General features: G+C 42.3%; 7 protein-coding genes across 16 annotated transcripts; 4 read left to right on the top strand and 3 right to left on the bottom strand.

Moving 5' to 3' along the window:
* Positions 1-15,261: 15,261 nt before the first annotated feature.
* LOC110494348 (RNA binding motif protein 15) lies at positions 15,262-20,424 on the top strand. The gene has a single exon (XM_021569321.2). It carries the CDS (start codon positions 15,413-15,415, stop codon positions 17,924-17,926), a length of 2,514 nt encoding a protein of 837 aa, XP_021424996.1. The 5' UTR covers positions 15,262-15,412; the 3' UTR covers positions 17,927-20,424.
* Positions 20,425-33,648: 13,224 nt separating this feature from the next.
* On the bottom strand, positions 33,649-38,797 carry LOC110494347 (amphoterin-induced protein 1). Its single transcript, XM_021569319.2, has 2 exons — positions 38,561-38,797; positions 33,649-37,974 (listed from the first exon to the last, which is right to left on the bottom strand). The coding sequence occupies exon 2, from the start codon at positions 37,944-37,946 to the stop codon at positions 36,306-36,308; it is 1,641 nt and encodes a 546-aa protein (XP_021424994.1). The 5' UTR covers positions 37,947-37,974; positions 38,561-38,797; the 3' UTR covers positions 33,649-36,305.
* A 56,294-nt stretch (positions 38,798-95,091) lies between these two features.
* LOC110494346 (G-protein coupled receptor 61) lies at positions 95,092-101,047 on the top strand. Its single transcript, XM_021569318.2, has 2 exons — positions 95,092-95,460; positions 97,345-101,047. Exon 2 carries the CDS (start codon positions 97,550-97,552, stop codon positions 98,936-98,938), a length of 1,389 nt encoding a protein of 462 aa, XP_021424993.2. The 5' UTR covers positions 95,092-95,460; positions 97,345-97,549; the 3' UTR covers positions 98,939-101,047.
* Positions 101,048-108,832: 7,785 nt separating this feature from the next.
* LOC110494345 (guanine nucleotide-binding protein G(i) subunit alpha) lies at positions 108,833-131,918 on the top strand. Of its 2 annotated transcripts, none has more exons than XM_021569317.2 (9): positions 108,833-109,054; positions 109,437-109,601; positions 110,605-110,647; positions 110,863-111,004; positions 112,577-112,734; positions 121,263-121,391; positions 121,640-121,769; positions 121,884-122,037; positions 128,947-131,918. In XM_021569317.2, exons 2-9 carry the CDS (start codon positions 109,484-109,486, stop codon positions 129,135-129,137), a joined length of 1,065 nt encoding a protein of 354 aa, XP_021424992.1. In that variant the 5' UTR covers positions 108,833-109,054; positions 109,437-109,483; the 3' UTR covers positions 129,138-131,918. The 2 variants fall into 2 exon arrangements, with proteins under 2 accessions (XP_021424992.1, XP_021424991.1); XM_021569316.2 differs by having other exon boundaries at positions 109,433-109,601.
* Positions 131,919-132,343: 425 nt separating this feature from the next.
* LOC110494344 (guanine nucleotide-binding protein G(t) subunit alpha-2) lies at positions 132,344-148,226 on the bottom strand. 2 transcript variants are annotated; one of them, XM_021569315.2, is made up of 9 exons: positions 147,865-148,226; positions 140,277-140,319; positions 136,171-136,312; positions 135,793-135,950; positions 135,543-135,671; positions 135,240-135,369; positions 134,580-134,733; positions 134,182-134,388; positions 132,344-133,885 (listed from the first exon to the last, which is right to left on the bottom strand). In XM_021569315.2, the coding sequence occupies exons 1-8, from the start codon at positions 147,980-147,982 to the stop codon at positions 134,198-134,200; spliced, it is 1,065 nt and encodes a 354-aa protein (XP_021424990.1). In that variant the 5' UTR covers positions 147,983-148,226; the 3' UTR covers positions 132,344-133,885; positions 134,182-134,197. The 2 variants fall into 2 exon arrangements, with proteins under 2 accessions (XP_021424990.1, XP_021424989.1); XM_021569314.2 differs by having other exon boundaries at positions 132,344-133,929; positions 147,865-148,224.
* Positions 148,227-151,978: 3,752 nt separating this feature from the next.
* On the top strand, positions 151,979-233,113 carry LOC110494343 (AMP deaminase 2). Of its 4 annotated transcripts, none has more exons than XM_036950419.1 (18): positions 151,979-152,369; positions 211,114-211,253; positions 213,050-213,180; positions 213,856-213,924; positions 220,278-220,395; positions 220,772-220,958; positions 221,146-221,287; positions 221,410-221,499; positions 221,653-221,782; positions 222,075-222,269; positions 222,406-222,537; positions 222,714-222,877; positions 223,060-223,186; positions 223,373-223,536; positions 230,645-230,765; positions 231,047-231,220; positions 231,379-231,489; positions 231,566-233,113. In XM_036950419.1, the coding sequence occupies exons 1-18, from the start codon at positions 152,360-152,362 to the stop codon at positions 231,782-231,784; spliced, it is 2,424 nt and encodes an 807-aa protein (XP_036806314.1). In that variant the 5' UTR covers positions 151,979-152,359; the 3' UTR covers positions 231,785-233,113. The 4 variants fall into 4 exon arrangements, with proteins under 4 accessions (XP_036806314.1, XP_036806315.1, XP_036806313.1 ...); XM_036950420.1 differs by lacking the exon at positions 151,979-152,369 and adding an exon at positions 153,092-153,230; XM_036950418.1 differs by lacking the exon at positions 151,979-152,369 and adding an exon at positions 171,311-171,429.
* Positions 233,114-239,384: 6,271 nt separating this feature from the next.
* LOC110494341 (epidermal growth factor receptor kinase substrate 8-like protein 3) lies at positions 239,385-255,334 on the bottom strand. 5 transcript variants are annotated; one of them, XM_021569311.2, is made up of 21 exons: positions 255,090-255,334; positions 250,493-250,580; positions 250,292-250,362; positions 250,093-250,157; positions 249,790-249,948; positions 248,653-248,842; positions 244,060-244,209; positions 243,871-243,947; positions 243,638-243,765; positions 243,193-243,362; positions 242,518-242,704; positions 242,075-242,148; positions 241,881-241,955; positions 241,488-241,633; positions 241,199-241,367; positions 241,070-241,101; positions 240,872-240,968; positions 240,648-240,755; positions 240,445-240,530; positions 240,121-240,253; positions 239,385-239,992 (listed from the first exon to the last, which is right to left on the bottom strand). In XM_021569311.2, exons 7-21 carry the CDS (start codon positions 244,156-244,158, stop codon positions 239,960-239,962), a joined length of 1,614 nt encoding a protein of 537 aa, XP_021424986.2. In that variant the 5' UTR covers positions 244,159-244,209; positions 248,653-248,842; positions 249,790-249,948; positions 250,093-250,157; positions 250,292-250,362; positions 250,493-250,580; positions 255,090-255,334; the 3' UTR covers positions 239,385-239,959. The 5 variants fall into 5 exon arrangements, with proteins under 5 accessions (XP_021424986.2, XP_021424985.2, XP_021424983.2 ...); XM_021569310.2 differs by having other exon boundaries at positions 239,387-239,992; positions 243,638-243,768; XM_021569308.2 differs by lacking the exon at positions 248,653-248,842 and having other exon boundaries at positions 239,390-239,992.
* Between the last annotated feature and the right edge of the window lie 9,158 nt (positions 255,335-264,492).

The following is a 264,492-nucleotide window of genomic DNA, read 5'->3' as shown; positions in this document are numbered from 1 at the left end:
TGGGTAACGATGCTTCCTGGGTGACTGTTGTTGATGTGTGCAGAGGGTCCCTGGTTCGCGCCCGGGTATGGGCGAGGGACGGTCTAAAGTTACACTGTTACACAGACATAAATCTCTCTGTTCAATATGATTTCTTGACCAGTTGTTTGGAACATGGATGTTGTTTCGATATGACAACTCGTAGGCAAGTTCTGAGCTACTGAGCCTATTAAACTGGTCAGCTAAATTCTAGAATGCTGAGTTGCTAGCTAATTTATCCTATTTAGCTAGCTTGCTGTTGCTAGCCAATTGGTCCTGGGATATAAACGTTGAGTTGTTATTTTACCTGAAATGCACAAGGTCCACTACTCCGACAATTAATCCACACATAAAATGGTCAACCGAATCATTTTTAGTCATCTCTCCTCCTTCCAGGCTATTTCTTCTTTGAACTTTATATGGCGATTGGCATCTAACTTTCATAGTTACCATGATGATGGACTGAACTCAGTTCATATTTCAATCATGGGTATAACCAATGAGGAGATGGGAGACGCATGACTTGCACCGCATTCAGCATCACAAATAGAACTGACTTATATTTTAGTGCTTGGCAACGCAGACGCTCGTTGGGTGCAATAATTGAAGAACATGTATGTTTAAATTTATTTTGCAATTTCTTTAGCAAAATGTCATGCTAGCCAACGTTGCCTACAAGCAAGGGCGCAACTTTGGTTTTAGAAGTGGGGGGTTGTGACTTCCATTCAATGTAATTGTCTGCATCATTTCCAATCCCCCATATATTATATTGTAAATTAATATATATATTTTTAAATATATTTTCCTTTATTATTTTTCCCAAACCATCCCTCCCCCAATTGGTGTAAACTAATGGACAACAACATGTAGGCTTCTACCTCCAGCTTATACATACTATACACATTTTGCAGACACAGTATATTTTACAATAGTTACATTTTGTTTGTTTTTAGTCCCATCCTTCAGCTCCACTCAAACCCTCCCATTTATCTCTGAACACCATCTGGTTTTTATTTCAATTTGCCATGTATTTTGCAACTGTGCTGTGATGTTTCACAAAAGTTCTGAACCTTTCTATTCTCATATATTCTACATATTGTAAATGAAAAATATAAAAAAAATTATTACTATATTATTGATCGATTGACTATTACTTTTTAAATCACCCGGCAGTGCTATTTGCAGAAGGGGACATAACATGGCAGGGGGTCTGGGGTCCTCCCATTTTTAGAGCATCTAAAGGACATTTCCTGCATTTCTACACAATCTAATACGATCCTTCTAGCCATCTCTATTTACAAAAATGTATAAAAAATGCTCACAATCATCAAGCTAGGTAAGAGGTTATTAAATATGTTTAAGTGATTGATAAGACTGAACTAGATCCATGATAATTCAATAATCAATATTGTGTTGCACATTTAACCAATAGCCTAACAAAAGAACAACTCTTACAAATGAAGTACTAAGACCACTTTTGATTGTCTTTAAGACATCCTCTATATCAAATTTCAGCCAGACCGCCCAGCCAACCTGAGCAGCCTACACGCCCGACCCCCACCAGTCTAGTCAATAACTCAACTCTCTCCCCAACACAACTTCCTTCCCATATTTTTTTATGTCTCAAGGGAAAGGTTTGGAAAACAAAAGTCGAATGAAAACAAACACACAGAAACAGTACACCCTCCATATAATTCATATCATAGGTCTAATAGTGCTTTAGAGCTCTTTTTACTTGCACACAATATAGCTGGGTCACCCCGTCCTAACCCTAGGGGTGTATGGCCCTGTAGCATCCCAACCCAACACACCCCAATCAGCTTTAGGATCTTAGTAAAACTTTCATTATTGGTGGGCGCCGGAGGAAATGGCTGCCATTTTACATCCACCTAACCAATTGTGCTATTGTGTGTGTTTTTTTAGTGTTATTTGTAACTTATTTTGTACATAATGTTTGTGCCACCGTCTCTTATGACCGAAAATAGCTTCTAGATATCAGGACAGCGATTAATCACCTAGGACTGGAAGAATACTTTTTCTTTAACAAGCCGGACGCGAAGAATTTACTTCATACACCCGACAAGGCCCTCATCCCTGTCATTTGCAGGAGAAAGAGACAGAGATATCAGGGACATAGGTCGAGGTGCCTTGTTAGGATCCGACGCCGAGTGGGTAATCTGCCTTTACCATCGGTCCTGTTAGCCAACGTACATCATTGGATAATAAAGTAGACGAACTACGATCACGTATATCCTACAAACGGGACATTAAAAACTGTAATATCTTACGTTTCACCAAGTCGTGGATGAAGGACGACATGAATAACATACAGCTGGCGGGCTTTACACTGTATCGACAAGATAGAACAGCAGCCTCTGGTAAGACAAGGGGTGGAGGTCTATGTATACTTGTAAACAACAGCTGGTGCACGAAATCTAATAGTAAGGAAGTTTCATGATAAGCTGTAGACCACACTACTTACGAAGAGAGTTTTCATCTATATTCTTCATAGCTGTCTATTTACCACCACAAAATGATGATGGCACGAAGATCGAACTCAATGAGCTGTATATGGCCATAAGCAAACAGGAAAATGTTCATCCAGAGGTTGCTCTCCTAATGGCCAGGGAATTTAATGCAGGGAAACTTAAATCCATTTTTACCTAATATCTTCCAGCATGTTAAATGTGCAACCAGAGGAGAAAAAAAATCTAGACCACCTTTACTCCACACGCAGAGACGCGTACAAAGCTCTCCCTTGCCCTCCATTTGGCAAATCTTACCATAATTCTATCCTCCTGATTCCTGCTTACAAGCAAAAACTAAAGCAGGAGGCACCAGTGACCTGGTCAATAAAAAAGTGGTCAGATGAAGCAGATGCGAAGCTATTGGGGATTCTTCCGATGGCATTGAGGAGTACACCACATCAGTCACTGGCTTCGTCAATTAGTGCATCGATGATGTCGTCCCCACAGTGACTGTACGTACACACCCCAACCAGAAGCCGATTACAGGCAACATCCGCACTGAGCTAAAGGGTAGAGCTGCCACTTTCAAGGAGCGGAACTCTAACCCAGAAGCTTATAAGAAATCCTGCTTTGCCCTCCGGCAAACCATCAAACAGGCAAAGTGTCAATACAGGAATAAGACTGAATCATACTACACTGGCTCCGACGCTCGTGGGATGTGGCATGGCTTGCAAACTATTACAGACTACAAAGGAAAAAACTACTTGGACAAAACAGAGATGCTAGTTCTAGATCCCAAGAAACAAAAATATCTTCTGTTGGATCTGACAATTAATCTTGATGTTTGTACATTCATCTCAAATAAAACTCTAAAGGACCTCAGCATTACTCTGGACCCTGATCTCTCTTTTGACGAAGATATCAAGACTGTTTCAAGGATAGCTTTTTTTCCATCTACGTAACATTGCAAAAACCAGAAACTTTCTGTCCAAAAATGAAACAAAAAAATGTATCCATGCTTTTGTCACTATTAGATTAGACTACTGCAATGCTCTACTTCCGGCTACCCGGATAAAGCACTAAATAAACTTCAGTTAGTGCTAAACACAGCTGCCAGAATCTTGACTAGAACCAAAAAATGTGATCATATTACTCCAGTGCTAGCCTCTCTACACTGGCTTCCTGTTAAGGCAAGGGCTGATTTCAAGGTTTTACTGCTAACCTACAAAGCATTACATGGGCTTGCTCCTATCTATCTTTCCAATTTGGTCCTACCTTACATACCTACACATACGCTACGGTCACAAGACGCAGGCCTAGTTACTCTATCTAGAATTTCTAAGCAAACAGCTGGAGGCAGGGCTTTCTCCTATAAAGCTACATTTTTATGGAATGGTCTGCCTATCCATGTGAGAGACGCAGATTCGGTCTCGACCTTTAAGTCTTTATTGAAGACTCATCTCTTCAGTAGGTCCTATGATTGAGTGTAGTCTGGCCCAGGGGTGTGAAGGTGAACGGAAAGGCACTGGAGCGACGAACCACCCTTGTTTCTCTCTGCTTGGCCGGTTCCCCTCTCTACACTGGGATTCTCTGCCTCTAACCCGATTACGGGGACTGAGTCACTGTCTTACTGGTGCTCTTCCATGCCGTCCCTAGGAGGGATGCGTCACTTGAGTGGATTGAGTCTCTGACGTGATCTTCCTGTCCGGGTTGGCGCCCCCCTCGGGTTTGTGCCATGGGGTAGATCTTCCTGGGCTATACTCGGCCCTGTCTCAGGGTAGTATGTTGGTGGATGAAGATATCCCTCTAGTGGTGTGGGGCCTGTGCTTTGGCAAAGTGGGTGGGGTTATATCCTTCCTGGTTGGCCCTGTCCGGGGGTATAGTTGGACGGGGCCACAGTGTCTCCCGACCCCTCCTGTCTCACCCTCCAGTAATTATGCTGCAATAGTGTTTGTGTCGGGGGGCTAGTGTCAGTCTGTTATCTCTGGAGTATTTCTCCTGTCTTATCCGGTGTCCTGTGGGAATTTAAGTATACTCCCTCTAATTCTCTCTCTCTCTCTTTCTCTCGCTCTCTTTCTCTTCTTTCAGAGGATCTGAGCCTCAGAACTACCTGGCCTGATGACTCCTTGCTGTCCCCAGTCCACCTGGTTGTGCTGCTGCTGAAGTTTCAACTGTTCTGCCTGCGGCTATGGAACCCTGACCTATTCACCGGACGTGCTACCGTGCTGTTTTCAACCCTCTCTCTCTACCGCACCTGCTGTCTCTAACTCTGAATGATCGGCTATGAAAAGCCAACTGACATTTACACCTAAGGTGCTGACCTGTTGCACCCTCTACAACCACTGTGATTATTATTATTTGACCCTGCTGGTCATCTATGAACGTTTAAACATCTTGGCTGTGTACTGTTATAATCTCCACCCGCACAGCCAGAAGAGGACTGTCCACCCCTCAGAGCCTGGTTCCTCTCCAGGTTTCTCCCTAGGTTCCTGCCTTTCTAGCCACTGTGCTTCTACATCTCAATTGATTGCTGTTTGGGGTTTAGGCTGGGTTTCTGAATAGCACTTTGTGACATGACTGATGTAAAAAGGGCTTTATAAATAAATGTGATTGAGTGATTGATGTTTCAAGCAGATCACCATACTGCCCTACCAAGCAAAAAGGCAGTAACTACTCATTTGGTCGAAAATGAGTTAATATACTTTCTGATACATTAAATACGTGCTTAATCATGTGGACAAGTATCCTTCCTCTATTGTATTGTGTTTTGGAGAAAACGGGGGTCACGTTAGCAGTAATTGCATAAAGTTACTGTGAAACCAAGGTAAATAAAAGCCATTCTTCTCAGTTCCACGCTATGAGCAGTTACTGCCTTTTTGCTTGGTAGGGCAGCATAGTCCCTGTACCCAAGAACACTAAGGTAACCTGCCTAAATGACTACTGAACCATAGCACTCACGTCTGTAGCCATGAAGTGCTTTGAAAGACTGGTCATGGTTCACATCAACAACATTATCCCAGAAACCTTAGACCCACTCCAATTTGCAAACTGCCCCAACAGATCCACAAATGATGCAATCTCTATTGCACTACACACTGCCCTTTCCCACCTGGATAAAAGGAACACCTATGTGAGAATGCTATTCATTGACTACAGCTCAGCGTTCAACACCATAATGCCCTCAAAGCTCATCACTAAGCTAAGGACCCTGGGACTAAACACCTCCCTCTGCAACTGGATCCTGGTAAGGGTAGGTAACAACACATCCACCACGCTGATCCTCAACACGGGGCCCCGCAGGGGTGTGTGCTCAGTTCCCTCCTGTACTCCCTGTTTACTCATGACTGGATGGCCAAGCACAACTCCAACACCATCATTAAGTTTGCTGATGACACAACAGTGGTAGGCCTGATCACCGACAACGGTGAGACAGTTTATAGGGAGGAGGTCAGAGACCTGGCCGCGTGGTGCCAGGATAACAACCTCTCCCTCAACATGATCAAGACAAAGGAGATGATTGTGGACTACAGGAAAAGGAGAACCGAGCACGCCCCCATTTTCATAGACGGCGCTGTAGTGGAGCAGGTTGAGAGCTTCAAGTTCCTTGGTGTACACATCACCAACAAACTATCATGGTCCAAACACACCCCTCAGGACACTGAAAATATTTGGCATGGGTCCACAGATCCTCAAAAATTATACAGCTGCACCATCGGGAGCATCCTGACTGGTTGCATCCCCACCTGGTATGGCTACTGCTCGGCCTCCGAAAGCAAGGCACTACAGAGCGTAGTGACTACGGCCCAGTACATCACTGTGGCCAAGCTTCCTGACATCCAGGACTGCTAGGTCCAAAAGGCTCCTTAACAGCTTTTACCCAAAACCATAAGACTCCCGAACAGCTAATCAAATGGCTACCTAGACTACATGCATTGCCTCCCTCCTCCGCCTATTTTACGCTGCTGCTACTCTCTGTTTGTTAGCTATACATAGCCACTTTAACTCTACCTACATGTACATATTACCTCAATTACCTCGACTAACCGGTGCCCCTGCACATTGACTCTGTACCGGTACCCCCTGTATACAGCCTCAATACTGTTATTTTACTGCTGCTCTTTAATTATTTGTTACTTGTATTTTTCACTTGACATACTTTTCTTACAACTGCATTGTTGATTAAGAGTTTGTAAGTAAGCATTTCACTGTTGTATTCGACACGTGACAAATAACATTTGATTTGATTTCAGGTGTGTTAGGCCAAGGCCAGAGTGACAACAGTACAGCAGACCCCCAGGGCCAGGACTAAACAGCCCAGCAGCTAGGGATTGCCTAAATAGGTATCTCCCCTGACATGGCCATGTTTTCAACACAGACTATTTTTGTTGTACAGTGTCGTGTCTTTGGCTATGCCGGATTAAGTGATATGACATGCTATCCTATAAAATCATTTCTCCGGAAATAATATTACCTGATTGAGCTAATCATGTAAATGTAATTAACTAGAGAGTCGGGGCACCACAAAATAATATTTTTAGAGCTGTTATCTTCCGAATAAACTCTTAAAGACCTAGTCATATTTTACATCAATAGTAGTCAATATTAATCCTCGCCTTAATTCAGTCTCATCTGAAAGTTGTAAATTCTTGGTTATCTGCACGAACCCTGGCTAACAAGTTGAATCAGAAAAACAAAATTGGTTTAATTATTTATTTGCTAAATACCTAACTAATCACACAGAATTACACATACACATAATTAATCATAACTTGATTACAAATTACTTCATAAAGGAAAACATCCCTAGCAGGCGGAACAGATATGACAGCTGGTTACTACGCAAAAGAAAAGGGGCTGGGTTTGAGTGAAAGAGCGGGAAGACTGAGGGACACAGGGAGAAGCTGTGCTATCGTAAATACAGTATCTTATGCATTCTAAATTACCGCCTATTTGGAAAAGGAAAATGCAATAAATATTTACCCTGAGCTGCGCTTCAGTAGGTTGGTGGTAAATGGAAGGCCGTGTTGCCCAACCGAGTCCTTTGTCCTTTGAAGAATGTCTCAGCTGGTAAATTGGATACGTTGTAGTAACGTTGTTGTGTGGTAGACGGGATACTCTGTCTGTTCCTTCCTAACCTGCGTTTGCAGCTGCTGTTGCTAACTCAACGGCTGGCTAGGAGGTATCACTTCTGTATTGAATAAGAGTTCATTAAGTACCACCGCATATGTTCAATTGGTCGGATTACCAGAATATAGTTCATTTCCACCCACCTTCTGAGATTCCCAGAATCTCTATGTTAACCAAGGTGTTTGCAAATGTAACATCAGTAGGGTAGAGAGAGGAAAAAGGGGGGAAGAGGTATTTATGACTGTCATAAACCTACCCCAACGTCATGACAACAGTATTACATATAAGGCATCCAAACCTTATGAAAGTTGCACAGTATACCCTTAATCTTAAAACAAATCTAGTGATACTGTACATAACTTGACATTTCGTCCTTACATTGTGGAAGGATACATTGTGGAAATGCATTTATTATCCACTATAAATGCTAGGTTACACAATTTATCATATTAACTGTAACAATCTTAGGCATAGTGGGTGCAGAGTCAGGTGCAGGAGGCAGAAAATTCTGAATAGCTCTTTATTCAGCACCGGGCAAAATAGTATATACAACGAAACTGAGTGTCATAAAACAAATGCCCAAAACAGGAACCAAACCAAGATCGCACTACCACACATACAAAGTGGGAATAAACAAGCTCTCATGAAGAGCAGGCGGGCCTACTGACTTAAATAGCCAAACTAAAAGTCTAAACAAGAAACAGGTGAAGCAAATCAGACCAAACCAACAGAAAAGGGAAAAAGGGATCGGTGGCAGCTAGTAGGCCGGTGACGACGACCGCCGAGCACCACCCAAACAGGAAGGGGAGCCACCTTCAGTAGGAGTCGTGACATTAACAGTCTCCAGTATCAACATTTCCAAGCAAACAAAAACAGGGAGAAGGGAAAATCTGTAGAGATGCTGAGATAAAAGTACATACTCTTTGCCAGAATTCAGCCAGCCTTCACAAGACCACAAAATATGTAATGCAAAAAATGTCCCCTTTTTTCCTTTACACATCCAACCGAATAATACAATTTCTGAGTGCATGATATTCTGTTTCACTGGCATATAGCATGTTCTATGGATGGTCTTAAACTGCAGCAATTTATGTCTGAGATTATATGAGCATGACTGGGCATTCTAACATAGAGTGACTTTTTCCACATTTTGATATGTTACTGCCTTATTCTAAAATTGATTAAATTGTTTTTTTTCCCCCATCATCAATCTACACACAATGCCCCAGAATGATAAAGCAAAAACAGGTTTTTAATAATTTTTGCTAATATATATATTCTAATGGAAATATCACATTTACATAAGTATTCAGACCCTTTATTCAGTACTTTGTTGGAGCACCTTTGGCAGCGATTACAGCCTCAAGTTTTCTTGGGTATGACGCTACAAGCTTGGCACACCTGCATTTGGGGAGTTTTTCCCATTCTTCTCTGCAGATCCTCTCAAGCTCTGGCAGGTTGGATGGGGAGCATTGCTGCACAGCTATTTTCAGGTCTCTCCAGAGAAGTTTGATCAGGTTTAAGTCCTGGATCTAGCTGGGCCACTCAAAGGCATTCAGAGACTTGTCCTGCGTTGCCTTGGCTGTGTGCTTAGGGTTGTTGTCCTGTTGGAAGGTGAACCTTCACCCCAGTCTGAGGTTATGAAAGCTCTGGAGCAGGTTTCCATCAATGATCTCTCTGTATTTTGTTCTGTTCATCTTTTCCTTAATCCTGACTAGTCTCTCAGTCCCTGCCACTGAAAAACATCCCCCCAGCATGATTCTGCCACCATCATGCTTCACTGTAGGGATGGTGCCAGGTTTCCTCCAGACGTGACACTTGGCATTCAGGCCAACGAGTTAAATATTGGTTTCATCAGAACAGAGAATCTTATTTCTCATGCTCTGAGAGTGTTTAGGTGCCTTTTGGCAAACTCCAAGCGGGCTGTCATGTACCTTTTACTGAGGAGGTGCTTCGGTCTGGACGCTCTACCATAAATGCCTGATTGGTGGAGTGCTACAGAGATGGTTGTCCTTCTGGAAAGTTATTTCATCTCCACAGAGAATCTCTAGAGCTCTGTCAGGGTGACCATCAGGTTCTTGTTCACCTCCCTGACCATGGTCCTTCTCCCCCAATTGCTTGTCTGGCCAGCCAGCTCTAGGAAGAGTCTTGGTGGTTCCAAACTTCTTCCATTTAAGAATGATGGAGGCCACTGTGTTCTTGGGGCTTTAATTCTGCAGAAATGTTTTGGTACCCTTCCCCAGATCTGTGCCTCGACACAATCATGTTTCTGCGCTCTACAGACAATTCCTTCAACCTCGTGGTTTGGTTTTTGTTCTGACATGCACTGCCAATTGTGGGACCTTATATAGACAGGTGTGTGTGCCTTTCCAAATCATGTCCAATCAATTGAATTTACAACAGGTGGACTCCAATCAAGTTGTAGAAACATCTCAAGGATGATCAATGGAAACAGGATGCACATGAGCTCAATTTCGAGTCTCATAGCAAAGGGTCTGAATACTTATGTAAATAAGGTGTTTCTGTTTTTTATATTTAATATATTAGCAAACATTTCTAAAAACTTGTTTTTGCTTGGTCATTATGGGGTATGGTATGTAGATTGCTGAAGATTTTTATTAATTTAATCAATTTTAGAATAGGGCTGTAATGTAACAAAATGTGGAAAAAGTCAAGGGGTTTGATACTTTCTGAAGGCACTTTATCTGTATCCATTCATCCTCGTCAATAGCGTCTCCCAGGTCTTCCTCAAATGTTTGTTTTACGTGTTTTGTGTCATTGGGAAAAGCCTCTATCAACCCTGGATACAGTTTGGAAATCAACTTTGAAGGTTTGTCAGACTACCTTAAAAAACATCTGGCTTGTCCTGTGTTTGCTGGACAAAGAGAATAAAGTGTTGTATCTGCATAAATTCACCTCACCTCTGTCACAGACTGGTCTTCCCTAGCTGCCTGACCCTGTTGAGACCCCTGTCACCATCTGATCCTCCTAAAATTAGGCATGACAAAGAATTACCTTGGTGTACATTTATACACTGTATTATCCAAGAATCGAATCAATGGTTCAATAATTGAAATGACCATTATTCCCAGATCCTAGGCCGTAGCTTTAAACTTAAGCTGCTGTCCTGTAGCTACTGTAGGTCTACCCAGCAATTCAAGATGGAACTTTGCATCATTCACCGAATATACTGCAAAATTCACCTGAGCTCCATAAATTGGTCTTCCCTGGCTGTCTGACCCTCTTGGGACCCCTGTCACCATCTAATCCTGCTAAGACATGATGAGCATAGTGTTGTGTACTGACTGCACTAGAGGGCTGCATTTCTGCAGGATACCAGAGATCATTGCGGCACAGTTAGCATTTTTCAAGCTGCAGGCGGGAGCGGGTGTCAGACAGATGAAAATATTTTTGTTGTCCCACAGATTATTTTGAAACGTTCCTCCTTCTGCTTTGTATGTGTTAGCGTACCTATCCTATTAAAAACATGTGTTTTTTTGCATTAGTCACACACTCAGAATTCGCTGTGTCAACTTCTGCCTACCTCTCCTAGTTGGGTGTTAGAGTTCAAGTGCGCCTAGTATGTGTGGCGCTCAACCAACGTTAGTCGAAGTGCAATCATAAAATGTAATCGTCATTGAAAAGGAAAAGGCACAATATAGTTTACTACATTGCCTAGAAATAGGTTTAAATGTTGATCACCCATATTTTTTCTGTCTGAAAATCTTCCCTCTCCAAAAAGGTAGGCTATAAAAATAGATTAAGAGAAAGTGTAAGTCTCTCCAACTCTGCTCTCTTCGAACTACAGCTAGAATGTTGGCTGATATAGCCCAGTAATACAGATAGCCTAATATAAGGGCCATGTGAGAATCTATGGTAATTTTATTTTATTTTTGCACATTTGATATTGCCTATAGGGCAGAACATTGCTGGGACCCTGGCTGGCAAGTGAGCTGCATCACATATTGTATTTATTTATTTAACTAGGCAAGTCAGTTAAGAAGAAATTCTTATTGTCAATGACAGCCTAGGAACGGTGGGTTAACTGCCATGTTCAGGGGGAGAACGACAGATTTTTACCTTGTCAGCTCGGGGAATCGATCTTGCAACCTTTCGTTTGCTAGTCCAAAGCTCTAACTACTAGATTACCTGCCGCCATATGCCTAAAATAACATTGCGGGACTGCGGTTGGGTTTGGAACCATCAGAAAGAAAGCCAGCAGGTGCTGGCAGAGTGAGGTATGAAAAGCTGTGTCTGAGGGCGGGAGCTGGATGAAGAAATCAGTCCTGTGCAGACCTCTACTTTGCACCATGACAGCGAAGCCTGTAATTTTAGAGCTGTTTATTACAGTGTCAGTGTGAAAAGTAGGGAATTATCTAGGGAAACTGACAGATTAATAACATTAAATTGACATACTGAATAATACAACTCACCTTGCACTGAAAAAATATAATTCTTCAATCATTTGGCTGATGGTTTTATTGTTTGATTCAATTCTAGTTTGAGGCAAAAAATAATAGCTAATGTGTAAGCCAACTTTTGGCCAGCTCTCTCTCTAATGGTACATCAACTGGCAAAAGCTTGCCAAGTTCATTTACTTCTGAAGCATGACAAAACAAAGGCTACAAACATTTCCATACAAACAACTTCTGTTAGATAGTAATAATAGCCACCTCTGGCTGTGGAAGCTACTCACTAGCGTAGCTTATTCATTCACCTCAGTCAAGACGGGATGAAACATTTGCTAACGTTACATGTCAGTTACAATACTAGCTCAGGGCAGTGAATAAACACTCGTATTGTATTTTTTCTGATAAGTTAAACAGCAGTTACCTTGCCAGCTACATCAGTCAACTAAAGAGTAGCCAGTTTCAGTTCTGCATTCTTGTACAACTCAATGAAAGAGCTCAACACTATGTTCAACTCACCTGTGCTGGTCCAGCCAGCCTTCCAGAAGCTTTGACTTCACACAGCCTGTCAGCCCGCTCTGTGGTGTCTGTGTGGTCCTAAATCCAGTCGGATAAACACTCCGAACAGCCTACCTGATTGCTCGGAGGCGTCTGCATGGTCTTAAAGCACACCGTTGCAGTGTTTTGTATCACATTCCAATGATAAAATTTGGGGGACAAAAATGCAATTTCAGAATGTGGGGGGGACATGTCCCCCTCATCCTCAGTGGAAGTTGCGCCCCTGCCTACAAGTGTGATCTGGGATTTCTATTGGATAAGCAGTTTTAGCCTATCTTCAGACTGTACTGTCTTTGCCAACATGATGAGATTATTATGGACAAAAGAGTGAGATTATTTATTGGAAAGGAGCATCAAGCTCATCACCTTGCACTTTCACTACCCTGTGAAGTTCATCATAATTTATTTCAGGCTTACCCTGGTGTAACGGTTTGATAACTGTGTAAATCTCTCTTGGCGAAAGTGGCATTTGTCAATATATTTGCCTCTATTTACCCTCCAAAAATTAAATTATAATTATCTGCTAATGTGGCTATCATAAAGAACTACAAATGCCATGAAGATCTGGACGAGACTGCCGAATCGAGGCAAAGGTAAGAATCTCTGGATTAACTATCTAATGTTAGCTAAATTTGGTCATGAATAAATTGGCTACATTTCTTTAAATTGATATGAACTAATAAATACCAGGAACTTTATGTGAATTTTGCTAAACCTATTACATGAATTTACCATTGATCCTGGTGATACCGTAAATTTGTTCATTCTAAAATCAGCGTAAAAACAATTGTTTTATGCGCATTTTCCTAACAGAGATGTTTCCATCAAATTGACATATAAAAATACCTTTTGCGGTTAAATTACCAAATAAAAAATACAAGTTAAGTGGGTTTCCGTCGCATTTTGAACTCTACATATGGTTTTCCCCCAAAAATTTGGGGGGTTATATAGGAAGTGTGCCCATTATGGTATTAGCACGTGCGTTCTAGCCAACAGCAGATAGGGGTACAGTACTGTATCTGCACGCTGGTGGCTAGAGCGCAAATATAGCCTACAGGATGAGATTATCATGCACAAAAACACAAGATTATGTTTGTCTAACAGCAGCCAAGCTTTGATGATTATGTCACCAGAATAAAACCCTTGATATTTATTGGAAAGGAGCATCAAGCTCATCACCTTCCACCACCCTGTTAAGTTCATCATAAATTGTTTCATCTGTAGCATAATAAACTTTTTGATTTTGACAAATTGTACTGGGAGGACCACACAACATGTCTTTGGGTAACCCCAAGTTTACTTTGATATGATGGTTATTATATCAATATTTGTGCATAAAAGCGTTGCCAACGACATTTCTCACATAATTCGTTTCATCGACACAAAGAGATCCCTACTTCCCATGGCATGCACTTTACTTGGATAAAAAAGGTTGGATGGTAACCTGGTTTAGCCTGTGTATGTTTGTCCTTCATTGGACCTTGAGGTGTGTCACAGGAAGTGAGAAAGAAATTACAAGGAGGCCGACGCCCTCAGTGTCCATAGCACTTTATCAGAGGAACCCCTCTGCCCCCTAGTGGTTATTGTGCTTCTCACATCCACCTGGCAACAGGTTGCTTACGGCAAAAGGAGTAATGCAATTGTATTTGTATGTGAACCAGACATTTTACAATAATAAACTTAAAGTTTACAAATTTGCACAAATGAATGAAAGGGGGTAGATACTGTATCTCCAAAGGCCTGTTCTGTAGCTATAGTGCCTACCCTAACCTCCTGGTTCAACTGTTGCTGTAATTGAGGCATCTGTCTGGCTGTAATGAGGGCATATGACACTGTTATGAATAGGTTTCCTCTTCTCCGCCAGCTGCTCCTCATCACTCCTCCGATGTCTCTCTGGCAGTGCACCAGTACTGGTGCCAGTGACTTTGGCTGCAGCCGTACAGACAGAGAGATTGTGTCCCAAATGGCACCCTATTCCCACATAGTGCACTACTTTTGACCAGAGCTCTATTGCCCCTGGTTAAAAATAGTTCACAATATAGAGGATTTGGGACATAACCAGAGAGGTTCTACCTAAGTAGGCCCAGAAATAAATGTGCCAGTCCTTGTCAGTCGATTCAGGCCTCATCAATCAACTCCTCTACCACTAACCAGTTCCACCTCGCTCTCTCCCATGTCTTTCATGACTTTGATTGATATTGTACATGATGTGTCTCTCTTTCACACTCTCTCAAAGAATTTACATCAGTATAGAGCAGATCACTATGAAGACATAAAACAATCTATAAGCTGAGTCTCATTGTAATGTTTTATTACTACTTTTATTCATCTTATCAGTTTTTATTTTTAAAGCACACATTTTCTTTCTTATTTCCTACCATATGCCTTAGCCTACATTCTCAGCCTAATTTTCAAAATCTTCACTAAACAATACAAAAATGTGTTGGAGTTTCTATGGCACAATCTTATTTTTAGCTTGTTGCATTTCCCTCTGATCCAAAAAGGATAGGCCTACTATAGTATTAACATGTACGTGTCTCATACATAAAGCCTAAGAAAGTAGAGGTTACTGACCTTCCTCACTGTATTTTAGGCCCAGAACCGCACCCATACTGTGTTGAGTGACATGTGTGGAACCAATCGTTCTTCTCTACGCGAGCCGCATTCCACCAATCACCAAAGCTGGGCGGGACTTTTAATGCTGCTCTTCAACATGGCGGATATGTCGCCTACGAGTTGAATTTAAAGCACATTTTACTTACTTAAGTTAGAGACAAAAACAGTAGTAAGATTAGAATATATCGTTTTCAAGGCGGTAACTGCAGTCTAAAAATGAAAGGCAAGGAGCGGTCGCCCGTTAAAAAGCGCTCGCGGATTCTGGACGATATTCGAGACCGGGGAGGAAGCCACCCAACAAGTAAGAAAATGGGAACACTCTCGGCGGCAGGCAGCAACGGGAATAGTTCTGTCAAAAGTGGTGGTTCGGTAAAACGGAGTTTACCGTCTGAAAAGAGAGACTGTCGAGATTTAGACGGACATGTGTCAAATCGAACTGGGAGTAGCCATGGATATGCTAATACAACTGGTTCGAGTAGCAAGCTACACATTAGCATTGCTCTGGACCCCACGACAAGGACCAATTCTCGCGGGGAACCGCGGCCTCTTCCGAGTAACGAAAGTGAGTACAAGACTCTAAAAATTAGCGAGCTGGGCTCTCAGTTGAGCGACGAAGACATTGAAGATGGATTATTTCACGAATTTAAGAAATTTGGGGACGTGAGTGTCAAAATAAGCAGAGTTAACGACGAAAGGGTGGCATTTGTGAATTTCAGAAGGCCCGACGATGCTAAGGCGGCCAAGCACGCACGCGGCAAGTTGGTGCTCTATGACCGCCCTCTAAAAATTGACGCGGTGTACATGAACCGGAGGAGGAGCCGCTCCCCCATCGAAAAAGATCCATATGCAGGAGTTGCAGGACACAGACATTTGCATGTCCAAAGACCCCTTTCACCAACGGGGCTAGGATATAGAGATTTCCGACTGCAGCAGCTAGCTTTGGGCCGCCTCCCCCCTCCCCCCTCCCTCCCTAGAGAACTGGAAAGAGAGAGGGAATTTTCTATCTATGAAGCCAGGGCCCGGCCACCCTTCATCCCTGACTGTGCAGCTTTCTGTGAGGAGGACCTCCTCTCCCCTGAAGATGATCAGCGGGCCAACAGGACGTTGTTTCTTGGCAACCTCGATGTCTCAGTGACAGAGAATGACTTGAGGAGGGTGTTTGACAGGTTTGGGTTGATCACAGAGGTGGACATCAAGCGGACATCCGCTCGCGGACAGAACAGCACCTATGGATTCCTAAAGTTCGAGAACCTGGACATGGCTCACCGTGCTAAGATCACCATGTCAGGAAAAGTGGTGTGTCACAACCCTATTAAAATTGGCTATGGCAAAGCGACACCCACAACCAGGCTGTGGGTGGGGGGTCTTGGCCCCTGGGTCCCCCTTGCTGCTCTGGCTAGGGAGTTTGACCGCTTCGGCACCATCCGGACTATAGACTACAGGAAGGGGGACACGTGGGCCTACATCCAGTATGAGAGCCTGGACGCTGCCCAGGCCGCTTGCTCCCACATGCGTGGCTTTCCTCTGGGTGGTCCTGAGAGGAGACTTAGGGTGGACTTTGCTGACACAGAGCTCCGCTACCAGCAACAGTACCTGCAGCCTCTCCCTCTGCCGCCTCACTTTGACCTAGTGGCAGACTCATTTGTCCACCGGCCCACCCTCGAGGCCATCAGAATCAGAGAGAGGAGCCCTCCACCCCCACTCCGCTTCAGGGAAAGGGAACTGTACAACGCAGACTGGGCTGGCCCAGCAGTCTGCGAGAGGGTGCGAGGGGCAGCTTTTGAACCCGTGGAGCACCTGGAGAGGCGTTCACGTGAACCCTGGTCTCTGGAACGGGAGCTGCAGAGCCGAGACCAGGCCCGAAAACGGCGCCTCTTAGAGGATGGGCGTCGCCCGGACCGCTCACCAAACAGCAGTGAACATGGGCGTCGTCGTCATGGCGCCTCTCTGGAGCACAGCCCTGGTGGCAGCAGCCGGGACGGGGGGCGCTACAGCCCCCCACGCTCCGATAGACCCTCTCCCGTCAGAGAGCAGCGGGCCAGCCTAGGCCGTGGCCCTGGGGACAAGCGGCTGCGGACAGACAGCCCAGCCTTACCAGAACGGGACCGCAAACGCAAAGCCAGTGACTCATGCACAAGCCCTGTAAAGAGGGAGGACCGCTCTGATCACCCCTCCTCTTCCATGTCCAGCCTGCAGTCTAAGCAGGGGGCCGGGGGGCAGAAGCTATGTCAGGCCTGGCATGGCGTGCTCCTGCTGAAGAACAGCAGCTTCCCCACCTCCATGCACCTGCTAGAGGGGGACTTAGCTGTGGCAGCCAGACTACTGGTGGAGAGCTCCACTGGTGGTCAGGTGTCCCAGCTAAAGATCACCCAGCGCCTGCGTCTGGACCAGCCCAAGCTGGATGAGGTGTCCCGTCGCATCAAGACTGCAGGCCCCAGTGGCTATTCTGTCCTCTTGGCTGTGCCCGGGAGCTGTGAGGAGGGGCCCCAGGATGTGGGAAGCTCCACCGAGAGGCCTCTAAAGAACCTGGTCTCCTACCTGAAGCAGAAGCAAGCAGCCGGCGTCATCAGCCTGCCTGTGGGTGGCACCCGCGACAAGGACGGCGCAGGAGTTCTTCACGCTTTCCCGCCCTGTGATTTTTCCCAGCAGTTCATGGATGCCTCAGCTAAAGCCCTTGCCAAAACCGAAGAGGACTACCTGGTGATGGTCATTGTCCGAGGAGCCTCATAAAATGAGAATCATTCATGTGTGATGCATTGGTAGCACATTCACACCCACAATGTGTTACGGGATTTAGCTGTCATTGAAACGGAACAGGGTGGGGTTGATAGCTTTCTGTCTTGCTACAAGTAGAACTTATTGGCAGAACACAATGCTATACTAAGAGTAATTTGGTAATCAAAAATAACAAGCCTTTCAGATATTTTAAGTTGTCAACTCAGCATAGCATGCATTAGCATGTAGCCTGCATTACATTCTATTGGTGGTCTACTTTTAATGTGAACAATTTAAATCACAAGAAGTGGATACATTTAATTGAAATTGGTTAAGTCAAAGTAGACTCACCTTTCTCTATTTCTGCAACTAATCTGTAAATCATTCATCTGTAGTGTAATTTATGCATTTTTGTGAATCACAACTACATTGGTTATTGCCTTTTTTATTTTGAAAAAATCTGACATCCATTGTATTTGCAAACAATCATTTATCTGGTGTCAGTCTTGTTTGCTATTCATTGCAGTAGAACATAAAAGCATGTAAAGATTAATCTGAGACCTGAAAAAAAATCTTAACTACCCTTAGTTATCTCCTCATTTGAATTTCTTACACTTAGTCAGACTGGTAATAGATAAGCCATGCCATATTTTAAGAGGCCTGTGAAGGTGTGTAGTTGTAAGACGATACAGTTTTCCATTGCATTATCAATAATTTCTTAGTAAAATTGGCATCTGCTTTTGTTGATCAATAAGAATATACCAGTCTCTATCAAGCAGCCAATGTAAAAGGTTTTGAAATTCAGTTATTTACATAAAACTCTACCTGGAATATTTTCAAATCAAACATTGCTGTTTGATAAGGTCTTACTTATTTGATCCATAGTTGGGACGATTTTTGTTATTTCTAATCGCCAAAGTGCTCACATTTTCACCTACTGTATCGCCGACTGTTGTCAGTGTATCTTTGCTTGGCACCAATAGCACTCACAGTTAAGTGTGAATTTTCAATTTTGGAAACAATATTTTGTTTGATACATTATAAGAGAATCTAGGATATCAGAGTTTGTTTTACAAGTGTTGCATTGCCCTGTTGACTATATAGACTAATAGTAAAAAAAACACAAAAACAAGGCTCATAAGTTTATTTTGAGTGGTCTAATTTAAAAGTGCCTATTAGTTAGGCAATATGCAAATATTGACTCTATTAGCGTAAATCCAGAATGGTTTTGATTGTCAACAGGTATATGATCCTTGGGTTCATTCAATAGAGGTGATGCCACACAAATTCCATAGAGGGTATTATTTTTTGACTAAATAAGAACTACCACTATTTTCCTGTGCCACTGAGGTCCTTGAGGTCAGGACGTTATCCTGTTTTTTATATTATGAGTAATGTTATTTCCAACAATCATCCCCACAGTTAAATGGTTGAGTTAAGTTTAAGTTAGTATTTTACTATACATAGTAAAGAAGGAAATAAAGCTTCTAAACCAAATGACGATGGCCCCTCATGGCAGTAATATGTGTCCCTTGATGACTTCCCCTTTTGGTTCTGAGAGAACTGTCTGGAAACCATTTAGAGACTGCCTAGCCTTCCAGAAAGCTAGGTGGAGCCATTTCACATAGTCTTTTCAGTTCCACAAACGTGCGTCAACAAGGTGAGAAGGAAAGTAGTTTATCTAAATGGAATTTCTCCAATGAGTTCAATCAGTTATGTCAAATGTATGACTCACTTTTGAAACAGGATACCTTTCTATTTGCTCTCAAGGACCAAGAGTATGTATGTCCCTAAAACATATATAGATTTTAACAATTGGTTTAGTTCAACAGTGTACTTAAATTCTGTTTAGGGTTAAACTAAGGATAAGGTTTGTTGACTGGCATTAAGCATATGTATCAAAATCTCTCCAAATACTACAGTGGAAGTTAATTTACATAATTGTTCATTTTCAGTTTGGCCTTTACATTAATTGCCAACTTTATACTTGGGGAACTCACCAGTAGTGTTGTTAATGCCATAGCCTTCTGCTTCTACTTAGAATTCAAAGTGTATTGGCATTTTTACATATAAAAAAAAAGACATTTTATTTAAAAATGTATTTTAAGTGAAATTTCTTGTATAAAATTATTACTGTATGTATGTTATGGACACTTCAGATTTGAGCAAGGAATACCAGAGTGGATAACACCACCATACCACCGTTGGACACTGGAAAACACCATACGCAAAAATACTCCAGAATGCACAGGGGCAAGGGTCCTTTGCACAGTGGCCCTTTGTGCATTTCCTCAGAATTTACTGCTCGTTGTGTTAATGCTTTGTGATGCCATTTCCCGTGTTTTAAATGGAAAATATGCTTTGTGCTGTGTCCACCTGATTTTTGGAGAAAAAATGGAAACCGCAATTGCACATGCGCCTAAGACGTAGTTGTCAAAAAACACAAAGTGCAGCTTGCACTTCATAGATTTTGTTTCGGTATCAATAAATGTTCTCTTTCGTGGGAAAACAAATGTTTCTGCCTTGGAAGACGACTTTTGTGACCTTTTCTGTTGTGTTGCGAAGGAATTGTCTTTTGCACTTAACTCTGGCCCTGCCTGTGTGAAAAATGGGAACACCTTTCCAGACCAGAAAGGAAAAAGAAAAGTGTTGAGAGCAAGGGAAAGAGCTCAAATCTTTGTGTTGACATCATTGCTCACCACCATTGTTAACACTGCTTTTTGAAGAGTTGCTGATGTTCCAGCTGTTAATGCCCAAGTCCCCCCCCCCCACACCTTTTACCTGGCCATCATTACTGTGCCTTTGCTGAGATGTCCCTAGTGTCCCGTTGAAGTGGGAGTGGGGCCCTACTCCTGTGTCATCTCTGGTCCTCGTAGCCGTAGGTGATGAAGCTGTTTTCCAGTGAGCTGTTACAACGGGGGCTGGAGAGAGGCTCACCTCTTGCTGGCTGCTGCTCTGATGGTGGCGCTGTTGTCATCACCTTGGGCCACTGATCCAGTTGTCCCGGGTGTTCCACTGCTCTGCCCACCACACCTCCTGCTGTGTGTCACTTTGGCCAACAACACACAGTTGGAGTGCCTGTCCTGTCCACTCAACTCTACTGACGAAAACAACCCTGCAGAGCTAGGAGGGTAATGCCTCAAGATCTGTTCCAGCTTAACAAGGAGCCATAGTTTTAATTATTTGTGTATTTGCCAGTTGCTTTGCTCTCCCTGCGTTGAAGCCTGCAGGAATAATATTTTACTGTGTTAGGGTCAGTTTACATTGGTACCCTACCATGGGATGGAGTGACTCGGCACCCAGGCTTTCCACAAACCACCATGTGCCACTCCCAGTGAAAGGAACCTCCCGCCCTGTGCAGGTATCAATGATTTGAATTGATTTAGTTCTAGAGTTTATTCTAAGTGAATATGAAATCAAAATGAAGAGACTGTCATTGGGCTGCCATCAGGGATCCAGAATCCACAGGAGGCACTGCCCAGTTAACAGTCGGCTTAGTGCCAGGATTCCAGGCCTGACTAGCATAGTTGTGGATTTGGTATGTAAACTTTGGTAGGAAATGCAAATCCTGCCTTGCGAGAGACCCACTGTGTGCCACACCCTGGACGGCAACACAAGGCTTCTCAGAGGTTTTGAGCTCTGCCTGTCTATGACAGGAGTGGGCACCTCCCTTCCCCCCACAGACACCTGTCCCTGCTCAGGTAAAGATTGCTGCCAGCCTGAACGACATACTTTGGTACGTATAAACAAAGAACAGTCTGATCCCTTGTTATGAACACCTGAAAATCACTTAATCTGGTATTGTGTACTTAGATGCATTCTATATATGAGGCAAGCAGATAAACCGTTCAATTAATGATACCTGGTCCATAATAAATGTAATACCATACACTTGTATATATTGCACATAAACGGGTATAGACATCTCCTTAAAGCAATGCCATCAGTGTAATAGCACTGGTTACAATTTATTGAAGTGTATTGCTCCATGATCATTTTGTTACACTTTCAAAATGTCTATAGGTCTGTTATACAATTCATTAACAGTGCGTTGTCAATAGTTTTTTCTCCCTGCATGCTGTTTTGTCACAGGCAAATTTAGATTCAAGATATTGCTTAACCAATAGAAGTCCCTCTGATGTGTATGTCACGTACCGGTAAGTTAAATTGAGTATGACGTTTTACTCCGTCAAGTGTAACTGGGGAGTGATAGAGAAATAGCTAGGTCAGGACTATTCCTAAAATCATACACATATCTAATAATATCCTCATAGACTATATTGTTTTAAAAAATGGTAAAGTATTCAGATGTGCTATTTAACAGCATGCAGGAAGAACAACTGGTAGAGAACAAATGTTAGTTAAAATTAGAACTGCACATTATCAGGGGAGACAGGATCCATTTTGTTTAATGATATGAATGGGTAGGATAGTGTGTTCCCTGCTTATAATGAGTGGGGGAGTGACACGGTCTTGAAAACATCAGCTTTTTATGTCTGCAGCATGAGCATAACATTCAGTTTAACAGAAATCTTAGTGATGGAAATATCTGATAACAGGTGCCTGAAGACCTGGTAGTATGCCTGATATGATCAATACTGCTTGTACAACTGCATAAAATGGCAGGGACACATGAAATAATCTCACAGTTGCATTTGACAGATTAGACACAAATGGAAGAACAGCAGCGGACTCATGCCCCCACCTCCAGTTGAGAATAGCAGAAAGGATAGACGTATAAATATACCATGAGTATTGATCATCAGTAGTTGTGTTATGTTGTCAGATCATGCAGCGCCCTTCTTCACTGATGATATTGAATGGGTTTTGATTAATTACTTATTTCACAGTAGATAATGTTGCCTTTGCATTATGAAGAGGTAAGTAGTGACTTTCTCTTAGCCATCACTAGTCCCAGGGGGCTATGAACAGCAAATGCGGTCGTTTAACCATTCACAATACGATTCTATAAGATTTAATCAGCTTTTTTTTCTACTATATTATAACACTTAGTTAATATGTTTGATACTGAAGGCTTTGGTTTATTTAGAACATATCCTTATGATATGTGATATTAAGTTGTTAATTTTTCTCCAGTACAATTTCAGGGGATATCGATGTTTGTATGACATGTTCAAATGGTTTAATGTGCTACATGTGTTTGTTGTTTCTCTGGCCAGTCTTGTCTTTGTGTTAAGGATGTGGCCCGGTTTCAGTCCTCAGCTCATCGATTAATCCTCCAGGAAACCGTTTGCAGCAGGTACTACATCATGCACTGTAGTAAATACACATTAAACCCATACTGCTGTATTATGACCTCCTTTTGTATTCCTCATGAAAGGAGTGAACAGGGATTAATCACGTTTGAGTTTCACAGGAGCAACATTCAGAAAAGGAGGAAATAAAGAAGCTTGCTCCATTAAACTTTCTGCTCTGGAAGAGTCATACAACCTGAAAACAGAACTGTAAAACTACACGGGTCAGAGTTTTACCATAATGTTTTATCTAATTAACAAACATCTGGTTGATACAGTATTAAACAAGGAATTCATCTGACAAGGGATCCACATGTTGGTGAGTACATGTTCTAATGCTGTCAGTGTTTACCATTTAATGTGCATTTAGCCAGAGTCATTATTTACTATTTGAGCTAATTGTAATTTGTACATACCACATTACGTTTCAATTAAAACAATTTGTATAATATTTTTTTAAATAAAGAGTCTTATTTTAAACATGGCTGTTGTTTTTTATCAAGTGTGTTCTCTTTTATTACTTTTGTACATTTGAAGATGAGGTTGAATGATCTAAAGTTATTACAGTTTTGTTGGCATTAAATACAATTTTACGAAATTATAAGACAGTGTACATTATGATGATGTCTGACTTTGTCCTTTAGAGGGCAGAGTTGTCTAAAGAAGTTTGACAATTACCTACATCACTTAGATCTTATTCAGATGCATGTGAAATATCAGAAACGTTATTACTGACATTATCGTGTTTAAAAACACTCTAATCAAGTGATAATCGAATCAAATTGGTGAGACGCGAACAATTCCCATCAGACTCAAGTATGCGGAAAGTACGCTCAGACCTTTATTTGCAGTCATTAAAGTCACTATTCTTTGTATCAAATGGCCATTCATAAATAATATGGGTAATTGAAGCCATTAAACTAAAACACACTCATATGTTATTACATGCTCACATTCTGAAAAGTCAACAGCCCCATTTTACAGAAATCTTTGTGGGAAATGCTGAGTCATGACATACTGTTCCAGTTAATCTATGCAACTTATTATTAACCTGTAACAAGGTGTGACCTACATGTACTGTATATGCATTTTATTAGTGCAGATGTAGATTTATTGTATGCTTGTCTTTCTCATGGAGTTGACAACAGTACACAAATAGAAACACTTGCCACTTCAAATAATTCACGCTGAGTGTACAAAACATTAGGAACACCTTCCTAATATTGAGTTGCATCCCCTTTTGCCCTCAGAACAGCCTCAATTCACCGGAGCATGGACTATACAAGGTCTCGAAAGGCCCATCTTGACTCTGAAGATTCCCACAGTTGTCATGTTGGCTGGGTGTCCTTTGGATGGTGAACCATTCTTGATTCACACAGGAAACTGTTGAGACTGAAAAACCCAACAGAGTTGCAGTTCTTGAAACACTCAAACCTGTGCGCCTGGCACCTACTACCATACCTCATTCAAAGGGACTTAAATATTTTGTCTTGCCATATACCACACCTCTGGCATTATTGCTTAATTATAAACTGGGTGGTGACAGCCGTTGTATATCAGACCGTATACCACGGGTATGACAAAGCATTTCTTTGTTACTGCTCTAATTAGGTTCAAAAATAGCATGGCTGGGCTGATGAGACAGTGGATTGTGCAGTCAGAACAGAGTAAATAGGCATTTTCCCAGGCAATCCGTGTTGCGTCACGCTAAGAACAGCCCTTGGCCGTGGTATATTGGCCATATACCACAAAGACCCGAGACGCCTTATTGCTATTATAAACTGGCTGCCTGACCTCCACTATAAATTGCATTTAGACATTATCTCACATTTCTTTTAGACTAACATTTCGTTTTCAACAGCGGAGATTTGTATAAACCTTGCAAATGTCAGAGAGACAGACAACTTTGTTTCAACATTCAAATTCGATCTCCAGATGTCGCATAGTAATGAACTTGTCGGGAAGAGACAGACAGGCAGGCAGCTTTTCTCAGCCAGTCGAAATCATGAATCATTATTTTTTTATGGATATATACAAAGAACTATCAATCGAAAACAGCTAAAACGAAACGAAGTGCAGCTAGTTTGCTGTCTTTCCAGCTTCAGTTTGAAGTGATTGTGTTAGCTGTGTTGTTGGCTTGCTCCTCTGAATAGGTGTCCTGACGAGAGCACGTTTTCTACGCCAGTCGAAATCGCGCATCATCAGCTCATTGTTATGGATGTATGCAAATAAATGTCACTAGAAAACAGTTTAAACAAACGCAAATGCAGCTACTTTGCTGTCATTCTGTTTGCACTGTTTGACGTGACTGTAAATTAGTCGCAGTTGGCTAGCATGCAAGGGATAAGAATGGTGCCAGTTAGTATGGCAATGGAACATTTAGAACGAACGACTGGGTCGCGTCCATAGATACAGAACAAAAAGACTGAAGTACTGGGTTGCTTCTCTGGCAACCGAACCAATTGAACGAAAGACCAGCCGGTTTGGGGACCAACACAAGATTTGTGTCGCGGTTATATCTTGTGGAATGAGGAAATTGTATGAATAATTTAATCAACATTTTTTTATGAAAATATGTAAATAATTATTTGAATATGGTAACCGGTTGTATAAAAGTGATAATGCCCGAGAAGCCGGTGTTTGGAGGATATATTGGCCCTCAATGAACACCCGTGCCAATATATCCTCCAAACAATGGCTTCTCCCTAACAAATACAGCCACATCACATTCAATCCCCTCAATTTATGCTGTTGAGAAAGGCTTGTACTTCTCATTCTTAAAATGTCACCAACAGCATTTTGAGTATATGTGTGTGACTGCTTTTTCCCCAGATCTGTGACACCATATCTTTGGCCGGAGTCTGGTGGAGGACACTCATGCAGACATTACCATGGGATGGGATTATGAGTCTGGTCTTCCCCAAGCAGCTGTCAATTAAGGGAGGCACTCCTGTATTTGACAACATTTGGAAACATGGCAAGATCCCCCAAGACGTGTTCTCCATCTAACTGACCAAGTGAGATTTCCCTGGAGGACTGGGTTGTAGATGGCAGTTTGTTAATCCTGGGAGGAACCGACCCCTCCTACTTCACAGGAAGCATCCAATGGATCCCCATCTCTCAACCTACTGGCTACTGGCAGTATAAAGTAGACAGGTAATATTGTGGACGGCTAATGAATGAGTTTATGTGTAACAGAATAAAATATTATCATTGTCCCACAGAAGACACCAACCAAATTCAAACTCATTAAGGATGATCAGTCACTGGTGTTATGCATACTTTTGTTGTTGATGACTCTATAGAATAGTGACGCTATTTGTCTTAAGGTGGCAGGTAGCCTAGTGGTTAGAGAGTTAGGCCAGTAACTGAAAGGTTGGTGGATTGAATCCCCGAGCTGACAAGATAATAATCTGTCATTCTGCCCCTGAACAAGGCAATTATCCCACTGTTCCTAGGCCGTCATTGTAAATAAGAGTTTGTTCTTAACGGACTTGCCTAGTAAATAAATATGTGCTCTGTCTGTTGCAGTACAATGGGAATACTGTGGCGTGTGCAGCTGGCTGCCAAGCTATGGTTGACTCTGGCACCACTGAGATCATCGGGCCTCCCAGGGATGTCAATGGCTGGGTGGGAGCATACAGGCAGGTTTCACTGGATCTCAATCTTATAAATGAACACAGTTTTGTGATGGATATTTGTGTTATGTTTTTCATATGTATAATAACTGAAAAACCCATTTATGGTACTAATGTAAGTGGCTCAGCAAATTTCAGAAAATATTTAGGATACATTTCCTTACTACTTTACAGAGTATTGTGATTCAGCTTCACCCTCCCAGCATCTGCCTATTTTTCCATAGTAAGTATCGCTAAAATGTAGTGTAATGTTCCGTTTGAGCATATATTGAGCGATGCTCAATAAGAAAGCTTAAGCCACACTTTGGTACAGACCTGGCGCCGGAACGAATCATTTGGATGGGCCTTTGATTTCCATAGGGGGGAAAGTTTTTTCACGGGACCTCCTATGTGTGCACGTGCTAGCCCGTTTACAGTTTGTTATGCCTGTAACAGTAGCTTAAAAACCATAGGCAGCTTGTGAGTTTCAAGTTTAGGGAAGCGTACAATTTATCCTTCCATTTCTACTGATCTGCATGCCAGTTATTATTTTTTATGCACATTTTTGTGTAAAAGTTTCATTTCAATAATAACGTTTTCGTTTCTCAAAATCTTTGTCACATTGTTAATCGTAAAATGATAAAAATCTAAAAGTTCAAATTAAACTATGGCGAGAGCACTAGCCCCTGCCCTAAACCTACAGTATTAGCCAATGTGTGTTGTTCAATGTCTACATTCCATGAGACTTGAAAAAAAAAAAAGCATGCAGTGCTTGACAACCTGTTTATCCACTTGTCCTTCAGACGAGGAGGTGACTGAAAATGTTGTTTGATGCAAGAAACCACTTTACAAAATAACATTTATTATTATTCCCATACAATTATTACAGAGAATCAGACAAATTATGCTACGCTCTGCCTATTGGCTACTTAGTTTATTCAAGACTTTCTCAAAATACAACACATCCCTTTTGCGACATTAAAAGGCTCTTTATCTGATTACTTTTCCAAGATGGCGAGAAATGCGCACATTTTGTGCTCTTGTAGGAAGCAACCACATTGTTGACTAGAAATGAGCTATAACTGGGTTAATAACTCACTAATTAGCTAAGAATATGAACAAATGTGTGCAAACGCGGCTACATGCAGCTTTCACTTTGATCTCAAGAGCATCTACTGGCGACCGATCATACTGTAGCCTAAACAGCCCAGTTCAAAGTGAATGGCACAGATCCATATATGGCAATGGCTATTTGCATATAGGCCTACTGCAGCTCTGATTGGTTATGGCACACTGGTCTGTGTAAAGTATGGGCCTGAGTGGTGCCTGTCAATGCAATAGAATCCTACTCCAATGCCTACAAGAAAATCTCTTGCACAGTTAGTTTTGCATACTAAATCTTGCATAGTTCATTTTGTTTCGGTTTATTGGCTAATATTGCATTGATTCGATCACAATTCCCACAGTAGAGCAAAACGTTTATAGTGTTAACTAAAAGAGAATACTGTAGAAAGTTGAGTGAAGTTCAGTCTCGTGCTTCTCTGCACCAGCTCATATTTCTTCTGGTTGGCAGTCTGAGTGGAGCTGCTCGCCCGCATGCAGTTGAGGGAACATTGCCTTACAATGTTCTTGCCTTACAATGTTCCAGAGTGGCGCAGCAGTCTAAGGCACTGCATCTCAGTGCAAGAGGGACTCTTCCTGGTTCGAGTCCAGGCTGTATCACATCCGGCCGTGATTGGGAGTCCCATAGGGACTGGCCCAGCGTCGTCTGGGTTTGGCTGGGGTAGGCCGTCATTGTAAATAATAATTTGTTCTTAATTGACTTCCCGAGTTAAATAAAAAATAAACATGCTGACCAGACCGCTCCTGCGCATGTTGATTTGTCCACCCACACCAGATGCAATCAGGACAAGCAGGTTGAAATATCAAAACGAACTCTGAACCAACTTGGGGACAGGTCAAAAAGTTTTGAACATTTATGGCAATTTAACTAGCAGGCTTGTTGTTGCTAGCTAAATTGTCCTGGGACATAAACATTGGGTTGTTATTTTACCTGATATGCAAGGTCCTCTACTCCGACAATTAATCCACAGATAAAATGGTAAACTGAGTTTCTTTCTACTAATCTCTCCTCCTTCAAGCTTTTTCTTCTTCTTCTTTGGACTTTATATGGAAGTTGGAAACCAACTGTAAGGTGCATTACCACTACCAACTGGACTGGAGTGTGGACCTCAATTAATCTTTCAATCACCCATGTGGGTATATGTGCCTAAAAACCAATGAGAAGATGGCAATTGGGTATATGCTCCTAAAAACCAATGAGGAGATGGGAGAGGCGGGACTTGCAGTTCGTCAAATGTCACAAATAGAACCAAATTCTATTTTAGCGCCTGGCTACGCATACGCTCGTTGACGTACTCAAGTATTGTGGGTGCAATGATTGAATAACATGTATGTGTACATTTATTTTGTAACGCACGTGACACGAGTGGCGTGGTCAGAATCTCACATGCTGACCAGAGCACCCCCTCGCATGTGTCCGCCATCACGGGCATGTTAATTTTTGTCCACACACCAGACGCGATCAGAACACGCAGGTTGAAATATCAAAACGAACTATGAACCAACTATATTAATTTGGGGACAGGTCGAAAAGCATTAAACATTTATTATAATTTAGCTAGCTAGCTTGCTGTTGCTAGCTAATTTGTCCTGGGATATAAACATTGGGTTGTTATTTTACCTGAAATGCAGGGTCCCCTACTCCAACAGTTACTCCACAGATAAAAGGGTCAACCGAGTTTGTTTCTAGTAAATGCTCCTCCTTCAGACTTCTTCTTCTTCTTTGGACTTTATATGGCAGTTGGCAACCAACTTTCAGGTGCATTATCACCACCAACTGAAGTGTGGGCCTCAGTTAATCTTTCAATCACCCATGTGGGTATATGTTGCTAAAAACCGTTGAGGAGGACATGGGAGAGGCAGGACTTGCAGAGGGCCAAGAGTCACAAATAGAACCAAGTTCTATTTTAGCGCCTGGCTACACAGGTGATCGTTGACATGTGGGTGCAATGACTGAATAACATGTATGTGCACATTTATTTTTGCAACGCTCGCACACCCGACATGAGCAGTGTGGTCAGCATGTCAGAGGTTCCTGCACCAGTGAGCTTCTGACGTTTCTACTGGATATATGGGATAATCAATCATTTGAATGATTGAATGATTTTATTTAGACAGGAGTAGTTGTATAATTTTGGCGAAATCCAGTATCCTAAAAGTGCACTGTGCACCCGCCACTTTCCTTTCCAAAACGCAAGAGGCTGAAACCAGAGATCGTTATATAATGATAAGATGCTCATGTCTCCGCTCTAAAAATGGAAGTCTTTGTCTCAAAGGCGGAAAGGAAGGCGACAAGCTTCGGCCTGCATATTATTCGATAGAAACGCATTGGGCCTATACTGGACAGATTTTGGCTAGAGTGTGCCCTCTCGCTTCGCCTCTTCCTCTCTGCTGTATGTAGCCTATGTACATAATCTGATGCTGTCTGGCCAGAAGTAGTATGACATGCCATAATCTTTTGGTCCAGACAGCATCAGATTGTTTGTCTCTGTCAAATAAATGATCAATATTTCAGTATTTTATTTGGACAGACAAGGAGATACGGTAGGGTGGGCCAGGCCCTCTAAGGCCCGCCCATAACTCCGGTCGCTCAATTTAAAATCACCACAATGTGCCAATGCTATTACTGAAATCTCTATTCCTTGTTGCAATGTAAGGACTCAACATTGTTAAGATCAGAGAGAAACTTTTCCACTAGCCCTGCTGCTATGTGTCCCCTGGCGACCGGTTCATACATAAAACATCCTCTGTTCAGGCTGCAAAGATGTCGGTTTCCTCCTTAATACTTTTTTCCCCACCACCATGTGGAGTGGCTAATGTTACTTCCTGATGTTGCTGACCATGTTCAGGCAGGGGTAAACAACAGACCCACCCGGTGTGCAACATCCAGAAGTTGGTGGTGAAAAATATTATGCATATTGGCCTCCCGAATGGCGCAGTGGTCTTAGGCACTGCATCGCAGTGCTAGCTGTGCCACTAGAGATTCTCCCGCAACCGAGAGACCCATTGACCCAGTGTCGTCCGGGTCAGGGGAGGGTTTGGCTGGCAGGGATGTCCTTGTCCCATCGCGCTTTAGCAACTCCTGTGTCGGGCCGGGCACAGTGCACGCTGACACGGTTGCCAGGTGTACGGTGTTTCCTCCGACACATTGGTGCGGCTGGCTTCTGGGATAAGTGGGCATTGTGCCAAGAAGCAATGCGGCTTGGTTGGGTTGTGTTTCGGAGGACGCACGGCTTGACCTTCGCCTCTCAATTGGATACCACGAAATTGGGGAGAAAAAGGGGTACAAGTACAAAATAATAATAATTTAAAAAGTGCATATTTTCCGTTTTTTTTTCCTTCCACCCACAGACCATTAAATCGAGAAAAGGGGGAAACCGACGCCGTTGCAGCCTGAATGGAGGATGTGTTTCTGTACGAACCTGTCGCTAGGGGACACGAGTGTATCACCGTCTGGGCACATTAAGTCTAGATGATAGTGGACAATCACGCCCACTCGTGGCTGTCCAGGCTACTTTTCCACCTGCAGTTATACTCCGTATGTATGGCTCCAGTATGGCTCCAGTTGTAGTACTGGTTTTGCTTGGGACAATGATCAGTGGATCCTGGGTGAGGTCTTCATGAGGCAGTTTTACACACTCTTTAACAGAGACCAGAACTGTGTGGGCTTGGCCCAGGCTGAAACGTTCTGATATTTCTTAATTTCTTTATTTTGGGGGATTTGTGTGTATTGTTTTGTATTGTTAGATATTACTGCACTGTTGGAGCTAGAAACACAAGCATTTCGCTGCACCTGCGATAACATCTGCTAAATATGTGGATGCTGACAACCACGCTGGTGCCCCAACACCACACTGAGACCATGCCTGTCTGCATCTGACTCTCAAAGATTCACCAGGACCGACCATCATTATTCCAGTGTTTACATCTGAAGTGAACTGCAGACAGGTAATGAAAAGTGAACAAGCTCCACTACTGTGCGATTATTCCAATTATGAGAATAAAACAAAGTTAACCAGTATCAGATTTGTGATGTATTAAGTCTATTGTGCTGTTTTGCAAATGTGGTAGTTTGACTTATGACATGGATTCTCGTTCAGATTAACCAGGTTGATTATGGGCCCATTCACAGTGTTAGACTGCATGTTCAGCTAAATCATTCACAATACAGTCCACTAGATGGCATGAAAACCCATAGACTCACAAATACAATATATTATCGGCAGTCATTTCATTAAATCAGGAGGGGGCTTACAGAGAAAGGATGAGTCATCTTCTGAATTCAGTCTACACACACACACACAACTACATGCCAATCATTGAGCATCAGCAGGCACTGACTGCATGCACCATGCCATCTGTGCCTGCTCGAAATACAGTCATCTTAGATTCAGGTCGTTCTTACATTTCTGCTGCGGGTTGATTGGTTCTAATTATAAACTATGCTTGAATATCTACTACCACACCTCAATACTTCCTATTACTTAACTATTTGTGACAATACATATTGTACAGTATGTTACTGCAAGGCCGTAGACCTAGTTGAAGTAAAAATGTGCAGGGATCTTCACATTTGTCATACACTCTCATCCAGAGCGACTTACTGTAGTACATTTTCATACTGGTCCCCCATTGGATTTGAACCCACAACCCTGGCATTGAAAGAGCCATGCTCTACCAACTGAACCACATGGGACCTAAGCATCTAGCATCTGCTGACATATCACCCAGTTTAATCAAACCTGTCACTTCATTACAAAACCTGGATGATTTTGCTTTTGGTCAGCGTTGCTAAATCAGGGATTACATCCCAAATAGCACCCTATTCCCTAACCAGAGGCAAATGGGCCCTCGTCAAAGGTAGTGCACTATATAGCCTTTTGGAATGAACCTAGGGTCTTTAGACTTCCCTCTCCAGTCCTCTTGAATCATTAATATAGTAGAAGTCTTCATTTACACTTTAGCAGTATTACATTAGCGGGTTCTGGCACACATGCCTTCATATTATAGAATCTAGATGGAAATATACCTTTACTTCTGCAGATATTGACACTTAATCCATAATGACATCGAGTACAGTAATTCAGATTGGTGATAAACACAAACCCACACAGAAAAACACTGTCCTTCCCTCAGTTTACCTGTAATGAAGTTACCTGTAAATGGCAAAAGGGATGTGATGGTGTGCACCTACAGCCACAAGACAGTGCCAAAGGTAAATGGTCCAAAAGAGGGAGAATAAAAAGCCTGCATCAAATGGTGCCTGAAGAAAGTAAACGGACTGCTCCTCCAGTGAACTGAGTTTTCACCTCAGTGATCCTGTGAGTTCTAACATTTCACCCCCTAGTGATCACAGTACATGTCATTAGGGTAATTTACTGTAGAAAAAGAAGCCAGTGGAGTGGCATGCCATTTGGGCCCGTGAGCAGGCCTGAATATCATGCTTCACTAACACTGGACACTCGCGTCACAATATCGCAAGGAGGGCTGTAATAAAGCATCAATTCTAGGCGATCAGATATTGACAATAGTGGGAAAAGTACCCATTTGTCATACTTGAGTAAAAGTAAAGATACCTTAATAGAAAAGGACTCAAGTAAAAGTTAGTCACCCAGTAAAATACTTGAGTAAGTTTTTGGTTTAAAAGTACATCTAATTGCTAAAATATACTTAAATATCAAAAGTAAAAGTAAATACTATAAATAATTTCAAATATTATATTAAGCAAACCTGAAAACATGATTTTCTTGATTTTTATTTGCGGATTGCCAGGGGCAGACTCCAAAACTCATTTATAAATAAATTTTTATATGGGAGTAAAAAGTAGATATTTTCTTTATGAATGTAGTGGAGTCAAAGTAATCAAAAATATAAATAGTAAAGTAGTAAAGTACAATAGTAAATAGTAAAGTACAGATAAACTACTTACCAAAAACAGTACTTACACAGTCGCTAGTGAAAGTCTACACATCCCTTGCACAGTCTTCACATGTTGCTGCATGTTGCCCTAAGAGTTGTGCAAAATTGGAAGAATATGATTCCAAATTATTCACAGCTGTAAAGGCTGCTATAGGTGCTTCCACCAAGTATTACCTCTGGGGTGTTAGGACATACGCAATCAATACAACATTTTGTATTTCTTAGTCATTTGGAAAATGTTCTATAAATGTTCTATAATGTGGAGCACATTGTATAGATCGATAGGAAAAAAATCTAATTTAATCAGTTTTTTTTAAATACAATTTTAAGGCAGAAAAATGTGAAGACTGTGCAAGGGGTGTGTAGACTTCCACTAGGCACTGTAATAAGTCATTCAAAGTATTTTTACTTAGTTATGTGTCTCTTGAGTGCTTCTTTCCAAGAAAAACACAGTATCATCACACTTCATGTTTTGGAAGTTTGAGGTTGTGAATACAGTTGACAGGTACAGTGGATGAACAGGAAGGCATTTGAGAGCATAGCAAAGAGATTCTGACAAAAGTCTGTCATTACAGATTAATGTCTTTGTACTTGACCCAACAATTCATAAGCAGTAAGTAGTAAGTAATACAGACGTACAGTAGGCAAACGCAGAACATCACAAGAAATGGCTACAACAAAGACACATAATACTTTTACATATGTATATAAACAGATAACAATTACTCAGCTGATTCCCTTTGTGAGTGTATAAGAGATTACACACCGGTTACGCTTGAAATATTTTAACCAATCATTGCTTGGTCAGAGATGATACATTTTTCTTCAGGAGATTATAATGCAGTCTTTATACAGAAGAGCCAGAGGTCCAATAGCTTCTACCAGAAATGACCATGTCAATTGTCAAATGTAAGGGTCTTCAAAGCATAACAAGATTATAGGTTATGATAATATTCTCATATAACATTATCTGTCTTTAATTTACAACTCCTCTGCTAGTATGCAAAAGCACATACAGTATCTTGCAACATCTTTATATAATAATGTATACTGTAGGGATACATACTATTAAACATCTGATTAATAGATAGTTAGATAATGTATATACACATACATATGAAACTATATGACCCTGAGCAGGCAGAAACATAGACATGAATGGATTGCTTAAGAAAGTCTTGCTTCTGAAAATGTTAGTGGCACATGTTTTGTTGTGTGTGTTCAGTAACTGCTTTACTGTGAGTTAATAATGGGCCTTTCAGCTTATACTATAGGTTTGAGTATTTGGTCTTAAGAGGTGGGAGTCTGTCTTCAGAGATGTCCCTCTATAACAGCAGCGCAGTAAGTTCCTCCATCAAGGTACTGAAATTACGATGGCACCTGGTTTCAAGTTAAGAGGGCCAGAGATTCTCAGGTTGAAAAGCAGTTAGTCAAGGTTAGGTAATATCTAATGAAGTGTGTTAAGAAACCCCCATAGCATACAACTGGACTGAGTGACTAAACAGAGGTTCAGGTACAAAACAAGAGCTCAAACTTCATTGAGCTCAAACCTGATTTTCAGCTGGGTAACATTAGCATCTGACTGCGTCTTGACCATTTTTTCTGAGCTCATGGTGCTGGCATAATATCAATGACTTTTGTTTATATTATACCTCCTACATCAGTCCTTAATCTTAGTTGTGTCTGTTTAGCAATACAAGAATGACAGCAAAATATCTGTTGTTCCAGTGCTAAGAGTTGTGTTTCCATCCCAAGCTCAACTGTGGCAGGGGTGCTAAGTAGGCTAGCGTTTTAGCTGTACTACTGGCTGCTATTTCTACCATGTTTATAAGACAATCGCCCAGTCTGCATTTGTCCGTTTGCTTAGGGACTTGAACCCATGCCCAGAAGTACTCAGTGGATTTTCACAGCAACTCCCTTTGGTAGGACTGGGCCTGGCTGCTAACAAATATCCTTTCTGTCCCACACTGTCCCATTAGCATCCCCCCCCCCCCCAAGAATGACTAAGTGACAGAGACTATTATTAGCCTGGTGATCCAGGCGTCACAGCAGCACAGATGTATTGGAGCAATGTTGAGTCTATTCAAGTGAATACACTTCAATGCTGCTTCTGTTGGTTGCATAAATTCAGCTACAACTCATAACGTATTTGTGCCCCTTGTCACTGGAAAGAATCAACAATATTGGTATTCTAACACAAAGGGATGAAGCATTTGATGAACACATAGATTGCTACAGAATAAATTAGTGAGAATTAATCCTCATTTGGTTGAAAGTTCTTGTTTTATAAAAAGACAAGATAGTGTAATCCCACTACGTAAAGCTACTTACCCTATTGAATATCTACATATAGAAAATGGATAGCCTCCTCCTGCTTCATGAGCAAGTTACAGTCCTACTGAGGCAGCTGAGTCACCCATCCTCCACCCTCCCCCTAGTGTTTTTATGTGGAAGATCCTCCAGTTGAAGCGAAACACCATCTCACACAACAATAGGGGTGTCCGAGTACACAGAGCTCAGAGAATCTGCGTCTGACTTCCTTCTCTGTTCCTGCCTCCCTCTGTCCTCCTCCTGCCACTCCTCATCCTCCTCCCCACATGGGCTCAGTCGCCCATTCTGCTCCAGCAGGCCCTTTGGGTCCAGGTAGGTGACATGCCTGTTAAAGGGAGGCTTGTCAAAGGCACCCCCTCCACCTCCGCCCCCCTCCGGGCCTGTGTCCTCATGGGTGGGAGAGACGCTAAGGATGGAGGAGTGAAGGCTGTCCCCCGGGGCTCTCTTGTCCAGGCCCTGGCCCGGGCAGCAGATGCAGCTGCAGGGTGTGAGGTAGAGGTAGATGAGCACCATCATCGCACTGGCCAGACAGCCCACCAATGTGGTGTAGGCCGTCTTCATGCCCTCCTGCCCTCCAGCCTGAGTGGCGTTGTGCACTAACACAGTCACATACAGGGTCTCGTTGAAGGATTCCCCCACTGCGTAACAGGTGTAGATCCCAGAGTCCTCTAGCGTGATGGGGCCGACCTGCAGGCTGCCGTCGCTGAGGACCCTGGAACTCTGGTTACCAGAAGACAACTGCACATTGCCTGGAAGGACCCAGCTCTTCAGCATGTACCTCTGCCTAGTGTCACAGCCCAGTCTTATGAACTGCTCAAGGTAGGCCTCCTCGTCTAAAATGGTCACTGCGCTGCAATTCAGATGGACCTTGTTCAGCTCCAGGGTGAGTGCCTTCTCCTTCTGTGTGCCTGGGAGGAGGCAGGTGTGGTCGTCTCTGAAATCAGTGGCAGAGCTAAGCTCCTGGCGGTGCCAGCGGGACAGCATGCTGTACAGCTCACAGCTGCAGGGCAGCGGGTTGTTGTGGAAGTAGAGGCCATTCTTGATCCAGGCAGGCAGGACCTGGAGCTCCTGTATGGGCAGCAGTTTGAGCCGATTGGTGGACACGTCCAACAGAGTGAGTTTCTCCAGCCGATTCCTCTCTTTGACCAGCTCCAGGGGGAAGCGCTGGATCTGGTTCTGACTGAGGTAGAGCTTCTGCAGGCTGTTGAGGCTGGAGAAGGCAGTGCGGTCAATCTGGGAGATGTAGTTGTTGTAAAGCAGAAGCACCTCCAGGTGCTCCAGGGGCTCGAAGATGAACTCCTCCAGAATTTTCAGGCCATTTGAGGACAGGTCCAGGTAGCGCAACCGTGTGACATATAGGAAGGCCTCGGAAGAGAGGAAGGTGAGGCCGTTGTGGCTGAGCAGGAGGCTGTGCAGCATGCTGAGCTTGACAGGGGTCCATTCAGCTTTCAGTTTACTGATTTGGTTGAAGCTGAGGTCCAGCACAGCAGTGTAGCGAGGAAAAGCCATGGGGATGCTGGTCAGGTTCATCTTGGAGCAGCTAACGATGTTACTGGCGCACAAACAGGTTTTGTGGCAGGTGACAGATTTTGAGCTGGTTGTTGCTCCTGAAGGCAGTAGGAGAGTCAGGACCAGAAGGGCAAAGAGCCCCTTAATAGACACTCCTTCTATGGCACAGCGGGAACCAGAGAGTTTGCCATCCACCATGTCAGGTGCAGGCATGGTAGAGGATGTTGAATGTATTTTTAGATAGGGAATCTTAGTCTTCACAATGCAGAATTTAGACTTCATATGACATACATCCTCAATCGGCCATGTGCTGAAAGAAAATATATTGGAGGTCAGCAGCACATTGCTTCCCTTTACCTTGATATTTGTAGTGTCCCCTGGCTAAAATTATGCCAACACCTAGCAATAACATAAAACAACCACATGACAGTCATAACTCACACACGTGGTCTGTCAAGCATAGTAAATGCGCTACTAAACGGTAATAGATGATCAGAATATCTTACCTGCACTTTAACCATACGCACATGGTAGACTTACCGGGGTGCATTGCACCACAGGACCGCTACAAGTTCCCATAATGAGTTGAACTTCATGCGTCTCAGAACAGATCTCTAATTTCTACGCTTGTTTCATTCACTAACTCATGTTCGACATTGAATACACTGCCTACATTACATCCTACATGTCTAGCCACATTAGCCACAAAAAGCACTGCCGATATCCTATTGCTAAAGAGGAGAGTAGGCTATATATTATTAATAAAGCCAAAACAATTTAAATACTTTTCTATTAGCTGATGCCATGCAACATAGTTTTATTTTCAAAACCTATAGAAACGTTCAACATCCAGGTGACCTCTGCCTAAAATAAATCATCCACAAGCATTATTTTACCTTCTGCTCCCTCTCAAGGCGTAAACTGAAGAAGATCAAAGGCGATATTAAGAAATGTCGCAGGTTTGTACAGCAAATGGACCCAGGACGTCGATGCAAAATAGTAGCCTACCAATTGGCTATACTTCATATAATAAGAAAATGCTATTCGAAGTGATTCTTTAAGAGCGGAGTAGACCACAGCCTATGATGTCAAGCCTTCTATGCCGTATCAGAGAGAGCGAAGCAGCAGCCTTCTGCCGGATGAAGAGCCTTCTGATTGATTACTGGGAGGGCGCTCACGCGATGCACTATTACAAACACAGCACCGACCTCGAGTCAAATCCGTTAGTTTCCACTCCAGTAGCTCAATGCAACATTTGTACGTATTATTATCAAGGAAGGTATAGTAAAACGATTAAATACAGATTAGGATAAAGGGGTATTAAATTATATTTATTTAGGTTATTTAATTCCCTTCAGACTGTAGGTCTAATAACAGGTACAACTGTTACAAGGTGTTACACAATGTGGCCCCATTGTACTATACCAGTCAGCCTATTTTGGCTTCTTAACTTCGAAAATAGGTATTGCAATATGATGAGAAAAAAAGGAATGTCAACTGAATCAGAATGATAATCTGAGCTAACCTATAGGCCAGGGATGGGCAACCGGCGGCCCGCGGGGCTGCATGCAATGCTTCATTTGTAAATTGGGAGGTGCCTGAACAAAAAGTGAGCTGACCTGGGGGGCTCTGAGGTATCGGAACGAATGAAAAAAACACACAAAAAAACATTTATAATAAAGCATTGCACGCATGTCATTGCTTTTGCGTGCTGACATAGAGCAGAAGAGTAGAATGGCTTGCAGGAGATGCACACATGGGGATAATTAATTTTGGCCTAGGGTCCTGGAAAATGTTTGCCTTATATAAACGCATTAAATGCAATTCTACACAATTTTAGATTACTGGAGACTTTGGCAGAATATTTTTTAATACCTCACAAATTGAGAATCTGAGATGAATAAAAACGACCTTGTCTTGACTCCATCAATAGCCTTGGCCTAGGTGTGTGGAGACACATATTGTACAATATGAGGAGGAAATATAGTCCACTCATCCGCGATGGCCGATGCGCTCGTGCCAAAACCTTATCTCTCTCTTGTTTTACTTTGTAACGCATCGTTTTACTTTTCCAGATTAGTCTTCTCTTTTCAGCAGAATCCATTTGCTTTCAAACCTGTGTTTTCCGCGATGTTTGGCTATTTGAAATATTGCAAAAGGCCTGTTTTGGCAACATGCTGTTCACTGACAGATTTGCCGCGCGTTCCAGGCTGTAGGCATGCCTTGTGATTGGGCTACACACAATCTGCAGCTAGGTTATTTTAAAATAATATAAACTATTGCTCCTCTGTAGCTAAATTATAGACCTACTCCCGGTGTAGTATTCTACATGATTTAATTTCTCAACAGACAGCAGTAATTCTATGACTTTGGCAAATATATTTCAATTTCTCAAGGGTGCTGCGGAACCTCCAGCCCCCTTCCCGCATCTACACTCAGAAAAAAAGGGTAGGGTTCTGCGGCTGTCCCCATAAGATAACCTTTTTTTGGTTCCAGGTAGAACCTTTTTTTGGTTCCAGGTAGAACCCTCTTTGGTTCCAGGTAGAACTTTTTGGGGTTCCATGTGAACCCTCTGTGGAAAAGGTTCTACCTGGAACTAAAGGGGTTCTTCTATGGGGGCAGCTGAATAACCCTTTTTGGTTCTAGATAGAATCATACACTCTTAGAAAAGGGGTGCTAAGGAATACATGACGAAGTGCAGCGCTGGAGAGAAGATAATTACAGGAGTATGACTATCAAAGCAGAGAGATGGAGGGCGATCACAGAAAGTGAATCTCATACTAGTTCTGTGAGATACAGGCGCGCTTCTCTCTCTCACCACAGCATTGGCAACGCATTGATCTATCTATACAGGCTAATGTTGCGCAAACCATAAAACCAGGTAGGCCCAAGACGAATCAAGTCTTAGAATATCAGGCACATTTTCACATTACGTTTTTTAGGGGGAAGGAGAATAACAGAGAAGGCAACTTGTATTAACTTTGATTTTATTATATTTTTTACATTGCAAACAGGGACAATTATTTTTAATGCCAAGAGAGGTACTGATCCTGGCACATGGGTTCCGGAACAAAATGTGCCGGATCCTGTTCAGGCCGGATGCTGCTCGAATTAAGCACTGGCTGCATGTACCACCGTTTGAAGACCCTCGGATCAATAAAAAAATAAAATAGAAACCGAATAGTAGAATAAGGTGCAATTTCGAAATGTGGTTGTGCATCAGCAGTTTTTCTCTTATGTCAGTCACTAAACTATCCCATGTCAGCTAACAGTTTTATGATTGGTAAATTAGTCTAGCTGCCAGCTATTTCAATTGCGTAATTATCGTTGAATTACAGCTTGGGTGGCACCCATTTATTTATGCAGCTAGTCTCATTTCAGATATCATATTAAAAACTGGGTACAGAGGCCCATCAAAGTTAATATTTCATATCTTCTCCCTCCTTTTGCTGTATGGATGTGAGAATCTTATATTTCCATAAATTGATGTCATTGTGGTGTTGTTCTATTGCTAACAGTGAAGGCTTCTGAATAAACCTTGTTAGATGAGTTGTCCTCATTAAAACTGAGGAAGCTCGTTAGTAAGAGGATTGTGCTGCTCAGTTCAAAGCCTGAAGGATAACTACTGTCATATCTGTCCTCAGACCAGTGCTAATTTGATTATCAAATGACGCTTTTTCACATTCTGTGAGGTTCATAGCCAAAATGGGTCCTTGGGGGAGGTTTATCTCCATTGTACAGTGGGACATGCCCGTTTGTCCTAAGTGAAGAACACCTCAAAAATAGTCCAATAAAAAAAGAGTTGTGCTTCCATTGCCTTTGAGATGAGACCTCCTCATTGTTAAATCCCCCTGAGCTCTCGCTGTCTGTATAGGAGCTGTCAAAGAGCAAGGTTATCACTATTATGATCCATTTGAACTGTAGATGCCCTGTATCAGGGGGAGTGATGTGTGTTGGTGAAGCAATATGTTGATTTAGGATTGCAAGGAGTGGAAGGTTTAATGCAGAGGAATTACGGAGATTCACTGTTCATTGTTTAGCAGATTCAGAAGTGTGACATTAACCAAAGAGCCCTGGTTTAGATTGCATGCAGTTGGCACTCTACGTAGGATTATCCAGTACATTGCCCTGACTTTGGTAATTTACTATAGTGGGGATTTTTTTTATTTCATGTTGCTGAGGAAAAAGGTCTCACTTGAGATGAGTTGACCCTACCTCTCTGTTAACTCTCAGCTCACATGGCACAAAAGATGTCACTTGAGCTTTCAGAGTGAAGAATGATGGGAACAGTCTACAGGGCCGGTTGCCATGGAAGCCAAGGTCAGTGATGACTTTCTGCTGCAGAGGCATTGAGGAGCGAGAGCAGAAAGGTGTGTGTGTCATAGCGTAGAAAAGTGACAGATTCTAGGGTCTGGGCAGGAATAGTGAAGTAGACAACAAAAAACATAATTTATTTAACTAAGCAAGTCAGTTAAGAACAAATTCTTATTTTCAATGATGGCCTAGCAACAGTGGGTTAACTTCCTTGTTCAGGAGCAGAACGACAGATTTGTACCTTGTCAGCTCGGGGATTCGATCTTGCAACCTTCCGGTTACTAGTCCAATGCCCAACCACTAGGCTACGCTGCCGCCCCAAGGCATGACTTTCAATAGTCAAGTTTCAACGCATCTTAATTCGTTGGCACAATTCAGTTAGAATGCTTCATTTCCATGTACAATTATCTCTTTACTTTTAACTCCATCGTTTCTCAGACTTAGTCATACAGCAAAATGTCCATTTGCTATGTGCTCTCATCAGACATTTCCCCATCATGCCTCTTTACTGCATCACTTCCTGTGAGAGGCCGACCTGGAACACAAAAACGGGGGGGTTTAAATACACAATTCAAAATCACATGATGCGTTAATCATCCAGTAGGAAGGCTTGACTGTTACACATGCAAAATAGTCACACCAATGACGTGTGTGTGTTTACTTGTGTGCAGCACAGCGCAGTGCATCCACATGATATCTGTGTATATGTGGGTAATACTTATGTTATTGATTGTTAAAGGGAAGTATAATGCCAGGTGATGGGGATGTATCCAACAATAGACCATGGTGCTTCTTCTTCTTTCTCCTTCCTCTGTGAAACACATGTAGATTTGTGTATTGTTTCTCTCTTTGTGAATGCATACTACAAATGGAAAGAGAGAAACGTGTGTGTACAATATCCACCATCCTGGTGCAGACTCACTCCCTCCCCCTACATGAAGCTTGATTCCTCCTCATCTCCAGTCACACATTACAGTACTCATCACATTATCCAAATATGACTCATGTATTATGGGGTGCATTCTAAATGATGAGTGTATTTCAGTCACCACAATTTGATAATGGAAGTGGAGTAGTTGTCCATGTATATCACATTGACATTCTGGCTCAGAAAGGCTTTGAGGAGATGGCTGACATTTTCTTGGAGAACATGCTGAACTGTCAGTTCATCAGGACATTGCTAAGACACTTGAGTCTCTAGACTTGTCATGGACTGAAATAAATTATTGTCTGGAAAAAGCCAACAGAGAGCGGTGGTTATTGATTACCTATGGTCACTTTGGATCACCTCAGTTAGGGTGTCTGTCTCTGCTCTTGAGTGAAGACTGTGGGTGGGTTAATATGTTACATCGGACATACTACTGCACTCTATGGATGCCACGCCCAATAATAACCTGCTGTCAGTCCTTGTAAGCTAAACAACACACACATTTTCAGTATGAGAATAGTAGAGATGTGCATCTTTCCTTTTCAAGACGATTTGATACATACACTATATATACACAAAGTATGTGGACACCCCTTCAAATGAGTGGATTTGGCTATTTCAGCCACACCCATTGCTGACAGGTGTAAAGAAAAAAAAAATCAAGCACACAGCCATGCAATCTCCATAGACAAACATTGCAGCAATTTGGTTGAAAAAAGTTTCTTAAACTGAACGAAACAGGGATAAACATACCTGAATTTGTCCAATAGAAACTAACATTTGATTGTCTGTCACCTTGATTACTCAAAATTCTCTCGACCTGTACACCTACATTGTAAACTTAGGCTAGGTTGTAGCAACCTCATGATGGGTACAGATACAATTTTAGTATTGTGTAGTAGCCTAAACATATCTATGTTACATTGAGCTTGATGAATGGAAAATGAATGACAGTCAACCAATATGCTGTAATAGAAATTAGGCCATGTTCATAAAACATTTGTATCATCCTTCCTCATCTTAAACGGCACTGACCACCACTGGGCTACAGATATTTCCTGGGGTTGTCGGCATGCAAAATTACTTGTAGATCAATGACTGTCAACTCAGTTACATGTAGTTCGACATTGAAGGAGAATACACATCAGTGGTCACAAAAGATGGGAGGTATTTTCGGAAGATAGAAAGAATGTTATGAGCAAAACAAATTTTGTGAACTGGCGATTCTTAACGTTTGAATCGATTTTCTGACCGATGCATCTTGCTACATTTGGATCGGTGCGGACTGATGCACTTGTATCTTAAACATTTGAATCAGGGATTGATGCGTATCAGTGATTACATCCCTAGAATTGTATTGATTACTTGTCTTCCTAGCGTCACACCCAAAGTGTTTATATGTGTGTGATGGAGTCATGATATGAATCAATCTGATATTATTGAATTTACCATTTGTCTCTGTTCCTGTTGACAAGGACTCTGCCAAGGCCAGTGGTTCCTGCTGTTCTGTTCTTGTCCCTTCAGTGAACCCTCAGAGTGGAGTGAGGTAAGACAGAGGAGGTATCAATCTATTCTGTGCCAAGCACCTATGCTTACACAAATATAGAATATATTGCAAGAGAATTCACCGATAAATTGGTTCACATGGAAAACTAAAGGCATAGAACCCATAAATGACTTAAATAGGAAATACATGTATTTTCATGACAGCATTACAAATCAATGTTGGATTGACCAGTTTAGATATTTTCAAATACATGCAATTTAACAGTTTTATATCACAAAATGTTGATTTGAAATCTTTTGGGCATCAGATTAATCTCGATGGAATACTATTTGAGTCAGAAAATGATATTCATATGGTAGGTTAGCTATACAAAACCTTGCAGAGAGCCTATGCATCTGACATGAATATATTCCCCTGTAATAATGGTATTTTTTGTTTGATAATTATTGTGTTTTTTTCTGTTGTCTAATCTTGGTTTGTATGTGTTTGCATGGCCACATTGTGTGTGCTTTGTGAGTCTTCACATGTGAGAGGTATGTGTGTGTTGAGTACACACTGTTCTGAGCTTTAGGAGGAATCATTTATCACCCTCACTCTCATTACACAAGGTCCACATTGCATTGTGGGAAGGAGTAGTGCCACATTTATTGTGCTGTAAATTGAAAATGAAGGGTTGGATCTCCTTGGGTTTACAAGTCTATGGAGTAGCCTAGGTTCTAACACAGATCTGATTATAACACACATATGAGTATGTCAGGTACTGTGAAAGGTTTATACTCCTGTCTCATTGCGATATAATGTGTGCAGCGTATCCATTTTACATGAAACCCCGACCATCCCCCACTAACTGAGACACAACTCGGATGCAGCTGCAGCTCCCTGGGTATTAGCGTAAGATGTATGGCTCTTCTAATAGCAGTAATGAACCCTGACTGTCTGTCAGTGGGGTAATACTAGGACTAGAGACCGGGACACAAAATGACCCTCTCTCTCTCCCTGTGTCACTGTCACATGGCAGTCACAATATATTGAGTTATTATACGGATAATGGTCATTAACAGGCTGACAAGGGAAAGGTAAATCTATCAATAACCTTTGGGACCTCTAGGAACCTCTACGCTGCAAATGACATACTCTGAAGTGGTTAATTAAACACAATACATGTTAATAGAACTTCCAAAATAAAAAAAATGTTGTGTAGAATGAATAAGATTGGGCATCAGTTTAGTCATCGGCTGGCCAGTTAGAGGAATCTGTGACCAAGGCTGTGGTTTGGAACAAAGAGTTACCCTAGTAATGGAATTCACCTCTTACTGTCACAACAACAGCCTGACAGCCAATGGGACATGGTGGTGTGTTATTTTGGAGGGGTATCAGGGAGAGGTGTCAGAGTGTTGATCCCATCCCATGGTTGGTTTTGGCAGCAGCCTTGAAGATCTAACGTTCTCTGGTAAGTGATGGATGAGACTGGCTGGGCTGGGGTGGTGGCGGTGAAGGAGGCAGGAAAACAGGGTGGTAATACATCTCCCTGCCTAGCACTCCATCAGCCAAATGAGAAGTGACTCAGAAAACGGTGCTCTGCTGCTCACACACACACATCCCTATTCAAAGGTATCAAGGTGTTTTAGCAGGAGATGGTATAAATGTTTGATTTAGGTACTATTATAGATGTAGATACTATTTCTGCAGTACCCTATCCATTATAAAATGGTATACAAAAAAGTTATGATTTATGGTTTTATATAATTGTATTACATTATAAAAATCAAATCAAATGTATTTATATAGTCCTTCGTACGTCAGCTGATATCTCAAAGTGCTGTACAGAAACCCAGCCTAAAACCCCAAACAGCAAGCAATGCAGGTGTTGAAGCACGTTGGCTAGGAAAAACTCCCTAGAGAGGCCAAAACCTAGGAAGAAACCTAGAGAGGAACCAGGCTATGAGGGGTAGCCAGTCCTCTTCTGGCTGTGCCGGGTGGATATTATAACAGAACATGGCCAAGATGTTCAAATGTTCATAAATGACCAGCATGGTCAAATAATAGGTCTGGGACAGGTAGCACGTCCGGTGAACAGGTCAGGATTCCATAGCCGCAGACAGAACAGTTGAAACTGGAGCAGCAGCATGGCCAGGTGGACTGGGGACAGCAAGGAGTCATCATGCCAGGTAGTCCTGAGGCATGGTCCTAGGGCTCAGGTCCTCCGAGAGAGAGAAAGAAAGAGAGAAAGAGAATTAGAGGGAGCGTACTTAAATTCACACAGGACACCGGATAAGACAGGAGAAGTACTCCAAATATAACAAACTGACCCTAGCTCCCCAACACATAAACTACTGCAGCATAAATACTGGAGGCTGAGACAGGAGGGGTCAGGATACACTGTGGCCCCATCCGATGATACCCCCGGACAGGGCCAAACAGGAAGGATAATACCCCACCCACTTTGCCAAAGCACAGCTCCCACACCACTAGAGGGATATCTTCAACCACCAACTTACCATCCTGAGACAAGGCCGAGTATAGCCCACAAAGATCTCCGCCACGGCACAACCCAGACAGGAAGATCACATCAGTGATCAGTGATTATATGCAATTACATCATATTTACAGTTGAAAGAAAGATGCATATGCAGAAACAAACCCCATACCTACTGTAAAATATGGTGGTGGATTTTTGATGTTATGGGGCTATTTTGCTTCCACTGGTCCTGGGCCCTTGTTAAGGTCAACGTCATCATCAACTTTACCCAGTACCCAGACATTTTAGCCCAAAACTTGGTTGCCTCTAGCAGAAGGCTTTAAACTTGGCTGCAATTGGATCTTCCAGCAAGACAATTAACCTAAATGGTTAATTGACCCCAAAATCAACATCACTGACGGTCCGCGCTGGTCTTTTGGCGTAGTGCGGCGCGCTGGACGTAAACATGGGCGCCCTCCCATGTCTCCTCCGCGCGCCTGAAGCAGTCATCCACCGCAGGAGCCTCGGTCTGACCCTGATGCCACGGCACCAGAACCGGCTGGTACCCCAATACGCAAGGAAACGGGGAGAGGTTAATGGAGGAATGGCGAAGCAAGTTCTGCGCCATCTCGACCCAGGGCACGAACGCCGCCCACTCCCCCGGCCGGTCTTGGCAATAGGACCGCAGAAACCTGCCCACATCCTGGTTGACTCTCTCTACCTACCCATTACTCTCGTGGGTGAAATCCCGAGGTGAGGCTGATCGAGACCCCAGACGTTCCATGAACGCCTTCCAGACTCTTCACGCGAACTGGGGAACCCGATCAGACACTAAATCCTCAAGCACCCCGTAGTGCCGGAAAACATGAGTAAACAGGGCTTCCACAGTCTGTAGGGCCGTAGGAAGACCGGGCAGAGGGAGGAGATGACAGGACTTAGAGAAACGATCCACAACGACCAGGATCGTAGTGTTTCCCTGTGAAAGAGGAAGATCGGTTAAAAAATGCACTGACAAGTGTGAGCAATGTCGTTGTGGAATGGGTAAGGGGTGTAGCTTACCTCTGGGCAGGTGTCTCGGAGCCTTACACTGGGCACACACCGAGCAGGAGGAAACACTGCTCTTATCCCAGCCTCGGATGCGTCCACCTCCACTATGAACGCCAAAGAGGGATCCTGATGGGCCAGCACTGTAGCTGAAGTAAACAGAGCTCTTAGCCTACCACTGCAACCATACAGGACCCCTCTTCAGCAGTGAGGTAATGGGAGCAGCCACCTGGCCAAAACCCCAAATTAATCTCCGGTAGTAATTGGCAAACCCTAAAAATCGCTGCACCTCCTTTACCGTGGTGGGAGTCGGCCAATTACGCACAGCTGCAATGCGGTCACTCTCCATCTCCACCCCTGATGTGGAAATGCGATACTCTAGGAAGGAGACGGCCTGCTGAAAGAACAGGCATTTCTCAGCCTTGACGTAAAGGTCCTGCTCCAACAGTAGTCCAAGTACCCTGCGCACCAGGGACACATGCTCGGCGCCTGTAGCGGAGTATATCAGAATGTCATCTATATACACCACTACACCCTGCCCATGCAGGTCCCTGAAAATCTCATCTACAAAGGATTGGAAAACTGATGGAGCATTCATCAACCCGTACAGCATGACGAGGTACTCATAATGCCCTGAGGTGGTACTAAACGCTGTCTTCCACTCGTCTCCCCCCTGGATACGCACCAGGTTATATGCAGTCCTGGGATCCAGTTTTGTGAAGAAGCTCGCCCCATGCATTGACTCAATCGCCGTGGCGATAAGAGGTAGTGGGCAACTGTACCTCACTGTGATTTGATTGAGACCTCTATAGTCAATGCACGGGCGCAGACCTCCATCCTTCTTCTTCACAAAAAAGAAACTCGAGGAGGCGGGTGAAGTGGAGGACCGAACGTATGTAGGGTTTCAAAGACATGTCTCCATAGCCACCGTCTCCGCTTGCGACAGGGGATACACGTGACTCCTGGGAAGCGCAGCGTCTGCCAGGAGATTTATCGCACAATCACCCTATCGATGAGGTGGTAATTGAGTCGCAGAAGGCGAGAGCCAAATCGGCATATTCTGGGGGGAAGCGCACGGTGGAGACATGGTCTGGACTTTCCACCGTGTTAGCACCAACGGAAACCCTTAAACACCTCCCCGAGCACTCTCGCGACCACCCCGTGAGAGCCCTCTGTTGCCAGGAAATGGTGGGGTTATGATGAGCCAACCAGGGAAGGCCTAGTACCATGGGAAAAGCAGGACAGTCAATGAGGAAGACACTGATTTTCTCCTCGTGACTCCCCTGCGTCTCCATGACCAGGGAAAGGGTGGCCTCCCTGATTAGCCCAGACCCTAGTGGTCGACTATCCAGAGCGTGAACCGGGAAGGGTCTAACTACAGGAATGATGGGGATCCCTAAACTAAGGACTAACGCTCTGTCGATAAAATTCCCAACTGTGCCTGAATCAACGAGCACCTTCTGCTGGGAATGCAGGGAAAACTCAAGGAAACAAACATGTACAAACAGGTGATCAAACAGAGGACTCTGGATGAGTGTGGTGCAGACTCACCTGGGGTGACGCCAGAGTGCCCTGCCTGTTGCCTCGACTCCCAGAGGGACCTACACGGCACCGACCGGCAGTATGCCCTCTGCGGCCACAGATGGTGCACGTGATGACCCCTCCTCCAGCCTCCCTACGTGCAGCCCCTCCCAACTCCATGGGCACCGAAGCAGGGGTGCTGGAAGATGAAACCGACAGAGCCCCCTCTGGACGTCCGCGGGTGACCAGCAGGTTATCCAACCAAATGGACAAATCCACCAGTTGGTCAAAGGAGATGGTGGCATCCCTGCAGGCCAGCTCACATCGGACGTCCTCACGCAGGCTGCACTGATAGTGGTCGATGAGGACCCTGTCGTTCCAGCCTGCTCCGGCGGCCAAAGTTCGGAATTCCAGGGCAAAGTCCTGGGCGCTCCTCGTCCCCTGCCTTAAATGGAAGAGCCATTCCCCCAACTCTCTACCTTCGGGCGGATGTTCGAAGATGGCCCAGAAGCGACGGGTGAACTCCTTGAAGTGGTCCAACGCCGCGTCTCCTTCTGCCCACATGGCGTTTTCCCACTCCAGAGCTCTCCCCAAGAGGCATGAGACGAGGGCGGACACTTTCTCCCTTCCCGAGGGAGCTGGGTGAACAGTGGCCAGGTAGAGGTCCAGTTGTAACAGGAATCCCTGGCACTGTGCTGCCGTCCTATCATACTCCCTGGGAAGGGAGAGACGCATCCCATTGGGACTGGCTCCAAACGGGACGGGTAGAGGTAACCCCGGTTGCGTTGGTTGAGGCACTGGAGAGACTTCCCGTCTCTCCCAGTGGTCCATGGTCTGGACAACGCGATCCATAATGGCATCAAGATGATGTAACATTGCAGAATGTTCCTGGACGTGCTCCTCTAACCGGGGTACCTGCTCCTGCTGACTCCATGGTTGGTGTGAAATTCTGTTACGGGTGTGTACTGGAGGCGAAGTCAGGTGCAGAAGAGCAGAGTGTAGTTAACAGGCAACACTTTTTATTCCGGTCGAAACAAAAGCACATAAGTACATAAACGTGCCCAAAACACAGAACATAAACAGAACATAAAGTGTCTGGCGCGTGACAATACCCACATAACAAAAAAATTTCACACAAAGACATGGAGGGGAACAGAGGACTAAATACATTCAGTGTGATTAGGGAATGAAAACCAGGTGTGTATGGAATAAGACAAAACAAATGGAAATAAGAAAAATGGAGCGGCGATGGCTAGAAAGCTGGTGACGTTGATCGCCGAACACCGCCCGAACAAGAAGAGGAGCCGACTTCGGCGGAAGTAGTGACAATAGCATGATCTGTATGTCTACAATTCACCTGTGGGAACATAGCGGCTCTCAACACTAGACAGAAAGAGTTGGCTTCTATTATCCTAAATATTGTTTATGAGGAGATTACTTCTGCCCTCGACTTGCAATTAAAACCGGTAAATGAATCACTTCCGTTGCTTACTTCTAAAGTGGATGCTAGGGTTGAATGGCGCGAACCAAGTTACCGATATTTACCGCCCAAAACCACTCCCTTTTCCTGGGATAAATAACTGAGAAACCACTACATTTTATTTATTTATTTATTTATTTATTTATTTATAGGAACAGCGTGGTGTGAAATGGAACTGTTTAATTATATGCATTGTCTAAATCTGGCTTCTCTATGGCCTCATCATGATGAATCCTTAACGCTCAGGGTGGGGGCAGACAGCCCATCTGATATAATAAAAATTCATATGATTTATATGATTAAGGTAATGGTAAGATAATGACTAAATTATTTATATGTTAAAGGTAATGTTAAGATAATGACAAAAAATATTCCACCCGGAAACCATATAATTGTATGAAATTGATTAGAATCATAAAACTATAATCTGATGATGTGTGTAGTTTTAGTCAGAATTAGAACAAGGACATGTTGTTCCTTTTTAGTATGTAAGCAGGGTGGAGGGGAGAAACTGTTAGGCTTGCAGAAAATTATGAAACATTTAGCAGATTAAACAATGTATCTGTGTAGTGGAAAAACGCGGACTGTCTGAGCAAGGTGTAGCTTAAGATTTGAATTTGTTTGTGTGTGTTATAAAGACTGTGTTTGCATTTTTGATTTTAGAGTACTCTCGTGAATAAACATTTTGACTATTGTAAGTTGGGACTCTTGTTTGTTTCATTCAACCAGAATCTTACAAACTCTGGGTTGCAGACTGAGTACATTAATTGAAGTTTATGAACATTGATAAAGAAATTCTCATAACACCATCTCAGTATGGAGCTCGGTTCACAATGCATGTAGACCTATCATCTCATCATGGTAAATGTTTTTCTTGTGACAGGTAGGCCTACATTTGCTACAGTAATATAAGGACTGAATGCGTGTCTAATTTACCCGTCTCCATCTGGGTTTCGGAGTCACCGTATTTTTTTATTTACTGCAGCTGCAGAGTTTTCAAAACAGCCTATCACTCGAATATCATTGCTTTAAATCGGTGCATGTGCACTCTCGCAGTCTCTCTCTCTCTCCATCAACTCCAGTCAATTTGCATCCAAAATACGTAGATAATCCTGTTCTAGATTGATATATAGCCCTATATATAGATGTCCTAGTCTACCTCTTTCAGGTAATAAATTCAATGCAGTATTAGCCTTATATTTAGCTAATTAATGGTTATGCATAATAAGCTTCTAATTTATAGCCTCCGTCTCTTGCGCAATAAGCACACACCTGTGCTCCACTACCCTCTCTCCTTAAAAAAAAACACTCCTTAGCTCTTGGAGTCCCATGCACAAAAAGCTAGACTAGAATAGCTTGCTGGACATTATTTTGTTTTGCATTTCTTATACCAAAAGATTAGTCAAAGCTCTTGTTTGCTGAACGTTAAATACAGCAGCCAATATAACTCACGGGTAGTTTGAAAGAAGAGCAAACGTGCGATGCCGGTAGGCTATAGCAGTTATTTATGTAGACCCATAACCATTCAATCTTTGTGAGGAGAAGTGAAAGCCTTCTGCATCTAATTCTAGTCCTATTTTATTCAATGATGTCATTAGAATGATGAAGATAAGGACAACAAAACGTATTTCATTTAACTGTTGAAAGCGAGGAAGGAATGAAGCAACAATAGCAAATGAAAGCGGAGGTAGGCTAACATATTCTGAAAAGGTGTATACAGTGCCTTGCGAAAGTATTCGGCCCCCTTGAACTTTGCGACCTTTTGCCACATTTCAGGCTTCAAACATAAAGATATAAAACTGTATTTTTTTGTGAAGAATCAACAACAAGTGGGACACAATCATGAAGTGGAACGACATTTATTGGATATTTCAAACTTTTTTAACAAATCAAAAACTGAAAAATTGGGCGTGCAAAATTATTCAGCCCCATTAAGTTAATACTTTGTAGCGCCACCTTTTGCTGCGATTACAGCTGTAAGTCGCTTGGGGTATGTCTCTATCAGTTTTGCACATCGAGAGACTGAAAGTTTTTCCCATTCCTCCTTGCAAAACAGCTCGAGCTCAGTGAGGTTGGATGGAGAGCATTTGTGAACAGCAGTTTTCAGTTATTTCCACAGATTCTCGATTGGATTCAGGTCTGGACTTTGACTTGGCCATTCTAACACCTGGATATGTTTATTTTTGAACCATTCCATTGTAGATTTTGCTTTATGTTTTGGATCATTGTCTTGTTGGAAGACAAATCTCCGTCCCAGTCTCAGGTCTTTTGCAGACTCCATCAGGTTTTCTTCCATATTGGTCCTGTATTTGGCTCCATCCATCTTCCCATCAATTTTAACCATCTTCCCTGTCCCTGCTGAAGAAAAGCAGGCCCAAACCATGATGCTGCCACCACCATGTTTGGCATGGTGTGTTCAGCTGTGTTGCTTTTACGCCAAACATAACGTTTTGCTTTGTTACCAAAAAGTTAAATTTTGGTTTCATCTGACCAGAGCACCTTCTTCCACATGTTTGGTGTGTCTCCCAGGTGGCTTGTGACAAACTTTAAACGACACTTTTTATGGATATCTTTAAGAAATGGCTTTCTTCTTGCCACTCTTCCATAAAGGCCAGATTTGTGCAATATACGACTGATTGTTGTCCTATGGACAGAGTCTCCCACCTCAGCTGTAGATCTCTGCAGTTCATCCAGAGTGATCATGGGCCTCTTGGCTGCATCCCTGATCAGTCTTCTCCTTGTATGAGCTGAAAGTTTAGAGGGACGGCCAGGTCTTGGTGATTTGCAGTGGTCTGATACTCCTTCCATTTCAATATTATCGCTTGCACAGTGCTCCTTGGGATGTTTAAAGCTTGGGAAATCTTTTTGTATCCAAATCCGGCTTTAACCAGTTAGAGCTCTAGGGGCGCTATTTCATTTTTGGATAAAAAACGTTCCCGTTTTAAGCGCGATATTTTGTCACGAAAAGATGCTCGACTATGCATATTCTTGACAGTTTTGGAAAGAAAACACTCTGAAGTTTCAGAATCTGCAAAGATTTTGTCTGTAAGTGCCCCAGAACTCATTCTACAGGCGAAACCAAGATGATGCATCACCCAGGAATTAGCAGAATTTCTGAAGCTCTGTTTTCCATTCTCTCCTTATATGGCTGTGATTGCGCAAGGAATGAGCCTACACTTTCTGTCGTTCGCCCAAGGTCTTAGCAGCATTGTGACGTATTTGTAGGCATATCATTGGAAGATTGGCCATAAGAGACTACATTTTCCAGAGGTCCGCCCGGTGTCCTTTGTCTAAATTTGTGCGTAATCTTCAGGTGCGGTCATTTTCTCCTGGGATTCAGGAGAGAAAGCATGTTTCCAAGAACGATGTATCAATGAAGAGATATGTGAAAAACACCTTGAGGCTTGATTCTAAAAAACGTTTGCCATGTTTTCAGTCGATATTATGGAGTTAATTTGGAAAAAAGTTTGCGTTTTGAGGACTGAATTTATGGATTTTTTTTGGTAGCCAAATGTGATGTATAAAACGGAGCTATTTCTAATACACAAGGAATCTTTTTGGAAAAACTGAGCATCTGCTATCTAACTGAGAGTATCCTCATTGAAAACATCAGAAGTTCTTCAAAGGTAAATGATTTTATTTGAAGGCTTTTATGTTTTTGTTAATGTTGCGTGCTGGATGCTAACGCTAATGCTAACGCTAAATGCTAACGCGAAATGCTAACTCTAGCTAGCTACTTTTACACAAATGATTGTTTTCCTATGGTTGAGAAGCATATTTTGAAAATCTGAGATGACAGTGTTGTTTACAAAAGGCTAAGCTTGAGAGATGGCATATTTATTTCATTTCATTTGCGATTTTCATAAATAGTTAACGTTGTGTTATGCTAATGAGCTTGCTGATAGATTTACACAATCCTGGATACAGGGGTTTTTTCATAGCTAAACGTGACGCAGAAAACGGAGCGATTTGTCCTAAACAAATAATCTTTCAGGAAAAACTGAACATTTGCTATCTGAGAGTCTCCTCATTGAAAACATCTGAAGTTCTTCAAAGGTAAATGATTTTTTTGAATGCTTTTCTGTTTTTTTGTGTAAATGTTGCCAGCTGAATGCTAATGCTAAATGCTACGTTAGCCATCAATACTGTTACACAAATGCTTGTTTTGCAATGGTTGAGAAGCATATTTTGAAAATCTGAGATGACAGTGTTGTTAACAAAAGGCTAAGCTTGAGAGATGGCATATTTATTTCATTTCATTTGCGATTTTCATGAATAGTTAACGTTGCGTTATGGTAATGAGCTTGAGTCTGTATTCACGAACCCGGATCCGGGATGGGGAGATCAGAAAGGTTAAACTTCTTCACAACAGTATCTCGGACCTGCCTGGTGTGTTCCTTGTTCTTCATGATGCTCTCTGCGCTTTTAACGGACCTCTGAGACTATCACAGTGCAGGTGCATTTATACGGAGACTTGATTACACACAGGTGGATTGTATTTATCATCATTAGTCATTTAGGTCAACATTGGATCATTCAGAGATCCTCACTGAACTTCTGGAGAGAGTTTGCTGCACTGAAAGTAAAGGGGCTGAATAATTTTGCACGCCCAATTTTTCAGTTTTTGATTTGTTAAAAAAGTTTGAAATATCCAATAAATGTCGTTCCACTTCATGATTGTGTCCCACTTGTTGTTGATTCTTCACAAAAAAATACAGTTTTATATCTTTATGTTTGAAGCCTGAAATGTGGCAAAAGGTCGCAAAGTTCAAGGGGGCCGAATACTTTCGCAAGGCACTGTATATACACTGCTCAAAAAAATAAAGGGAACACTTAAACAACACAATGTAACTCCAAGTCAATCACACTTCGGTGAAATCAAACTGTCCACTAAGGAAGCAACACTGATTGACAATACATTTCACATGCTGTTGTGCAAATGGAATAGACAACAGGGGGAAATTATAGGCAATTAGCAAGACACACCCAATAAAGGAGTGGTTTTGCAGGTGGTGACCACAGACCACTTCTCAGTTCCTATGCTTCCTGGCTTATTTGTTGGTCACTTTTGAATTCTGGCGGTGCTTTCACTCTAGTGGTAGCATGAGACGGAGTCTACAACCCACACAAGTGGCTCAGGTAGTGCAGCTCATCCAGGATGGCACATCAATGCGAGCTGTGGCAAGAAGGTTTGCTGTGTCTGTCAGCGTATTGTCCAGAGCATGGAGGCGCTACCAGGAGACAGGTCAATACATCAGGAGATGTGAAGGAGGCCGTAGGAGGGCAACAACCCAGCAGCTGTACCGCTACCTCTGCCTTTGTGCAAGGAGGAGCAGGAGGAGCTCTGCCAGAGCCCTGCAAAATGACCTCCAGCAGGCCACAAATGTGCATGTGTCTGCTCAAATGGTCAGAAACAGACTCCATGAGGGTGTTATGAGGGCCCGACGTCCACAGGTGGGGGTTGTGCTTACAGCCCAACATCGTGCAGGACGTTTGGCATTTGCCAGAGAACACCAAGATTGGACAATTTGCCACTGGCACCCTGTGCTCTTCACAGATGAAAGCAGGTTCACACTGAGCACATGTGACAGACGTGACAGAGTCTGGAGACGCTGTGGAGAACGTTCTGCTACCTGCAACATCCTCCAGCATGACCAGTTTGGCGGTGGGTCAGTCATGGTGTGGGGTGGCATTTCTTTTGGGGGCCGCACAGCCCTCCATGTGCTTGCCAGAGGTAGCCTGACTGCCATTAGGTACCGAGATGAGATCCTCAGACCCCTTGTGAGACCATATGCTGGTGCGGTTGGCCCTGGGTTCCTCCTAATGCAAGACAATGCTAGACCTCATGTGGCTGGAGTGTGTCAGCAGTTCCTGCAAGAGGAAGGCATTGATGCTATGTACTGGCCCGCCCGTTCCCCAGACCTGAATCCAATTGAGCACATCTGGGACATCATGTCTCGCTCCATCCACCAACGCCACGTTGCACCACAGACTGTCCAGGAGTTGGCGGATGCTTTAGTCCAGGTCTGGGAGGAGATCCCACAGGAGACCATCCACCACCTCATCAGGAACATGCCCAGGCATTGTAGGGAGATCATACAGGCACGTGGAGGCCACACACACTACTGAGCCTCATTTTGACTTGTTTTAAGGACATTACATCAAAGTTGGATCAGCCTGTAGTGTGGTTTTCTACTTTAATTTTGAGTGTGACTCCAAATCCAGACCTCCATGGGTTGATAAATTTGATTTCCATTGATCATTTTTGTGTGATTTTGTTGTCAGCACATTCAACTATGTAAAGAAAAAATAAGAATATAATAATAAGAATATTTCATTCATTCAGATCTAGGATGTGTTATTTTAGTGTTCCCTTTATTTTTTTGAGCAGTGTATATACACGTCAGCCTACTAATTATACAAATAGCCCCTATTATATTTCAAAATTAAAATCAAATTCATTAACCTATACTTGTAACTTTTTAGGCTGCATGTGCTGCACCAGAATCACGTTCTCCCTCTGCTTTATCATGGTTTGAACGATGTGCATAATTCCAGTCCATATAATACAGTATAATACAATACAGTACAGTAACGCAGTCCACACTCAAAAAGATTAGTCTACTGGAGCTAGTTTAATTTATTTATCCAAGAGAGCACATAGCTAGCTACATCTATGGGATTTTATGTTTTTCAGATGTGCATAATGTGCAGTAGCTTATATCATATATGTATTGGATAACGGCACAGTCATTTGGCCTTTTTTGGGCTTGGGATCATTAAATGTCTTTAATGTAGGGCTCATCAGGCTTAGGTAGCATCAGGTCAGAAGTACAGTACCAGTCAAAAGTTGACACACTAACTAATTTGTTGTGTCTTTGTAGGGCTTTTCTTTATTTTTACTATTTTCTACATTCTAGAATAGTGAAGAGATCTAAACTTTGCAATAACACATATGGAATCATGTAGTAACCAACAAAGTGTTAAAGAAATCTAAATAAAATTGTATATTTGAGATTCTTCACACACTCTTGACATTCTCTCAAACAGAGAGGTGGAATGCATTTCAATTAACAGGTGTGCCTTCGTAAAAGTTCATTTTGGAATTTATTTCCTTCTTAATGCGTTTAAGCCAATCAGTTGTATCCCCACTGTATAATGCTGAATAGTTTTGTTGATATATTTCAATGTTAAACAAATTATTTTAATCATTAACACTACAATTAAAATGGCTGCTGTAGTTGTGGCTATTTCCAGCAATGCAAAGACTGATGTCAAGGAAAATGAGAACTGGAGAGAGGTTGTGGGTCGAAATGCCCCAAAGGAGACTGTTTTACATATTTTTTATCATGGAGAGAGAAATCCTGACAAAGGAGGAGGCAATAGCCAACCCCATTAAGGAGGAGAAGCTCTACCACAGTCTCATACATGAAATTCATCCAAACCACTTGAGGTCAGTACAGAGAGTACGTGCACTCTGGCGTAAATATATTCTCAGTCAGGAAGCAAGGGCAAAGCTTCTGATCAGAGGAATAACAGTCAGAGAATAATCTGTTCAGTTTGAAGTCGCGCATGGCTGACTAGAACTCAATTCAAGTTACAGTTAAATAACTACCTGAATCAGCAGATGATAGTGTTGTGACTGAGTTTCTGGTGAAAGCTGGATGTAGGGTGGTGGGGAGAGTGATGAGGCGCATGATAAGATATAAGGGTCAATTTACAAACTGCTCCAATGGAGATGGTTTTGTACAGTTGAAGTCGGAAGTTTACATACAGGGAGTAGGGAGTCATTAAAACTCATTTTTTCAACAACTCCACAAATTTCTTGTTAACAAACTATAGTTTTGGCAAGTCGGTTAGGACATCTACTTTGTGCATGACACAGGTAATTTTTCCAACAATTGTGTACAGACAGATTACTTCACTTATAATTCACTGTATCACAATTCCAGTGGGTCAGAAGTTTACATACACTAAGATGACTGTGCCTTTAATGGCCAAGATGGTGAAGCAGTCAGACGTCTTTGTCCTCATCTTGGCCCGTGTATATATCTTTAATGTATTTTTTCTTCACATTCCTTTTTTATATTTTTCCTAAACCTCAACTTCAATATACTCTCCTGCAACCCGCCTCATCCAATGTGGTATGAATCTGCTATTTTCTAGTATTTTTCTTTACTTTCGAACCGGAATCCCCCAACAGAAGCTAGCCAGCTAACTAGCTACTAGCTAGTAGTCAGCTAACCAACAGCAACAGGCCCCTCCATCGCGACCTCCTCTGAATGCCCATTTGCTAGCCTGCTAGCCGCGGTCCGCTAACTGTTTAGAGCATATCGGACTGTTAGCTGAATAGGTCCATTGGCCAATTTCTTGGGCCACAACACCTATTTTGCCAAATGGACTAGGCACCTTTACTACACGGAACCCTACTAATCCATCATGGCTGGTCAGCCGACGGAACCGCACGAGGAGGCTACAACAGACTTCTTCCGTTGCGACGTACCTCTAAGGCCCTTCTGCTAGCTTGCTAGCCCCGGCCTGTCTGAATTGACGTGTCTCCAGCCAGCTTAACTACTCAGTGGACCCCTATGATCACTCGACTACGCATGCCTCTCCCTAATGCCAATATGCCTTGTCCATTGCTGTTCTGGTTAGTGATTATTGTCTTATTTCACTGTAGAGCCTCTAGCTCTGCTCAATATGTCTTAGCTAACCCTTCAGTTCCACCTCCCACACATGTGGTGACATCACCTGGTTTAAATGATGTTTCTAGAGACAATATCTCTCTCATCGTCACGCTATGCCTAGGTTTACCTCCACTGTATTCACATCCTACCATACCTTTGTCTGTACATTATGCCTTGAATCTATTCTATCGCGCCCAGAAACCTGCTCTTTTTACTCTCTGTTCTGAAGTTAATGGCCTTTAGCTGTATCCTTATCCTACTCCTCCTCTGTTCCTCTGGTGATGTTGAGGTTAATCCAGGCCCAGCAGTGCCTAGCTCCACTCCCATTCCCCAGGCGCTAATTTGTTGACTTCTGTAACCGTAAAAGCCTTGGTTTCATGCATGTTACCATTAGAAGCCTCCTCCCTAAGTTTGTTTTATTCACTGCCTTAGCACACTCTGCCAACCCGGATGTCCTATCCGTGAATCCTGGCTTAGGAAGGCCGCCAAAAACCCAGAAATATCCATCCCAAACTACAACATTTTCCGACAAGATAGAACTGACAAAGGGGGCGGAGTGGCAATCTACTGCAGAGATAGCCTGCAGAGTTCTGTCATACTATCCAGGTCTGTGCCCAAACAACTCGAGCTTCTACGTCTAAAAATCCACCTGTCCAGAAACAAGTCTCTCACCGTTGCCGCTTGCTACAGACCACCCTCTGCCCCCAGCTGTGCCCTGGACACCATATGTGAATTGATTGCCATCCATCTATCTTCAGAGCTAGTGCTGCTAGGTGACCTAAACTGGGACATGCTTAACACCCCGGCAATCCTACAATCTAAGATTGATTCCCTCAATCTCACACAAATGATCAATGAACCTACCAGGTACAACCCCAAATCCGAAAACACGGGTACCCTCATAGATATCATCCTAACCAACTTGCTCTCCAAATACACCTCTGCTGTCTTCAACCAAGATCTCAGCGATCACTGCCTCATTGCCTGCATTCGTAATGGGTCTGCAGTCAAATGACCACCCCTCATCACTGTCAAACACTCCCTAAAACACTTCAGCGAGCAGGCCTTTCTAATCGAACTGGCCCGGGTATCCTGAAAGGATATTGACCTCATCCGGTCAGTAGAGGATGCCTGGTTAATCTTTAAAAGTGCCTTTCTCACCATCTTAAATAAGCATGCCCCATTCAAAAAAAATTGAAACAGGAACAGATATAGCCCTTGGTTCACTCCAGACCTGACTGGCCTTGACCAGCACAAAAACATCCTGTGGCGTACTGCATTACCATCAAATAGCCCCCGTGATATGCAACTTTTCAGGGAAGTTAGGAACCAATATACACAGGCAGTTAGGAAAGCAAAGGCTAGCTTTTTCAAATGGAAATTTGCATCCTGTAGCACAAACTCCAAAAAGTTCTGGGACACTGTAAAGTCCATGGAGAATAAGAGCACCTCCTCGCAGCTGCCCACTGCACTGAGGCCAGGAAACACTGTCACCACCGATAAATCCACGATAATTGAGAATTTCAATAAGCATTTTTCTACGACTGGCCATGCTTTCCACCTGGCTACCCCTACCCCGGGCAACTGCCCTGCACCCCCCACAGCAACTCGCCCAAGCCTCCCCATTTCTCCTTCACCCAAATCCAGATAGCTGATGTTCTTAAAGAGCTGCAAAATCAGGACCACTACAAATCAGCAGGACTAGACAATCTGGAACCTCTCTTTCTAAAATGATCTGCCGAAATTGTTACAAACCCTATTACTAGCCTGTTCAACCTCCCTTTGTATCGTCTGAGATCCCCAAAGATTGGAAAGCTACCGCGGTCATCCCCCTCTTCAAAGGGGGAGACACTCTAGACCCAAACTGCTACAGACCCATATCTATCCTACCCTGCCATTCTAAGGTCTTTGAAAGCCAAGTTAACAACCAGATCACTGACCATTTTGAATCCCACCGTACCTTCTCCGCTATGCAATCTGGCTTCCGAGCTGGTCATGGGTGCACCTCAGTCACGCTCAAAGTCCTAAGCAATATTATAACCGCCATAGATAAGAGCCAATACTGTGCAGCCGTATTCATCGACCTGGCCAAGGCTTCAACTCTGTCAAGCACCACATTCTTATTTGGCAGACTCAACAGCCTTGGTTTCTCAAATGACTGCATCGCCTGGTTCACCAACTACTCCTCTGATAGAGTTCAGTGTGTCAAATCGGAGGGCCTGTTGTCCGGACCTCTGGCAGTCTCTATGGGGGTGCCACAGGGTTCAATTCTCGGGCCGTCTCTCTTCTCTGTATACATCAATGATGTCGCTCTTGCTGCTGGTGATTCCCTGATCCACCTCTACGCAGACGACCCCATTCTGTATACTTCTGGCCCTTCTTTGGACACTGTGCTAACTAACCCCCAGACGCGCTTCAATGCCATTCAACTCTCATTCCATGGCCTCCAACTGCTCTTAAATGCAAGTAAAACTAAATGCATGTCTTCAACCGATCGCTGCCTGCACCTGCGCGCCCGTCCAGCATCACTACTCTGGACGGTTCTGACCTAGAATATGTGGACAACTACAAATACTTAGGTGTCTGGTTAGACTATAAACTCTCCTTCCAGACCCACATTAGCATCTCCTATCCAAAATTAAATCTAGAACTGGCTTCCTATTTCACAACAAAGCATCCTTCACTCATGCTGCCAAACATACCCTCGTAAAACTGACCATCCTACCAATCCTCGACTTCGGCGATGTCATTTCCAAAATAGCTTCCAACACTCTACTCAACAAATTGGATGCAATCTATCACAGTGCTGTCCATTTTGTCACCAAAGCCCCATATACTACCCACCACTGCGACCTGTACGCTCTCGTTGGCTGGCCCTCGCTTCATACTCGTCACCAAACCCACTGGCTCCAGGTCATCTACAAGTCTTTGCTAGGTAAAGCAGTTCACTGGTCACCATAGCAGCACCCACCCGTAGCACGCGCTCCAGCAGGTATCTTTCACGGGTCACCCCCAAAGCCAATTCTTCCTTTGGCTGGCTTTCCTTCCAGTTCTCTGCTGCCAATGACTGGAACGAACTACAAAAATCGCTGGAGCTGGAGACTCATATCTCCCCCACTAACTACAAGCACCACCTGTCAGAGCAGCACACATATCATTGCAACTGTACATAGCCCATCTGTAAATAGCACATCCAACTACCTCATCCTCATACTGTATTTATTTATTTATTTTGCTCCTTTGCACCCCAGTATCTCTAATTACACATTCATCTTCTGCACATCTATCACTCCAGTGTTTAATTGCTATATAGTAATTACCTCGCCGCTATGACCTATTTTATTGCCTACCTCCCTTTTCTTACCTCATTTGCACACACTGTATATTTACTTTTTTTTCCTACTGCATTATTGACTGTATGTTTGTTTATTCCATGTGTAACTCTGTGTTGTTGTATTTGTCAAACTGCTTTGCTTTATCTTGGCCAGGTCACAGTTGTAAATGAGAGCTTGATCTCAACTAGCCTACCTGGTTAAATAAAGGTGAAATAAAATCAAATTAAACAGCTTGGAAAATTCCAGAAAATGATGTCATGGCTTTAGAAGCTTCTGATAGATATACATTCTGTAAATATACGTTAAGTATAGAACCATGCATTTCAATAAAGTGGAATATTTTGATGATGGTGGATTTATGGCTGGAAACCTGTGCTGTTTTAGGTGAACAGAACATTGAGCCAAATCCAAACCAGTATGATAAGTCTATACTGTAGTCACATCATTTGAGTTAATTGGAGGTGTAATTGTGGATATATTTCAAAGCCTACCTTCAAACTCAGTGCATCTTTGCTTGACATCATGGGAAATTCCAAAGAAATCATGACCACAGAAAAAAAATTGTAGACCTCCACAAGTCTGGTTCATCCTTGGGAGCAATTTCCAAACACCTGAAGGTACCACGTTCATCTGTACAAACAATATTACGCAAGTATAAACACCATGGGACCATGCAGCCGTCATACCGCTCAGGAAGGAGACGCGTTCTGTTTCCTAGAGATGAATGTGCTTTGGTGCCAAAGGTCCCAGAACAACAGCAAACAACCTTGTGAAGATGCTGGAGGAAACAAGTACAAAAGTATCTATATCCACAGTAAAACGAGTCCTATATCGACATAACCTCAAAGGCTGCTCAGCAAGGAAGAAGCCACTGCTCCAAAACTGCCATGAAAAGCCAGACTACGGTTTGCAACTGCACATGGGGACAAAGATCGTACTTTTTGGAGAAATGTCCTCTGGTCTGATGAAACAAAAATAGAACTGTTTGGCCATAATGAACATCATTATGCTTGGAGGAAAAATGGTTAGGCTTGCAAGCCCAAGAACACCATCCCAACCGTGAAGCACAGGGGTGGCAGCATCATGTTGTGGGGGTGCTTTGCTGCAGGAGGGACTGGTGCACTTCACAAAATAGATGGCACATGAGGGAGGAAAATGATGTGTATATTGAAGCAACATCTCAAGACATCAGTCAGGAAGTTAAAGCTTGGTCGCAAATGGGTCTTCTAAATGGACAATGACCCCAAGCATACTTCCAAAGTTGGCTTAAGGACAACAAAGACAAGGTATTGGAGTGGCCATCACAAAGCCCTGACCTGAATCCTATATAAAATTTGTGGGCAGAACTGAAAAAGCATTGGCGAGCAAGGAGGCCTACAAACCTGCTTCAGTTACACCAGCTCTGTCATGAGGAACATGCCAAAATTCACCCAATTTATTGTGGGAAGCTTGTGGAAGGCTACCCGAAACGTTTCACCCAAGTTAAACCATTTAAAGGCAATACTACCAAATGCTAATTGAGGGTATTTAAACTTCTGACCCACTGGGAATGTAATTAAATAAATAATTCTCTCTACTACGATTCTGACATTTCACATTCTTAAAATAAAGTGATCCTAACTGACCTAAGACAGGGAATTTTTACTAGGATTAAATGTCAAGAATTGTGAAAAACTGAGTTTAAATGTATTTGGCTAAGGTGTATGTACTGTATTTGTTGAAGCAGCACCCATCATTCCTGTAGCACGGTCTGTAAAGATGAGGCCTGGATCTTAGTATTTTATGATGGACAAGTTCCTGCGCGTAGACAGGACTGGTGTTACGTCCATCGTTAGACGGAGACCAAGGTGCAGCGTGGTCGGCGTACATTTGACTTTATTTTCATATGACACCCCCCCCCCCCCCCCCCCCAAAAAAATAAAAATAAATAAAAATAAAAATTCCAAACAAACGTAACGTTCTGCAGGCTCCACAGCAACTATGCAAAAACAAGATCCCACAGACTCAGATGGAAAACAGGCTGCCTAAGTATGATTCCCAATCAGAGACAACGATAGACAGCTGCCTCTGATTGGGAACCATACCCGGCCAACAAAGAAATAGAAAACTAGAATGCCCACCCAAATCACACCCTGACCTAACCAAATAGAGAAACAAACAGGCTCTCTAAGGTCAGGGCGTGACAACTGGCTGATACAATCCGACGCTAGATGGGGTCAGGAGATAGTAGAGTACAGTCCTACTACATTGGACAACATAAGGTGCATAGAGAGAACTTTTTCACACTATGTGCAGGACAGCAATCCTGTCCCCATGAGTAGGGCAGAGTAGGGTATCACATATCTCAGCTGAAATGACAGAAAGTGAGACTGAGTTTTATTAAGAGGATAATTCCTCGGCTCCCAAAGACAAAGATAGAGTGAATGAAACATTGGAGTTGGTACCTGGTGAGCCAGAGTCTACAACAGTGATCTCTCATTCCAAGAAAACTAAGAAGAATTAGAAGAAAAATGCTAAAAAATGAAGCTGGGAAAGTGGCTTCTGAGACCAGTGACAATCGTAATCCAAGGTATTGTATTTCTGATCAATTTGATGTTATTTTAATGGACAAAAAATGTGCTTTTCTTTCAAAAACAAGGACATTTCTAAGTGACCCCAAACTTTTGAACTGTAGTGTAAATAAATTATCTCCCACTTGCTTGCCCACAAGTTAGCATTCAGATGATACAGTTCTGTATGTACACAAAAAATAGACAACTAGTTGATAGCCTGTTTGCATGTACTTCTCTAAGAAATCCATTGATTCTTCCCAACGAGCTGTTCTTGTTAATGGGGAGAATCTGAAAGTTGTGTCTAACTTCAGGTATCTCAGCGTCATTTTAGACTCCAACTTGACATTTAAGAAACATGTGAAGAAGGTGGTTAACACGGTCATCTTTGGATTATCCAACTTTAGGTTTATAAGACCTTTCCTTCCTCTGGAGGCCGCCAAACTATATAGTTATCATGCTATGATCTTCCTACATCTGAGATTTTGCCACACATACTGGTCACAAGTAGGAGCTAATATTCTGAAACCAATTGAATCACTCTACAAACAAACACTTAATTTTTTGGACAACAAAGTTTACAAACATACTTTATTTAGTGTGGACAGCTTTTAGCAGTATGTAGATGCATTGTCTTTAAGATCCTACATGGTCTTGCCCCTCCACCCCTATGCCGGCATATCATGCTCAAAGAAAGCACCTCAAGGATAACAAGGGCAGTAACTAGAAGATGAATATGGTTTCTTGCTTGGACTTCAAGACAACTGGAACGTTCGATAGGAACATTTAGGCCTTTCAAAGTCTAACACAGAATAACTAGCGTTGCCATTGTTTTTCAGACAGGGATGTTATATTAATGATATAATTGTTATCTTTAGTGTTGATAAGCCAATGGATGTGTAACAAAAGCAGGACCCACAAGGAAACTCACACCTGCCTGCACTATCATTACAGGGTTGCAGCATAACCGCGAGTGGCAGCCTTACTCCTGGAGTCTCTTAGCAGCTATTTTTAGGTCATAAAAAAATAAGTAAAACTAAATAGGTAACCATTTTCAGACCTTTACACTTTAGTTAACAGACTTGGATGAGTTAAGGTGGGTAATATATTTTCTTTATTTTGACTATTTTCTACATTGCAGAATAATGGTGAAGACATCAATAATAGTGAAGACAAGCATTTCACTGTAAGGTTGTATTCTTCACGAATGCCATTTTGGACATGTCAGACAAATCTAATAAGACCAACTACAATCCACACACACTCAAGGCTCTCCAGCATATACTCTCTGACTACAACCTCATTGATGCCTTGTGAGCAAATAATCCTAAAGCAAGAGTATACTTTCTACTCAAGAAGCATTAAAATCATTCCCACAAATCAATTTCATACTATTATCTATACCTCTAATTTCTTTAATCAATCCAATTTTTTTAGACGTATGAACTTGTCTGGCCAGCATGCTTATTACTGCCAACTTCAAATCTTAGAATCTACTAAGTGCCACAAGAAGTGCCACAAGATGGCATTTCACTGTTTCATTACTACAAAATCTTGCGTTCTATGATCAATTTGAAATTGAATAAAATTCATTCACAATGACGTATAAAAATGTATTTGATGACCCCCGGATTCTATGGGATGTCACCAAAGTTTTTATTAAAAATAATGCAACTGCATTTGCATCTGGGTTGAATAAATCACAATTACAAAGCATTCTCAACATACACTCTTTTTAGACCAGGTTGTCACGGCTTGACCTTAGTTTTCTTTATTATTTTGGATAGGTCAGGGTGTGACGAGGGTGATATATGTGTTTTTGTCCTGTCTAGGGTTTTTGTATGTTTATGGGATTGTTTCTCGTCTAGGTGTTTTTATGTCTATGGTTGCCTTGATTGGTTCTCAATCAGAGGCAGCTGTTTATTGTTGTCTCTGATTGGGGACCATATTTAGGTAGCCATATTCCTTGGGTATTTCGTGGGTTATTATTCTGTGTAGTTGCCTGTTTCGGCACTCGTTGTATGTAGTGGCACATTCGTTTTGTATAGTTTGTTAAGTGGTCTTTGTTCATTAAAAGAAGAATGTATTCTAATCACGTGGCACTTTGGTCTCCTCTATACGATGAACGTGACACAGGTAGCTATTACTCTTTCCAAGGTCAAGACCGAACTTAATTTATTGATAAATCACAGAGCAGAATTTGCCACCCATCGAGTTGGACTCAACCATTATTTTCAGCAAGCTATATAGTAATAATGATAAATTAGCTGATATAGCAACTATTGAATTTGAAACGGGAATTACTATCCGAACCCAAATGACTCAAATTCTCCCGCTTCTATAAAGAACTGTACACCTCTAGTGCTTAATCCGTATATTGGGAGATGCGGGAACAAAAAATGAGCCGAGAGGGGGCTGACCTGGGGGGCTCTGAGGTACCGGAACACATGTAAAAAATTAAATCACCGTTATTATAAAGCAATGCATGCTTATCATCGCTTTGCGTGCTGGAGAGTAGTTGAGAGCCTCTTGCAGAAGATGCACACATAGGAGCAAAAAAATTAAGCCTAGGATCTGGGAAAAATGTTGCCTTTTATAAACACATTTCATGCAATTCTACATCATTTTAGATGACTGGAGACTTCAGCATAATCTTTTTTAATACCTCACAAATTGGAGAATCTGAGATCAATAAAAACGTCATTGTCTTGAATCCATCAATAGCCTAGGCCTAGGTTTGTGGAGTCACACATTGTACAATTATAAGGAGGAAATTATAGTCCTAATAAAGCTTTCCAGTTTCACTGACTCCCCCAATGATGTGCAGCTCACTCACCCTCGATGGCTGATGTGCTTGTGCCAAAAGAAAATGCTCTCTTTTACTTTGTAAAACAATTCTCCTTGTGATTGGGCTTCACACAATTTGCAGCTAGGCTATTCAAAAATGAAATAAGCTATTGATCCTCTGTAGCTAAATTATAGACCTACTCCTGGTGTAGTATTCTGAATTACTTCATTTCTTTCTGAACAGACAGCAGTAATTTGATAACTTTGGCAAATGTATTTCAATTTATCAGGGGTGCTGCAGCACCTCTAGCATCCTCCCGCTTGCTACACTCAGAAAAAAGGGTTCCAAAAAGGTTATTTGTCTGTCCCCAATGGAGAACATTTCTGGGTTCCATGTAGAACCCTCTTTGGAAAGGGTTCTTTCTACCTGGAACCAAAAGGGGTTCTCCTATGGGGACAACCAAACAATGCTTTTTGGTTATAGATGGCACCTTTTTTATATAAGTATGATTCTCAAGGAAATAAATTATGAAGTGCATACAGGAGAGATGAGAATTGCAGGAGCATGTCCATCAGAGCATAGAGAGAGATCATATAAAGTGACTCTCATTCTAGTTCTGTGAGAGATACAGGCGCACGCTTCTCTTTCTCGCCACAGCAATGGTCACAAATTGGCTCTATACAGGCTATAATGTTGAACAAACCATAAACCCGGGCCGGCCCAACACAAATACATTTTTAGAACATCAGGCACGTTTTCACATTACGTTTATTAGGGGGCAGGATAATTAGAGAAGGAAACTTGAATTAGCTATGATTTTATTATAATGTTACATTGAAAATGGTGACAATTATTTTTCATGCCAAGAGGTACTGATCCTGGCAAATGGGTTCCCAAACAAAACAGTCCGAAATTGTAAGGTGCCAGATCCTGTTCCGGCAGGATCAAGCTCAAATTAAACACTGTACCCTCTGATTGTAAATCCACCACAAGCCAGACTAAGTCCTTTCTAAAATAATTAAGAACTCTTCTCTCAACAAAGATGCTACCTCGCTGGGAGCCCAAATCTCTCTCAATGAACTCAAATGGGCATTGGATTGCATGAATAAAGGCAAATCACCTGTATGGGATGGTATTCCTCATGTTTCATGAACTGAAATAAAAAATCCACTAAATTTTCCATACGCACAAGAAGCTTTTCTCTAAAATGTTGTGCACAAATTTGTTTACGAACCTGTTAGTGAAGCATTTTTCATTTGCCAAGATAATACATCCACCTGAAAAGTGTGGCATGTCAAGAAGCTGATTAAACTGCATGATCATTACACAGGTGCACCTTGTGCTAAGGACAATAAAAGGCCACTCTAAAATGTGTAGTTTTGTCACACAATGCCATAGATGTCTCAAGTTGAGGGAGCGTGCAATTGGCATGCTGAAGGCAGGATTGTCCACCAGAGATGTTGCCAGAGAATTGAATGTTCTCTACCAATGTTTTAGAGAATTTGGCAGTACGTCCAATCTGCCTCACAACCGCAGACCACATGTGACCACACCAGCCCAGGACCTCCACATCCGACTTCTTCACCTGCGGGATTGTCACCCGGACAGCTGATGAAACTGAGGAGTATTTCTGTCTGTAATAAAGCCCTTTGTGGGGAAAAACTAATTCTGATTGTCTGTGCCTGGCTCCCCAGTAGTCGGGGCCTGGCTCACAAGTGGGTGGGCCTAAAAGCCCTCCCAGGCCCACCCATGGCTGCACCCCTGCCCAGTTATGTCAAATCCATAGATTAGGGACTAATTAATTAATTTAAATTGACTGATTTCCTTATATGAACTGCAACTCAGTAAAATCTTTTAAATGATTGGTTCTTGCATTTATTTTTGTTCAGGACAAAATGTTGGAATCAGTTAAGTCAACTATTACTCTAAATTATTAACACAGCCATTCACAAAGTTTCATTGTAGAGAGATGTGAATAAGGCAACTCATTTCACTTTTATTAAAATAAGGTCAGGATGCCACCTAGTGTTTTCACTCTTTGATAAACATATGTTAAACTGTTTTCCAAAATGTTGTCATCCTGTCTCGAAACTTACTTACCCAAATTAGTCTACTCTGGACAAAAGCAGGTTTGTTCAAAAACCTTTATCCTCAGATAACCTCTGACTATTACATATCTTAAATGCTTCATCAGAACCAACAGCTCATTGGGCTCTTATCTCTCAGTGCAGAAATGGTTTTGGTAGACCAGAATGAACATATCTCTGGTCTGTCTTGGAACGTATGAGAATTGGCTCCAATTTCATTAGTATGATTAAAATGCTATATGCCAATCCCTCAGCCAAAATTATAACAGGCAATATCTGCTCTGTTCCCTTCAGAATCACTAGAAGCAGAAGACAAGGCGATCCAATTTCGCCTTTGCTATTTTATTATCCATAGAACCCCTGGTCCAGGCAATTCGTCAATCGATTTCCCTAAAATCTACTGAGCACTTCATCTCATTATACGCAGACAATATTTTACAATATCTAGACAATTAATCTCAAACGCATTGAAGATCATAGACAGATTCAGTTTCATCACAAATTACAGCCCTACTGCCTCTCACGACCCTGGTGGAGGACTCCATCTCTACTTATGTAATCCCAATTGTTTCCCATTGTAAATACTGTGGAGTAAATATATTTCCTTCCTTAGATAAAACCATTGACCGAAACTTTAATAGAACACTGAAATCAATGCAAACCGACCTCAGATGGAATAATATCCCAGTTGCTTTAACAGGCATATCTTTTGTCAAAATGAATATGTAGTTCAATGCTTCCCATGGCTCCCCCCCCCCATCTGGCTATTGGGATAAGATTCACAGTGTTGTTTAAAAATTTAAACTCAGCAAAAAAAGAAACATCCCTTTTTCAGGACCTTCTTTCAAAGATAATTAATAAAAATACAAATAACTTCACAGATCTCACTGTAAAGGGTTTAAAGACGGTTTTCCATGCTTGTTCAATGAACCATAAACAATTAATGAACATGCACCTGTGGAACGGTCGTTAAGACACTAACAGCTTACAGACAGAAGGCAATTAAGGTCACAGTTATGGAAATTTAGGACACTTAGGACATGAAAGAGGCCTTTCTACTGACTCTGAAAAACACCAACGGAAAAGTGCCCAGGGTCCCTGCTCATCTGCGTGAAAGTGCCTTAAGCATGCTGCAAGGAGGCATGAGGACTTGCAATAAATTGCAATGTCCACACTGTGAGACGCCTAAGACAGCGCTACAGGGAGACAGGACAGACAGCTTATCATCCTCGCAGTGGCAGACAACGTGTAACAACAGCTGCACAGGATCGGTACATCCGAACGTCACACCTCCGGGACAGGTACAGGATGGGAACAACAACTGCTCGAGTTACACCAGGAATGCACAATCCCTACATCAGTGCTCAAGACTGTCCACAATAGGTTGAGAGATTCTGGATTGAGGGCTTGTAGGTCTGTTGTAAGGCAGGTCCTCACCAGACATCACCGGCAACAACGTCGCCTATGGGAACAAACCCACCGTCGCTGGACCAGACAGGACTTGCAAAAGGTGCATTTCACTGACGAGTCGCGGTTTTGTCTCACAGGGGGTGATGGTCGGATTTGCGTTTATCGTTGAAGGAATGAGCGTTACACCGAGGCCTGTACTCTGGAGCATTCTCCTCCCTCATGTGGTACCCTTCCTGCAGGCTCATCCTGACATGACCCTCCAGCATGACAATGCCACCAGCCATACTGCTCGTTCTGTGCATGATTTCCTGCAAGACAGGAATGTCAGTGTTCTACCATGGCCAGCAAAGAGCCCAGATCTCAATCCCATTGAGCACAACTGGGACCTGTTGGATCGGAGGGTGAGGTCTAGGGCCATTCCTCCCAGAAATGTCAAGGGAACTTGCCTTGGTGGAAGAGTGGGGTAACATCTCACAGCAAGAACTGGCAAATCTGCTGCAGTCCATGAGGAGATGCACTGCAGTACTTAATGCAGCTGGTGGCTACACCAGATACTGACTGTTACTTTTGATTTTGACCCCCCTTTGTTCAGGGACACATTATTCCATTTCTGTTAGTCACATGTCTGTGGAACTTGTTCAGTTTATGTTTCAGTTGTTGAATCTTGTTATGTTCATACAAATATTTACACATGTTAAGTTTGCTGAAAATAAATGCAGTTGACAGTGAGAACATCTCTTTTTTTTGCTGAGTTCATATGACAAGTTAAACGATCCTGGATAAAAATGAGTGGGAAAGACGTAAGAGGGCTATCCACACCAAATTTTAAATTGGCATTAGCATTTCGCCCCATCCTAAATTGGTTTAGACATTATTCTTCTGCCACCTGGCTGAGTAGAGAGGGAAATATGTATCCTATTGCCAAGGAAGAGGTGGTCTTCACTGATATCCCTTAAACAATGTATACTTACTAGTAGAAGTTATAACAGAATTATCGACAGTGAGAATGAATGGTGCTAGTCATGGAACAATTGAGGCGTGGACAAATATACAGTGCCTTCAAAGTATTCACACCCCTTGACATCTTCTACATTTTGTTGCGTTAGAGTGTAACGGTATTCGTCGTCAGAAGAAGAGGAATCATCGGACCAAAGCGCAGCGTGGTAAGTGTTCATGCTATACACTATAACAAAAATAACAAAGCGAATAACCGAAACTGAAACAGTCCTGTAAGGTACTAAACAGAAATTAACTACCCACAAAACATAGATGGGAAAAAGCTACCTAAGTATGGTTCCCAATCAGAGGCAACGATAGTCAGCTGTCCCTGATTGAGAACCATACCTGGCCAATGCAAAAAAAATACAAAACATAGAAAAAGGAACATAGAATGCCCACCCAAATCACACCCTGACCAAACCAAAATAGAGACATAAAAAGCTCTCTAAGGTCAGGGCGTGACAGTACCCAGAACATATAGGCTTGTCCACGAGCACGATATTGAATATTTTGGCCAAAGTATTTTATTTACACCATCCCAGCAGCTCAAAAGACTCAGGATGGAAGTACATTTTCTTAGAAATATAATTTTGCTCTGTGCTTCTCCCAGCATGCAATTCGTAGCCTATAGCCTATGGATGAATTGATTGAGACCACACTAAATAGCCTACAAGCGCACTTGATATGTCCGCCCAGCGGAGAAGATGAGGGGCGGAAACTAATTCTAAAACACAAAAAAATATTTAATTTCATCAATTACATGACCCTCCCCTGGACTAGATTAAACATTTCTAAAACCTCCCCCTGACTGAAATGTAAAAAACATGACCCGCCCCCATTTTCCTCCTTTTCCCCATTATGTAAATTTCGAACCATCCCTAATGAGCCGCCTTAAGTCTCTGTCATGCTCTCTTTGTTATCGAATGGACCCAAGCACCCAAGTCAACATGGGAATGAGATTCCGTTTAGGGCAACCAGACACCCAAACTGCCAGCTACACATAGACATTTGGATTAGCCAATTATGGGACAACTTAATTGGGATGCCCACTTAGGAAAGTCCTCGCCAATGACTGCCTTTGATATAGGAGAGATCAGGTAACACTCAAGGAATGAATCTGTCAATGATTTGTTTACCCAGTAGAATACAAAGCCTGCTGCTTGCAATTCTCTTATGACATAGTCAAACACACTGGTTGTACAACAGCCTTTTTTCTTGGACAGAACATATGTATGATAAGTGTACTAGACCTGACTTTGTCTGACCTCATCTGTGTTAAAATAAGAGACCTAATTATAAACACAGTGGGAAAAACAGCTCATAAAACAGAAGTAGCTGTTGAACGGCAAGAAAATGGTTTGATTATACGGCCACACAGTCTTCATGCTCTGACCTAACACTTTTGAATGCTGTTTTACATTTATTCTTCCTCACCCTGTGGGCTGTGGGGGATCAGTATCATATTCTGTCATCAGACACTGTATGGAACCTTCTATGGAAGTTGATATGTGATATGTAAGAGCCAGACTCTGATTTCCTTCCTCCTTGACCTTCTCCTCCTCTTTCTCCCAGAGAGAGAGGAGATCCATTCTAACTATATTAGTTTGTCAATTAGGATAAATGCAACACTTATTTCCTTTCCTGCCTCTTGTTATAGTGCTCTTGAGTCTTGTGTCCGGAAATTCTTTATTGGTCACACTGAAGAAAGAGCATCTGTTCTTTTCATGGGAATTCAAAATGTTTCTAAGAAAAATATCTGAGAAGAGATCAAAGCATCTCTCTCTCGATTAGCTTTATTGGCATGACGTAAAAATATACATATTGCCAAAGCTCGCTCTCTCTCTCTCTCTCTCTCTCTCTCTCTCTCTCTCTCTCTCTCTCTCTCTCTCTCTCTCTCTCTCTCTCTCTCTCTCAACAAAACAAATAGCCTTGTATTACAATGCCCTTTTTGAATTGTTTAGTAATTCATAAATCATATCTTACAGTCTAAACAAGCCAGGAAGCTGTTCTTTTAAATCAGTCATTATGCAGTTCACTGATGTCACTGGCCCCTTTGTGTGCGTGTTGTTCACAGCATCCCGGTAATGTTATTGGAAAACACAAAAGAGAGTTTATGGAGGAAATGACTCCTTGAGTGCTTTTTGTTAATTTGTATGTTCAGTGCAATAATTGGTCTTCCTGGCAGATTTTTGCTGTGTGTGAGAGAAAGGGAGAGCATTCTTAGGTGAGTTTGTGTGTTGAGGAAAATAAACTACGGTATGGGTCATATGGATGTCATACTACCTTGAATATTGGGCTTTTGAGGGCGGCAGGTAGGCAAAGAGCGTTGGGCCAGTAGAGGGTTGGGCGGTTAGCATTGGGCCAGTAACCAAAAGATTGCTGGTTCGAATGCACCAGCTGACAAGGTGAAAATCTGTTGATGTGCCCTTTAAAAAATAAAAAAAATATTTAACTAGGCAAGAACAAATTCTTATTACAATGACAGCCTACCCTCAACCAATTATGTGCCACCCTATGAGAATCCCAATCACAGCCAGATGTGATGCAGCTTGGATTTGTTACCAGGTACTGTTGTGACACCTCTTGCACTGAGATGCAGTGCCTTAGACCGCTGAGCCACTCGGGTACCCTTAAACTAGGCACTTAACCATAATTTGATCCAGGGGTGCCGTACTACTATGGCTGACCCTGTAAAACAACACATTTCACTGCACCAGAATGTGACAATAAAAAAAAACATGAAATATCTAAGACTGTAATACCATTCTCCTGTAATAGGCAAAGTTAACAGCTTCTGTAGAGTTATAAGATACTGCCACCCCCTGGTCATTCACATGAAGACTTGAAGTGTAACAATCTACATCTAGGCGAATTGAATGAATAAGGATTTTATCAGTCAATTATTATTTCAGTAGGCCACAAAGGCCACGGCAATGGAACACAAAGGCCACGTCAATGGAACACAAAGGGCACGGCAATGGAACACAAAGGGCAAGGCAATGGAACACAAAGGGCAAGGCAATGGAACACAAAGGGCAAGGCAATGGAACACAAAGGGCAAGGCAATGGAACACAAAGGCCACGTCAATGGAACACAAAGGGCACGGCAATGGAACACAAAGGCCACGGCAATGGAACACAAAGGGCAAGGCAATGGAACACAAAGGCCACGTCAATGGAACACAAAGGGCACGGCAATGGAACACAAAGGGCAAGGCAATGGAACACAAAGGGCACGTCAATGGAACACAAAGGGCAAGGCAATGGAACACAAAGGGCACGTCAATGGAACACAAAGGGCAAGGCAATGGAACACAAAGGCCAAGGCAATGGAACACAAAGGGCAAGGCAATGGAACACAAAGGGCAAGGCAATGGAACACAAAGGGCAAGGCAATGGAACACAAAGGCCACGGCAATGGAACATAAAGGCCACGGCAATGGAACACAAAGGCCATGGCAATGGAACACAAAGGCCACGGCAATGGAACATAAAGGCCACGGCAATGGAACACAAAGGCCATGGCAATGGAACACAAAGGGCAAGGCAATGGAACATAAAGGGCAAGGCAATGGAACACAAGGCGCCTCGATGCGACACTTTAGCCATCCATCCTTTGAGCATTTCAGCATGCAATCATTCTCTCAGTGAATGTTGCTCAATAGCATGTCTATAGGCTAACCATTCTCATAGCACCACCACTACTAAACACTGCCACATTATTCTAGATATTTAATTATTGCCAGATTGGTGAATGCAGCCATAGCAAAACGGCTGTCAGCTCAAGAGGTTTTAATGGTTTAGGTGTCTAGTATCCACCCAGGCTAAATATCAGCTCTGACTTTAACACTTTCATCAACCCTCATTAGGTATTAGTGCTTGGTTGATGGTTTGAAGGGTTGTGTGTGTGTGGTGACAAAGTGAGGTAAGACCCCCTCTGTCCCTGACTCCCTGGCAATTCACATCACAGAGCCCTTATCTTTGACTACTTCAAAGGACCACCATTTTACTTGTGGTCTACCATGGGGGTGGTGGAACAGGTCAAGTGATATGTGTACATGTTGGTGTGCAAGAAAAAGTATCTGTTCATGTGTCTCTGTCCATATAGTGTTTCTGTATGTTTCACCAGTACAGTTTATACGCTGAGTGTACAAAATATAAGGAACACCTGCTCGTTCTATAACAGATTGACCAGGTGAAAGCTATGATCCCTTACTGATGTCACCTCTTAAATCCACTTCAAATCAGTGTAGATGAAGGGAAGGAGACAGGTTAAAGAAGGATTTTTAAGCCTTGAGAAAATTGAGACGTGGAATGTGTATAGTGTTCCATTCAGAGGGTGAATGGGCAAGACAAAAGATTGAAGTGCCTTTTGAAAGAGGTATTGTGGTAGATGCGAGGCACACTGGTTTTAGCGTGTCAAGAACTGTAGCGCTGCTGGGTTTTTCACGCTCAACAGTTTCCTGTGTGTATGAAGAATGTTCCACCAACCAAAGGACATCCAGATAACTTGAAAAAACTGTGGGAAGCATTGGAGTCAACATCGGCCAGCATCTCTATGGAATGTTGTTGACACCAGTAATTATGCTGCAATAGTTCATGTGTCGGTGGGCTAGGGTCAGTCTGTTGTATCTGGAGAATTTCTCCTGTCTTATCCGGTGTCCTGTGTGAATTTAAGTATGCTCCATCTAATTCTCTCTCTCTCTTCTCTCAGAGGACGTGAGCCCTAGGACCATGCTAATGCCTGATGACTCCTTGCTGTCCCCAGTCCACCTGGTCATGCTGCTGCTCCAGTTTCAACTGTTCTGCCTGCGGCTATGGAACCCTGACCTGTTCACCGGACGTGTTACCTTGTCCCAGACCTGCTGTTTTTGACTCTCTCACTACCGTGCCTGCTGTCTGAAAGATCGGCTGTGAAAAGTCAACTGACATTTACTCCTGAGGTGCTGACCTGTTGCACCCTCTACAACCACTGTGATTATTATTATTATTTGACCCTGCTGGTCATCTATGAACGTTTGAACATCTTGGCCATGTACTGTTATAATCTCCACCAGACACAGCCAGAAGAGGACTGGCCACCCCTCAGAGCCTGGTTCCTCTCTAGGTTTCTTCCTAGGTTCCTGCCTTTCTAGGGAGTTTTTCCTAGCAACCGTGCTTCTACATCTGCATTGCTTGCTGTTTGGGGTTTTAGGCTGAGTTTCTGTATAGCACTTTGTGACAGGGCTTGATAAATTCATTTGATTGACTGATTGACCTTGTAGTGTGTCCATGCCCCGACAAATTAAGGCTGTTCTGAGGGTAACGAGGGGGCAACCCAATATTAGGAAGGGGTTCCTAATGTTTTGTACACTAAATGTGTATACACTGTCATGACGTTGGCCTCTTTGGGTATATCAAGCCCCATCCCCCTCTCCCTGCCTCCCCCTTTCCTCCTTCAACCAGGTTGCTGTGGTCAGAAAGACGTCATAAATTCCTGAGGATATCCTCATGGACACACAGTATAGAGAGAGTAAATTTTCATAGAGAACAAAGCAATTCCTTCCACCTCACAGAACTTGAGGTATGAACAAATTTCATGTTCCGGAGAAAGTATAAAAGATCGGTGAAGAATCCAGCTACGAACTGGTCCGTTTGACACAACTTGATGAAGCTCATGGGAGACGGTGTGGCCACATTACCATAACTCTGTTTATATAATTGCGTCTGATATGAGGTTTACATCTAATTGTTGTATAAGATGAATGAGTGAGTATGATACCGTTTGTAAAATTGTGTAATATGATTTTGGACTGTTTAATGAAGGAAAACTCCAATCCCCTTTTTGAGTTAACTAAATCAGAGGACCGCCCCTGAGCCCAGTTAGGGTCAGACATCCTGGGACAGCCCTTTTCTGCCTTCCGAATAAAACCACCAGTCGGGTTTTCGATCAGCAGACCGAGCTTACCTCAATTAGGAGATGGCTAAATGTTGCAGACCATGTTTCTCTCTATCACGGGAGTACAAAGGTTGTAGACCATTGCTGAATCTTTTAACCATACCACGTGGTTAAACTCTTAGACTATTGATACCGACAGAATAAGAACAAGTCTTTGATATGAATTACTAGTCTGCAGCTAGGAATTCAGTATCATTGAACGCGAAGAACGACAACCGCCGAAACATTCATTCTATAACAAATGAATGAATGTCACTCTGAACTATCCCCTATAACCACGACGGAGAGAGACGGACAATTCTACAAAATAAACAAACTTTTCACCAGCGATCAAGACGACACACTGAGCGTAAATATATATATATATATTGATTGCAATTGTTCCGGAATGAGTGAGCGTTCATGTGTAAAGGATTAGCATTTCAATTGATAAAATTATCACTTTGTAGTGACTTCTTAGTCGACCCCCACTTCCCCTTTTGTCTAACAAGCCGCCATAGCCCACTAGGGCACATTCTCCTATCATTACATTTACCTTGTTTGTTTATGCATTTCTGTGAATTACTTAGTTAGTAATAAATAAATGATTTAAGACAATTGATGTATGGATGACTCATAGTGAAGACTGGGTTCGTGCAGATAACCAACAATTTACGATGTTTGGAATGAGACTAACGTGAGGTAAAGTCAAAAATTCATTAATTCGAAGACTAATTGATCAGATAAAATATCTGAAAAGTTATTTTAGGAAATGATAACTTTAATCTGAATATTTTTCCTTGGTGCCTCAACTTCCAAGTAATTACGGTTACATGATTAATCAGTATAATCGCGTAATACTAATTACAGAGAATCTTTGATAAAAACTATAAGTCTTCAGTTAATGATAGTAAAGACACACACACACACACACACACACACACAGGGTATTCGGAAACTATTCAGACCCGTTGACTTTTTCCATATTTTGTTACGTTTCAGCCTTATTCTAAAATTGATCAAATTGTTTTATTTCACTCTTCAATCTACACACAATACCCCATAATGATGAAGCAAAAACATATTTTTATTTATAAAAATGTGAAACAAAAATATCAGATTTCATAAGTATTCAGACACTTCACTTTGCTGAAGCACCTTTGACAGCAATTACAGCCTTGAGTCTTCTTAGGTATAACACTACCAGCCTGATACACCTGTATTTGGGGAGTTTCTCCTATTCTTCTCTGCAGATCCTCTCAAACTCTGTCAAGTTGGATGGGGAGCACCGCTGCACAGCTATTTTCAGGCTCTCCAGAGATTCTGGCTGGGCCACTCATGGATGTTCAGAGACATGTCCCAAAGCCACTCCTGCGTTGTCTTGGCTTTGTGCTTAGGGTCGGTGTCCTGTTGCAAGGTAAACTTTTGCTCCAGTCTGAGGTCCTGAACACTCTGGAGCAGGTTTTCATCAAGGATCTTCTCTGTTAATCTTTCCCTTGATCCTGACTAGTCTCCCACTCCCTGCTGCTAAACAACATCCCCACAGCATGATGCTGACACCACCATGCTTCACTGTAGGGATGGTGCCAGGTTTCCTCCAGAAGTGACGCTTGGCATTCAGGCCAAAGAGTTCAATCTTGTTTCTCATGGTCAGAGTCCTTTAGATGCCTTTTGGCAAACTCCAAGCGGGCTGTCATGTGCCTTTTACTGAGGAGTGGCTTCCGTCTGGCCACTCTACCATAAAGGCCTGATTGGTGGAGTGCTGCTGAGATGGTTGTCCTTCTGGAATGCTCTCCCATCTCCAGAGAGGAACTCTGGAGCTCTATCAGAGGGACCATCGGGTTGTTGGTCACCTACCTGACCAAGGGCCTTCTCCCCCGATTGCTCAGCTTGGCCGGGCGGCTAGCTCTAGGAAGAGTCTTGGTGGTTCCAAACTTCTTCCATTTAAGAATGATGAATTCCACTGTGTTCTTGGGAACCTTCAATGCTGCAGACATGTTTTGGTATCCTTCCCCAGATCTGTGCCTCAACACAATCCTGTCTCAGAGGAGACTGCGTGAATCAGGCCTTCATGGTCGAATTGCTGCAAAGAAACCACCACTAATGGACACCAATAAGAAGAAGAGATTTGTTTGGGCCATGAAACACGAGCAATGGACATTAGACCGGTGGAAATCTGTGCTTTGGTCTGATGAGTCCAAAATTGAGATTTTTGGTTCCAACCTCTGTCTTCGTGAGACGCAGAGTAGGTGAACAGACGATCTCCACATGTGTGGTTCCCACCGCATGGAGGAGGAGTTGTGATGGTGTGGGGCTGCTTTGCTGGTGACACTGTCTGTGATTTATTTAGAATTCAAGGCACTGCCTAGTATGCTTCAAGGCCCTTTTGAGATCATCAAACAATGTTTGAGAGATGAGCGATTATTGTTGTACCCGAATCAATTAGCGCATGACAAGTTAAGTAGTCCTCCAGGACTGTTTCCAGGTATGGGCGTTTAGATTTGTGTTTAGTGGACATATTCCCCACGAAGTGGAGTGGTCGTTCGACGTGATGTGTCATTTCTGTTCGAGGTGAAAGCAGATCAACTTTTAGGGATTTTGAGTGGGCTTGGCTTTAACGAAGCGTTTGACCTTTTTCTTCCTTAACGTCCTTGCTATGGGTGTTACTTCCTGCAGACCTGGTGTCGGGTAATTCCCCGTCTAGTTATCTTTTACCCTTCTCTCCAAAATTTCTCGCTTTAGTTCTTCACGTAGTGGAACTTCTGGAGAACATTGGTCTACGTTTTGATCGTCCTTCAACCCTTTGTTACCCTTGTGACCTGACTTTTTGTGGGTAGGGTGCAGGAACGTAGCGAACAGGTTGATTGTAGCAGTAGTCGTTTTGATGGGGACGTACTTTACAGTTATTTAGACCGTGGAGGTTATTGGAATCGTGGTTTCGTGGTAGAAACCATTGTTGTGAGTCATCTCTCAACTCTCCAATACCTGATAATGCACCCTCTAACTGGAGTGAGTGCTCCAGGTCAAACTTCAAAACCGAGTGGTCAGGGCTCTTAGCGTTGTGAACGTTTGATGCCTCAAAAGCTGTGCTTGCAAGCTCTCTGAGTTTTAAGATAGGCAAGTCAACATGGCTGCAGGGCCCAAGTAGGTAATGAAGGTGGGATACTTGTTCGACAGAAACATTTGTTTAAATGGTAACAGCTCTTCCATTCCTGTTTCAGTGAGTAGGCCTTTCGTTCAAAGTATTCCGCGCCAAGCGGGCGGAGAGCATTAGCTTCCTCCTGTGGGGAAATTGGGGCCCAAAGACCAAGAGGAGAAGCCAAGCTTTGGCTTTGTTGGTCAAGAGGCACCATATTACTCAGTGCCAAATGGCCAAGAGGAGAAGACTGAGGGACACATGAGGGAGGCAAAGTCTGAAACTTATTGTCTTCACTCCTTTGAGTGCCGGGCTCTGGTTGCTTGGTTGGGTAGTCACGCTGTAGCACATGATCGTTCTGCAATTCCACCAGATTGTACATAAGGGGTGTATTCTGCTGTATTGCAGATTCCACTGGACACGTGAGTGTCGCACTCGCTCCTTTCGGTCTCAAACTTATCTATCATTGTCATGACTTCCACCGAAGGTGGCTCCTCTCCCTGTTCGGACGGCGCTCGGTGGTCGTCGTCACCGGTCTACTAGCTGCCACCGATTCCTTTTCCCTTTTCTGTTGGTTTTGTCTTGATTGTTTTCACCTGTACCTTATTTGTTGTTAATTCGGGGCTATTTAAGCCTTCAGGGCCCACCTGCTTTTGTGCAGGCTTATTTCCTTTCTGTCAGTGGATGTTTGTTTTGTTCCTATACGGATTGTTTACTGTCCTGTTTTTGTGGTCATTTGCCTGTTGTTTTGGCTTGACCCAGCTTGGAATAAATACATCTCATTTGGAAACTTTGCTCTCTGCGCCTGACACCACACCCACCACTCCTAGCTATCGTAACAATCATGGTTTGCAGGTAGAGGTCTTGAGTACGGAGCGAGAGATTCAGTGATGAGATTTCCTCCGCTTGCTTAGAAATCAATATTTCCATCTTCATCACTTGAGTTCTTGAGTTCTGCTGGTTTGTCATCCAACTTAGTCATTGTGTTCATTAACTGATCGTCTTTGGTCTGCAGCATGTTGAGTAGAACATTGTTACTTTGAGTAGTGTTCAACAAAACTGCATGCATGTTATCAAGTTGAGCGCACCTGTTTGTAGATAACTCGTCAGATTTATCTAGTTTGGCGTGGACATCATCATATTTAGTTTTGGCTAAATTGAGTTGTTCCTGCAGCATACGATTTGTTCCTGTAGAAGATGATTTTCTTGAAGAGTTTGTGTTTGTTCATCGTAAGAAGTTTTTGCAATTACATTTAATTGTTCAGTTTTCAAACGCAGTTCCATAGCTAGCAGAATTTTTCCCTTTTCTGCATTTGTCTTTGGTTTCCCGGTTCTCTCCACCTGTTCCTTTCTGTCTACTGTTACCTGCTCGTGCTTCAGCTGTGCACTGCGGTATTGGACCAATGCCAATCTCGGATGGTAAGACATCAGGGCTAGACTGGAGAGAACCTTTAAGAGGCCTGCACCCTATGGTTGATTTTGGAGAGCGTTGTTGTCTTCTGTTATTCCACTAATGGCATAATTAAGGTTGGTATCGCTGCTGAGGTCAGAGATCAATCCATTTATGGGTGGAGGTTCACTAATTAGCGGGAGAGTGGGGACTACCCCCTCTGATAGCTTGTACATTATTAGAACATTAGGAAAAACATTTTTCCTTTCAAATTTTCCAAAGTTTGGTTTTGGAATGCGTCGGAAGCTGCAAAGACGATTTTAATCTATTTATAAACATTAAATGAACCCTCAATACTGTACCAGTAATGTGGGAGTTGGACATGAATGAATTTGCAAAAGCAAATGATAATGATTAATCATAACTGGATAGGCTATCTGGGAATTAAACTTTACTTAACCTGGGAAGTTGGTTCATCTAGGTTACTATAGCAAAGTTTAAAATGTCTCATTTAATTGGAAGAACCTAGAAAGATATGCTCGACAATTTAATTTATTAATTTGAATGAGACGATGATATCCAAGCACTTGGGATTGTTTGGATTATCATACAAGTAGTTTAAATGTTAGAGTACATTCACCACTAGGTTCACTTCTCCCTAAGGCCGAAGCCACATGGGATTCCAGCTGGAGGCGGGACTTCCGTCATTACTGGGGTTTACTGAATGTGCTTTGCAAAAGTAGATTTTACTGATTTATATATTTTAATGATAAATCAAACCTGTATAGGCTGTTTGGGAATTCAACTTTAAATGAACCTGAACCTTGTTGATCTAGGTTAATGTGAAAATTTTAAATTGTCACAATGTATAAAACCAATCAATTTGGATATTATTTAAAAGATCCACTTGAAAGGTAAATCTGGCAATTTCACTTGTTAGTTCAATTGAATGAGATATCGATATCCAATCAATTGATTGGCTGGATATCCTAAATAAACCTTGTTAAACGTGATCCACATTTGTGTGTCACCTAATTCTTTTTTTTCAGGAAACGTACTGGCGATTCTTCACCACGAGGGGTCACTGATAGCAGAAAGCTGAAATCAAATGGAAGTGCAAAGGGCAGGACATCCGTCGCGCAAGCCGGAGGAATTTCAACGTAACACAGGAAAAAGAAAAATGCAGTTTTCCCATTGTTAGCTGTAGCATCTAGTGCTAAGCTAATCCTACTTTGTACAGGAATCTCACTTCCAAGCACAAAATAGGGTCCCCTTCACCATGGAAAGGAGGGTTTTACCAGTGATGTCTCACATTAACCCATTCGGCATACTTTGCTAGCATTATGTTGACCGGAGCGACACGGTGCATAAATACAGATACTCCTGTGGCCTACGCACACTGGCTTAGTGTGGTAGGCACACAGAACTTTGGCTCGGTCACCGAAGAGATCTCTTTAATTTCTAAAATTATTGGCTCTATGCCCTTGCTCTAGAAATGTATATTGACCGACAGAAATAGTACCGTTTGGCCTAATGGACTAAATCTGGAATTTACAACTCATTGCTCTGACGCTAACGACACATTACTCAAATGGAAACACACACAACCAATATCTGTATACAATGCAGTCTGTTTGTACAATTATTTTTGCACAATTGATATATATATATAATTCAAAAGCAAAGTCCAATTCTATCTTAGATTCCTCGCATTGGGCGTCATAATATGTTGTTTTTGGCATCATTAAAGTGAAGACTGCTATTCCAAATGTCACAAATGGTTGGTTATCTGCACGAACCCAGCCTTTACTATGAATCATCCATAATGCCAAATTGCCGAATTGTCTTAGTAAATAAATTATTAACTAAATCAATAATCACAGTAATGCATGAACAAACAACAGTAGATATGGTTACAAGGAAATGATAGGGGAGGTTCCCTAGTGGGCTAACCCGACATGACAGCTTGGTGAGCAAAGGGAAGTGGATGGGGACTGAGAAGGGTGGGAAAGACGAAAGGAGTCACTACATAGTTGATAATTATATTAATTGAAATGCTAATCCTTTGCACATGAACGCTCACTCATTCGGGAATAATTGCAATCAATATATATTTACGCCCAGTGTGTTGTCGTGATCTTTGTTGGAATCATCAGTCCTTCTGTTGGAGAGTCAGTTCATCATAGTCTCTCTCTCTGCTTCCCTGAAGATCAAATTATTTTGTGGCTAGAATGGATACTTCAGAGTACCATTCCGAAATGTTCTCATAAAATAAATGTTTCGGTGGTTGTCGGTCTTCGCATGCCAGGTTGACATCATTTCTAGCCGTAGACTAGTGATTCGTATCTAAGATTTGCTCTTATTCTGTAGGTATCGATAGTCTGAGTTTAACCATTTCCAGCCGTGTAGCCAATGCTCCACATGGTATGGTTAGGAATTCAACAACCATTACAACCTTAGCTTATACTGAGGTTTTTGTGGTGCAAACTCAACCTGTGCCCCTTCGGTGTCCATCGAGGAACGTGTGGTCTGAAGAGGATTTCCTCAGGAGGGGCTTTTATTCGTAAAGATCATGTCTGTGCTCACAGGGGCAGGCCCATGACTTAGTTAAACTTTAAAGGGAATACAATTCTCTTTCATTAAGGGTTTAACATCACCTTACATCATTTCACAAATAGTTTCATCTTTACTCATTCATTTTATACAAGAATTCGATGCAAAGCCCATAATTGAGAAATGTACATATTCAGAGATATAGTTTGTGTGTGTTTCCTGTTCTCTCTGAGGTCACAAAATGAAACCCACTCGTCATACCCATCCCTTAAGTGTCCACGAACAAATCTCACCTTCTCACAAGTGAACCTTTTGTATCAAATTTATGTTTTGGGGATTTAGGAGTTCGCCATGTGAAATCCTTTGTTCTCTCTAAGTGTCTCTCTTTCTGTATGGCCAGAGGGAGAGAGTCTCTGCCCGGAATTTACGACCTGAGATAACAGAACCTGGGTGTAGGAGAGAGAGAGGTGGATGCCACGATCTATACCCAGAAAGGGCCACGTCATGACAGCACACTTAACTAGCATGGCTACCACAGCATTCTGCAGCGATACCCCATCCCATCTGGTTTGCACTTCGTGGGACTATCATTTGTTTTTCAACAAGACAATGATCCAACAGACCTCCAGGGTGTGTAAGGGCTTTTTGACCAAGAAGGAGAGTGATGGAGTGCTGCATCAGATGACCTGGCCTCCACAATAACCTGAACTCTACCCAAATGAGATGGTTTGGGATGAGTTGGACCGCAGAGTGAAGGAAAAGCAGCCAACAAGTGCTCAGAACATGTGGGAACACCTTCAAGACTGTTGGAAAAGCATTCCAGTTGAAGCTGGTTGAGAGAATTCCAAGAGTGTGCAAAGCTGTCATCAAGGCAAAGGGTGGCTACTTTGAAGAACCTCAAATATATTTAGATTTGTTTAACACTTTTTTGGTTACTACATGACTCCATGTGTCATTTCATAGTTTTGATGTCTTCTCTATTATTCTACAATGTAGAAAATAGTAAAAAATAAAGAAAAACCAAACTTGTCCAAACTTTTGACTGGTACTGTACACACTACCGTTCAAAAGTTTGGGGACACTTAGAAATGTCCTTGTTTTTGAAAGAAAAGCAAATGTTTTGTCCATTAAAATAACATCAAATTGATCAGAAATACAGTGTAGACATTGTTAATTTTGTAAATTACTATTGTAGCTGGAAATTACTGTTTTTTAATGGAATATCTACATAGGCGTACAGAGGCCCATTATCAGCAACCATATCGCCTGTGTTCCAATGGCACGTTGTGTTAGCCTTTTAAAATTATTAACTTGGATTAGCTAATTGATCATTAGAAAATCCTTTTACAATTTTAATAGCACAGCTGACAACTGTTCTGATTAAATGAGAAATAAAACTGGCCTTTAGACTAGTTGAGCATCTGGAGCATCAGCATTTGTGGGTTCGATTACAGGCTCCAAATGGCCAGAAACATATAACTTTCTTCTAAAACTCGTCAGTCTATTCTTGTTCGGAGAAATGAAGGCTATTGCATGCGAGAAATTGCCAAGAAACTGAAGATCTCGTACAACGCGCTGTACTCCCTTCACAGAACAGCGCAAACTGGCTCTAACCAGAATAGAAAGAGGAGTGTGAGGCCCTGGTGCACAACTGAGCAAGAGGACAAGTACATTAGAGTGTCTAGTTTGAGAACAGACGCCTCACAAGTCCTCAACTGGCAGCTTCATTAAATAGTACCCGCAAAACACCAGTCTCAACGTCAACAGTGAAGAGGCGACTCCAGGATGCTGGCCTGTTATTTTAAATGGACCAACAGAAAAAGCTTTTCTTTCAAAAACAAGGACATTTCTAAGTGACCCCAAACTTTTGAATGGTAGTATATATATATGCTTGCGTGAACAAGAAGCTGGTTCACGTTTTTTGCATGCATGAGTAGCCCTCCCTGTGTGTTACATTCATGTTTGAATGTGTTTTTTTGTTTGTGCAAGTAATTGTGTTTTGGTATAAGTAATTGTGTTTTGGTATAAGTAATTGTGTTTTGGTATAAGTAATTGTGTTTTGGTATAAGTAATTGTGTTTTGGTATAAGTAATTGCAAGATTGTATTTATGAACGCAGTTGATATTTGTGTGTGCGTATTTATGGCTGTTTATTATTGTCTGTGGGGGCAGTGGGGTTAGCACGCTGGCCTTAGCTATTTCTGACTGGGAATGTGAAGTCTATTTTCAAGGTTGTCATGGAAACCATTGTATTTGCAGTGGCAGTGATTGGTGCTGCCAGGCGAGCAAGAATCTGCTATTTCTGTCATGAGTCAACACCTGACACACACACACACACACGCGCATGTACAAATGTACACACTCATGTGCATGTACACGCATGCACACACGCAAAGACACACACAATCACATACTTCATCTTCCTCACACACCTTTCTAGAACAGCCTTATTTTTTATATCTCTCTCCATCTTCTCTTCCAACAGTATTAGAAATGGCCATAAAGCCTGTGTCACTACTGTGAAACCGTATCTCTGCAGCATAGTGCTGTTGGTGTGGTGAGAGGACACAGTGTCTGTATCTGTGCTCTGGTCCAGCCTTGCTTGTTTTGTGTTTAGAGTGATGACATGATGAAAGTCGTTCAACAGGAAGAGAGACGGGTGCAACCATCATCAGATGATTAGATCACATAATTATGTTAGCATCGGGTTATTATGACAATGCAGAACATTATGATGCATTTCCATTCTGTTGTCATCAGAGGATACAAGGCTGAGCATTATATGAAATGTAAAAGTAATATCAATTGATTTCAATATGATCCGACCTTTGCTAGCAATAGACTGGTGTCATCAGTGCCATGATTGTACCAGTCAGAGAACAAATTCAAATTTAGGGGAGTTGAAAACTGGGGTGCGAATTATATAAATGCTAATGTGCATGAATGACCATCTGCATCCTTTAAACGCAAATGAAAAGCACTTAGAACCCAGCAGCAGCTGTAGACTCATAGCATTGAGAAATATTGCCTGGCAGGGTCTCCATTTCATTGTCTCCCATAGACAGTGGAGTGGAGATGATCTGGCAGTGCAATGAGAGGGAGTGTTTATGAAAACGTCCATCAGCCACTGTCTTCCTCATTTCAGCGAAGATCACCGTGGCAACTTAAGACTAATTGTTATGGTGCGTGAATGAGGACCCAAAAGCGAATTAACGTAAACAGAGCTTCTTTAATGACAAAACATAGGTAGGCTCAGATGGACCGGCAGATTCCGACAGGACAGGACAAGGTTGCAGCAAACATGACGATAGTCTGGTTCAGGCATGAATAACACAAACAAGAATCCGACAAAGACAGGAGCAAAAACAGAGAGAGATATAGAGGACTAATCAGAGGGAAAAAGGGAACAGGTGGGAAAAGGGGTGACGAGGTAGTTAGGAGGATACAAGGAACAGCTGGGGGAAAGAGGGGGAGAAAGGGTAACCTAATAACGACCAGCAGAGGGAGACAGGGTGAAGGGAAAGGACAGAAACAAGACACAACATGACAATACATGACAGTACCCCCCCACTCACCGAGCGCCTCCTGGCGCACTCGAGGAGGAAACCTGGCGGCAACGGAGGAAATCCTCGATCAGCGCACGGTCCAGCACGTCCCGAGAGGGAACCCAACTCCTCTCCTCAGGACCGTACCCCTCCCAATCTACTAGGTACTGATGACCACGGCCCCGAGGACGCATGTCCAAAATCCTACGGACCCTGTAGATGGGTGCGCCCTCGACAAGGATGGGGAGGGGGGGGGGGAAGACGAGCGGGGGCGCGAAGAACGGGCTTGATACAGGAGACATGGAAGACCGGGTGGACGCGACGAAGATATCGCGGAAGAAGAAGTCGCACTGCGACAGGATTAATGATCCGAGAAATACGGAACGGACCAATGAACCGCGGGGTCAACTTGCGAGAAGCTGTCTTAAGGGGAAGGTTCTGAGTGGAGAGCCAAACTCTCTGACCGCGACAATATCTAGGACTCTTAGTTCTACGCTTATTAGCAGCTCTCACAGTCTGCGCCCTATAACGGCAAAGTGCAGACCTGACCCTCTTCCAGGTGCGCTCGCAACGTTGGACAAAAGCCTGAGCGGAGGGGACGCTGGACTCGGCGAACTGAGATGAGAACAGCGGAGGCTGGTACCCGAGGCTACTCTGAAAAGGAGATAGCCCGGTCGCAGACGAAGGAAGCGAGTTGTGGGTGTATTCTGCCCAGGGGAGCTGTTCTGACCAAGACGCAGGGTTGCGAAAAGAAAGACTGCGTAAGATGCGACCAATAGTCTGATTGGCCCGTTCTGCTTGACCGTTAGACTGGGGGTGAAAGCCGGAAGAGAGACTGACGGAAGCCCCAATCAAACGGCAAAACTCCCTCCAAAATTGAGACGTGAATTGCGGACCTCTGTCCGAAACGACGTCTGACGGAAGGCCATGAATTCTGAAAACATTCTCGATGATGATTTGTGCCGTCTCTTTAGCAGAAGGAAGCTTAGCAAGGGGAATAAAATGAGCCGCCTTAGAGAACCTGTCGACAACCGTAAGAATAACAGTCTTCCCCGCTGACGAAGGCAGTCCGGTGACAAAATCTAAGGCGATGTGAGACCACGGTCGAGAGGGAATGGGAAGCGGCCTGAGACGGCCGGCAGGAGGGGAGTTACCGGACTTAGTCTGCGCGCAGACCGAACAAGCAGCCACGAAGCGACGCGTGTCATGCTCCCGGGTGGGCCACCAAAAACGCTGGCGAATGGAAGCAAGCGTACCCCGAACGCCAGGGTGGCCGGCTAACTTGGCAGAGTGAGCCCACTGAAGAACGGCCAGACGAGTAGGAACGGGAACGAAAAGAAGGTTCCTAGGACAAGCGCGCGGCGACGGAGTTTGAGTGAGTGCTTGCTTTACCTGCCTCTCAATTCCCCAGACAGTCAACCCGACAACACGCCCCTCAGGGAGAATCCCCTCGGGGTCAGTGGAGGCTACTGAAGAACTGAAGAGACGAGATAAAGCATCAGGCTTGGTGTTCTTAGAGCCCGGACGATAAGAAATCACGAACTCGAAACGAGCGAAAAACAGCGCCCAGCGCGCCTGACGCGCATTAAGTCGTTTGGCAGAACGGATGTACTCAAGGTTCCTATGGTCAGTCCAAACGACAAAAGGAACGGTCGCCCCCTCCAACCACTGTCGCCATTCGCCTAGGGCTAAGCGGATGGCGAGCAGTTCGCGGTTTCCCACATCATAGTTACGTTCCGACGGCGACAGGCGATGAGAAAAATACGCGCAAGGGTGGACCTTGTCGTCAGAGAGGGAGCGCTGAGAAAGAATGGCTCCCACGCCCACCTCTGACGCGTCAACCTCGACAACGAACTGTCTAGTGACGTCAGGTGTAACAAGGATAGGTGCGGATGTAAAACGATTCTTGAGGAGATCAAAAGCTCCCTGGGCGGAAACGGACCACTTAAAGCACGTCTTGACAGAAGTAAGGGCTGTGAGAGGAGCTGCCACCTGACCGAAATTACGGATGAAACGACGATAGAAGTTCGCGAAGCCGAGAAAGCGCTGCAGCTCGACGCGTGACTTAGGGACGGGCCAATCAATGACAGCTTGGACCTTAGCGGGATCCATCTTAATGCCTTCAGCGGAAATAACAGAACCGAGAAAAGTGACGGAGGAGGCATGAAAAGAGCACTTCTCAGCCTTCACAAAAAGACAATTCTCTAAAAGGCGCTGGAGGACACGTCGAACGTGCTGAACATGAATCTGGAGTGATGGTGAAAAAATCAGGATATCGTCAAGGTAAACGAAAACAAAGATGTTCAGCATGTCTCTCAGGACATCATTGACTAATGCCTGAAAGACAGCTGGAGCGTTAGCGAGGCCGAAAGGAAGAACCCGGTATTCAAAGTGCCCTAACGGAGTGTTAAACGCCGTCTTCCACTCGTCCCCCTCCCTGATGCGCACGAGATGGTAAGCGTTACGAAGGTCCAACTTAGTGAAAAACCTGGCTCCCTGCAGGATCTCGAAGGCTGAAGACATAAGAGGAAGCGGATAACGATTCTTCACTGTTATGTCATTCAGCCCTCGATAATCTATGCAGGGGCGCAGGGACCCGTCCTTCTTCTTAACAAAAAAAAACCCCGCTCCGGCGGGAGAGGAGGAGGGGACTATGGTACCGGCGGCAAGAGCTACAGACAAATAATCTTCGAGAGCCTTACGTTCGGGAGCCGACAGAGAGTATAGTCTACCCCGGGGGGGAGTGGTTCCCGGAAGGAGATCAATACTACAATCATACGACCGGTGTGGAGGAAGAGAGGTGGCCCTGGACCGACTGAACACCGTGCGCAGATCGTGATATTCCTCCGGCACCCCTGTCAAATCACCAGGCTCCTCCTGTGAAGGAGAGACAGAGGAAACAGGAGGGATAGCAGACATTAAACATTTCACATGACAAGAGACGTTCCAGGAGAGGATAGAATTACTAGACCAATTAATGGAAGGATTATGACAAACTAGCCAGGGATGGCCCAAAACAACAGGTGTAAAAGGTGAACGAAAAATTAAAAAAGAAATGGTTTCGCTATGATTACCAGAAACAGTGAGGGTTAAAGGTAGCGTCTCACGCTGAATCCTGGGGAGAGGACTACCATCCAGGGCGAACAAGGCCGTGGACTCCCTTAACTGTCTGAGAGGAATGTCATGTTCCCGAGCCCAGGTCTCGTCCATAAAACAGCCCTCCGCCCCAGAGTCTATTAAGGCACTGCAGGAAGCTGACGAACCGGTCCAGCGTAGATGGACCGACAAGGTAGTGCAGGATCTTGAAGGAGAGACAGGAGTAGTAGCGCTCACCAGTAGCCCTCCGCTTACTGATGAGCTCTGGCTTTTACTGGACATGAAGTGACAAAATGACCAGCAGAACCGCAATAGAGACAGAGGCGGTTGGTGATTCTCCGTTCCCTCTCCTTAGTCGAGATGCGGATACCTCCCAGCTGCATAGGCTCAGCACCCGAGCCGGCAGAGGAAGACGGTAGTGATGCGGAGAGGGGGGCAACGGAGAACGCGAGCTCCTTTCCACGAGCTCGGTGACGAAGATCAACCCGTCGCTCAATGCGAATAGCGAGTTCAATCAAGGAATCCACGCTGGAAGGAACCTCCCGGGAGAGAATCTCATCCTTTACCTCTGCGCGGAGACCCTCCAGAAAACGAGCGAGCAAAGCCGGCTCGTTCCAGCCACTGGAGGCAGCAAGAGTGCGAAACTCAATAGAGTAGTCTGTTATGGATCGATTACCTTGACATAGGGAAGACAGGGCCCTGGAAGCCTCCTCCCCAAAAACAGATCGATCAAAAACCCGTATCATCTCCTCCTTAAAGTCCTGATACTGGTTAGTACACTCAGCCCTTGCCTCCCAGATTGCCGTGCCCCACTCACGAGCCCGTCCAGTAAGGAGAGATATGACGTAGGCGACACGAGCAGTGCTCCTGGAGTAAGTGTTGGGCTGGAGAGAAAACACAATATCACACTGGGTGAGGAACGAGCGGCATTCAGTGGGCTCCCCAGAGTAACACGGCGGGTTATTGATTCTGGGCTCCGGAGATTCGAAAGCCCTGGAAGTGGCCGGTGGATCGAGGCGGAGATGGTGAACCTGTTCTGTGAGGTTGGAGACTTGGGTGGCCAGGGTCTCAACGGCATGTCGAGCAGCAGACAATTCCTGCTCGTGTCTGCCTAGCATCGCTCCCTGGATCTCGACGGCTGAGTGGAGAGGATCCGAAGTCGCTGGGTCCATTCTTGGTCGGATTCTTCTGTTATGGTGCGTGAATGAGGACCCAAAAGCGAATTAACGTAAACAGAGCTTCTTTAATGACAAAACATAGGTAGGCTCAGATGGACCGGCAGATTCCGACAGGACAGGACAAGGTTGCAGCAAACATGACGATAGTCTGGTTCAGGCATGAATAACACAAACAAGAATCCGACAAAGACAGGAGCAAAAACAGAGAGAGATATAGAGGACTAATCAGAGGGAAAAAGGGAACAGGTGGGAAAAGGGGTGACAAGGTAGTTAGGAGGAGACAAGGAACAGCTGGGGGAAAGAGGGGGAGAAAAGGTAACCTAATAACGACCAGCAGAGGGAGACAGGGTGAAGGGAAAGGACAGAAACAAGACACAACATGACAATACATGACACTAATGCTGCTGTGTTATCCCAGTATGATGGTCTGGGTGGAATGGGTGCTGATGCCTTAACTGAGGACCTGAGCTAATTAATGCCTCTTTGTCTCAGTTGAAACCATCATGTGAGAGGAATCAGAGATTGTTATTGGTAGATGCAGTACAACATTTAACTTATTTATTTCCTTTCTGGCTTCTGACTTGTTTATTGATTGGTTTAACAAATACATGTATATGTTCTTGTGTGCTGGCCTCCTGTTAACCTTGCTCTCTCCATTAGGAAAGTTATTTGTGATGGCTCATCTCTACTTCCATTAGCTTGTAAGAAAGCGTAGATTTGCTCAAATGTGAAGAAATGCTGGATGACAGACAAGGCGAAGACAACTGTAATTTGAGGATTTAACAGACAGAAACCTGTGCACAAGTGAGAGTGGTGTTATACTCAGAAGAGTTTGCAACAATCTGCCCCTCCAAGGCCAGGAAGCTTATTAAATACCATCCTATCACTGTTCGTTCTCCAAGTCCCTGGGCACTGGTCAAAATATTAATCAAGGTTGTTGTCGAGACTACTTGGGTCAGTGTGAATCGTATATATTAGCCATATCTACCATTTCAAACCACCAGTGGCTAAATGTACAGACTTGGGGGGGGTACCAGGTTCCACTTTATGGTGATCTTCACACTGATTCCTTTTCCCTCTGTAATTATCGAAACATTTATTCACAAGACAGGTTGAGTAAATGTTTATGGGGCATGTGGGTATGTGCCATAGAGGTGTGTTTGAATGGCATTGACAAACCATGAGAGAGGTGACACAGCAAAAGGTCACCTGGAGGTCAAGAGGGCAAAGACTCTGGGCTAAGTTCTTTGTATAATGGAGCGTTTATGAACATTTTTTTATTTTTTATTTTGTCCTGAGAAACAAAACAAAAACCCAACATCTAAATAAGCCATTCTGTTTTCCTCTATTTATCTCCATTAATTTAACATTTAACCCTCTGTATGCAAAATAAAAAAAAATGATAGCCAAACTTCAGGGGCACTAAGACCCAGCAGAGAGAGTGGCTCTGGTCCTATGCCTGTGCCTCTGCCTCCCTCTCCTTCTCTGCAGTCACTGTGTGTGAGTGTGCAAGAGAGAGGGAGAGAGTGAGTTTATGTGTGTGAGTGTGCGGTTTACATTAGCAAGTAGAGGGAGACAACATTTGCTCCTTTTCTTTTTTTCTCTCTCTCATCCCCTTAAATCTATCACTGTCAACACAGCTACCCTCATCCGGAAAATAACCGAAAGACAAGGCAAAGGCAGAGGAGGAGAAGAATAGCAGTCTGATAAAGAAGGGGAGTGCCATAGCAGCAGTCAGCACCATACACAACGCATGCGGCTGACTGATGTCTATCCTGCATCCCAGCACTGGGAGCTAACCAACCAGCTTAATATCCTTAAAGAGCAGAGCAGAACAGACAGCAGGCTACATCATCACAAAACCTGCTGATCCAGGTACACTGTGGGTTTCTGTCTCTCTCTCTGTCTCTCTCTCCGTCCCTCTCTCTCTTTATTTGTAGTTCTATCTTCCTCCTCTAGTCCTCCTTGAATGTAGAATATATTATGTGATCCAGTCTTGATACTGTAACATGGTGTTGTAATGTTGGGCATGGGTTGGTCCCTTTAGACTGGGAATGTAATAGATGTGTTGTACACAGCACTGGAAAAGGGTGCCTTTAGAATGACACTCAATCCTATGTATTCCTGCCCTTTCCCCTCTTCTTCCTCCTCCTCTTCATCCTCGTCCTTCCCATCCTCCTCATCCCCCACTCTGATACAATGATAATTGCTTTTCTTCCATACTCTGGGACTCTTTTTTCTCAACAATATCACATACAGTTTAGGCCTATGTCTGGTCTTGATATGTGCTGTAGGTCTGGTCTTGATATGTGCTGTAGGTCTGGTCTTGACATGTGCTGTAGGTCTGCTAGCACATATCAAGACCAGACCTAGGCCTAAACTGTATGTGATATTGTTAAGAAAAAAGAGCCCCAGAATACGGAAGAAAAGCAATTATCATTGTATTGGAGTGGGGGATGAGGAGGATGGGAAGGAAAGGGATAAAGAGGAGGAGGAAGAAGATGAGATGAGATGAGATGAGATGAGATGCTAAATGGACACAATCAGAATTATTAGGCTACAACTCAGCGTAACCACAAACTTAGAAGACAACCAGAATAACAAGAATATTAAATTCATGAATCAAATCAAAGTGTATTGGTCGGTTTTAGTAGCAGGTTTCATAGCTGAGGGCTGTGGGTGTGGCCAAAGTTGACAGGTGTGCTTGAGTTGAGTCTGTCACTCAACAGTCAAAGTGGGGTGATTGCACAATGAGGGACTTCAATTAAGTGCACCGGGCTATGGCCCATGATGTGAACGGGCTAAAGCGGTGAGGGTGGAATGCCCTTCTCAAATCTAACAGTAATCTGTGCTGCTCTGTTATGTTGTCAACAAGGCAGGCAGCACGCTGCATCATTCAGAAACATTTTCAATTAAATATATGTTTTAAAATTCAAACAAATTTTCATTGGGAAAGCTGATAAAGCTTTATTATCAAAGCAATCACCCTTGCATGTGAAAACACAGAATCCTATTAATTACTCCACATGCTTAACCTAGGCCTACATCACTTTTGTTTTGAGCCAACTTCGCCGTCGGCCCACACGGGGCAGCTGACTCAAGCCCAGGAGGCAGCCCGGTTCCAAAACGAATGCAATCAACGCTAACCCGGTTCAACCGGGGCAGGCCTGGGGCATTAATCAAATAAAAATAGTGCACTTTTCTGACAATGGAAGACTCTAATGCACCATCATATGTTGCTGTATAAATCGATTGGAACTCCCACTGGGAGGTTTATTTGGGGAAAATAGTGTTTATAAAACACTACAGGGACATTGTGGCTTGACACTAAACAGGAGCCATAAAGCCATGGGTGTGGTTTACTCTCTTATTCAATCTCAAAATGTTGCATAGTGGTTCAATTTACACAATACACAGAGATTGTCTTCAACATGTTGAAAACACATTGCAAAATGTCCTCTCCTTTCATCAGGAATTCATTAGGAATTAGTCCCTTCAAACACTGGTTTTGGATTAATGTATTGCCTTTGGATTAGTTTCCCACAGATATGAGTTGATAAGAATTTGACAAACTGTCACCCTAATGAATTAATCTTAAAATAATACTGGTTGCCATAGAGCTCTGACAGAGTTTGTGTTAGGATTATCTCATAAAACCACGTCCATCTGCAGAAAAACAGTTACATTGTTCTATTGTCCTGTGTCAGCCATTGTGAATTGCAGTAGCTAATGTCCTTCATCCTACTTCTCTGTTCCTAGGAGAAGGCCTGCATTTCTGAGGAGGTTATTAAGGGAGGTTGAGCATTCCCAGGATGACCCAGGCTAACAGGCCCCTTTTACAGAGCTGCTGCTATCTGACCTCCTCCCAGACTGGGCCTCTGGTTCCTGGCCCTGCTCCCTGGCTGTGAAGGATGGGTGATGGGCCTGTGATTGACACCCTCTGTCTACCTTGTCCCGCCATCCGATGGAGCCGTTGTGGAACTCCTCCCTCCCCTTCTCACAGCCCATGCCCAACACCTCAGCCTCTGAGTCACCTGAGAGCGGGGCTTTGTCCCAGTCACTAGCACTGCTCGCCATGCTGCTCATGGACCTGCTGGCCGTGGTGGGCAACGGGGCCGTAATGGCTGTCATCGCCAAGGCCCCACAGCTCCGTAAGTTTGCCTTTGTCTTCCACCTGTGCCTGGTGGACCTGCTGGCAGCCCTGGTGCTGATGCCCCTGGGCATGCTCTCAGGCAGGGCCTTCTTTGGCGAAGCCCTGTGCCGGAGCTACCTCTTCCTCAGTGTGTGCCTGGTCACCGCCGCCATCCTCTCCATCTCAGCCATCAACGTGGAGCGCTACTACTACATCATCCACCCCATGCGCTACGAGGTGAAGATGACCCTGGGCCTGGTGGCCTCAGTCTTGGTGGGGATATGGGTCAAAGCCCTGGCCATGTCAGCCCTGCCGCTGCTGGCCTGGGCCTTACAGGGCGGGAGGACTCCTTTTCTGGAGGGTGTTGGAGTTGGGGGAGGGGGTGAGGGTGTCCCCTCACCCCCAGCTCAGAGTCACAGGCGCTGCTCCTTGCACTGGACGGGGGGTGGGTCGAACCGCATGGCCTTCATGGTCCTGTTCACGTTAGTGTACTTTCTGTGCCCGCTGCTGGTCATCCTGGTGGTGTACTGCAGTATGTTCAAGGTGGCGCGGGTTGCGGCAATGCATCATGGGCCTCTGCCCACCTGGATGGACACGCCCCGCCGCCGGCGCTCTGAGTCGCTCAGCAGCCGCTCCACCATGGTGACCAGCTCAGGAACGGGCACGGGGACAGGGGTGGGGCGCGACACCCCTCACCGCACATTCGGAGGGGGAAAGGCGGCAGCAGTTTTAGCAGCAGTGGGAGGACAGTTCCTGTGCTGCTGGTTGCCCTACTTCTCCTTCCATCTGTACTCAGCTCTGGCCTCTAGCCCTCCAGCCACGCTGGCCCCCCTGGAGGAGGTCGTCACGTGGATCGGCTACTTCTGCTTCACCTCCAACCCTTTCTTCTACGGTTGTCTGAACCGGCAGATCCGCGAGGAGCTTGGCAAGCATGTGCCTTGCCTGTTTCGCCGGGCGACAGAAGAGGAGGACCGACTGCCCAGCCGTGAGGGATCCATAGAGGAGAATTTCCTGCAGTTCCTCCAGGGCACTGGCTGCAACCTAGATCCCCAGGACTCCCACAGCACCTCCAGCCCCAAGGGAGAGGCCTGCCGCCCCCTGGCCCAGCCCCCTCAACCCATTCCCATCGACTTCCGCATCCCAGGACAGATTGCAGAGGAGACCTCAGAATTCCTTGAGCATCACCAGATTAAAAACAACCATATCCTATCAGACAGTTAGGTTTTGTATTTATTTGATGTAAAAACCAACACAAAAAGTTACTTGGATAACAATTACCACAGTAACATAACCACACTCTGGTTTACGTCAGAGAGTATTACTATACAATGTTTTGATATTTTCTTTTTGATTATATTATTCTTAAAACTCAAAAGTTGTGCAATGGGAAATTGACTGAGAGTTTTGTGGAGTCTGTATTGTCCTGGATCACTTTTTGCAGCTTCACTTTCCATTCTGTAAATGCTGTAATGCTATGGAATTGATCTTCTTTGAGTAATGTTCCCATTGGAATCACTTGCTGGGAAAGGGTCGTGGCATTTTTGGGAGAAAGACAAAATGGCACAACTGTAGCTGCAGGGAACAGGCTAAAATTGCCAGTGATGCCGATATTGGTGTTGTTTGTTAGAATGAGTTTTAAAGATGTAATTCTTTACATATTTTTTTTTTCCCACAACGCATTGATAGGGCCAGTATGTTATTAATACAGATATCTCGGTAACACTTTATTTGGATAGTCCATTTGTAGCTCTACAGACTATATACAGACGATCAGTAACATTTAAAGTAGCTATCTACTAATCTTAACTCTTATCCTAACCCTAAACTTAACCCTTAGCCTAACCTTAACCCTTATTCTACACCTAACCCTAACCGTATCCTTAGCAAGCAGTTGCTTATCAACAGATAGTTTGTTGATAGTATGACCAGGCTATCCAAATAAAGTGTGACCATTATCTCTTCTGAGAATTTCCTTTTGGATTTCAAACCAAACAAGCCCTTGAGCAAAGAGGCTATAGATGACTTTCCTTCTATTAGCATACCTTAAACCATATCAGGATCTATGACTTTCAGAAGACATCCACAAAAAATGTATCTAATATTTAATACTGGCAGATCAATTACTTTTTGAGGAACTGATTTATGACAGCTTATTTATGTAAGCTGCAGAACAAAGACACCAATGTTGGAGTGCAGGAAGTCATGTTTGAAAATAGGAAGTTTTCCTGATCCCTTTACCTCTGTAAAATATCATGACACGGATGTATAGTAGACAGTGAGTGAGTGGTCACCATGTCTCTACGATAAAGATAAGTTGTGCCTTTTAGAGATGATGACAGAGCTACTGTACCGTAATTGTGCCCGGGTTCTGAAGAGGATGCAGGTAGGGTATGAAGTAAGAAGTACCATGGATCAGCCACCTGTTGTTGATAGGTAAACCTCTGAGCAGATACACCCCCTCTCTGGTGCTTTTCCTTAACACATCATCTGTGTTTTCCCATAAGCAGACCAGGTTTGTTGTGACCACAGTGAGGATGTAGGCAATCTTTTCTTAACTCCTCCTAAACTACTTCTGGTCTGTCAGAAAATTACATCTATGTATCATCTATCTACCATTTAGATAGTACAGTACCCCTCAAATTGACATGGGAAGGTGTTCAGTACATTGGCAGACGTTCAGTTAAGGCAGGAGTATTTTTGTTAACTGATGCACTACATTACATTTCTATACAATTAAGATTTTGACAGATGTCGTTCTACAAATGTAGCTGTGTTTTATGTTTGATTAAAAAAACTAATAGTGAGTTCAACTTAAGCATTTAATTATTGCAAATTATTTATTATTATTAGGTATTATTGATTACTGTGTCTTTTGTGATTAATTAACAAAAGACAATGGTGTTTTCAAATGGTATACAGTAACTGTCTTTTCAGTGTGTGTTGATTAGCTGTGGAGCAACAGGTTGGAGAATATAATAAACCTAATTATATTCAACAGTCCTGCTCCTCAGGGTTCTCTACCTCAGATACAAGATTGATTTCATTTGAAGGTCAGCACGCAATGTACCGATAGAAAAGATATGGTGTAAGTCATGCCACATATTTTTTACTCTATGCTCCCTGGGTTGCTTTCCTTCTGCAGCTGGACAAGGCTTTGTCTGAGAGGCTTGATATGACGCCTGCTTTACGTCTGCTCTCTCTGGTGTCACATTGTGAGGGAATTTAGAGTTGTTTGAGTTGCCCAGAACAGTACTGGACACTTTGAGGTATCCTCAGCCCTGTGAAACCATAGACGGTTAACGCAAGAGTACAAAATTAAACATTTTCTTTCTGGCTTCTGACTCATTTATAGATTGTTTTAAGAAATAAATGTATGACATCTTTCTATTTTGGACTTTATGTTTGAATGTGAGCAGGTCTACTGTTAACCTCATCTCTATTTCCATTAGCTTGTTAGGAATCATAGATCTATGTGACGAAATGCTGGATGAAAGACAAGATGAAGATGATTGTAATTTTAGAGGATTTAACAGACCTGTGCACAAGTGAGAGTGGTGTGATACATAGAAGAGCTCACAACAATCTGCCCCTCCAAGGCCAGGAAGCTTTTTAAATACCATCCCATCTCTGTTCGTTCTCCAAGTTCCCGGGCACTGGTCTAAACATTGATCAAGGTTGCTGTTGAGACTACTTGGGTCAGTGTGAATTGTATATTAGCCATCTCTGTCATTTGGGAGTCACCTGCAGTATCGGGATTTACTTTATGGTAACTCCTAACCTCAGAGAGGTCACTAAGGGGCTGAGTTCAGACTTAAAGTGGGCCCAGGAATGTAGTTCTTAACAAGCTGCTGGGTGGAGGGATACTTGAATCGCTCTGTTCCACCCACTCGCTCATCTTTTTCTATACTGTATATGGTAGGTGCCCCTCAATGCTTTGATATACCATTGAAAGAGGGGGAGATATGCAGTTAAAATACTCTAACCTCGGGGCAACATTTCAACTTCAAAGCCAGTAATCTGACCTTCAGGTAAAAGAAAACAGAAAAAAGTCACAAAGGGCACGATGGATACGTTCACATTTCACTCATTATATTTTGAGAGTGATGGATAGACAGTGTGGAGGACAGGGTTTACCAGCATAGGACAAATAGATACTGTTGAAATAATCAGCAGTAACACAATTTACAGTGTAGGAAAGAATATATTATTCTTTAGTTGCAATTAACACTAGAGTGAACGCATCAAATAAAGAGTAGAGTGAACTTCAATGGATAAATCTGATTCTATTGAAGAAGTGTAATACTATGCATGAGATGCCCTGTAGTTTTTTTTACCACTGTCTTGCTGCTGTGTGAACATACTACATTTATGTTGAAAGGCCTCGCATCACACCTCATCCTCAGGAAAGGGCCTCAGTCAACCCACCCCCAGCTTCTCCAGGCTCTGCCATTCCCATGGCAACATATAACCACTGACATTTCTCAGTAGTGGGGGTGGTGGGAGGAGCTTCTCCTGTTGGAATCGTTCACAAGACCTGATCTTTTCACAACCACCAATGGCTAGAGTTCTACATGAAAGCACATTCAGGTTCTGTTGGTTACAATTGTCATTAGTTGTTTGCACTGTACGCACAGTAATAAGCATAATGGATGTTCAAAAAATAGTAAACGAGTCCAGCTACCCACATGAAAAAATGCTACAGTTTACTACAGAATTCTATAGTAAACTGTAGTATACTATACTACTTACTATAGAATATTGTAGAACAGTTGAAGTCGGAAGTTTACATACACTTATGTCATGACGTTGGCCTGGGGAAAGGGTTATGACAGTCATAAATACCTCTTCCCCCCTTTTTCCTCTCTCTAACCTACTGATGTTACATTTGCAAAACCCTTGGTTAACAATGAATTATTTTCTGGTAATCTGACCAACTGAACATATGCGGTGGTACTTAATGAATATGATGTCAGTTCGGTTGTCATCTGAGACATTGTCATCAATGATAAGATTACATAGAATTGGAATGGAAATGGCGCCACACCAAACTGGAAGTCTTCCGACTAGCTTGGAAAGACAGTACCGTGCAGTATCGAAGAGCCCTTACTGCTGCTCGATCATCCTATTTTTCCAACTTAATTGAGGAAAATAAGAACAATCCTACATTTATTTTTGATACTGTCGCAAAGCTAACTAAAAAGCAGCATTCCCCAAGTGAGGATGGCTTTCACTTCAGCAGTAAGAAATTAATGAACTTCTTTGAGGAAAAGATCATGATTATTAGAAAGCAAATTACGGACTCCTCTTTAAATCTGCGTATTCCTTCAAAGCTCAGCTGTCCTGAGTCTGCACAACTCTGCCAGGACCTAGGATCAAGAGAGACACTCAAGTGTTTTAGTACTATATCCCTTGACACAATGATGAAAATAATCATGGCCTCTAAACCTTCAAGCTGCATACTGGACCCTATTCCAACTAAACTACTGAAAGAGCTGCTTCCTGTGCTTGGCCCTCAAATGTTGAACATAATAAATGGTTCTCTATCCACCGGATGTGTACCAAACTCACTAAAAGTGGCTGTCGGAAAGATATCAGTTTGTCTCTGTGAATGGCTTGTCCTCTGACAAATCAACTGTATATTTCGGTGTTCCTCAAGGTTCCGTTTTAGGACCACTATTGTTTTCACTATCTATTTTACCTCTTGGGGATGTCATTCAAAAACATAACGTTAACTTTCACTGTTATGCGGATGACACACAGCTGTACATTTCAATAAAACATGGTGAAGCCCCAAAATTGCCCTCGCTAGAAGCCTGTGTTTCAGACATAAGGAAGTGGATGGCTGCAAACGTTCTACTTTTAAACTCGGACATAACAGAGATGCTTGTTCTAGGTCCCAAGAAACAAAGAGATCTTCTGTTGAATCTGACAATTAATCTTAATGGTTGTACAGTCGTCTCAAATAAAACTGTGAAGGACCTCGGCATTACTCTGCACCCTGATCTCTCTTTTGACGAACATATCAAGACTGTTTCAAGGACAGCTTTTTTCCATCTACGTAACATTGCAAAAATCAGAAACTTTCTGTCCAAAAATGATACAGAAAAATTAATCCATGCTTTTGTTACTTCTAGGTTAGACTACTGCAATGCTCTACTTTCTGGCTACCCGGATAAAGCACTAAATAAACTTCAGTTAGTGCTAAATACGGCTGCTAGAATCCTGACTAGAACCAAAAAATTAGATCATATTACTCCAGTGCTAGCCTCCCTACACTGGCTTCCTGTCAAGGCAAGGCCTGATTTCAAGGTTTTACTGCTAACCTACAAAGCATTACATGGGCTTGCTCCTACCTATCTCTCTGATTTGGTCCTGCCGTACATACCTACACGTACACTACGGTCACAAGACGCATGCCTCCTAATTGTCCCTCAAATTTCTAAGCAAACAGCTGGAGGCAGGGCTTTCTCCTATATAGCTCAATTTTTATGGAATGGTCTGCCTACCCATGTGAGACGCAAACTCGGTCTCAACCTTTAAGTCTTTACTGTAGACTCATCTCATCAGTGGGTCATTTGATTGAGTGTAGTCTGGCCCAGGAGTGTGAAGGTGAACGGAAAGGCTCTGGCGCAACGAACCGCCCTTGCGGTCTCTGCCTGGCCGGTTCCTCTCTCTCCACTGGGATTCTCTGCCTTAAACCCTATTACAGGGGCTGAGTCACTGGCTTACTGGTGCTCTTTCATGCCGTCCCTAGGAGGGGTGCATCACTTGAGTGGGGTGAGTCTCTGACGTGATCTTTCTGTTTGGTTTGACCCCCCCACCCCCTTGGGTTGTGCCGTGGCGGAGATCTTTGTGTGCTATACTCGGCCTTGTCTCAGGATGGTAAGTTGGTGGTTGAAGATATCCCTCTAGTGGTGTCGGGGCTGTGATTTGGCAAAGTGGGTGGGGTTATATCCTTCCTGTTTGGCCCTGTCCGGGGGTATCATCGGATGGGGCCACAGTGTCTCCTGACACCTCCTGTCTCAGCCTCCAGTATTTATGCTGCAGTAGTTTATGTGTCGGGGGGCTAGGGTCAGTTTGTTATATCTGGAGTACTTCTCCTGTCTTATCCGGTGTCCTGTGTGAATTTAAGTATGCTCTCTCTAATTCTCTCTTTCTCTTTCTTTCTCTCTCTCGGAGGACCTGAGCCCTAGGACCATGCCTCAGTACTACCTGGCATGATGACTCCTTGCTGTCCCCAGTCCACCTGGCCGTGCTGCTGCTCCAGTTACAACTGTTTTGTCTGCGGCTATGGAATCCTGACCTGTTCACCGGACATGATTCCTGTCCCAGACCTACTATTATTATTATTTGAACATCTTGGCCATGTTCTGTTACAGCCAGAAGAGGACTGAGAGGAGGACCACCCCTCATAGCCTAGTTCCTCTCTAGGTTTCTTCCTAGGTTTTTGCCTTTCTAGGGAGTTTTTCCTAGCCAACGTGCTTCAACACCTGCATTGCTTGCTGTTTGGGGTTTTAGGCTGGGTTTCTGTACAGCACTTTGAGATATCAGCTGATGTACGAAGGGCTATATCAATAAATTTGATTTGATCAACTCTACAGTGGAAAGTCTACACATCAGAGTTATCGGATTCACATGGAATTGTTGTTTAATTTAATTGTTTGAATATGAAATTATTTTTGATGGGATGAAATGTGATTTTAGCTTCTAAAATGTGAGATTTGGGTTTTCATAAGATCTCTGCTCAATCAGTGGCCCGCCCCTGTGAAGGGACATGGGCTATTAAACTTTTCAAACACGCCCTCCTATATAAGCCCTTGACGACAATATAACCCCCTGTTCCAAGGACGTGAGGACGACGGTCCGATATCAGAATGGTTTAGATAATAACTACAGAACGAAGCTAACATCAGCGTGAGCTTGGGTTGCAAATGGTATGCACTTTGAACTCTTATTCACTACAGAAGTGATACCTCCTAGCCGTTGAGTTAGCAACAGCCACTGCAAACGAGGGTTAGGAAGGAACAGACAGAGTATCCCGTCTACCACACAACGACGTTACTACAACGTATTCAATTACCAGCAGAGACATTCTTCAAAGGACAAAGGAATCGGTTGGGCATCACGGCCTTCCATCTACCACCAACCTACTGAAGCGCAGCTCAGAGTAAATATTTATTGCATTTTCCTTTTCCAAATGGGCGGTAATTTAGAATGCATAAGATACTGTATTTATGATAGCACAGCTTCGCCATTTGTTCCTCAGTCTTCCCGCTCTTTCACTCAAACCCAGCCCTTTTTCTTTTGTGTAACCAGCTGTCATATCCGTTCCGCCCGCTAGGGACGTTTTCCTTTATGACGTAATTTGTAATCAAGTTATGATTTAAATATGTGTATGTGTAATTCTGTGTGATTAGTTAGGTATTTAGTAAATAAATAATCAAACCCAATTTTGTATTGCTGATTCAACTTGTTAGCCAGGGTTCGTGCAGATAACTAAGAATGTACAACTTTCAGATGAGACTGAATTAAGATGACAATTAATATTGACTGCTATTGATGTAAAATATTACTAGGTCTTTAAGAGTTTATTCGGAAGATAACAGCTCTATAAATATTATTTTGTGGTGCCCCGACTCTCTAGTTAATTACATTTACATGATTAGCTCAATGAGGTAATATTAATTACGGAGAAATGATTTTATAGAATAGCATGTCATATCACTTTATCCGGCATAGCCAAAGACACAACATTTAGGTTGGAGTCATTAAAACTTGTTTTTCAACCACTCCACAAACTTATTTTTAACAAACTATAGTTTTGGCAAGTCGGTTAGGACATCTACTTTTTGCAATTGTTTACAGAGATTATTTCACTTATAATTCACAGTATCACAATTCCAGTGGGTCAGAAGTTTACATACACTAAGTTGACTGTACCTTTAAACAGCTTGGAAAATTCCAGAAAATGATGTCATGGCTTTAGAAGCTTCTGATAGGCTAATTGACATAATTTGAGTCAATTGGAGGTGTACCTGTGGATGTATTACAAGGCCTACCTTCACACTCAGTGCCTCTTTGCTTGACATCATGGGAAAATCAAAAAGATATCAGCCAAGACCTCAGAAAACAAATTGTAGACCTCCACAAGTCTGGTTCATTCTTTAGAACAATTTCTGAAATTTCTGAATGCCTGAAGGTACCACGTTCATCTGTACAAACAATAGTAAGTATAAACACCATGGGACCGCGCAGCAGTCATAATACTCGGGAATGAGACACGTTCTGTCTCCTAGAGATGAACGTACTTTGGTGCGAAAAGTGCAAATCAAAGCTTGTGAAGATGCTGGAGGAAACAGGTACAAAAGCATCAATATCCACAGTAAAACAAGTTCTATATTGACATAACCTGAAAGGCCGCTCAGCAAGATAGAAGCCATTGCTCCAAAACCGCCATAAAAAAAGACAGACTATGGTTTGCAACTGCACATGGGGACAAAGATCGTACTTTTTGGAGAAATGTCCTCTGGTCTGATGAAACAATAATAGAACTGTTTGGCCATAATGACCATCGTTATTTGGAGGAAAAAGGGGGAGGCTTGCAAGCCGAAGAACACCATCCCAACCATGAAGCACGGGGGTGGCAGCATCATGTTGTGGGGGTGCTTTGCTGCCGGAGGGACTGGTGCAAAATAGATGGCGTCATGAGGAAGTAAAATGATGTGGATATATTGAAGCAACATCTCAAGACACCAGTCAGGAAGTTAAAGCTTGGTCACAAATGAATCTTCCAAATGGACAATGACCCCAAGCATACTTCCAAAGCTGTGGCAAAATGGCTTAAGGACAACAAAGTCAAGGTATTGGAGTGGTTATCACAAAGCCCTGACCTCAATCCTATAGAAAATGTGTGGGAAGAACTGAAAAAGCGTGGGCGAGCAAGGAGGCCTACAAACCTGACTCAGTTACACCAGCTTTGTCAGGAGGAATGGGCCAAAATTCACCCAACTTATTGTGGGAAGCTTGTGGAAGGCTACCCGAAACGTTTGACCCAAGTTAAACAATGTAAAGGCAATGCTACCAAATGCTAATTGAATGTATGTAAACTTCTGACCCACTGGGAATGTGATGAAAGAAATAAAAGCTGAAATAAATAACTCTCTCTACTATGATTCTGACATTTCACATTCTTAAAATAAAGTGGTGATCCTAACTGACCTAAGACAGGGGATTTGTACTAGGATTAAATGTCAGGAATTGTGAAAAACTAAGTTTAAATGTAGTTGGCTAAGGTGTATGTAAACTCCCGACTTCAACTGTATACTGTAGAATACTATAGTAAATACTACAGCATTATCCTCACAAAAAACACTGTAGTAAATACTACAGTAATACAAAAACACTAATGTCCACAAAAACACCACGCTTTTTAAACTATAATAAAATCTACAGTATTTAGTTTTCATATGCCCTGCCCAATCTCCTCCCCCAAATCACAGTTTGTTCCACCCATAAGTGAGAAACCTACATGCCAAGTATACACCATGTATTGTGTTCCCTACAGGTTATAGAAAAGAGTAGATCTGAACTATCCATTCAGACCCCAGTCCTACCTACAGGTTATGGAAAATGTGCTCTTTTAGTATTTCTACAGAAGGTTTCCTGAAGGAGAAAGCCTCCACTTCTATGTCAAGGATTAGAAATCAAAAACACTATAGTAAATACTACAGTAATGTCTGCAAAAACACTACAGTAAATACTACAGTATACCACAGTGCTCAAAAAACACTACAGTAAATACTACAGTAAACTACAGTCCTCAAAAAACACTACAGTAAATACTACAGTATAGTACAGTCTGCAAAAACACTACACTAATTACTATAGTATATACTACAGTTATTTTACTACATTATTTGTACTATAGTTTACTGTAAATACTGCAGTATATACTACAGAGGGGTTGGGTGCTATGTGTTAGTTTTAAGCATTTTTTTAGGGACCCCTGAAAACTCTAAATTCTCCTAGACCACCTGGTTGAGAATCACTACAATCAATTACTGATAGATATTAACTTCATTTCCCAATTGCCCGGCAATTATTTTCCTCAATTTCCGCGTCACGTGGCTCTGAAAGTAAACATATTTTGCTCTTCTGCGTTATTGTAGGACCAGACAAGTTAGAACAGTTAACAGACAATAGTATTTAGAAGTGTGTGAGTATTTTGAGTCACTGTCAAGGGTGTTTAGATTGTAGCTATTTATTTTTAGTGAAGTTATAACTCAGCTATCTAGCTCAATTTTTACACAGCCAACGCAACGCGGAAAGAACATACAGGTAGTAACGTTATAAAGTGAAGTTTCTAGCTAGCCAATTAAGTTAATGTGGTAACTAATGTTAACTACTTAATTTCTTCGTATGAATTTTGAATTTCTTGCTCTTCTATCAAAAGTATTCGGCTTCCTCCATGTGCATAGAAAAAGCTAACACATATTTGTATGGTTAACGTGCCAGTTTCCCGGCCAACGCCTTTCTCCCTTCCTTTTTTCTCATGCTCGTCGTCGCACACATTTCGTTTGAAAATGTGTCGTAGTTGACAGAATTCTGCGTCAAGCGCTTGACAGACACAGCAATACAATTGTGTAGAATTAGGGATGACATTCTTTCTTTTTACTGAACACCTTCGTTTTTTCCATTTGGTCGGCTTGTCAAAAGCCAGGTAGATTATAAGAGACATTTTCATAGGTTTTACCTGCTGGGATCAAAATGGGTTGCACACTAAGTGCCGAAGATAAAGCTGCCATGGAGAGGAGTAAAAATATTGATCGGAATCTGAGAGAAGCTGGCGAAAAGGCATCAAGTGAAGTCAAACTGTTGCTTCTAGGTGAGTGTTCATATGTGACTGACATTCGCAGCTAGTATATACATTATATGAGATCTGGAGAGGGTGTCTAACTGATCGAATTACTGTTATGTATGGCTCATGACTAGCTTTCGAAAACTCTTCTGTAGTTAGGGTTTGAGGTTACATTCGGCCACATTTCGCTCCGTGTGAACTACAATTCCGACGCTATGTTTTAACATGTTGAAAAGTCAATAATCATCGCTTTCAAACCGGTTTTCGAGACATACGCCTTGCCCCTTATCGTTCATATCAGTAATTTAAAAAATACCCCCCTTGCACACATTTGTTTGAGCTAATTATCGCAGGTGGCCGGCCACCTATGGCTTTCATAAACAAGAGATGTAACATGGAGATATGGCCGTGTGGGAACACGTTGTTTGAAACTTTTTTTTTTCCTGTTTTTTGGAAATGATTTCTCGCTAATTTAAAAAAAAATATGCTCCTTATGTTTCCAAAAACATACTAAACGTGTTAATGTTTAGAGCAAGCGTCTCGCTAATTTTAAAAATATGTTCCTTATGTTTCCAAAAACATACCGCAAGTGTTAATGTTTAGAGCAAGCGTCTGGGCTCTTAACAAAACACCCCCAGTCAGAAGATACTATGGTCAATAGGCGCTAAAGCAGTTAGTCATGAGCCTACCCAGTGTTTATAGATGCTATCTGGCAATGGTTATGGTGGAACCTACTTTACTCAAATGAAAGCTGTCATTACAATTCAGTCTTCCACAGACTGTATTAAAAAAACACTTTAGCGTTCATGCTTATGATGTAGCCTGATGTTTTCCCCTATATTCTCAGGGCAGGTGCAAAGGCCCCAAAACAGTAGGGGGTTGTAGAACTGTCACAGATGGAATCAGCTGGTTCTGAGCTCTGACTGTGCATGTTTATTGTTGTATCTCTACACATTTAGTAGAGCTAAGGATTTGAAACTTCTCCTAATCTTATGTCTCCTTTCTTTGCCTCTAAACATTCCACTTCAAGGTGCTGGGGAGTCTGGGAAAAGCACAATTGTAAAGCAGATGAAGTGAGTACATGTTTCAACCGTTTTGTGCACACCCAAAATAAAATAAGAAACTAGCATTCTGTTTACACCTTTTGACCGATTAGGAACCCATGTGAAGTGCTGTATCAGCTATGAGCCTTTGCAATATGATGTTATCTATGTCACGAGGCCTAGATTAGATGTTGACCGCAAGCACCAGTAAGATGCGCATGTTAACCTTCTCTTCTCGCCCCCAGAATTATCCATGAGGACGGGTACACACAGGAGGAGTGCAGCCAGTACAGAGTGGTGGTTTACAGCAACACCATCCAGTCCATCATCGCCATCATCAGAGCTATGGGCAGGCTGGGCATAGACTTTGGGGACACAGCACGATCAGTGAGTCAGCTTGAAGATTATTTTACATTCCAGTGCTCTTAATTAGTTTAGTAGATTATGTTAGATTCATTTACTATTGTTTCCTTGTAAAATGCCATAGTAAGTGTTGTTTCTATTTATGTTGTTATGACTACAAGGAAGTACATATTTCACAAGAACAGTGTACAGAATGATCTACTGGCTGCAGTGAGATTTTGTTCCAAATTGTATTCATCACATGCTTCATAAAAAAACAGGTGTGGACTAACACTGAAATGCTTACTTACGGGCCCTTCCCAACAATGCAGAGAGAAACAATAGAAAAGTAAAACACGTAATAATACAGTGAGTAATGGCTATATACAAAGAGTACCAGTACTGAGTCGATATGCAGGGGTACGAGGTAATCGAAGTAGATATGTGTGTATGTATATGTATGTATGGTAAACAGTAGCAGCAGTGTATGTGATGAGTCAAAAAAGTTAGTGCAAAAAAGGCTCAATGCCGATTGTCCGGGTAGCTATTTGGTTAACTATTTAGCAGTCTTATGGCTTTGGGGTAGAAGCTTTTCAGGATCCTGTTTGTTCTAAACTTGGGGCATTGGTACCGCTTACCATGCGGTAGCAGAGGACAACAGTCTAGGAACAACATGTATGGTCAGCATGTGAAGTAAATCACTTGAAAACTGACTCTGCACCGAACATGTTGATTTGGGAGTAGCGTTGGGCAGTATACAATATCCCGGTGTATTTTGAAATCCCATCAGTAAAAAAAAAATGTATATACATTTGAATATTAGTACTTTGTTAAATAAATACCTTCTGTCAACTTGTGCACTAGGTAATGAATAAAGCAGACCGTGTTAATAATTTTGCCTGTTAGATTATTTTTCATTATTAAGCTTACTGGTACTAGTTTCACAAAACATATGTTTGAGCCAGTCACATGTGTTTGTTTACAAAGAAACGCAACTAGCAAAATGGGCGCTTCGCAAGGGTACTGTCACTCTGGTAGCGCAACTTAAGTGAGGTGATCAAGTTGCAATTGTATGAAATTCACTACTGTTTCCCAGCTATATATCGTATAACTATTAAGTTAACTATCAAATTGTGCCAAATAAAGTGTCCCCAGTTGGGTTTAGCTAAGTGGCTAATGTTAGCTTGCAAGCTCAAGCTTCTTGGTAGCTGCAGGAGAGACAATCCCCTCCTGGATTAAGATCCCTGCTGTTTAATATTTATTTTGTGCGTGCTGCAAACTACGTTTTGAGAGGCTTTGAGATACTGGGTTTTCTTGGTAGTAAATGTTTCCATGAGCTTGTTAGCATTTACCAAGCATCCACTATGGGGATTCCTTAGTACTTGTTAGCATTCTGGTAAATTATGATTTTTGTGGGGGGGTGATAGCGCCCCCTGTGTGCACTACCAGTAATACCATATATCCCAGGACAGCGCAGGCACAGTATGGAAAACTGGATTCCGTCCAACCCTATTTGGGATTTCCATTTTTCTGTTGTCATACTGTGTTTCCACGATAGACGAGCGTTGTTGTTTCCTGTTGGTAACTGTGGTTTTCTTTGTTTTGCTGTGTCTCCAGGATGATGCCCGCCAGCTTTTTGCCTTGGCCAGCTCTGCAGAGGAAGGGGTCATGACCCCTGAACTGGCTGGGGTCATCAAGAGGTTATGGCAGGACGGAGGGGTCCAGATCTGCTTTGGCAGGTCTAGAGAATACCAGCTTAACGACTCCGCCTCATAGTAAGAGCATTACAAATCTCTGCTCTAACACAACTTGAATCAAATATTATAACGACTAGAGAACCATTATGACTGATTTGAGGAATATTGGTTATCCTCAAACATGAGAAGCGAGACTGTAATCCAATTGACTGTAATTCATCCAAGGTTAGGGAAAGCCTGATGATCTGAAAATAATATTTGAGTTCCAGAAAATCATTGGAAATAGGGAGAAGTGTAATGAACTTGTACCTAAGGTCTTATGTGACATGTTAATCAGGAGGCTGCGGCCTGGACTAATTTCGTATACATTGAAATGTTTTTCTGTTTTCCACTGCCTCTGTTGGTGCTTGCTTTTCAAAAAAAATGTACTGTACTATCAACAGGCTACAGATTTAGTATTTATTAGATTCCCCATTAGCTGCTGACAAGGCAGCAGCTAATCTTCCTGGGGTCCAAACAGGAATTAAACAATAGCCTACATCATAAATAAAATAGTACATCAAACTAGACATTGCATTATACATACAGTATGTACATTCCTCCATTACTTCAAATGTACATTATAAAATGTACAATACAACAATACACTATTACAATGTGTGGGTGTGTGAAGAGTATGCCTGGCACAATGACCGTATTATGGATGAAGACCGTCATGAAAAAATAAACGGCAGAACTGTTTAACACTTGAATCACTGGTAGAATCGAGGCTAACGAGCAGTCATTACAGTGTAATAAATACATTTAATATACAGTGCATTCAGAAAGTACCCCTTGACTTTTTTCACATTTTGTTACGTTACGGCCTTATTCTAAGAAAGCCATTCGGCATGTACTTGGTGTCCACGTCAAACTAAAACTTAATTCCAAACTTGTCGGGTTTACTCGCAATATATTGCGCAAAGCAACAAGCCTTTGTTGTGAACAATTGTTAATCAATAGGGATCTTCTCTCCTGGTTTGCAATGCTGTTCTGTACAAACGTCAGATACCATGGCACATTTGTCTGTTTTCAGATTTCTCGTTTCTGTGTCATCAAAACGGAGGTAATGCATGATCTCTCTGAAGCGATCATGTTACATGATTTGCTGATGTTTTTGCTTGAGCTGTATGGCCTGCCCTCTGTGATGACATTTTGTGCTGATAATCGGCCCGTAGCTAGTTCTTCCAATGTTGGGAGAATGGGTGGAGGAGGAGGATCAATGGGGGGGAAGACCATAAAACAAATGACATGCCCTCCGAAAATTTGTTATAGCTCCAGTTCTGTATGTGATATTATGATTCTAACAACGGCAGTGTGTTATTTAGAAAAGTGAAGGACGGAGGCTTGACTGAGTAATTTAATTAATAAGCAGTCAAAATGACTTTAGCAGATCTAGTGTTAAGTATAATTTAGATGTTTTTAAATTTATTTTAACGAGCAGCTGACTGAAAAGAGGGTGGCCGGGCATTCGTGTGGTTGAGTCCGTTTCTGCGGTAACGTGGACTCTAACATTGTGACTAAACTTTGTTGCTCCTTGCTGAATCAAGCAAGATGTAGAACACTAAGGTAACCTGCCTAAATTGTAGAACACTAAGGCAACCCGTAGCACTCATGTCCGTAGCCATGAAGTACTTTGAAAGGCTGGTAATGGCTCACATTAACACCATTATCCCAGAAACCCTAGACCCACTCACTCCAATTTGCATACTTCCCAAACAGATGATGCAATCTCTATTGCACTCCACACTGCCCTTTTCCACCTGGACAAAAGGAACACCTACATGAGAATACTATTAATTGACTACAGCTCAGTGTTCAACACCATAGTGCCCTCAAAGCTCATCACTAAGCTAAAGATCCTGGGACTAAACACCAACTGGATCCTGGACTTCCTGACAGACCGCATCCAGGTGGTAAGGGTAGTTAACAACACATCCTTGATTCAAGTTCCTTGGTGTCCACATCACCAACAAGTTTTCTTGATCCAAACACATCAAGACAGTTGTGAAGACAAAGGCTATTCCCCCTGAGGAAACTAAAAAGATTTGGCATGGGTCCTCGGATCCTCAAAAGTTCTACAGCTGCAACATCGAGAGCATCCTGATGGGTTGCATCACTACCTGGTATGGCAGCAACTGCTTGGCCTCCGACCAGAGGGTAGTGCGTACATCACTTTGGCTAATCTGCCTGCCATCCAGGACCTCTACACCAGATGGTGTCAGAGGAAGGCCCTAAAAATTGTCAAAGACCCCAGCCACCCCAGTCAGACTGTTCTCTCTACTACCGCATGGCAAGCCATACCGGAGCGCCAAGTCTAGGACCAAAAGGCTTCTCGACAGCTTTTACCCCCAAGTCATAAGACTCCCGAACAGCTAATAAGATGGCTACCCAGACTATTTGCATTGTTCCCCCCCCCCCCCCCCCCCCCCCCAAACCCTCTTTACGCTGCTGCTACCCTATGTTTATCATATATGCATAGTCACTTTAACCATACATTCATGTACGTACTACCTCAATTAGCCCTCACAAATGACCCCGCACATTGACTACCCAGACTATCTGCATTGTGCCCCACCACCCACCAACCCCTCTTTTACGCTACTGCTACTCTCTGCTCAATTAGCCCGACTAACCGGTGCCTGTATATAGCCTCGCTACTATTATAGCCTCGCTAGTGTTATTTTTCACTCTTTTTACTGTTGATTTTTTTTATTTATTTTCTTATCTATTGTTCACCTAATACCTATTTTTTTAAACTTAAATGTTGTTGTTGGTTAGAGCCTGTAAGTAAGCATTTCACTGTAAGGTCTACTACACCTGTAGAAGTTTGCGCATGTCTGCATCAGCACACATAGAAATAGAATGATGGCAGCACATGCATATTTTTTGCTTTTATATACAGTACCAGTCAAAGTTTGGACACCTACTCATTCAAGGGTTTTTCTTTTTAATATTTTCAACATTGTAGAGTAATAGTGAAGACATCAAAACTTTGAACGAACACATGGAATCATGTAGTAAGCAAAAGAAGTGTTAAACAAATCAAAATACATTTTATTTTTGAGATTCTTCTAAGTAGCCACCCTTGGCCTTGATGACAGCTATGCACACTCTTGGCATTCTCTCAACCAGCTTTCTTGGAACCTAAAATCTCAAATTTGGACTCCTCAGACCATAGGACAGATTTCCACTGGTCTAATGTCCGTTGTTCATGTTTCTTGGCCCAAGCAAATCTCTTCTTCTTATTGGTGTCGTTTAGTAGTTGTTGTTTTTTGCAGCAATTCGACCATGAAGGCCTGACTCACGCAGTCTTGAGCTGTTCTTGCCATAATATGGACTTGGACTATTACCACCCCTACCTTGTCACAAATGTGTTATTTTATAGCGTTGATGTCTTCACTATTCTATAATGTAAAAAATAAAGAAAAACCATTGAATGAGTAGGTGTGTCTAAGCTTTTGACTGATACTGTGTGTAATATATAGATATATTATTTAAAACATATTTTATTGCACAGGAGACACCTGTCTGAATTGTGCCTGTCTCAGTGGACGAATCCATTGAGGAGGCTGCTGGAATGCCATGGTCCAAGAAGGGAGTGTGGCTAAGATGCACAAGGCACGTCTCTCTCCATAATGCTCTCTGTCCCGCCATTTCGTGTGCATTCGTTGTTTTGTAACTTCATTGTGTGAATTGTTTGCCCTTTGATTGTTACTGTCTATCAATTTCCCATTTACATATATCACCAGTAGTAGCCTACATTTACCGCTAATTCTGATCATTTCTAATCTACAATGTTTGTTTGGTTATGGTCATTTCTGTTTAATGCATTCAATATTATTAGTTGTTTACCGTTCATTGTCAGAGTGGACACGATTGCAGAGCTCACGCGTGTGAGAGTTTGTTTATTTCATTCTATTTACGAGTTTAGACTTTTTTAAATCAAATTATTTTGGTTATTTAGCAGACTTTTATATATTTTTATTTATCTGTTGTGAATGACTATTTCCTCAATGTATTTAAAATATTTCCAGCTCTCTCTCTCCCTTTCGATAACCACTCGGCATGAAAGGGAAAGGTTTTAATGATCTGATCCAGTGGAAATATAATAAATACTTCTTATCCCTTGCACAAATAGCGTACAGCTTGGTCTGTCCTGAACTCACTGGCACCTGAATTTTGTACATTTTCACCCCAAATTCTTATTATCGAAATGCCTCTCAGGTCATTTGAATAGGTTTTTCTAAGTAAAATGTCATTTATTTCTATAAAACGCAAAATATGTTGTCCATAAATCAAAACATTTATACTAATTGAAGTTTACATTAAACTATAATATTTATTACGTTAAGTGTCTAACTTTTTTCAAGTTGCTGTAAAACTAATGTTTATCATTTTATTCATGCATCATGTAGAGGAGCAGTCCTTAGACGAGCAGAAGTTCATTTAATTTCTTCACTTATATGCCTTCAGAATGAGAATCTTATTCTCAAACACCCCCTTTATGACTCTTGACATACCGACATGACAAAATCTCAAATTGGGAAAACTTACCATACCAACATGGAGCCATGAATGGGGCTTCAGCAATGTGGTCTTTTTTTTGTGTGCTCATTATAGTGGCCGTCTCTTATTACTTGCAGATTGAGCTACTGGCCTCTAATTACCGAAACACACACTTCTCATTACCGCATATTTTTTTAGGTCCGTTTCAGTAATGATATCTTTCATTTCAGCAAATTATAATAAGCTAATTCTAACATATAGTCAATGGGTTTGCTGTGCTGGTAACTTTATTTACTAGGACCACTCCTTTACATTTATTGTATAGCATTTTTGTTAAACATCTGTTATTTGATTTAAATAGGGGTTGTCAATTAAAAATGGTGTTTATACACTCATATTTCTTAACTTAAGGCCACAATCTGGAGTTTGATTCCGCAAAGCGCAACCCGCCGTCCAGGCTGTATCACATCCTCGCTGTGATTGAGAATCCCATAGGGCAGCGCACAATTGGCCCAACCTCGTAGGTCGTCATTGTAAATAAAAATTTGTTCTTAACTGACCAGCCGAGTTAAATTTAAAAAATGAATGTACTTTAAAGGAGGACATCCTCCATTTTGACGTGTACCTGTACCTTTGTTATGACAAGCCTAAGTAAGTTTAGGAGTAAAAATTTGTATAACAAGTCATAAGTTGCATGGACTCAGTGCGCAATAGTGTTCAACGTGACTACCTCATCTCTGTCCTCAACATATACAATTATCTTTAAGGTCCCTCAGTTGAGGAGTGAATTTCAAGTACAGATTCAACCAAAAAGGACCAGGGAGGTTTTCCAATGCCTCGCAAAGAAGGGCATCTATTGGTAGATGGGTAAAAATCAAAAAGCAGACGTTGAATATCCCTTTGAGCATGGTGAAGTTATTAATTACACTTTGGATGGTGTATCAATACATCCAGTCACCACAAAAATACAGGCATCCGGAGAGGAAGGAAACAACCCTGGGATTTCACCATGAGACCAATTGTGACTTTAAAACAGTTAGAGTTTAATGGCAGTGATTGGAGAATTGAGAATATATCAACAACATTGTAGTTACTCCACAATACAAACCTAATTGTCAGTGAAAATAATTTAAGGCTGTACATAATAAAAATATTCCAAAACATTCATCCTGTTTGCAATAAGGCACTAAAGTAATACTGCAAAAATGTGGCAACGCAATTCACTTTTTTTCTTGAATAATAACTGAATGGAGCTAAGCACAGACAAAATCCTAGAGGAAAACATTTCCACTAGAAACTGGGAGATGAATTCACCTTTCAGCAGGACAATAGTCTAAAACACAAGGCCATATCTACACTGAAGTTGCTTACCAAGAAGACAGTGAATGTTACTGAGTGGCAGAGTTACAATTTTGACTTAAATCTTCTTGAAATCCATGGCATGACCTGAAAAATGCTTGTCTCGCAATGATGAAAACAACCAATTTGACAGAGCTTGAATAATTTTGAAAATAATAATGGGCAAATGTTGCCCAATCCAGGTGTGTAAAGCTCTTCGAGACTTACCCAGAAAGAATCACAGCTGTAATCACTGCCAGCGGCAGTATTGACTCAGGGGGTTGAATACATTCTAATCAAGATAGTTCCTTTCGAAAGTGTTCAGACCCCTTGACTTTTTACACATTTAGTTACGTTACAGCCTTATTCTAAAATTTGTGATTTAAAAAAAAATATCCATCCACATACAATACCCCATAATGACAAATGAACAGAAATACCTTATTTACTTAAGTATTCAGACCCTTTTCTGTGAGATTCGACATTGCGCTCATGCATCCTGTTTCCATTGATTATCCTTGATGTTTCTACAACTTATATTGATTGGACATGATTTGGAAAGGTACATATCTGTCTATTATAAGGTCCCACAGTTGACCGTGCATGTCGGAACAAAAACCAAGCCATGAGGTCGAAGGAAGTGTCCGTAGAGCTACGAGACAGGATTGTGTCAACGGATCTGGGGAAGCGTACCAAAACATTTCTGCAGGCACCTAAAGGGCTCTGACCATGAGAAACAAGATTCTCTGGTCTGATGAAACCAAGATTGAACTCTTTGGCCTGAATGCTAAGTGTCACGCCTGGAGGAAACCTGGCACCATCCCTACGGTGAAGCATGGTGGTGGCAGCATCATGCTGTGGGGATTTTCTTTAGCAGCAGGGACTGGGATTCTAGTCAGGATCGAGGGAAAGATGAATGGAGCAAAGTACAGAGATCCTTGACGAAAACCTGCTCCAGTGCTTAGGACCTCAGACTGGGGTGAAGGTTTACCTTCCAACAGGACAACAACCCTAAGCATACAGCCAAGACAACGCAGGAGAGGCTTCGGGACGTCTCTGAATGTACTTGAGTGGCCCAGCCAGATCCAGGAAATTAACCCGATCGAACATCTCTGGAGAGACTTGAAAATAGTTGTGCAGCACCGCTCCCCATCCAACCTGACAGAGCTTCAGAGGATCTGCAGAGAATAACTGGAGAAACTCCCCAAATACAGTTGTGCCAAGCTTGTAGCGTCATACCCAAGGCTGTAATTGCTGAGTAAAGGGTCTGAATAGTTTATGTAAATGTCATATTTCAGTTATTTAATACATTTCAACATTTTTCTAAAAACCTGTTTTTCTTTGTCATTATGTGGTATTGTGTGTAAATGATTTTTATTTTAAAAAATTAATTTTAGAATAAGGCTGTAATGTAACAAAGTGGAAATAGTTAAGGGGTCTGAATACTTTTCAAATGCACTGTGTTTGTGTTTTATTTTACAAATGTTAGAATTTTTTTCTTCCACTTTGACATGAGTATTTGGTGTAAACAATAAAAAAAAATACAATCAAATTAATTTTCATCCCACTTTGTAACACAACAAAATGTGGAAAAAAACAAGGGGTGTGAATACTTTTTGAAGAAACTGTATTTAGAAGTTTTAGGCATATCATGTTGTGCCATTTGCCTGTAGAATCCCATTCAATTTAGAAATGCATCTAAAATACATTAGAACCACACATCCATGTCCTAATACATCAATATTACCTGTAAATTCCTAAATTCCATTTTTTTTTAAAAGGCACATTTTTATGCTGAAGTGACCTGTTGAAAATACATGCACGTAATTACAGTACTTATCCTAAAATAATGGTATTTAGTCAGTTGCATTAAGATCAGTGATTTTAGATTTATGCAAGTCATTTGGGATTGACAAATGAAAGTTTGATGTTTTGGAATACTGAATCTCTAATAGAGCTCAGTACAGTTTTTGAATGATAAACTAGGAAACGCTCATTACCCAAACATGCATTCTCACAAACCTGCTTTTCTGTAATGCACCAATATTTTGGAAATATTAGGAAAAATAAAATGTTTGCGTTTTGTAATTTTTGCTTAATCTGATAGTGTGCCTTTTTGTTATTTTTATCCAAATATGTGTACATAAAAATAACAAGTAATTATTACCAAAAAACAATATTCAGGAAAGGTTGCGTTATGAGAAATTACTAAGTACATGTCAAGTGTCATGTTTAACTCAGGCTTTTTCATTAAGTTAGCGATGTTAAAACTTATTAGAAAGGGATTTGTTTTATCTTTTTGAACTTAATGATAATTCTTGCTAGGGTAGTTGTGGAAATTGTGGTAAAATGCATAATATATGTGCAATAAACATAACAATGATTATGAAATAGATGCATACAGATCCTAATCTTAGTGATCCAAGAGGAATTATGGTGGAAAATATTTTGTCTATTTCTTTTGGGTCAAGTGTCAGTTTTGTGAGAATTTTCCATATGATTACTCTGAGTTTGTTTTGGGAATAGTTTACTTTGTATTCCTCCCATATTGGCTTAATTTGTTCACTTGCATTGTTGTTCACATCCATGGTTGATCCAAAACCAGAACTTCTATTACATGTGTTAGCTCATCAATTTGAAATGGCATTATCCAACAATTGGTAACTAGTAGTGTATGTAAGTAATTCATGTTAAGTCAGTTTCCTTTTCTTCCTCTTCAGTTACCTGAATGACCTGGACAGGATATCCCAGCAGAACTACGTGCCCACGCAGCAGGATGTCCTGCGCACCAGAGTCAAGACCACCGGCATTGTGGAGACACACTTCACATTCAAGGACCTCTACTTCAAGTCAGTAAGCTGTTAACACAGCACTCCGTGCGCCGACTTACACTAATAATACATGAGGACCTTCTTCCCTACAGTTAGTGATTCACTAATGTAGAAAATTGCAAAGCTGTCTGTACAACACCCTAGTGACCACAATTTACTGTAGAAGTGTTGTCTTTCTCTCTCCCACTCATTCCCTTTTTTTATGTCCTCTCTCTTCTCTCAATTCCTCATGTTATTTATCTCTGCCTGAATCTCTGTGGCTGCAGGATGTTTGATGTGGGGGGTCAGAGGTCTGAGAGGAAGAAGTGGATCCACTGCTTCGAGGGAGTCACAGCCATCATCTTCTGTGTTGCGCTCAGTGACTATGACCTGGTGTTGGCTGAGGATGAGGAGATGGTGAGTGGGACAGGGCATAAACTCTAGATCTATAGTCCTGTGGTAATGACATGATACTCTTTATCAAAAGAAATCGCCCACACGCTAACCCTAACACTGCTCATCTCTCCACAGAACCGTATGCACGAGAGCATGAAGCTGTTTGACTCCATCTGCAACAACAAGTGGTTCACGGGCACCTCAGTCATCCTCTTTCTCAACAAGAAGGATCTGTTTGAGGACAAGATCCAGAAGAGCCCCCTCACTATCTGCTACCCAGAGTACTCCGGTACATCTTTAACCCTTTACACTCATTGGAATTGGCCTGTATGGATAGGGATACATTTAAATGTTTCTTACAGAAGAAATATGAAAAGCCTATGCACAACCATTTAAACAATTGAAAGGAAACCGTTTGTAGATTATGGAAAAATTATTAGACTAAAGGTAGGGACACAACAGTGCACCTGACACAAGACTGAATTCTAACAAGCCGCTGTTGATTTGATGTGCGTTATACATTTTCTGTACTTTTTGCCCCATTTGTGGAGAGTACATTCAGTAACATGATAAGAATATTCCTGGAAAATGTGGGGTAGATACAACACAAAACAAAAATACAATTGTTTGAGTGAGAGGACTAACTGGCGTCTCCAAGTGGCCACACAACTCTCCAGAGTGTGCACAGTTCCTAAGTCATTCGAGTTGTGGCTGAAAGACGACGTGAATAACATACAGCTGGCGGGTTATATACTGTATCGGCAGGATAGAACCGCAACCTCTGATAAGGCAGGTGGTGATGGTCTATGTATATTTGTAAACAACAGCTGGTGCATGATATCTAAGGAAGTCTCGGTTTTGCTCACCTGAGGTAGAGTATCTCATGATAAGCTGTAGACCACACTATCTACCTAGAGTTTTCATCTATATTCTTCGTAGCTGTCTATTTACCACCACAAACCGATGCTGGCACTAAGATTGCACTCAATGAGCTGTATACGGCCATAAGCTAACAGGAAATGCTCATCCAGAGGCGGCACTCCTAGTGGCCAGGGACTTTAACGCAGGGAAACTTATATCTCTAGACCACCTTTAAAACTCTAGACCACCTTTACTGAACACACAGGGATGAACACACCTCGCCCTCCATTTGGCAAATCTGACCATAATTCTATCCTCCAGGTTCTTGCTTACAAGCAAAAGCTGAAGCACTAGTGACTCGGTCAATAAAAAAAGTGGTCAGATGAAGCAGATGCTAAGCTACAGGACTATTTTGCTAGCACAGACTGGAATATGTTCCTGGATTCTTCCGATGGCATTGAGGAGTACACCATATCATTCACTGGCTTTGTCAATAAGGGCATCGATGACATTGTCCCCACAGTGACTGTACGTACATACCCCAACCAGAATCCATGGATTACAAGAAACATCCGCACTGAGCTAAAGGGTAGATCTGCCGCTTTCCAGGAGCAGGACTCGAACCAGGAAGCTTATAAGAAATCCCGCTATGCCCTTCGACGAACCATCAAGCAGGCAAAGCGTAAATACAGGACTAAGATCGAATCAAACGACACCGGCTCCGACTCTCGTCGGGTGTGTCAGGGCTTGCAAACTATTAGACTACAAAGGGAAGCGCAGCCGCGAGCTTCCCAGTGACACGAGCCTACCAGACAAGCTAAATGACTTCTATGCTTGCTTTGTGGCAAGTAACACTGAAACATGCATGAGTGCATCAGCTGTTCTGGACGACGTGAGTAAGACCTTTAAACACGTCTACATTCACAAGGCCAGATGGATTACCAGGACGTGTACTCCGAGCATGCGCTGACCAACTGGCAAGTGTCTTCACTGACATTTTCAACCTCTCCCTGTCTGAGTCTGTAATTCCAACATGTTTCAAGCAGACCACCATAGTCCTTGTGCCCAAGATCACTAAGGTAACCTGCCTAAATGACTATCTACCCGTAGCACTTATGTCTGTAGCCATGAGTGCTTTGAAAGGCTGGTCATAACTCACATCAACACCATCATCCCAGAAACCCTAGACCCACTCCAATTTGCATACCGCCCCAACAGATCTACAGGTGACGTAATCTCTATTGCACTCTACACTGCCCTTTCCCACCTGGACAAAATGAACACCTATGTGAGAATGCTGTTCTTTGACTACTGCTCAGCATTCAACACCATAGTGCCCTCAAAGCTCATCACAAAGCTTAACACCCTGGGACTAAACACCTCCCTCTGCAACTTGATTCTGGACTAACTGATGGGCTGCCCCCAGGTGGTAAGGGTAGGTAACAACACATCCGCCACGCTGATCCTCAACATGGGGGGCCCCTCAGGGGTGTGTGCTCAGTTCCCTCCTGTACTCCATATTTACTCATGACTGCATGGCCAGGCACAACTCCCAACCAGCATTAAGTTTGCCGATGACACAGCAGTGGTAGGCCTGATCACTGACAACGACGAGACACCTTATAGAGAGGAGGTCAGAGACCTGGCTGTGTGGTGCCAGGACAACAACCGCTCTCTCAAGGTGATCAAGACAAAGGAGATAATTGTGGACTACAGGAAAAGGAGGACCCGAGCATGCCCCGATTCTCATTAACGGGGCTGTAGTGGAGCAGGTTGAGCACTTCAAGTTCCTTGGTGTCCACATCAACAAGCTATCTTGGTCCAAACACACCAAGACAGTTGTGAAGAGGGCACGACAAAGCCTTTTCCCCCTCGGGAATAAGCCATAAGACTCCTGAACAGCTAATCAAATGGCTACCCAGACTATTTGCATTGCCCCCCCTCCCTCTTTTACACTGATGCAACTCCCTGTTTATTATCTATGCATATTCACATCAACTGTATGTACATGTCGGTAGAGTTAGTCAGAAGTTTACATACACCTTAGTCAAATACATTTAAACTCAGTTTTTCACAATTCCTGACATTTACTCCTAGTAAAAAAATAAATATATATTTTTTTAAAGTCTTAGGTCAGTTAGGATCACTACTTTTATTTTAAGAATGTAAAATATCAGAATAGAGGTTTATTTATTTCAGAGTTTTATTTCGCTCATCACATTCCCAGTGGGCCAGAAGTTTACATACACTCAATTAGTATTTGGCAGCATTGCCTTGGGTCAAACGTTTTGGGGAGCCTTCCACAAGCTTCCCACAATAAGTTGGGTGAATTTTGTCCCATTCCTCCTGACAGAGCTGGATGATAGCGGGGTGAACAGGCAGTGGCTCGGGTGGTTGTTGTCCTTGATGATCTTTTTGGCCTTCCTGTGACATCGGGTGGTGTAGGTGTCCTGGAGGTCCAGTAGTTTGCCCCCGGTGATGCGTTGTGCAGACCTCACTACCCTCTGGAGAGCCTTACGGTTGTGGGCGGAGCAGTTGCCATACCAGGTGGTGATGCTCTCGATTGTGCATCTGTAGAAGTTTGTGAGTGCTTTTTGGACAGGCCAAATTTCTTCAGCCTCCTGAGGTTGAAGAGGCGCTGCTGCGCCTTCTTCACCACGCTGTCTGTGTGGGTGGACCAATTCAGTTTGTCTGTGATGTGTACGCCGAGGAACTTAACTTACTACCCTCCACTACTGTCCCGTCGATGTGGATATAGGGGTGCTCCCTCTGCTGTTTCCTGAAGTCCACTATCATCTCCTTTGTTTTGTTAACGTTGAGTGTGAGGTTATTTTCTCCGAGGGCCCTCACCTCCTCCCTGTAGGCCGTCTCGTCGTTGTTGGTAATCAAGTCTACCACTGTAGTGTCGTCCACAAACTTGATGATTTGAGTTGGAGGCGTGCATGGCCACGCAGTCGTGGGTGAACAGGGAGTACAGGAGAGGGCTCAGAACGCACCCTTGTGGGGCCCCAGTGTTGAGGATCAGCGGGGTGGAGATTAGATTGTTACCTACCCTCACCACCTGGGGGCGGCCCGTCAGGAAGTCCAGTACCCAGTTGCACAGGGCGGGGTCAAGACCCAGGGTCTCGAGCTTGATGACGAGTTTGGAGGGCACTATGGTGTTAAATGCTGAGCTGTAGTCGATGAACAGCATTCTCACATAGGTATTGCTCTTGTCCAGATGGGTTAGTGCAGTGTGCAGTGTGGTTGCGATGGCGTCGTCTGTGGACCTATTGGGGCGGTAAGCAAATTGGAGTGGGTCTAGGGTGTCAGGTAGGGAGGAGGTGATATGGTCCTTGACTCTCAAAGCACTTCATGATGACGGAAGTGAGTGCTACGGGGCGGTAGTCATTTACCTCAGTTACCTTAGCTTTCTTTGGAACAGGAACAATGGTGGCCCTCTTGAAGCATGTGGGAACAGCAGACTGGGATAAGGATTGATTGAATATGTCCGTAAACACACCAGCCAGCTGGTCTGCGCATGCTCTGAGGACGCGGCTGGGGATGCCGTCTGGGCCTGCAGCCTTGCGAGGGTTAACACGTTTAAATGTTTTACTCACGTCGGTTGCAGTGAAGGAGAGTCTGCAGGTTTTGGTAAAGTTATCTAGTCTGTCTGGGAGCAAGACATCCTGGTCTGTGACGTGGCTGGTTTTCTTTTTGTAATCCGTGATTGACTGTAGACCCTGCCACATACCTCTTGTACTTCCGGCGCCGACAGAGATGGCCACCTCGCTTCGCGATCCTAGGAAACAATGTAGTGTTGTTTTTTTACGTGTTATTTCTTACATTAGTACCCCAGGTAATCTTCGGTTTCATTACATACAGTCGGGAGGAACTACTGAATATAAGAGCAACGTCAACTCACCATCATTACGTCCAGGAATATAACTTCCCCGAAGCGGATCCTGTGTTCTGCCTTCCACCCAGGACAATGGATCGGATCCCAGCCGGCGACCCAAAACAACAAAGTCGTAAAGGGGGCAAACGAAGCGGTCTTCTGGTCAGGTCCCGGAGACGGGCACATCGCGCACCTCTCCCTAGCATACTACTTGCCAATGTCCAGTCTCTTGACAACAAGGTTGATGAAATCCGAGCAAGGGTAGCATTCCAGAGAGACATCCGAGACTAACGTTCTTTGCTTCACGGAAACATGGCTCACTCGAGAGACTCTATCGGAGTCGGTGCAGCCAGCTGGTTTCTTTGCGCATCGCGCCGACAGAAACAAGCACCTTATGATTAACGAGATGTGGTGTGATCATAACAACATGCAGGAAATCAAGTCCTTCTGTTCACCTGACTTAGAATTCCCCACAATCAAATGTCAACCGCATTATCTACCAAGGGAATTCTCTTCGATTATAATCACAGCCGTATATATTCCCCCCCCCAAGCAGACACATTGATGACCCTGGACAAACTTTATTTGACTCTATGTAACCTGGAAAGCACATATCCTGAGGCTGCATTCATTGTAGCTGGGGATTTTAACAAGGCTAATCTGAAAACAAGACTCCCTAAAGTCTATCAGCATATCGATTGCGCAACCAGGGCTGGTAAAACCCTGGATCATTGTTATTCTAACTTCCGCGACGCATATAAGGCCCTCCCGCGCCCTCCTTTCGGAAAAGCTGACCACGACTCCATTTTGTTGCGTCCAGCGTACAGACAGAGACTAAAACAAGAAGCTCCCGCGCTCAGGTCTGTTCAACGTTGGTCCGAGCGAGTTCATTAGAAAGTGCATTGACGATGTTATACCCACAGCAACGATTAAAACATTCCCAAACCAGAAACCGTGGATTGATGGCAGCATTCGCGCGAAACTGAAAGCACGAACCACTGCTTTTAACCAGGGCAAGGTGACCGGAAACTTGACCGAATACAAACAGTGTAGCTATTCCCTCCGCAAGGCAATCAAACAAGCTAAGCGTCAGTATAGAGACAAAGTAGAGTCGCAATTCAATCAGAGGCACTGAGTTTGAAGGTAGGCCTTGAAATGCATCCACAGGTACACCTCAGAATCTTCTAAAGCCATGACATCATTTTCTGACATTTTTCCTACCTGTTTAACGGCACAGTCAACTTAGTGTATGTAAACTTCTGACCCACTGGAATTGTGATACATTGAATTATAAGTGAAATAATCTGTCTGTAAACAATTGTAGGAAAAATTACGTGTCAATCACAAAGTAGATCTCCTAACCGACTTGCCAAAAACTATAGTTTGTTAACTAGAACTTTGTGGAGTGGTTGAAAAACGAGTTTTATTGACTCCAACCTAAGTGTATGTAAACTTCCGACTTCAACTGTATTACCTCAATTACCCCGACTAACTGGTGCCCCCGCACATTGACTCTGTACTGGTTCCCCCTTTTATATAGCCTCGCTATTGCTATTTTACTGCTGCTCATTAAATATTTTATACTTATTTTTACTTATCTATTTTTTACTTACCACGCATTTTTCTTAAGTACATTGTTGTTTAAAGGCTTGTAAGTAAGCATTTCACTAAGGTCTACACTTGTTCTATTTGGTGTATGTGACAAGTAACATTTGATTTTCAAAGCACTTTTATGACTCAAAGAAGAGTCTTCAACTGTGTGTTTTTTTTTTTAGATATCCTAGCTATGCAGTTGAGGAACTAGAGCAAGCACACTTGTAGTTTTTGTTTGGAACACATCCCTGCATCCCCGCCATCACACAATTACTGTTGTTTATGCAACCCAAAAACGGTCCATTATGAATCACAACGGTGCTCAAGTTCACAACGGCTGTCTGTCAAAACCTATACAGCACTGTGAAGCACAGTCTGAGCTCTGATGTCATGTTTAGCGTGTTACTGTGCAGCCACTGCGTACCAATGTTAAGGCACTTATCAGTACCAAAATCTTCCATTTTCCATTTGTGTACGAGTGTAAAGGGCTACTAATACAGTCTTTGACATTTCAGAGATATACAGGTGGATATTTAGGAATCAGCATCCTATAAAACAGCACAAAGCACAATTTCCTGTGGGATTGTTATAGTAACCGCAGTGCATTTGCACACAGTGGATTCTTTTTTGAGATGTTTGAGGAATGAGTTATACCTCTATTATGAAATATTAGCTTGTGCAATATGGGAGGAGCCTCATGGCACACTTTGCTGAAGCAGGATATTTGAGTTTAGCAAGTTTTTAGTCTATAGTAGGAAATGACTAGTTTGCTCAAAGCAATGTATTAATTAAGTCACACATATATTGCATGTCCTTGTGAGAATAATTGCATAAATTATATTGAAAACATATTCCCCTCTGCTCTAGGTTCAAACGTATTCAAAGAGGCGTCAACCTACATTCAGTGTCAGTTTGAGGACTTGAACAAGCGTAAGGATACAAAGGAGATCTACACCCATTTCACTTGTGCTACTGACACTAAGAACGTGCAGTTTGTCTTTGACTCTGTCACTGACGTCATCATTAAAGCCAACCTGAAGGAGGTCGGCTTGTACTGAGACTCCTGCAACATCATCTGTCTTGTCATCATCGGGGCTGGAGTGTTTAGGAATCACACATTTACAGGTGTAAATCAATCATTGCCTTTTTGACAGTTAGACCATATACAGGATGGGTTTTTAGACCATAAACTGTTGCCATAATGTATGAATCCTTGGATATTTCAAAACAAGATTACATGGAGCACTTATGTGGTTTTGGTTTTCTATCTTTTTGCTCTTATGGATTCCTTAGCTATGGACTGATTTTCTGTAAAATGTCTTTAAAACATTCTGCACTTTTTAGGCTTTCAGCATTCACTGTAAAGGGTTCAAATGTATTAATTACATTGTAAATGTTGAATAAGGGATCACAATTATTATGCATTTTTTAATTTTGACAACTTGTCTTTATAACTGTATACACTGAGGGTACAAAACATTAGGAGCACCTTCCTAATATTGAGTGCACCCCCTTTTGCCCTCGGAATAGCCTCAATTTGTTGGCGTATGGACTCTACAAGGTGTTCCACATGGATGCTGGCCCATGTTGACACCAATACTTCCACAATTGTGTCAAGTTGGCTGGATGTCCTTTAACCTTTAAGTGATGGGCCATTCTTCAACAGCAGTGTTGCAGTTCTTGGCACACTACTACCATACCCTGTTCAAAGGCACTTAAATATTTTGTCTTCCCATTCACCTTTTGAATGGCACATACACAATCCATTTCTCAATTGTCTCAAGGCTTAAAAATCCTTCTTTAACCTGTCTCCTCCCCTTCATCTACACTGATTTGAAGTGGATTAAACAAGTGATCAATAAGCGATCATAGCATTCACCTGGTCAGTCTGTCATGGAAAGAGTAGATGTTCCTAGTGTTTTGTACACTTAGTGTAAATGGTCATTGCTCAACCTAAATTGTTGTTGTGGAATTGTGTCCTCTAGTGTTAATCAGTATTCTCGTGGGGATTTGAATGTGCTGAATTCTGATTGTTTTAATATATCACCATTCAGATCGTTACATAACACTGAAGTATTATACTAGCTCTTAGCAGACTGTAAGACATCACTTGATGTTTTAAAACCACTTTTAAAGAAAACATTTTTTTTTAATGGTTGCCTTAACTTGTATTATGTTATTTTGGATATAACTATTTTGTATAAAGATTATTATGGCCTTTCGCTGAAGACAATGGCCTTAATACAAGCTAAAAGTATTTGCCTGGAAGCCATTTTAAATGCTCCTCCTTTTGAAAACATGCTTTTTATTTTTTATTTTACCAGGTGAGTTGACTGGAAATATCTTCTTATTTATAGCAAAGGCCTGGAGAAAGTTACAGAAGTTCAGAGGACTAATTCCCCCATTATGTCGATCACAAAAGTTGTTTTGTTGAGATCACGAGAAACTATATAAATGGGAGTAGACGTATTGATTAACAGTATGACTGAGGTGGCAGAGCCCACAGTGGATCAGCGCATACATTTTTTATGATTGCTACACTAAAGGATGGTACATTTAATACTAACCTCATGCTTTCATTTGTGTTTTGAGCTCATTATCCGTTTATAAGTTAGCTTGATAACATTCTATGTTACCTTGAGCTAAAAGCTCATGTGGCAGCTAAGCCCTCATGGTGCATTTAAGCCCTGAACGATGCCTGACAGACACCTCTGTCTCCCAGGCTGTATGCCACATCAAAGACCACAGCCAATCGCATGCAAGCAACAATGCAGCTAACTTGGCTAGTCTTGTGAGCGAGTTAGCTAGGTAGTCTTGTTATCTATGCTGGTTGTTAGCTTGCATAACTGACGTGTGTATAATTGTAAGGGGCACTTTGTTTTATGGATAATATTTACCATTACAGAGTGGGTGAGCTCTAATCCTGACAGGCTGATCAGATTCAAAAGTAGCCTCAGTCTGAAACATCAGGATGCTGACTTGTAGGTTGTTTCATAGATAAAACTCCTTTTGTTTCATAGGTGAAGCTCCTTGCCGGCAGCAATTGGTGCATTATGCATATGATCAAGAGTGGGTGCACTCTATTCCTGGCCAGCCGATCAAATTCAGTAGTAGTGTCTGAGGCTGATCAGTCAGGATGCTGCCTTGTAGGCTGTCTGCAAGGAACCTTGCATATGAAACCGCCTACAAGGCAGCATCCTGATTTATCAGCCTCTAAGGCTGAAATTGAATCTGATCAGCCTGTCAGGAATGGACATCACTCACTGTAAATGTTATATTAAATTACCTTTTTATAATTATACACATCAGTTATGCAATATAACAAGTTAGGTAGCTAGCTAACAGGACTACCTAGCTAACTAGCTAGCTCACAAGACTAGCCTAGTTAGTTGCGTTGTTCCTTGCATGAGATTGGCTGTGGTCTTCAGGGGGGCACGCAGCCTGGGAGATGCCGCTGCCTGTTAGGCAGCATTCAGGGCGTAAATGCCCCGCATTACCTTCAACGCAGCCACAGGGCTCCTTGATAAGGTGGCTATCGTGCATCTGCACATATGAATGGATGATGTGTGCTACTTTTGGTGATCTCGACAAAACAACTTTTGTTATGTAGAAATCATGAGATAAATACATAAGTCATGATCTCGGCATAAGGAGGGAATTGTATTTTTATTCATATGTCCTCTGGGCTTCTGTAGAAAGTTACAAAAAACATGAATAAAAATACATAGTTAACCTACAAAATATATAAGCAAGCAAAAAACAATTGCTATTTGGACATTTGAACAGTTGTCTAAATTGAACGAATGTTCCTTGCATTAAAATGGAATGTGGCCCAAACTTGTCTTTTAATTATTCAATAGTGTCAATTACAATCATAAGATTGTAAAAGACTTGACTTATTATACCAGTAATTATCATAGGGTCATAGAAATGTTTGTTTGCATTGTATATCTCTCCACAAGGTTAAATGAGTCAGTGGTTGACAACACCACCTGCAATGGGGGTTATGTCATACAACACACATTTAAGTCTTAGGCCTAACAAAGTTAATTTATTGTTTAACGGATGCCCCGTTTCACATTTCATCCCCAAAATGTTTTGGGGTGGGACAATTGGGCTCCCGAGTGGTGCAGCGGTCTAAGGCACTGTATCTCAGTGCTAAACGCGTCACTACAGTCCCTGGTTCGAATCCAGGCTGTATCACATCCGGCCGTGATTGGGAGTCCCATAGGGTGGCACACAATTAGCCCAGCGTCGTCCGGGTTTGGCCGGGGTAGGCCGTCGTTGTAAATAATAATTTCTTAACTGACTTGCCTCGTTAAATAAAGGTTAAATACATTTAAAATTGTGATTCATATGAATTTAATATTTTAAATGATTCACTTTGCCCTTGTAGTATTCGATTCGGTTGAAGCGTGGTTAATCAAAGTAATCATTTGTAAATCGCAAACAGTCATTTTAGGAAAAAAGATGACCTGTAGCCTTCCTTTTGGATTATGTGCTTGACTTGGACAGGAGCTCACCGGAGCTGAGCTGAGTACCAGCACCTCAAATGTTCTAATGCTTGAGCTCTTGTTCATCTTTAAAGAATTTTAGTTCAATAGTATTGTAGGTATCCTGCACCTAAATGGTAACAGTCCAAGTCGCATTCATTATGTGGCTACAAAACTTAACATCAATGTAGTTCATTAGAGGGGGACCCTGACCAGGACTCAAACTGTGGTCCCTGTGAGTGTGAATTTCAAAACCATTATACAAAAAGGCAAAACTGTCTTGGTAAGGTGTTTGTATTAATGTTGTTGTTTTTTTTTTTTTACAAGGGGTTGAAATTTTGTGGGGTTGAAATGGGGTTGAAAGGGGTTGAAATGTTCATATTTTTATTTGCTCGCTCACCTCACATTTTTTTTTGAAGTATTCCTTTAAACAGTAAATAAACTTTGTGTGACCTTTAGGTCATATCACATATCTTTGTAAAAAAAAATACAAAGAATGATGACATGCAGAAATGGCAGTTGCTATGTATACATTTTTATTTTGAATGTTTATCTTTCACAAGTCAGTTACAGGTTCAGTTGTCAGTAGTCAAAATGGAATATACATGCACATCACTAAACATGTCACTGATGTTGAACATTTTCATAACGTATTTGAATATTAATGTTTAAGGTCCCCTATTTACAAAATACATTGCTAACTTGTTTTGATGGTACTTTTTTCTTAAATTTCAGCTATTTGAATTCGCTGATTGAAATTAGCTGAATAACTTTTTACTGTGTTACATCTGGTGCGAAACAGTAAGCATATCCAAACAGAACTAGATATAAACATTAAAAATCATTGGGCAAGAACAGTGTAATTGGAAAGGACTTCACTCTGACCATGTTGAGTAAGATGGATCTCTTCAAAATGTATCCTTTCATAAGTTTATCAATTGGATTCCATGAGCAGCTTTCTACACTTTCTTCAACACAAACCATTTAAGAGCCAGAAATAACCCCAGAATATCTAATAAAGTACCTATATCAAACGTGTTCATTCGGTTGTTCTTCTGACTTCTTATCCACATTTCCATCTAAAGGACATCGTCCACATTGTCTCCGTGAGGAACATGTTGCCATCTTTGTTCGATTTGTTGGACATGTGTGTTGACTCCCTTTGGAGTAAGTTAGGGGCTGTTTTCTTTGTATTTGCCTTCATTACCCATAATTTAGGGTGTTGGGAGTTAGGAATGAAGGGATAGTGTAGAATTGAAGAGTCTTATGACATTACAAAGCCTTCTGTTGTGCCTTCTGTTCCTACTGCTCAACTTCAACATGAATCCAAATGAAGGGAAGAGGGGAAAAATACAATCTGTGAGGAAGAAAGTTTTTTTTTAAATTAGGCAAAAAAAAGAACATAAAAGAATAAGATGCTGAATTCCAAATTGAACCTACCCTTGAGGCACTTTAAATCTGAAAAGATTGGATGGGTGTATCCATCATGGTGAAAATTTCACCTAGTCTGAGGCAAGTCTATTATCTGATTTGTCCAAATCTAGTAGAAGTGTCTGTACAGGCTAGGCCTCGATTTGGAATTCAAGAACCAACGCAATAACTACTGTACCTCTTTGTGTATCTGCTTAGAACAGACCGCAAGATTTTAGGTTCTCTTTGATAATGATGTCTGTCACGGCTCCGAACACAATCTCCACGTTCTTTGTATCCGTGGCGCAGGTCAAGTGGGAATAGATTTCTTTGACACCCTTCTTCATGTTCAGCTCCTCAAACTGCTTCTTGATGTAGTCACTGGCATCATCATATGTGTTGGGGCCTAGTGGTAGAGAAAGCGGGCAGCTTATAAAGTGGTTCTTATTTGTTTAAAGTTGTAGGTGATGAAATTGACAGTACCTATTCTGTTTATCTTGCTGCTACATCATATTGCAGAAGAAGAGACAGAACGTTTCCATCATTCCTGCTCGTGGGAAATCGTACTATGCTGTTTTTACTTGTTGTTACTCTTACCATCGTAGTCTGGGAAGCAGATGCTGAGGTGGACCTTTTTGATCTTCTCTTCAAAAAGATCCTTCTTGTTGAGGAAGAGCACAATGGAGGTGGTGGCGAAGAACCTGTGGTTGCAGATACTGTTGAACAAGTGGAGAGACTCATGCATACGGTTCTGTGGAGAAGTGTACAAAAGTTAGGTTAAGTGCCAACAACCTCTGTTTCATCAACCCTCCCTCAGGCTGGATTAGTATAATAACTACTCTAAACCAAAGATATGATCTTGCTTCCTATTTTGGGCCCTTGACTATCACACAAACACAACTCTACATGTCTTCTGTGCTTGAACTGGGGTGGTGGTATCAGGCATAGGACTGTGACGCAATCCTAATGTTTAGTCATCTGAGCTATGTCCTTAGGGACTTTAACATGTGATGGGATAGTAGAGTTATTTAACCTTGTGACTGAATAATCCATTGTTTACTTCAAAGTCAGACTGGAGAAAATACTCTTCAGTTAGAATCAGAAATCATGATGCTCTTTCAATCTTACCAAATGGATCACAGCATTAAAAAGAGAACTGGAAGTAAACAGTACAAAAGTACAGAATTTGGGCATAAAAGGCCACAACTGTTACAAACTAATGGACCTTTCAGAGGTCAACTGTAGAACCAAACCCACCACTTCATCGTCCTCTACGAGCACCATGTCATAAGCACTGAGGGCTCCGCAGAAGATGATGCAGGTTACACCCTCGAAACAATGGATCCACTTCTTTCTCTCCGACCGCTGGCCGCCCACATCAAACATCCTGTCAGAAGAGAGGTTAAAGAAGTGAGATGTTAACATCTGACTGTACAGACTTAACCGGTGATTGTGCAAAATCAAACCCAAGATCAAAGGGAATTAACACGCTACAAGGATGTATGGGAGATTCATTATTGGCCGCTTGTGGTCTCCCATGCTTGGCAAACAATCCCTCACCTGAAATGCAGCTCTTTGCAGGAGAACTGCTCCTCGATGATACCGGTTGTCTTGACTCGAGAACGCAGCACGTCCTGCTCATTGGGCAGGTAATCAGACTTTGTGATTCTGTCCAATTCTCCAAGGTAGCTGTTTAGCGAGATTTCAGTTTAGCATACATCCATACCCCCAGACCCACATAATCACTCTCACACGTACCAGCAAAGATATGACTGTCATAACAGACTATAACAGTTGCTGTGACACTCACTAGCCAGCAGAGTCATTGAGCTGATACTCGGCTGCTCTCTCGAAGGAGGCCTGGACACCACTGTCACTCCACAGCCTCTTGATGACATCAGCCAGCTCAGGGGGCATGGAGCCCTCTTCAATGGAGTCTGACAGGTTGGACAGCTTCTGCCCGTCTTCCTGCACCATGAAGTCAAATGGTGAGTTTTACCGCTACTAAAACTTACATTTCCTTCCATTCTAAAGTAGCTAATTCGCTAAGCTAACAATGTATTGTTGTTCTTTCTATTGGAATAACGTGCAATTACCGAAACTTCTGCTGGTGTGTCAATGTCTATCAGTGTGTGTCATTGTCTGTTTGGAGGATCAGAAGAGGTTAAAGATGCAGAGTGGGACTCACACTTCCTTTTGGTGATCCAAAGTCAATGGACAGCATCTCCATGCCTCTGATGATGGCCAGAGCAGACTGCAGGATGTTACCATAGATGATCGCCCTGAACTCCAATTGTTCTTCTTTGGTATAACCACCTTGATGGAGAATTCTACCCAACATAAGAGGAATAAAACAGTTGGGTTGTAATTATAGTTTCAAATACAACTGACATTATGCACTCCCCTACGTATTTATTTGGACAGTGAAGATAACTTTTCATTTGGCTCTACTCCAGCATTTTGGATTTGATATCAAATGTTTTATATGAGGTGACAGTACAGAATGTCACTTTTTAATTGAGAGTATATTCATACATATCTGGTTTATAGTAAAGAAATGAAAGCATGTTATGTATCTAGTCCTCCCATTTGATGGTATTTGGACAAATTCACTTATATTGACCACATGAAACTTGTGACTTTACAAACTTGTTGGATACATTTGCAGTTTGTTTTGGTTGTGATTTGGATTGTTGTGCCCAAAAGCAATGAATGGTAAATAATGTATTGAGTCACTTTTATTGTAAATAAGAATATAATATGTTTCTAAACACTTCTACATTAATGTGGATGCTACCATGATTACGCACAATCATGAATGATGAGTGAATAATGATGAGTGAAAAAGAAGCATAAATATTATTCCCCACCAAAAATATGAACCTTCCCTGTTATTGGTAATGGCGAGAGGTATGTTTTGGTGGCATGATCTTTGTGCATCTGTAACTCTGACACACAACCAAAACAAACTGCAAATGCAAGTTTGTAGTCACAAGCTTAATGTAGTCATTGCGTGCTAGGAATATGGGACCAAATGCTAAACTTTTGACTAAATGCGATACACTGTAAGTGAATTTGTCCAAATACACTACATGACCAAAGCTGGTCAAACATCTCATTCCAAAATCATGGGCATTAATATGGAGTTGGTCCCCCCTCCCCTTTGCTGCCACAACAGCATCCACTCTTCTGGGAAGGTTTTTCCACTAGACGTTGGAACATTGCTGCGGGGACTTCAATTCAGCCACAAGAACATTAGTGAGGTCAGGCACTGATATGGGGGGGATTTAGGCCTGGCTTGCAGTTGGCATTCCAATTCATCCCAAAGGTGTTCAATGAGGTTGAGGTCAGGGCTCTGTGCAGGCCAGTCAAGTTTTTCCACACCGATCTTGACAAACCATTTCTGTATGGATCTCGCCTTGTGCACAGGGGCATTGTCATGCTGAAAGACGAAAGGGCCTTCCCCAACTGTTGCCTCAAAGTTGGAAGCACAGAATCGTCTAGAATGTCATTGTATGCTACAGTGTTAAGATGTTCCTTCACTGGATCTAAAGGGCCTACCCCAAACCATGAAAAACAGTCTCAGACCATTATTCCTCCTCCACCAAACTTTACAGTTGGCACTATGCATTCGGGCAGGTAGCATTCTCCTGGCATCTGCCAAACCAAGATCTGTTTGTCGGACTGCAAGATGGTGACGCGCGATTCATCACTCCAGAGAACGCGTATCCACTGCTCCAGAGTCCAATGGCGGCGAGCTTTACACCACTCCAGCCGACGCTTAGCATTGCGCATTGGGATCTTAGACTTGTATCCGCCTGCTTGGCCATGGAAACCCATTTCATAAGCTCCCGATGGACAGTTTTTGTGCTATTGTTGCGTCGAGAGGCAGTTTGGAACTCTGTAGTGAGTGTTACAGATGATTTTTACACGCTTCAGCACTCTGCAGTCCCGTTCTGTGAGCTTCTGTGGCCTACCACTTCGCGGCTGAGCCGTTGTTGCTCCTAGACGTTTCCACTTCACAATAACAGCACTTACAGTTGACCATGGCAGCTCTAGCAGGGCATACATTTTACGAGCTGACTTGTTGGAAAGGTGGCATTCTATGACGGTGCCGTGTTGAAAGTAACTGAACTCTTCAGTAAGGCCATTCTACTTCCAATGTTTTCTATGGAGATTGCATGACTGTGTGCTTGATTTTATACACATGTCAGCAACAGGTGTGGCTGAAATAGTCAAATTCAGTCATTTGAAGGGGTGTCCACATACTTTTGTGTGTATATATAGTGTACTTATGAAACCTTCAAATGTGGGGACTCGATACATAAAGTGCATTCATTTCTAAAAAGGTATGAAAATACCTGAAAATAAAAGGTGAAATCCTGTACTGCCGCCTCATATATTAAAAATGCTGGAGTATAGAGCCAAATTACACGTTTATCTTCACTGTCCAAATAAATACACTGCTCAAAAAAATAAAGGGAACACTTAAACAACACAATGTAACTCCAAGTCAATCACACTTCTGTGAAATCAAACTGTCCACTTAGGAAGCAACACTGATTGACAATACATTTCACATGCTGTTGTGCAAATGGAACAGGGGGAAATTATAGGCATTTAGCAAGACACCCCCAATAAAGGAGTGGTTCTGCAAGTGGTGACCAGACCACTTCTCAGTTTCTATGCTTCCTGGCTGATGTTTTGGTCACTTTTGAATGTTGGCGGTGCTTTCACTCTAGTGGTAGCATGAGACGGAGTCTACAACCCACACAAGTTGCTCAGGTAGTGCAGCTCATCCAGGATGGAACATCAATGCGAGCTGTGGCAAGAAGGTTTGCTGTGTCTGTCAGCGTAGTGTCCAGAGCATGGAGGCGCTACCAGGAGACAGGCCAGTACATCAGGAGACGTGGAGGAGACCGTAGGAGGGCAACAACCCAGCAGCAGGACCGCTACCTCCGCCTTTGTGCAAGGAGGAGCAGGAGGAGCACTGCCAGAGCCCTGCAAAATGACCTCCAGCAGGCCACAAATGTGCATGTGTCTGCTCAAACGGTCAGAAACAGACTCCATGAGGGTGGTATGAGGGCCCAACGTCCACAGGTGGGGGTTGTGCTTACAGCCCAACACTTTGCAGGACGTTTGGCATTTGCCAGAGAACACCAAGATTGGCAAATTCGTGCCCTGTGCTCTTCACAGATGAAAATAGGTTCTCACTGAGCACGTGACAGACGTGACGGAGTCTGGAGACGCCGTGGAGAACGTTCTGCTGCCTGCAATATCCTCCAACATTACCGGTTTGGCGGTGGGTCAGTCATGGTGTGGGGTGGCATTTCTTTGGGGGGCTGCACAGCCCTCCATGTGCTCGCCAGAGGTAGCCTGACTGCCATTAGGTACCGAGATGAGATCCTCAGACCCCTTGTGAGACCATATGCTGGTGCGGTTGGCCCTGGGTTCCTCCTAATGCAAGACAATGCTAGACCTCATGTGGCTGGAGTGTGTCAGCAGTTCCTGCAAGAGGAAGGCATTGATGCTATGGACTGGCCCGCCCGTTCCCCAGACCTGAATCCAATTGAGCACATCTGGGACATCATGTCTCGCTCCATCCACCAACGCCACGTTGCACCACAGACTGTCCAGGAGTTGGCGGATGCTTTAGTCCAGGTCTGGCAGGAGATCCCTCAGGAGACCATCCGCCACCTCATCAGGAGCATGCCCAGGCGTTGTAGGGAGGTCATACAGGCACGTGTAGGCCACACACACTACTGAGCTTCATTTTGACTTGTTTTAAGGACATTACATCAAAGTTGGATCAGACTGTAGTGTGGTTTTCCACTTTAATTTTGGGTGTGACTCCAAATCCAGACCTCCATGGGTTGATAAATTTGATTTCCATTGAGAATTTTTGTGTGATTTTGTTGTCAGCACATTCAACTATGTAAAGAAAAAAAGTATTTAATAAGAATATTTCATTAATTCAGATCTAGGATGTGTTATTTTAGTGTTCCCTTTATTTTTTTGAGCAGTGTACATACCAACAATCACTAGTGGCAAGAACTGGTACTTGTTGCATGTTTCAGCAAGTGTTTTGTTCTGTAAGGGTACATGTCAATTGCAGCCACCACAATCTATTATATTATGGTTAATTCTGTTGTGATTATGAGCTATTAACTTAGTCCATCTTGTTGAACACCCAGTTTACACCTTTTAGAGTGATGTTACAGTATTTGGACAAGGTTGCCTGCATGTGAGTGAGGAGGAATGAGAGATACAATGCATTTGTTTTGTTATACTCACTTCATCTGCTTAACAATTGTGCTCTTCCCAGACTCACCAGCACCTGGTGAAACAAATTAAGAAGTAGATATGTTACAAGGGCTTTCCCATGTTGGGGCAGCAGGGTAGCCTAGTGGTTAGAGCGTTGGACTAGTAACGGGAAGGTTGCAAGTTCAAACCCCCAAGCACAATCTGTTGTTCTGCCCCTGAACAGGCAGTTAACCCGCTGTTCCTAGGCCATCATTGAAAATAAGAATTTGTTCTTAACTGACTTGCCTAGTTAAATAAAGGTACACATTTTTTTTTTTTTTAAATGTACAAACACATCATCATCATTCACCCTGTAGTTTGGTTAAAGGGAAACCAAGGGCCGAAACATAGCATGAGCAAAGAGATTCATAATGATGGCACATAGTGAAAGAGGAACGTCAGCAGTTGCCCCTCCCCTCCACTGCCACAGATCCAGTGCTTTTAGACACACACACAAGCATTCAGTGGTGTTGCAAAAGTGACAGTTACAGTTCTTTCACATCCGTTCTATCATGATCTTCTGTTTTGTGTTTAGCTTTGTTTCTGCATGTTGTTGTTGCATTTGTACCATTGCATATCCTATAGGACATTTCCCATCACACACTACACTAACAGCTTAGCCCATTTCTCTGCATGAACTGTAACAACAAACTTAGTTGGGGAGGAATAGGAACAGAGTAAACAAGTTCTGGGCCGTAGGGCAGACTTAGATGAGCAGTGAATTTTAATGTAATAATACCAGTAAGCAAATTTCACTCTGGGTTTATATCAAATGCGATTGTCACCACGAGCTGATTTGTTGTTCCACACGCCACCTCAAGGGGGCCATCTAAGATTCCTGACTATTTTGAATTGGGCGTATGAAAGGGTTAATGGCTAATGTGATTGACATCTGTCCCAATGGTTTAGCAGAGGCCAGTGACCTTATTAGCTCAGGCCTAAATGGAGGGATTTGAGAGGCCTTGGGTAAGGAGGCCTGAGGTTGAAAAGCCTCTCAGAGGATTGTCCGATAAGCGAAGACGTCACTGCTCTGTCTTCTTGACCTCATGTCAGTTATCACAACTGTTTAATTTCTGCAGGATGGTTGGTTTTCCTTTACACTCTGTTGCTGATTCTTCTCTTACTTATGTGTAGGTAAAGGTTTAAGAGACTTTAAGAGACTTTAACCAGAAGTCTCCCAGTAGGCAAAATTATGTTGAAAAGACGTATTCTCCAGACGTTGAAGTTTGGTACATTTTAGGTTCTGAACAAAGGATAGGCAACTTTGATGGGGGTGGGGGACGCCAGGAAAACTCCTCATGAGGAGCCGCAGTGGCTCGCGGGTCTGTGTACCAGCATTCATACCCACACATGTAGTCAGAGCCAGCCCTATAGCCTTTTGGGGGCACTAAGTGGAATTTTGTTTATCTCTCCACCTTGTGAGCAAAACATTTTAGTGGACCCTCTCTTGACAGTGTAGGGACAAAATTGAGTTAATTTCCTGCAATTCTACACAGTTTGCCATGGGGCGGAGATATATTTTTGCAGTTTTACAGCATTTATTTTGCAATTATACACGTTGCCATAGGGTGGAGAGCCATTTTTCCATTTTTTTAAATATTATATCTGAGTGAAAGTGACTAACAAAATCAATGAGGCCCGTCGGTCGGTAATTCGACCATGATTACTACGTTTAGATAGCCGGCTAGACTAAAATGTTTAGCTAACTGAGTGACTCTCAGTGCCTGACATAACAATAGGAAAACTCTGATGCACAACCAAATTTCGAAATTGCATCTGTATTCTACTATTAGGGCGGCAGGTAGCCTAGCGGTTAGAGAGTTGGGACAGTAACAGAAAGGTTGCTGGTTTGAATACGAGAGGTGAAAAATCTATGTGCCTTTGAGCAAGGCTCCAGGGGTGCAGTACTACTATGGCTGACCCTTTAAAACAACGCATTTTACTGCACCTATCCAATATATGTGACAATAAAACAGCCGGTTGCCCATCCTTTAAATAAAAGGTGAAAATATGTTTTTTCCTGACGTTGAAATCAGGTTAATTTTCGGTTCTGAATGAAAGTTGAAAAGTTTAGACACACCGACTCATTCCAGGGTTTTTCTTTATTTGTACTATTTTCTACATTGTAGAGTAATAGTGAAGACATTAAAACTATGAAATAACACATATGGAATCATGTGGTAACCAAAAAAGTGTTAAACAAATAAAAATATGTCTTATATTTGAGAGTCTTCAAAGTAGCCACCCTTTGCCTTGATGACAGCTTTGCAACACTATTGGCATTCTCTCAACCAGCTTCATGAGGTAGTCACTTGGAATGCATTTCAATTAACAGGTGTGCCTTGTTGAAATTTAATTTGCGGAATTTCTTTCTTTCTTTTTGCATTTGAGCCAATCAGTTGTGTTGTGCCAATGTAGGGGTGGTATACGGAAGATAGCCCTATTTGGTAAAAGACCAAATCCATATTATGTCAAGAACAGCTCAAAAAAATCAAAGAGAAATGACAGACCATCATTACTTTAAAACTTGAAGGTCAGTCAATCCGGAAAATGTCCAAAACTTTGCAGTCGCAAAAACCATAAAGTGCTGTGATGAAACTGGATCTCATGAGGACCGCCACAGGAAAGGAAGACCCAGAGTTACATCTGCTGCAGAGGATAAGTTCATTAGAGTTACCAGCCTCAGAAATTGCAGACCAAATAAATGTTTCACAGAGTTCAAGTAACAGACACATCTCAACATCAACTGTTCAGAGGAGACTGCGTGAATCAGGCCTTCATGGTCGAATTGCTGCAATGAAACCACTACTAAAGGGCAATGGACATTAAACCGGTGGAAATCTGTCCTTTTGGTCTGATGAGTCCAAATTTGAGATTTTTGGTTCCAACCGCCGTGTTTTTGTGAGACGCAGAGTAGGTGAACGGATGATCTCCACATGTGTGGTTCCCACTGTGAAGCATGGAGGAGGAGGTGTGATGGTGTGGAGGTGCTTTTCTGGTGACACTGTCTGTGATTTATTTAGAATTCAAGGCACACTTAACCACCATGGCTACCACAGCATTCTGCTGCAATACGCCATGCCATCTGGTTTACACTTATTGGGGAAATAATTTATTTTGCAACAGGACAGTGACCCAACACACTCCTCCAGGCTGTGTAAGGGCTATTTGACCAAGAAGGAGAGTGATGGAGTGCTGCATCAGATGACCTGGCCTCCACAATCACCCAACCTCAACCCAATTGAGAGGGTTTGGTATGAGTTGGACCGCAGAGTGAAGGAATAAGTGCTCACCATATGTGGGAACTCCTTCAAGACTGTTGGAAAAGCATTCTTCATGAAGCTGGTTGAGAGAATGCCAATAATGTGCAAAGCTGTCATCAAGGCAAAGGGTGGCTACTTTGAAGAATCTAAAATCTAAAATATATTTTGATTTATTGAACACTTTTTTGGTTACTACATGAATGTTATTTCATAGTTTTGATGTCTTCACTATTATTTACAATGTAGGAAATTTACAATGACAAATTTCCACTGCACAATGAAGTAAGCATTATATCACAATAATTATTTTAAAATCCATACAGGAAAGAGGAGCCAACTGAAGATCAAAAGCTTTAAAACTGGCAACGACGATGTTCAAAGTTAGTCCTAAGACCTAACTCTCAAGTCCTCCTGAATGGCTCTTTTGATGTTGTCAGCACAATGTGTCGATAATGAAAGGTGGCTGGCTTTTACTGATTGGCTCTCCTTCCTTCCGTCTTTCTCACAAACATCCACAGTCACACACTGCCCCTGAGCTCCACCCCCTTCTATTACAACAGTTGGATTTTCAACAAAAAAACATTTGAGAGAACCAATCAAACCCGTCACAGATTTTCTGAACAAATATTGCATTAACAAATGTTAATGTGTGTCACAACTCTTCCTGCGCTGTGAGTGACATGGGTCAAGTCAGCCAGGCTAGTTCAAAGTAGTCCAACCAATGGAATTATCCAACAGACCACTTCAACTACAATAACATTCTTAGCAACAGTTACAGATCTTTTTTTTGTTGTCGCTATGATTGTGATATGTTGTTGTTTATCTACCTTGGTTGAATGCACTCTGCATAAGAGCGTCTGCTGAATGGCCAAAATGTAAAAACAAACACTTGCAGACTTTGCTGGGTATTATTCTAATAAACTCTGCACCCAAACAAATACAAATGTGAAATCTGAACAGATAGATGTTTAGGTTATGTTTCAGGAGCTTGAACAGACCAGTACAGCAAAGTAGAGTACAGTATGGTACAGGACAGTAGTTTTATTCAGTAGAGTACGGTAAAGTAGGGCACAATGCAGTACAGTTTAATTCAGTAGAGTACAGTTTAGTTCAGTAGAGTACATTAGAGTAGAGCGCATTATACTGTACTTTGCTGTTCTGAACTTTACTGTACTTCACTCTGCTGTGCTCTATTGTACTGTACACTATACTTAGATGTTATCTATTGTACTGTAATGTACTGTAATGTACTGTGCTCTACTGTACTGTGTTGTCCAAACTTGTGAAATTTGGTTAAGATTCAGTCCAGTCCGACGTTGAAATCAAGGCTGTTCGGACCACACAAAGTAAAAGACCGCCGGTCCGGACAGGACCAAAACAAGATGTCCAAAAAACGTGTGTCGGTCTGTGCTTAGGGGGCTGTCTCTGCAACACAACTCCACTAATCCATGCTTTATTTGTGCCAAATGGCTGTAAGCAATTGCCTCTCTGATTTCATAGTTGTTTTGATGGTCTCTTGAGGTTCCATGTTTCCCAAAAAGCCAACTATATTTTAATCCTGTAAAAACACTTCACCATCAATTTTGTTGTAAAACTGCTTTAGATAAACAGAGACCTAGTTTAAACTCATACCTAACTCTTGAATCCCTACCTCCCGATGAAAGAAAAGACTGTAATGAGCTGACACAGAAATAAACTGTTGGCCTAATAATACTGTAAATACTAATCTGTCATTGATACCTGAAGCATCTCTCAACTTCAGCTTAGAACCAGAAGATGGCACCGTGTATCAAATAAAGTGGCTCACCCATGAAGCTACAGAAAATGTCCTTCTGCCAAGGCAATGTTCAATTGCTTATTTCTTTTTAAGCAAGAGTTGAGTAGTCACTGTTCTTGCACCCAAGACACACATCATACACTAAGCTCTGACAGCAAATGTTGTTTAATATGACAAAAGTAATACAGATGTTTCACATTTCATTCAAAATACAGAACAACTCTGTGTTTAGTAATTGTTACTCCATAGTTCTGCCAGAGAGTTGGCTGTGTTGCATCTGTGTTGTGTTCTGCAGGAGCAACAGGAGACATGAGGTTTGATGGCATTAAATTGCTGTTTTTCGTCCACAGAGCCTCAACTCACAATGTTATGGTTGCAGTACTGCCAACTGGATTGTGGGTCAGTCATTTCACAGGACTTCACTTTTGCAATGTGTCAATATTTGACCAATTGCTTCAGCTGCCACAGTATCTCATTTGTTTAGTTTAAAATGTGGACCATGGCCCCTATTTACTGTTAGTGAGGGGTGTAGACAGGGGTTATGGTGTATAGGATGTAACATCTGCAGCTTTGATCTGTTGTAAACTCAGGTGGATGTTCTGGCTCCATTATTGTAAATGCATGATCTATGGCCCAGATAGTAATTGGCTCTTGTAATTTATCCTAATGAGCTTTGTTGCTGCTAGCTCTGGTTACTCTGATGGTTGACCCAACTGAGTTTCTCTGGAAGTCCTCTGTTGACTCTATAGTCTGCAACCTTTTAGTGGCTTGGTACTTGTTGTATTTGGCTCCTCAGAATTGCAGTGTTAATGTATTTGGCCCTTGTCAATTAGCTTGGCCCTTACTTTTTTGTCTCTGTGACATTATTAATTAGCATTTGATTATGCATTTTTTAAGGTGGGGCCATGTTGTAACCCAGTGCTAGAGAAATGATTACAGGGAGTCTAAGTGGCAGGAAAGAAAGCATAATTGGGTTACCATGATCCTATGAGAAAAGCTTACTAAATCCTGCCCCTGAACTCTCACAAAGCTATTTATAACCAGAGCTCATGACACGTATCTACGGCTCATTGTTTTACATACTCTATTGAAAAAATGCATCTGATATGTCAACATTCATAACCTTGGCCACTTATACAGAAATATATAAATATATAAGCCTGGTTTCATAACCTATGAAGACAACATAGGGCTCTTCCAATCCTTTCAGAACCAAACATTACCACTAATCTGATTCCCTGCTAGGTAGTGCTCCATATTTTACACTTTCCAGACCTTTCTCAGAATCAAAATGTATTTTGATGTCACTAATATAGAAATAGACTTACAACTTCCCTTCTAGTAGCCTAGTTATGAATCAACACGTTCCATTTCAGGGGAACTTACTCACCTATTAACTTTATTGCTGCTGAGAAACATTAAATTATCCCATACACCCTATACTACAGTAACGACTGTCATACAGATTATGTCAGTATGAGAGAACTTGTTGTTTCGGTCAATAGAAATGGTATTGCCTTTTACTATGTTGTTTTTTTACACCTCTGACCTCACAAGCTCATGATTTCTCATCTCAGTCTTGAGGTAACAGCAGCAGCCACTCTGGGCTTATCTGATTTAATGTAAGCTACTTTCAGCTTGACATGTTTATCTGTTTGTATCCATTATAGTGACATGGGTCACGTTGAATGTGCAAATATAGTAAATGTGCAAAGACAGAACACCAATACAGTATATAACAGATTATGAACTACTTTAATAACTTTTACTGTTAAACTCTTTTCATATATACCGGAGACTTAGATACAATGTCAGGATCAACGCTAGAGTCCTGATTGAATAGCCCGTTTTTGAATGTACCATTTCAGCATTGGCAAGTTTCCACAAGTCTGGAAGTGTTACACAAATGGAAAAGCGTATTACATTTATCCAAATTCTGATAATTTCAGAGGTGCTTCCCACAAGAGCCTCTATTTAGCTACTGAAAATGTTCCAGAATGACCTTGAGAAAAGAGCTCCACCGATCAAGTGACCATATCAAAGTGTTAAAGACTTCACAACAACTATGTCAACTTCACCAGTGAATATTCACAACTGTTGTCATTAGTGTAACCTACCAATGTAAATCTTATATTATGCTTATGCTCATAAAGGTTTGCTATGGCTGATGCTTAAGCTCATACAGGTTGGTATGACTGCCTCATCGCAAAAACTCAAATGTTTACATAATGTAAACTTAAACTATTTGTAACTTTTATTGCTGTGAAATTTCCAATACAATGCCCCCCCCCCACTCCGACAAGAAAAAAAGCGGTGTGACCATTTCTCCAAAAACAGGGCACATACTGTAGTTGCATACTTTCTCATCTCCAACCAATATCTTTTTTTTCCAGTTTTTTAAAGAAGATTATGCTTATCCTAAGCGTTTGCATCAGACACTGTTCAGGTTTATATGCTAACAGACCATAAGCCAGTTGAGTGTTCCATTCTACTTTTCTGCACTTTCAGAAGAAGCCCCACAAGCACAACAGCTCCTTACCAAGCAGCAGAAGCTTGACTGTCTTGGATTCTTTGTCCGCATCCTCCGCCAGCTGCTTTTCCAGCTCCTTGGACTTTGCGGCTAATGCCTTGTCTTCGACACTTCCTCCGGCTCCCATTTTGTACTTTTTTTTATCACTCTTTCAAGCCAAGATCCTGTGTGGTACGGAAATGCGGCCGGCCGCTCCCGGCGTCTGAGGGGTACACTGGGAGACCGGGACAGAGGGAGGCAGAGGTGGGGGCTGGGAACAGGGGATCCTGGCCTCAGTCCGTGGTTGGTGACTGGAGGAAGAGGGCACCGGAGATGTATACTGACACACAGTCAGACAATCACTGCTTGGGGACTAAGGGAAGCTGTCCTCTCTGGTGTTAGCCCTCCCTAATTCCCCTACGCTAAACCTGACATCTTGCCGTCAGGTTGGGATTGGGTAGGGCTTTTTCTGGCGTTCCCATGGGAACCGTTAGATCCAATTAGGATGAAGCAGAGGGCAAAAGTGAAGGTTAAAAATGGCAAACTCCATTGGATTTAGAAAGAGATGGGTGGATTAGAAATAGAGAACATATGGATGTTCCAAGTTGACTTCCTCTTGCACAATTTAGTTCGCCCAGCTTCTGTCAAGTATGACTCAAAAATAGATGGTGTCAAGTGTTCTTTTTGTTCCATGGCCAGTGACAATTGGCATGCAAATCTGAGCCATGAATATACGTTATTTGTCACTTTGTGATTTGACTGTGAAGGCCGTGTGATCATAAGGCATTTCTACAACGTAAGACCTTAGCTTTGTGACTATGCTGGTGAAGGATGGAGAGTTTAACAGGCATCAGGTCTCGTTTCCTGGCACGGGTTGAGTGATCCGTTGAGGATAGAACGCATTAAACAACAGTGTTGCCTTTCTGGTCAAGCTCTACCACTTACAATAAATCATACGTCACTGGCCTTTTGCACTCAGATGAGGAGAGAGACAATGTGAACAGAGGGAGATTTCACTCATCTCAGAAAAGAGTGTCATGGGTCAGCACAGAGATTTACTGTACTCAGCAGTGTGCCTTCTGTGCTTGCATGTGCCTAATTGATAGATCTGTTCTTTATAGATCTATTTTGTCAGGAATTTTCATCTCCAATAACTTTGCATGTAGTGAACTCCAAAGTGGATTACCTCTGCGACAAAACAAAAGAGCCATGAACAGCTAGCTACTGTTTGACTGGGCTTGGTTGTAACAGAGTAACAAAGGCCATTCTAATGTAAAAATGCTTCATACACCTGATATAGCGTTTCATACTTTATGTGAACAAACTCAAATGGAGTGGCGCTGTAGTTGTGGTTAACCAACTAGGTAGGTGGCTCTAACTGTGCTGAATGAAGACAAAAAGCCAGATATTGGCCCTTCCACCTGCAGATACTATGAGATTGCTCAACGTGCAGTGAAAGAGAGAAAAATAAAGAAAGAAAGAGAGATTGGTCTCATGGCTAGAACCGGGTTGCTAATTAGGGCATCCTCCAATTCCGTTGTCCCTTTCTAATTCTGACCCTTCGATCTTTGACTATATGCTACCTACTTTATCATGGGATTGGCCTGGTGTAGCTGATCTGTTGACAAGATTATCCAGAGGCCCCTGTTAAATCTTGGGCCACAGCTTAGGCCAGCAGATGGCCACTTACTGTGAGAGGGGCGCTGGTTGAGAGGTGCTGGGGTGTGCAGTGCAGTGCTGGTGGTACAGTAGCAGGGAACAAGTGTAATGATACTAGTCCACCCCTCTTTCAGAATAGCTCTTCCCTCTCTGCTCACCTGAGTGACTAGTCGGCCAGTCAGACCCTTGAAAGTAAGTAGGAAGTAAGAGGGTGATTGGATAAATGCACATCCAACTGTCCCCAGAACACTGTTCAGTATGAACTACTTGAGTTAATCTGAGAGTGACTGAGGTTGACACTCTAGACAAGTTTTAAATATGTTCATTCACATCTCATCCAACTCTTGGATGAAAAAAGTGTGTCACTATGTGCAGGCTACAACATATATAGACTATAAATAGACAATATTTTGTGTGTGTCTTTCTGCCCTACTTGTCTGAGTGGGAGAAATGCCTGGGAAAGTATTACAGAGCCTTTAAGTGAGTGAGGAAGAGTGGATGAATAAACTTTCTTACTATTCTAGCCCCAGGATTCTGGCCTCATTCTGTGCAATATGAATTACTGTCCATCTGAGGGCGTTTGAGGTGGATTGAGGTGCAGCGATGTCATCCATTGGCAGCTTTATATCTGGCACACCTGACTCGTGGTTGTGTATTCTACATCACTATTAACTTTTTTTTTTCTTCTCGTAAGTTTTTCTTCTTATTTTTTTTACCCCGTTGTCTCCCCAATTTCGTGGTATCCAATTGGTAGTTACAGTCTTGTCTCATTGCTGCAATTCCCGTACAGACTCGTGAGAGGAGAAGGTTGAGTGCCTTGCGTCCTCCGAAATCAACCCAACCCAGAAGCACTGATTCTTGACACAATGCCCACTTAACCAGGAAGCCAGCCACACCAATGTGTCGGAGGAAACACCGTACACCTGGCAACCGTGTCAGCGTGCACTGCACCCGGCCCGCCACAGGAGTCGCTAGTGCGCGATGGGACAAGAACATCTATGCCGGCCAAACCCTCCCCTAACCCGGACGACGCTGGGTTAATTGTGCGCCACCCCATGGGTCTCCCGGTCGCGGCCGGCTGCGACAGAGCCTGGACTCAAACCCAGAATCTCTAGTGGCACAGCTAGCACTGTGATGCAGTGCCTTAGACCACTGTGCCACTCGGGAGGCCCACTATGAACATTTTAAGATATTTTGGGGCATACTGCAATTATATTTTATCCAGGTATGGTCATGCGAAATTGTCCAAGACCCCATTGAGGTGTTTGGCAGGCATATTGGGAAAGTCTTCTGTGGGTTAATGAGTAAATTCTGTGATGACCCTGTATCTACAATTTTTTTTAAAGCCCTGTTCTAGCTGTTTGTGTGAAATCTGGTGCCTCTATCATCAAAGTTACAATCCAAAAACAGCTGCCCTATGACATGGAATTTTATGGCTAAGCTTCCAACATTCTAATGTCAATGGCACAATATGGATAATTTTTAAACAATAGTTGTAGCTGATGCTTTGAAAATTGGTTATACATTTGGAAAGTATTCAAACCACTTCACTTTTTCCACATGTTGTTACATTACAGCCTTATTCTTTAATATATATTTTTTTTACCCCTTTTCTCTCCAATTTCGATCTTGTCTCATCGCTGCAACTACTCAACGGCCTCAGGATGCGAAGGTCGAGTTATTCGATATGAGACATGACCCGCAAAACCCCTCTTCTTAACACCTGCCCGCTTAACCCGGAAGCCAGCCGTACCAATATGTCGGAGGAAACACTGTCAACTTACAACACAGGTCAGCCTGCAGGCGCCCGGCCCGCCACAAGCAGTTGCTAGAGCACGATGATCCAAGTAAAGCCCCCCCGGCCAACGCAGGAGTGGCTTCGGGACAAGTCTCTGAATGTCCTTGAGTGGCCCAGCCAGAGCCCGGATTTGAACCCGATCAAACATCTCTGGAGCGACCTGGCAGAGCTTGAGAGGATCTGCAGAGAATAATGGGAGAAGCCCCCCAAATACAGGTGTGCCAAGCTAGTAGCGTCATACCCAAGAAGACTCATGGGTGTAATCGCTGCCAAAGGTGCTTCAACAAAGTACTGAGTAAAGAGTCGGAATACTTATGTAAATGTGATATGAGGAAAAAAAACGATTTAATCTATTTTAGAATAAGGCTGTAATTTAACAAAATGTGGAAAAGGTATAGGTGTCTGAATACTTTCCCGAATGCACTGTATTATATATAACATGAAAGCTAATGTCATAACCTTTCAGAACCACTTATCAAACAAAGTTTAAAATGTATCAGCATTTTTGTTTTAAAGCCACGGACTACTAGTAGGACTACTTGATTACTGACCTGTGCACAACTAATTAACACGGCCCCTTTAAAACTTTCTCCACTTTTTTCTGTATGTGATTTATTTTATTTTATTTTACATGACGTCAAAACCGCTAATACATTTCCCCGTCAAAAGTGCAGCCAAATAGTAATGTGTGCAGTTTTCAGTCACACACGAAACAAACAAAAACACACATCTTATTGTTTAGTTAACATAGCTATCTGATATGACATATACATTCGGTGGGGGAAATATATTTACTCAAGAAAATAGATGTGTCTATAGCTAGACAATAAATTCACATTTCTGGATATTTCCACATTCTCTTATGACTGGTCAGTTGGAGCTAACAAAACTAGCTCGCTAGCAAGCTAAGTTAGTTACCAGTGAGAAGTTGTTAGAAGGCTGTACTCCGGACGTCTGAGAAAAACAACAACTGTCAGCTACAGTAAGGTTACCAGTTGTTTCCTAGGGCAAGGCAAGCTACAGCGACTATCTGTATCACCTATTCGAGCTAAGACTGGGGTCGCAACAATGGCAGGTGGTAAGTAGATAGCTAGCTAAACCAGTGTTTTTCTAACCACGTGTTGATGTCAGAACTTATATGACCAATCCTCTTGAGTAATTTGGTATGTGACTTAATGTATTGTGGCTAGCTAAACAATGTAAAATAAACAGTTCGTTATTTTCATGAGTACAGTAGTAGCTAAGTTAGCTTATAAATCTAGATCTAGAGAGCCACATTGGACAGAACAGAAGCTGTTAACGTTATTTGTAAATCAAATGTGTGGCACACAGCTACCTGGACAGCGCAGGACAGTTGGTTTATTACATGATTGTAGCATTTCTATACTGTCAGTATTTGACTTCAGCAGTACCAAGCCATCACATATCGAAGTTGCATTGTTTCAGTAAAAGCGTTACTGCAGTGCACCCATGTCAGTAATTGAGGATTTTTATGAGAGTTGATTTTCTTGTAGTGACTAGACTGTTATGCATGGATATGTACACTGATACACAATGACAGTAGTAACTCATATTGAACGTTTAGCTACAAACGCTGGTGTAACAGTGGAAAAACACTGCCGACTTTGCACTCATATCATCTCTAGGCCTCAGTGTTATGTCACTGGTACAAGGGAGGTGAAATTAACTTATTTTCAGGAAAAGGGGGGCTGTAATTTTACATGACTGACTCAGGGTGAGGGGGGTGTGCAACTCTGCAAACAAATCTGCAATACCCTGAGCTTTGCAGAAAAAAAACAAGAAGAGCCAGCAGTCTGGTCTCATTTTTACTGCTAGGGTGTCCAGGAAGGAAGCCTGACCGGCAGAGCCTGAAACAAAAGCACAGAAGAATGAGTAAGAACCTGAGGAATTTCCCAACAACAATCTTCCCATTCTTGGGGTAAGGGCTGTAAGATTGCGTTGCCATCATTTGTCTTGGTTGCCTGTCATAGACTTGGGGCTTTTTGGTAAAGTTTTTTTTTCCCTGGGAAAAAAAATTTAGGCCTCAATTTTTAGTGGTGTAGCTGCACCACAGGGAGGGCGAGAAGTCAGTCCTCAAACTTCTTATGGCTGGAGGCAGTATTGAGTAGCTTGGATGAATAAGGTGCCCAGAGTAAACTGCCTGCTACTCAGTCCCAGTTGCTATTATATGCATATTATTAGTATATTAAAAAACATATAGAAAACATTCTGGAGTTTCTAAAACTGTTTCAATGATGTCTGTGAGTATAACAGAACTCATATGGTAGGCAAAAACCTGAGAAAAAAATCCAACCAGGAAGTGGGAAGGAATTCTCCGGTTGGAACATTATTGAAGATTTATGTTAAAAACATCCTAAAGATTGATTCTATTACATCGTTTGACATGTTTCTACGGGCTGTAACGGAACTTTTTGACATTTCGTCTGCTCCTAGTGAACGCACTTCGTGAGTTTGGATTTGTTTATTTATTAAGAGTATTTCTGTAAATTTATGTGGCTCTCTGTAAAATCACCGGATGTTTTTGGAACTACTGAACATAACGCGCCAATGTATACTGAGATTTTTTTTATATAAATATGAACTTTATCAAACAAAACATACATGTATTGTGTAACATGAAGTCCTATGAGTGTCATCTGATGAAGATCATCAAAGGTTAGTGGTTCATTTTATCTCTATTTCTGATTTTTGTGACTCCTCTCTTTGGCTGGAAAAATGGCTGTTTTTCTGTGACTTGGCTCTGACCTAACATAATAGTTTGTGGTGCTTTCGACCGTAAAGCCTATTTGAGATCGGACACTGTGGTGGGATTAACAAGAAGTGTATCTTTAAAGTGGTGTGAAATACTTCAATGTTTGAGGAATTTTAATTTTGGATTTCTGTTCTGAATTTGGCGCCCTGCACTTTCAATGGCTGTTGTCATATCAATCCCTGTAGCGGGAGCTCAGCCCTAAGAAGTAAAACAGTTTTTTTTTTAAAAATGGGTCAGATTTATTGGAATTTTGCAGACAGCCTGCAGTAGTTGTTTTTGTCTTCCACTGAAACCACCCTTTTACTGTGTTGGCAGTTGTGGCCACACAGTCTGAATGATATTTTTATATATATTTTACAGTTGTATTGACAAGTGACTGTAAAATTATAGATTGTCACATACATTTATACAAACCTGATGAATTGTGTGTATTAGTTTAGGTGTCAGCAATTGCGTGTCAAGTCCAAAATGTCTATCAGAGGTAAACCTTGCATCAAAGTTGGTGAAGATATGGGATACTGATTTTCACTGAAGAATGTTATGTCCTTTGATGTAGTTGTGTCTTCATACCACTAGATGGTGGTCTTTACTTAGTATTCCCTCAGTATATCATTACCTCAGTTCCAGTGAAACGCTTACCTACGGTCCTTTTCCAACAATGCAGAGTTAAAGATAAAGATAAAATATATAAATACATTGTGACACGAGGAATAAATACTTAGGCTGTCAAACAATTAAAATAATGAAGATTTAATGGCATGGCTGACCTTGTAAAACAACACCTTTCACTGCACCTATCCGGTGTATGTGACAGTAAAACATGATTATTAATCCCCCAAAAATAGTTGCTCAAATGTTGCCCTAAAGAAAGATTTTTCAATTTAAAAAGCAGTACATTGAGTTACAGGTATATTATGCTTTGACTGTAAGGGCCAGAAACACAAAATGATTTACATCAGAATGTTTTAATAGCATTTTCACCATAAACAACACAAAAGTCACTATAACATACAGCTGTAAATGCTCCTAATGTTTAAGTAGGCCTACTCCCTCCTATCAAAGTTCTTAAGATTAACACTTGTGTACACACACACACACACACACACACACACACAACCACACACAACCCCACACAACCACACATACACACACACACTTTAAGTACTGTTAAAGCTTCAGGAGCTTCAGGTGTTCTAAATGAGTGTGCCAAGAGCTAGCTCTATGGATACAAATAACTTTTAAACTTGTCCAACAATGTTATGAAAACACTGTAACTATCTGTGCTGTTCAGATAACTTTATACACATAGGAGGCTTACACACTCTCCCTCCCTCCCACACCCTCTCTCACTTACACCTGCTCTCACACACACACACACACACACACAATCAAACACACTCTTTTATTTTTATTTTTTAGGGGATAGATCAGCTTTAATATTGCAGATAGATTGTAGCTTCCACCACAAACACCCCACTCTTGCATATGCAGCCTACATTTGAAGCATCTTTGAGTAGCCTATTCCATTTCAGCATCTTTGAGTAGCCTATTCCATTTCAGCATCTTTGAGCAGCATCTTTGAGTAGCCTATTCCATTTCAGCATCTTTGAGTAGCCTATTCCAAACACTTGTCAAGTTACCAGGTTGCTAGCTAGCTATAACTTTGACATCCCTAGTGAATACACAATGACTAAATAATAACAATAACGAGTAAAAACTACATAGTCGATGGAGTACCAGTAACGAGTCGATGTACAGGGGTACGAGGTAATTGAGGTATCTATCAAATTGTATACAATTTTATGTCACATTTTTGGGGCCTTCCTCTGACACCACATGGTATAGAGATCCTGGATGGCAGGGAGCTCGTTCGCACTACCCTCTGTAACGCCTTGCGGTCGGATGTCAAGCAGTTGCCATACCAAGCGTTGATGCAGCCCGTCAAGATGCTCTCAATGGTTCAGCTGTATAACGTTTTTGAGGATCTGAGGGCCCATGCCAAATCTTTTAAGCCTCCTGAGGGGGAAGAGGCGTTGTCGTGCCTTCTTCACGACTGTGTTGGTGTGTCTGGACCATGTTGATTCCTAAGTGATGTGGACACCAAGGTACTTGAAGCTCTCGATCCGCTCCACTACAGCCCTGTCGAGGTGGATGGGGGTGTGCCCTCCATTTCCTGTAGTCCACAATCAGCTTCTTTGTCTTGTTGAGGGAGAGTTGCGAGGATAACAAAAGACTCCACTATGCAAGTTACCATTTGAATAGAATGTTAATGATGTCACTGTGACAACTGTTGATAGATGTAGCTGCTAAATTTTCTCTGGCTATCTACTCCAATTATAGAGCACTCTCGTCTGCGTGTGCCAGAGCGCAGAATAACTGACGAATTTCCGAACACTCAACACCCGTTGAATATGGCTGGTGTCAGTAAACATTGGCAAAAAAAACTTACATTGTTGCCAGCAGCACAGTTGCAGTCACCAACACTCTAGATAACATAAAAAAACAGCCTAACCAGCTCTGTTAGGGCGAGTACAATGTTCAGAGTAAGCTGTTCTCTCATTTGTGTCTGGAAGTAAGCTAGTTAGCTTGGGTGCTTGACTGCTGTTAGGACAGAACGCTCAGATCAACCCTTAGAGATAGGTGGAGCTAATGCTTAAGAGGGTGTGAATGATGCTGAAGGGGTATAGACAAAGAAGAGCTCTCCAGTAGGTGTACTAAAACATTCAAAAGCCATTTTCTCAAAAGTGAGGTTACAAGTTTATCAACTTTCAAAGTATAATTACTTTCCCATTGTTCCTCAACTCTAGTGTATGATATGCCGTTTTCTAGCTCTGCGTCTCAACTTTTATCCAATGTAAAAAACACAATTTCAAATTTTGCTACATAAGATCGTATCGAGCTGGTCGGTCACATACAGTGGGGCAAAAAAGTATTTAGTCAGCCACCAATTGTGCAAGTTCTCCCACTTAAAAAGATGAGAGGCCTGTAATTTTCATCATAGGTACACTTCAACTATGACAGACAAAATTAGTAAAAAAATCCAGAAAATCCCATTGTAGGATTTTTAATGAATTTATTTGCAAATTATGGTGGAAAATAAGTATTTGGTCAATAACAAAAGTTTCTCAATACTTTGTTATATACCCTTTGTTGGCAATGACAGAGGTGAAGACTTCTAGAAAACGTTTGACAAGGTTTTCACACACTGTTGCTGGTATTTTGGCCCATTCCTCCATGCAGATCTCCTCTAGAGCAGTGATGTTTTGGGGCTGTTGCTGGGCAACACGGACTTTCAACTCCCTCCAAAATATTTTCTATGGGGTTGAGATCTGGAGACTGGCTAGGCCACTCCAGGACCTTGAAATGCTTCTTACGAAGCCACTCCTTCATTGCCCGGGCGGTGTGTTTGGGATCATTGTCAGTGTCATGCTGAAAGGCCCAGCCACGTTTTCACTCAAAATCTCACGGTACATGGCTCCATTCACTCTTTCCTTTACACGGATCAGTCGTCCTGGTCCCTTTGCAGAAAAACAGACCCAAAGCATGATGTTTCCACCCCATGCTTCACAGTAGGCATGGTGTTCTTTGGATGCAACTCAGCATTCTTTGTCCTCCAAACACGACGAGTTAAGTTTTTACCAAAGTGTTCTATTTTGGTTTCATCTGACCATATGACATTCTCCCAATCTTCTTCTGGATCATCCATATGCTCTCTAGCAAACTTCAGACGGGCCTGGACATGTACTGGCTTAAGCAGGGGGACACGTCTGGCACTGCAGGATTTGAGTCCCTGGCGGCGTAGTGTGTTACTGATGGTAGGCTTTGTTACTTTGGTCCCAGCTCTCTGCAGGTCATTCACTAGGTCCCCCCGTGTGGTTCCGGGATTTTTGCTCACCGTTCTTGTGATCATTTTGACCCCACGGGGTGAGATCTTGCGTGGAACCCCAGATCGAGGGAGATTATCAGTGGTCTTGTATGTCTTCCATTTCCTAATAATTGCTCCCACAGTTGATTTCTTCAAACCAAGCTGCTTACCTATTGCAGATTCAGTCTTCCCAGCCTGGTGCAGGTCTACAATTTTGTTTCTGGTGTCCTTTGACATCTCTTTGGTCTTGGTCATAGTGGAGTTTGGAGTGTGACTGTTTGAGGTTGTGGACAGGTGTCTTTTATACTGATAACAAGTTCAAACAAGTGCCATTAATACGGGTAACGAGTGGAGAACAGAGGAGCCTCTTAAAGAAGAAGTTACAGGTCTGTGAGAGCCAGAAATCTTTCTTGTTTGTAGGTGACCAAATACTTATTTTCCACCATAATTTGCAAATAAATTCATCAAAGAGAAACATCAGATTTATGTTCATGAATTATGAAAAATATTAATAACCTTCCACCTATGAGACCACTAGAGGGTACTTTTGGTCACTGACTGCAGGAAAATACAAGGTCGTGCACGAGCAATGAGGATGATTTCAATTGGTATTTATGGTGTGCTTTTTCCGCAAAGTTTTTTTGAAATCTGACACAGCGTTTGCATTAAGGAGAAGTCTATCTTTAATTCTGTGAATAACACTTGTTTCTTATATCAGTGTTTATTATGAGTATTTCTGTAAATTGATGTGGCTCTCTGCAAAATCACTGGATGTTTTGGAAGCAAAACATTACTGAACGTAACGCGCCAATGTAAACTGAGATTTTTTGGATATAAATATGCACTTTATCGAACAAAACATACATGTATTGTGCAACATGATGTCATTTGAGTGTCATCTGATGAAGATCATAAAAGGTTAGTGGTTCATTTTAGTGATTGATTAATTAATACATTTTCTGCTTTTTGTGACTCCTCTCTTTGGCTGGAAAAATGGCTGTGTGTGTTTTTGTGACTTGGCTCTGACCTAACATAATCATATGTTGTGCTTTCGCTGTAAAGCATTTTTAAAATCGGACACGATGGGTAGATTAACAAGAAGTGTATTTTTCATTTGGTGTATTCACTTGTTAATGTGTGAAAGTTACATATTTCTAAAAAATATTTTTGAATTTTGCGCGCTGCCTTTTCAGTGGAATGTTGTCGAGGGGTGCAGCTAGCGGAACCCCTAGCCATAAGAAGTTTAATTAACAGGTCAACATTCACAAAGCCATGGGGCCAGACGGATTACCAGGATGTGTACTCAAAGCATGCGTGGACCAACTGGCAAGTGTCATTCTCAAAACCTTTGGCCACAACTGTATATACAGTGTATGTGGATACCCCTTCAAATGAGTGGATTTGGCTATTTCAGCCACACCTGTTGCTGACAGGTGTATACAATTGAGCACACAGCCATGCAATCTCCATGCAATGCAATATTGCACTTGTGATTTCATGAATATGAATATTCTTTAGTCATATTATTTGACTGTTGCGCTATTCATCGGTTTCTAACGAAAATGATCTCGCGACAGGGATGGGTAGCATCAAGAAGTTAAAGATGTGTGGGTTTTTGGTAACGGAATTACAAGGCACAAGGCAATATTTCTTAAATTTACAGAAGGAATATAATTTGATATTATTGGCACCTGTCTTTTCTTCAACGTTATAGTTTTTTTTTAATGTATTTCTAATACCCTTTAAGATTCTTTTCTGGTAGATGTTGTCTAAGATTCCTTTTCTATCTGTTTGACCAGAAATCAAAGCCTTTGTTTATTCCTCATTTTTAGGATATAAAATGATTGAAAGATTTATATTCAGTACCAGTCAAAAGTTTGGATTCATCTACTCATTCCAGGGGTTTTCTTTATTTTTACTATTTTCTACATTGTAGAATAATAGTGAAGACATCAAAACTATGAAATAACACATTAATCCTGTGTTAAACAAATCAAAATAATATTTTATATTTGAAATTCTTCAAAGTAGCCACCCTTTGCCTTGATGACATATTTGCACACTCTTGGCATTCTTTCAACCATCTTCACCTGGAATGCTTTTCCAACAGTCTTGAAGGAGTTCCCAAATATGCTGAGCTCTTGTTGGCTGCTTTTCCTTCATTCTGCGGTCCAACTCATCCCAAACTATCTCAATTGGGTTGAGGTCGGGTGATTGTGGAGGCAGGTCATCTGATGCAGCACTCCATCACTCTCAATCTTTGTCAAATAGGCCTTACACAGCCTGGAGGTGTGTTGGGTAATTGTCCGGTTGAAAAACAAATGACGGTCCCATTAAGCGCAAACCAGATGGGATGGCGTATCGCTGTGGTAGACATACTGGTTATATGTGCCTTGAATTCTAAATAAATCAGTGTCACCAGCAAAGCACCATCACACCTTCTCCTCCATGCTTCAGGGTGGGAACCACACATGCAGAGATCTGTTCACCTACTCTACATCTCACAAAGACACAGCGGTTGGAACCAAAAATCTCAAATTTGGACTCACCGGACCAAAGGACAGATTTCCACTGGTCTAATGTCCATTGTTCATGTTTCTTGACCCAAGCAAGTCTCTTCTTCTTATTGGTGTCCTTTAGTAGTGGTTTCTTTACATCAGTTCGACCATGAAGTCCTGACTCACGCAGTCTCTTCTGAACAGTTGATGTTGAGATATGTCTGTGACTTGAACTCTGTGAAGCATTTATTTGGACTACAATTTCTCGTAACTCCAATGAACTTATCCTCTGCAGTAGAGGTAACTCTGGTTCTTCCTTTCCTGTGGTGGTCCTCATAAGAGCCAGTTTCATCATAGCGATTGATGCGACTGCACTTTAAGAAACTTTCAAAGTCCTTGAAATGTTCCGTATTGACTGACCTTGATGTCTTAAAATAATGATGGACTGTCGTTACTCTTTGTTTATTTGAGCTGTTCTTTCCATAATATGGACTTTGTCTTTTACCAAATAGGGCTATCTTCTGTATACCACCCCTACCATGTCACAACACAACTGATTGGATCAAACGCATGAAGAAGGAAAGAAATGCTACAAATTAACTTTTAACAAGGCACACCTGTTAATTGAAATTCATTCCAGGTAACTACCTCATGAAGCTGGTTTAGAGAATGCCAAGCGTGTGCAAAGTTGTCATTAAGGCAAAGGTTGGCTACTTCGATTTGTTTAACACTTTTTTTGTTTCTACGTGATTCCATATGTGTTATTTCATAGTTTTGATGTCTTCACTGTTATTTTACAATGTAGGAAAAAATAAATAAATAAATAAATACATAAGAAAAACCATGGAATGAGTAGGTGTGCCCAAACTTTTAACTGGTACTGTATATTCAGTTTGTCACCCAATTTGATGTGCTCCTATTAATTTCACATGTTGGTGGTCATGGGTTCTTTTAGGTGCAAATATTCTCATGCGTACTGTATTTCACTTGAATTGCAGTGCAGCCTTGATAACCTACCATTCTATTTTAAGGATTTGCTATTTTGCTTGTCTTTTATGGATTTATTATACCTTTTCTAGGGCAGGCGTTCCGCTAGCGGAACCCCTCCACAACATTCCGCTGAAAAGGCACCACGCGAAATTCAAAAATATTTTTCAGAAATATGTAACTTTCACACATTAACAAATGCAATAGAGAAAATGAAAGATAAACATCTTGTTAATCTACCCATCATGTCCGATTTAAAAAATGCTTTACAGCAAAAGCACAACATATTATGTTAGGTTAGATTATGTTAGGTCAGAGCCAAGTCACAAAAACACACACAGCCATTTTTCCAGCCAAAGAGAGGAGTCACAAACAGCAGAAATATAGATAAAATGAATCACTAACATTTGATGATCTTCATCAGATGACACTCATAGGACATCATGTTACACAATACATGTATGTTTTGTTCGGTAATGTGCATATTTATATCCAAAAATCTCAGTTTACATTGGCGCGTTACGTGCAGTAATGTTTTGATTCCAAAACATCTGGTGATTTTGCAGAAATACTCATAATAAACATTGATAAAAGATACAACTGTTATTCACAGAATTAAAGATAGACTTCTCCTTAATGCAACCGCTGTGTCAGATTTCAAAAAAACTTTACTGAAAAAGCATAATCTGAGAACGGCGCTCAGAACCCAAAACAGCCAGAGGAATATCCGCCATTTTGGAGTCAACAGAAGTTAGAAATTACACCATAAATATTCACTTACCTTTGATGATCTTCATCAGAAGGCACTCCCAGGAATCCCAGTTCGACAATAAATTACTGATTTGTTCCATAAAGTCCATAATTTATGTCCAAATAGCCACTTGTTGTTAGCGTGTTCAGCCCAGTAATCCATCTTCATGAGGCGCAGGCACTTCGTCCAGACAAAAAATCTTCCAGACAAAAGTTCCGTTACAGACCTTTAGAAACATGTCAAAATATGTATGGAATCAATCTTTAGGATGTTTTTAACATAAAACATCAATAATGTTCCAAGAAAAGCACTGGAACGAGAGGTAACTCTGTCGGGAGCGCGTGTCATGAGACCAAGGCACTCTGCCAGACCACTGACTCAAAGAGGTCTCATGAGCCCCACCTTTATAGTAGAATCCTCATTCAAGTTTTAAAGACGGTTGACATCTAGTGGAAGTGCAACTTGATCCATATCTCAATGTGTATTCGGTAGGCCAAGCTTTGAAAAACTACAAACTTCAGATGTCCCACTTCCTGGTTGGATTTTTCTCAGGTTTTCGCCTGCCATATGAGTTCTGTTATACTCACAGACATCATTCAAACAGTTTTAGATACTTCGGAGTGTTTTCTATCCAATACTAAGAATAATATGCATATATTAGCATCTGGGACTTAGTAGGAGGCAGTTCACTCTGGGCCCCTATCTCAAAAGAGTTTACCAGGTAGGCCAGTTGAGAACATGTTCTCATATACAACTGCAACCTGGCCAAGATAAAGCAAAGCAGTGCGACACAAACAACACAGAGTTACACATGGGATAAACAAATGTACAGTCAATAACACAATAGACAAATCTACATACAGTGTGTGAAAATGTAGTAAGATTAGGGAGGTACAGTAAGGCAATAAATAGGCCATTGTGGCATAATAATTACAATTTAGCATTAACACTGGAGTGATAGATGTGTAAGTAGAGATACTGGGGTGCAAAGGAGCAAAAAAATAAATAACAATATGGGGATGAGGTAGTTCGGTGGGCTATTTACACATGGGTTGTGTACAGGTGCAATGATCGGTAAGCTGCTCTGACAGCTGATGCTTGAAGTTAGTGAGGGAGATACGTCTCCAACTTCAGTGATTTTTGCAATTCGTTTCAGTCATTGGCAGCAGAGAACTGGAAGGAAAGGCGGCCAAAGTAGGAGTTGGCTTTGGGGATGACCATTGAAATATACCTGCTGGAGCACATGCCACGGGTGGGTATTGCTATGGTGACCAGTGAGCTGAGATAAGGTGGGGCTTTACCTAGTAAAGGCTTATAGATGACCTGGAACCAGTGGGTTTGGTGACGAATATGAAGTGAGGGCCAGCCAACGAGAGCATACAGGTCGCAGTGGTGGGTAGTTTATGGGGCTTTGGTGACAAAACGGATGGCACTGTGATAGACTACATCCAGTGTTGGAGGCTATTTTATAAATGACATCGCCAAAGTCAAGTAGGGGTAGGATAGTCAGTTTTACGAGGGTGTTTGGCAGCATGAGTGAAGGATGCTTTGTTGCGAAATATGAAGCTGATTCTAGATTCCATTTTGGATTGGAGATGCTTAATGTGAGTCTGGAAGGAGAGGTTACAGTCTAACCAGACACCTACTGATTTGTAGTTGTGTGAATTCAGACACGTAGGTATTTGTATCTGTGTGAATTACTCAGTCTTGTGTATCTTATTGCTGATAGTTATTTGGTTACAATATTGGTTGATGTTGACATCAACATTTTCTGTAAACTACATTACATTATCCATTTTTCTCTGGCACTCGAATGAGGTAATACGTCTTTCATTGCTTGCACGTCTCAGTAGCTTGCAGGACACGGGACATGAGGGTGATTTGGTACTAGATCACAGTTTGTTGACATGGCAGGAAGTTTGGAGCATGTCATGGACTGCTGAGTTGGCCTGCCTGCCTGGGAAAGGTATCTGGCTTCTGCTCTGTTGTCACAGGATATTTATAATCCATAATTTCGGGCATGCAGAATTTCAGGAAAGCAGCTTGTGAACCCACTAGTCTGCTTATAAGCACTCTGTGCTGGATGTTCCTACATCACCTTTAATGATCTAATTTGTCTTTCAGCTGTGTCCTCCATTAATTTTTTGGGTGATTTGTTAATTATCTGATCTACAGTGCTTGATTTGGGATGAAAGAAGTGCAGCAGTTGTCTTTTTCCAAGTCTGTCCATTAGACTATGTTCACCGAAATTCATTACTGACATTATTCTTTAAAGACTAGGGCTGGTCGGTATTCCGAATTTTAGAATATACTGGTATTGATGCACGGACCAGTTTGGGTTTTTACTTTATCTTCTGTAACATTATTTGAATGTTTGGTTTGTTGAATGTGATATGCCGTCTGTAATGTCAATTTTTATAGTTTCATTTTGTTTCTTACGTCTGCAAACAGCTAGTTTTTCTTTTCTTAGGGCGTAAATTGGGTGTAAATCTTGTTAGCCGCTAATTGTTAGCCGTTGGTGCTAATCACTAATGAGGCTGCAATGAAAACTAATGGGACTGTAGCAACTGTGTTGGAATCAAAAACGGGGGTGTGAATTACATTCTATTCAAGCGTTGATTGACATGGTAATGGCCCGATAGTATTGGAGAAAAGTTGAAAACACGGATTCTGTTAAATTGTGACGTGTCATGACGTAACGTACAGTACGCATAGTGCAACTCATTCTGTGTCATACAGCCTTTCTCCAACAGGTGTGCACTTCTCTCGCAGATTATAAACAAGAAAGGGACAGGGTAAGGGGGATATCTAGTCAATTGTACAACTGAATGCATTCATCACTGCAAGCCATCATGACTGTCAAAAGCCGTGACAGCCGCTGTTTACTTTTGAAGATAACTTTAGCTCCGCCCTAAAAAACTGATTTCAAATTCAACACAAACCTTCAAATAGGTATGTAATGACACATTATATAAACTCTGTGAAAACACTTATAGGTGAAAACACTTATAGGTGATAAGTTGGACAGGTCAGGTGAAAAAATCAGTTTCCCACATGGTTTATCTCCCCTTTCTCTATCACACAGTAGGCTTTGCTTCCCCACCCGCCATTTTTAAAAAGCCCAGACGGAGCTCATTGCCTTCTTGACTCATGTAGAGACGGGCAGCATGAAGGTCTCGCCATTGATTTTGCTGGAAAGGGGAGAAATTGTGCTTTACAATCAGAGGTCGACCGATTAATTAGGACCGATTTCAAGTTTTCATAACAATCGGAAATCTGTATTTTTGGACACCGATTTGGCCGATTTAAAAAAATATGTTTTTTTACATCTTTATTTATCCTTTATTTAACTTGGCAAGTCAGTTAAGAACACATTCTTATTTTCAATGACGGCCTAGGAACGGGGTTAACTGCCTTGTTCAGGGGCAGAATGACAGATTTTTACCTTGTCAGCTTGGGGATTCAATCATGCAACCTTACAGTTAACTTTTCCAACGCTCTAACCACCTGATTACATTGCACTCCACGAGGAGACTGCCTGTTACGCGAATGCAGTAAGCCAAGGTAAGTTGCTAGCTAGCATTAAACTTATCTTATAAAAAACAATCAATCAATCATAATCACTAGTTAACTACACATGGTTTATGATATTACTAGTTTATCTAGCGTGTCCTGCGTTGCATATAATCGATGCGGTGCGTATTCTCGATAAAGGACTGTCTTGCTCCAATGTGTACCTAACCATAAACATCGATGCCTTTCTTAAAATCAATACACAGAAGTATATATTTTTAAACCTGCATATTTTGCTAAAAGAAATCCATGTTAGCAGGCAATATTAACCAGGTGAAATTGTGTCACTTCTCTTGCGTTCATTGCATGCATAGTCAGTGAGTGTATATGCAACAGTTTGGGCTGCCTAATTTGCCAGAACTTTACGTAATTATGACATAACATTGAACGTTGTGCAATGTAACAGGAATATTTAAACTTATGGATGCCACCCGTTAGATAAAATACAGAAAGGTTCCGTATTTCACTGAAAGAATAAACGTCTTGATTTCGAGATGATAGTTTCCGGATTCGACAATATTAATGACCTAAGGCTTGTATTTCCGTGTGTTATTATGTTATAACTAAGTCTAACTAACATAAGGTCAATTGTATGTTACAGCGCAATGTACAAAAGTGCATTAGCTGACAATAGCTAGCTAATAAATGTACTGAGTCAGAGCAAACGTAATTAGCTATACAGCCTGATAATACCAGTGATGGTGTAGACCTAAATCAGCATGTTGTTTGTGCAATAGTATCTTCTAAATCAGTATGTGAAGCAAGAATATGTTAGCTACATGAAGAAGTTAAGAGAACATTCAATGTAGCCAAAGATTATAGGGTCGCCTAGGAAACCGTTATCAACACTTTGGTTTTTACACTGCCACAATAACTCCTCCCTGGCATTTTTATTCATTGTCATGTCAAACAACAATGTATTCAAAGTGCCCACTATTATATTCTAACTATAGAATTAGAATAATAATTATATTTCCATGATTCCAACAGTTCATCCAAGTGTTTTGCTCTAAATCGCAAGTCAAATCGCAATTGCAACAGTTGGTTAAAAATAAGGCCTAGATTATTTGCCCATATCGTGCAGCCCAATGTGGAAGTGTGGAAATGATCTGAAATTAGTGCAGGAAATGCAGAAATGTATAAAAAATACTGAAAATGATTTTGGGTTGAATTGAACAATATAAAATTCAGAATGGAGAAAGACCAGTTGAAATCACTTAGAATGTACAGTGCATTAGGAAAGTATTCCTAAGTCCTTTAATTTTTTCCACGTGTTGTTACTTTACAGCCTTATTCAAAAAATTTATAATTGTTTTTTTCCCTCATCAATCTACACACAATACCCAATGGCGATGTATTACATTTACATATGTATGCAGACCCTTCACACAGTACTTTGTTGAAGCACCTTTGGTAGCGATTTCCGCCTCGAATCTTCTTCGGTATGATTCTACATGCTTGGCACACCTGTATTTGGGGAGTTTCTCCGATTATTTTCTGCAGATCCTCTCAAGCTCTGCCAGGTTTGATGGGGAGCGTTGCTGTACAGCTATTTTCGGGTCTCTCCAGAAATGTTTGATCTGGTTCAAGTCCAGGCTCTGGCTGGGCCACTCAAGGACATTCAGAGACTTGTCCCAAAGCCACTCCTGCGTTGTCTTGGCTGTGTGCTTATGGTCGTTGTCCTTTTGGAAGGTGAACCTTCCCCCCCAGTCTGAGGTCCTGAGCACTCTGGAGCAGGTTTTCATCAATAATCTATCTGTACTTTGCACTGTTCATCTTTCCCTTGATTCTAACTAGTCTCCCAGTCCCTGTCGCTGAAAAACATCCCCACAACATGATGCTGCCAACACCATGCTTCACCGTAGGGATGGTGCCAGGTTTTCTCTAGACGTGACACTTGGCATTCAGGCCAAAAAGTCCTTTAGGTGCCTTTTGGCAAACTCCAAGCGGGCTGTCATGTATCTTTTGCTGATAAGTGGCTACCATACATGCCTGATTGGTGGAGTGCTGCAGAGATGGTTGTCCTTCTGGAAAGTTCTCCCATCTCCCCAGAGGAACTCTGGAGCTCTGTCAGAGTGACCATTGGGTCCTTGGTCACCTCCCTGACCAAGGCCCTTCTCCCCCGATTGCTCAGTTTGGGCTGGCGGCAAATTCTAGGAAGAGTTTTGGTGGTTCCAGACCTCTTCCATTTAAGAATGATGGAGGCCACTGTGTTCTTGGGGACTTTCAATGCTGCAGACATTTTTTGGTACCCTTCCCCAGATCTGTGCCTCGACACAATCTTGTCTCAGAGCTCTACGGACAATTTTTTTCTACCTCATGGCTTGGTTTTTGCTCTGACGTGCACTGTCAACTGTGGGACCTTATATAAACAGGTGTGTGCCTTTCCAAATCATATCCAATCAATTGAATTTACCACAGGTGGACTCCGATCAAGTTGAAGAAACATCTCAAGGATGATCCGTGGAAACAGGATGGATCTGAGCTCAATCTTGAGTCTTATAGCAAAGGGTCTGAATACTTGTAAATAAGGTATTTCTGTTTTAAGTTGGTAATAAATGTGCAAAGATTTCTAAAAGCTTATTTTTGCTTCGTCATTATGGAATATTGTGTGCAGATTGCGGAAAAACATTGATTTAATCAATTTTAGAATCAGGCTGTAATGTAACAACATGTGGAGAAAAGGGAAGCGGTCCGAATACTTGATATCCTGTTTGTGTTGCCACCCTAGAGTCCCACACTACTCATAAAGCAAATGTATAACTATTTTTATTATTGAAAAACATAAAATACCGTCATACCGTCCAATTGTTTTAAAATACTGTGATGTGATATTTTGGCCATATTGCCCAGCCCTAATAGAGACCTTTTAAGGGTACATACACATTTTCCATGACTTTTCTATGACTTTTAACCACATTTGGAAAGAACTGAAAACTGCTGTTCACAAATGCTCTCCATCCAACCTCACTGAGCTCGAGCTGTTTTGCAAGGAGGAATGGGAAAAAAATTCAGTCTCTCGATGTGCAATACTGAAAGAGACATACCCCAAGCGACTTACAGCTGTAATCGCAGCAAAAGGTGGCGCTACAAAGTATTAACTTAAGGGGGCTGAATAATTTTGCACGCCCAATTTTTCAGTTTTTGATTTGTTAAAAAAGTTTGAAATATCCAATAAATGTCGTTCCACTTCATGATTGTGTCCCACTTGTTGTTGATTCTTCACAAAAAAATACAGTTTTATATCTTTATGTTTGAAGCCTGAAATGTGGCAAAAGGTCGCAAAGTTCAAGGGGGCCGAATACTTTCGCAAGGCACTGTATATCTCAACTTTCCTAATATTAAGCACATTGCTTCGCATTACAACAGGAGTATAGCTTACCTGGCTGGCATGAAAATGAACCACAGGAAAAGCGTCCTCCATTTGCTATTTAAGTGCATAGATGACATGTATTTTTTCCCCCATTTAGAGACAGGTGCATGATAATGGTCTATTCTAAATCAAAACAAATTTAACACATGATTTAGTATATGTAAAGACAAGATTATATTAAGAATTAGAGGTCGACCGATTATGATTTTTCAACACCTATACCAATTATTGGAGGACCAAAAAAGCCGATACCGATTAATCGGCCGATTTTCTTTAAATTTAGTTGTAATAATGACAATTACAACAATACTGAATGAACACTTATTTTAACTTAATATAATACATCAATAAAATCAATTTAGCCTCAAGTAAATAATGAAACATGTTCAATTTGGTTTAAATAATGCCAAAACAAAGTGATGGAGAAGAAAGTAAAAGTGCAATATGTGCCATGTAAGAGAGCTAACGTTTCAGTTCCTTGCTCAGAACATGAGAACATATGAAAGCTGGTGGATCCTTTTAACATGAGTCTTCAATATTCCCAGGTAAGAAGTTTTAGGTTGTAATTATTATAGGAATTATAGCACTATTTCCCTCTATACCATTTGTATTTCATTAACCTTTGACTATTGGCTGTTCTTATAGGCACTTTAGTATTGCCAGTGTAACAGTATAGCTTCCGTCCCTTTTGTGTTCCTTGTTCTTCATGATGCTCTCTGCGCTTTTAACGGACCTCTGAGACTATCACAGTGCAGCTGCATTCATACGGAGACTTGATTACACACAGGTGGATTGTATTTATCATCATTAGTCATTTAGGTCAACATTGGATCATTCAGAGATCCTCACTGAACTTCTGGAGAGAGTTTGCTGCACTGAAAGTAAAGGGGCTTGATGATTCATGATTGTGTCCCACTTGTTGTTGATTCTTCACAAAAAAATACAGTTTTATATCTTTATGTTTGAAGCCTGAAATGTGGCAAAAGGTCGCAAAGTTCAAGGGGGCCGAATACTTTCGCAAGGCACTGTACTTGTACTTTTACTTTTGAAACGTAATTATATTTTAGCAATAACATTTAATTATGATACTTAAGTATATTTAAAACCAAATGCTTTTAGACTTTTACTCAAGTAGAATTTTACTGGGTGACTTTCACTTTTACTTTAGTCATTTTCTATTAAGGTATATTTACTTTTGCTCATGACATTTGGTTGCTTTTTCCACCACTGCTTGCAAGTTTTATTTTGAATTGGTGATCTAGTTCGTCTGTCTGTCATTATCTTATACCTGCTGTTGAAATGTCACGCTCTCTCTCCTCAGGCAACGGCCCACTGGCACACACAAACACACACTGAAGTGTCATTCCGATGATGGCTGATATGTAGATGTTTAAGTGATTGATAATATTTAAGTGTGCCTTCATGAATTACATTGACAAAAAATATTAAACTAATTTCCATAACTTTTCATGACCTTTACAAACTCTCACTTGACAACTTGGAACAGCGCATCATACTTATTCAGGCTGATGAATGTCCACTCTTTATTGCTATTCAATGCAGATTCCGCCTTCATTCCGCTTTGATCAAACTTTATTACCTCGGTGTGTGAAAACTAGGACAGCGATAGGCTACTTTGTTTTATAGATGAGCCAGTACGCAATTCCCCAAAAATTAGAAGTGCCTGAACTCCGCTTCGGCCCAAGTCGAGCACTGCCGATCTAAGATATTTGTCATTGATTTCTATTTTTAGAAGACCGGAAAAACGTTCTGTCGTGTGCTCTCGTTGGTGCTGCTGTCCTATACCATGTTTGCTGTGGTGTAGTTGTGTGTCTCACTCAGGGCCTGCTGCCTATCACACTTACTGCGCTGAAAACTCTGAACTGCAATGCCCTCCTCCACCGTTGTCTTTCTCCGCATTGGCTCTCGGCAGCTCGTTCCACGGTTGCTGGGGCAACCGAGGAGGATGCGACCCAGCGTGGCAGGGCGAAGCCTTGGGCTGCGTTGTGTCCGGGCCCCGTGTTGCCTGACCTGGGGCTAGGTGGGGGGAGGAGCCAGCCCTGCAGATGGGTTTCCACAGGCCCTGCATGGGCCTTGCCGTCCAGCTGCAACAAAAGCCCCCCCTAATGTTAAAGCTAGCGCCAGCGTCACAGCTGCGCCTCTCTGCCTCTGCCGGCTGTTCTGCAGCTCTGCCTCACTCTGCTTTGGCTGTCACAGGAGCACAGGCAGCAAGATGTCATCCTCCTCCAGCGAGGGCCAAGGGAAGCCCAAATCCCCACTGCGCAAGAGGGGGAGTCTGCAGAGCACCACCAGCCCTGGTGAGTGGAGGGGTACGGGTGCAGTGGGGTCCCAGAGAGGGGAGTAAGGGAAAGCGGGGGTTAAACGGGAGGAGTTGGAGGTGTGGATTTGCATTTGGAGTCGAACGGACACATATGCTAGTGCAGTAGTGTGAAGGCACTCAATGTTATTACAGTAGAATGGGAAAGATAAAGAAAAACTGTGGAAATATGAATTTTCCTTCTCTGGTAGTCCAGTTTTTTGGGGGATTCATTTGTTGATTAGGTCTATTATCTAATGGGAGTTTTGCATGCACTTTCAATTGTCCTTTATTTCACTGACTGTGTGAAGAGGATGTTGGACTGTAAAAGGTATTTTTTTCTTTCTACATTTTTCTCCCATTTGAAAGCAACCATGCTTAGTTTATGCATGGTTAATCATGGAATATGGTTTGTTTGATTGTTTCTAATAGTCCAATCAAGGTTGTTAATTCACCAACAGCTAAACATTTTGATCTACAGCAGGAGGTCAACAACATTTTCTTTTATCAGAGCGTTAAAGCTAGAATCCTTATTGTTGAAACTGCTATGCAATATTACAACAACAAAGAAGTTACTGCCAACTACAAACTCTGTTTTTTTCACTTGGACATCATTGCTTGCGCTTTCGAACAGCAGAAAATGTACTGCACAGTGGAGGCTGCTGAGAGGAGAATGGCTCATTATAATGGCTAGAACGGAGTGAATGGAATGGCATCAAACACATGTATTTGTTACCATTCCACTAATTCCGTTCCAGCCATTACCACAAGCCCGTTCTCCCTAATTAAGGAGCCACTAACATCCTGTGGCACTGACATTTTTTTTCCCATGAAGCTCCTCACCTCTGCTTCTTCAACAAAACAAAAACAATATATTTGAGATATTCGACAAGCATGTGTCCACATGCTTTTGATCGTATAGTGTATTTTCCCCATTTCAGTTTTGGCCTTTGGAACTGTGAAAGATAGTATCAGCTGAGAACGTTTGAGGAGCACAGATAAGTAAGCAATAGTCAAGTTTTGCATCGGTCAAAACTCATGTCAAATTGAATCACTCACTCCACTCTGTGTGGCCAGTATGGTTTATTAGAGGACAGCTTGGCTGGAAATGGGACAGAACAACTTCCAGCCTCTCCATATCTCCCCCAGTGGGCTTGGATAGGGCACAGCAATAGGGCCCATTTATTTCCTATATCTCATCACAGCCCTCACCATGACAATGGCCCCTTTGGTTGTTTGGCCAAGCCATGCTATGTCACACACACAGGGGAATTTTTATGTAGAAGAACTGAGAAGCTCAGACATTCTACTCCAAAATGAATGGAAAATATAGTTGCAAGCAGCCATGCCGAGGTTCAAGCTTTGGCCCCATAGCGCCACCATCAGGACAAATTCCACACATTTCCCTAGGATGAGCTACTTCAGTACTACTTGCCATGCTTGCCAAATATCAGAACTCCACATCGAACAGATCATGCAATATGCTTTTAATGTATTTTGGACCAATCTTGACAGTGTTTGGAACATGTGTACCAAGTAGGGTTTGGTGATATTACGATAGTATTGATATCGAAGATGATTGGCAGCCATCGTTGATGGTGACGACATCGTGATGTGACACATTGCAGTAAAGAGCTGACTGGGCATCCCACAGCAGGGCCATGCCAAGTGGCCTATTCCTTTGCTATAGCCTGCATAAGCTATTTCAATACATAGGTTGTAACCAATTTGCAGAATGTGTGACGATGTAGACAGAGCTAAGATTTTCACCAAAGAAGCGCAAAATATCCATTGAGGAAATATGTTAGATTTTTTTCCCCCCTCAATGTCAAAAGAATCTGGGCCATATAACCAAAGCCCATTTAGATTTTTTTTAGACCGGACACTCCGGTGTCTAATTATTAAAATAAAAAATATATATATATTTTCTCTCCATTTTATATGAATACGACTTCAGTTTTTATGCATGCTGGCTTTCTCCCATCGCACTACTTCCTGATCAAACAATGAATTAATCTAACAGAGTTCTCAGAATGTTTTAAGTTGTTTGTGAATAATCTAAAAACATGATAGGCCTAAGGTAATAATGACAAAGGTAGAACAAACAATAGCAAGATATTAAAATATAACAAGTAGTGAGATGTTAGCTTTCAAAGTTTGCATTTTCAATCACTTGTTATTGCGCCACCATATGGCCAATTGGCATGGCATTGCATGAAAGGGTGTGGCCACAGAGTTTCTAAACCGAGAGGGGCAACATCGCAAGACTTCCAAGAACGCTTGCGAAACAGACCAAGCAGACCAGTTTGGGGTTTGAGAAGTCAATGAGAGAAGTGAAAATAATTCCTTAGTTGTTAATTTTCTCAGAATCTGAAGGCACAACCTAGATTCAAACCAATGTCTTAAGTAGTTGAACATGTTATTACTCCAACTTTGTGAAAGTGACAAACTGACACATTTTCGTCAAAAACAACATTATATCGAATTAGTGCCTTTGATGGCCTACACATGGGCAGTTCGGAGCAAGACGTCTGTTAGACCTGATGACCATGAGCTTATCTAGTTATCGCTTACGAGTGTGATCGGGGATTTCTAGGGAGAAACCACTTCTCCAATATCTTCATACTGTACTGTCTTTGGTGTGGCCCTTGGTCCTTGCACCCTCCTACGCCTTACCATCTCATTGGAATTTGCATATAAAAAAGAAAATTGGCGGAACCGGAATAATAATTACCAATGCCAACAAATACGAAGATGGGAACCAATATACACAGGCAGTTAGGAAAGCAACTCGCCCAAACCTCCCCCATTTCTCCTTCACCAAAATCCAGATAGCTGATGTTCTGAAAGAGTAGCAAAATCTGAACCACTACAAATCAGCTGGGCTAGACAATCTGGACCCTCTCTTTCTAAAAGTATCCGCCGCAATTGTTGTAACCCCTATTACTATCCTGTTCAACCTCTCTTTCGTATCATCTGAGACCCCCAAAGATTGGAAAGCTGCCACGGTCATCCCCCTCTTCAAAAGGGCAGACACTCTAGACCCACACTGCTACAGACCTATATCTATCCTACCCTGCCTTTCTACGGTCTTCAAAAGCCAAGTTAACAAACAGATCACCGACCATTTAGAATCCCACTGTACCTTCTCCGCTATGCAATCTGGTTTCCAAGCTGGTCATGGGTGCATCTCAGCCACGCTCAAGGTCCTAAACGATATTATAACCTCCATCGATAAAAGACAATACTGTGCAGCCGTATTCATCGACCTGGCCAAGGCTTTCGACACTGTCAATCACAACATTCTTATCGGCAGCCTTGGTTTCTCAAATGACTGCCTTGCCTGGTTCACCAACTACTTCTCAGAGTTCAGTGTGTCAAATCGGAGGGCCTATTGCCGGACATCTGGCAGTCTCTATGGGGGTGCCACAGGGTTCAATTCTCGGGCCGACTCCCTTCTCTGTATACATCAATGATGTCGCTCTTGCTGCTGGTGATTCTCTGATCCACCTCTACGCAGACGACACCATTCTGTATACTTCTGGCCTTTCTTTCGACACTGTGTTAACTAACCTCCATATGAGCGTCAATGCCATACAACACTCCTTCCGTTGCCTCCAACTGCTCTGAAATGATCACTGCCCGCACCTGCCCGCCTGTCCAGCATCACTACTCTGGACGGTTCTGACTTATGTGGACAATTACAAATAGCTAGGTGTCTGGTTAGACTGTAAACTCTCCTTCCAGACTCACATTAAGCATCTCCAATCCAAAATGTAATCTAGAATTGGCTTCCTATTTCGCAACAAAGCATCCTTCACTCATGCTGCCAAACATACCCTCGTAAAACTGGCTATCCAACCGATCCTTGACTTCGACGATGTCATTTACAAAATAGCCTCCAACACTCTAGTCAGCAAATTGGATGCAGTCTATCCGTTTTGTCACCAAAGCCCCATATAGTACCCATCACTGCGACCTGTATGCTCTCGTTGGCTGGCCCTCGCTTCATATTCGCCGCCAAACCCACTGGCTCCAGGTCATCTATAAGTCTTTGCTAGGCCTTATCTCAGCTCACTGGTCACCATAGCAGCACCCACCCGTGGCACTCGCTCCAGCAGGTATATTTCACTGGTCACATATTGGACCATGCATATAGCCTATGCATGGTCCATATTATCAGGTACACTATTATCAATAAGCATTATCACCTGTAGCCCATCTGATGCAGCATAGTCGCTATAAATACAGTGGGGCAAAAAGGTATTTAGTCAGCCACCAATTGTGCAAGTTCTCCCAGTTAAAAAGATGAGAGAGGCCTGTAATTTTCATCATAGGTACACTTCAACTATGACAGACAAAATGAGAAAAAAAAATCCAGAAAATCCCATTGTAGGATTTTTTATGAATTTATTTGCAAATGATGGTGGAAAATAGGTATTTGGTCAATAACAAAAGTTTCTCAATACTTTGTTATATACCCTTTGTTGGCAATGACTGAGGTCAAACGTTTTCTCTAAGTCGTCACAAGGTTTTCATACACTGTTGCTGGTATTTTGGCCCATTCCTCCATGCAGATCTCCTCTAGAGTAGTGATGTTTTGGGGCTGTTGCTGGGCAACACAGACTTTCAACTCCCTCCAAATATTTTCTATGGGGTTTTCTATGGGGTTGAGATCTGGAGACTGGCTAGGCCACTTCAGGACCTTGAAATGTAAGTCACTACCCCAAAAAGATTCTGAAGTATGGTCGTGTTTTAACATAAGTTACCCTACAATTGACGTGTTAGATTTAGCTCCACTCTCCGCTAGGCACTCACAGCGAATTGCAAAGCGGTAAAGTAACCATGCCACTGGTAAAAACTCAGGGTTTGAAAATTGTGCAGTTTACACATATTTAGGAGTTTAGAAATAAATAATGGAAAGCTGGGATCCCCCTCTTTTTAACAAATATCATTAAAACGGCTGTTGTCCCCATGAATGCAATCATTTCTGTGCATGAACTGCTTGTCAGAATGCATGTTTCCCTCCCTATGGCACTCTTTACTTGAATGCACTTCGAGAGGAATATTTTAGATAAAATGTTCTACTATGGGGTTGTCTGATTTTTCTAGTCATTACTAGTTTTGTTTGCAGAGAAAAAGTTAATGTGGACTGTTGTAGCATCTTGAAAATGTGCCTCGGTTGAAATATTTGTTAATGTTCCATATTGTGGGTGCGTGGCGGCAATGATTTTGCCATAGCGCAGCGCCACATCTTAAATGACTGCAGCAGACACACTGCTTCATGGACTCCTGAGTGGTGCAGCGGTCTAAGGGACTGCATCTTAGTGCAAGAGGTGTCACTACAGTCCTTGGTTCGAATCCAGGCTGTATCACATCCGGACGGGATTAGGAGTCTCATAGGGCGGCACACAATTGGCCCAGTGTCGACCGGGTTTGGCCGGGGTAGGCCGTCATTGTAAATAAGAATTTGTTCTTAACTGACTTGCCTAGTTACTATACCGGAGTATGCAGTGTACACAAGGGGTGCTATTTTTTCAACAACAAAAAAAGGATTAAAAAAAAGTTTAATATGTAGAAGGGTTCTTGATCCAGGAGGGGATTGATTGTCTCTGCTGTAACCAAGAAGCTTAATCTTAAAAGCTATCTACTTAGTTAGCAAGTAATCAAACCAAATGCATTGCTGGAGCCCTGAGCTGGAGATAACTATCTGTGATGTGCCAAATAAATTAACTAATCCAAGATAAGTTAGCTTTAGGGCGCCCCAAATTAAAAATGTATAGTTTTATTTTTTGTTGTTGACAGTATTGAAAATCATACTGTCGGTAATTCAAAATTCACCAGGATACAGTATATGTTATACTGCCTAAGCCTACAGTACATGACACCAACTTCATTGTTATTGAGTGAAATTTAGTTAAATTTCATATGTTAAGTTTCAAATTGATCAGTACTTGGTAGGCCTTTTAAAGCAGTGAAGCATGGTTATCTACACACAACATAAAGAGTGAAGTCAGCACTCAGCCAGCACTTACAGTAGCCTACACAGAAACTCTGTGCCAAGAACCCTGGCCAGTTAAACAATTAACAACTCATACTGCTGTGTGTGTGCTGTTGTCACCAGAGCATCTATTTTCCCCAGCCTCAGAATGTACCATCCTATTAGCCAGCATGAATGTTGGATGGCTGGAGAGATGCAGCCAGGTCAGTGGATCACAGAGGCAGTAACTCACAAGGAAACTCAGGCTGTGGTGTGTGCGCACTGTGCTGAGGTAGCCTGTCTCTGCTGCAGTAATAAATAACTTAGAGCTCTCTCCTCCAGTGCAGTCATTTAAGTCCCCTTGATTAGCCGCTTGGCTGAGCCCTTTCCCACCCTCTGCCATAGGAGGCACATCCACCCATTTTAGAGCTTCACACACCAAATAACTGTCATGGTGAAGGGAGGTACACACAGCATCTAGTTAGGGAGATCTTAACTGCCATATTACTACAATAAAGGATGCACCCATGCAGTTGGACCTTAAACAGTTTTAGGTGCCAATTGATTGTTGTGGAAAACACACAGAATGTTACTTTATAGGCCACACTCTGGCCCCCCTATTATGCTTTGCAAGATGTCATTATTTAAGTGCTTTTTGGTTTGATACAAATATTCACAGGCGTACTCATGTTTTTTTTGTAGCTAGGCCGAAATTATTGGATAAGATTTGTTCTGATGGTAAAGCCCTTCTGCTGTTTACATGTAGTTTTTCTATGTCTCATGAATCCCTAGCCTACATACTGCCTGAATGCAGCTGCCTTCCACTGGGGCCTCATCAGACCACTGCAGCACATGACGCCAGCAGATATCTGGATTCAACCAATAAATATACTGTATGAAGTGATTTACAGTGCATTCAGAGAGTATTTAGACCCTTTGACTTTTTCCACATATTGTTACGTTATAGCCTTAGTCTAAAATTGACTAAATTGCTTTTTTCCCTTAGCAATCTACACACAGTACCCCATAATGACAATGCAAATATAGGTTTTTAGAGATTATTGCAAATGTATTAAAAATGAAACTGATATCACATTTACACATTTACATTTGCTCTGTTCATCTTTCCCTCGATCCTGAGTAGTCTCTCAGTCCTTGCCACTGAAAACATCCCCACAGCATGATGCTGCCAACACCATGCTTCACCATAGGGATGGGGCTAGGTTTCCTCACAATCCTGCGTTGCTGTACAGCTATTTTCGGGTCTCTCCAGAAATGTTTGATCTGGTTCAAGTCCAGGCTCTGGCTGGGCCACTCAAGGACATTCAGAGACTTGTCCCAAAGCCACTCCTGCGTTGTCTTGGCTGTGTGCTTATGGTCGTTGTCCTGTTGGAAGGTGAACCTTCCCCCCAGTCTGAGGTCCTGAGCGCTCTGGAGCAGGTTTTCATCAAGGATCTATCTGTACTTTTCACTGTTCATCTTTCCCTTGATTCTAACTAGTCTCCCAGTCCCTGCCGCTGAAAAACATCCCCACAACATGATGCTGCCAACACCATGCTTCCCCGTAGGGATGGTGCCAGGTTCTCTATAGACGTGAAGCTTGGCATTCAGGCCAAAAGGTCCTTTAGGTGCCTTTTGGCAAACTCCAAGCGGGCTGTCATGTACCTTTTACTGAGAAGTGGCTTGTGTCTGGCCACTCTACCATAAATGCCTGATTGGTGGAGTGCTGCAGAGATGGTTGTCCTTCTGGAAAGTTCTCCCATCTCCCCAGAGGAACTCTGGAGCTCTGTCAGAGTGACCATCGGGTCCTTGGTCACCTCCCTGACCAAGGCCCTTCTACCCCGATTGCTCCGTTTGGGCTGGCGGCAAATTCTAGGAAGAGTTTTGGTGGTTCCAGACCTTTTCCATTTAAGAATGATGGAGGCCACTGTGTTCTTGGGGACCTTCAATGCTGCAGAAATGTTTTGGTACCCTTCCCCAGATCTGTGCCTCAACACAATCCTGTCTCGGAGTTCTACGGACAATTCCTTTGAACTCATGGCTTGGTTTTTTCTCTGACATGCACTGTCAACTGTGGGACCTTATACAGACAGGTGTGTGCTTTTACAAATCATGTACAATCAATTGAATTTACCACAGGTAGTCTTCAATCAAGTTGTAGAAACTTCTCAAAGATGATCAATGGAAACAGGATGTACCTGAGCTCAATTTTGAGTCTCATAGCAAAGGGTCTGAATACTTATGTAAATAAGGTAATACATTTGCAAAGATTTCTAAAAACCTATTTTGTCATTATGGGGTATTGTGTGCAGATTGATGAGGAATAAGGCTGTAACGTAACAAAATGTAGAAAATTGGATGGGGTCTGAATACTTTCCGAATGCACTGTATATAATGTCCTACAGTATTTCCCCAGGGGGCTGGGGGAAAAAAACACTCCAGCATATCATTACTCTCCCCCTGTTGTCATACACTTCCAGCTTTTTAAAAGCAGCTGTGGGATCGAATTAGGATTTTTATTTGGATGGTTTTTGCTTTTGTCATCTCCGGTTCCATTGTTTTAATGTTCACATTAAAAACACACTAGCCTAATTCTCATCGTACTATGGTTTTAAATATTCAAATCTGTTGTTGTTACGTAACGTCCCAACACCTCATTTTTGTTAGGCTTATAGTGATGACCAGTTTATGGTAGGTTTTAATGATTAATGTTAACCTAACTAACCATCACTAAGCAAACCCTTGGTTATCAGTAGAGCTGTTGGTGTCCCTTTCTCCTCTCCCTGGCCCTCTGGTCTCCATACTGTAGTGTACCGTACAGTATAACAGCTTGTTTATCACCCCATGGACTTTGACCTACTACAAGGATGTGCCCCTCTCTCCTAGCTCAGTAAGAAAGGAAGGATAGAAACGTGATTGGAGAATCAGGGAGTGACTCCCACTTTTAACTCCTCTGCATATATGCCAGTGTGTGTTTGTGTAACTGCACGCGTGTGTTGAAAAGTGGCATAGTAAGTGACAGTTTTTTATTGCCACGGAGAGGCACTGTAGCGCAGTCTTCGTTGTGACTTAACAGTTTAGTTTGTGCAGTTTCTTACCCTAGCTATCGAGAACTTTCTGTCTCTCACGATTGGAGCAGTGCTGTTGTGACAAAGGGTCTTCCACAAAGAGATAAGGTAGGACAAACATTATTATATATTTTTCCTAACAAAGCAACACATAGGCTATCTATGATACATTAATTTATGATGGAATCTTGAACTGTAATATAGTTTGCCCTGGCTTGACATCATCAATGTGTTTGCTGTCATGGGACTGATCCTTTGTGCATGTTCAAATCTATAAGTGGCTTTGTTAAGCTTCACAATCAATTGTATATACTTATGGATGATTTGGACATGATGCTTAAAAAAATGCTTATCGGTCCAATGACTTGAATGGTATTGTGGCACAAATATTCATGAACCCCTTGAGTGATTGGTTGAGCCTTCTTTAGTCGCTCTGAGCCCTTACCAAAACACAAAACATAGCAGACAATTTCTCTCGCCTAGTCGGATCTGAAACCCCCTTTTGCCCTCAGAGCAGCCTCATTTCTTCAGGGCATGGACTCTACAGGGTGTCGAAAGCGCTCCACAGGGATGCTGGCCCATGTTAACACCCAATGCTTCCCACAGTTGTGTCAAGTTGGCTGGATGTCCTTTGGGTGGTGGACCATTCTTGATCACACAGGAAACTGTTGAGCGTGAAAAACCCAGCAGCAATGCAGTTCTTGACACAAACTGGTGTGCCTGGCACCTACTACCATACCCCGTTTAAAGGCACATGAGTATTTTGTCTTGCCCAGTCACCCTCTGAATGGGACACATACACAATCCATGTCTCAATTGTCTCAAGGCTTAAAAATCATTATTTAACCTGTCTCCTCCCTTTCATCTACACTGATTGAAGTGGATTAAACAAGTGACATCAATAAGGGGACATAGCTTTCACCTGGAATCACCTGGTCAGTCTATGTCATGGAATGAGCAGGTGTCCATAATGTTTTGTAATCTTCAGAAATGACTTCGTCCAAACAAAATATAATATAATCTTTACAATTATAGTGAAACTTCGAGGATTTATTTGAATAAGTTGGTTGAAATCTTCCTAGAGTTGACACAGTGTTGACGAAATGCTGAATTTTGGCACTTTAGCAAGCCTTTATTTATATTTAAAAACAATCAGATTTATTGAATTATTGATGTGGTATATATTAAAAGGCACTTAATTTAATTAAAATTCAATATTGGTGCATAATTTCCACTTAAAATATCAAAGGGACACAAAAGACACCCTTTTCGTGGAATGACCCATTTACCCCCTCACAATAGAAGTGTACAATAGAATTGGGACATTTTGTTAACTTACAATGTCCTGTACATCAACTCACTTACTCAATCACTTTTCCACCTATTCACTCACTCTTGCACACTGACTCACACAGGGGTGGGATATCACGTTTACTGCTCCTCACTCAGCTCACTGAGTAAACTGAACATTCCTGCAAGCCAAGGGCAGTTGTGGTCAGGGTCATATATCAGATACCCACTGTGTGGAGAGTCAGATTCTCTATAATACAGGTCAGGACTCTGTGAATGTGTATATTTACGGTACATGAGTGACAATTAAAAGCATAGGTGTTGTTTCCTGTTTGTGTCCCCTTCCAATGTGTGTTTGTGTCCCTATACTGCTGTACTGTGCTATCTGCCAACAGCACAGCCTCTAAATCAGTGCCCAGCCAGTCCTGCCAAGACTGAGCTGCCTCATAAACACCATCCATCATTGGAGAGGCTCTGAAAGACCGCAGATGATTGAGTTGGGGGGTTAGACGGGGGTCAAGGGACACCTCTCTTAGCCCTCCTAGTCGAGAAGGAGTTGTTTACAGCCCCTCTCTCTGATCTCAGACACATTCAGGAATGACCCTGCCGCCAGCTCAAGGTGGCCGGCTGAGCTGAATGGTTTAATATCCTGAGTTAAGAGCTATGGCGCAGTGTACGTTATGTGTAATGCGACTCGGGGCTGGGCTCTCTCTTTGCTATATTCAGATGCTGTGAGAGCTGGGCTAATTAGCATTAGTGGCTGGTGAGTGGTGGAGTGAGGGCTGGATCATAAGAGATGGGAGGGAGAAGAGGAGCAGGGACTCTTGGGTAGCCTGGGACAGTAAGCGTGTGATTTTAGGGGAAGCGTAGACGATAGGGGTGTAACGGTTCACCAAACCCATGGTTTGCTATGTATTGCGGTTTTGGGTTCACAGTTCGGTTTCGGTACAGCGGGAAAATTAAATGCCATTCCAATGTTCAGCTTTCACAATGTTCAGCATTGTCTTTTGTAACCGGATTCTTATGTTGGGGCTCTCAAGTTTCCCCTCTAATGCTGCGTTTGTAACCATGTGGGAGGTGGGAATTTACCGGTTGTGAAGTCGTAAATACCAGTTCAAATGACATTTTATTGGTCACATATAGAGGTCGACCGATTATGATTTTTAACACCGATACCGAATATTGGAGGACCAAAAAAAGCCGATACCGATTAATTGCCCAATTTAAAATAAAATAAAATGTATTTGTAATAATGACCATTACAACAATACTAAATGAACACTTATTTTAACTTAATATAATACATCAATAAAATCAATTTAGCCTCAAATAAATAATGAAACATGTTCAATTTGGTTTAAATAATGCAAAAACAAAGTGTTGGAGAAGAAAGTAAAAGTGCAATATGTGCCATGTAAGAAAGCTAATGTTTAAGTTCCTCAGAACATGAGAACATATGAAAGCTGGTGGTTCCTTTTAACATGAGTCTTCAATATTCCCAGGTAAGAAGTTTTAGGTTGTAGTTATTATAGGAATTATAGGACTATTTCTCTCTATACCATTTGTATTTCATTAACCTTTGACTATTGGATGTTCTTATAGGCACTTTAGTATTGCCAGTGTAACAGTATAGGTTCCGTCCCTCTCCTCGCTCCTCCCTGGGCTCGAACCAGGAACACAACGACAACAGCGACCTGCCTCTCTCTCGTTGCACTCCACAAGGAGACTGCCTGTTATGCTAATGCAGTAAGCCAAGGAAAGTTGCTAGCTAGCGTTAAACGTATCTTGTAAAAAACAATCAATCATAATCACTAGTTAACTACACATTGTTGATGATTACTATATATTATCTAGCGTGTCCTGCTTTGCATATAATCTGACTGAGCATACAAGCATCTAAGTATCTGACTGAGCGGTGGTAGGCAGCAATGTCAGTCTCTCGATGTGCAAAACTGATAGAGACATACCCCAAGCGACTTACAGCTGTAATCGCAGCAAAAGGTGGCGCTACAAAGTATTAACTTAAGGGGGCTGAATAGTTTTGCACGCCCAATTTTTCAGTTTTTGATTTGTTAAAAAAGTTTGAAATATCCAATAAATGTCGTTCCACTTCATGATTGTGTCCCACTTGTTGTTGATTCTTCACAAAAAAATACAGTTTTATATCTTTATGTTTGAAGCCTGAAATGTGGCAAAAGGTCGCAAAGTTCAAGGGGGCCGAATACTTTTGCAAGGCACTGTAAATATAATAGGCCTAGCCTATAGAAAGCTGATAGGATCCTCCTCTTTTTAATAGAAGCCAACACTCTGTTTTCTCACGCAATTGCATAGCCTATAGAAATGTTGCGCAACATGAGCTCATGGCTCTCATTAAGTGTTTGATTCGATTTTCAATTACATTTGCATTGATGTCAGAGTGATTAGAGGGACACTAGAGTGCAGAGTACCAGGCAGTTAGCAAATTTGGCCATCTGCAGCATCAGAGCTTGGAGAAGCCTTATTACCGTAACTAAATGGCCATGTGGAATTTGACTGCCTTCATGACTCGTATTCCCGCCCGTTTGGCGGGAATACAGTCACCGTAAGAGCCCCAATCACATACATATATTTAGCAGATGTTATTGTGGGTGAAGTGAAATGCTTGTGCTTAAGAGCTAGAAGCAGAGCTGTCATGTCTGTGGGCACCATCTTGCTCAAACCCAGGATGCATTGATGTGATTTGAAATCGTTTAGAAATGCTGATTGGCTAATGGTGAACAATATGTAAACTAAAAGTACAGCTATCATGCTTGTAAGCAAATTATAGAGCTAAAAAAAAACATGTGAATAGATCATCTTTTGTTTTTGCATTTAATTGCAGAAAATGCTGTTGTACAAGCCATTTCCATAATAGGGGATGTCAGAGGTCACCATGTGGGAGAAGTGGGTGCTCAGGATGAGAGACGAGTTTCCCACTAGTAATTACAAGTTTGAGGTAGGGCTGGGCGATATGGCCTAAAAGTAATATATTTTTTAATATCCATTTTTTTCAGAGGTTTGGACAATTCACAATATATATTAAAGTTAGTGAGGGAGATTACATACACTTAGGTTGGAGTCATTAAAACTTGTTTTTCAACCACTCCAAAAAAATTATTGTTAACAAACAATAGTTTTGGTAAGTTGGTTAGGACATCTACTTCGTGCATGACACAAGTCATTTTTCCAACAATTGTTTACAGACAGATTATTTCACTTATAATTCACTGTATCATGGATGTTGACCGGGGTATGGGTAGCCAGGTGGAAAGCATGGCCATCCATAGAAAAATGCTTATTGAAATGGTCAATTATCGGGGATTTATCGGTGGTGAAAGTGTTTCCTAGCCTCAGTAGAGTGGGCAGCTGGGAGGAGGTGCTCTTATTCTCCATGGACTTTATAGTGTCCCAGAACTTTTTGGAGTTTTTGCTACAGGATGCACATTTCTGTTGAAAAAGCTAGCCTTAGCTTTCCTAACTGCCTGTGTATATTGGTTCCTAACTTCCCTGAACAGTTTCATATCGCGGGGGCTATTCGATGCTAATGCAGTACTCCACAGGATGTTTTTGTGCTGGTGAAGGGCAGTCAGGTCTGGAGTGAACCAAGGGCTATATCTGTTCCTGTTTCAAATGTTTTTTTAACGGGGCATGCTTATTTAAGATGGTGAGCAAAGCACTTTTAAAGAATAACCAGGCATCCTTTCCTGACAGAATGATAAGGCTGTAACGTAACAAAATGTGATGAATATTCTTTCGAACGCACTGTACGCAAGAATCGGAATGCATGACTTGCCATCAGTACTTGAAAACTTGTGAATAAAACAGTAAATACATTGTGCTCCGTACATGCATACGATATGCTACAATAGAAACGACAACACAATATACAGAAAATAATGCACTTAATAGGAATGCACAAGTTAATATTTGTCAGGAGAACAATAATGAAGGCAATGCGAGCGCCAGCCAGAAAATGTGCCAGGGAGAAAAAGTTTGTGCAAGAGTGTGCAAATGTCTATATACTTGATCTGGGGAAACACTGGGGGGGCTCTCGTCGGAGAGAGAAGTTTTGTCCTGCTCAGTAAAGCCTTGAACATAAATTGTCCGCAACAGTGAAATGGGCTACTTCTATGTGAATTAATGAGGAGGCGGAACATACCTCAATTCAAACTGTTGTTAGAAAATACAACTTGTTAGAAAATAATTTGAATATTGACAAGTTGAAACATAGCCTATAGATAATCAGCAGGCAATATACTGTACACAGGCACCATTTTTGATTCCACTAAATGATGCAAAATTATCTTATGGACCGATAAGCATGACCAGTCAAATGTATTTACATCCACTGGTGTTTCCATCAATGAAAAGGCTAGAAAGCATTATTTTGCAATGGGAGTTTTTTGTCTTCTGGACAATTGGATCACGTCAATTTTATTTATCGGCTTTCCTATTTTTTTTATTTTCGGACAAAAGCCAGCTATTACCGGCTAGCGGAAACCCTCGGACAAATATACACTGGAGTTGCTTACCAAGACGACATTGAATGTTCCCGAGGGGCCTAGTTACAGTTTTGAACTATATCAGCTTGAAAGTATATGGCAAGACTTGAAAATGGCTGTCTAGCAATGATCACCCACCAACTTGACAGATCTTGAAGAATTGAATATATTATACAATCCATGTGTGCAAAACTCTTAGACTTACCCAGAAAGACTCACAGCTATAATCGCTGCCAATGGTGATTCTGACATGTATCGACTCAGGCGGTTGATACTTATCTAATCAAGACAGTGTTTTATTTTTCATGAATTTTGTACAAAATGTTCTTCCACTTGGACATTCGAGTATTTTGTGTAAATTGTTGATAAAAAATGACAATTAAATCCATTTTAAATGACACTTTGTAACACAACAAAATGTAGAAAAAGATCAAGGGTTGTGAATACTTTCTGAAGACAATGTATGTACACTACATGATCAAAAGTTAGTTGCTAGTCGAACATCTCATGTGCATGAATATGGAGTTGGTCCCCCCCTTTGCTGCTATAACAGCCTCCACTCTTCTAGGAAGGCTTTCCACTAGATAGATGTTGGAACATTGCTGCGGGGACTTGCTTCCATTCAGCCACAAGAGTATTAGTGAGGTCAGGCACTAATGTTGGGGATCGATTAGGCCTGACTCGCAGTCAGCGTTCCAATTCATCCCAAAGGTGTTCAATGAGGTTGAGGTCAGGGCTCTGCAGACCAGTCAAGTTCTTCCACACTGATCCCGACAAACCATTTTCCTTGCTTCCTCGCTTTGTGCACGAGGGAATTGTCATGCTGAAACAGCGAAGGGCCTTTCCCAAACTGTTGACACAAAGTTGGAAGGACAGAATAGTCTAGAATGTCATTATATTCTGTAGCATTTAGATTTCCCAAACTGGAATTAAGGGGCCTAGCCCAAACCATGAAAAACAGCCCCAGGCTTGTGTGGCCTACCACTACGAGGCTGAGCCGTTGTTGTTCCTAGAAGTTTCCAATTCACAATAACAGCACTTACAGTTGACCAGGGCAGCTCTAGCAGGGCAGAAATTTGATGAACGGACTTGTTTGAAAGGTGGCATCCTATGACGGTGCCACGTTTAAAGTCACTGAGCTCTTCTGTGAGGCCATTCTACTGCCAGTGTTTGTCTATAGAGATTGCATGAATGTGTGCTAGATTATATACACCTGTCATCCAACGGGTGTGGCTTATGCCAAATCCACTCATTTGAAGGGGTGTCCACATACTTTTTGTGTGTATATACAGTAACAGTCAAAAGTTTGGACACACCTACTCATTCAAGGGTTTTTCTTTATTTTTACTATTTTCGACATTGTAGAATAATAGTGACAACATCAAAACAATTAAATAACACATATGGAATCATGTAGTAAGCTAAAATATGTTAAACAAATCAATATATACAGTTGAAGTCGGAAGTTTACATACACTTTTGCCAAATACAGTTAAACTCAGTTTTTCACAATTCCGGACATTTAATCCTAGTAAAAATTCCCTGTTTTAGGTCAATTAGGAATGGAATCATGTAGTCACCAAAAAAGTGTTAAACATATTTTAGATTCTTCAAAGTAGCCACCCTTTGCCTCGATGACAGCTTTGCACACTCTTGGTATTCTCTCAACCAGCTTCATGAGGAATGCTTTTCCAACAGTCTTGAAGGTGTTCCCACATATGCTGAGCACTCGTTGGCTGTCTTTCCTTCACTCTGGGGTCCAGGTCATCTGATGCAGCACTCCATCACTCTCCTTCTTGGTCAAATAACCCTTACACAGCCTCGAGGTGTGTGTTGGTTCATTGTCCTGTTGAATAATAAATGATAGTCTCACTAAGCGCAAACCAGATGGAATGGCGTATCGATGCAGAATGCTGTGATAGCCATGCTGGATAAGTGTGCCTTGAATTCTAAATAAATCCCAGACAGTGTCACCAGCAAAGCACATCACACCTCCTCCTCAATTCTTAATGGTGGGAACCACACATGCGGAGATCATCCGTTCACCTACTCTGCGTCTCACAAAGACACGGCGGTTGGAACCAAAAATCTCAAATTTGAACTCATCAGACCAAAGGACAGTTTTCCACCGGTCTAATGTCCATTGTTCGTGTTTCTTGGCCCAAGTGGTTTCTTTGCAGCAATGCAACCATGAAGGCCTGATTCACGCAGTCTTCTCTGAACATGCCAGCTCTGCTGGCAACAATTTCATTGCACTTTTTTGCCGATGTTTACTGACACCGGCCATATTCAACGGGTGTTGTACACTAGCTTAAGACATGTAGCTAGCTAGATAGATAAACAATTAACCTAGCTAGGTAAACAACGTGTAAGGTCACCCACGTCAGGTAACGTTAGTTAAAGAGCCAGCCAGCTAACGTTAGCTAGTTAAACAACAATGAACATAGTACCAAATCATGTCGTTACTACCCTGCATGAATCTGCTGGGAGCTAACCAACCAGATTCAGTGTTAGCTAGCTAACATTAGGCTCTAACTAGCAATGCAAACGGCTCTGGGATACGAATAATAACGTCATACACGTAACGTTATCCAGGGAGCCAGCCAGCTAATGTTAGCTAGCTAGCTAACGATACACTTTAGCTTGAAATGAAACCGCTTTCTTTCAAAATGAGAAATGTGTAACATCTGAAAATGTAGCTAGCTAGACTATCTTATGTTTATACGTCATCATGCTTGATGGACGCATCTCCCTGTTACAGATGCCATGCCACAGTTGTCCTTAGTTTAAAGATGTAATCCAGAGACAGATGTTTTCTCCATCTCTTTAGCTATCATACTCTAATTCCACTGATTTCAAAACTCGATCCTCCAGAAAGTGGAGAGTAACACTTATGCAGCTCCACTACACGATACATAAAAAAACTGCATTCGACAGGATTACCAACACAGACTGACCAGCTCAAATAGTCAGAAGCCGTCTATATGGCAGATCAATCCAAACTCCTCTCTCGGCATGTCCAGCCCATCCATTATTTCAGCCAAACATGTCTAGTGGAAACGTTGCTGTCTTTTTCTGAGGCTAAACCAACTAGGCTTGTAATTTAACAATTTGTGTTGTATTTACAGACAATAACAAACGTGTATGCTAAGGCACATGAAAGTTGACATGTTCCAGAAGTCATTCTGCCAAAAAACACATTTTGATGCAAAACATTTTTTATGCACAAATACCTCTCCTGTGAAGTAGTGACACACGACAAATGCCTAGTTTCCTGAAACGAGTCACAAATATGATCACATGAACAGCATGTGGGGTGGCAGGTAGCCTAGTGGTTAGAGAGTTGGGCCAGTAACTGAAGGGTTGCTGGATCGTAATCCCCGAGCTGACAAGGCAAAACAAATCTGTCGTTCTGCCCCTGAACAAGGCAGTTAACTCTACAGGATTGGTTGGTCCCCTACGGGACGGTTGAGCTAACATAGGCTAATGCGATTAGCCTGAGGTGGTAAGTAACAGAACATTTCCTAGGACATAGACATATCTGATATTGGCAGAAAGCTTAAATTCTTGTTAATCTAACTGCTCTGTCCAATTTACAGTAGCTATTACAGTAAAATAATACAATGCTATTGTTTGAGGGGAATGCACAGTTATGAACTTGACAAGTTATTAATAAACCAATTAGGCACATTTGGGTAGTCTTGATACAAAATGTTGAACATAAATGCAATGGTTCATTGGATTAGTCCAACACTTTGCACATACCCAGCTGCCATCTAGACCTGACCTAAAATAAATAATGGATTTATTGTGATGTATATTCCGTTAAATTTAGACTTTTTTTAAATGTAGATGTTTCAAAGGCGCACATCAGCGGCTTGTATATGTGGAGGCCTGGAGATGCTAAACGTGTTTATGTAAATTGCAGTCAATTATTGTGAGATTGACAATCTTTTGCATGACAATAACTGGCTGTCAAAATGTCATGATAGCCACAGCCCTACTCACAACTTGCTTTAATTTCAGGTTTGATCATAGAAGCATTGGGAGTAACATAAGACCATAGTAGCCTATACAGTTTTATATATTTTATGATGCCTCTTGCACTGAGATGCAGTGTCATAGACCACTCCTGCCACTCGGGAGCCCACAGTTGGATGCTACTATTAAATGTTTTGAAATCCCGTCTTCGAAAAAGCTGAAGGATCTTGACAGGCACACCTTGGCAAGGAGTCATTTCAATATTTCGTGTAGAACAGAAGTGAAGAGTTTCTGTCAGACAAGCCCTCTGTCATTCCTTTGTTGTGCAAGCCCCCATCCCCCCTGTCCATACTGATTGGCTCATCAATAAGTGAACAAGCCCCAGAGCAGGAGGTTCTCCTCTGTGTCTCACTCTTCCTTTCTTTCATTTCACTCACTCTCTTTCCATTTTTCTTAATGATATTGCCTTTGCTATCCTCCTCACTGTTATTTTTGCTTTTTCTCTCTTTGTACTCTGTTCCTTGTCTCTGCCTCTCTTTTGAGTTATTACTCTCAGTAATGTGACATTATGTAGGCCTATTGTCAACAGTGACAGTAAAACTAACAACTAACATGCCCTGTGTATACTATCTTCATGAAATCCAGCCACTAAAGGCCTGCCCTATCACTCAACCATCATGAAGCTACTTTCTTTGAGCATGTTTATTTTCAGTGGGATGAGATGGGATGCTTTGCTTGCTAGTGCTTACTCTCTTTTTGCGTAAATACTGTGTTTCCTTCTGCTATGGCGCATTTTCTGCACCAATAATTAACAAGGATTTATGGAGATGTGGTTTGGTTGGCCCAGCTCTATTGCATCACAAGCTACGCCCTCTAACCACACAGCGAGAGGGGCGTATTGTATCCCCGTATCCTGTGGGCTCCCAATGTCACGTGTCATGGGAAAGTTTGGAAGACCAGTACTGTGTGTGTGTGTGTGTGTGTGTGTGTGTGTGTGTGTGTGTGTGTGTGTGTGTGTGTGTGTGTGTGTGTGTGTGTGTGTGTGTGTGTCTGAAAGTTTGAGGAAAGGCATATCTAGGTCAGCTTTCTTTTTCAGTTAACATCTGGTGCATTCTGGAGTAGGGATTTCAGTGGAGGGTTGTGAAGGGTTTGGGTGAAGAATCCTGTTTTAGTTTAGAAAAAGGACAATTTCTAGTATTGTCAACTTTGTCAGATCTTCACACAGATGACAATCATCAAGCCCTCAATGTCCTATCTCGTAGTGTGTCATAACTCATAAAATGGGTTTCTCAGACAATATTTTTCTCTTGTATCAAGAGTAATTCAATAAAATTGAGTAATCAGTTGACTTAGCAACCAGTGTGAAACCAATCTCCCAGATATCAGATTTATATTGCATTACATAACACAAGCCAGATTAGGGTCACCCTACCTGTGTTACCCCCAGAAGAACTGAAAAAAACAGTACCTTGTAATGCTATGATTTCACTTGGAAAGGCCCATCACTGCCTTTTAGGGATGTCGTTTTACGACGACATGATTCAGTGCTTCAGTGTGTGTCAGTGTGACATAGACCTGGAGGAAACAGTAAGAGTTTGGGTTCTGGCAGGACAGAACATGACTCAAGCCAGTTATTGTAGGTTAGCTCAACTTTTGTGCAATTATATGTATTTATACTTGCAGGTTTTGCACAAAAAACAGGAACTGTCCGGAACCCCAGACCCTTGTCTAGACGTGTTGTTTGTCTGGTCTGTGCCTGTGTCTCTCTGCTTAGGTTTATATGCTTATCTGTGGGGATTGTGTGTGTGTAGGGCAGGGGGGTCAAACTCATTCCCTGGAGGGCATAGTGTCTGCAGGTTTTCTATTCAATTAAGCCCTAGACAACCAGGTGTGGGGAGTTCCTTACTAATTAGTGACCTTAATTCATCAATCAAGTACAAGGGAGGAGCAAAAACCTGCAGACACTCGGCCCTCTTTGGAATGAGCTTGACACACGTGCATTAGGGGGCCCACCCACGGTGCTCAGAATGACAGGAATCACATTTAGATTGTGATAATGCATCTTAACAGAACATGTAACTCATGTAATGAAGCAGCCAATAAAACTTCATTTTCAAATATTTGCCAAAATGCAATACCTGGGAAAACACCATTCAAAACAGCGCACCTGACAGTGGTTCCATATGTGGCAGAGATGAAAATCTATGGTAGAAACTTAGAAAGAAGGGAATCTAAAGATGCAACAACTATTATCGGTTTCAAAATGGATGTTTTGAGAATGGATACTTCCTCCTGCTCACATTGTAAAGTGGTGGGTGACACACTGATAGCCTGTTGCCTGCACTTGAATAGGGAATAGGAAGTGAGCTTCAATTACCAGTTGAGAAAAAAAAAATAGCATCTCTTTTCAATCGTGCACCAAAACAGTTTTTAACATGCGATTGCATTTCGAATTCTTATGAATGGGCTTATAAAAGCATGTTTTACTCCAGCAGCAACCAGCTGAGGAGCTGCAGGAGAACTCCTGATCAAAATTGTCTATGTATGCTGTGCGCGTGTGATAGTTGTGTTGGATAAATAAGATACATGATGACTAATGAAAATACACACAGGCCATTTTAATTTCACTAAATTCAGCCAATTAACCTATAGACCGATTAGCATGACGGTCAGATATATTTACATCGACTGGTATTTCCATCAATGAATAAAAAGCATTCTTTTGCGATCAGATTTTGGCCTGCTACAGTTTTATTTATCGGCTTTTCATTTTTTAATCTGCCAAAAGCCGTTAAATAGAAACCCTGGTGTGTGTGACCTTGTGTCTTCCTTCTCTGCTATGAGTGGAATTTCCCTCTGTTGTCATTTTCACTCCCGTCACTTAGTCCTTAGCTTCTCATTCTAACAAGATTCACTACATGCTTATACTCTTAGCCTTGCCTAAAGACAGGTCAGATAATAAAGGGGTGAGAATAGAAAGACTCCTACAGAGTTCCAGCAGTGTTCTAGGGAGGGATGACCCAGCCTGAAACAGGCTTCCCTTTAACAGCAGTCATGTGAGGAAGGAAGCAAGAAATACCCACTTCCCCCTGCCTGCTGGCCTGCCTGGCTCCTTACAGGCTGCATTAGAGCAGAGGGCTGTCTGCTGTCATGGATGACAGGTTACATACTGGTGTACTAGTGTACTCACTCCTATCCCATCATATATACTGTAGACCACTGTGTAGAGTAAGCTACAGTACCAGTCAAAGTTTTGGACACACCTACTCATTCAAGGGTTTTTCTTTATTTGTACTATTTTTGACATTGTAGAATAATAGTGACGACATCAAAACTATGAAATACCACATATGGAATCATGTAGTAACCAAAAATATGTTAAACAACTCAATATATATATTAGATTTTAGATTCTTCTAAGTAGCCACCCTTTGCCTTGATGACAGCTTTGTACACTCTTTGCATTCTCTCAGCCAGCTTCATGAGGAATGCTTTTCCAACCGTCTTGAATGAGTTCCCACCTATGCTGAGCAGTTGTTGGCTGCTTTTCCTTCACTCTGCGGTCCAACTCATCCCAAACCATCTCATTTGGGTTGAGGTCAGGTGATTGTAGAGGCCAGGTCATCTGATGCATCACTCTCCTTGGTCAAATAGCCCTTACACACCCTGGAGTTGTGTTTTGGGTCATTATCCTGATTAAAATAAATGATAGTCCCACTAAACACAAACCAGGTGGGATGGCGTATCGCTGCAGAATGCTTTGGTAGCCATGCTGGGTAAGTGTGCCTTGAATTCTAAATACATCATTGACAGTGTCACCATCACACCTCCTCCTCTTCCATGCTTCACGGTGGGAACCACATATGCAGAGATAATCTGTTCACTTACTCTGCGTCTCAGAAAGACACGGCGGACTCAGACATTTGGACTCATCAGACCAAAGGATAGATTTCCACCGGTCTAATGTCCATTGCTCGTGTTTCATGGCCCGAGCAAGGCTCTTCATCTTATTGGTGTCCTTTAGTAGTGGTTTCTTTTCAGCAATTCGACCATGAAGTCCTGATTCACACACTCTTCTGAACAGTTGATGTTGAGATGTGTCTGTTACTTGAACTCATTTATTGAAGCATTTATTCGGGCTGCAATCTGAGGTGCATTTAACTCTAATTAACTTATCCTCTGCAGCAGAGGTAGCTCTGGGTCTTCCTTTCCTGTGGTGGTTGTTGTGAGAGCCAGTTTCATCATAGCGCTTGATGGTTTTTGCGACTGCACTTGAAGAAACTTTCAAAGTTCTTAATTTTCCGTATTGACTGACCTTTATGTCTTAAAGTAATGATGGACTGTCGTTTCTCTTTGCTTATTTGAGCTGTTCTTGCCATAATATGGACTTTTACCAAAGAGGGCTATCTTCTGTATACCGCCTCTACCTTGTCACAGCACATCTAATTGGCTCAAACGCATTCAGAAGGAAAAAAAGCTGTCATCAAGGCAAAGGGTAGCTACTTTGACGAATCTCAAATATAAAACATATTTTGATTTGGTTAACACTTTTTTGGTTACCACATGATTCCATGTGTGCTATTTCATAGTGTAGATATCTTTACTATTATTCTGCAATGTAGAAAATAGTAAAAAATAAAGAAAACCCTTGAATTAGTAGGTGTGTCCAAACTTTTGACTGGTACTGTATATGGAAATTCTAAAAGGTGTTCACTGTTCACATTTGCAGAATCTTAAATATAAGCTATGTACACATTCCGGCACTATAGGCTACTTTCTATTCATGCAGACTAAACCAAATACTCATGAATGTAAAGAACACAAAGAAACAAACTACTTTCATATAATTTAGGCTACATATGAACACACAGCATGCGGTAATGCTGTGATGAGTATGGGGAGGGAGATAAACTGAAGAGGAGGAGAGAAGGAGTGGTGAGAGAAACCCATCCTTCTCCATTTTACAGCACAATGAAGTGGTGCAGCCCGTCTCCCACCCCTTTACGCCACGTGGTACGATCCAGACCAGTGTCGGAGGTATTTAAATCCTGGAGCCTGAAGCTTGTGCTGTTCGTGTACAGAAAACCGTCCTAATCCAGGAAGCAGCACAGACACAGAGACAGAGAGGAGGGGGGAAGGAGAGGAAAAACATACTCAGTGCAAAACGTGACCGAGTGGGAAAAAGAGACCGTGATAAGAGGATCAGAGAGCGAGAGAAGACACAGTGAATCCCGCTGCTGCAGCATATGTGAGGGTGAGGGCACCCTGTCACTCTCTGTCATCACTCTCTCTCCACGTCTTCTGTGTCGGCGGGGGAGGGAGCAGCAGCCGTCCCGGGCCTGGTGGCATGTCCCAGCATCCCACAGGAGCTCACGCAAGCCCACCGCACGCACCTCCACCACGACCGTGAGGTACTGTAACCGCAACCACACCAAGAGAGATGAGTCTTGTGTTTATGTTCCCTCAGAGTGATGATGTAGCCAGCTATCTTATCCTTAGTGGATAACATGGCCATGTTGTTAGTGTGCTAGTTGTGTGGTGGAGTCCGTTTCTATATTGTACCTTGCTCCACTACTTCTGAGACAGGAGCGGGATATACACACATACACATTGAAAACACAACACACATGGAGGCACCATCAGTCGATAGAGCAGGAAACTACCCGGCCAGTCTGTCGCTAGTATTGCCGGTCTCAGTCTCTCGACTGGGGTGACGCTGTGTGTGACTCCACAGGGCTGTATGTGTTTTGGTGAGGGGTAGATCTCCTAAGAGAGAATTTTGCCTGTGTGTGATGACAGCTGATATTCGTGACGTAAGTAAAGTTGCAATGACCTTTCAAAAGTCCTCCATTCATGTAACGATCGTCGTTGGTGGAAGGAAGAGTGGACCAAAGCGCAGCGTGGAAAGTGTGCATGATATTTATTTTCAAGAAACACTGAAACAAAAATAACAAATCCAAAAACGAAAGCGAACAGTTCCATCAGGCACAGACACTAAACAGAAAATAACACCCCACAAATCCCAAATGAAAAATAACAACTTATATATGATCCCCAATCAGAGACAACGATAGACAGCTGCCTCTGATTGGGAACCACACTCTGGAAAAAACAACAAAGAAATAGAAAACAGATTTTCCCACCCGAGTCACACCCTGACCTAACCAAACATAGAGAATAAATAAGGATCTCTAAGGTCAGGGCGTGACAGTACCCCACCCAAAGGTGCAAACGTGAACCTATGGTGGGCACATGTAGATGACATGTTGTCTTTATATGTAGATTATATTTTGGTTTTATATTTCATATTTGATTGATGATTAGGCCTATGACTTTTGATTCCACTTTGGCTACCTTGCACCATATTGCCCTCTCTTGCTATATCTTAAACTTTATGCCCTTGTGCAGATCTTCTCTCTAAACAATATTCATGATAGTTTGAATGAGTTGAGTAAACTACACTGTTGTTAGCTTCTCAGTCTGTACTGTACTGTCCCTGGAAGACTCTCCACATAGTTCACCTAGATCCAGTCCACTTTGTACCACTGGTCAACTAATCATCCAAACCTCTGATTAGTGAATCAGGTGTGCTGGTGGTGGAATACATGACATGAACTGGTTAGGGGGAGGACAGGTTTGAGAAGGGAAAGACTAAATGGACTTTTCTGACCAACATCCCATTGACAGCCTGTCTGGCCAAAACTTAAAACGGACTCTAACCTAACCTAGAGACAGCAGGTGTAGTAGAGAGAGTCGAAAACCGCAGGTCCGGGACAAGGTAGCACGTCCGGTGAACAGGTCAGGGTTCCATAGCCGCAAGCAGAACAGTTGAATCTGGAGCAGCAGCACGACCAGGTGGACTGGAGACAGCAAGGAGTCATCAGGCCAGGTACAGTGCCTTGCGAAAGTATTCGGCCCCCTTGAACTTTGCGACCTTTTGCCACATTTCAGGCTTCAAACATAAAGATATAAACCTGTATTTTTTTGTGAAGAATCAACAACAAGTGGGACACAATCATGAAGTGGAATGACATTTATTGGATATTTCAAACTTTTTTAACAAATCAAAAACTGAAAAATTGGGTGTGCAAAATTATTCAGCCCCCTTAAGTTAATACTTTGTAGCGCCACCTTTTGCTGCGATTACAGCTGTAAGTCGCTTGGGGTATGTCTCTATCAGTTTTGCACATCGAGAGACTGACATTTTTTCCCATTCCTGCTTGCAAAACAGCTCGAGCTCAGTGAGGTTGGATGGAGAGCATTTGTGAACAGCAGTTTTCAGTTCTTTCCACAGATTCTCGATTGGATTCAGGTCTGGACTTTGACTTGGCCATTCTAACACCTGGATATGTTTATTTTTGAACCATTCCATTGTAGATTTTGCTTTATGTTTTGGATCATTGTCTTGTTGGAAGACAAATCTCCGTCCCAGTCTCAGGTCTTTTGCAGACTCCATCAGGTTTTCTTCCAGAATGGTCCTGTATTTGGCTCCATCCATCTTCCCATCAATTTTAACCATCTTCCCTGTCCCTGCTGAAGAAAAGCAGGCCCAAACCATGATGCTTCCACCACCATGTTTGACAGTGGGTATGGTGTGTTCAGGGTGATGAGCTGTGTTGCTTTTACGCCAAACATAACGTTTTGCATTGTTGCCAAAAAGTTCAATTTTGATTTCATCTGACCAGAGCACCTTCTTCCACATGTTTGGTGTGTCTCCCAGGTGGCTTGTGGCAAACTTTAAACGACACTTTTTATGGATATCTTTAAGAAATGGCTTTCTTATTGCCACTCTTCCATAAAGGCCAGATTTGTGCAATATACGACTGATTGTTGTCCTATGGACAGAGTCTCCCACCTCAGCTGTAGATCTCTGCAGTTCATCCAGAGTGATCATGGGCCTCTTGGCTGCATCTCTGATCAGTCTTCTCCTTGTATGAGCTGAAAGTTTAGAGGGACGGCCAGGTCTTGGTAGATTTGCAGTGGTCTGATACTCCTTCCATTTCAATATTATCGCATGCACAGTGCTCCTTGGGATGTTTAAAGCTTGGGAAATCTTTTTGTATCCAAATCCGGCTTTAAACTTCTTCACAACAGTATCTCGGACCTGCCTGGTGTGTTCCTTGTTCTTCATGATGCTCTCTGCGCTTTTAACGGACCTCTGAGACTGTCACAGTGCAGGTGCATTTATACGGAGACTTGATTACACACAGGTGGATTGTATTTATCATCATTAGTCATTTAGGTCAACATTGGATCATTCAGAGATCCTCACTGAACTTCTGGAGAGAGTTTGCTGCACTGAAAGTAAAGGGGCTGAATAATTTTGCACGCCCAATTTTTCAGTTTTTGATTTGTTAAAAAAGTTTGAAATATCCAATAAATGTCGTTCCACTTCATGATTGTGTCCCACTTGTTGTTGATTCTTCACAAAAAAATACAGTTTTATATCTTTATGTTTGAAGCCTGAAATGTGGCAAAAGGTCGCAAAGTTCAAGGGGGCCGAATACTTTCGCAAGGCACTGTAGTCCTGACGCATGGTCCTAGGGCTCTGGTCCACCGAGAGAAGCGAGAGAGAGAGAGAGAGAATTAGATAGAGCATACTTAAATTCACCCAGGACACCGGATAAGACAGGAGAAATACTCCAGATATAACAAACTGACCCTAGCCTCCCGACACATTAAAGTATTGCAGCATAATTTCTGGAGCCTGAGACAGGAGGGGTCTTGTGACACTGTGGCCCTAGGACTAGTTCCCTGGACAGGGCCAACCAGGCAGGATATAACCCCACCCACTTTGCCAAAGCACAGCCCCCACACCACTAGAGGGATATCTTCAACCACCAACTTACTACCCTGAGACAAAGATTTCCCCCACGGCACGACCCCGAGGGGGGCGCCAACCCGGGGGGGCGCCAACCCGGACAGGAAGATTATGTCAGAGACTCAACTAGGCGTCGACCGATTTATGATGTTTCAACGCCATGCTTCACAGTAGGTATGGTGTTCTTTGGATGCAACTCAGCATTCTTTGTCCTCCAAACACGACGAGTTGAGTTTTTACCAAAAAGTTATATTCTGGTTTCATCTGACCATATGACATTCTCCCAATCTTCTTCTGGATCATCCAAATGCTCTCTAGCAAACTTCAGACGGGCCTGGACATGTACTGGCTTAAGCAGGGGGACACGTCTGGCACTGCAGGATTTGAGTCCCTGGCGGCGTAGTGTGTTACTGATGGTAGGCTTTGTTACTTTGGTCCCAGCTCTCTGCAGGTCATTCACTAGGTCCCCCCGTGTGGTTCTGGGATTTTTGCTCACTCTTCTTGTAATAATTTTGACCCCATGGGGTGAGATCTTGCGTGGAGCCCCAGATCGAGGGAGATTATCAGTGATTTTATGTCTTCCATTTCCTAATAATTGCTCCCACAGTTGATTTCTTCAAACCAAGCTGCTTACCTATTGCAGATTCAGTCTTCCCAGCCTGGTGCAGGTCAACAATTTTGTTTCTGGTGTCCTTTGACAGCTCTTTGGTCTTGGCCATAGTGGAGTTTGGAGTGTGACTGTTTGAGGTTGTGGACAGGTGTCTTTTATACTGATAACAAGTTCAAACAGGTGCCATTAATACAGGTAACGAGTGGAGGGCAGAGGAGCCTCTTAAAGAAGAAGTTACAGGTCTGTGAGAGCCAGAAATCTTACTTGTTTGTAGGTGACCAAATACCTCCACCATAATTTGCAAATAAATTCATTAAAAATCCTACAATGTGATTTTCTGGATTTTTTTTCTTCTCATTTTGTCTTTCAAAGTTGAAGTGTACCTATGATGAAAATTCATTTAATTTTTAAGTGGGAGAACTTGCACAATTGGTGGCTGACTAAATACTTTTTTGCCCCACTGTATATCCACATAATTTTCCTCCCTCACGATGCCATCTATTTTATGTAGTGCACCAGTCCCTCCTGCAGCAAAGCACCACCACAACATGATGCTGCCACCATGTGCTTCACAGTTGGGATGGTGTTCTTTGGCTTGCAAGCCTCCCCCTTTTTCCTCCAAACATAACAATGGTCATTATGGCCAAACAGTTAGATTTCTGTTTCATCAGACCAGAGGACATTTCTCCAAAAAGTACAATTTTTGGCCCCATGTGCAGTTGCAAACAGTAGTCTGGCTTTTTTATGGTGGTTTGGAGCAGAGGCTTCTTCCTTGCTGAGTAGCCTTCAGGTTATGTCGATATAGGACTCGTTTTACTGTGGATATAGGCCTTTGTACTGGTTTATTCCAGCATCTTCACAAGGTCCTTTGCTGTTGTTCTGGGATTGATTTGCACTTTTCCCACCAAAGTGCGTGACAGAATGTGTCTCCTTCCTGAGCGGTATGACGGCTGCGTGGTCCCATGGTGTGTATATTTGCTTGTTAGGTCTGTATTGTTTGTACAGATGAACATGGTACGTTCAGGCATTTGGAAATTTGTATTTCAAGGTACGCCTTGAAATACATCCACAGGTAAACCTCCAATTGACTCAAATGATGTCAATTAGCGGAAGCTTCTAATGCCATGACATAATTTTCTGGAATTTTCCAAGCAGATTAAAGGCACAGTCAACTTAGTGTATGTAAACTTCTGATCCACTGGTATTGTGATACAGTGAATTATAATTGAAATAATCTGTCTATAAACAATTGTTGTAAAAATTACTTGTGTCATGCACAAAGTAAATGTCGTTACCGACTTGCCAAAGCTATAGTTTGTTAACAAGAAATTTGTGGAGTGGTTGAAAAATGAGTTTTACTGACTCCAACTTAAGTGTATTTAAACTTCCGACTTCAACTGTATGTCAAGTAGAGGCACTATGGGCTCAAGTACATCTGCCTCTCCAGGCACCCATATTGGTAGGATGTGTGTATATGCCTCCTAGTTCTAAGGTGTCCTATCTGGATGACTTATGCACGGGGTTTGACCAGGCCACAGATAGTAACAAGAGATCTATTTATCTTGGGTGATTTTAAAATAAATTGGAAGGATCATAATAATTCAAGTAGAACTAAATTAATGAGATATGCCGAGAGCTGTGGTTTGAAACAAATGGTTAAGGACACTACTAGATCCTCAACTAAGTTCGGTCACCGTTCGGATACAGTGGTTATCGAAAGTATTCACCCCCCTTGACATTTTTCCTATTTTGTTACCTTACAACCTGGAATTAAAATACATTTTTTGGGGGGGTTGTATCATTTGATTTACACAACATGCCTACCACTTTGAAGATTCAAAATATTGTTTTATTGTGAAACAAACTCGAAATAAGCCAAAAAAACTGAAAACTTGAGCTTGCATAACTATTCACCCCCTCAAAATCAATACTTTGTAGAGCCACCTTTTGCAGCAATTACAGCTGCAAGTCTCTTTGGGTATGTCTCTATAAGCTTGGCACATATAGCCACTGGGATCTTTGCCCATTCTTCGAGGCAAAACTTCTCCAGCTCCTTTAAGTTGGATGGGTTCTGCTGGTGTACAGCAATCTTTAAGTCATACCACATATTCTCAATTGGATTGAGGTCTGGGCTTTGACTAGGTCATTCAAAGACATTTAAATGTTTCCCGTTAAACCACTTGAGTTTTGCTTTAGCAGTATGCTTAGGGTCATTGTCCTGTTGAACCTCTGTCCCAGTCTCAAATCTCTGGAAGACTGAAACAGGTTTACCTGAAGAATGTCCCTGTATTTCGCACAATCATTAATTCCTTCAATTCTGACCAGTGTCCCAGTCCCTGCCGATGGGAAAAACATCTCCACAGGATGATGCTGCCACCACCATGCTTCACTGTGGGGATGGTGTTCTTGGGGTGATGAGAGGTGTTGGGTTTGCGCCAGACATAGCGTTTTCCTTGATGGCCAAAAAGCTCAATTTTAGTCTCATCTGACCAGAGTACCTTCTTCCATATGTTTGGGGAGTCTCCCGTATAACTTTTGGTGAACACCAAACATTTTTCTGGACACTCTTCTGTAAAGCCCAGCTCTGTGGAGTGTACGTCTTCAAGTGGTCCTATGGACAGATACTCCAATAGCCGCGGTGGAGTTTTGCAGCTCCTTCAGGGTTATCTTTGGTCTCTTTGTTGCCTCTCTGATTAATGCCCTCTTTGCCTGGTCCATGAGTTTTGGTGGTCAGCCCTCTCTTGGCAGGTTTGCTGTGGTGCCATATTCTTTCCATTTTTTAATAATGGTGTGCTGCACGGAGTGGTGCTCCGTGGGATGTTCAAAGTTTCAGATAGTTTTTTATAACTTGTTTGGAGAGCTGTTTGGAGAGCTGTTTGGAGGATATTGTGAGTAGACAAATATGAGAGTATATGGACAATAATGATCTGATCACAGCCAATCAGCATGCTTATCACAAAAAACAGTCCACTAACACTGCATTGGTTGACATGACTGACCAATGGCTTAATGCTATGGATAATGGCATGTTTGTGGGTGCACTATTTTTAGATTTCAGTGCAGCATTTGATTTAGTGCATCATTAAATTATTTTGACAAAATTACTGCTTTATGGATTTAAGGTAAAATTTAATATCTAACTGACCGGAAACAGTCCACCTACAGTTGAAGTCGGAAGTTTACATACACTTAGGTTGGAGTCATTAAAACTTGTTTTTCAACCTCTCTTTAAATTTCTTGGTAACAAACTATAGTTTTGGCAAGTTGGTTAGGACATCTACTTTGTGCATAACACAAGTAATTTTTCCAACAATTGTTTACAGACAGATTATTTCACTTATAATTCACTGTATCACAATTCCAGTGGGTTAGAAGTTGACATACACTAAGTTGACTGTGCCTTTTAAACAGCTTTGAATATTCCAGGAAATGTCATGGCTTTAGAAGCTTCCGATAGGCTAATTGATATCATTTGAGTCATTTGGAGGTGTACCTGTGGATGTATTTCAAGACCTACCTTCAAACTCAGTGCCTCTTTGCTTCACATTATGGGAAAATCTAAAGAAATCAGCCAAGACCTCGGAAAATTGTAGACCTCCACAAGTCTGGTTCATCCTTGGGAGCAAGTTTCAAACGCCTGAAGGTACCATGTTTATCTGTACAAACAATGGTATGCAAGTATAAACACCATGGGACCACGCAGCCGTCATGCTGCTCAGGAAGGAGACGCGTTCTGTCTCCTAGAGATTTTATTTTTATTTTATTTTTTATTTCACCTTTATTTAACCAGGTAGGCTAGTTGAGAACAAGTTCTCATTTGCAACTGCGACCTGGCCAAGATAAAGTGTAGCAATTCGACACATACAACAACCCGGAGCTACACATGGAATAAACAAAACATACAGTCAATAATACAGTAGAACAAAGTAAAATAAAAAGTCTATATACAGTGAGTGCAAATGAGGTAAGTTAATGAAATAAATAGGCCATGGTGGCGAAGTAATTACAATATAGCAATTAAACACTGGAATGGTAGATCGGCAGAAGATGAATGTGCAGTTAGAGATACTGGGGTGCAAAGGAGCAAAATAAATATATACCAGTATGGGGATGAGGTAGGTAGATAGATGGGCTATGTACAGGTGCAGTGATCTGTAAGCTGCTCTGACAGCTGATGCTTAAAGCTAGTGAGGGAGATGTGAGTCTCCAGCTTCAGAGATTTTTGCAATTCGTTCCAGTCATGGGCAGCAGTGAACTGGAAATGAATGAGATGAAAGTGCTTTGGTGCGAAAAGTGCAAATCAATCCTAGAACAACAGCAAAGGACCTTGAGAAGATGCTGGAGGAAACAGGTACAAAGGTATCTATATCCACAGTAAAACGAGTCCTATATCGACATAACCTGAAAGGCCGCTCAGCAAGGAAGAAGCCACTGCTCCAAAAGCGCCATAAAAAAGCAAGACTACTGTTTGCAACTGCACAATGGGGACAAAGATCATACTTTTTGGAAAAATGTCCTCTGGTCTGATGAAACAGAAATAGAACTGTTTGGCGATAATGACCATCGTTATGTTTGGAGGAAAAAGGGGGAGGCTTGCAATCCGAAGAACACCATCCCAACTGTGAAGTACGGGGGTGGCATCATGTTGTAGGGGTGCTTTGCTGCAGGAGGGACTGGTGCACTTCATAAAATAGATGGCGTCATGAGGGAGGAAAATTATGTGGATATGTTGAAGCAACATCTTAAGTCATCAGTCAGAAAATTAAAGCTTGGTCACAAATGGGTCTTCCAAATGGACAATGACCCCAAACATACTTCCAAAGTTGTGGCAAAATGCCTTAAGGACAACAAAGTCAAGGTATTGAAGTGGCCATCACACAGCCCTGACCTCAATCATATAGAACATTTGTGGGCAGAACTGAAAAGTGTGTGCGAGCAAAGAGGCTTACAAACCTGACTCAGTTACACCAGCTCTGTCAGGAGGAATGGGCCAAAATTCACCCAACTTATTGTGGTAAGCTTGTGGAAGGCTACTCAAAACGTTTGACCCAAGTTAAACAATTTAAAGGCAATGCTGCCTAATACTAATGAGTGTATGTAAACTTCTGACCCACTGGGAATGTGATGAAAGAAATTAAATCTTAAATAAATCTTTCTCTCTACTATTATTCTGACATTTCACATTCTTAAAATAAAGTGGTGATCCTAACTGACCTAAGACAGGGAATATTAACTCAGATTAAATGTCAGGAATTGTGAAAAACTTCCGACTTCAACTGTATATCAATTGGTAGTTTTCTTTCACTCATGCTTTAAACTGTGGAATATCAACAGTTACAGCAAACTCTACAAGTAGATCTGGGAAATATCAGGGAGTGGGTTTTCAGGAACAAACTTGTTTTGAACGCCAAGAAAATCAAGGTTATGTTGGTCTGTTCCACCAGGAAAAGGCCAACACAGCATGGGGATGCAATTAAGTATGGGGGGAGTACAAATTGAGGAAGTGGCAGAAACCAAACTACTTGGGGTTACACCTAGACAATTGCTTATCATGGTCATTTCAAATAACTCATCTATGTAAAAAAAAATAATGTAAAAAAATTAAATGCATGCATGATCAGAAGGATAGCTAAATATTTACCGGGAAAGCATTAATTGAGAGTCAGGGGAAATACTGTTCTGTGGTCTGGGGACATGCATCAGCAAGGGAAATTAGGAGGCTGCAGATTGCACAGAACAAAGCAGCAATGATTGTTTTAAGGTGATGTGATGATTATGTTGTAGTCATGCACAATGCTCTTAGTTGGTCATCATTCAACAAGACAATTGAAAAAAATATGCTTATTTTATTTCACAATGTACACCATTTAAAACGGCTTAACTCCATTCACATCAGTATTCAATTGGTAAGAGACAGACATCCAGTCAATACTAGGAATAGATTGTTCACCATCTGTGTTATCCCAGCAGAAAAGAGAAATATGCAAAATAACATTTTGATTCAGAACAATAAAGAAATATAATCATTTTTCTGAGCAAACCAGAAACCTTTCAATATATACATTCAATCAATACTTTAGAACCTTTTAAATATAAAACATTGGAGGTTGTGCAGGACTATGGCAGATGAAGGAAGCAAACTATCATTTCAGATTGTTAAAGTATTTATCTGGTCAATATGTCAGTGTATTATGCCTGTTGTGTGTAACAGTGTTATATGTGATTTGTATTATAAATTGGATTTTAATGTTTAAGGACATTTGGAAGATTAGTCCAAATGAGGACTAAAAGAGATCCTAATAAAATAAAATCCTCTTGCGTTGTGAATGAATTAGATGAGGGTATCTGAATTTACAGTCATATCACTGTTTATTCTGTGCATCATACTTTTTACTAGGACTATATCGTAGTTTGCATGAAGCACAGTAGTCTATTTTTCTGCTTTCTGAGATCACTATAGCTCCTTTAAAACTAGCCCCTCTCTGTTCTTATCCAGAACAACCACTAACTAGGCTTTAAGCTGCTGTATAGTGTTGTGTGTTCTAAATCAGGGTCACCCATATTACAACTCCTATCCTCTGGGCCACTGTGTCTGCAGTCTGCACTAGTTTTATTACACCATTACTTTGTAGTAGCCCACCACCCCAGTGATGTACAGTGCATTCGGAATGTATTCAGACCCCTTAACTTTTTCCACATTTTGTTACATTATAGCTGTCACGAGTTACTAAGAGTGGAAGGTAGGAGTCAAAAATCCCAATCTATACGCAATACCCCATAATGACGAAGCGAAAATAAATTGAGATTTTTTTTGCAAATGTAATTAAAAAAATTATAATAAGTATATATATAATAATATACAGTTGAAGTCGGAAGTTTACAAACACCTTAGCCAAATACATTTAAACTCAGTTTTTCACAATTCCTAACATTTAATCTGAGCAAAAATTCCCTGTCTTAGGTCAGTTAGGATCACCACTTTATTTTAAGAATGTGAAATGTCAGAATAATAGTAGAGAGAATGATTTATTTCAGATTTTATTTCTTTCATCACGTTCCCAGTGGGTCAGAAGTTTACATACACTCAATTAGTATTTGGCAGCATTGCCTTTACATTGTTTAACTTGGGTCAAACATTTTGGGTAGTCTTCCACAAGCTTCCCACAGTATATTGGGTGAATTTCGGCCCATTCCCCCTGACAGAGCTGGTGTAAATGAGTCAGGTGTTTAGGCCTCCTTGCTCGCACACGCTTTTTCAGTTCAGCCCACAAATGTTCTATAGGATTGAGGTCAGGGCTTTGTGATGGCCACTCCAATACCTTGACTTTTGTTGTCCTTAAGCCATTTTGCCACAACTTTGGAAGTATGTTTGGGCTCATTGTCCATTTGGAAGACCCATTTGCGACCAAGTTTTAACTTCCTGACTGATGTTGCTTCAATATAGCCACATCATTTTTCTTCTCATCATGCATTCTATTTTGTGTAGTGCACCAGTCCCTCCTGCAGCAAAGCACCCCCACAACATGATGCTGCCACCCCCGTGCTTCACGGTTGGGATGGTGTTCTTCGGCTTGCAAGCCTCCCCCTTTTTCCTCCGAACATAACGATGGTCATAATGGCCAAACAGTTCTATTTCTGTTTCATCAGACCAGAGGACATTTCTCCAGAAAGTACGATCTTTGTCCCCATGTGCAGTTGCAAACCGTAGTCTGGCTTTTTTATGGCGGTTTTGGAGCAGAGGCTTCTCTCTTGCTGAGCGGCCTTTCAGGTTATGTCGATATAGGACTCGTTTTACTGTGTATATAAATAATTTTGTACCTATTTCCTCCAGCATCTTCACAAGGTCCTTTGCTGTTGTTCTGGAATTGATTTGCCCTTTCACACCAAAGCACGTTCATCTCTAGGAGACAGAATGCGTCTCCTTCCTGAGCTGTATGACGGCTGCGTGGTCCCATAGTGTTTATACTTGCGTAATATTGTTTGTACAGATGAACGTGGTACCTTCAGTCGTTTGGAAATTGCTCCCAAGGTTGAACCAGACTTGTGGAGGTCTAGAATTTTTTTTCTGAGGTCTTGGCTGATTTATTTAGATTTTCTCATGATGTCAAGCAAAGAGGCACTGAGTTTGAAGGTAGGCCTTGAAACACATCCACAGGTACACCTCCAATTGACTCAAATTATGTCAATTAGCCTATCAGAAGCTTCTAAAGTCATGGCATGATTTTCTGGAATTTTCCAAGCTGGTTAAAGGCACAGTCAACTTAGTGTATTTAAACTTCTGACCCACTGGAATTGTGATACAGTGAATTATAAGTGAAATAATCTGTCTGTAAACAATTGTTGGAAAAAGTTACTTGTCATGCACAAAGTAGATGTCCTAACCGACGTTCCAAAACTAGTTTGTTAACAAGAAATTTGTGGAGTTGTTGAAAAACAAGTTTTAATGACTCCAACCTAAGTGTTTGTAAACGTCCGACTTCAACTGTATATATACCTTATTTACATAAGTATTCAGACCCTTTGCTATGAGACTCGAAATTTAGCTTATGTGCATCCTGTTTCTGTTGATCATTCTTGAGATGGTTCTACAACTTGAGTCCACCTGCGGCTCACACCTTTCTAAATGAGGTCCCACAGTTGACAGTGCATGTCAGAGCAGCAACTAAGCCATGAGGTCGAAGGAATTGTCCGTAGAGCTCTGAGACAGGATTGTGTAGAGGCACAGATCTGGGGAAGGGTACCAAAAATTGTCTGTAGCATTGAAGATCCCAAAGAACACAGTGTCCTTCATAATTCTTTAATGGAAGAGGTTTGGAACCATCAAGCCTCTTCCCAGAGCTGGCCGGCTGGCCAAACTGAGCAATCGGGGGAGAAGGGCTTTGGTCACGGATGTGACCGAGAATCCGATGGTCACTCTGACAGCGCTCCAGAGTTTCTCTGTGGAGATGGAAGAACCTTCCAGAAGGTCAACCATCTCTGCAGCACTCCACCAATCAGGCTTTTATGGTAGAGTGGTCTGATGGAAGCCACTCCTCAGTTAAAGGCACATGACAGCCCGCTCGGAGTTTGCCAAAAGGCACCTAAAGGACTATCTGACCATGAGAAACAAGATTATCTGGTCTGATGAAACCAATATGTAATTATTTGGCCTGAATGGCAAGCGTCACGTCTGGAGGAAGAAGGCTATAACAACAACAAAAAACTTGTATTATTTTTCTTAATCTTTTATTTTAATTGTATTTTTTTTTAAAAATGTATTATTATTATATATTTTAACTTATTTTTTTAAGCCTGTCACATATGTGAATGTGGAATGTGTTTTGTTGGTTGATTGAAAAACAAGAAAACTTAATAAAACTTAAACTTAAATTGAAAAAAAAAAGAATAAGGCTATAACAGCAAAATGTGGAAAAACTAAAGGGGTCTGAATACTTTCCGAATGCCCTGCCGACCTAGTGTTGTTCGTATGAGAGAGCCTGCAGTAAACACTTACAATGGGCCTGTCTGCCTGTGGTGTTGTGAAGTGTTGCGTTTCCCCTCTGATATAAAATATAATAAATAAAGTCCCATAAATTACAAATATAATACCAAATCCCGTTTAGGGGACGTAGTACATTCAAGTGTGCTGAGGTGGTAGTACCATCAACCACTGCAGTCTTGTCTAAATCTGCCTACTTAGACATGTTGCTTTACCCCAGAAGTCTAGCAGCATAGTTGAAGGCTTTCAGTTCCAGTAGATGTCAGTGGGTTGCTTTGCTTTAGTCTCCCAGTAGGCCTAGTTCTGTGATGAGATGCATGTGATGACATGTATTATCTGAAATAGTCCCATAGAATTATACCTACGGAGGAGCGGCTTCTATGGATAAACTTTGAATGTCTTTGAACTTCAGAGTTGGCTTAACGTTGGACCAGGGAAGCTAGCTAGCTGACAAGCTTGTGTGTGCAGAACGGCACCAGAATTAAAAACACGTCTTACCTTTTTGTATTTAATAAATCCAATGTGAAATGTGATAACTATAGTATGCCTAACTAGCATTGAAAAAGTGAATCCATTCTTCTCGAATTAAAAATCTCACTCCCTATCTTCTGAATCACACTTGTAGCGTCAGTAGGCCACAGCTATGCTTCACTGTGGGAAATCCATTGGAGAGAACATCATGATGATACGAGTATTTTGATAGAATATAGTTTATTATCATTTAATAAATGTAATGTGCATAGGGTGAATCTGACTGTGCTGATGATGACATAGTGGCCATGCTTAGCACTACTGAATGAGCCCGTTGTATTAATATGATACATGGAGGAATGGTACTGTTTGTGTTTAGCCTTATTCAATAATACTGTGTATTACAGAGCACATAGGACTGTAGTGTGGTGGTGATGATACTGACATGAATGGACAGTCACTGTAATGGAGGCCAGAGTCTGTATGTCTGTGTTTGTGATGAGTCCAGTTGCTCTGGCATCTTTCATGGGGTGATTAGGCGTAGCAGAGCATGCTGTGGGACACACTCATTTACAGGGCTTGTCTGTCTTAAAATGTAACCCTCTGCATCTCAGGAGTCCCCTCCAGTATAAAGGCCTTATGGGATCATCATGCCAAAGCAGCATTCTCTGAAAACACACACACACACACACAGTTTAGCAAACTATCACGTGGCTCTTGAGCTCATCGCTCATCTTTTGGTTACTAATCTCTCTCTCTCTCTCTGTATTCAATGGGACATACACAGTGGGGTCTTTGTTCTCTGCCTGCCTGCCTGCCAGTGTAGTGTGTACTCTCTCACCCAGCAGCGTCCGTCTCAGGGGAAGGTTCTGTTATTGTGCTCCTCCCCTCAACCTCTCCTCCCCTCTCTCCAGACCAGGTCTCCATGGCAACGGGTGTCTGGCATCTGACAACATTTATCTTGTTATTGAGCATCCATCTGAATGACCCTTAGGGTGGGCTATATACCACAAAGACTACTGCCACACACACAGACACCACTCCTCCTGCTGCTGCCTGACACACAATGCAGTGGGCAGCCAACAGAGACACGGCTCAAAGGGCCAGCAGTGCTGTGGAGAGACTAACACACCACTGAAGCTGTCATACTGTAGGGAAGCTCCTCTGTGCTGTATGCAGAGCACAACACTGCTGCTGAGAGACGAGGCTGTAGTTGAGAGAGAAGAGGGCCGGAGTGGAGTATACTAGTGTAGTCCCATGTTGGAGGTGATGGCACAAGAGTTGTGGCTGTGAAATATCAGACAGTGTTTAAATGTTGCAAATCCATGCAATAACAACTCACTCCGTCTGCCTCTCCCTCCCTGTTGTATAACTTTGTTTTTTTCTTTTTTGTTATGTTTATTATTTGTTGTTTAACACTGCCTCTCTCTCTCTATCTTCCTCTCCACCGCTCTCCCTCCATCTAGATCTGCGTGGTGTAGCAGGGCAGGCCAAGCCCCTGAATCCTCAGCGCTCCCTCCCTGGGACACCCATCAGTCACACACTCAAACACTTCCCCATCAACCTGCGTACATCCATGGACGGAAAGTACAAGGAGATCGCTGAGGTGAGATCACAGTGACACAGTGGTGTCAACAGTGGTGTAAAGTACTTCAGTATAAATACTTTGAAGTACTACTTAAGTAGTTTTTTGGTGTATCTGTACTTTACTTTAGTATTTACAGTGGGGCAAAAAAGTATTTAGTCAGCCACCAATTGTGCAAGTTCTCCCACTTAAAAAGATGAGAGGCCTGTAATTTTCATCATTAGGTACACTTCAACTATGACAGACAAAATGAGAAAAAAAAATCACATTGTAGGATTTTTAATTAATTAATTTGCACATTTTGGTGGAAAATATGTATTTGGTCAATAACAAAGTTTATCTCAATATTTTGTTATATACCCTTTGTTGGCAATGACAGAGGTCAAACGTTTTCTGTAAGTCTCCACAAGGTTTTCACACACTGTTGCTTGTATTTTGTCCCATTCCTCCATGCAGATCTCCTCTAGAGCAGTGATGTTTTGGGGCTGTTGCTGGGCAACACAGACTTTCAACTCCCACCAAAGATTTTCTATGGGGTTGAGATCTGGAGACTGACTAGGCCACTCCAGGACCTTGAAAGGCTTCTTACGAAGCTACTCCTTCGTTGCCCGGGCGGTGTGTTTGGGATCATTGTCATGCTGAAAGACCCAGCCACGTTTCATCTTCAATGCCCTTGCTGATGGAAGGAGGTTTTCACTCAAAATCTCACGATACATGGCCCCATTCATTCTTTACTTTACACGGATCAGTCGTCCTGGTCCCTTTGCAGAAAAACAGCCCCAAAGCATGATGTTTCCACCCCCATGCTTCACAGTAGGTATGGTGTTCTTTGGATGCAACTCAGCATTCTTTGTCCTCCAAACACGACGAGTTGAGTTTTTACCAAAAAGTTATATTTTGATTTCATCTGACCATATGACATTCTCCCAATCTTCTTCTGGATCATCCAAATGCTCTCTAGCAAACTTCAGACGGTGATTTTCGGTGATGTTCTGGATTTTTTTCTTCTCATTTATGTCTGTCATAGTTGAAGTGTACCTATGATGAAAATTACAGGCCGCTCATCTTTTTAAGTGGGAGACCTTGCACAATTGGTGGCTGACTAAATACTTTTTTGCCCCACTGTATATTTTTGACAACGTTTACTTAACTACATTCCTAAAGAAAATGATGTACTTTTTACTCCATACATTTTCTCTGACACCCAAAAGTATTCATTACATTTTGAATGCTTAACAGGACAGGAAAATGGTGCAATTCACACACTTATCAAGAGAACATCCCTACTGGCTCTGATCTGGCGGACTTACTAAACACATGCTTCGTTCGTAAATTATGTCTGAGTGTTGGAGTGTGCCGCTGGCTATCCGTGATTTTGAAAAACAAGAAAATGGTGCTGTCTGGTTTGAATTTGAAGTTATTTGTACTTTTACTATTACATTTCCTTTTGATACTTAAGTATATTTAAAACCGAATACTTTTAGAATTTTACTCAAGTAGGGTTTTACTGGGTGTCATTTACTTTTACTTTAGTCATTTTCTATTAAGGTATCTTTCCTTTTACTAAAGTATGACAATTGAGTACTTTTTCCACCACTGTCAAGCACTTTCCAAATACGTGTGTGTGTGTGGTGTGTGGTGTGTGTGTGTGTGTGTGTGTGTGTTTGCGTGCGACTGCATGTGTTGGATGTTTGTGTCGGTGTTAAATGTTCATGATGTTTATGTAAGTTTGTGTATTGTAATGTTAAGTAAACTCTTCCTGTGTGTGTAATGTGTGTGTGTTCTAATGTTTATTTGACTCTCTGTGTATCTCTCAGGAGCTGTTCACTCGTAGCCTGACGGAGAGTGAGATGCGCACCGCTCCTTATGAGTTCCCTGAGGACAGCCCCATCGAGCAGCTGGAGGAGAGACGCCAACGCCTGGAGAGGCAGATCAGCCAGGACATCAAGTAGGGACACACACAGCAGCAGACATGCACACTCACATACACACCAACACAACTCCCCCGTACACACCCAAACACCCTCCTATGATGAAAATTACAGGCCGCTCATATACCCACAGGCACACAAGCACCGTCAACAGCTTCCATCATGTCGCTTTTAAGCAGGCCAGCTGACTAACATAAGTAAACAGCTAATGGAGTCAGTCAGTAGCATTCGCATCCTGGTGTTCCAGCCTGTTCCACCCACAGGAGAAGGGGGGGGGGGTTCTGTCTGGGTTGATGGGGTGTGATGGCCTGTGCCACTGAGCCAATCTCAGGGGGGATCTGACACACTTAGGAATCCTTGCTCCACTCACCGCAGCAGGGTCATGTGACCAAGGTATACCAAGGTATACTGTCTGTTCCACTGCTAACTGATCATGTTTCTCTGTTTGTCCCATTTCATCTGACCACCCTTCACACCCTGATCCCCTTTGTGTGTGTCATGTGCGTTACTGTTGTTCTCTTGTGTGTTTTGTTTGTGTAACTGGATTTGAATCCTCTCTGTCTTTCTTTCTGTGCTTGTGTTTAAATGTGTGTATGTGCCGCCCCCCCCCCCCTCCTCCCCCTTCCTTGTGCTTTGTCTTACCTGTACCCCTCTGACCTGGCCTTGCTGCCATGCACTCCGCACCACGCCAGGCTTGAGCCAGAGATCCTGCTCCGCATCAAACAGGAGTTCATGAAAATTGACAGCGCTGCCGACCTAGAGTGAGTGAGCTGTACTTTCAGTCTCTCTCTCTATCTTTTGCTTTTTCCTAACAATCTTGTGAATGCATAAGTTCAAGTTTTTACCTGTACGTATGTACAGTCCTTGGCGCTCATTTTCTGAAGAGTTTAATTTTAAATGTATCATTTTGTTATATATTGAGAATGTTCCACTCCAACAACAAAATATGAGTTCCCTGTGTGCTGCCCCCTACTGATGATGTATAGTCATCACAGGTGATGTTGAGTCATTTTATTTATTTAACCTTTATTTGACTAGGCAAGTCAGTTTAGAACAAATTCTTATTTACAATGACGGCCTACCCCGGACAAGGCTGTGCCAATTGTTTGCCGTCCTATGGGACTCCCAATCAAGGCTGGATGTGATGCAGCCTGGATTCAAACCAGGTACTGTAGCGACACCTCTTGCACTGAGATGCAGTATCATAGACCACTGCGCCACTCGGGAATCCATCTGAGGTGCAGGGCTGATATTCAGTCCAAAAAGATCATGAAACAACTTATTTCTTCAATAACATCTCAGTAGTCTGTTACACTTTAATAAAGTACTGCAAATTACTTTAGAAGGTAATCTTTCAAAATTCTATTGAGTGATGCCGCGTAAAACAATTGGTGAATTAGCCGCCTCCTGTAAGGCGGTATCTGCATAGCAAACGTAGCCTATCTGACAAGGATGTCGGTGTTGTAGCATGCCACCAGCATATCTCCTTCTCTCTCTCTCTGGTGCTAGGCCAAAGGTTATCTTCCTTTATACAGTACCATTCAAATGTTTGGACACACCTACTCATTCAAGGGTTTTTCTTTATTTTACTATTTTCTACATTGTTGAATAATAGTGAAGACATCAAAACTATGAAGTATCACATATGGAATTTAAAAAAGCATTAAATATATTTTTGATTTTAGATTCTTCAAAGTAGCCACCCTTTGCCTTGATGACAGCTTTGCGCACTATTGGCATTCTTTCAACCAGCTTCATGAGGAATACTTTTCCAACAGTCTTGAAGGAGTTCCCACATATGCTGAGCACTTGTTGGCTGCTTTTCCTTCACTCTGCGGTCTAACTCATCCCGTACCATCTAAATTAGGTTGAGGTCGGGTGATTGTGGAGGCAGGTCATCTGATGCAGCACTCCATCACTCTCTTTCTTGGTCAAATAGCCCATACACACCTTGTAGGTGTGTTGGAACATTGGGGTGGCAGGTAGCCTAGTGGTTAGAGCTTTGGACTAGTAACCGAAAGGTTGCAAGATCGAATCTCCAAGCTGTCGTTCTGCCCCTGAACAAGGCAGTTAACCCACTGTTCCTAGGCTGTCATTGAAAATAAGAATTTGTTCTTAAGTGACTTGCCTAGTTAAATAAAGGTTTTTTAAAAAAAATCTAATTGTCCTGTTGAAAAACAGATGATAGTCCCACTAAGCGCAAACCAGATGGGATGGTATAATGCTGTGGTAGCCATGCTGGTTAAGTGTGCCTTGAATTCTAAATACTGTATATCACAGACAGGGTCACTGTGGGAACCACACATGCATAGATCATCTAGGGTTTTCACCTGCTCTGTGTCTCACAAAGACATTGGTCACATTTGGACTCAAGGATAGATTTTCACCGGTCTAATGTCCATTGCTCGTGTTTCTTGGCCCAAGCAAGTCTCTTCTTATTGGTGTCCTTTAGTAGTGGTTTCTTTGCAGCATTTTGACCATGAAGTCCTGATTCATGCAGTCTCCTCTGAACAGTTAATTTTGAGATGTGTCTGTTACTTGAAACCTTTGAAGCATTTATTTGGGCTGCAATCTGAGGTGCAGTTAATTCTGATGAATTTATCCTCTGCAGCAGAGGTAACTCTGGATCTTCATTTTCTATGGCGATCCTCGTGAGAGCTAGTTACATCATAGCGCTTGATGGTTTTTGCGACTGCATTTGAAGAAACTTTCAAAGTTCTTGACATTTTCCGGATTGACTGACCTTCATGTCTTAAAGTAATGATGGACTGTCGTTTCTCTTTGCTTATTTGAGCTGTTCTTGCCATAATATCGACTAGGTATTTTACCAAATAGGGCTATCTTCTGCCTTGACACAACACAATTGGCTCAAAAGCATTCAGAAGGAAAGAAATTCCACAAATTAACTTTTAACAAGGCACACCTGTATATTGAAAAGCATTCCAGGTGACAACCTCATTAAGCTGGTTGAGAGAATGCCAAGAGTATGCAAAGCTGTCATCAAGGCAAAGGGTGGCTACTTTAAAGAATCTCAAATGTAAAATATGTTTTGATTTGTTTAACACTTTTTTGATTCCATATGTGTTATTTCATAGTTTTGATGTCTTCACTATTATTCTACAATTATTCTCTAACCCGGAAGCTTATAAGAAATCCCGCCATGCCCGCCGACGAACCATCAAACAGGTAAAGCGTCAATACAGGACTAAGATTTAATTGTACTACACCGGCTCCAACGCTCATCGGATGTGGCAGAGCTTACAAACTAGTACAGACTACAAAGGGAAGCACAGCCGCGAGCTCCCCAGTGACACGAGCCTACCAGACAAGCTAAATTACTTCTATGCTTGCTTCGAGGCAAGTAACACTGAACCATGCATGAGAGCATCAGCTGTTCCGGACGACTGTGTGATCACACTCTCCTTAGCCGATGTGAGTAAGACCTTTAAACAGGTCAACATGGATTACCAGGACGTGTAGTCCGAGCATGCGCTGACGAACTGGCAAGTGTCTCACTGACATTTTTAACCTGTCTATATCTGAGTCTGTAATACCAACATATTTCAAGCAGACCAACATAGTCCCTGTGCCCAAGAACACTAAGGTAACCTTCTCAAGGACTACCGACCCGTAACACTCTGTAGCCATGAAGTGCTTTGAAAGGCTGGTCATGGCTCACATGAACACCATTAAACCCAAGACCCACTCCAATTTGCATACCGCCCCAACAGATCCACAGATGATGCAATCTCTATTGCACTCAACTTCTTTGACTACAGCTCAGCGTTCAACACCATAGTGCCCTCAAAGCTCATCACTAAGCTAAGGACCTTAGGAATAAAACACTTCGCTCTGCAACTGGATCCTGGACTTCCTGGCAGGCTGCTCCCAGGTGGTAAGGGTAGGTAACAACACATCCGCCACGCTGATCCTCAACACTTGGGCCCCTCAGGTGCGTGCTCAGTCCCCTCCTGTACTCCCTGTTCACTCATGACTGCATGGCCAGGCACGACTCTAACACCATCATCAAGTTTGCCGATGACACAACAATGGTAGGCCTGATCACTAACAACAATGAGACAGCCTATAGGGAGGAGGTCAGAGACCTGGCCGTGTGGTGCCAGGACAACAACCTCTCCCTCTATGTGATCAAGAAAAAGGAGATGATTGTGGACTACAGGAAAAGGAGGACCAAGCACGCCCCCATTCTCATCGACGGGGCTGCAGTGGAGCAGGTTGAGAGCTTCAAGTTCCTTGGCATCCACATCACCAACAAACTATCATGGTCCAAACACACTAAGACAGTAATGAAGAGGACAAATCCTATTCCCCCTCAGGAGACTGAAAAGATTTGGCATGGGTCCTCAGATCCTCAAAAGGTTCTACAGCTGCACCATCGTGAGCATCCTGACTGGTTGCAACTGCTTGGCCACTTCAGAGGGTAGTGCGTACAGCCCAGTACATCACTGGGGCCAAGCTCCCTGCCATCCAGGACCTCTATACCATGCTGTGTCAGAGGAAGGCCCTAAAAATTGTCAAAGACTCCAGCCACCCTAGTCATGGACTGTTCTCTCTGCTACCGCACGGCAAGCAGTACCGGAGTGCCAAGTCTAGGTCCAAGAGGCTTCTTAACAGGGCTACCCAGACTCCTCTTTTACGCTGCTGCTACTCTCTGTTTATTATCTATGCATAGTCACTTTAACTCTACCTACATGTGCATATTACCTCAATTACCTCAACTAACCGGTGTCCCCACACATTGACTTTGTACCTCCTGTATATAGCCTTGCTATTGTTATGTTACTGCTGCTGTTTAATTATTTGTTAGTTTTGTTTTCTCTTTTTTTTCTAAAAACTTCTTAAAGCATTGTTAGTTAAGGGCTTGTAAGTAAGCATTTCACTGTAACCTGTTGTATTTGGCGCATGTGACACATTTGATTTGATTTGACAATGTAGAAAATATTAAAAATAAAGAAAACTCTTTAATGAGTAAGTGAGTCCAAACCTTTGACTGGTACTCTATGTATATTTGTTATATTAATACCATGCAATGGACACCTAACCCTGTAGGTCTATGCATGCAATGCCCTAATGCATTTAGTGCTCAAATCTCTGACAGCTGAACTGTGGGGAGGACAATTATTGTTTTCGGAAATTAAAAACCAATAGGCTATAAATGGAAACACAGGGAATAGTGTTTTTATCATTTGTTATAGGCTGTTTTTAAGGAATGAAAATGTGGCTCATTTGGCCAATATCCCTGGTTTATTGATGGCGCTAGCTGCGTGGGTGGACGCCTTATTAGGTTACGCACCCAATGCATATGGATGACCAGAACATTTCTCAAATGTCAGATAAATTAAAATATTTCCTCTTACTTGTCCAGCGCCTGATTTTCCTAATGGAAATCCTGCACCACGGTTCCACTACATTGGTACAGGTCTTTTAATGTTCATCTTAAATATCTTAAAAACAAATCTTAGACATGCCTTGGTATTCATGACCGAAATAATCCTTCCGTCTAACTGCAAATATGCAACAGCTGAGGCGCAATTCACAGAAAGACAGTGAGACTAGAGGTCGACCGGTTGTGATTTTTCAACACCGATACCGATTTATTGGAGGACCAAAAAAAGCCGATACCGATTTTTATAATATATATTTGTGATAATGACAATTACAACAATACTGAATGAACAATGAACATTTTTATTTTAACTTAATATAATACATCAATAACATCAATTTAGTCTCAAATATATAATGAAACATGTTCAATTTGGTTTAAATAATGCAAAAACAAAGTGTTGGAGAAGAAAGTAAAAGTGCAATATGTGCCATGTAAGAAAAGCTAACATTTAAGTTCCTTGCTCAGAACATGAGATCAAATGAAAGCTGGTGGTTCCTTTTAACATGAGTCTTTAATATTCCCAGTTAAGAAGTTTTAGGTTGTAGTTATAATAGGACTATTTCCTCTATACCATTTGTATTTCATATACCTTTGACTATTTTATTTTCTAATAGGCACTATAGTATTGCTAGCCTAATCTCGGGAGTTGATAGGCTTGAAGTCATAAACAGCGCAATGCTTGAAGCATTGCGAAGAGCTGCTGGCAAACGCAGTGAAGTGCTGTTGGAATGAATGCTTACGAGCCTGCTGCTGCCTACCACCGCTCAGTCAGACTGCTCTATCAAATCATAGACTTAATTATAATATAATAACACACAGAAATACGAGCCTTAGGTCATTAATATGGTCAAATCCGGAAACTATCATTTCGGGAAAAAAAAAATGTTTATTCTTTCAGTGAAATACAGAACCGTTACGTATTTTATCTAATGGGTGGCATCCATATGTCTAAATATTGCTGTTACATTGCACAACGTTCAATGTTATGTTATAATTACGTAAAATTCTGGCAAATTAGTTCGCAACGAGCCAGGCGGCCCAAACTGTTGCATATACCCTGACTCTGCGTGCAATGAACGCAAGAGAAGTGACACAATTTCCCTAGTTAATATTGCCTGCTAACATTTATTTTAACTAAATATGCAGGTTTTAAGTAAAAAAAATAGACTTCTGTGTATTGATTTTAAGAAAGGCATTGATGTTTATGGTTAGGTACACATTGGTGCAACGACAGTGCTTTTTTCGCGAATGCACTTGTTAAATCACCCGTTTGGCGAAGTAGGCTGTGATTCAATTATAAATTAGCAGGCACCGCATCGATTATATGCAATGCAGGACAAGCTAGATAAACTAGTAATATCATCAACCATGTGTAGTTAACTAGGGATTATTATAAGATACGTTTAATACTAGCTAGCAACCTACCTTGGCTCCTTGCTGCACTCCTTCCTGTAATGTAATCGGCCATGATCGGTGTCCAAAAATGCCGATTACCGATTGTTATGAAAACTTGAAATCGGCCCTAATTAATCGGTCGACCTCCCTGTACATATGTCCAACTAAACCTGCCAATAAAGTATTCATATATTTTCATAGGTGCTTTGCAAAACTATTTACATGAGATTTCTATTTCCCTACGTCATACCTCAACCCCATGCTCTCTCCTATCCTAATCTTTTCTTTACCCCTTCTCTCTCCCTGTAGGTTTATGAATGAGCTGGGTGGTGTGGACAGGACGGATGATGGCTGGATGAAGGAGAGAGTATTACCGATGGAGCGAGAGTACCAGCGTGTCTCAATATCAGGGGAGGAGAAGTGTGGGGTGAGAGCCGCTGACTAAACAACTTGATAGAATAAATCCAGTCACAGTCCATCCTGATCAGTGTTTTATCATGCAGTGGTTTCTCATTCCAAGTACTAGTTGGTTGGTCTCTCAGTGTGCCACATGCTTACTGTGAAAGGTAAACCAATTCAGTCAACAAGTCTATTGAGGTGGGTTTGGTAGTGCTTGGACTTATTTATTTAGACAGTTGGATATACAGAGGAAGTAGTTCAGAAATGAGAGCCTGGACCGGGTAGTGAACCCCGGTCTCCAGTGGGGACAGCATGTTGTCTATAATTGTGAAATTGTTACCCACTCAGCCACACTCTTAATCAATGTAGACTATGCCTGACTTGTACCGTTCTGCTCTGACCAGGTGCCCTTCACAGACCTGGTAGATGCAGCTAAATGTGTGGTAAAGGCCCTGTTCATCAGGGAGAAGTACATTGCTCTGTCCATTCAGAACTTCTGTAAGACCACTGCCCGTGAGCTGGGAGAGCTGGGAGAGAAGCCCCTGGACCTACGCATCTATGAGGAGATCCCTGAGACCCCCGTTGATGCAGGTATGACATACTCACACACCTGACACATTTGGTATGACACAAACTGAGACACACAGGGCATAGCTGTAGGGTTTCTGCCCCTTTCTTCTTTAGCAAATGAGTTACTTTGTGAAATTGTGAATGAAAATTAAGTTGTGATGTATAATAGTATGGTGAACTTTTCTCCCTTCCCCGCTGTCTCCCACAGATGCTCCAGTCCACCCCCCTGTCTCAGAGACTCACCCCTATGAAAACCAGGACACCAAGAACATGCCTGCAGACACAGGGTACAGCTGTAAGATGGTGGATGGGGTCATGCATGTCTACACCAAGAAGAGCCCCATGGAGAAGTGGGTTTGTGTTTGAGTCTGCTTGTTTTCAGTTTTTGGTGTAAAGTGTGTGATGGGCTAGTCTGCTTCTACGTGTGTGTAAGAGAGAGTGTGTAACCGAAATTCTCCATCCTCATTTCCAGGAGTACAGAGTTGGACCTGCCTTACCCAGACCTGAAGGAGTACATTGCTGACATGAATGTCATGATGGCTCTCATCATTAACGGACCAGTGTGAGTGTTACTGGTTACTGGCCTTACAGTTAACATTAGTCACATCTGTTGTCTCATTAGTATCTGTGTATGTCAAAACTGTGCAAATTCTGTGTACACATGTCAAGAGTGAGACATATGTGTGTGTGTGTGTGTGTGCGTGTGTGCGTGCAGAAAGTCGTTCTGCTACCGCCGGCTGCAATACCTGAGCTCTAAGTTCCAGATGCACATCCTGCTGAACGAGATGAAGGAGCTGGCAGCCCAGAAGAAGGTTCCTCACCGCGACTTCTACAACATCCGCAAGGTGACACACAACAACACTGACACAACAACCGTTCACAACACTACAGCATCCAACAGCTTCTTAATCTACAACATCTCTATAAAACCTGCAAAGTGTTCAATATCAGTTAGTCACTCCACATTGTTGGAGTGAAATATATCTGGAAGTAGTCTCCCACTTTTTCCTTGGTCTAGTGACCAATGAAGATACACCACTGCTAAGTGCTAACTAACTCAGGCTTTTTGTTTTGTCTTTCTGGCATCCATCCTCAACATCTCATTGTTGTTGACCCTGTCTCTCCCTCTGCCCCCAGGTGGACACCCACATCCATGCCTCATCTTGTATGAACCAGAAGCACCTGCTGCGCTTTATCAAGCGAGCCATGAAGAAGTACCCTGGGGAGATAGTCCACATGGAGCACGGGCGGGGACAGACCCTCATGGAGGTGTTTGAGAGCATGAACCTGACTGCCTTTGACCTGAGTGTGGACACACTGGACATGCACGCGGTGAGGAGCAGGGGAAGAGGGGAGGGGGAAAGAGAATTGTTAGAGAGGGAGGGGTAGGAGAATTGTTTAAAGAGGGAGGGGTAGGAGAATTGGGGGAAGAAGAGTGGCATCATAAGTGTCACCTGTCTATTCTCAGGACCGCAACACGTTCCATCGCTTCGACAAGTTCAATGCCAAATACAACCCCATCGGAGAATCCATCCTGAGAGAGATCTTCATCAAGACAGACAACCACATCGAGGGCAAATACTTTGGCCACATGATCAAGGTCTGAAACCATCCCATGCTACCTTAAACAGCCATACAAACAGTGGTGTTTGTGTTAGTTCACCCCACATAGTTATGCACATTGATATTAAGAGAAAATGTGGCCTTAAAGTCTTAATTCACAGACATTAATACAATGATATTGATGTCTCTAATGCGTTGTTGGTGTTCCATCAGGAGGTGATGGCTGACCTAGAGGAGAGTAAGTACCAGAATGTGGAGCTGCGTCTGTCCATCTACGGCCGCTCCCGGGACGAATGGGACAAGCTGGCCCAGTGGGCCGTCAAACACCAAGTCTACTCTGACAATGTGCGCTGGCTCATCCAAGTGCCCCGCCTTTTGTGAGTAGTACCTCTACCTACTACAGCATCAACAAAGCAGTTATACACATCTACCTTTTATCAGCTTTTCTTGGACGTAAACCTCTCCTTGTATTTGTGACAAGTATTATCTTTGAATGAATACTATGAATGAATGTGAATGATAATAATCTTCCATATGATTAACCCTCCTCTGACTGCAGTGATGTGTACCGCACCAAGAAGCAGCTGGCTAACTTCCAGGAGATGATGGAGAACATCTTCATGCCTCTGTTTGAGGTCACCATTAACCCCCGCAGCCACCCTGAGCTGCACCTCTTCCTCCAGCATGTGAGTCACTCACATAGCACTACAGTCAACAAAGTAGGATTCTCCCCTTCCCTACACCTAACATATCCAGACACTTGAGATGCATTTTCTTCCGGTCAGAAAGGACTTAGGGCCCCACCTCATTCATACACTCCAGGTACTGTTTTACCGTAACTTATTGTTGTATAACTAACTGTATGTTGTCAGGTGGTGGGCTTTGACAGTGTGGATGACGAGTCCAAGCCGGAGCACCACATCTTCAACATGGACAGCCCCCTGCCAGCCGACTGGACAGAGGAGGACAACCCTCCCTACTCCTACTACCTCTACTACACCTACGCCAACATGGCCGTGCTCAACCACCTGCGCAGGTACCAGGCTGCTTAACGAACCTCAGCACAAAGACGACTTTAAAAAATAAATAAAGGCCCAGTGCAGTCAAAAACTAGATTTTCATGTGTTTTATATATACACTACCGTTCAAAAGTTTGGGATCACTTAGAAATGTCCTTGTTTTGTCAATTAAAATAACATCAAATTGATCAGAAATACAGAATAGACGTTGTTAATGTTGTAAATGACTATTGTAGCTGGAAACGGTAGATTTTTTTTAATGGAATATCTACATAGGCGTACAGAGGCCCATTATCAGCAACCATCACTCCTGTGTTCCAATGGCACGTTGTGTTAGCTAATCGAAGGATGCTGGCCTTGTAGGCAGAGTTGCAAAGAAAAAGCCATATCTCAGACTGGCCAACAAAAATAAAAGATTAAAATGGGCAAAAGAGGAACCCTGCCTAGAAGGCCAGCATCCCGGATTCGCCACTTCACTGTTGACGTTGAGACTGATGTTTTGCGAGTACTATTTAATGAAGCTGCCAGTTGAGGACTTGTGAGGCTTCTGTTTCTTAAACTAGACACTAATGTACTTGTCCTCTTGCTCAGTTGTGCACCGGGTCCTCCCACTCCTCTTTCTATTCTGGTTAGTGCCAGTTTGCGCTGTTCTGTGAAGGGAGTAGTACACAGCGTTGTACCAGATCTTCAGTTTCTTGGCAATTTCTCGCATGGAATAGCCTTCATTTCTCAGAACAAGAATAGACTGACGAGTTTCAGAAGAAAGGTCTTTGTTTCTGGCCATTTTGAGCCTGTAATTGAACCCACAAATGCTGATGCTCCAGATACTCAACTAGTCTAAAGGCCAGTTTTATTGCTTCTTTAATGAGGACAACAGTTTTCAGCTGTGGTAACATAATTGCAAAAGGGTTTTCTAATGATCAATTAGCCTTTTAAAATGATAAACTTGGCTTAGCTAACGCAACGTGCCATTGGAACACAGGAGTGATGGATGTTCAAATAAAATGTATTTGTCACATACACATGGTTAGCAGATGTTAATGCGAGTGTAGCGAAATGCTTGTGCTTCTAGTTCCGACAATGCCGTAATAACCAACGAGTAATCTAACCTAACAATTCCAAAACGACTACCTTATACACACAAGTGTAAAGGGATAAAGAATATGTACATAAAGATATATGAATGAGTGATGGTACAGAACAGCATAGGCAAGATGCAGTAGATGGTATCGAGTACAGTATATACATATGAGATGAGTAATGTAGGGTATGTAAACAAAGTGGCATAGTTTAAAGTGGCTAGTGATACATGTATTACATAAAGATGCAGTAGATGATATAGGTTACAGTATATACATATACATGCGAGATGATTAATGTAGGGTATGTAAACATTATATTAAGTAGCATTGTTTAAAGTGGCTAGTGATATATTTTACATCAATTTCCATCAATTCCCATTATTAAAGTGGCTGGAGTTGAGTCAGTGTGTTGGCAGCAGCCACTCAATGTTAGTGGTGGCTGTTTAACAGTCTGATGGCCTTGAGATAGAAGCTCTTTTTCAGTCTCTCGGTTCCTGCTTTGATGCACCTGTACTGACCTCGCCTTCTGGATGATAGCAGGGTGAACAGGCAGTGGCTCGGGTGGTTGTTGTCCTTGATGATCTTTATGGCCTTCCTGTGACATCGGGTGGTGTAGGTGTCCTGGAGGGCAGGTAGTTTGCCCCTGGTGACGCGTTGTGCAGACCTCACTACCCTCTGGAGAGCCTTACGGTTGTGGGCGGAGCAGTTGCCGTACCAGGCGGTGATACAGCCCGACAGGATGCTCTCGATTGTGCATCTGTAGAAGTTTGTGAGTGCTTTTGGTGACAAGCCAAATTTCTGAGGTTGAAGAGGCCTTCTTCACGACGCTGTCTGTGTGGGTGGACCAATTCAGTTTGTCCATGATGTGTACGCCGAGGAACTTAAAACTTACTACCCTCTCCACTACTGTCCCATCGATGTGGATAGGGGGGTGCTCCCTCTGCTGTTTCCTGAAGTCCACAATCATCTCTTTTGTTTTGTTGACGTTGAGTGTGAGGTTATTTTCCTGACACCACACTCCGAGGGCCCTCACCTCCTCCCTGTAGGCCGTCTCGTCGTTGTTGGTAATCAAGCCTACCACTGTAGTGTCGTCCGCAAACTTGATGATTGAGTTGGAGGCGTGCATGGCCACGCAGTCATGGGTGAACAGGGAGTACAGGAGAGGGCTCAGAACGCACCCTTGTGGGGCCCCAGTGTTGAGGATCAGCGGGGTGGAGATGTTGTTACCTACCCTCACCACCTGGGGGGCGGCCCGTCAGGAAGTCCAGTACCCAGTTGCACAGGGCGGGGTCGAGACCCAGGGTCTCGAGCTTGATGACGAGTTTGGAGGGTACCATGGTGTTAAATGCTGAGCTGTAGTCGATGAACAGCATTCTCACATGGGTATTCCTCTTGTCCAGATGGGTTAGGGCAGTGTGCAGTGTGGTTGAGATTGCATCGTCTGTGGACCTATTTGGGCGGTAAGCAAATTGGAGTGGGTCTAGGGTGTCAGGTAGGGTGGAGGTGATATGGTCCTTGACTAGTCTTTCAAAGCACTTCATGATGACGGAAGTGAGTGCTACGGGGCGGTAGTTGTTTAGCTCAGTTACCTTAGCTTTCTTGGGAACAGGGACAATGGTGGCCCTCTTGAAGCATGTGGGAACAGCAGACTGGGATAAGGATTGATTGAATATGTCCGTAAACACACCAGCCAGCTGGTCTGCGCATGCTCTGAGGACGCGGCTGGGGATGCCGTCTGGGCCTGCATCCTTGCGAGGGTTAACACGTTTAAATGTTTTCCTCACGTCGGCTGCAGTGAAGGAGAGTCCGCAGGTTTTGGTTGCGGGCCGTGTCAGTGGCACTGTATTGTCTTCAAAGCAGGCAAAAGTTTTATTTATTCTGCCTGGGAGCAAGACATCCTGGTCCGTGACGGGGCTGGATTTCTTTTTGTAATCCGTGATTGACTGTAGACCCTGCAACATACCTCTTGTGTCTGAGCCGTTGAATTGTGACTCTACTTTGTCTCTATACTGATGCTTAGCTTGTTTGATTGCCTTGCGGAGGGAATCGCTACACTGTTTGTATTCGGTCATGTTTCCGGTCACCTTTCCCTGGTTAAAAGCAGTGGTTTGCGCTTTCAGTTTCACACGAATGCTGCCATCAATCCACTGTTTCTGGTTTGGGAATGTTTTAATCGTTGCTATGGGAACGACATCATAAATGCACTTTCTAATGAACTCGCTCACCGAATCAGCGTATTCGTCAATGTTGTTGTTGGACGCAATGCGGAACATATCCCAGTCCGCGTGATCGAAGCAGTCTTGAAGCGTGGAATCAGATTGGTCGGACCAGCGTTGAACAGACCTGAGCGCGGGAGCTTCTTGTTTTAGTTTCTGTCTGTAGGCAGGAAGCAACGAAATGGAGTCGTGGTCAGCTTTTCCGAAAGGAGGGCGGGGGAGGGCCTTATATGCGTCACGGAAGTTAGAATAGCAATGATCCAAGGTTTTACCAGCCCTGGTTGCGCAATCGATATGCTGATACAATTTAGGGAGTCTTGTTTTCAGATTAGCCTTGTTAAAATCCCCAGCTACAATGAATGCAGCCTCAGGATATGTGGTTTCCAGTTTGCAAAGAGTCAAATAAAGTTTATTCAGGGCCATCGATGTGTCTGCTTGGGGGGAATATATACGGCTGTGATTATAATCGAAGAGAATTCCCTTGGTAGATAATGCGGTCGACATTTGATTGTGAGGAATTCTAAGTCAGGTAAAGAGAAGGACTTGAGTTCCTGTATGTTGTTGTGGTCACACCATGTCTCGTTAATCATAAGGCATACGCCCCCGCCCCTCTTCTTACCAGAAAGATGTTTGTTTCTGTCGGCGCGATGCGTGAAGAAACCAGCTGGCTGCACCGATTCCGTTAGCGTCTCTCGAGTGAGCCATGTTTCCATGAAGCAACTGATGTCCCTTGATAATTGGCCCCTGTACGCCTATGTAGATATTCCATAAAAAATCTGCCGTTTCCAGCTACAATAGTCATTTACAACATTAACAATGTCTACACTGTATTTCTGATCCATTTGATGTTATTTTAATGGACAAAAAAAAATAAAAAATCTTTCAAAACAAGGACATTTCTAAGTGACCCCAAACTTTTGAACGGTAGTGTATACTGAACAAAAATGTAAACATGTATAAAGTGTTGGTCCCATGTTTCATGAGCTGAAATAAAAGATCCCAGAAATGCTCCATATGCACAAAAAGCTTATTTCTCTCAAATTTAGTGCACAAATTTGGCTACATCCCTGTTAGTGAGATTTTCTCCTTTGCCAAGATAATCCATCCACCTGACAGGTGTGGCATATCAAGAAGCTGAACAAACAGCATAATCATTACACAGGTGCACATTGTGCTGGGGAAAATAAAAGGCCACTCTAAAATGTGCAGCTTTGTCACACAACACAATGCCACAGATACAGTGCCTTGCGAAAGTATTCGGCCCCCTTGAACTTTGCGACCTTTTGCCACATTTCAGGCTTCAAACATAAAGATATAAAACTGTATTTTTTTGTGAAGAATCAACAACAAGTGGGACACAATCATGAAGTGGAACGACATTTATTGGATATTTCAAACTTTTTTAACAAATCAAAAACTGAAAAATTGGGCGTGCAAAATTATTCAGCCCCCTTAAGTTAATACTTTGTAGTGCCACCTTTTGCTGCGATTACAGCTGTAAGTCGCTTGGGGTATGTCTCTATCAGTTTTGCACATCAAGAGACTGAATTTTTTTTCCATTCCTCCTTGCAAAACAGCTCGAGCTCAGTGAGGTTGGATGGAGAGCATTTGTGAACAGCAGTTTTCAGTTCTTTCCACAGATTCTCGATTGGATTCAGGTCTGGACTTTGACTTGGCCATTCTAACACCTGAATATTCCATTGTAGATTTTGCTTTATGTTTTGGATCATTGTCTTGTTGGAAGACAAATCTCCGCCCCAGTCTCAGATCTTTTGCAGACTCCATCAGCTTTTCTTCCAGAATGGTCCTGTATTTGGCTCCATCCATCTTCCCATCAATTTTAACCATCTTCCCTGTCCCTGCTGAAGAAAAGCAGGCCCAAACCATGATGCTGCCACCACCATGTTTGACAGTGGGGATGGTGTGTTCAGCTGTGTTGCTTTTACGCCAAACATAACGTTTTGCATTGTTGCCAAAAAGTTCAATTTTGGTTTCATCTGACCAGAGCACCTTCTTCCACATGTTTGGTGTGTCTCCCAGGTGGCTTGTGACAAACCACACTTTTTATGGATATCTTTAAGAAATGGCTTTCTTCTTGCCACTCTTCCATAAAGGCCAGATTTGTGCAATATACGACTGATTGTTGTCCTATGGACAGAGTCTCCCACCTCAGCTGTAGATCTCTGCAGTTCATCCAGAGTGATCGTGGGCCTCTTGGCTGCATCTCTGATCAGTCTTCTCCTTGTATGAGCTGAAAGTTTAGAGGGACGGCCAGGTCTTGGTAGATTTGCAGTGGTCTGATACTCCTTCCATTTCAATATTATCGCTTGCACAGTGCTCCTTGGGATGTTTAAAGCTTGGGAAATCTTTTTGTATCCAAATCCGGCTTTAAACTTCTACACAACAGTATCTCGGACCTGCCTGGTGTGTTCCTTGTTCTTCATGATGCTCTCTGCGCTTTTAACGGACCTCTGACTATCACAGTGCAGGTGCATTTATACGGAGACTTGATTACACACAGGTGGATTGTATTTATCATCATTAGTCATTTAGGTCAACATTGGATCATTCAGAGATCCTCACTGAACGTCTGGAGAGAGTTTGCTGCACTGAAAGTAAAGGGGCTGAATAATTTTGCACGCCCAATTTTTCAGTTTTTGATTTGTTAAAAAAGTTTGAAATATCCAATAAATGTCGTTCCACTTCATGATTGTGTCCCACTTGTTGTTGATTCTTCACAAAAAATACAGATTTATATCTTTATGTTTGAAGCCTGAAATGTGGCAAAAGGTCGCAAAGTTCAAGGGGGCCGAATACTTTCGCAAGGCACTGTATCTAAAGTTTTTGGGGAGCGTGCAATTGACTGCAGGAATGTCCACCGGAGCTTTAGCCAGAGAATTTAATGTTAATTTCCCTACCATAAGCCGCCTCCAACGTCGTTTTGAAGAATTTGGCAGTACGCCCAACTGGCCTCACAACCGCACAGCACATGTAACCACGTCAGCCAGGGACCTCCACATCCGGCTTCTTCTCCAGCGGGATCGTCTGAAACCAGCCATCCGGACAGAAGATGAAACTGCGGAGTATTTCTGTCTGTAATAAAGCCTTTTTGTGGGGAAAAAGTCATTCTAAATGGCTGGGCCTGGCTCCCCAGTGGGTGGGCCTATGGCCTCCCAGGTCCACGCATGGCTGCAACCCTGCCCAGTCATGTGAAATCCATAGATTAGGGCCTAATTAATTAATTTCAATTGACTGATTTCCTTATATGAACTGTAACTCAGTAAAATCCTAAAAATTGTTACATGTTGCGTTAATTTTTGTTCAGTATATATACACGCTATGAGGTTGGAATAATACTGTACAATTGTGGAAATTATGATAATGCCCTTTTATTGTAAGAGCTGCTTGAAAAGGCTGTCTGAAATTTCAACTTGTTTGGTGTGATGGAGTTTTGATCTGCCTGGTGACATCACCAAATTAATGAATAAATTAATGAATAGACCAATAAGAAACAGAGTTCCTAACCTCTCTGCCAATAACAATAACAGCTAGCTTTCAGTGTTCTTCTCCCCACTCCCAGACAGCCCTAGCAAGATTCTTGCTTGAGAAATTGCTCTTTGCTAAAAAGCTATTTTGGTTTCTTTTTTACCATGAAAATAATCACAGTGAGGTTCTTAATTGTTACCCAGAAATGATTTGATATTGAGATAAAAACGGCTGCATTGGACCTTTAATAACATAAATGATGAATGAATCGCATGAAAACATTAAGGATTGTTAATGAATATACTTTATGAAGCTAATATGTGTTTGCTTGTGACATGCAGGAGGCGTGGCTTCCACACGTTTGTGCTGCGCCCTCACTGCGGGGAGGCGGGGCCTGTCCACCACCTGGTGTCGGGTTTCATGCTTTCAGAGAACATCTCCCACGGGCTGCTGCTCAGGAAGGTTAGTCAGCACACACGTCGTCTCCCATAGCGACGCCACACTACCATGGCAACAACACGACTGACAGATAGTAGAGTTCAGTTCATAGGTGACCTCTGAAGGTTTGATTGATTGATTTATTAAATTATGTCTTGGTTTTGGGACTTTGCTCACCAGGTTACTTCAGCAAATTTAAGAGAATTCAGAAGAACAATCAGACACTTTCCCCTTGAATACTGCAGTTGTGCATTTAACAAGATAGACTATATCATATGGCATCTCTTTCCTCCTCATGTCCCCAGGCACCAGTGCTGCAGTACCTGTACTACCTGGCTCAGATTGGCATTGCCATGTCCCCCCTGAGCAACAACAGCCTGTTCCTCAGCTACCACCGCAACCCCCTGCCTGAGTATCTGTCCAGAGGCCTCATGGTCTCTCTGTCCACTGACGACCCCCTACAGTTCCACTTCACCAAGGTCAGTGCACAGGGGAGTGGTGTCAAGACACACACACACATACACAAACACACACAGAGGCAAAACAATTCACACTACAACTGCAATGGTGAGTCAGTACAGTCAATCAGTACAATTCATTGAATGTTTCTTTGTCTTTTGTGTGTGTTTGTCCTCAGGAGCCTCTGATGGAGGAGTACAGCATCGCCACACAGGTGTGGAAGCTCAGCTCCTGTGACATGTGTGAGCTGGCCAGGAACAGCGTCCTTATGAGCGGCTTCTCCCACAAGGTATCTGCTTCCTCTCCTCTCATCCACAGCCATTTTGTGCCAAGTGCTCTGCTCTGATCTTCTTTCTTATCTCCAGGCAAAGAGCTACTGGCTTGGGCCCAAATACAGCAAAGAGGGCCCGGAGAGCAACGACATCCGTCGCACCAACGTCCCGGACATCCGCGTGGCATACCGCAGTGAGACCCTGCTGGAGGAGCTCAACCTCATCACCCACGCTGTGCGCACCAAGGAGCTGGACAACATCGACGAGGAGGACACCCTCTCCATGGCTCCCATCGGGGCAGAAGGACGCTAAATCAACAACTCCTCTCTATTGCTCCCTGGATAGGTTTTATTTCATATTGGAGAAGATTTTCTGATCTTCGATCTGTTCCTGGGTCACTTCCTCTGTCACTTTTATCTCCTGACCCTCCATACATTCACACCCCAAGTGATTTCCTTTGTCATGTGACCCTGCATGGGAAGGAAGATCCCACATTTTGCCTGTGATTTAATGACATGTTTGTACCCATCACTGATATATCTCACACACACACACACACACACACACACACACACACACACACACACACACACACACACACACACACACACACACACACACACACACACACTTATTGCAGTTTTCCTGTCCTAAAAGCTGCTTATCTTCCATCACACAGTGATGCTGCTTTAACCTTAACATCTAGTGTAATATTAACATCTAGTGTAATATTAACATCTAGTGTAATATTATCATCTAGACATCTAGTGTAATATTATCATCTAGTGTAATATTAACATCTAGTGTAATATTAACATCTACTGTAATATTATCATCTAGACATCTAGTGTAATATTATCATCTAGTGTAATATTAACATCTAGTGTAATATTATCATCTCGTGTAGTATTAACATCTAGCGTAATATTTTCATAATGGTTATAACTTTTGAAGTAGGAAAACAGATACAACTTAGCAGCAATATTATGAGTGTATTATCCATGGGTCATCTTACCTCACTACACAATGCATAGGTTCCACACTACATTGTTCCAACAACACCTGTTCCGCACTGAGAGGAACAGTCGCATGTAACTTAGAGATGCATGGAAACCATGGTAACACTTTTCTAAAGTACGGACGTACTGAGTTTAAAAAACAGACAAAGGACCAAATCTGCGTGGTCTAGAAGCAGAAGTTGTGCACAATTCCAGTTTGTGTGTGCTGCTGGGTATCTGCTGGCTTTCATCTGTTTCTGGCTTCAGGAAGTTTCTAGTGCTTTAATAGCTAAAGGAGTCCTCTCAGCTAGTCTCCGTGATCTAAATCAGCTCTAACTAAAAAGCAAGCAGGACATCCAGCAGAGACACTGCAGCAGCCCTCAGGACATGGAGCTGTGCTGTGACTGTGGTCTACTGCAAACATTCCATTCAATTAACTTTAAGATATATGTTATTTTCACATTAGTTATAGAATATGCAGCCAAAAAGAGTAGATGTATACTATTCCAGTACAGATGCATGATGTGTACAGGGTGTATATATATATATATACACACACACACACACACACAGTGGGGCAAAAAAGTATTTAGTCAGCCACCAATTGTGCAAGTTCCCCCACTTAAAAAGATGAGAGAGGCCTGTAATTTTCATCATAGGTACACTTCAACTATGACAGACAAAATGAGAGAAAAAAAATCCAGAAAATCACATTGTAGAATTTTTAATGAATTTATTTGCAAATTATGGTGGAAAATAAGTATTTGGTCAATAACAAAAGTTTATCTCAATACTTTGTTATATACCCTTTGTTGGCAATGACAGAGGTCAAACGTTTTCTGTAAATCTTCACAAGGTTTTCACACACTGTTGCTGGTATTTTGGCCCATTCCTCAATGCAGATCTCCTCTAGAGCAGTGATGTTTTGGGGCTGTTGCTGGGCAACACAGACTTTCAACTCCCTCCACAGATTTTCTATGGGGTTGAGATCTGGAGACTGGCTAGGCCACTCCAGGACCTTGAAATGCTTCTTATGAAGCCACTCTTTCGTTGCCCGGGCGGTGTGTTTGGGATCATTGTCATGCTGAAAGACCCAGCCACGTTTCATCTTCAATGCCCTTGCTGATGGAAGGAGGTTTTCACTCAAAATCTCACGATACATGGCCCCATTCATTCTTTCCTTTACAGGGATCAGTCGTCCTGGTCCCTTTGCAGAAAAACAGCCCAAAGCATGATGTTTCCACCCCCATGCTTCACAGTAGGTATGATGTGCTTTGGATGCAACTCAGCATTCTTTGTCCTCCAAACACGACGAGTTGAGTTTTTACCAAAAAGTTATATTTTGGTTTGATGTGACCATATGACATTCTCCCAATCTTCTACTGGATCATCCAAATGCTCTCTAGCAAACTTCAGACGGGCCTGGACATGTACTGGCTTAAGCAGGGGGACACGTCTGGCACTGCAGGATTTGAGTCCCTGGCAGCGTAGTGTGTTACTGATGGTAGGCTTTGTTACTTTGGTCCCAGCTCTCTGCAGGTCATTCACTAGGTCCCCCCGTGTGGTTCTGGGATTTTTGCTCACCGTTCTTGTGATCATTTTGACCCCACGGGGTGAGATCTTGCGTGGAGCCCCAGATCTAGGGAGATTATCAGTGGTCTTGTATGTCTTCCATTTCCTAATAATTGCTCCCACAGTTGATTTCTTCAAACCAAGCTGCTTACCTATTGCAGATTCAGTCTTCCCAGCCTGGTGCAGGTCTACAATTTTGTTTCTGGTGTCCTTTGTCCTTTGTAGGTGATCAAATACTTATTTTCCACCATAATTTGCAAATAAATGAATTAAAAGTCCTACAATGTGATTTTCTGTATTTTTTTCCCTCATTTTGTCTGTCATAGTTGAAGTGTACCTATGATGAAAATTACAGGCCTCTCTCATCTTTTTAAGTGGGAGAACTTGCACAATTGGTGGCTGACTAAATACTTTTTTGCCCGACTGCATATATATATATATATATATATATAAGGATATATAGGTCTGTGGTAGAGTGGATGCTGAGAGATGTGAATGATGGAGCCAATTAACCACAACTTGTTTTCCAAGCACAAGTCAAGAATAATGAATACAGCACCCCCCCCCCCCCCCCCCCCCCCCCTACCATTACCTCAACAGTCACCATGTTCTTGGATATGGATCCTCCAAACCCCATTGCGTGTGTATATCCAACTCCCACCCCTCACGCACCTCTTGGTCCTCTAAAGAGACCAGGACAGACCCCAGGGACTGGCCTCTGGACCCACTATGTCGGTTATTAGTTCATTATATGCAGTGCCCTGTATGCTCCATACCAGACTTACCAGTGCCTTTTGATTTTAGGCACTAGCTAGCCTGTCACAGTCCAAGCTGTTCTCATGTTCTGCTGCAACGCCTCAGTCCTCATCACCAACAACAACAACAACCGCAGCATCTGTTCTCTTCATGCATTAGCATTTTTGCTGAACTGACATCAAGATGATGCCATTGGGACTGAAACCATGCAGCATGTTAAAGTACCTTCTCCCTTACCTACCCAGACCTTCCAGTGAAGTGGAAGAAACCGTTTTACCAATGCTCTGCTTTGCCTTCATTTCCACCGTGCATCTTATGTTGTGAATGCCTGCATGGAGCCCTGCAACAGGAGTGGCTGAAAAGCTGTTTAAAGTGAGATGTAACGTGAAACAGCAGCACATGAGAATCCAAGTAAGCTGAACGACTGTCATGTATGAAGTATGTGTGCAGTCAATGATTGTTGTTAGTTTGAGTTCTGCAAAACAAACTCATTCAGCTTGTCATCCCTATGGCAATGCTCAAACCGTGCAGGGACACGTTTGCATGGTTGTCATCGGGAACAAATGAGCTCATCCCCACCACCATGGTTGTCATGGTCACCAAAACAAGTACACACCTATCCCCATTATCTTGCCCAAAGACAAAGAGCCTCTTCTATGCCCGATTCAAACTGTGGGCATTCATCTTGGATATTGTTATAACTGTTCTAATTGTACACTCCTATTAGATGCCAAGACTGTTCCAGTGGAATAAGTTGGGCCAAGTTGTAAATGTTCACCATGCATTGCATACCATATCTACCAGGCCATTTTAAAAACTTAAGATCGAAGCGTGATATATACAGTAAGGCCTAGATTCAAGCAGATCAAGTGTTAACCGGCGACAGCCGACACACACATAGCTGATGTTTTGGCATCGGAAGTGGAACTGCGTTGGAGCTGTCAAATCGGTGAGCAGCTGCTCTTTATCATTGTCACGAAGCCACACCCGTCCCACTCTCGTTAAGTTCAGAACAAGAAAGTGTAGTCTATATAGAAATAATGACGCACAAATAGAAAATCATCATCAAGGTGTAGATTATATCTCACATTCCAGTGTTCTAACTTATAAACAAGGCTGCATGGGATTTCTCTTAATGTGACTCCATGCAGCCAATGGCAATGTCCGCTTTAGCAATAATGCCAAGAGCCGCTTGTGGATTTGACAGCTCTAACGCAGTTCTGACACCGGTCAAACAACAGCTATGCGGATGTCGGCTAAAGCGGATCTAATTGAATAGACCCTAAATATTTGAGAAACCAGATATTTTAGGAGAAATTGTATGCATTAATCTCAATCCTGGGATGCTGATCTGTAGCTCCTCAACAGTGAGGTGTTTCACTGTGAAGGGGTGGCATGTGTGCGACATAGGGTGAGCCTCAGAGTTGAATTTAATATATAAAGTGTATTTTTCTTAAAGGCTATAGAGATAAACTGTTTATATAAAGAGTATATCAATATTTAGATTGCAAACTTTGTTTCGTTGCTGTAGATCATTATAAACTGGGGTTATTAAAGCTGAAAGATGTATTTTGTTATCATAATTATTGGCCTTGACTTTCACAGAATTTTACAATTGGACTTTTGTCCAAAGTGACTTACATTTTACATATGTGTGGTCACAGGAATCAGACCCACTACCTTGGCCTTACAAGCGCCATTCTCTACCAACTGAGCTACAAAGAACCATGTATATTCTTTTCTTATTTGATATTTTCATTGTTTGTTTTTCTGGTTGATTGTTGTGTAAGGACTGTTGAACTTGGTTTAATTTAGCATGTAGCTCTGTCTCAATAGAGTATCGAGTGAAGGTGATCAAGTTAACCAGGGTCATTTGGAAGGGTCTTCAGAAATGGTAGTACCAAGAGCCATATTGGGTATCCATCCCTGCCATTTATCTCAACCAGAGCTGCCTATGTAATCTGGCTATACATTCCCACCAAAACACCCACTCAGACATTGTAATCCTTCCCACAAACATACAGCCATAGACTGGACCGTTGTTACTCTTTGATTGATACAAACAAGGCTTTTAAAACAACCAACAACCATTTACTATAGCTTTTGATTTGATTCTTTAAAATAGTATTTTGCAGGGAATTAGAGGATGCATGTATAATTTAAGGGTTTATGTAGAGTAGGATGTGTGTAATTGTTGATAAAGGATCAGACATCCATTTTCAGGTCCAGGTATGGCTCACTAAGGGACTCAACGACACAGTTTCCAGTTCCGTTGACCTTACCTTTTCATTTCCATCCATCCATTAAAGATTGTCCATCAGAGTTCACATATCTGTTCTGTCAAACCTCACCAACTCCTGTTGTTTGTCTCTATCTGTACAATCAGTTTAGTTCCTTTGTTTGTTTATCAAATACAATGCTAGGGAACCTATTGGTTCTACTGTAGCATACCATAACTCAGAGACCATATGTTGTATTCTCAAACTTCACTAAACACAGACGTAATTCTGTCCCAATCGAAAGACCACACAAAGTTCAATGCCGTTTTGAGTCCAAAATGCTGTTCTCTTGCAACGGGTTTCAGTAGTGCAAAGAGTCTTGGGTAATAGTAATAGACACTGTGTTGTCATCACAGAACACAAACCAGTTAATCAGTCAATCCTCACACTGCGAGTTTAGTTCTTTGTTCAATCGATTTTCTCATTGAAGAATTGCCTAGTATTCTTTTCACTTCATAATGTTGAATTCAAACAATTTGATTTTCACTTGTGATTATTTTGTGCTCAATTCATGTTTTCCTTATTAGACATTTTCATGTTTTTACATGAAAGGTTCTCTGCACGTTTTTTATATTGACATGGTTTTCATTGTCTTTTTATTTGTTGGATTTAGGGCTCTGTTCAATCTGTGTTGCTGAAGTGTTACAGATTGCGCGATAGCAATTTAAAGGTCATATCTGATTGAGCTGACATATGCAGTGTTTACTGTGAATGCAGTCTCCGCTTACGCAGGAACATTACCTTTACATTTCAATCACGCTGTAACGCTGAACTTCTGCAACGTGGATTGAATAGAGCCCTTAGTGTACTGTAGTCACTATCATGGCTTTAAATGAATGCCAATGTTTTACAGACTATGGTATAATGTCTGATGATTGAAATAAAGCATGTTTATTCATCTAATGTGTTGTCTGGTGTCATAAATTTTTTTCTTTAATGAGTCAGCTTATTGACTCATTTAGTCAACTAATATAGTTGATTTACAGTCAAAGTTTGGACACCTACTCATTCAAGGGTTTTTGTTTATTTTTACTATGTTCTACATTGTGGAATAATAAGACATGATGAAATAACACATGAAATAACACATATGGAATCATGTAGCAACCTAAAAAAGTGTTAAACAAATCAAAATATATTTTAGATTCTTCAAAGTAGCTACCCTCTGCCTTGATAACAGCTTTGCATACTTTTGAAATTGTCTCAACCAGCTTCATAAGGAATGCTTTTCCAACAGTCTTGAAGGAGTTCCCAAATATGCTGAGCACTTGTTGGCTGCTTATCCTTCACTCTGCGGTCCAACTCATCCCAAACCATCTCAATTGGGTTGAGGTCGGGTGATTGTGGAGGCCAAGTTATCTAATGCAGCACTCCATCACTATCCTTGGTCAAATAGCCCTTACACAGCCTGGAGGTGTGTTGGGTCATTGTCCTGTTGAAAAACAAATGATAGTCCCACTAAGCGCAAACCAGATGGGATGCCGTATCGCTGCAGAATGCTGTGGTAGCCATGCTGGTTAAGTGTGCCTTGAATTCTAAATAAATCACAGACAGTCACCAGCAAAGCACTCCCACACCATCACACCTCCTCCATGCTTCATGGTGGGAACCACACATGCAGAGATCATCTGTTCACCTACTCTGCGTCTCGTAAAGACACAGTGGTTGGAACCAAAAATCTCAAATTTGGACTAGTCTAATGTCCATTGCTCATGTTTCTCGGCCTAAGCAATTCTTCTTATTATTGGTGTCCTTTAGTAGTGGTTTCTTTGCAGCAATTTGAGCATGAAGGCCTGATTCAATCAGTCTCCTCTCAACAGCTGATGTTGAGATGTGTCTGTTACTTCACTCTGTGAAGCATTTATTTGGACTGTAATCTGAGGTGCAGTTAATTCTAATGAAGGTATCCTCTGCAGCAGAAGCAACTCTGGGTCTTCTTTTCCTGTGGCGGTCCTCTTGATAGCCAATTTCATCATAGCGCTTGATGGATTTTGCTACTTTATGTCTTAAAGTAATGATGGACTGTCATTTCTCTTTGCTTTTTTGAGCTGTTCTTGCCATAATATGTACTTGGTCTTTTACCAAATAGGGTTATCGTCTGTATATCACCCCTACCTTGCTCAAACGCATGAAGAAGGAAAGAAATTCTACAAACTCACTTTTGAACATATTTTGATTTGTTTAACACTTTTTTGGTTACTACATGATTCCATATGTGTTATTTAATAGTTTTGATGTCTTCACTGTTATTCTACAATGTAGAAAATGGTAAAAACTAAGAAAAACCCTGGAATGAGCAGGTGTGTCCAAACCTTTGACTGGTACTGTACTGTATGTGGATAGACAGTTCCAACATTGAGATACATGCTTAGATTATAGAGACTGACTTGATTTGATATAATGTGATTTACTCATTGAAGTGTACATATATTTTACTCACTACCGAAGTAAAATATATGTCAGTTGATTACATTACATTAACAACACGATACTATACAGAAAAAGTATTGTAACACTTAACATTCATTTATGCATGTAGAAATGGTGACTTTAATAAAATCCTCAAGATCAATCATAGAATCAAGTGGCATCAACACTGGTTTTATAGAATACATATGGTTAAATATAGTACTGAAGTTAACAGTGTACACAGAATATATATATATATTTATAGAGAGACTCTTTCTTTAAATATTGGATTATGAAATGGAACAAAAAAATATAGAGTTTTGATACTTCCACGCTACATACTTTTAAATAAACTCAGCTTACTCAGTGTTTTCAGTAGTTATAATCAGAATTTTTCTATTGCACAGCGAAAAGGGATAAAACTTAAAAGTCACGACACATTTGTGACTCTGGTCCTCCCGTCTCCTCCCCTCCTAAGGCTCTATGGGCCTTACCTCACTGGCAAGCTGGAGTGGAAAGAAAAAAACCAAGGTCAGGAATAGGACTGGGATTTAGAAATCAGCTTGTTACCTGTCATGTACAATAATATAAATCAACAGTTGTACAGTTAAAGCCCGGGTGGTGTGGGACCTACAGCCATGGTAGACTTGATGTTCTGGAGCTGGAAGAAAACCCGCCCCCCCTCCTCAGGACACACTATCTTCAGCTCTTCTCTCGTCATCCCCAGGAGCATAGAGCCACTCAGCACACCCAGACAGCGCACCGTGCTGATAGACAGAGAGAGGGAGGGAAGGAGAGAAAGTGAAGGAGACATTTTTACAAATCTGGGAAAAGAGAATACTTATCCTGTCATTTCTCATACTCACTTGTGATTGACTACAGTCGTTGTAAATTACATGTATGCCTACAGTGATCACTAAGCTATAACTATTGTGATTGGGAGTTTGAGTGCTCTTACATTTTACTGAAGCCCTTATACTCTAGCCAGGCCTTCACTTGGTCAGGCTTGGACCTCTTGGTTAGGGAGGGAGGACCACTGGTTTCCTGACAGGGGGGATAAGGTCTCTATAATGACATACTCATACAGTAAACACCATACACATGGAGCATACACAGCAGGCTTTACAGTATGAAGTTTTGCTGAGTGTTGGGGTATCTTGCCTGCTTTTCCTGCTCCTTGTCCTGTGACTCCAGTACATTGTTGGGTATGAAGCCCTCCTCTCCTCTGTCGCTCCTTACTCGCCACCATTTCTTTGACATGTCCAGTAGCTGTGGATGCACAGAGGACATACTGTACACACTCTTGTGTCAAAACCTCCTATTGGGCGGGCGGGCAGACAGACTTCAGAGTGCTGTTAACATGTAGTAGTGTTGAGTAGGCTCACCTGAACCACCTCTCCCTTGGAGATGCTCAGCTCTCTGTTGTTCCTTGCCGTGAAGTCATACATCACACGCATGTAACTGGAGTTTGGCACATCTGGACTGAAAACACATACATAGATCTATAGACGCACACAGACCAGCATGTATCCATAATCATTTCATGGCTTTTAAATTGTATATAATACTTTGATAATGCATACCGTGATGGTGGAGGCTTGAATGGGGCCGACCTCTACAGGGGAAAAGTTTGGAAGAACTTATTGAATAAAACCTTATTGGAATTACCCAGCCGGTACAGAACTATAAGATGCAGCTCACTGGGCAAATACCTTTTCAGTGGTGGAGCGTGGACTCTGACTCTGACTCTGTTTCTGACTCTGCTGCCCTCTCTCAGGCTCTCTCCCTGGGAAAGAGCGGGTCAACTCCAGGGGCTGCCAACCATCATAGAACTCCAGAGTGTAGGTAGGGATGTCCTCATCATCCTCTAGCCATTTTGTACTGTTAAGACATCAGGGAGCCCTTGTCAAAATGTATGGAAGTACACAGAGCACCACTGACTGACAGTAACTCCCCATTCCCAGATACCCATTGGTGAGTGGTGTGATGCATGTGTCCCACCTGGGGACGTTCCAGGCGTCTCCCAGCGACTGCCACAGCTGGTCCTCCTCAGGAGTGGCCTCCTCACTCAGCAGACGGATACACTCAGGCTTTAGCAGGGGCGCCACGATGGTGGGGGGCAGCTCCTCAGGGCTGTGGGACACCACCTGGAGAAGGGAGGGGGTAGCGGTAGGCGGTCAGGTAACTGGGTTTTAACTGTTTTAGCAGTTGATTCTACAGCAGCACTTGCCACTAAGGGTGGGAAACAAGCCTTCTGAACTCATTGATAGGAAGATGTATCATGTACTGTCAATTATTTTAGGCTGGTTCAAAACACTACTTTGAAAATAGTTCATGGGTGGGTCAAGAGCTGCGTAGAAAACAAAGATGGAGTAAGCAGTAGGAGTAACTTACAAATGCCAGGGTGGAGAAGAGGCTGTGGACAAATTCCGGAGCACTGGGATGACTAATCTTTCCATTGAGCTCCCCCTGTCCCAGTGAACAGACCAAAGGTACTTGATTAAGCTCTCAGATTAAATGACTAGCATGTATTACATCACGAGTGTACAACACAACAAGCAAAATAGCTGAGATATTTTGATACACACCAGAAGGTTGAACCCGCATTTGATTTTCTGGAGACAGGTTTCAAATTCCTCTGGTGGTGGCATGCCTTTAATGCCTTGGAAATGAAACAAAAAAACAAATGGCATCAAAATGCAAAAACCTCAGATCAGTTTCCCCACTGCCACTGCCGTCTTGCACCTGAATGTGGGATATCCCCAGGGGTTCAGGTGGGGGAGCCAAGATAAATGTTAAGGTTATTCCAGATTAAAGGCTCTGCATGGTCAATCCGGTGTCTGCAGAAATCAGTGTATTCATACCTCTTGTGCTTCACAGAGCAGAGCAGTTGAGTTTGTGTTTATACAGGACCTCCCGCCCCCAACATACCGCCCCCACCTACCGTCAACCAATCATGTCATTGCAGAGCTATACGGAGCCCTCTGCTTTGTTACAAAATGTGGGAGATCCTTACTTTGGTTTATCATACCTTTAAATGTATACCCCGTACGGTATCTCTGGCTCCACTGGTGTAGCCTTCTTTGGAATAAGGAGAAACACACACCTTTATCCTTATTCTTCTTCTTTTTATTTTTCTTCTTCTCGGCTTTGGCTGCTGCAGCAGCGACTTTGCCCATAAAGATCTCAATGTCATTGAAAATATGATTCACGATGTCCTGTAGAAAAACAAAGAACATGTTATACAATATCCATATGCAAACCACTACATTCACCTTAAAGGGCAAATCTGCAGTTGCTACATCAATTTCTGGACTTATGATATATATATATATATTGATTCTTGAAGAATATCATTTACAAATGCCTCATGAGCTTAGTTCAACTGCCGCACCCCTTCAGGACCCACAATATAAGCTTGTTACGCCAATGTTTTTAAACAAAATAAATGTAAACAAACACTGTATGGCCTCAAAACATGCTTAAAACTATTATTTTGATATCACGGATGGACAGTCCTTGCATCCATAGCTCTGTCTATGAATTTGAGAGTGGTTACTTTTCTCCCACCCCATCCATCAGCTTTTTACAGGAACAGTGGCAGGACAAATGCATTGTTATTGTTTCAACTGCTGATTGCCCCTTTAAGCTAAAATCCACAGTACTGCTAACATTAATAATATAATGATAGAGGCAGAGCACTGACCACATTCCTATTAGTCTCTGTGTATGGGCGTGGAGGAGAGACAAGGGCTGGCTCAGGCTCAGGCTCCTCCTCCATAAAGAGGTGTTGAACTGGGGTTTCCTTCCTGGGAGGGAGGGGCTCTTCTCTGGGCATGGGCGGTGTAGGCGTAGGTACAGGTGTAAGATCTTCATCTATTGAACACATAGGAGTGAAACAGGTTGGTTTCCCACTTCCCATAGATTTAGAAATACAGTATTTATTGTTTTCAAGATATTTGACCAAACCTTGATTAAAGCTATTTATCTGTCATTAACACAGGAAACAAACCCTTGAGCTAATAGTCTCAGTTTTTTTTTTTTTTACAGTGATCTAGGCAAGCCCATCTGACCTCACAAGTTACAACCTTAGTCCTCTTGATCAATGGTTTCCTATAACTACTTTGGGTTGGAGTATGCCATTGTTTTACCATAGTCCGGAGCGCTCCATTGAGCTGAGGGATCTTCGGGAGGAGTCCATTCTCTCTGCTCAGTTGGTGGGTCAGCATTCTGAAGATTCCTAACAATTTGATGGCCAGCCATAACTTCCAGATTGCTCCTGCTAGAGATAAAAAGAGGGTTACCCAAAGAAAATGAGCACATACTAAGGTAAGCTACACCGTTTTAAAAGCACTGTTGTTGTTTTGGACTGTTTTGTTGTTACCTGTTGTTGCTGTGATTGTTAACGTCATCTCTCTGGTGAGGGAACACTCTCTCTAGGTCCCGTTTTATGAAATCGGCCTGAAATAAATCACTAACATCCATTTGCACAGCCATTTTGAAACATGAGAGAAACATAATGGTCCTAATACAGTCTGGAGACAGGTTCAGGGATGCATAACATTCTCCTCACCCTGAGGTCCTCACACTGGAAAATGAAGACACTGGTGGTCCTCTTGCTGTGGTCCTTGACGGTCGCAGTCAGCAGGGAGTTGTACACACAGCTGTCCATCACAGCCTTTAGCTCCGTGATGCTGCTCAGAGCCAGGGACTCCAGCTCCTCCTGAACCCCACACAGGAAGAGGGGAGAGGGGGAGAGGGAGAGAAAATAGTAGGTCAGGCATCAAAAACCCCTTGGATTTCTTCACATTTTGTTGCGTTATAAAGTGGGATTGAAATAGATTTGTTGTGATTTTTTTGTCATTGAGCTACGCAAAATACTCCATAATGTCAAAGTGAAAAGCAAGTTACACATACTTGTACAAATGTACAATTGCTAAATAACTCAAATATAGTAGTTGCATAAGCATTCCCCCCTTTGTTTAGGCAAGACTAAATTAGGGCTTTATTCAACACACATCGCGGAAGTTCAGCGTTACAGCGTGAGTGAAATTTAAAGGCTTTAGAGTAGACTACATTTACAGTAAAAGCTGCATGTCGGCTCAATCATAAAATGACCTGTTCATATCTATTGCGGAATCTGTAATGGTTCCGGCATTACAGATTAAATACAGCGCTTAGTTCAGGAGTAAAATGTTCCTTAACAAATCACATAATAAGTTACATGGAGTCACTGTGTGAAATAATAGGGGTTGACATGATTTTTGAATGACTATCCCTGCCTCTGTCCCCCATACATACAGCATCTGTAAGGTCCCTCCTTCAAGTATTGAATTTAAAGCACAGATTCAACTACAAAGACCAGGGTGATTTTCAAAGCCTCATAAAGAAGGTTAGTGATTGGTAGATATAGTGATTGGTAAATATATCAGACATTGAATATCACTTTAAGCATGGTCAAGTTAATAATTATGCTGTGGAGGATGTATTAAACCCCCCAGACACCCCCCAGACACATCAAAGATACAGTCAACCTTCTGAACTGAGCTGCAGGACAAGAAGGAACCTGTTCAGGGATGTCACCATGAGGCCATTGGTGATTTTAAAACAGCTACAGAGTTCATTGGCTGTAATGGGAGGAAATTATGACCTAAATGGCAGAGTGGAAAGATTCAAGAACAATGCAAATATACAGAATAAAACTGTTCCAAAATATGCCACAAGGCACTAGAGTAATACTGCAAAAAATATGTTTGATGCAAATCCAACACATCACTGAGTAACTGCCTCAGTGATGCTGGCTACATCATGGTATGGATATGCTTGACATTGGCAAAGACTGGGGATAAATGGCATAAAATAAATGGCATGGAGCTAAATGTAAAGGGCTTAATATGGTTTTGTTCCAGCCACTCGGATGAAGCCCATGGGGAAATAAAGAAGACAATATTATAATCTCATAGAAAGGGAATACATTTGGAGGCACTGCTGAGATTTATTTTCATGTTAGCACCGGCTCCTATTCTTTGAACGGACAACGAGTGAGAGACGTTGGGAGAGTAGCTAGCCAGCTAACGTTAGCGGGCTGACCACCAAACGGATTGGAGCTATCTTGCCATTGCCTGCATTGTTGTTGTTGCCACGTGAGTAGGACAATACGAGTTGAGAGGGAAACGTTGTTTGAGAAAATCGAACAGAGTTTATGGACTTTAAGTGAAGACAATTGTTGTTGTGGAATAGGAGGTGTAGATGACTCTGAAGTGAAAGGAAAGCCATTGCACATTACTGCGCAAACTGATGGAGGATTACTATGAGAATGAGGATTTTAATGGAATCAGAGGATAAGGGAATGTCTTGGTAGCTTCAACCGAAAGAATAAATCAAAAGAATATCGGACTCGGAGGATGCTGCGAAAGGTCTGCCGACAAGTTCCAGCCATTCAGTGCCAATGACGCAAATGGACAGTGAACCCAGCGGAGAGAAAGGAGCTGCGGCAGGACGAAAAGAGGTGGGAGGGCCTCCTCAACTCAGCTTCAACAGCCTAGAACATCAGATTGAAAATGGACTGAGAAAAGGATACAGTGAATTAGAAATGATAGAAGCAGTAATCAAAGCTGTGAGCCCAGGGTTTAAGATGAGGAGTTATCTGGAGGGAAAAACAGACATGACACTCTACACTCTAGGGCACATCTTGAGGACACATTACGCAGAGAAGGATGCTACGCAAATGTATCACAAGTTGACTAAAGCAACACAAGATCCGGGAGAGTCTGCCTTGGACTTCCTAGTCCGAGTCTTTGACATGAAACAGAAAGTGTTATTAGCCTCAGCTCGTGCCCAGTCAGGAATATGGCACAGTTAGTCAAGAGCCAATGCCTGCAGGCCATTGTTATTGGATTAACAAATGGTAACATCAGGGCAAAGATGAGCATCTCCAGAATATTAACCCCAGTGATGAACTGTTGCTTGAGAAAATGCAAATGGCCAAGGGCAATGAAACCGAACGCATGCAAAAGGCCAGGATTTCACGTAAGTTCACACCCATATGAGTTAATGCAGTACAGAGTGAGGATAACGGGGAGGAATGTGCACAGGCAGAGCCCCCACAGACCACTGTCCGAAAACAAAATAAATACAATCCCCTCCTGAGTAAAAATTGATGCGAGCAATGAAGCAATCAAAGAACTGACCTGTCAGGTAGCATCATTAGCACAGTCAGTACAGGGACAGGGTGACAGTTCAACAGAAATCGCTCCAATAGAAAATCAAATACAACCAACAGAGAGAAAAAAAAATGCAAAAGTTGTTATGGACTGGTCAACAGACTTGCCAGCATTGCTACAAAGACTCTATTCAATCAGCATCAGCACTCAGAGTACACAGAGGAATGCTTGCTTACAGCATGCAGACGTGACATTGTCAAACAAAATGGATTCGTCCCTGTATCCCAAGAGAGGCCCCCTTCAATGACGAAATGGTGGGCCTGGACCTACAAAGTCAAGTCATGAAAACATCAAATTGCCCATCTTGAAAAGTTGACATTGCAGTAGTGAATACTACCAAACATGACAAACAGGGATAGGAACCTAACAGAGAGTGGTAGCATGTCACCCAGTTCCTGTGCCCAGTGGAGAAAAGGTTGCTGTAGCACAGACTCATGACAGATCCCCACTGGAGCCTGGCCCTGACACCAGTCACATAGAGTGGTGGGACACACCTGTAAATGTACAGCACTTGAGCCAAGAACAACAAGAATTAGTCAAACAGATGCTCAGATAGGAATCAGCCATTTTTGCCTAAGATGACATGAACATAGGGTGCATTGAAAATCTCCAAATGCCGATAACCTTGACTGATAACATACCAGTGGCAGAGGTTCAATGGTGTGCCACGCCCCTTGTATGCTGAGGTGAAAAGCCAACTCCAGGGGCTCCTGAATAAAAACTTCATCAGGATGTCAACATCATCATTACCATCACCTCTGGTCTGTGTACGGAAAAGGATGGGTGTTTAAGACTTTGTGTTGATTACAGGGGATTGAAAAAGAAGACTGTTCTAGACAGGCATTCCATACCCCGTATACAGGAAATACTTGATGGTTTAGGAGGAAACTCATGGTTTACAGTTTTAAAGGATAGGCATACCACCAAGGCCTTGTGGGAGAGGAGTCCAGAAGATACACTGCTCCTTGGGCCTTATGTCAATGGAACAGAATTCCCTTTGGCTTATCAAACAGTCCCTCTGTCTTCCAACGAAGCATGGAGGAAAGTTTAGAGGGTATAAGAGATCTGTATACCATATTTGGATGATGTGCTTATTTTTACGTACTCAGGCAGCAAAATCAATGGGGTATTAAACTCAGGGCTGATAAGTGTGACCTATTCAAGATTGAGGTCCATTATTTAGGAAAAAATTATTTATACTAATGGTTACAGAATGGATACTAAATCAATTGTAGCAGTGCAAGAACTGGGAAACATGTGAGAGAGCTGGGGAAACTACTGGGGTTTCTAGGGTACTACATGGGCTGCGAGTAAGAACTTCTCACAACACGCAAAATGTCTCTAGGACTTACTAGCAGTGAAGTTGGAGACCCCAGCATCTGGGAAGTGAAGGACCTAGATAGCTGTGCGGCCGGGACAGGCTCTGCTCCACCAGAAAGTTATATGGGAGGATGCCCACCAGAGAGCATTAGAACACTTGGTGAGTGTGTTGACTAATCCACCTGTGCTAGCTTACCCAGATTTCAAGAACCCTTTAATCCTGCACATTGATGCCTCTGAAGAGGGATTGGGAGGTGTGTTATACCAACGACAAAGTGGCAAACTGATTCATTGGATATTGCTCCAGCACTATCACACAAGCAGAGAGAAACCATCACCTTCACTGGAATTCTTGGCCCTAAAATGGGCAGCGACTGAGCAGTTCCGAGATGACCTATTTTATGCTCGCTCTGTGACAGTGTACAGGGATAATAGCCCCTTGACATAGGTACTAACTACAGCGAGACTGAATGCCACCGGTCATCACTGGGTGGCGGAGCTGTCAGACTTCAATTGCACACTGAAGTAGCGTCCTGGAAAGGTAAACATTGACGCAGACTTTCTGTCACGCTCTCCTTTGCATGCTGAACATTACATGGAAGAATGCACCGAGAGACACTCACCTGAGATGGTAAAAGCAACACTCAGTAATGTTCAGCCACAACAGCATGACTGTTAAACTTGGATATCCACGGTCACACTAAGGCCATCAGTGCAAGAGGAGCTGTCATGGTGGGGGGGAACAGTTACAGACCGGCAGTCTCCACACCATCTCATGCAGGCTCAGTTAAAGGATGCGGCTGTATCTGGAACCTTGGAACGATAAAGGCAAAGGACTAAGCCTAAACCAACAGAATGACAACAAGAGTGATGCGAAATCACAGTTACTGCAAGAGTGGAACAGGCTCCATATCTCACCAGAGGGATTACTACGAAGGAAAACAACAAAAGGACACACATTGTTGTACCAAGTCAATACATAACACTAATTTAACGAGTACTTTCACACTAAAATGGCCCATCTAGAAACAGAAAGAGTGTTGAACTTAGCATGAGAACGCTTTTATTGGCCATGTGTTCAACATGACATTGAACACTTTATCACAAGTGTGTAAATGTATCAAACACAAGAAACCCAGTGTAATAACTAGGGCCCCAATGTAACATGTACAGTCTACAGCTCCTTTCCAGATGACTTCAATTGACTATGAGCATGAGGAGAAAAGTAGAGAGGGCTATGAGTACATTTGAGTTATTTTAGATAACTTTACAAAATGTGCACAAGCCTACCCCACCAGAAATAAGTCAGGGAAAACTGCACCAAAAAACCTTGAGAGCTTTTCCCCACAGTTTGGCTTCAGAAATTTGAAAAGAATAATGGGCAAATGTTGCACAATCCAGGTGTGGACAGCTCTTAGGGACTTACCCAGAAAGACTCACAGCTGTTATCGCTGCCAAAGGTGATTCTAACATGTATTGACTCGGGGGTGAATCCTTCATTCATTTAATTTTTTTATATATAGAATATTTCTTCCACTTTGACATTACAGAGTGTTTTAGGTAAAAAATGAAAATTAAATCAATTTTAATCCCACTTTGTAACACAATCAAATGTAATGAAATCCAAGGGTAGTAAATACCTGTGACACCTCCTGTATGATCTTTCTCTAATCTACAACACTCAATGTCTGTTAGTAAACTGTGGGTATAGCTATGCTCACCCAATGTTTTATTGCCAAGTATAAAGTGTGTGCACCAACCTTAGTCTCGATGTCTGTTAGCAGCAGGTTCCCATCCCGCACCTCCAGGACCATGTCCTGCCCCCAGACCCGGCCCATCCCATCCAGCAGCTTTAGCCTCTCAACACAGTCATTCACATCACACACCTCCCTACCATCCAGGTCACAGGTGAACAGATGCTGGAGAACAGACACACACAGGGGTTATACATGCATTTGGAATCACAGAAATAGCTGCATAGCTATTGTGATCAAACGCAGACCATTATCAATGTAAATGATTAGCATAGTACAATCATTATATTGGATTAACCAAAACAATACCTCTACTCTGTACTGGAATTTGTTCATCATCTTGGTGATAGAGTCCGCATACTCCTTCCTCTGCACTGATGGGGCACATGGGATGATTAACATCTTATGCATAGTTGCGTTTCACAAAACATTCACCTATAATAAACAATGCTTTAGGTAATCAGTTTCAACTGCTCCAGGTCAATATTATGGTTTTCTCTTTACTTACTGTATATTGACTTGGCACTTGGTCTGGACAAATTTGATATCTGTGATAACCGATCATCCACTGAAAGACCACTGCCACAAGAAAATTGAGAAAATAGCATAATAGAGATTTGATTTCAGAGACTAAATATTCAAGAGTAAACAAGAAATAAACACATAAAAATAGGTTATAACTACAGTGCAAGCTCCAGAGAACACCTACTTGGACTGGACGGACTGGACAGATCCTGCGTAACTGCTAGAGTCCAAGCCATAGGGACTGTACATCCTGGAACCCCTGGGTCACACACCTGTAACATGAGGAGACAGAGATACAGAAAACACACACAAACATTTCGGCACAAATATCAACCACAAGAGCATAATACAGTGATAACTACTGCTGCCAACATAACTGGTACTTCACCTACCTTATTGGCCAGTGATACAGTAACATAATAACAATCACCTACCATTGTTGTTATTATAATCAGTTATTATACAGGATGTGTTATGAATAGGGTTGCAAAGCTACCGTTTAATTGACAGGAATCTTCAGTTATTTTAGCAAATAACAGGTAATATATGACAATCGATGGTAACTTTGGTCATTTATACTTGAATAACTTTAAAAAATCTATTCATACATAGTATTATTTTATTTATATCTGTGTCCATACTGTCCTAGAGTTTCTAGTGGATAGACCATATGGTTAAAGAGGAAATTAGGAAGCCTAATTAATGAAAAAAGCTTCTAATCAACAATGGCATTATTAACTCTCCAATGATTGACTTTTTTCACAACTGCCATCAGTTTGGCGCTAAAATATTTACAACAAAGACATACTAATGTAGCAACAACAAAAAAAAGTGTGGAAAAATATATATAATGAATATTTCATGTTGAAACCCTCATATTAAACACCAATGGTATTCACTAATTTGATGGTTTATATTTTAGATGTTTGACAGCTTTGTCATTCTATTATTATACCTTTATCTTATTATTTGATTATTTGATATATTTTACATGTGATGAGACCACACCGAGGGCCAGAGATAATTGCAGACACCTGTAATAATCTGAAGTACCCAAAAAGGCCACTAGATGTCATCTGATAAAATACAAACCTTGAAAGTTACCAAAGTTTGGTAACAAAGGTTTCCAGTAATATACCCTCCCTTTGAAAACCTAGCTATGAATGAGTAACATTACTGTCCAGAGCTGAGCTGAACCATGATGACAAACCTCTTAGTCATCACACCTCAGAAACCCTGCGCTTAGTCAGTCATTATGTTATAAAAGGCTGTATAGTGGACTGTAGTCAAACACAATGCAAATAGCCCGGGTAGTGTTGGGGTTCGTTCCTTGTTCCTTGTCAATCATTGGCTCATGGGGAAATTAGCATTCAGACAATATCTTTAATTAAACAAATCAAAAACCTTTATTAATGCAATTGCAAACAGAAGTTGAAAACAGGAACATAGCACGCATGTTTCCGAGTAAGTTCTGCAAAATAGTTAAAGGTCCAAGTTATTTTATTAAGCCCGAAGTCCAGCCTTAGTGATGTCACGGCCTACGTCATTACCTTCTACTCATGAGACCAAGCCCATGCATACACAGCAATACAAACAAGAGTTTCAGTGCTATCTAAAGGCACAGCAGTAAATGTCCATTCTCCAAGTTGATTTATAGTGGACTGTCTGACTAGTCTCTTATCTCTTTCACTTCCCTGCAGGGTTCTTTCTCAGTCACACATCTCTCTGTTTCTTTATAAGAGGCATAGACTAGAAAAGACTGTGGAACAATATTAAACCTTATAATGAATATATACATTGTTAATCTGTAGTCTAGGACCCTATAAATGTAAGGAGGGTCTTATGACCCTTCCCCTTCTATTAATACAACATAAGCATAACCAATTATTATAATACATCAAACATTCGGTACAGCCCCTATCATGACCCCAAGGTGAACCCAACAGTAGCCATTTGACTACCTGTTCAGGAGTCTTATGGCTTGAGGGTAAAAGCTGTTGCGGTAGCAGAGAGGACAGTCTGTGACTGGGGTGACTGGGGTCTTTGACAATTTTTAGGGCCTTCCTCTGACACCGCCTGGTATAGAGGTCCTGAATGGCAGGCAGTTTAGCCCCAGTGATGTACTGGGTCATACGCACAACCTCTGTAGCGCCTTGCGGTCGGAGGCCGAGCAGTTGCCGTTCCAGGCAGTGATGCAACCAGTCAGGATGCTCTCGATGTTGCAGCTGTAGAACCTTCTGAGGATCTGAGGACCCATGCCAAATATTTTCAGTCTCCTGAGGGGGAATAGGTTTTGGCGTGTGATGAGAATGGGGGTGAGAATGGGGGCGTGCTCAGTCCTCCTTTTCCTGTAGTCCACAATCATCTCCTTTGTCTTGATTACGTTGAGGGATAGGTTGTTATTCTGGCACCACCCGGCCAGGTCCCTGACCTCCTCCCTATAGGCTGTCTTGTCGTTGATCAGGCCTACCTACCACTGTTGTGTCGTCTGCAAACTTAATGATGGTGTTGGAGTCGTCGCTGCCCATGCAGTCGTGGGTGAACAGGGAGTACAAGAGGGGACAGAGCACGCACCCCTGAGGGGCTCCATTGTTGAGGATCAGAGTGGCAGATGTGTTGTTACCTACCCTCATCACCTGGGAGCAGCCCGTCAGGAAGTCCAGGATCCAGTTGCAGAGGGAGGTGTTCAGTCCCAGGATCCTTAGCTTAGTGATGAGCTTTTAGGGCACTATGGTGTTGAACACTGAGCCGTAGTCAATGAATAGCATTCTCACATAGCTGTTCCTTTTGTCCAGGTGGGAAAGGGCAGTGTACAGTGCAATAGAGATTGCATCATCTGTGGATCTGTTTGAGCGGTATGCAAATTGGAGTGGGTCTAGGGTTTCTGGGATAATGGTGTTGAAGTGAGCCATGACCAGCCTTTCAAAGCACTTCATGGCTACGGGTCTGTAGTCATTTAGGCAGGTTAACTTAGTGTTCTTGGGTAAAGGGACTATGGTGGTCTGCTTAAAACATGTTGGTATTACAGACTCAATCAGGGACATGTTGAAAATGTCAGTGAAGACCCCTGCCAGTTGGTCAGCACATGCGTGGAGCACACGTCCTGGTAATCCGTCTGGCCCAGCGGCCTTGTGAATGTTGACCTGTTTAAAGGTCTTACTCATGTCGGCTACAGAGAGCGTGATCACACAGTCATCCAGATCAGCTGATGCTCTCATGTATGCCTCAGTGTTGCTTGCCTCGAAGCGAGCATAGAAGTGATTTAGCTCATCTGGTAGGCTCGTGTCACTGGGCAGCTCGCGACTGTGCTTCCCTTTGTAGTCTGTAATAGTTTGCAGGCCCTTCCATATCCAACGGGTGTCGGAGCCGGTGTAGAATCTTAGTCCTGTATTGATGCTTTGCCTGTTTGATGGTTCGTCGGAGGGAATAGCAGGATTTGTTATAAGCTTCCAGGTTAGAGTCCCGCACCTTAAAGGGGGTAGCTCTACCCATTAGCTGAGTGCGAATGTTGCCTGTAATCCATGGCTTCTGGTTGGGGTATGTACGTACAGTCACTGTGGGGACAACATCCTTGATGCACTTATTGATAAAGCCAGTGACTGATGTGGTGTACTTCTCAATGCCATCGGAAGAATCTCGGAACATGTTCCAGTCTGTGATAGCAAAACAGTCCTGTAGATTAGCATCTGCTTCATCTGATCACTTTTTTATAGACCAAGTCACTGGTGATTCCTGCTTTAATTTTTGCTTGTAAGCAGGAATCAGGAGGATAGAATTATGGTCAGATTTGCCCAATTGAGGGCGAGGGAAAGCTTTGTAAGCGTCTCTGTGTGTGGAGTAAAGGTGATCTAGAAAATGTTTCCCTCTGGTTGCGCATTTAACATGCTGATATAAATGAGGTAAAACTGATTTAAGTTTCCCTTAAAGTCCCCGGCCACTAGGAGCGCCGCCTCTGGGTGAGCGGTTTCCTGTTTGCTTATTTCCTTAGTCATAGCCTAAATCATGTTTTAGTCATTTACAGTATATTAGTTGTGCCCTATTGCAATTTTTCCCAATGGACAACCAAAAACCTCAATGCTCTTTGACCTTCTGTGATACCTTCATTTATATGATTGAGATGTGCAAACACACATGAACAGTGTAAACAACAAAACTCCATTACATTTCCCATCTGCCCCACCGGTTGAAACAAGAGCAACGCAAGCAGCTGAAAATGTTGCTATTGTTTTAAGTAAAGTCAATGATTGAACAATTAGTCCGTGACAAATGTCAGAGGATGGTTTATCATGGTTAAACTATGGATTGACAGCAAGCAACACATCATATTTTTCAGTCATCAATTTCAATCTTTATTAGGGCTAGCTACATAATTTAGAAATAATTCAATTTACAGCAGGGGAAAGGACCCTATACGCAGTAGAAATAAGTATTTGAGATACTCACACCCTAGTTCAGCTAAAATAAAACTAAATGTTTCAATCAGCACCATATATTTAATAGAAATGTACAGCTCTGTATCCTATTTGTCGGGTTAACCAGTGTCTCCCTCTAATGAATTACACACAATAATAACAGAAGTCAGTCTTGTAATAAAGTCGGTAATAGAATTCTAAATTCAGCTCAAAGACTTTACTTTTCAGACTAATTGCTTTTATGTAACACTGGAAAACACTCATTGCCCTTTTCATCATGTAAACATTAGCCGATCAACCCCTCAGCAGGAAGTACACTGAAAAAAACATAGGCCTACCTATGGTTTATCGATGTTCGAGGTACCTTACCTGTTGTGTCCGGCAATGTATTTTCTGTGTTATTTATGGATGAATCTATTTCTCTCTTCTCCAGATACCGTTCATATTCCAGGCCTGGGGTTTCTATTGCGGAACTCTGAACAAATACTACCAAGACTTCGTCATAAAAGACAGGGGCAAAGTCCAGATTCAAAAGTGCATTGATCCATAGAACTGAAAGCATCCAATAAGGGTGTTACTGTTCAACTGAGTGTCAAATTCCTTATGGGAGAAGATGCCAAAATCGTAGTAATTTATACTCAGGTCCAGGGCAAGGGTTGTGGGTGTGCCTGGTACTCAGGACGGCATCCCCACAGAGCAAAGGTCTCTGTCAAGGAGGGATCCTGGACCCTCCCATACAAAGTCCTGTAAATCACTCCTGTTATCAATCTGTTGTCAGTATGATAGCTACAAGTTATTCAGACCCATTCACTTTTTCCACATTTTGTTACGTTACAGCCTTATTCTAAAATGTATTAAATAAAAATGTTGCCTCGTCAATCTACGCACAATACCCCATAATGACAAAGCAAAAACAGGTGTGTATAACTGTTTACATATTTATTACAAATAAAAAACTGAAATACATTATTTACATAAGTATTCAGACCCTTTGCTATGAGACTGGAAATTGAGGTCAGGAGAATCCTGTTTCCATTGATCATCCTTGAGATGTTTTTACAACTTGATTGGAGTCCACCTGCAACAAATTCAATTGATTGGACATGATTTGGAAAGGCACACATCTGTCTACATAAGTTCCCAGGGTTGACAGGACATGTCAGAGCAAAAACCAAGCCATGAAGTCAAGGGAATTGTCCGTAGAGCTCTGAGAAGGGATTGTGTCAAGCAACAGATCTGGGGAAGGGTAACAAAATATTTCCGCAGCATTGAAGGTCCCCAAGAACACAGTGGCCTCCAACATTCTTAAATGGAAGACGTTTGGAACCATCCTGGAGCAGGCCGCCCATCCAAACTTAGCAATCGGGACAGAGCTCCAGAGTTCCTCTGTGGAGAATTGAGAACCTTTCAAAAGGACAACCATCTCTGCAGCACTCTACCAATCAGGCCTTTATGGTAGAGTGGCCAGACGGAGGTCACTCCTCAGTAAAAGGCACATGACAGCCCACTTGGAGTTTGACAAAAGGCACCTAAAGAACTCAGACCATGAAAAACAACATGAAACCAAGATTGAATGCCTGAATGCCAATTGTCATGTCTGGAGGAAACCTGGCACCATCCCTAAGGTGAAGTATGGTGTTGGCAGAATCATGCTGTGGGGATGTTTTTCAGTGGCAGGGACCGAGAGACTAGTCAGGATCGAGGGAAAGATGAACGGAGCAAAGTACAGAGAGATCCTTGATGAAAACCTGCTCCAGAGCGCTCAGGACCTCAGACTGGGACATCAGACTGAGGGGAAGGTTCACCTTCCAACAGGACAATAACCATAAGCACACAGCCAAGACAACACAGGAGTGGCTTCGGGACAGATTTCAGTTTTCAAATTTTTATCTATTTGCAAAATTTTCTAAAAACCTATTTTTGCTTTGCCATTATGGGGTATTGTGTGTAGATTAATGAGGATTATTTTGTTTTTTTAATCAATTTTACAATAAATAATAATAATAAATGTGGAAAAAGTCAAGGGGTCTGAATACTTTCCAAATGCACTGTACATCAGAGTCAGTTGAGAACAACCTGGAATTGGGAAATGTGGCTCAAAGTTTGTATATATTCTAAACAAATACCTTCAAATGAAATGTATTTGTCACATACACATGGTTAACAGATGTTAATGTGAGTAATGCAGTAATAACCAACGAGTAATCTAACCTAACAATTTCACAGCAACTATCTTATACACACACACAAGTGTAAAGGGATGAAGAATATGTACATAAAAATATATGAATGAGTGATGGTACAGAACGGCATAGGCAAGATGCAGTAGATGGTATCGAGTACAGTATATACATATGAGATGAGTAATGTAGGGTATGTAAACATATAAAGTGGCATTGTTTAAAGTGGCTAGTGATACATGTATTACATAAAGATGGCAAGATGCAGTAGATGGTATAGAGTACAGTATATACATATGAGATGAGTAATGTAGGGTATGTAAACATTGTATTAAGTGGCATTGTTTAAAGTGGCTAGTGATACATTTTTTACATACATTTTTCAATTATTAAAGTGGCTGGATTTGAGTCAGTATGTTGGCAGCAGCCACTCAATGTTAGTGGGGGCTGTTTAACAGTCTGGTGGCCTTGAGATAGAAGCTGTTTTTCAGTCTCTCTGCCCCTGCTTTGATGCACCTGTACTGACCTCGCCTTCTGGATGATAGCGGGTTGAACAGGCAGTGGCTCGGGTGGTTGTTGTCCTTGATGATCTTTATGGCCTTTCTGTGGCATCGGGTGGTGTAGGTGTCCTGGAGGGCAGGAAGTTTGCCCCCGGTGATCCGTTGTGCAGACCTCACTACCCACTGGAGAGCCTTACGGTTGTGGGCGGAGCAGTTGCCATACCAGGCAGTGATACAGCACGACAGGATGCTCTCGATTGTGCATCTGTAGAAGTTTGTGAGTGCTTTTTGTGACAAGCCAAATTTCTGAGGTAGAAGAGGCGCTGCTGAGCCTTCTTCACGACGCTGTCTGTGTGGGTGGACCAATTCAGTTTGTCCATGATGTGTACGCCGAGGAACTTAAAACTTACTACCCTCTCCACTACTGTCCCGTCGATGTGGATAGGGGGGTGCTCCCTCTGCTGAATCCTGAAGTCCACGATCATCTCCTTAGTTTTGTTGACGTTGAGTGTGAGGTTATTTTCCTGACACTACACTCCGAGGGCACTCACCTCCTCCCTGTAGGCCGTCTCGTCGTTGTTGGTAATCAAGCCTACCACTGTAGTGTCGTCTGCAAACTTGATGATTGAGTTGGAGGCGTGCATGGCCACGCAGTCGTGGGTGAACAGGGAGTACAGGAAAGGGCTCAGAACGCACCCCTTGTGGGGCCCCAGTGTTAAGGATCAGCGGGGTGGAGATGTTGTTACCTACCCTCACCACCTGGGGGGCGGCCCGTCAGGAAGTCCAGTACCCAGTTGCACAGGGCGGGGTCGAGACCCAGGGTCGAGACGCTGGATGACGAGTTTGGAGAGTGCTATGGTGTTAAATGCTGAGCTGTAATCAATGAACATCATTCTCACATAGGTATTCCTCTTGTCCAGATGGGTTAGGGCAGTGTGCAGCGTGGTTGCGATGGCGTCCCAGTCTGCTGTTCCCACATGCTTCAAGAGGGCCACCATTGTTCCTGTTCCCAAGAAAGCTAAGGTAACTGAGCTAAACAACTACCGCCAGGTAGCACTCACTTCCATCATCATGAAGTGCTTTGAGAGACTAGTCAAGGACCACATCACCTCCACCCTACCTGACACCCTAGACCCACTCCAATTTGCTTACCGCCCCAATAGGTCCACAGACGACGCCATCGCAACCACGCTGCACACTGCCCTAACCCATCTGGACAAGAGGAATACCTATGTGAGAATGATGTTCATTGATTACAGCTCAGCATTTAACACCATAGCACTCTCCAAACTCCTCATCCAGCGTCTCGAAATTGGAGTGGGTCTAGGGTGTCAGGTAGGGTGGAGGTGATGTGGTCCTTGACTAGTCTCTCAAAGCACTTCATGATGATGGAAGTGAGTGCTACCTGGCGGTAGTTGTTTAGCTCAGTTACCTTAGCTTTCTTGGGAACAGGAACAATGGTGGCCCTCTTGAAGCATGTGGGAACAGCAGACTGGGATAAGGATTGATTGAATATGTCCGTAAACACACCAGCCAGCTGGTCTGCGCATGCTCTGAGGACGCGGTTGGGGATGCCGTCTGGGCCTGCAGCCTTGCGAGGGTTAACACGTTTAAATGTTTTCCTCACGTCGGCTGCAGTGAAGGAGAGTCCGCAGGTTTTGGTAGCGGGCCGTGTCAGTGGCACTGTATTGTCCTCAAAGCGAGTAAAGAAGTTGTTTAGTCTGTCTGGGAGCAACACATCCTGGTCCGCAACGGGCCTGGTTTTCTTTTTTTAATCCGTGATTGACTGTAGACCCTGCCACATACCTCTTGTGTCTGAGCCGTTGTATTGCGACTCTACTTTGTCTCTATACTGACGCTTAGCTTGTTTGATTGCCTTGCAGAGGGAATCGCTACACTGTTTGTTTTCGGCCATGTTTCTAGTCACTTTGCCCTGGTTAAATGCAGTGGTTCGTGCTTTCAGTTTTGCGCGAATGCTGCCATCAATCCACTGTTTCTGGTTTGGGAATGTTTTAATAGTTGCTATGGGTACGACATCGCCGATGCACTTGCTAATAAACTCGCTCACTGATTCAGCGTATTCGTCAATGTTGTTGTTTGACGCAGTGCGGAACATATCCCAATCCATGTGATCGAAGCAGTCTTGAAGCGTGGAATCAGATTTGGTCGGACCAGCGTTGAACAGACCTGAGCGCGGGAGCTTCCTGTTTTAGTTTCTGTCTGTAGGCAGGGAGCAACTAAATGGAGTCATGGTCAGATTTTCCGAAAGGAGGGCGGGGGAGGGCCTTATATGCGTTGCGGAAGTTAGAATAACAATGATCCAGGGTTTTACCAGCCCTGGTAGCACAATCGATATGCTGATAGATTTAGGGAGTCTTGTTTTCAGATTAGCCTTGTTAAAATTCCCAGCTACAATGAATGCAGCCTCAGGATATGTGGTTTCCAGTTTGCATAGAGTCAAATAAAGTTTGTTCAGGGCCATCGATGTGTCTGCTTGGGGGGGGGGGGGGGGGGGGGGGGGAATATATGCGGCTGTGATTATAATCGAAGAGAATTCTCTTGGTAGATAATGCGGTCGACATTTGATCGTGAGGAATTCTAAGTCAGGTGAACAGAAGGACTTGAGTTCCTGTACGTTGTTATGATCACACCACGTCTCATTAATCATACCCCCCCACCCCTCTTCTTAAGCTTGGGCTTATCACTTGCCACAGTACCACTACATTCTGCAGACCTACAACTCTCCCACACCACATCTCAAAATGTGAGTTTCCTACCACTGTCACTTCTCTTATGCTTTTCCCATTTGTGATGCCAGTGTGAGGATGCAATGTGGGGGGTCATTATAGAGGAACAGCAGTGTGGTTTCTCTCATTTCCTGTTGAAAAGAGAGTCAGAAGTAACAGTTAGTGAATTCAAAGAAGACAGACGTTGAGACGATAGAGAGACAATAGGCTGTTAGCTTCATTGAATGTGTTCAGGTTTGTTTTTGCTACTCCTATGATCACACTCACAAGGCTTCATGTTTTGTGATTTTGGTCATGTATCTGCCTCCTGGTGTTTCTTATGTTGTTAGTGATCCGTCTCTCAGCTTTGAGTCAGCAGGCTTCTCAGCAGCCTTCTCGTACACTTCAGCTAGTTTCTGATTATGGTGAAGCTTCACATACATAAAGTAGGACTTTATACCGCAGGTGTTTGAATGTCACGCTTCATTTCTTTAATTTAATTCATACCGAAAGTCATGCTTTCTTTCTTAATTTATCTCAGCTCAAAGCTGAATGCACTGCACATATGAGAACCATATATACACATTAGCCATGTGACATAATAATGCACATTACCTGTATGACATAATAATGCACATTACCTGTATGACATAATAATACACATGACCTGTATGACATAATAATACACATGACCTGTATGACATAATAATGCACATTACTTGTATGACATAATAATACACATGACCTGTATGACATAATAATACACATGACCTGTATGACATAATAATACACATTACTTGTATCACATAATAATACACATTACCTGTATCACATTATAATACACATTACCTGTATGACATAATAATAATACACATTACCTGTATGACAATATGTCTGTTATACACAAATACTGGAATATTTGGTTTTGTCAAACACAAAAAAGGTGTGTCACAGTTGGAAAACTGTTTCATCAGGCATCGTGGATCACCTCACCACCACAAGGGAGAGGAGGGCAAAACAAAACAGGGCATCATCACTCTGGCTTCTCACAGACATTCTCTCACACTTCACAGAAACCAACACTAAGGAAGTATATGGATATCAGAGATAGAGGTCAAATATAGAACTCTTATTTTGGTATTTCAATTTCAACATATGTTTTTGGCTTTGAGTTTGTTGGTGAACTTTATCGTCTTCCTCTCTCCCTGTCAGTAGTTCAACAGGAGAAGAGTCGCCTAGTAAGCAATCAGCTCCACCAAAGGAATGCTTTCTGTCAGACAGAGTAAGCACAGTAAGCGACTGACCTTTACATGAAGACACTAATCTGTTGAACTGCTTATCTGTCATGTATAACACTTTGACCTCTGACCCCAGAGGACCTCTGACCCCATATGAGCCACAGCAATGAGTCACAGTTTCCATCTACATTATCATTCATCATTCTGACAAAACACATCACTATCAGTTGTGTTGCATAGCAACGTACAGTTGATGTTATGATATTTGAACTCTTGTGGGTGTATGAGACATACATGGTTCACCACCCATAATAACAATATACTGTATATGATCTCCCTCCTTGCTCCACGTTGGGAATATACTTTATGCTTATTGTGAAAACGCCCTCCCTCTCTCTCTGTCTCTCTCTCCGTCCTCTATCTAGGACCTCCTTCAACTTGCAGAGTATATACAGGTGTGGAATCCTGCTCTGCTGACTCCTTACTAATGCAAAGAAGCTAACATATTTGAATCTAGAATGACAATCCATATAATTGAGACATACCTTTTAGTCCGAACCTCAACCTCACTTGTATTATGGTGTATCTCTTTCCATAGGAGGCTCTGTGGCGAGAGGATTCTCTGAAACAGAAGCTGTCTCTACTGCAACACACCACCTCTACTCTACTGCTCTCACAGGACAATGTCTGGAAGGTTAGGACCTGGATCTCTTATACACTGATGTGATGTCCACAAATGTCCCTCTACCTTTGCCCATGTCACAATCATACTCATGTATGCACATTGACTTTCTGTATTTCTGTACCATATTCTGTTTCATGAAGGGACTGCCATAAAGTTTGGACAGTAGGTTAATGTTCTGAGCAACTCTTGTGTTGTGACATAGGGTCCTTAAGGTGTCTGGTCCATCACTTCTCTAAATGAGGTAATACTGTGTTTGGTTCAGTGATCTAGTTTAAGACAGGCTGTGGTTTCAGAGACGAGTTCACAGCGTTTCCACCATTATTCTACTGGAGGAGCTGTGGTCTACCCTGCATTGTGTCACTGAGAAGCTGATAGAGAAACACAAGAAATGTACAGAGAGAAATGAAATGGCACAGGAGGCGTTTGCCACCGTCTACTAGTTGTTATCTGCTTTTCGGTCTTTCTACCTGACTGTCAGTATGTTTCATCTCTCTCACACGTCTCATCTTTCTCTACCCTCACAGATCTGTTGTAAAGAGGACAAGATGAAGGGAAAGATTTGGGCACTAGAGTCACAGCTGAGGATCTGTGGACAGGTGTGTTCAGGAACACCGTCTGTACCTATGACTTACAGTATATGGATGCTCATACAAAATCGCCACCAGGCTGAAATCACAAAGAGCAATCATCATTTTGCTGTCTAGGGATGGAGCCAAGATGCTGCTGCTACAGTCAGAGCAGCAGAGGCAGGAGGTGGAGGAGATGGCTGTAGCCGCGCTCCAGAGGGTCACTGACCAGACTAACAAGGCCCAGGACAGGGCTCACAGCCTGGAGGTAAGGGGTCAGACAGGGCTGCATTCTGGATCACGCAAAATAGCACTGTGTTCTATTACAGTCAATGATTAATTACATTTTTGTGACTCCATTTGAGAAATAAGAGATTCTTAGAGTTTCGAATTAATAAGAAGGGACATCTTAGGACAGTTTCACCGCATGTGTATTTTGTGTGTCCCCAGATGGCACTGCAGACAGCACAGGTTCAGTCATCACAGTGGAGAGAGCGCTATGAGGAGGAGAGGATCAAATGCACCCAGATGAGGAAGTCTCTGGTGCAGAACATAGACAATATAAACATATTACAGAGCCAGCTCGAGGTACACACACACACACACATATATATATATATATATATATATATTTCTGGATTGAATGGGCAAATGACATAACACAATAATATATGCCTATAAAGTATCTAAAAGCTGTCTTCGGATATCAAACACCATTACAGATAAGTGTGAAAACAGTTACACATGTCAAAATGGGGGATATCCTCCTTTAAATGGCGGGATTGCTCTTTGCTGAAACAAACTGCAAATGATGGCTTTAAGTAAATTAAATGGGGTTTATTATTTCTTGACAAATCTTTCTTAATTAAATAACTGGTGTTTAAAAAGTCATAGATGACTTATCCTAGTAAATAAGTTCCCAGCATAGCACACCCATTGACTATACATTGGAATGACCGTATTATCATTACCGATATTATGGTTCTCATTACCGAAATGGACCTGAAAATAACATGGTATTGAGGAATGTGTGTTTTAGTAATGAGACGCCCTTAGTTTAATGTGCAAATAATATGAGACAGACATTATGAGTCAGTACGAAATTGACCCCACCACTGAAGTCTATTCATGCTACCATGGTTGTAAGGTTATGGTCCTCTGACTTTTTTCCAATTTGGGCTTTTTAGCCATTTCGGTAACGAGAAGGTCAAATGGGGAAACGGGGGTGTTTGAGTATAAGAACCTCATTCTGAATGCATATAAGGGAATATATTAAATTATCTTGTGCTCATCTAATAACTACTCCTCTAGATCAGTGGTACCCAAACTGTGGGATGCGCCATGTTGTATTAGCAAAAAGGCACAAGCCCATAGTTTGTGTTACAATGTTTGAGTCACTCAAATATCACATAAATACACATTAGACATGGCAAAAGGCATGGCAAAATGTATAGAATTGCAAGAGAATTAGCTTTAAAATTGCAAAATGTTCTCATAACAAAATATGGAGAATTGCAGGAAATAAGCTTTAAAACCTGGAAAAACATTGCTTGTGCCCATGGAAATAGACGTGGGGGGCGTGGGATGTTCCCATTGCCTGATTGAAAATGTTTGGGAATCCCATGGGTGAATTTATAAACTATTTGGAGTTTTTACAGGAACTTGAAAAAGTGTTATGTTGATGACAAATGTTCACAAACACTGTGTTTTTACATAATAAATATTCCAGTTTAATGTTATTATAGTTAAAACTACTATATAATAGTTTAATATTTAAGTTAAATTAGTATAGCCTTATTATGATTTATGGACACACTTTTTGTGTTTTATTCAAATAAGCTGGGTTTCTCTAAAGTAAAATTGCATAAAATTACACG

The sequence above is a fragment of the Oncorhynchus mykiss genome, chromosome 17 (genome assembly GCF_013265735.2).
Source record: "Oncorhynchus mykiss isolate Arlee chromosome 17, USDA_OmykA_1.1, whole genome shotgun sequence".
Lineage (NCBI taxonomy): Eukaryota > Metazoa > Chordata > Actinopteri > Salmoniformes > Salmonidae > Oncorhynchus > Oncorhynchus mykiss.
Note: the sequence above shows the minus strand (reverse complement) of the source record. Positions and strands in the feature narration are given on the sequence as shown.

Coding starts and splice junctions, on each gene's coding strand:
- LOC110494348 (XM_021569321.2), top strand. CDS start 15,413: ATGAAAGGCAAGGAGCGGTCGCCCGTTAAAAAGCGCTCGCGGATTCTG.
- LOC110494347 (XM_021569319.2), bottom strand. CDS start 37,946: ATGAAGTCTAAATTCTGCATTGTGAAGACTAAGATTCCCTATCTAAAA.
- LOC110494346 (XM_021569318.2), top strand. CDS start 97,550: ATGGAGCCGTTGTGGAACTCCTCCCTCCCCTTCTCACAGCCCATGCCC.
- LOC110494345 (XM_021569317.2), top strand. CDS start 109,484: ATGGGTTGCACACTAAGTGCCGAAGATAAAGCTGCCATGGAGAGGAGT. Junction 121,392..121,639: donor TTCAAGGACCTCTACTTCAA/GTCAGTAAGCTG, acceptor CTGTGGCTGCAG/GATGTTTGATGTGGGGGGTC. Junction 122,038..128,946: donor CTGCTACCCAGAGTACTCCG/GTACATCTTTAA, acceptor CCTCTGCTCTAG/GTTCAAACGTATTCAAAGAG.
- LOC110494344 (XM_021569315.2), bottom strand. CDS start 147,982: ATGGGAGCCGGAGGAAGTGTCGAAGACAAGGCATTAGCCGCAAAGTCC. Junction 135,672..135,792: donor CTCAATGACTCTGCTGGCTA/GTGAGTGTCACA, acceptor CTCGCTAAACAG/CTACCTTGGAGAATTGGACA. Junction 134,389..134,579: donor CTGCTTCCCAGACTACGATG/GTAAGAGTAACA, acceptor CTCTACCACTAG/GCCCCAACACATATGATGAT.
- LOC110494343 (XM_036950418.1), top strand. CDS start 171,345: ATGTCATCCTCCTCCAGCGAGGGCCAAGGGAAGCCCAAATCCCCACTG. Junction 221,783..222,074: donor ACTTCTACAACATCCGCAAG/GTGACACACAAC, acceptor CTCTGCCCCCAG/GTGGACACCCACATCCATGC. Junction 222,878..223,059: donor ATCCAAGTGCCCCGCCTTTT/GTGAGTAGTACC, acceptor CTCTGACTGCAG/TGATGTGTACCGCACCAAGA.
- LOC110494341 (XM_021569307.2), bottom strand. CDS start 250,557: ATGTACAGTCCCTATGGCTTGGACTCTAGCAGTTACGCAGGATCTGTC. Junction 241,956..242,074: donor AATGCGGGTTCAACCTTCTG/GTGTGTATCAAA, acceptor TCACTGGGACAG/GGGGAGCTCAATGGAAAGAT. Junction 241,102..241,198: donor CACGCTCCACCACTGAAAAG/GTATTTGCCCAG, acceptor TTTCCCCTGTAG/AGGTCGGCCCCATTCAAGCC.